Source organism: Amia ocellicauda, chromosome 11, assembly GCF_036373705.1.
Source record: "Amia ocellicauda isolate fAmiCal2 chromosome 11, fAmiCal2.hap1, whole genome shotgun sequence".
Taxonomy (NCBI): Eukaryota; Metazoa; Chordata; class Actinopteri; order Amiiformes; family Amiidae; genus Amia; species Amia ocellicauda.
In genome coordinates this window covers 21429923-21718280 of record NC_089860.1, presented here as the reverse complement: position 1 = coordinate 21718280, position 288358 = coordinate 21429923, and the positions used below count along the sequence as shown (strand labels likewise).

General features: G+C 38.8%; 15 protein-coding genes and 2 long non-coding RNA genes across 32 annotated transcripts; 7 read left to right on the top strand and 10 right to left on the bottom strand.

The window, feature by feature from the left end:
* The first annotated feature begins 20994 nt into the window (after positions 1–20994).
* pitx1 (paired-like homeodomain 1) lies at positions 20995–36630 on the top strand. 2 transcript variants are annotated; one of them, XM_066716929.1, is made up of 5 exons: positions 20995–21117; positions 22927–22981; positions 30417–30566; positions 32828–33033; positions 35000–36630. In XM_066716929.1, exons 2-5 carry the CDS (start codon positions 22936–22938, stop codon positions 35531–35533), a joined length of 936 nt encoding a protein of 311 aa, XP_066573026.1. In that variant the 5' UTR covers positions 20995–21117; positions 22927–22935; the 3' UTR covers positions 35534–36630. The 2 variants fall into 2 exon arrangements, with proteins under 2 accessions (XP_066573026.1, XP_066573027.1); XM_066716930.1 differs by lacking the exon at positions 30417–30566.
* Positions 36631–45447: 8817 nt separating this feature from the next.
* LOC136763153 (pterin-4-alpha-carbinolamine dehydratase 2) lies at positions 45448–55666 on the bottom strand. Of its 3 annotated transcripts, XM_066716927.1 has the most exons (5): positions 55508–55597; positions 54553–54652; positions 53187–53318; positions 47271–47351; positions 45448–46630 (listed from the first exon to the last, which is right to left on the bottom strand). In XM_066716927.1, the coding sequence occupies exons 2-5, from the start codon at positions 54589–54591 to the stop codon at positions 46535–46537; spliced, it is 348 nt and encodes a 115-aa protein (XP_066573024.1). In that variant the 5' UTR covers positions 54592–54652; positions 55508–55597; the 3' UTR covers positions 45448–46534. The 3 variants fall into 3 exon arrangements, with proteins under 3 accessions (XP_066573024.1, XP_066573023.1, XP_066573025.1); XM_066716926.1 differs by lacking the exon at positions 54553–54652 and having other exon boundaries at positions 55508–55665; XM_066716928.1 differs by lacking the exons at positions 47271–47351; positions 54553–54652 and having other exon boundaries at positions 55508–55666.
* Positions 55667–56665: 999 nt separating this feature from the next.
* Positions 56666–59014, bottom strand: txndc15 (thioredoxin domain containing 15). The gene is made up of 5 exons (XM_066716924.1): positions 58652–59014; positions 58042–58541; positions 57626–57789; positions 57279–57409; positions 56666–57107 (listed from the first exon to the last, which is right to left on the bottom strand). The coding sequence occupies exons 1-5, from the start codon at positions 58737–58739 to the stop codon at positions 56911–56913; spliced, it is 1080 nt and encodes a 359-aa protein (XP_066573021.1). The 5' UTR covers positions 58740–59014; the 3' UTR covers positions 56666–56910.
* Positions 58994–64488, top strand: LOC136763152 (uncharacterized). The gene is made up of 2 exons (XR_010820960.1): positions 58994–59146; positions 64338–64488. It is a non-coding gene; the product is annotated as an uncharacterized LOC136763152 (long non-coding RNA).
* Positions 60458–67771, bottom strand: LOC136763151 (UPF0461 protein C5orf24). Its single transcript, XM_066716925.1, has 2 exons — positions 67268–67771; positions 60458–65729 (listed from the first exon to the last, which is right to left on the bottom strand). The coding sequence occupies exon 2, from the start codon at positions 65724–65726 to the stop codon at positions 65112–65114; it is 615 nt and encodes a 204-aa protein (XP_066573022.1). The 5' UTR covers positions 65727–65729; positions 67268–67771; the 3' UTR covers positions 60458–65111.
* Positions 67772–68848: 1077 nt separating this feature from the next.
* ddx46 (DEAD (Asp-Glu-Ala-Asp) box polypeptide 46) lies at positions 68849–81988 on the bottom strand. Of its 2 annotated transcripts, none has more exons than XM_066716922.1 (23): positions 81849–81988; positions 80425–80610; positions 80216–80338; positions 79639–79729; positions 79366–79534; positions 78920–79074; positions 78666–78779; positions 78350–78515; positions 78141–78261; positions 77775–77950; positions 77354–77475; positions 76820–76898; positions 75306–75388; positions 74832–74996; positions 73244–73406; positions 72934–73127; positions 72410–72547; positions 71847–71996; positions 71353–71583; positions 70984–71202; positions 70536–70680; positions 70352–70425; positions 68849–69727 (listed from the first exon to the last, which is right to left on the bottom strand). In XM_066716922.1, exons 1-23 carry the CDS (start codon positions 81863–81865, stop codon positions 69680–69682), a joined length of 3129 nt encoding a protein of 1042 aa, XP_066573019.1. In that variant the 5' UTR covers positions 81866–81988; the 3' UTR covers positions 68849–69679. The 2 variants fall into 2 exon arrangements, with proteins under 2 accessions (XP_066573019.1, XP_066573020.1); XM_066716923.1 differs by having other exon boundaries at positions 78666–78776.
* A 508-nt stretch (positions 81989–82496) lies between these two features.
* On the bottom strand, positions 82497–86401 carry camlg (calcium modulating ligand). Its single transcript, XM_066716921.1, has 4 exons — positions 86146–86401; positions 84705–85159; positions 84276–84341; positions 82497–83836 (listed from the first exon to the last, which is right to left on the bottom strand). The coding sequence occupies exons 1-4, from the start codon at positions 86306–86308 to the stop codon at positions 83645–83647; spliced, it is 876 nt and encodes a 291-aa protein (XP_066573018.1). The 5' UTR covers positions 86309–86401; the 3' UTR covers positions 82497–83644.
* Positions 86402–88417: 2016 nt separating this feature from the next.
* Positions 88418–106817, bottom strand: sec24a (SEC24 homolog A, COPII coat complex component). Its single transcript, XM_066716917.1, has 23 exons — positions 106512–106817; positions 103183–103722; positions 101167–101340; positions 99883–99966; positions 99554–99711; positions 98963–99147; positions 98298–98400; positions 97619–97745; positions 97368–97477; positions 96675–96787; positions 96095–96213; positions 95716–95771; positions 95229–95435; positions 94717–94840; positions 94158–94316; positions 93663–93836; positions 93256–93366; positions 91303–91478; positions 90967–91104; positions 90783–90887; positions 90200–90292; positions 90006–90109; positions 88418–89639 (listed from the first exon to the last, which is right to left on the bottom strand). Exons 1-23 carry the CDS (start codon positions 106564–106566, stop codon positions 89525–89527), a joined length of 3330 nt encoding a protein of 1109 aa, XP_066573014.1. The 5' UTR covers positions 106567–106817; the 3' UTR covers positions 88418–89524.
* A 748-nt stretch (positions 106818–107565) lies between these two features.
* sar1b (secretion associated, Ras related GTPase 1B) lies at positions 107566–117120 on the top strand. Of its 2 annotated transcripts, none has more exons than XM_066716919.1 (7): positions 107566–107717; positions 112045–112120; positions 113113–113232; positions 113507–113572; positions 113670–113773; positions 114464–114595; positions 115019–117120. In XM_066716919.1, the coding sequence occupies exons 2-7, from the start codon at positions 112063–112065 to the stop codon at positions 115133–115135; spliced, it is 597 nt and encodes a 198-aa protein (XP_066573016.1). In that variant the 5' UTR covers positions 107566–107717; positions 112045–112062; the 3' UTR covers positions 115136–117120. The 2 variants fall into 2 exon arrangements, with proteins under 2 accessions (XP_066573016.1, XP_066573015.1); XM_066716918.1 differs by having other exon boundaries at positions 107567–107724.
* Positions 117121–117490: 370 nt separating this feature from the next.
* LOC136762787 (uncharacterized) lies at positions 117491–119027 on the bottom strand. The gene is made up of 3 exons (XR_010820898.1): positions 118842–119027; positions 118596–118694; positions 117491–118264 (listed from the first exon to the last, which is right to left on the bottom strand). It is a non-coding gene; the product is annotated as an uncharacterized LOC136762787 (long non-coding RNA).
* Positions 119028–125480: 6453 nt separating this feature from the next.
* Positions 125481–181246, bottom strand: jade2 (jade family PHD finger 2). Its single transcript, XM_066716916.1, has 12 exons — positions 180138–181246; positions 173192–173255; positions 170768–170853; positions 160980–161137; positions 151159–151343; positions 149342–149553; positions 148711–148878; positions 147538–147654; positions 145338–145850; positions 138302–138419; positions 134287–134415; positions 125481–131177 (listed from the first exon to the last, which is right to left on the bottom strand). The coding sequence occupies exons 2-12, from the start codon at positions 173253–173255 to the stop codon at positions 130315–130317; spliced, it is 2613 nt and encodes an 870-aa protein (XP_066573013.1). The 5' UTR covers positions 180138–181246; the 3' UTR covers positions 125481–130314.
* Positions 181247–188248: 7002 nt separating this feature from the next.
* Positions 188249–190874, top strand: cdkn2aipnl (CDKN2A interacting protein N-terminal like). Its single transcript, XM_066716915.1, has 3 exons — positions 188249–188542; positions 188968–189067; positions 189889–190874. Exons 1-3 carry the CDS (start codon positions 188331–188333, stop codon positions 189895–189897), a joined length of 321 nt encoding a protein of 106 aa, XP_066573012.1. The 5' UTR covers positions 188249–188330; the 3' UTR covers positions 189898–190874.
* Positions 190875–191785: 911 nt separating this feature from the next.
* On the bottom strand, positions 191786–197798 carry ube2b (ubiquitin-conjugating enzyme E2B (RAD6 homolog)). The gene is made up of 6 exons (XM_066716914.1): positions 197599–197798; positions 195837–195917; positions 195345–195370; positions 194493–194582; positions 193697–193785; positions 191786–193079 (listed from the first exon to the last, which is right to left on the bottom strand). The coding sequence occupies exons 1-6, from the start codon at positions 197640–197642 to the stop codon at positions 192951–192953; spliced, it is 459 nt and encodes a 152-aa protein (XP_066573011.1). The 5' UTR covers positions 197643–197798; the 3' UTR covers positions 191786–192950.
* Positions 197799–202451: 4653 nt separating this feature from the next.
* On the top strand, positions 202452–206062 carry LOC136762737 (cyclin-dependent kinase-like 3). The gene is given in 8 exon segments (XM_066716296.1): positions 202452–202481; positions 202566–202760; positions 203142–203320; positions 203586–203698; positions 205357–205496; positions 205773–205814; positions 205817–205863; positions 205957–206062. Coding segments are annotated over 8 exon segments (852 nt in total).
* An 11086-nt stretch (positions 206063–217148) lies between these two features.
* On the top strand, positions 217149–226286 carry ppp2cab (protein phosphatase 2 catalytic subunit alpha b). Its single transcript, XM_066716913.1, has 7 exons — positions 217149–217474; positions 222992–223201; positions 223702–223875; positions 224059–224148; positions 224443–224604; positions 224997–225115; positions 225329–226286. The coding sequence occupies exons 1-7, from the start codon at positions 217373–217375 to the stop codon at positions 225399–225401; spliced, it is 930 nt and encodes a 309-aa protein (XP_066573010.1). The 5' UTR covers positions 217149–217372; the 3' UTR covers positions 225402–226286.
* A 1443-nt stretch (positions 226287–227729) lies between these two features.
* skp1 (S-phase kinase-associated protein 1) lies at positions 227730–231198 on the top strand. Its single transcript, XM_066716911.1, has 6 exons — positions 227730–227851; positions 228652–228748; positions 229128–229201; positions 229323–229466; positions 230061–230201; positions 230351–231198. Exons 2-6 carry the CDS (start codon positions 228652–228654, stop codon positions 230384–230386), a joined length of 492 nt encoding a protein of 163 aa, XP_066573008.1. The 5' UTR covers positions 227730–227851; the 3' UTR covers positions 230387–231198.
* Positions 231199–231404: 206 nt separating this feature from the next.
* On the bottom strand, positions 231405–283649 carry tcf7 (transcription factor 7). 11 transcript variants are annotated; one of them, XM_066716900.1, is made up of 13 exons: positions 283224–283648; positions 283025–283094; positions 282001–282107; positions 250405–250531; positions 244451–244538; positions 242044–242130; positions 240723–240842; positions 240388–240550; positions 240169–240276; positions 239054–239101; positions 236845–236893; positions 236163–236235; positions 231405–233936 (listed from the first exon to the last, which is right to left on the bottom strand). In XM_066716900.1, exons 1-13 carry the CDS (start codon positions 283416–283418, stop codon positions 233630–233632), a joined length of 1542 nt encoding a protein of 513 aa, XP_066572997.1. In that variant the 5' UTR covers positions 283419–283648; the 3' UTR covers positions 231405–233629. The 11 variants fall into 11 exon arrangements, with proteins under 11 accessions (XP_066572997.1, XP_066572998.1, XP_066572999.1 ...); XM_066716905.1 differs by having other exon boundaries at positions 233797–233959; positions 283224–283649; XM_066716901.1 differs by lacking the exon at positions 239054–239101 and having other exon boundaries at positions 283224–283647.
* Between the last annotated feature and the right edge of the window lie 4709 nt (positions 283650–288358).

The window sequence follows — 288358 nt, the reverse complement described above, 5'->3', positions numbered from 1 at the left end:
AGGATAAGACTACAGCTACACACGATTACGCACACTGCAAGTTATAATATGATGAGTCCCATAGAAATACAGTGGGCTGCTGAGGCAACTGCCAGCTCCATTCATGCTGGTCTTGCAGAGACATTCAAGATTTACCCGTCTGGGACACCTTAATCAGCCCTGGGGAGGGACCCTTTGTTTTGTCTGAGTTATTTTTTGTGTTTCCATGCAGCCCACTCCGCTCAAGGAAAAAAAGAGACTATGTAAAGAGCAGTAGGCCTTTTCACTACAGACTCCTACACAACTTAAATGTTTGAACCAGGTGTGTCCACATAACAGCACTTATATGCACTAGTACATACAGAATGTGTATTTACAATGGTGATGATGGACATGTGACCTATGAGGATGGCAGACAAAAAAACGTTAGCCAAAGAAACTGCATTCCGTCATGCTGAGAAAACACGGGTAGAGAATAGGCCCTTTAGAAACAAGTAAACGGAATACGCTCTCATAAATCCCCAAATACAGTGGTGATTTCCTTTAGTACTTAACCTTTATCAGGTGAGGTACAACCCCGGTATTATTGTCGTGCATTCAGTCTTTTCTAAGACAGTTTTCACAATCATTTTATCCCAAAGAGATTAAGAAATGCTGTCCTTTCAATCCAAACCACATTATTTACTGCTGTGGTGAAAAGTTGCGTTACTCCTACACTGAAATGGCATCAGTGTCTAGCATTTTCATTGTCCTGGATTGTCCTTTTCAATGAAAATCTAATCACAAGAGAGAATGCTTTCGCTACCTGCCAAGACAATATGCGATAAATACCCTGGATGCTGGGATTGTGTGTAAATAAATAAAATAGCTGTCGTTTCTGCAGGTCAGCAGTATTTCTAAGCCAGCAGAATAATTAAGTATTGTAAACAAAATAATTATAAATATATTCTATTATTGTAAATTGTGTATGTGTGTGTACCTATTGTTTATGTGTTCATTACATTTACTTGTTCATTTTAAAATGAAAGAAATTATCAGAAGAATGCTGTGAATTGATTGAGTTACACCTGACTTGTTTTTTTAGCACCAAAAGCCACACCTGTCTATGTGTCTGATGAACTCATTTTAAACCTTTCAGGAAGTAATTAATGGATAGGTCTATGGCAACATGTTATACCAGCAGAGTTTTTTTTATACATATTCCAGAACTCAGATGAAGTGCATGACATATTCATGTGTTAATCCTGTGCTATTCATATTAATTCATGAGGAAACACAGCACCTTATTTTAAAGTGTTACCTATATACTAAAGTATATTACCTTTACACACTATTTTCTTATTTAATCATATCATCTTTGTTTACAGCTCTAGGGGGGGTCTTTAGGTGTGTGGGTTTTAAACCCATCCCAGAATGGAAGAAAATCACTCCACAGGAAGCTCGCAAACTCGAGGTGTCTTGCGTTAAGTTCACTAAAGAGCACTGACAACTTCCCCCTACAATTCTATACCACGATAATATGTAGTAGCTGTTACATTGGTGTATATCTGCTATAGCTTCTACATAATTAACTAAAACAACAAACTACAGAATCTCTTAATCACTATGCATTATTTCGCCAAAATTCAATTTGTGTATATAAAATCCAGTTTAATGTTGCCCCGCCACCCACCAAAATAAATAAAAAATGCATATTGCAGTGCTTTGTAATCAAGACTGAAACAAACAGACCAGTTTGTGGGATACTGCAAAAGTTCAAAGTGGTAGGCCCAGAGGCTGTTGTTTTTTGGTGCTTCTTTATTGTTTTAGTTTGTTTTTATGGCAAATGCTTGTCTTAAATTACTAGTGCACAAAGTAAACACTCCCACAGACTAGGTGAACTTCACACCGCACCCGTGTACACTAAACTCTAAAAAGGCAATGGAGCTGAGGTCCTCTGACAAGTATAATTAAAACAGGGTGTGTCGGATCTTCTCAACTTACTGTTGAAAGAGAACTCTTATTCCTTTCAAAACACTTGAGCAAAAATGGGTGTAGCACAACACGCCTTGCTCTTTCTTATGATGCATTACTCTTTCCCCTGTGCACTCTTTCTCTCTCTCTCTGTCTCTTTCTCTCAAAATATCTCCCTTTACATTGGTCCCCCGGTCTCTCCTTTTAATACTTGTTCTGCCTTCCGTCGACTTTTGAGGTCCGGGAAATATCACTGCCGTAAATCTCGAATTGCCACTGTAATTCCACTCACACCTTGAACTTGTTAATTCACTGAGATGGATACCCCATTTGGGTGGTAGAGTGGTATTTTGTCAAATGGACTGATGCTGTCAGTCACAGCAAATCAAAGCCTAGCCTGGAGTTAGAATAAGAACAAGATTAAACGGCTCTTCGTGAATTTCAACTGCTGTGTAATCCTCCAAAGCATTAAAACCTCACATCATGCACTTAATCTGCAGCATTATTAGGGCACAGCAGCAAAGGTATATTAGTGAGAGGAATCAGTCTTTTGTATTCCGGATTCAAAGGAATCCTCAGAATTGTATGTCCCACCAGCGATAAAATACAAGACACCTATACCACAAGCCTTTAGAAGATTTGTTCAAATCCACACAAAATGGAATGGGCTTAACAAGAAATTTTCCTTATTCGCTTGATATATTGGAATTCATAATAACTAAAGGAAAAATCTTTGTAGCCACAGGCCCTTACAGATCTAGAGTCATGCTAAGATATGCTTGTTGGCATTAAGTGTTTCTTTCACAACTGCAAAACAAAAGATTTAGAATAGGTCCCATATGATACCTTGTAATAATCGCCAATTCATAGATGGGAAAGACAATGTTTCGTTCATGTCAGGGAGGGTGTAAAGAGCTCATGCTGAATGTTATTTTATATATATTTCTATGATAGATTTTATGGTGGGATTGAAAATAAGGTTGACTTCTGTCATACATACAAAAAACTAAAACATCTCACAGACTGTATATAGACTACTGTCTCATGAAATTAATCAGTAGGTGTTCTATACATTAGGAATTAGAGCATACTATATATGATACATTAAAGAAAACAGTGAACAAGTATAACAATCATTTTGTCAAAGCTGGTTAACAGAGTGCTGGATCAGCAACTGCAGTCTGGTCAGTGTCTATGATGGGACTGATCTCAGACACAATATGACAGTGAAATAAATAAATAAATGTGTGTGTATATTCCTTCTAGGAGTAAATTATTTGTTTTACAATTCATAGTTACATTTCAGTGACTCTTATAACCATAAAGATCTACAAATGAATAGACTAAAAACCTGGCCTTTAAACCTCCAATACAGTAGACTTTAAAAATGTTTGTGAAAAGTGGAAAAAGTAACAAAGTTAATATAGAATAAAACTATGGTAGTAGTTACAGCCAGTCAAAAAAGATCTGGCTCAGAAAGGATTATGCAAAGACTTAAGCGAATCCATTCAATCCCCACTTATCTTCTCCTACCCCTTACTCACACACTGACACAAAATGTCCTAACAATACTCTCTCAAACGAAGGCCACTTAGTCGTTAAAAATAGGCCGAAAAAGAGCAGAGTGACTGGGTCGTACAGCACGGTAATTCCTTTGCAGTTTCCACCCTAGGCTTGGATACAAAGCCTGATCAAATGCTTTATAAAGGCCAAAAAACAAGGCCTACTTCCCTCTTCCTATAAGACCAAGATGAACAATTCAATTTCATATTTGTCAGTGTTCATAGTAGCGTATCAACCAGCAAAAATAAACAACAAGAAAGCTAAGTATATTAAAATATGGTAGGTTTGTTGTTTCAATTTAGTTTTTTAAAGACATCTTTCTTGGACACACAACAATAAAAAACATTTCTGTAGTTTTGATGAAAGTCATCAACACATTTAGATATTAGTTGTCTGGTAACAGCCAAACCTGAAAAAAAAAAATCAAAATGCTTTCATGTTGTGCGTTTCATTTGTCCGATATGTTTTTGATAACTGGTCAGCATTGATCTGCAACTGAGCTTGGATCATTTTGGACACTTCCACAATGTTGAAAATGTAATTTCAACAAAATATGTATTTTAAGAAATTAAACAGGCAGGATTCCAGTGCATTTGTACATAAGCAACACATTCCTCTGGGTGCCGATGGCCGTGTCTCTTTAAGAGCGCTGAAGTCAACTGGTGCGCTGTGAAACATCGAATGCTGCAGGTCATTCACTTTATAATGTTTTGAAACAAACAGTGCTGTTCTACAATCCATTTTATAGAGCCATAAAACTTTTAAAGATTACTATAATTTCTTAACATTATCCTTTGGGCATTGAACATCTTTTAATGCTAAAACCTGTTAAATTCAAATAAACTGTAATAAAGCAGCCTGTAGCACATTCCCATGTACAAGCACCTAATATGCTTTTACCTGTTACTTTCTGCAGGCTATTTTAATTTAAGTACCGAAACTGACATGCCAAACCCATGCAATATATATAATTTTTTAAGCATTACGTTTTTAATTTTTACGCTTCTTTAAGAAAATTATTAAACACACTTTAGATTTCTACACTGTGAGACTAATCTGAGACTTCTGGATAATCCTGCAATATGAATGGTATTTATAGAATGTTGCTTTCATTTTCATTATAGTCTGTATTTTGTGTGTGGCAGCATTTGGTTGTTTCAGGAAAGGAATGCTTTGGCTCAACAAGAGAAAATAACTCCTTTTAATTACATGTCATTTTTTTCTTTTGTAATAGAGCAATCCAGTTCCACATTGTGTTTTAAAGTTATGTTCTTAAAGCTAATCCAGCTTTCAATACCCTGACAGCAAAATGCAAAATGCAAATTAAATTAAATTATATTAAACAAGAGGTAAGTATCACTTGACCTTCTGTATATCCAGTTGTTATTTACAATTTTAACCTGTCATATAACATATAGAAGTTTCTAACTGATCATCATTTCATTCAAAAATTCCCTTAGGAATTATAGGAGCTAGCAATGCTACTGCTAAAATGATAATGCTAAAAAAAATACTGAAGTAAAACTTTTACTTTATTGCTTCATTCAGCCTCAGCCTTACTGTATACAAAGAGGTGAATTAAGTGATATGCTTTTAAAAGCAAATCATTTACTTATCCTTGTGTTTTCTGTACAGTGGAGTAGTTACTTGAGAGTTTTATCTACTAGCTTTTTTTATTCTTTCTTTTTTTAACAGATGCATCTCAGATATGAGGGCGGGATTGCTGTTGAGACCACAAGACCATACTGCAAACATTATGGAAATTGCAACCTCAGTTTCTTTTTTCACTCAAAATTGGCCACTTGAGCCGTGACCTGCAGAATATCCGGCCATAAATTGACTATTAAACACAGAAGGGAGGACCTTATAGATTTAGCACTTGGCCTGTTAGTTAGATAAGAAAGCTGACTTTAAACAATATAATTGTGTTCCTTTTGCTTTTTCTCCAAACATTTAATTGAGGCTGAAATATATTTTTTTTCACCTTATTGGGGGAAAAGGGGGGTCTTCCTTGTCCATATATTCTTTCTTAAAGTAATAAACTAGATATAAAACAAATGTCAGTCAAGAATTTTAACAAGTGCTTAAGACTGAAAAGTGTGTAGGGTGATCACATCCCAACAAAGGTGACACACTGCATCACACATCAGGTAGACAAAAATCAATTTAAAACTTGAAAATATTTCTTACACTTAAATTTCACAGGGTCTAACATTAAAATACCTGCTTTCCTGATCAAACCTAATCGCAGAAACCACATGTTGGTGCTTTAATATATGGCAGCTATATATTTCATTCTAGAATATTTTTGTTTTTTTAATCTGTATAAATGTTCATTTAAAATCATTTTCTTATACATCTTCCCACGTGTGGGTGAGAACTTCAGCACTGTGCGTTCTATCTGGTGATTGGATTTCATGACAAATTAACTTTCAAATTCTTTTCAGGAATACAGTCATATTTCATAAATGCCAGAGCCAGTTCAAGACACTGGCAATTAATCTTGTAACCTACAGAGGCCTTTCTGAGCCATTTGTCTAATGTGTACAAGCTGGAGCCAAGATACTAATGGAGCCAGAGCTTCTTTAAAAAAAAAAAAAAAAAAAAAGATTATATGCGCTACCCAATACTGCCAAGATCTTTGCGTTTTTATAAATTGCAAGCTTTTGTGGGGTGCAAAGAACGGCTTTGATGTCATAGTATATCTTTTTGAGCTTCTTGGCTCCGGCCTGCCCTTTACCTTCAGGTTTTACTTAGCACAGCACCAAATGTCTAATTTAAGGGCTGGCTTATGGAAATTGGACTTTATATACTTCTCTGCCCTGCCTGGAGTGTTTTAACAGCCTCTCCATACAGGTGACTGTAACTCACGCGCAGAAGTGTTCAGCCAACACAAGCACGGTGCTCACAGGAACCCTTGTTCTTCGTCAGCCACTGAGAAAGATCTTTGATCTCTGATAGAGCTAGTATGAACACAAATAATTATACATGTGCGAGTGTGTGTATATGACTACAAGCACACATGCATACATACATCACTGTATATACACGCAAACATTTGGACTCGTACATGTATGTATGTATGCTACATAAAACAATAATTATATTTGTATATACAGTTCTGGACAAAATTAAGAGACCACTGCAAAATTATCAGTTTCTCTGGTTTTACTTTTTATAGGTATGTGTTTGGGTAAAATTAACATTTTTGTTTTATTCTATAGACTACTGGCAACATTTCTCCCAAATTCCAGATAAAAATATGAATGGAATGGAATGGCTGCCATACATGTAGAGATGCTGATTTAAGAAAAAATTGCAGTGGTCATTTTCCAGAGCTGTATGTGTCTGTGCAGAGAAGGACAGGTGGCATATACCCTCATGTATAAATGTAATACAAGCGGAAATATATAGGTTTGATTTTTTTACAGGCCCAAATTTGCACTAGTTATGGACTACTCAATGTTATTTTGGGTGGAGTAGTCCTACTAGTGCTAATCAAGGCCTGTGAAACTAGCCAATAGTGTCGTAAACATAAAAATCATACTTTTATATTAAATTTGAATAATATTTTAAACAGATGCCTTGTGAAATGTGATATATGCAGGGGCAACATGTTCTATGTTATTATGCAGTATGTCCTTTGACTTATGACACCGTGCAAACATTATTGTAGCTTTAGATGCTGAGCTTATATTCAGCATCTATCCCATACAGATGAAAGTGAGGCTTCATTTCCATTCTCACTGTACTCTGATTGCTATGAGATCCAGTGGTGGCGATGGCCAGCATATTTCAATCCAATTGTTCAGGGGTAGTTTAGCTGGCTATCGTGCTTTAATGTGAAGGTATGTTAATGCATTCAATTTGTCAGACTACTGGATGTTGTCAAAAGAAGAGATCAAATTTGTCTAGATATATTTTACTAACTCCTGAAACCTTGAAAAGAAAGAGGCTGGTACCTCGAGCAGTGTGGAAGGAGGCTCTGCTTGTTCAGTTATCATTGCACTGTTGTAAGATGTAACTCAACTTCCAGACTCTGTAAAATCATGCTATATTTGATTTATATATCCATCTTCTCTTCCTCTGTATTGGAGCTCTTCTTATCATATCACATCATCACTAGCACATTAATTTTGTTTTCATAATTATGAGATTAAAATCTCATTCCAACCAGAATTATACATCACATTGCGCAGACACTACTATCTTGGCACAGTCTTCAGTTTGTGTTCCTAATTAGAACATCTTTATAATGTTTCTTTATTGGCTCCATCTGCCTGAAATAAATTAAAGAATGTATAAACATTTGTTTTAACAAACGTTTATCAAAGATGAATTTCACAATCATGTTCAAATTTCAAACGATAGCTTTGCTGTGTTTTTTTTTTTTTTTACAGTCATTACATTTTTTAAGCTTTATTAGTCAATGTATGGTTATATTTTGGACTGTGAAGAAAATGCTTCAAATCATGTTTATATTTCAAGAATGTTTCTTCACTTCACTGCTTCGTGCTATTTTTAGGTTGCAACTGTTTACAGCAGGCAACATAGTTCACATTTCTGCTTCTATCACAATAACTGTAATAAGATTCTGAATGCAAATGATGAATTAGCAGTTTAAATTACCCAGGAGTCTCACAGAAACACTGGAGGCTATGATTTATTAAGCTTTTGGGTCAAACTACTGAAGATAAGATGTCAAAGCTAAGGCACACTTTAAAATAAGCTCTGTTAGAATAAATAAATTTAGAAATTAACTTTTTATGTTTTTGTATCAGTTGTTTTGTCCATTTTTAGTACCATTAGAGAAATGTATAATACTAGCTGAATTCACATAGGCCACAAAAGTAAAAATGTATATATAATTACATTATAAAGAATGGTTTATCTTCAAGTACAGCTGAAAACAAAACAAATTGTTCCATATTTAATATCACTACAAATATAGCACAATTATTTTAGGAGTGTAGGAAACACATGGTTTGACAGTCATAATATAAATAAAGACAACAGTGCTTTGGAGAGGATTTACTAAAGATATCAAATTCTAGTACTGAGAATGTGTTGCTCGGTATGTACGCTACTCTGTGTGTTCAACTAAAAATACACCTTGAGAATGAAAAACCTGTAATGTAAGCTTGTTTCATTTCATATCATCCAGCCATTTATTGTTCGCATCTGTCAGCAGTGCCATCCATCTGTAACATGAAGACAAGAATGGAAGGGATCTCCCACTTGGCAGCTGCTTTTTCTTGTCAAGGGAAATAACTCCTTTGCATGCAATATGGTCGTACCTTATAAGCAAACATGGCACGTTTCATCAGCAGGTAAAGGAGTTATCACCTGAGGGGAGGGTGCAACATAAATTATGACACTCGTGTTCAATCTCAATACTGTTCTCTGCAGCAATGTAAGGTGGCCTGTTTTGTTAATCAAATCTTGGGACTGGCACAGAAAGTTTACAGCACCTAAAGCAGGCCAGACAGCACTGAAGAGGGCTGTCACAAGGTCTGTATATTTGTATTGTATTGTATTGTGTTCAAAAGAAAAAGCAATCACTGTGCTCTAATACACTCTGCTGTCTTCTTTATGTTCAACAAAATCCTATTATATTTGCACAAGTATGAACACAGATAACATCTCTCCAGTGTGCACATTAGATATGCTTTGCTTCAAACCACGTACAAGCAAAACTGTACAACACTTAGCAAAATGTTAGCTTTTTTATTATGTATGAAGGGTAATAATTACGACAATTGATCTATACCATGGTTAAAAACTAGAACCAAACTAAAAATACATACAATTATATAAAAGTCCTCAAGGACACTTTCTGAGTATATTGACAATACAAACATGGGACATATGGACGCCCTCTGGTAATATTCACAGAAACAAGAAAGACATATTTGGGGACCTACGTTACTTATAATGCATGTATGCAATCACTGTTTCACAGCTGAAACACACAAGGGAAGGAAAATGATAAAGACAGACAAAAAGTCCACTAACAGCTTCACCACTGATGTCTGTCAGTGTAATAGCAGCTAAAAGGCACCTTCTTTAATTAAGACGAGGAAGCTATAATAAACCACAGCGGATCTGTAAATAATGCACAGCTTCTGTGACATATTACAGGGAGGTGAATCCTTTCTTATCAATAGATCTCTCTCTCTCTCTCTCTCTCTCTCTCTCTCTCTGAGTAACAGGATCCAATTACACAACTCCCTCCATCTGGTGATGTCATGATCTTTAAAGAGAAGGAGATACTAACCTCTGGAATCCAGTCTCGTGACTGGCCTATGAGATTGCACAATGTCAAGCCCTCTGAGGTTGCAGTGCATGATAGGGCCAGCCCTAGATCACTGGGCCCTACTGTAAACCCCAGCCTAGACTTCTGTTGTTTGTTGACAAACTGCACTAATGCCTTTTAATTAGCAATTTTATAGACAGCCATGAATCATGCTGTGATGAGCAGTGCCCCTTGAATTATGAATAGAGTGACATGCTCAGGGGCCTGTAACTGATGGTTGCCACCTTTTTGTTTACTTAATTTTCCTTTAGGGGTAGCAATCACTATTACACTTCCATTAAACCAAAAATAGAAAAAGCAGAGAGAAACAGAGAGAGGTTGATTTATTAAAAACAGTGCATAAATGTGAAGTATCTTAGCGATGAGGATTCAATAAATTCTGGCTTGCTCCTAGTGTAAGACCTCAATTGCTCTCTGGGCTGATGGGAATGGGTGTATCTGTCAAGACCTTGGAAGAAACTCCAGCTGTGTTTATCTAACCTCTGGACATAGGGCTACAGAGCAACACACAAGGCCTAGATATGAACAAACCCCCCTACTGCACTGACATATAGAAAACTGCAGAATGGCATTACATTTTATTTTTAAAAATTAATATTCTGTGCACGTTATCTCCTAATCTGCTGACATGTCCGATTTTATTGCATACACCATATGATCAAGGACGTATCTGAATCAAAAAACTGCTATACAGAAGAAATGTAGAGATTATTTTGTAACAACTTCTATTTTAACCAAATGTATAACATGAGTAAAAAAAATGGTAATGAAACAGTTAATTACAAAGTTTAGAAAATAACAATGTTTACAGTGTCCTTTTCGTCTTTCATCACAAGTACTGCATTGCATTTACTGTGCTGAAAATGGAGTAACTGCTGACATTTTAAGTTGGTACAAAGATAACGGTACACTAAGCAGGAGAAACATTCACACTCTCTTGCAAGACAGGGGATATGAAAACTATTCCAAAACACAACATAGCAGAATGTGACAATCAGTTCAATATGGTTTCTAAAAATACTTTATGTTCTCTTCACTGATGTATTAGGTACATATTTGTCGATAGAAGAATGTTTCCAGTTTGCAACACCAAGGTTTGAAGAATGCTGCACCAAAAAAAAAAAAAAACCCAGAGAAACTTGCAGTCTTACAAGAACAGAGGAACACTACAAAAGCTCCTAATCCTGCGATCTGACCTTTTGTAATCAGTCCTGGATTTTCATACAGAGTGGGAGACTCCGCATAGCCGTGATCAAAGTCTGTCATCATAAAAAGAAGTCACTTTGGTCTGAAATATTGCACAGTGATTTTAGTGCTTGCAAGAGTTCATTGTGAAATAAACAATTTAACAAAACCACAGCTGCCACCTTTCCTACAAGAAGTCAGGAAGCTTAGAGGCGCAGTAGTTCTGAGCACCGCATTGGGGTCTTTGTCTGTTTGATGGCTCGGTCCATCTTTAAAAAAGGGGGGACTTTCTAAAACCACAAAAATTAGGACAAGATTTGGATTTAGCATGACTGCATGTATGAGCTTAATGGAAAGATTGATGATGCTTAAAAGACACAGGCTCTATATAAGCACACACAATATCACCTGCTCCAAGGTCAGCCCATTCAAAAGCATTTCAGAGCACTTCCTTTGAAACCCCCAGAAGGTATGATAGTGGTTAATGTCCAAAAGATGTTATATGACAGAGATGCTAAAGTCAAAGTCTGATCGTCATTGCATAAGGCTCAGGGGACAGTGGGTTTAGTACTGTTTTGGAAAGGTGTTAATCAAGTGTGTATCTTAAATGATCAGAACTGTGGGATGTGTTGCTATTGACCATATAATGATAACCATTAAAAGACTGGTACCATAGACCTCATTGCCAGTCTTTTGATCACAAACAACCTTTCCCTCTGTTGGCTGTGCTGTGGAAGATTGGCGAGTTTGGCCTGGATAGAATAAGGATGCTGATTATGAAGATCATGAGGACCAGAGGAACAAGTGAGCTAATTTACTCCCAGACACCAAAAGACACACTCCTAACAAGCAAGGGCTGAATGCTGGTGCTAAAGTCAGGTGATAAATATGTAAAAGAAATAATATTGCCTAACCTCCGCATCTACCCAAGTAAAGCTTCCTGGGACGAGGGGTATTTCACATCCAACACTAACAAAGTCAACAACTGTAAATGGGTTCAAAATTAAAGCATGGAAATAGTGTAAATCTAGTAAAACTAACAGTCACTCACTCGCCATCACACATCCTGCATTGGCCTGTGGTCTTAATGTCCAAATCTCCAGAGAGGAAGAGATCACTACCTGGATAAGCATTTTAGATTATGAAAAATAAGCACACAAACCCAATGACCATCGTTCAGTTCCTTGCATCTGCATCCATGTTCCTGTGATTATATTTATCCCAGTTTGGTATCTTCACTATGTGCACAAAAGGTACCTCAGACTGTAAGACATACATATTTATACACACACACACACACACACAATTATGATGAATCTCAAGGGATGGAAGGGATATTTATTCTGCAGATTAATGAAAAGACAAAGACAAAGATCATCATCGCCCATTGAGAAAGGAATGTTTTAATGAAGACCTTTTAAATGTCCTTTTTTAAATATGTAATAATGTCTATTAAAATATCACTATAAAAAAAATCTAAAAAATGAACAATAAATTAAACATTCCAATACCAGCGTAAAAATATTTAAAAGTATTCGCGGCATGAGATTGAATGAACAATGCCCCTTTACAGCATATTGTGAATGCATTTCCATTTTTTGGCTCAGCCTTTTTTCAAGGCCTTCAGTGAGCCTAAACAGATTTCCAGCAGTCCATCTCACGCTCCACGGTCTGACCGGTGGTCAGGAACCCAGAGAGAGTGTGAGATAAGTCACAGGCACCATGTTTCTTCTCCGTTTTATTGACCACCTTAATTACTCCATGTTTGGTGATTTTTATCAGAAGCCAGAAAGCAAAAAAGAACAAAAGTGGCAGTAAAGTGGCCCTTACTAAAGACTAACTGAGCAGGTTTATGGGAGCAGATACCATTTTATCTGACAATCAAGATAAAAATGCTACGGCTGTCTATTGCTTGAGCTTCCCTGCTTGGATTCTCAGATCAGCCGCATGTGGAATTCCCATGCAATGTAATAAATTGTCTCCTGAGCACTGTCTATTGCTGAATAACTTTGCTTAACAACTCAGGAATGTGAGGTTCACCGACGTCTCTTTTTCTTAAAAAAAAAAAAAAAAAACGAATACCTGACTTTCTTATTGAGTTTTTATAAGTGTTTCCCATAAACTTGATAACATACCCTGGAAACAAAGAACTGTTATGTGTTCTGAGGAAATTAAACATGAAGTATACCTGCCACAGACAAAGACTGACTGACAAATTAATTTCATGAGTAAATGAATGAAAGGAAATAGTGGGAAATATTTTCTGCGTGGCGAGAAAATTGAAAGTTTGCTTCCCTTCTTGCAGTACAGTCTATTTACTACATCTTTTATTTACTAATGAGTGTTTCAATACTTTGTAACTATCCCTCTTTGTTACATAATATTCAGTTTAGTTTTCATTTACATGCAAGTCAAACTGCTTTCAATATTTATACATACATAAATGAATAATTGAACAAACACTACACCTTGCATTACATATTACCCAAATAGAGAGCGCAGTACTTCACTGTAATTCTATCATCACCGAAAAGGATTTTAGGCTATTAACCACATGAAGAATAAACTAACATTGGCATCCTTGAAAATCAAACCAAAATTAGATAATCCCAGTTGATCACCGTTTTCCTTTTGCGATGGCCTATTAGCCTGATTTAAGGTGGTTACCAAGCAGCCTTCCAACATCCTTCCTTAGCAACAGCCACTGGTGAGGTCAGTATCACTGATGACCTCACAGCTGGAATCCTTCAACTTCAGAGTCCATGTGTTAGTACTTTTGATGGTAGGTTGTAATGAAGCAATAACATTTGACAAACATTTTTTTTTGTCTTGTGCTTCTCTGTAAGTATTCACCTTTTTTTTTTTAGGTTTGTTGTTTGCTTTTTAAGGACACACCTCCACACTGCCTTTGCACTGTGCACCATTTTTTAGCTTTTGAAGCTTTCAATCATTTTACATTTTCTTTGACAGCTTCCAGCTCTTGTGTGACAACGTAAAATGCCGCTTCTACCTGCTCCGCTTTCAGTGTTCCTCAAGCGAAACTACTAATGTGCTGTGAATTCTGCCCAGTCCCATTTAATTCTTTCGTGAACCAATGGTTGTCTTGACAGTGCTCTGAGCCGACTTTGTTTCATTGTTTGTCAAAAATTGTTTCAATATGTATTTTTTAAACTGTAATGTTTACATAATAAATCTTCTTGTCAGGATTAACAAAGAACTAGGCTGCCGGAGCCCCAAAGTTGACTCGCACAGGTTCTCTTTCCATCTTCATTTCAGAAAACAGACCCAGACTGAAGAGAGGTATGTGATTTGACTAGAGCCGGGCGAGAATGTTCTGCGTGATAGCCCTTTCAAATTTCAACTGTTGTTTTTCGCCAGTACATTTCAAAACGTTTGTAGGCAAAAGCTCTTCTTTTAGATTCCCAGCCACTTGAGCTGTTTTCCAACAAGAGCTACTGAATTAAACACCACTCCCAAAGAACCAGAACAGTGTTTTTACTGTTAATTTGCATGTGTGGACATATATTTGCATCAGGCTGATTTCCAAAGTGCCCTTCGTTGCATCATCAGACAAAACACAGAGAGACGGGACCCTCTCCTGATGAATCTTGGTAAAGAGGCGATCTGAACAGGCCAGAGCTGGGCAATGCTTTCCTAAACAGAGTAGAGTGCTATAAGCTTTCACCATAAATCTCCGTCTGAGGAGCTGAGGCGAGGGCCAGTACTTCGTGCACTCATGGAAGTTAGAAACCAGATGTTAAGGAATGGGTAAATAAAACAATCTATCAAGAATATGCTTTAGTCATCAGTCAAACACTAAACCTTGCTGTGCAACTGCTAGACCTTTCGCTTACATTTCCTGGTTGATTACTGGGAGGAGCTGGGAGGTGCTCTTCTCTACATTCATAATAACAAAACATTATATTCTAACCCTAAAGGGCATGATTGTATTATATTATCACTGTTGTTCTTATGGGTATTATTTAATTCCCTTAAACAGCATACTTATAATTTAACTAGCTTTATAAATGTATGCACAAATGCTCACGGAAACAAACAATCCAATCACATTTCGTTTGATCCTAGAAGCAGGTGGAAAGCAGACATTAACAGACACCTGGACTGTGGGCTCCAACCTCTGAGGAGAGGTTAAAGATGTCAGGCCCCAGTCCCCAGAAAAGAGGAAAACCCTGGGAAGGTTTAAAAAGGAGGAATGAGGTTTCTAGAGATGATCTAGTCAAACTGTTTACATTGGTTAGCTCAAAGCCCCAGCATAATCTAAACATTATTAATTTTAGAGCAAATAGGAAATTGTGACATGGCTATTTTACACATGGCACTGAAGACATATGGAACAAGTTACACGGGAATGGGCAAAGGCAGCTATTAAGAAGTTGAACTGGGTTTTAAAGAGTATAAATATGTATTGTTTTTTCTTTATGTCCAGGAATTTAAACAAAGTGTTAAAAGTCACTATATTTATTTTTTATACTTAGCCACAACCCTCACCAAGCATTATTTTTTTAAGTACATATTGTGTGCATTATTTTCCCCAGAACATTACTTTCCACCATGTTAAAAAATATATTTTGAAGTCTCTTATAATTTCTCCCATCCCACTATTCATGACACCTGAAAAAAACAACTGTGCAATGTGTGTTGATTTATACTCCATTTAATGTGTGATTTACTGACAGTTATGGGAGTATTATTCATTGGACATCTGATTTTCAAAGATATCAATTATTTGTGGCAGTGTTAGTTCACACCACTACAAAAAAAAAAAAAAAATACATCCCTGGTCTATGAGAGGCGTGTGTTGACCATTTGTCCTAAACTGTAGAATGCTATTCTTTACACAATGTCTCGGACACAGATTAATAAACAGGCTGGACAGAGCTTCAGTCCAAGGAGGATCTCTGAAAGTAGTAATTCCCCACACCTATTTACACAAGAATGGAGACAATGACATTACACTGCCTCCAGGGTAGCACTTAACTCCTTGTGATTGCATAATTATAGCATTTACTGCATAATTATAGTTCTGCATCTGGGGAGTAATCATTTTGCAATGTATTTATCTGATATCTCCCTGGAAAGCCTATTAAGGATGAAGGTTTGGTTCCAAAGTAGTTTATAGTAATGTCACTTGCATCTGGGATCCAATTTAACTTGCTGTTCGGAGATAAATAAAATGTCTTTCTGCAATGTTTAATTTTATCTTACAATTCTTCTTACCATGCAGTAATCATTTTTACAAAGTGAAAGTACTTAATCATTTGGTATTATTGCATAATTACCTAAGATTTATTTTATGATCACAGTATAGCAGTGCAGAGCAGCAGCCAAAATATAGCATTTTATATAAATCCCGGATAAAATAATGATTACATAAAAATATCAGATCCTACTAATAGCAAATGGGGAGCCATTCTAATATCTGAATCCAAACAATTATGACAGGGCTTTACATAGCAGCAGCCTTCTGTAATAAATGAGGGACTTCAGGATCTTTACCTTGACTTGGATGTCAAGTTTTAAACATAAATGGGAAATGTACAACCATTAAGATAGGAAACTGAGAGGATTATCAGCACAGGTGAAATTGTGGAGTGTTTAAGGCAATTAGTCATAGAATGATAAACATTGAACCTTTGTGAGTAGAGATCTCAAGGTCCTAACCAAGGGAAAGATTACAATGCGAGAGCAAATGTTTGGTTATTCTGGAGAGGTGCTCAAATGTTGGTTGCAGAATCACTTCAGGATTTCAGAAACTGAAAATGAAACTGTCAGTGATACTTCTGAATTGACATACAGAAGACAGACTTTGCTTGATCCTGATACACATCCTTCTCATGTTGCTCCAAAGTTTAGAATTGTAAATATCTCTCAGCCCAGTCAGTAAGAATTCATACAAGAGAGCAGGCAAACTAGCTGGTCTACCTCGTGGACTGAAGCATGGGAGAGCATTGAGCTGCTGAATGGAAGTGGACAATGTTCAGTCCAGAGTCCTATGCCTATTGTCATTGGGTTCCTGCTCAGTAGGATTTACTGTGCCGACTCCAGCGTTAGACCAGAAGAATGGTTCCCCCTGCTTCCATTCCTAAGAACTCATAAACTGGACTAGCATCACATATTAGATTGTATCAGTTTAAAAACAGGATCCCTAAAATTATGGCATTGACAGCACATTGAGATATTACTTCTGTCTTCACATAGAAAACGTAAGCTATCCTTAAGCTGTTAAAATAGCCAAGTGCAAAACCAGAACATAATAACAGAATCTGCTATATAAACATTTCTCATCATCTCAATTCCTTCTTTCTTTCAAAAGAATGTAATGTACCATGAAGTCATAACTGTCCTTGCAGCATTACCTTTGAGAATAAGCTCACTAAACCAGACATAACTTTAGATTATATTCAGGTATTAATCTATTTCATGACACACACAAGACTGAGAAATAAATGCAAACCATCTTGCAAGTATGCAAGTACGAAACTGTGGCTGTTGATGTCAAAGGAAGCTCTGAAAATTGGTCTCGGTTATTGCATTACCCATTGCTTTGGAATTTCTCTCTCCATACCTTGTGCTTTGTCATAGCATTTGGTTTATTACTGTATTTCACAGCCAAGTAAGAAAACAAGCATTTGTGACCGTTTAGCGGAGGTAATATTCACCTATTAAAGTATGGGTGGAATTGGAGGATTAGCCTGCCTATGACACACTAACCACCCACACTGCTTAAGGTAACTAAGAAAATACAATGTTTGTTTTTTCCAAAAATGCAGCAAGAAAAAAAAAAAAAAAACAAAAAAAAAACATGGTACCAACTTTGAATCAATCATTGAATATTACAAAATTATAAATGCCGTGAAACAAACTTCAGTTCTCCCCAGTTGTGTTTTTCAACCCCTTTTCTACATTATTACAATGTATTCATTCTTCTTACGTATAGAGCAACACACACAAAAACTTGTCTGCTGCCTTATATATGCATACATGCAAATATGTACAAATCGTTTTTTAATTATTTTATACAGACTAAAATGACTAAATGCATGAATTTGAAAGCAATTTGATTATGAGACCCGATAATCAGAGTAATTACTTGATATGTAAGAGCTATTATTAATAAATAACTTTACAGTTTCCACTGAAAAATAGCTCATGTTCAAGTGTGTACTTTCTGATCATTATATATATAGTATATTTTCTGTCCGTTTCTTTTCTTTGCCCATCACCTATAGTTTACACACTGAAGGTGGTCTAGCACGCCCCTCCTGAGGGATCACATCTGTACATTATTGATATTAAGTTCACAGTACAGCATTGAGAGCTGAAATGGAGACCTTATTTCCATGGTTAATATGTCTGCATTATATATCATATTGTAGTTTAGCAACATTTGAATATACAGATATAAACATAATTTGATTAAAATCTAATAAGCAAGGACTTCGTGCAAATTATGTATTTCATGCAAATATGGTTTTAGTAGCACAGTAATTAAAACGCTACACCTATACAGCGGCAACACTAAGGGGATGCAAAGTCATAGGTGATCACAAATGTAAAAAACGGAACATTCTGTAAAATATAAGCAGTTCAATAAATATAAGTGACTTTCAGAAAACAAAATGCTACAAGTTTAAAGAGTCTGGGTCTGATGTTCCTACAGGTAAATTGTAGAGAGTACGCCAGGTCTGTGTTCTGGTGATTTGGTCGACACAGATAGAGTCAGGCCAAATCAAAACGTCGGCCACCAGCCAGTCGGTTCTCCCTTCTGTCCAAAACACGGCATCAGCTACAGGGCTTTCATAGTGCAGGACTGTCCGGTCGTTATTTGGGCCTGTGTGAGTAACATAGACTTGAAAAACGTATTCTTCTAGTACGCACTATGATACAATAAAAACCCAATCAATCTGGAATAGATATTGTAGTCACCTTTTTTCACATAGAAATTGCGTAAATTGCGAAATTGTCAGAAGTTAGTAGTTGATGTATTATTATTGTTATGTATTTCATCGTCTCAACCATTACATCTTCAGTTGTTTTAAATATGTTTAACCTGTAATTTCATGTTTACAGGTGTTTCAAAGGGGGACAAATATGTTAATATTCTAGGCTATATACTATATTTTTCATATCAACTTTAAAGATAGATACATAGATAGGCTATTTGACACACTTGCCTTCTTGTTGTCCCTGTTCATGGACAAAAATGATCCCTGCCTGTAACCGTCTTGATCTGACAGTATCATGAAACCATATAGATTAAAATACGCAACTGTATGTTGGATGTGCGCTTGTTTGCTCGGGAAAGGTTTACAGTTGCTACTGAAATAAATATGCTTTACAAGAACAACCTGTTAAATACACAATGCCCTGCCTGTAATTCACAATGATAAAAAAGAAAAGAAAAAAAAACATCTTGTAAATAAAGAGCTGGAAGGCTAATTGTGTAAAGAAACTGCTATATAAACAGCGTAAATCAAAAAGTAGAACTTGAAAACATTTCAGTTTGTTATAATTTATAGTTGGCTTATAACACTGTACGAAACTATTATTTTAATCTAAACGAATAATTCGTTTATATTTAGGTGTGGTTGCACCTATTTTTTGTTTGGTCTGTTTGCTTTTCACCTTGTTAAAATGAAGTTAAATTATTTAAATGTATCGTGAAAACTGCCGACTTTGGCCCATAATAGAAGAAAACACACAGCATTATTATTATTGATATTATTATTATTATTATTATTATTGATATTATTATTATTATTATTATTATTATTATTATTATTACTGAGTCCAAAATTCACCAGGCAAGATTCAATTAATTAACAAATAATTTAACAAATATTTTTAAAAGCAAGTACTCTTTTATCCGTCGAGGTTTTTATAGAGTGCGATGCAAAGAAGTTCAGCAAGTTCTTAAACTTAAAATTAAGAAAAATAATACAAAATAAAAACCAATCTTCGCCAACGGACAGCTACATGAAACTAAATCAAACGAACAAAAACAAAACTACAAAAAATGTTCATATTATTAGGCTAATATTATTAATAACGTTTAATTAAAATTATTTTAGCATAACTCGTTTTTATCTTTAAATTCTCTCCGATTTCGCTTATACAAAAATGAGTGTTATAAACACAGGAAAGGGTTACTTTAAGTATAAGTGCTTGTAGAATTTCGTATAATGAAACCTAACGAAATGTTATTTTCCCGGGGAATGCTGCAAACAAATGCAGCTAAACAAATTCATACCTTTACATTTTATGTTTATGTTTTTGTATTAAAAAACAACAGGCTACGTTTGTACCTACTTACATTAATTATCTCCAAACGTCAGCATTTATGTGAATCCGTAAAATCATTGTCTCATTCATTTAAATTTATATATATATATATATATATATATATATATATATATATATATATATATATATATATATATATATAGTGTGTTGGCTATATGTGGAAAGATGTTCCACTCAATTTTCTGAATTTTCGTGTTTTTTTCGTTAAAACATATGCATGAGCTCAACAATTTCAGTAAAAGTATGCATTGGCATTTAAAATAAGTTGATATTTTGTATTCTATATAACTTGACAAATAACTATTATTATTAACCGTAATAATAATAATAATAATAATAATAATAATAATAATAATAATAATAATAATATGGTTGGGGAATAGACTGAACAACCTATACATTAGTATATATGATCAGAAACTCAAACGCTGTTTCAGTCAGTTTATATAGATGTTTATATATAGAGACAGTATATATTTTGCATTGTCATTATGCGTGTATGTTATTGTTGTTATTATTTTGAAACGCTTAAAGTACAAACACTGGAGCGCAGCACGTCGCATTGACACGCAGCCGGGCGCCGCAGACGCGCAGGAGCTGCTCCACCAGCACACTGACACGCGCGAGGGCGCCTGCGTGACGTCACCGGAGCGCGAGAGACGTCCGCGAGAGAAAACCCCGGGCGGCGCGCGGAGAGCCGATCACAGAGCGCTGTGCAACACTGTCACTGGATCTATTCACACTCGCATGGGGGAAAGCTAATGACATTTTAATTGTGCTGTGCTGGGGAACAACTGGTAAGTCACTTTTCTTCATTCTCCACAAGAGCACAGAATGGCATGAGTTATCAATCTTGTTCCTGGACAGACAGGTAGGCTACTGATGGGACGATGCATTGGAAGAGCCCAGACTCGATAGCGCTCGGCGCATTTTGTTATGGGAGTCATCTGGTCGAGTGAGTGGGTTAATTAACTGACCGGCTATAAAAAAAATATTTGTGTCGGATACAAACTGGGAGCTCGGAGATGAATCGGGCTTTTGACTTGCTACATCACACATCACACACTACAAACTACATCCCGTGGAGGGAATCACGCCAAAACAAGGCAGTGGCTGCACCGTTGTTGCAGTTGCCAACAATTCAGTCCATTGTGGCCTCCATCTGTCAGGCTTTTAAGAAACAAATCATACAAGTAAGAAATTATTATTCTATGTTCCTGGAGAAAAAACAATAATATGGAAAATACAGAAGGTCCACATGACAGAACTAAACATTCTGTTACACAAATACAGATGTATAATTTGCCAGTTTTGCAATGATTCTTAATCTTTACAGTCAACTTTTATGAATAAGAACAACGACAACAGAAAGAAAACAAATGAAATAACACGGTTGTCAACTCTAATAATGAGCAAAATGCATGAGACATGTGCAAGGAATAACTAGTCTATTGCATCACAAGACATTCCGAGAACATCAAAGATTCACGAAACTGTCCAAGTTTAGTCTATTTGCACCACACATAAACTCCTCTTCAGCTGTGGTGGAGAAATCGAAAAATATTTCATGCCAGAGATTGTGAGGAAAACATATGTTTGTCCAAAGTAATGGATGTGTGTGAGTTTACACTGCGGTCTTATGTGTTATCAAACAAACAGGAGCATATTCACACAGTGCCTTGGATTTGGACATATAATAACAGAAACCGCCTCATTTGAAATGGATGTAGCCTGTGTAGCCTCCGACACTGATGTTTTGTCCAGTGGATGCATGTGAACTTTTTAAAACGCTAACAAAAGTCCCAACAGCCACACACAAGTGCCTTTGAAAAGTTTCAGGACGCACACAATCATATTTGATGTCAAAAGTCAAGTGTTTGACTCAGATAAAGCCGTATCAAAGGGGCTTGTGTGTTTATAAGAGCTATAACTAAAACAGGGAGCCCGAGTGATCTGAGTCACGATTTATTGTCAACATAAAACAAGCAAAGGGATTGCAAAAGATAAGGGAGGTTAGGGGAATATATTAGATAAAGATAAACACATTCTGGAAGTTAGATTTTTCACTGTGCTTTAAATCTCAGAGGAAAACAATGAAACCAGCAGGACTGAAATTGAGTTTTGTGATTAAAAATTAGGAAATTAAATATTATATATATATTGTGTGCTACCTTCCCACAAAGTTTTCAATCACTTCTTATTTGTTTCTGTTGAACACAACAAAAGCCTAATTGCAAGATTACAGGCTTTCCTTTTATTAGGACTTTGAAGTTTTAAAAGGCTCATCCTTTATAGTTAGGAGAGATCCCCATTTTTTGACGTTTTATTTTTGGAAACGTTACGAATAAACGTCCTAAATGTTTAACTGTAACATCTCCCATATTTAATTACAGTTGTATCACGACTGTAAAGTGTTTGCGATCCCTATCATTAGAATATTAATAAGAATGCTCGTAGTTTAGACTCAGACTTACTTGGTCCTTTTGAAAAGGCTATTGAAACTGGACTAATCTGATTATAGAACATTAGTATAATAATAATAATAATAATAATAATAGGCCCTCATAGTGAATGCTAATTGTGATTAATGTTGTTTTGTATTGCAGGCACTTGGAATGGAAATTAACTTGTCTAAGAATATATCCTCCTGCGTGGATTCAGGTCAGATTTGATTATTATTTTGCTTTTCATAAACCGTTGCCACTATTTTATTGAGTTTTTATTTAAAACCTCAGTCGGTCTTAAATTGTGGGGAAATGGATCAGTTATACAAAAGGCAGAATAGGAAGGTGTATGCCAATTATGGATTGCACCGTGTATGTTTTTATTTTCACTCCCGACTGTGGTTATTGTATTTATTTTATTAATTTGTGTGAACGGCTCGCCTATGACCTAAGACTATATCAAGACAGCCAAGGAAAGGAAAATACCATGCAAAAATAACTGGATAATAGCAAAATTATTTGAAACGAATTAATCAGCACCATGATGCGGTGCGTCTGTCCATGATGCGAAAGTATTATCAACTGAAAACCGATTGAATAGCTTGTGTATAAAATATGGAAATTTTATAATATATGCAGTGGTTGGTGGACTAAATAAACCTATATTCAAATAAAGCTTATAAACACCAGTGTTCTGCAAAATACACATCACATCACTTATACATTTTTATTATTGCTAGTAGCTTAATTCTTATACTTTATTTTTATAATTAATAATGCAAATAAAATAGACAAATCGCGGTCTTTTGCCTCATTCAGCATTATAGCAGTGTTTATGAATGTTGAACAAACGGACGATTTACATCTCAAGGACTTCCGATGTCAGTAATGTAATAATGCAATGTTATACTATACTCAAGAATAATATCGAGAAATACAATATTTAATGTGCTGTTAGTTCTTTTTTATATAAAATTGTAAATAATAAATCAAACTTTCACTCTCAAAGTTAACTCGTCCTAAAAGAGAAACAGGGATTAAAATAAAGTAATTTTCTGCAGGATTTCTCAAATCATCTCTGTTCAAGATGTATGTGTCAGTATTGGAAAATAACCTTATTCTAAAATTGAGGGGGCCCTGAAAGAAAATAACTAATTATCTTTCTTGCAAACATTTACATTTTTTCCATGTTAAATTATTGTTGTTAAAGTTGTTGCTATTCATGTGTCAGTTTTTATATTTATAACTGATTTGTTTATGTACAGTATTTAATCATTGTGACCTTGCTTCTTAAAAAATCATACTCTGAACATTGTATTGCTAGTAATAATACATATAGCCTATTTAAAGGTAAACATCAATTAATTAAAGTGCTTTCTGTCACTATCTCTGTGCTCATCAATAAAGTATTGCCTGATTTGCAACACAACATTTATGGAGTCATAGGCAGTGCAGCAAGATCATTACACAGCATTAAAAGATTAAGTTGAAGACTTATGAAAGATAACCCACACACATTCATTGGTATCATGAAGTACAGAGATGCAAATTAAAAAAGAAGACTATTCACTAACATAAGATGCTCAAGGTGACTCATGGGCTGTATGTTGAAAATGGTCAAAGACGCTTGTTTCTTGTTTATTGTACATTTATACATCTCATCATGACACGTCATAAGAACACGTCCCAAAGACACCTTGTAAACTTTCGGAGGAAAATGACATCTTCTCACTAAGATTTGCTCTATATATTTTCATTAACATCATGTGTTGTGTCGTGTTCTATACAACACACTTCATAAATGTATTTGTATACACTACTTTATTAGCGCAAAATATTGACTGATATTTATCCAACTTACCATTACATGATTTACAAATATGTTATTGCACAGTTATTACCACATCAACAAACATTCCAAATGTATTAAATTCTAGAAAACCAGATGATTAGATGTTTGATGTCTAAATCTGTTTTCTAATCACTGTCAGAATACTGTTTTCCAATTAGCCTACACTGTTTTCAGAAGGATTATGCTTATTATGTGGAGTAAATACAGGTTCTTAATACAGGAGCTTATTTTAACACCAACAGCATCAATATATAATTAAATTTGATCTTTTAGACCATCATTTCAAGAACACATAACATTCATTTGTTTATTTTATAATATTAGTATATTTTACATATGGTCTCATTTATATCAATATTAGAAATAATATGTTAATACAAAACTAATATCAGGACCCTTTTATTGTCTTGATTAAGAGAATTTTACAGAAATGCGTCTTAATTGAAATGTAAGATTAACTGTGCTCTGCTACCGACACTTTAATTACAAGAGCCTGGATGTGTGCAGCAGGGAGTAGCTAGAGCTGCAAAAGGCCTCTGCCATGAGCACTAGCCCATAATACTTGAGCATTCTCCTATTACATACAGTTTGGGATTACACTCCAGTTGCTTGCTTTTTGTCATAGGTATTTTATGTTTCTAAGATGTAATTCTAATTAAATACATACAGAAGCTTGCTTTACAGTTTTGTAATGCACAGTGTGCCTTCTAGGTAAATACAACATACATATATATGTACCAACTGAAATGTCTATTATCAAAATATGTATTTCATAACAGTGAAAAAAATAGCAGAAATAACACGAAGGTCAGCAATATCTCAGTTAGTCGAAACGAATTAAGTGTAAGAAAATACAATGCAACCAAAGGTGTGTATAGCTAACCTTCACTAGCTGAGCTATCAGTCGGTATGATCAGTTAATTAATCATTTAATTTGTTCATTTTAAATTGTTGCAGCCTGTTCCTCTGTTCAGAAGATAAACTGTTTAGACTGAGACAGAGAGACCGACAGACGAATGGGCTCTCAGATGGACAGATAGAGAGACAGATACCAAAGGATTCGTATGAAATCGCACCCAGGGACCACTACATTGTGGGGCTTTTGAAATGTGACTATGCAGATACCCTAATATCATTAGCCTATACTGATCTTCAGAAAAATCACATTGCTGATTTCAAACAGGAAAGTTGTCCGATGTGCCAGAGCTGACATGGTTCATGCAATGCAATGACCAGGGATCACTTGACGGTGTACTCAGACCAGGTCAGAGGAAGCATCCCAGCTCTAATGTACAGAGTGCACAGAGTTCAAGGGCTAATGGCTGGATGTTGAGGAAAGAGTGCCAAAAGCTTTCAGATAACATGGCATTTGCCTCTGAAGCAACAGTATGCAGGTTAATTGTAGGGGTTGCAACTACAGAAATGTTAATTTATTAATGTGAACATTTCAAATGCATGAGAGGAGGCGGTTTCAGTTTGTAAAACACTCATGTGCGATAGGGAGACCTGTAACTTCTTACCACATGAAGCATGACCCATAACACTGATGAGCAAGCTAAAGTTTCAGACAGCTGAAGCTACCACAAAAGGCCTGGTGTTTGTTAGTTTGTGGAGAGACATTGAAGTGAAGTGGTTAACATTGCTTTCATTGTCGTGAGAAATAAAAATATTTTTTAAACATTTTACTAAGCTTACATTAAGTAATTCTGTTCAGGTTAATTCTCCTGTTAGGTTTATATCTAGTAGAAGGTTACTGCATTCATTCCAGAGATGTTACTAATATTGCACTTTCCTGACATTCCTATACTACATTAAAAAAAAATTCTGCCATCTTTTAAAACCATGGAGATGTTTTTCCCCCAGGTATCTCAGGTGAGTCCAACATAGATACAATATATAGCGCTTTACTATATGACTTCTAATTTATAAAGAATCAAAAGATTATATATAAAAAAGCCTTCGGTATCTTTATATAATAGTGGCCTATATTATTAAAAGTATATGCGAGAAATAAGGAGTATTTATACCCTAGCCCACCCAAGAAAGTGTGTTTGAAATATGAATAAAAACACTTTACCTATAGAGAATAATATCCTGGATTTATTGAAATATATTTTAGCCTTTGGTTATTCAAAGAATAAACACGAGGGAGAAAACTACTCACGGGACGATTCAAGATATATTTCAAGATTGTCTGAATCAGGAAGTGATGGGGGTTTTTTGGAAACTGCTTTCTTATCTGTGAAAACATTCCAGTGGATTCAGTTAAGGTAGTTGCCATAGAAATCATACCTTGATTGAGGCTTCAGAGCTTAGCAAGAACATCCCTACTGTAAGAGCAATATGGACAAAAGACTCTTAAAAGCTTGATACAGACCCATGTGTAGCCTTGTACAACAACCAGACAGATAAGAATAATACTATAAACATATTGACTTATTAAATCTCGAAATATCCATCATGAGACACAAAATATATGATGCTGTTCAGTTTATTATTATTTATTTATTGTATAATTAGGCCTGTTTTGTTGAAATGTTAAAAATAGTCACTTGGGACCAGTTGCATCATGAAGTCCACAAAAAAGGTGCCCTAGACATGTTTAGTTAGGGATCACTAATTAGCAAGCATTTTAACACAAAAGGCAGGCAGCTTCCTTGGAGGCAGACTTGATGTGAAAATATTATTACCTTGGCGAAGTTTAAAAAAAAAAAAAAAAAAAAAAAAAAAAACTAATAAATTAATAAATAAGTAATTGTTGCGAAGTTACACGATTGCTTTACACACAAAGGCACCAGATGGAGGTATTCAGGTTTTACAAGGTCCCCTTTCCAATGTTCGTCTCATTAGTGACCCAGAATACATTACTGGATTGCTGCCTGCAAAGTGCTTCCCAATATGTTACAGCAGAGATGCAGAAGTAATAAAACGATGCCATAGTAAACTATATTTTTTATGTTTAATTTGTTTATATGATGGGTATAGCAAACATGGCTATGTTTTACAGCAAAACGTAGAACAATTACATCAGTTTATGATTTGAGAAACAGGAAAACCTATTAGTACGTTTTTCCCTAATAAGCATGCTTGTTTCTGTTGTACGTTTTCTCTTAATTCCCAGGTGTCTTTTCGGCATCCTAATGTCACATCTTGATGTATTCAGTACTTTCTCTGTTTCTAATTACACTTGTTTTTAAACCATTTGGTGTTGTGAGAATTGCAATTACAATGTTAATAACACACACGCTGTATTCTGTATTTGCAGAAATAAACTAAATAATGTAGAAATAATACTGTTTTAAGAATATGGGTAATATGAGATCTTACCTTAGGTTATATATATATATATATATATATATATATATATATATATATATGATATAAATAAATAGCTATAGACTCAGATACAATAATACATTTTATTTGTTCTCTTGATGAAGTAATGCATCGTTTGCATTGTGACTGGGAGTATTATAATATCATACTTGGTAATCATGGATCATATTTTTTCTCGCAAGAGTTTACCTGATGTTAATTCAATAATACATGACCATCAGTTCTCAGTACATTTAACTCCTTGTAATTTCATATTTTATATTTAATATTTTAAATGAGAAGACCATTTCTCCCAGCAGGCGCCGCTACAGATCAAGGTCCCAAGAAAGATGTTTCAATTAAATGTAAAAAATAAAAAGATACCGTGTTAATTGATTTGTATGTGGAATTTCATTTTGATATATTAAAGCATGACATTAATATAGCTTCAATTTTTAAAACAGAGCCTCATCCCGAAAACAAACACAAAATGGCAGTAGAATACTACACTCCGTTACTGATTTACTTTTTTTATTAACCCACCTCCTATGCTTACAGTCAAATTTCCAGTTATTTAAAAAGATGTTTTAGTGGGAATTAACTAAATATACCGCAGAGTAAAGTTAAATGCATAATGCGTTGCCAAAAAACAGGTGTGTATATTATATATAATACACACACACATTATTGTTGTGTTGTGTAAATATACAAATGTTAAAATGAAAGCAAATCACGTCTATATTAATATTGTTAGGCTACTATATATATATATATATATATATATACACACACACACATTTTTAAACAATTTTATTCAGAGATTGGTGTAGTGCCCAAAATCTTGTTAATTACATATTTATTTATCGATACTAAATTTCAGTGTTTGCTAATATTTGGTAAAATATTAGCCATGATAAACCAATTAGTTTTTCTTCATTTTCCCAATTACATCACAGGCTACATTTCTTACCAGAGGGGGAAAAAAAAAAAAATATATATATATATATGTATATATATATATATAATTTGTATTATTATTATTAACAAATTTGATTAACCTGTCTTCGTGGACCATCCATTCAAAAGATTGAAACGTATAGTTTGTTGTTATATAATTTATCACCATAGGCGCCAACGTTAAACTAATATTATTATTAATAATAATTATAATAATAACATTCCCAGTTTTGTAGGAAAGTTCCCATTTAACTTGTTCACAATTGCAATTGGACAATGATAGGAAATAAACCCCGGGTTGAAGTGTTTTCATATTAAACGATGAACAAGCCATTGCAGCTGTAATGAATGGGGTATTAAATGAATTGTCGCATGATAAAACAAAACATACCGTTTAAAAATATCAAACCTCCCATAATACTAAAAATAATATAATGTGTTTTTATGACTTGGACTTGGACTTTCCACCAAGCGTTTGCGTTTCTTAATGTTATGTTATTTATCACACACACACATACACAATGATTACACACATACTTACTTAGCCTTGTGGACACACATATATACACACACAATATAATTTGAATTCACTAAAGATGAAAGGATAAGCACTGCTTTTATATATATTTATGTTATCATGAGCAGTCAATTCTCTAAAGGGCAAACACGTCAAAGACGAAATAATAATGTTCATGTTCATCAGTAATAAATCACTGGGATGTAAAATAACTCTCTGTATTGTTTAAAGATTGTGGTGTGAAATAAAGGGGGACAGGCAGAAGTTTTCATAACCAGTCAAATAAATAAAATTACCACATCTAAGACTGGAGCGTGAACATTGTATCACGATATCAGCATACAGTTTCTCAATCTGTTGCTCCAAAAACGTATATTAAAACAAATATTGAGTTGGCCACGCACGCACACGTACACACATCCAGTATATACCTATATTTATTAGGATGCGATTGCAGAAGGGCTGACCTATATTTTGGATAGAGGAAATGTTCCTGCAGCTGCGTACAGGATCCTTATTGTCTGCGTGTGCGTACTTGCGCTCCCAGCTGCCCATAGCGCTGCACTTATTACTTTAAACATGCACGAAAGGAAAGGACCTATTTCTTCCCAAGTTTCCACTGCTGTCTTGCTCTGAGACAAATCCCAAAGTGCTCTTGCCTGCAGACAGATTAGGCCGAGCTTGCCTGGTGGGTGGGACTCCTGGAAAGAATGGGGAGGTTTTAATGCTTCCAATGGGTGGATCCCACTCTGCCACTGGGACTTCAATGATCAGGTTGACTTCATTCCCCTCGGAGAAAACCGAAAGCGTACGATCTCACACAGAGCCTTATGGAAGAGCTTCCTGCACAGGGAAACTTGGTGCACATTTGTCAAAGGGTATCTGACTGTACCTGGGGCTCTTCCCACAGCAATGCCCAGTGTTTGACTGCAGAAGGATATTTGTTTTGAACGTACTAGAGCTGGGAGATGCAACATTGAGTGGTTATTTAATAGCATCATTGTTTTCAAGGTGGGATGAATCTGGACAGGATACCTGAAGCTGTGCGGCCCCCACCGGCCCGGGACATGGCCACCAGCTTTCACTTGCCAAGAGCTTCGGGCAGCACTCGAGAAACACTAGAGCAATCGAGCAGCGAGTCTTCAGACACAGAAATAGCAGGTACATTACAACCACAGACAGTAGACACCTCTCCTTAATGTTTGTGCATGCGTTCAAGTGCTGAATATATGTCCAATGAAAGGACACGCTTCAACGTGTTAAGTAATCCTAATGAAATCGTGTCTTAATCTGAGCATAAGAAACAACGTGGAATAAAGCAGCATGTGTATGATTCAATAGCATTGCCACTGTCAATTATGAGTTAAACCAGCTGGCACAAATAGGAGGCCTGCAGCTTAAATCAACACCAGACGAGCTTTTGTTAAGGTTTACCTGTTTAGAAAAAATGTTCAGCACAAAGGCCTAAATAGAAATGTTGTCTAAGTAGTCTTATACAATAAAAAGGTATACATAAATACATATTTCTGATTTTCAAGAAAGTATACCTCAATGCATTATACCTTAAATAATGTTTTTGCGCATCTTGAATTCATTGCTGCTTTGATTGTATATGTAAGCTCTGCGGCTTGATTTAGGTTGAAAGGGACAAGCGTTGTTTTGATCTCAATCAAGAATAGCAACAATTACATTAAATGGCTTAAATACTTTCTCTTAAATCATCTCTTTTTAACTTCCCAACAATATGTTAGGTTTTAAATAAGCGGTTGGTTGAATAACTATATGAGACTTTTCCTATACAAACTATGAATAAAAGGCTGGCCTGCTTTGACACATTAAGAGTATCTATAAACTACTTTAAATGCTATCCTTAAAAGGATGATTTGAACATTTGATCACACTCTGAATAAATGTCCAATTTCAAAGGTAAATCCGATCAAACTACCCAAAGTTATTTTTAGAAAATGTGCGTTTTTGCGAAACTTGCGAAATGAAAATCGGATTGGTGATTCGTTGGAGAATACATTGTGTTTTGTCTGTTGAATAGCAAAGTACATTATTTTAAATCGTTACGGTTAAAAGAGAGAGAAAACAATGCAGTGTTTTAAACACATGGGGCTGCATTATATATAAAAATGGTCCCAGCTGCTAATACCAAAATACAAATATGAACGTCATAGATGTTGCATGCATGAGTAGAAGAAAGTATAATCTTTTTTCTTTTCTTTTTTTAATGAAGCCGCCACTGAGTATAGTATTGCAGTTTGGGTCAGTTTTTATTTTATCCCAGCAATGGTTAAGGTTTTCCGAGTCTGAAGGCTGTACTGAATATATGTTTATCACTGAACTGTAAGACGTAAACTGTATGCAACGTATTATTATTATTATTATTATTATTATTATTATTATTATTATTGAGTGATTTTATTCAAGGCAAAATCACAATAAGACGTTTGAATGGCAGAGCAATACATAGAGAAAGTGATAATGAATATGATAATAAAAAAATAAAATACTATGAGAAACCTAGGCCTAGAACAAAGAAAAACTTTGACCTATAGCCGTGAATCGCTCATTCAAAACCTGTAGCCAAAGCTATCGCATGTTCTTGTCAGAAGTAACTTTCTATTACGTGTAAGTAAATACATACATGCATGCATACATACATAAAAGCAACAGCCTAAAAGTTTGTAACTCGCTAGCTCCAAGTTGTGCTTTGGTTTAGGCCCTATAATGTTTCGGGAGGAAATTACTATAATCGTACAATTTTACACCACCATTTAGATTAGAAGGGAACATTTAAAGTGTAAAAAATGTTGGCTAGAGTTTGCATTTATTTAAAATCTATTTATTGAGACTTTGTGCTTCGGTTCTACAAGTTATTAATTATTTGATTATCTGGTGAATTAGTGACTAAGTATGACTAAGTCAAGCAGAATTTATTTGTTTAATTCTAATTTAAGAATCAACATAATTTTGTGTTTCATAAAACACAATTATGGGTGATACATTAATTGTAATATTTAGCCAAGTGGAAAGAACATATCTAAGGAAATTGCATTTAACTAGTATAGGCTAATTGTATTTTCCTTTTATCTTGACTGTTTTTATTTAACTTGTTAAATATTTACATGATATTTTATTGATTATATTTGTATTTTATATGTGTATGTTAAGAGTATTATTATCATTATCATCAATAAGGAAATCGAAATTAGTAGTAATAGTGGTGGTGGTATTTTATTACTTTTTTATTTCTTAGTAAAGCACAGAATCATTATTGGCATGAATGTTTTATATGAAATTAACATTATTGGCAATTTGCTTTGTGTCACTTATGCACTCGTTTTGATACTGTAATCCTGTAAAATCATCCTACCTTCTTCGAATAGTACAACAAATACTGTCCGTTTGCACCACAGAAAAGGACCGGATCGTGGAGCACAGGAGCGATGATGGAAACGCTGACGACCCGAGTAAGAAGAAGAAGCAGCGGCGACAGAGGACCCACTTCACCAGCCAGCAGCTGCAGGAGCTGGAGGCCACCTTCCAGAGGAACCGCTACCCCGACATGAGCACCAGGGAGGAGATCGCCGTGTGGACCAACCTCACCGAGGCCAGAGTTAGGGTAAGACACAGACCTACATTCAAATACCATGCACACCCGGGCTTCCTTACACAAAAAGCAAAAGTACAATTGATTATACTCATTCAATATAGGCGTGGGATTTAAAGGCTGTCATACATTCGCAAAAATGTAACTTTAATTACATGCAGGAGTGACGGAGCAGCATCAAGTGAATGGATGTGCATGTGTCTGCATATGGATGTGTCAGTTTCGTGGGCAGGATGAATGGCTATAAAAAGGCTGAGTAGGATGATTCGGTCATGTAGGCCTAGACTAAATCAAAACTTTGACCTACTTGCAATTTGCGTTTTTGTTTAAAGGTTGTATAAAGTGGCTTTTGACTAATTAAACCGCGATTGCGTACACGTGTGTATATCTGTTGCAAATGGTTTGTATGGGTCAAAGTGCTGATCTGGACAATAGGGGCCGGATTAAATTACAACCTTGGCCCACCCGCTAATAGCAAACTACAAACCTGTACATAGAGGGTACATTTATGATTAGGAGAAATTTGCATTTGACAACAAATGATTACAGTATTGTAGTTTTATATAAGGCAGACTTTTGATTTAATCTCAGCCTTGGCCTTAAGAGTAGCAGCCGTAGACCGTTTCTTCTTAATCTCACAATCAAATAAATGGTTTATTTAACACATTGAGATCATTGATCAAATACTTCTGATGTATAACACATAGGCCTTTTTTAAACTGTAAACACAAGCTGTGAGTAGCGTATATTTAACGCAAAGTTTCTTATGAGCATAAAAGCTACTGATTTTATTTATTCTTATACTGGGACTCGAATAAATATTAGACCAATATACAGTACACCCAAAAAATTGCCTACATGTTACAAAAGTTACAAAATCATGTTTTTGTTTGGTGGTGGCGGTGTGGTCCTTTTTGTTCACCTAAAACTTGGAGAGAGAGAGAAAGAGGAAAAAAACATTGTTCAGACTGAGAAAGGGTTATGCGTATTTGCAGATTTTTAAAGAATATATAAATGACAACCATATGTACATATATTTTTCTATAGGCTGTGCGGTATGATTTATTCCATTGCAGATCTGTTTTGGGAAAATAACGGCGGTTTTAACTTATTTTTTTGTCTCAAACTAAAAGTAGGCCTATGAATCTGTGAATATATACTGCTATCTCTATTGTATATCGCTATCAGTGTTACTTATACAAAATTGAAAATATATACAAGTATATTGATTGTGATTATTTTTAAACTAGTCAATTGTTCTCATGCTTTTTTCTATCATGACAATTACGCATTGTAACTAAACTTATATATGTTTAAGTATATACATATTGTTGTGTTTAAAATATTAATATATAATTTTAACACAAAGTTGTATTGTCCTTGAACAAACACAGAATGTGTTAAACGCATTCGTTCCAAGTTGTATGCTTGTTACGCAGCAATATTAAAAAATATTATTATCGACACACTCAGTTTACGTGCTCAGCTAGGAAAAACCCACAACCATAAAATGACTTTTGTTACAACATAATATTCTTAACAAAGAATAATGTTAACCGTTGTTGTGCCTGTTTAAATATCAGTGTTGTTTTCAATATTTGATTTATAAAGTTTTGAAAATTCATTGCTGTAGATATTTTGTCTACGTTACTCGAGAGTGTGTGCTTGCTTTATTTATTGACAGTTTATATAATTGACATATTGGCAGTTTATAAAGGGAAGTATTAGGCTCGGAAGTAAAACAATATCCATAATATTAATATATTTTAAACAAGTGTTAACCTTTTCATGCATGTTATGCGTTCGAAAATCAGCGATCGTAATATAATGGATTAATGAAAAGGGTGTGCAGAAATAAATTATCAAGCAAAAATATTAATTACATAATACTTTCTATAAGTTATATTTTTGTTTTTTAAGGTATATTACGTAGTTTTGTGTATTGTAATTAAAGTTGGATTTATTTTGTATGTTACAGGTGTGGTTTAAAAACCGCAGGGCCAAATGGAGGAAGCGTGAACGCAACCAGCAGATGGACTTGTGCAAGAACAGCTACCTGCCCCAGTTCAGCGGCCTCATGCAGCCCTACGAGGACATGTACCCGGCCTACACGTACAACAACTGGACCAACAAGGGCCTGGCCACCAAGAACTTCTCCTTCTTCAACTCCATGAGCCCCCTCACCTCCCAGGCCATGTTCTCGGCCCCCAACTCCATCTCCTCCATGAACATGCCGTCAAGCATGGGCCACAGCGCGGTGCCGGGCATGTCCGCTTCAGGCTTGAACAACATCGGCAACCTGAACAACATCAGCAGCTCCTCCATCAACCCGGCCATGTCCTCGACCGCCTGCCCCTATGGACCCCCCGGGTCCCCGTACAGCGTCTACAGGGACACGTGTAACTCGGGCCTGGCCACTCTGAGACTCAAGTCCAAGCAGCACCCCCCGTTTGGATACAGTGGGCTGCAGAGCCCCGGCTCTGGTCTCAATGCCTGTCAGTACAACAGCTGACGGACTGGCCCGCTTGGCATGGTAACTTGTTGCGGATGCGGACCTGCTGCGAGTGGCGCAAAAAGACAGCTAAACTAAACTGGATGAGTTGCAATGATTTTCACATGGATTATGCGGGTTGTATGTGTTTACTTATAAACGTGCACAGCAATTTAAATATCCATATTCTTGGATCTCGTAGTGGTGGAAGACTTTAATTATATTGCAACATTGTATAAAGAACTGAAAAGGCACGCGTTGGCATCTGTTTTTTTTTTTTTTTTTTTTTGCTTTTTATTAATGTTGGTTCGGGAGAAATTAACAAATCAAAAAAAGAGACGATCACATTGGTTAAACAAGAATGATGTGATTTGTATATAAACTTTTATACTGTTATGTTTGTGTTGTGACCCTATTATAACTTGCAGAAGATGCATGACAGCGTTTACAAGTAATAAGGATGGGCCATTCATTTGTAAAACAGCTTTCATTTGATACTTTTTCCCCCAATACAAAAATACAGCAAGATTTTTTTAATTAGAAAAACAGCATGCTTTATTGGAGGGCAAAGTGTTTTGTATAAATTTAAATGTAAAAGCAAAACTAAAAAAAAAAGGCCACGATTCTGTACACGCAAGGTGATTAGGAAACAATAAACAATATCTGCATGTATTTATGAACATATCTGTTTGAATAAAGTACGGCAGATGAAGCTTTATTGCAGATATTTGTTTTTTAGAAAAATATATAATTATATAGGCCTATTAGAGGGCATTTACACCGCTTCAGTTGAAATTGTATTGAAATGTAATGCAAACCTGCCGTCATCAAGGGGAGCGTAGAATAGTAGGCTATATTTCATATTATAAAGTGTTGTAATCAGAATTTCTAATCAAAGTATTAGAATAAACAAACCTAAAATGTTCGCTTTTCTTAACATTATTTTAAATCTTGGTATCAATAACACAGTTATTGAAATAGGCATTGGAAATGGATGGTTTGGGGTACTTTCTATATCAGCATTTGAATTGTGTTTTGCACGGCGTTATATGTTCTTCAAGAAAAGTGGATATATGTATTAAATGTGAAATAAATGTGGGGGGTAAGTCAAAACTAAACATCTTAATTAATGAAATCCAGTTTAACTGCGGTTCTCGCTCTCTCCTGCAATTTGCGTTTTTCATTGTTGGTATTGAAATTAATGACGTCACTATCCCAGTACCTAAGTGGACCTGAGGTGATTTCCATACTAGACTAATTAGACGTTTATTGAATTGCCAGGTGATACTCGTGTATATATGGTGTGTGTATGTGCAAGCTATATATATATAATATATATATATATATATATATATATATATATATATATATTACACACACGCTTATATACATAGGCCTACATATACAAACGCACACATTTAAACGCATGCAACCACGCACATCTATCTGATTGTGTGTTGACATCAAGAAACAGTATGTTAAAAGCGTGTTTTCCCCTGCTTGAACACAGGATTGTTAAGGTTATCTGGACAGCCGGCAACAAGCGGCTCTTTTAATAAAGAACCGCCTTCAGATTTATTATTTTATCGTTTTAATACTGTGAAAAATCCATTTAAATAATTAAATAAACTTATTTAAAAAAAAACCAGTGACTGAATCCATCCTTTAAACGTCTACATAAAATAGAAGGGACATTTTCATTCCCGTCTCTCTCATTTGCCCTTGATGCATGCCTGCAGTTTACTGCTATACCACGTAAAGGTCCAGTAAGACCTCTGGGTTTCAATTAAATCATCCATCCCTGTCTCTTGTACGACAAATGTGTATTAGCATTGTTTGCCTCGGTACTTCAGACTATTGTAAACTTGTCACTATCTTAAACCGTAGTCTGCAAATAGAGAATCAACACGCAGAGAGACGCCATTAAACCCAGGCCTAAATCTATAAGCTGTCTGTTGTCTAACCTGTCTTGTGGCCTATATTAACCTGATTGTGTTTTAGGTTATATTGCTCGCATGCCTTTACTGTTGTTTACTGGGTGGGCACTGTCGGCCGTGCCTGTAGGTAAGAGGCTGCATTGTTTTCCCATAATGAGACTGGATTTCAGTTTTCTTGGATTAAGGAGAGGATTCCTAAGAATAAATACAGAAGAAAGCAGCTGGGAGAGAATCCAAGAAAAACTGCAGTTTATTTTCACGTCAATTTTGCAGGAAGATGTTGCAACTGGACTTTGTATCTGAAACTGCGAAACAACACAAATGTTGCACATCAATACACAGAATATAGAACAAACAATATAATATACAAAAAAGTTAAATGCAATTATAAGAGTAAATCAAACATGACTGTTTCATGAGTTTTGTCAATTCGACATGTAGTGTAAGTAGATGTTCACATCACATAAAAGGAAAACCGTCCGTTTAAGATATTGCGGATAATGTTATACTGAGAAAATGTAACAAAAATATGGTTCAACAGTACAACTTTATTTATAGATATAGATAAATTCAAAAATAGAAATAATCTACCTTGGTTTAAATGGAGGAAATGGGGACTTTACTTTACTACTTTACCTTAAAATTGATAATTAAAAAAATGGAAATAATTTTCTCTTATTTTTTATGCAATGACTATATTATTATTATTCCTCATATCAGTATCCTGGTAATTCAAAAGTAAGTTTGTTGTGTATTGGTGCTGAGATTTTAAAGCACAACATGCTGTGGTTGCTGTAGACTGAACCACAGATTACATCTGGCTGCTGGAAATATCCGAGCCATCTTGCATGACATGACATTTATGTTTGTTTAGGCTATTTCATGACTATAAAGTAAAATTAGAAAACCACAGGCTCTTATGGAAAATGTCAAGTGTGGAGGAAACTTGAGTTATCTTTCATAGCTGAAGTGTCTTAGAAGTTGTGCTCTTTCGTCCCCTTATTAGATAAAACAACCAAAAGATACTCGAGCACACGAAGCAACACTGCTACTTCAGATTTCATTTCACTACGATTAGTCACTTCAGAAAGTGGAGATTTTTGTACACGTTTATATATTTAAGTGTAACTGGTACTGGGATATCTTATTTCGTGTTTTAAGTATCAGACAAAAACAGTAAATAACGGTATAATACGTTTCATAGCAATTACGCAAATAGGTCTTAGATAACAGCTTTATAGAGGTTTAGTTATTGACCTTTCAGACGGTGCCAAGCTTTGCCTCAGACACTATTAACCGCATAATCAATGTGCTATCTTTCACATAATACTGCACTAACCTCCCCTATCTAAATTATTGACACATTAGCGTAATATTAACACAAATGACTACGACTCAGCCTTTGTGTACCTTCACTGACCATCTGAACTCGATTCATTTATTACATTCGCAGCAGCCAAGGCTATCACTCCTAAATCGGCGCACAAAGCTATTGATGAAGACATTACAATCATGATAATCCACCATAGAAATCAAACATAGGCGTGAATAGCTCCCCCAACTACTACTAATCACTTCTATTGCTATCTTTATTTTCAGAATAAGTGTGTCTTTTTATGTACACACACATACACACGCACGCACGACACAGAGGCTATATATATATTTGACATACTAAAGTACACCCGCATTAACCGTCTGTATATAAAGATTACCAATTCGCTTTAAATATAAATCATTTTCGATTTAGTGTAACTTATTTTGTTGTAAAGTTCTTTATATATCATTTTGCAATATTTGTATGTTTTACTTATGCTAAAGGACTTGTGTGTTTATGGATTACATACATGATCATAGATTTTAGCCAAGCCTTAAGGTTTGGGTAATGCGCAATTATGCGTTGCAAATGTGCCGAACCATAAATGAATATGCATCATATAAAGATTGACAAAGAAGTAATAGAGAGGCTTATATTAATGCGTGCTTTCACACTGCTTTCGTGATAAAGGCGTTCTATACATTAGTAGATTTGAAAACATGCTTATAAGGGCAAAGCCTAAAGTATACATCTTATTGTCAGTCCATGTTTTATTTATGAAATTAAATGTATTACCGTATTCACTACAATTCCCACATTTAAAATAAAATAAAATAAACAACTTACTGAGCAAGTAATTCAAAGGGACATTGGATATAAAATTACATAGGTCCAGCTGTAAGTTTAAATAACTTACATATTTGATACTTCGTTTTTTCCCCTCAAAGAAACCACATATTGGTGGAGATTGAGACTCTTTAAATAAATAGTGAGGAAGAATAATCTGCTTTAACTATACTATTGAAAGAATCTAATAGTGTGCCATTGCTTTTGGACAAAAGCGCACTGCCTGTGTCATTAGAAATCTAACCTAGGAGGCTCTTCGGTTCACCAGTGTAATACCTGCTGTACCAGATTACACATTGTTATGCAAAAAGTTACAAAGGACTCAATTCTGCAAGTCCATTAAAACAACCTGAAACTAATCCCCCCTGCCCCCACACCCTGCATATTTGTCTTGCTATGCCAAAATTGGAGGTAAAACCATGCAGATAAACAAAGTGACACTCACTGTAAGTTTGACAGTATTTATGTTATTTGATTCTGTCAGAAGCAGCATTACTTTTTTCAGATTTCCAGAACTTTACGGTTTGTTTATCCACTGGGACTTTCACCTGACTTTTTCACCTCTGCTTAAACCAAGTCCCTTTCTCCCAAAATTGAATATGCGGTTTCGCTGTAAAGGTCTGTCAATCTGAAAAGGATAGATAAATCAATGTGAGTTGGGTGTCTCTATAACCTCATATTTTATATTTAGATTGAATCAAATATAGCTTAAAATTATGACATACTAGTTTCAAGTAAATGGAATTCAACTAGTACTATTCAGGTAATATAATACATTCTTAAACTTAGTCAGTTAAGCAACAAATAAACAGCTGCTTGCTTGAAATGTATAAGTTATATATTTTAGGCTTCAGACAACATCAGTTATTACACTAGTGGGTTCAGGCTATAGTGTTTCTTTGTCAAATCAATTCAATAATTTAAAAGAATACCCCATTGTTTCATTACTGTAGTAAGTATTTGCAGAAGTAATATAAATTACACATATGTGATTAATTATGAAGAGGTTTGCAAACCCAGCACAGCTAAACTACAAATTTAAATTATTTATGTATCGTTTAATTTTCTGTCAAATTAACATGCTTCAGCTTACATAATGAAACATATTAATATGTCAGGAGGAAATTAAACATCGGTTTGAGCAGAGGATGAGAAGAGACTGCAGTCTACATACAGGGCAGGACAATTATGTTTAAACTCAAATTATTGGATAAAATGCTACTCGTGCCTAAACCATAAGGGAACACAACATGGACAAAAAAGAAAAACTCCAACACATTTTAAGATTTTTTAATTCCATGTCTATTTTGTCAACATCAATCCCTCACTGGATATCACTATCAAATCAATTAATTAAAGAGAGGAATTACATAAATGTAGAGTATGTATTTTAAAAAGCAATGAAACTACATAACTATTATAACAATACTATACTATATATGTAATACAAGCACATATTATTTTCTCCCATTTATTTAAACAATTATATGAGATTATGTTGTATGCTGAAATTATGTAGGCTACCTTTTTTTCTAATGCAATTTCTTAATGTTATAATACAACTAATTTATAATACATTGCTTTATTCAGGATTTTAATATTGTGTAACTCATTTATTAAAGCAGAAAACAAAAATGTATTGAAGTGAAATTAAGTTAAACTAAATAGTCATAATGGAGAATGATGTGATGCGAGTCTATGAAATGTGAGCTATACTATAATGTATACAAAATACATGTAAAAAAGGTCTCTCACTTATTTAATGTATCATCCTGGTGATCTAAGAAGGTATCTTCCATTACTATGTGATCACTGTAACTCAAAGATATTTTGAAATACATAAGACCTAAAAATTAAAAATAGCAGAACCTAAATTAGAATAATTTGCCATTTTCCACAGCGTTATTAAACCTAAAAAGTAAAAATTATATTTAAAACAGCAGTACACACTGAATTGTTCAAGTCTATCCAATTATAAATGCACACTTTCCACTTTAGTGTTTTAGGGTGAACTCTTATGCAATAGCCTCTGTTTGGAGTACAGATTGTGCATGCATAATCCAGTCTCTTTCTAACATGTATGTATGTAACACATTTGCATGGTTTAAATTCTTAAAACAGATTGGGGGGATTGAAACACCTAGATGGTTTGTAAAGCTTTTTGCTACAGGGCAACAGTACAATAGAATTTACAAATGAAGTTAAAAATAGTTCTGTTTTGCACTGGAATGAAAATGTAAGAGGCATACTATCCCTTAAGTGTTATTTACTAGTCTATTAATAAAGACTCACTTGACTTTGGACGAGCTGTCAGCTGAACATGACACCAGTTTTGTAGCTCTGATAATGTAGCATTAGAAAAAAAATGGTGGTACAAAAAAGGAGCATAATCATATAACTGGACAAGAGTACGCAGGAGCACTGAAAGCAGTTATGCCATTTATCATTATACACCAAGTTGCGGCGAAACTCTCACATTGGTTTTCAGCCCCTTACAAAGAGCTTCCAACCCCTGAAGGACTTGAGCACATGCCTACACACAACACATAGCAGCTTTGTCAATAAATAGCTCAGCCACAAAAACTTCCACACCTGCCTAATCGGTTTTGAAAAGGAACAATTAGAGAAAAAATATTAAACAGACTGTTTTGGAAAGACGCATGCAATCTAATAACATTTTTGATGTCCAGCAGAAACCCCTGCAACGATCACACAGTGAGGGAACACAAGTGGTAGTCAAGCACACCCCCTTCCTTTAGACATGTGTGGCCATTTAATACTGACACTTCCATTCGCAGAGCAGACTGTTTCCTTCTTAGAGGCAAACAAGGCTCAGTCATGGCAAACGGCACCCATGAAGGGTTGAGGTGTTGCAGTGAAATGTGAATCAGACATTCAAATACATTCAATTATTAATAGACAAATACTAGCTGCCTGGTTTTAAAGGTCAGCAGCTGGATTCAGTTATGTGAAGGGCCACATCTGGCTCCCTGGTTGGTGTCTGATCATTTATTTTCTAATCCATGGGTGGAAGTCACTCAGCTTGACTGAAAGGCAACCTGAAGTTGCACAAATGGAGCCTCCTTCCTCAAACACAAAGTGTAAATACAACAACAACATACAGAATGTAACTCAAATTCCAGCATGACCAAGTTCCATGTCAGAGACCATGAAATATCTTAGTATAAGAAAGACAAAGGTAAACAACCATCTGCAAGTGAAGCCCAAGGAATCCAACCAGCTCTGTACATTTGTCCAGCCATCACCTTGAAGACAGCAAAACAATGAAGTGGCTAATCTCAACCTTCACTCGCCATGTTTGCTTTGCATTTACTGTAATTGGCTAAGGAATTACAAGCATGTGATAAAGTTAAAAATAAATAAATAAAAATACATACAATAAAAAAGTACTATCCCTCCATGGATATTTGGTTGTTTTACTAAAATGGTTTATAGACGCAAGCTGCTGACTATTTTACATTTTATAATAAGGTCCAAATTGATGTCCTTAATTATCTGTCTTACTTGACTGTCTCACAGTCCTTAGGCCCAGTTCTATAGGCCTAATAGTTCTATATTCTACAGACCAGTAGAATCACTTTTACTAAGATAAACTTAACATTTAACCTATTTTAAACATTATATACTTTCTGCTCTAATGTGCATGGAAAAGATGCCCTCACAGAATTGGTGCATGGTATATAAAATATACCATTGGCTTTTTACAGGCTGCACTAGCACCTGTGGATCAGCACTAATGATGAAGCAAATTGTGTGAATAACCACTTACAGTTATTCATCTGAAGAGAGTGGAAAGGGTGATTCCCAGGTCAACTCAGGTCTGTGGGTCACCAGTGGTATGGATTCCAAAGAAGTCCCGTCCGATCATGGTAAAAACGAACATGAGGAGGAACAGCAAGACCAGGACATACACTGCCCGCTTCAGGGCCTGGAATAGCACTGAGATCTGGACCCGGACTCACAACTGACATCATTTAAAGACGGCATCCATCTCACAAGTTTGTGCAAAATTGTGATATGTACTCAAAGTAAAATCAGCAGCAACCATCCTCTTTATTTATTGAATGTACTTATTTTGTTATGTATTTCTGCTTGTGTGGTTTGGCCAAAGACAACAAACAACAAAACACAAACTCAGGGCAGAATGTACCTGTACTTCCCAGATGAAGGAGATCATCCTCAACACTGTCAATAAGTGAGTGGTAAAGAGCATGCTCAGTGATCTGAGACGCACCCCACTCCCACTGATGAACAGACGGCTGTAGGATTCAATCAGAATAAAGGCATTGAAAACACTTTACCAGTATCCCTTGGACCTTAATCAGATACACAGTAGTGTAAATGGCCACGAAGAACTCATCAATCTTTTTGGCAAATTTAAAACTAAACATTATGGTCCCCTTATACCCAATGAGACTTTTTCTGTTTGCCATCAAAATCTGCCTTTCCCTCTCACGTCTCTTGGGTTGTATTGCTAAAGAATCTGAATTTCAGGTCAAATACTATTAGGCAATTAGTTGGCAGTGTTCCAAATGGTCCCTAAGATCATTTAAGCACATCAACCAACTTTATCATTTCTTGAACTTTACATAACAATATAGGTCTGAATATATTCAAAATCATCCTTTTTTAAATACTCAATATAAATTGGTGCACAAGTATTATTTCTGTATCTTTGTATCTGATATTTTACTAACATTCAACTATTACAAGTTTATTAAAGCATGACTACTGCTTACCTTAATTCTTTATTTCAGTCAGCAGAAGACTTGATTGATATAGACTTTGCTTTAAAAAATTAAAAAGAATAAAGTTAGCAAAATTGGTTGTTACACTTTTCTTCCCAATGCCGACACACTGTTTCCAGTTTCATGCAAGTCAGCTTGTTCTCTCTTGCAAAGGCATGTCTTCTAGAAACATTTGGGATCTGCCAAAATCCATGCGTTAAGAAAATGAAAAATTATAATATTTGTGGGTTATTTCATTTAAAATAAAAAACACATATACATTTTACACATATAATGAAATCGAACAGCCTACATACCCGTTAATGATTAACTTTCCCTTGATGCAGAGAATTCACATTTCAGATCTCTGGAGTTTACAAGCAACCTGGATAACAAGTGTCATTAACGCAGTGTGATTGGCAAGGCAAGGTATAATTTCATGTATCCTGTTAAGAGTGGAAGAAACAACATTGTAAATATGATTTTAATTATGTGTCCAAGGCTTGTATTGGGACTAGTGTAGCTTACCTGTAAACTAAACCTCATGCTCCGTTTAACAGAAGGCCGATTGTTTTTATGGCAAAGATGAGGCAACAGTCGTGGCTTGATGCAGTCGTCTCTCAATTCTCCACGCAATAAACACAGGAGTGGCTGATATGTTTTGATTATGGCTTGTATCTGTCACAATGACAACCAGGTAGTGGACTGGATGTATTTTCTTACATATGAGAATAGATGACGAGAATGATTAATACATCGTCATTTTATTGTTCTGGCTCAGAAGTTTGTACTTCGGTATTACACATATTAACATTAAAATGCAAAAAACACAAAACAAAAACATTTACTGAACCATGACACAGTGATGCATATTAATATTACCATCCCTTTCATTACAGCCTAAGAATTTAAAGTACATAGTAACCAGATATCAAGTGTAGCTTGTTGAATCCAAGAACCTTCAATTTAGTGAGCATGTGAAAAAAAAAAACCTATATTTATCCATTTGCCTTTTACTGATACCATTTAAATATAACAGAATATTTCAGTTAATAAACGAAAAAGCATAAAACAAAAATCCAAACATCAATTAAAAAAAGTTTTTTATTTAGTATTCTTAAAACTGCATTTACAAAATCACATATGGCTAAGGAATACCAGATTTGAGAACAGGATTGTATACTTCCTCATTTCCACCACAGAATGACAACATGATTTTAAGATCAGAATAACTGTTATAGAGGAAGACATTTTACAACATTAATAGATAGTTTTCAGCATTTGGAGAGGGCAAAACAGCTCATCTTGTTTTTGAACTTTTAAATACAGAGTGTATCCTTGTTCTTTGGTGCGGGTATTACAGAGCTGTTAATACAAATCTGTGACTTGCACGATATTGCAAGATAAGATGCAATATGCAAAGCAGCACAGAAGAAGAAAAAACTAAACTCAAGAAAAACATAGGTGCAAAATTCAGAGAAACCTCATAACTGCAAAGAGCTTTTTATTCTACAGGATTTCCAGCACTGCTAAAGTGCAAGTATACTTTCTGCCATTTAGGCAAATATTTCCACTAACAAGAAAGCATGCTAGATATCTGAGCTAAAACATCTTTAATATATTGTGTTTGTGGTTTAAACAAACTGCCTTTCTAAACAAATACACAACCTTTTATACATTAAAAAAAAAAAACATCCAGATCCCATTTTGTTAAAAGCATGCGTTTCTTTTAAAAAGCAGAATTACACTTGTGTTTACAACAGCTGAAATTCAGTCACTGGCATGTTATTCTTATTTATTAAATCTAAATACCAAAAACAAAAGTCAAAAAATGTAACATTGTATGTTAATAGATGGAACAGGAAAAGAGTAGACAATAATAACCAGCAGAAGCTACAGATCACATTATAATAAATCATAATGTCACAAGAGACCACAATCAAAGCCTTTCAGTCACTGTACATCAGTAACACGCACATCTTCCTGTAAAGTGTTACAGGAACACTCACAACCTGTGGTTACCCAGAGGGAGCTCCAAATATTCCTCGGCTTCACAAGATAGTAAGAGGTTGTCTTCTAAAATGATCATTGTTCTTCGAAGCTGTACAATCTTCAGACATGGTCACATTTCTATCAACATCTAATTTTCCACCTAACACAAAATTAAATAAATCTACATAGTTAGAGCTACTTTGTCAATAAACTTGGCCATTTTAATGTCTTTTTTTGAGAGTCCGCCACAGTCATGAGATGTCAGTGTTATCTGAACCTAAAAAGAAAAGGAGGAGGATAAAGTAAACAACCATTTGATTTTATTCTTTCCTTTTTAAGGAGCACATTAGTAAAACTGGAGACATTTCTATGGCACGTGATGGCTCCACCAGGACACAGCAGGAAATAATGAAAGTAAGACCCTCCCCCCCAAAAAAAAAAAAAAAAACTGTCCAGTTATTTTAATAACCATAGGATTGATGACAGAACGCCTAACAGTATAGTCAGGGAGCCGTACAGTAATGCAGCAGCTACATTCAAAATTCCAAGAGACTTTCTGAGGCCCAATTTATCATGTCTACCCCTAGTCAGCAGCCAAAGACTTGTAATGTAACACAGCCTTCAACAATTCATTTTTCTAAACTGTTTCTATTTTAAAAAACTATTGTTTTTCATGTTTTTTTAGCAGCAAGATAGAAACATTTATAATAAATTGATTTCTGAGGATGGTCAATAAAGCAAGCAAAGTGTTACTTTTTCCTTTTTTCCCAAAAAAATAATGAGTTAGTTTTATTATTCATACATAGCTCAAACATATTTAGCTATATATTTGGTCCACATGAAAGTCCATCTGTCAGAGACTCAGTGCATTGTATTTCTTGTCTGAGAGTAAGCTGTTCGGTTAGCACTGTAATTACCTTGTTATAAACATTAAACCACTCGGGATGATGGTTCATTTTCTCTGCTTGTAAAGCCACCCGAGTCATGAATCCAAAAGCCTATATTAAAAAAACAGTAAAAAAAAAACACTTATTAAAGGTTGCATAATCCAACCTTTTGCTTTTTTCTCATTCCTTTTTACATAAGCACTGTTACTCTGAGTTTTTTATGTAATGGTGTAACATAAAAGCTGTCATTCATTTCTACTCTAATGTCCACTCACTGTCTGTAAAGATTATCTGGCCTGAGATGGAAGTGTTCCCCTTGCAAGTGACCTACAGAAGTGACACAAATCTGATCTACTTTGAAGGCAGAACATTTTTTTGTGTGTATGCTTAAAAGTAAGCTTATTTCATTTTAAAAGCATGCAATTTGCCAAGTCTGCGGAAACCATGTTGCTTTGAAAAGAAACTACAATCTTCAAATTTCTGGTGGCATATGCGATTACCAATCAGCTGCCATCCAGGGAGTCATTATGGTTATTTTAATTATCCACAGAGAAGAGTGAAATCCCTTGCACACATCTCCCACCAAGTAAAATTAAGACCAGCTATTTCAGAGCAATTTCCCAGTGCAATCTCAATTAAGCCTCTAAATACTTCCTCAGCTAATTAAATAAACTGAAACACTATTGTTTATAAGCCATCTTTGTGGGCATATTTGTAGCTTTGCCCACTTTTGACCATTATTAAACAGAATTACTTGAAGAGGAAATTATGTTTAGCCTTTAGTATGTTGTAACCAATTTCAAATCAGTTTTATTTTTTTCCACGTGATGTAACAGGATCGGTGACTTGATCTAATTGGTTATCAAGGCAACCATCTCCTGATCAATTTAAGTAATTGCCATATTCCTGCAACCTGACCCTGCCACCAACTTCAGATTTGAGTCTGTTTTATTTCAACTTTGATTAAAAATAATAGCAATTATTAAATAGCCAGCAATGTAAATCACTGTCAAAATACACTTGGGATCAGTGGTCAAAATTCAGCAATAAAAACACTGCAAAAAATGTACTTGTGTGTGGTGTTACAGGCTTTTATCAATCTTGGATACATCTATACTGTAATGTTAAAATAAATGTTCCACTGGCCTTGTATGCCAAATCATATTGTATAAAAACTTTTATGCAGTTAAAAAAATTAATCTGAGGGAATACAGCAAATATATATATATATATATTTGTATTATTATTATTTTTATTTCTTGGCAGATGCCCTTATCCAGGGCGACTTACAACATAAGTGCAAACAAAGTGCAAAAATACAGTGAAGTACAAGGCATCAATCATTACAAAAATGTATGCTAACAAACCAAAGAAAGTGTAAAATCAGCCTTTTCAATTTCAATTTTCAAAGCTGCTTATTTCACAACATGTTGTGCGTGTTCTGCAGTGTGCAGTCTGTTTGACCATATGAAAATAACAAGAGTGGTTCGGCGAGCTTGCACGGGTTTTTGCAATGGGATTGTTCCAGATATTTGAATAAGCCTGTGCTGGAAGGCAACAGAAAACGGTATATTTTAAATTGAGGGTGGGGGTTACATAGGTTCTCTGCCTTCGGTGCAACAGAAAACTTTCATCTTAAACACAGATTTTACTGAATCTCAAAGATTCCCCTTTACCAGCTCTTTGTTTATCTTTGGCTGTATGGAACATACATCCTGTCAGGGCCGAGTAATTTGATGTAACATTACGCAGACCCAGCATCTGAAATAATCAGAAACACCTGATCAGACAAAACAAGTGTTTCCCTTCTTACTGCTCTAAGGACATTTCTGGTTATTACCATATGATTGTCATAAAACATTGAATGAGACAAGTTGACACTGGAGTGGCATACCCACATTGCGGTGAAAGGAGAATACAGTTTTAGTTTCAAACATGTGCCTGTTATTTACAGATCAGTTTTCCATGGTGCCGCATGGAGCTTAAAATCGGATCTCTCTGTGCCAAGGCTAAGTGCATGCAGATTCACCAACTGCTCAGCTCTTCCCAGCTCTCATCTTTGAACATCCATCCAACAAGAGCCTAACGGCATGACAGCAAGCTGGGCGTCAGGACTTTCATAAAACATTATCATCCCTACCAGTGTTTTTTTGATAAACAACCTCAACATTAAGGAATTTTGTGCTGTGCAGACAACACCACTCAATCTGTGGTTCCCCACACATCTGACCAAGCAGTGATGTTTTTTTGTGTTTGTTTTCCTCAGTCTATTATTTCATGTAAAACATTTATTTTTCCAGTGATACATTTTGAAACATGGCTATCAAATTATAGCGTGAGTTCCAATTATAAAAGTCAAACACTGGCAGTATTTAACCTTTAGCAGCATTGTGTGTTATTTCTTTTTTCTGCGTTAGCCCTAGGCTCAGCTACAGATGTAACAAACTCCTACTCACCTAAGCTTAGTGATGCAGCAAGCTCTTTATTTCAATTGCCCAATTTCAGCACCACGCCAAAACTATATTTTTGTTAAGGTTGGCTATTAAGTCTTCAAACATCAAATTCATGTCTTAACTTGAATCGATTAATTGTTCTAATTGCTGGGTTCAAGAAATCCACTGTCCGTAGCTTTCAAGGGATTACTAATGAGAATTGACTTTTTATTCTGTTTGAGGGTGACGGAGTAGGAAGACACAGAGGAATTTACACAGCGCAGCAGCAGAAGAGTGCTGCTTTTCTGTAAGGAGCGAGAATCTGTGCAACACGGAAGGCAATTCACGGCTAGTCATTTAAAAACTCGGGGAGGGGGGTGGGGGCTCTCTGGGACTGAGCTTAATTCTAAGACACCTTATTTTAACATTAAGAGAGTAAAATAGTATGACAAGAACAGGTTGGTTTCATCCACAGCTTTGGCTGAAAGACCCCCCTCAGGAGAACAGAAAAAGATAAGTTTTAAAAAGTGTGTGCGGGGGATATTAGGAATCTCTAAAGTTATCCCTCAGAGCCGCTAAGGTGTTGGTTGTGTCACAGGATAAGCACACTGCTCTAATCCCAACTCTAAGGCTTCCCTTCGGCTAAGTGTCTGCATGTTCACTTTAACCCTTCCCACTAACAAACAATGATGACAACCGAAAAAGCTAATTGAACTTTGGACAAAACAAAAAAAAAAAGAAAAGCAAACAGAGGCATTTGTAATACCTCAGCAGTTTAGCAACCTTAAACAGCTGTTTTTACTCCAGGTAAGCCCCCCTTCTGTTTTTGAAGCAAACGCTCAAATAACAAAGGATAAGATAATTGCCATCTTCACAGACTATTTACAGATGCCATCGTTTACCATTGTTTTGTCCCTTGCAGTATTTTTGTAATGTTTTTTTAATGTCATTGAACTGCTGTATAAATAAATAATAAAAGAAACACAGCAGACTACACAAAAGCAGGATATTGACATGATGTTTACAGATTTATAACATGAAATAAGTTTGTGCATGTGTTACATACAGCACCATAGGTTATATCATATACTCAGACTAAGTCCGCCAATTAGAGCAATTGTAAAATTTAGTGGGATTTCTCATTTGATTTTTTGCATGTTTGGCATCACTGATCTGTACCAGTACACACTCACCCACCACCGCTCCCCCAACAAAAAATGCAGAAAGAATCAAAGTCCAAGGGTTAATATTTCAAAGAACCATAAGATTTTCCTCTATTCTAAAAATGCATATAATTTACATTTGGGCTCAGAAACATAATACACTGAATTGTCTACCAAATAACTTCTGGAAGAGCATCAGCAAATGTTGCTCCAGAAACAGGATTTAAATGTTCAAAACTGATTATAAATGTCAGGACTCAGCAAGGAAAATAAATTTAAATTTACTTCATAGACTATTTAAAATTAGGGCATACTTCACTTGGCACAGAGAAATTACTACTGGTTTTATTTTAACATACTAAGATTTCCACTTACTGCATTCAATTTGTTCTCATCAAGAAAGAAAAAAAAAAGTGCTTGCTTACTCGTCATTTGGCAACTGTGTGTGGAATCCTGCCTGTCTTGCAAAGCTCTACATTGCAAGTTTCAAATAACAATTGGTAAAATACAAGCTCCCCCAAGAGGACCTTCAGGGAATGTCTCTTTTCTCTGCAGAAGGGGATTTGTGACTCTCATTATAAACTCTGAGGGATCTAGTTTCCCCTAGTCCATCACTTTAGAGATAACTAGCAAATGGAAATCATCCAGCTTGTCACTCTTCATCTCAATGCCTTTTAAGAAAAGCACTACAAATAGTCTCCAAATGAAAAAGAAAATACATAAGAAGACATGGCACAAGATGTCAAATTGGAACAACGTGAGCTTGTCTGCGTTATCATGAAGCACAAACAAAATATCAACTGTAAGGAATGATGGGATTGTTAGCGGTTTCTGAAGCAGATGAAACGTTTTAGCTAATTTGATTGTTTGTGAAAGGAATCATTCTGATCGAAACCCAAATTGCTGCCAAGCGGTCCTCTGGACTTTCTCATCTTAATATGGTTTGACAAGAGAGGGTAAGAGGAGAGTTTTACTGCAAGGGGAGCAGATGGGAAAGGTCAGATTCAAGTCCTCAACTTCAAACACGTGGAAGTGTAAAAACAGAGTACATTAGGGGCTAAAACAACTAACCACTGGATTAGCGGATGTCCGCTAAGTGGCCTTGAGATTTTGCCATTTACATCTGTAAATCTGGAAGAAAAATACAAATTACAAATGGTATCACATGGCCTAGTCATAACATGGTTTAGATTTCTCTAACTCACTATGTAAAGCTGTACACTTGTGCTTTAAGTACATTTCCTGCACTAACATCATATGAGCATTGAAATACTGAATTGTACAAATTCAATCTAGAAAGGAAATGTGATTCTAGTTTCAATGTAAAAAGTGGTGATGACACTTTTAAGAACCATATTTTTAATACAGTAAGACACTGTTTTCAATAATGTGTGCACAACATGAATGTAACAGAAGCAATCTAGGTGAATTTCCCTTCAAAATGTTCTGAAGATCTCATTTCTAAAAGAACAAGTCTCATTACACCTATCCTTCTACAATGAGGCATGTGTTTGAAACCTGGTACAGCACGGAGTAAAAAAGTAAAATAAAAATTACACACTTGACCCAAAAAACGTCTTGCACATCTAACACTACAAGCATAGCCCAGATTCTTTTGTATTTAGACAAATCATATTTTAAACAATCATGAGAATTACTTTAGGGCCAAGTCCACAACCCCCATGGTTACTTTCTAAGGTCAAACAACTGGTTTGGGCTACACCTGCAACCAATCAGCAGAGAGAGACTGAGCAGAGTCACACGCAAGAGATGCCTTTGCCACGAATACGCCTGTTTCCGACACTAATGCAGTCAGCCAGCTCCCTCCTGACCTCACAAAAACAAATCAAAATCAACAGCTGCTAAGTAATGCAAAGCCAGAAAGACAGAAACTGAGGGGTCTCCTAAACTCCTTTTTCAGAAGAATAAATCACACAATACATGGAGGAGTTTGACAAAACCAATCTTGAGAACCTTATACATTTGTTACAGCGCAACAAATAATCGCTAGTAGGGAGAAACTAACTTTGTGCAAAGAAAGAGGATGCCACAGGTGTTACTTGTAAATTTGAAACATTTGGCAAAAGCTGAGGCTTTTCAGAATCTCCTCAACCCAGATTTTCCACTCACATATGAAACAGACGTCATAGTGTCTCATCTCCTCAGAGTGAAGATCTTACAGAGTACTTTCCTCCATGGTAGGACTCCTTAGTATTCATTGCAATTGGAACAGTGTGTTAATTTCAGTGCCTTAATTGTCACAATCAGTGGCATAAAGATTTTGGGTATCAATAATAACATTGTGTCTCTAAGCTCCTTCGAATGAATATTTTATTTCAAATTAAAAGTACCTGATTGAAGGTTTTAAAGTTGAGTTCTTTGTAAAGGGCGTCCCGGTCTTCCACCTCCACCCATCCTGTCGCTTTCAACTCCAGTAGAAGCTGTTCTCTCTCTCCTGGGGACAGCCACTGCGAGTCTGAGGCCTGAAACACACAGCATCGCCCCTGAGTTTAGGCTTCTGCTCACTGCAGTGACACATTCCTCTCTATCCTGCTGCCCTGATGCACACTGCTGAACTGCTGAAACCATCATTGCAGACTTTAAGGACTATTTTTGATGCACAGTTCCCTGTCTAATCCATTAAACAAACAAACAGACTAACAAATACATATTTTGAAAACCTTTTCCTTTATAATAGGAGAATTTTCAGGACCATACCTAAAATCTGGTGTTATATAATTCCTTGTGATTATGAAAAATTAGGAAAAACATTTGAAAATATTGTTGTGGTTCAACTGTCTTGTTGCGCACCCTGCTGGGAGAAGTCCATATGGCAGAATCAGGAGGTCAAAGCCTGTATGTAATGTGGTGCAATTGTAAAGGACAGTTCCCTCAAACCAATCAGACCCCAGTAAACAAGATATAAGAGGAAATGAGATAAGACCCTCATTGCTTAGCGGTTTGATCCTTTCATGTTTACAAAGTGCAAACTTGTGCAATAGTCAACACCAGGTCACTGGATATTTCAAGCTTGTCGTTCAATTTTTAATACATGTTTACAGAAAGACAAGTAAAACAAACAAAATAATTTGTTTTTAATAGCTTTTCTGCTTGACAATTTGACAATTTGCTCCTAACAGTGTTCTGACAATCTTACAGGAAAGAAAACAGAAATGTGAATTATTCAAAAGTAACACAAACACTAACTCTACTTATTGAATGGAATCATCAAACACCTGAATGCTGTATTATTCTTTGTAAAAAAAAATGCAAACAATAAAAATACATTCATATATGTGTATGAATAAATTATTATTTTAAATATAAAGAAGTAATACAAAGTGTTTCCAGACACACTGGTATAAAGTTATTTAGCTAAGTGATTTGCCACAAGGGGGCACTACAGTGAATGTAATGAACCCAGCTCTTACTACACTTATAAATCAAATGCACATCCTTTTTAATACAACTGAAAAAATCCAGGAAACCTAATTATGATACATGTAGAACTACACAATCTAACACATAGTATAAAACATACACACTTATTCACTGTAATAGGAAGCAAGGACTGGATTGTGGTAAATGTGTAAATCAAGAGGTTAACCAAAAGTGTTAGTAATTTACAATTAACAAATCATTACATTTTCTATAACAACATATTTCATAATGAGCAGAATGGCTCCTGTGCATGTGTTTCACTTTCTCTGAGCTGACCAAAGCATGCCTGACTGCAATTCTCAGCCTTTCCATCATTCGAACCTCCTAGTTGTTTATTCCCTCTTTGGCCTCCACTTGTGCCTGCAAGTTTAACATCCTGCCAAAGACATTCAGAATCAAAAATGCAGAAAAAATACGTATATTTAGCCCCATACAACAGCTTCTGTGAAACACTCTGGTTAATTCCAAATACTCTGATTAATCATTAATGATCCCAAGTAAATGATTAAACACAAGGGTGCACCAGCTGCATCTAAACTAATACTGTGGCTAAGGTTTGGCTAACGACAATAGGAGAACTCATGACATTACACAGAAAATACAGATTATATATATTCTTCAAAGCCTCATGCATGGATACATTTAAACATGGCGAATAGATATTATATAGTACACTATTTACATTTTAAACACTGTAACCAATACTTAAAAGTGACAGTGGGCATGGGGATTAATTTGATGCATGGGGGAATCTGCAAGGGATAAACCCAAACTGGAGTCTTGAATAGTGATAAAATAGCATGTGGATATCAGAGGAAAACAGGGAGACACATGATAAAGACCTTCTGTGGACGTGTTGTCAGTTCGCACACACATATACACAGGTACGCATGGCCTTGTGGGAAAAAGCATTATTCACAGCTCTGTCCTGCCGGGAATCCAGTCTGGTGGCAGACGTGTGTTTCTGGTAGTAGGCTAGTATGCTTAATTACTTGTATTTACTTCAAACCCGTTCTCAACACAATAACACGATATTTTAAAACATATCAAGTCAGATGTCTGAAGATATAAATGACGTACTGGGGACTGCTTCCGCGTGTTTAAAATGCACTTGTTGTGCATTGCATATCCGCATTTTAATCCTGATAGTGCTAAACCGATTTGTATCGTTTTCTTTGCTAACAACTGTGAATACATCATGAAAGCAACCTCGAAACAACGATGCGCTTACCATCTTGGACGAGTGTCTGGGTAGAAGTGTGTTGCAATGTTTTAAGAGAGTGCTCTGTAATAGAGAATTGCAGTTGCGTATAAACATTAACTGGCGCATGGTTAACTAGTTTGCAACTTGATTTCATTGAAGTTTGTCCACAGGCAGGACCCGTATAGATGCCCAAAGACCTGCCTGCATAAAAAGCAACAAAACATTTGTGGATGTAGAGGCTCAAGGTTATATGGTGTCTCTAAAAAATATTTGATTCATTATGATGGTTTTAAAGTACATACAGAATAAAGACTATATTTATTAATGATGACTACAATTAACACTGTAATATGAATATATGTCAAATCTAAACATACACTAGCAAATGTGTTACAATATAGTGAATGTTTATTAGCACTAACCCACTAGGAATTTAAAACTTTAATAAGGGCTGTGAAATCTGATGTATTTATATATGTTTTAGTTCATGAGTGAGGGGGTTGTGTGACAACTGTATTTCCCAACCTTTTCAAGTCTGTCACACCTACTTCAAATTTAATCAAACTACGGGTAAACGTATTTAGAGAGTATTATTTTGTGTAATTTAGCTAAATGTTGCATTCAACTGAAGTTAAGTGTGGAAGTTAGGGTTACATTTGGGTCCAGGCTAGGGTTAAAGTCCCCTGTAAATATAGGCTTTTGTTAAGTTTGGAGTTGCTTTTCTACCATTTTAACTGAATCAGGTGTAGATTATTATGGACCTAGCTTGAATTTTTGGTATTAGCTATGGTTTGGCTTCAGACTGTTGTTTGGGCATAAAATGGGGTAGGTAATCTATCTAATCAACTGTTTATAGTATCATGTCTCTCCTTTCAAAACTGCAATGCAGTATCATAGTTCAGAATAAAGACTCTGAATCTTATTTAGCTCCGTGATTCTCAACCCTGGTCCCAGAGGACTCACTACCCTGCTGGTTTTTGTTCCTGGTTATTTAGAGATCATTATTTTGAGAACTGTAGCCAAATGTAGCATATAACTGAAGTTAAGTGTTAAAAGTAGGGTTACTGGGGTTAAAGTAAGAGTAATCTTCACATTTGTAACTGAGTTGACATGTCATGACAGCTGTAATTACTGTAACTATGAGTACTTAACTCTAAAACACTTCAAATCATTTTACACTGACAATTTAATTTCACTTTATAATACATTTAATTTCAATACAAATGTATTTGGAGCAGAACTTTAAAAGCAAAAAAAATGAAAAAATGTGCATGGAAAAGGACATTGAATTAATTTATTTTACTCCCCCCCCCCCACCCCCCACACACACACACACACATTTTTTTTTCTGCACATGACAATTTACATCCAAATCACAGTATCCAGCACATCCAGGTGCTAAACTGTTTCCACCTCGTTGGTAGTAGGGTTCAGTCCTGGTGTTCATGTTCTTGTCCAGGGATTAGCCATCGAATGCTGTCTGTCCGTAGTATAGCATATATTGTAAAGCTAGTGATAAACATGACTGAGAAGACAAGCAGCCAGTCAATGCTTTTAACAGGTACACTTGGAAGGGGACCCGAGAGATCTTCCTCTGTTACTTCCTGATCCAGATGAGCTTCAATACCTAGGGGTAAAATTCAGACATGCATTAAAAGTTTTTTCATGACTTTAAAAGAGAATACCACGTGCACTGGAGTCACTTAGCAAACAACAGCCAATTAATAAAATAATGTTTCCTTTGAAATAACCATTCCATCATAAAATGGGAAACCGAAAGATGCAATGATGTACGCACCAGTCTGGTTGACTATGAAAGCTTTTAGAGTCCCCAGGGTTCGGTCTGTCTGGTTGAATCGGGCCATCGGTTTAACCCCTTGAAATAGAAGGATGTTAGGAACAGCTACAGTGCCAAACCTAGTGGAGAGACTGAAGAGAAAGATGTTAAAGCACTGAACATACATCACATACACACACCAAACAAAACACAACCACTCTTTGTTAGGAACAGCAGTTGCTGAGTTTATGATTAGTCTGGTATTTGCTCACTGAGATTTTTAGTTTAGTGTTGCAAAATAAAAAAGTACAAGCTGGACACATCATTTTACACATATGTTGCGTAGCCTAATCAAAACACCAAGTAACCTGCTGTGTTGGGAAGCATCCAGGGCCAGGAAATGCAGGCCAGGAAAGACGCGTGGCAGTGCATTGAAGTGAGGAGCCAGGTTGGCAGAGAACTGGCACCACGTGGTGTAGAATAAAACCATGGAGCACTCGCTGCTGTTGGCATTCAAGAACTCCATCAGATCCTGCATAAAAACGCAGACAGACATTTGCACTTTGTTCTTAAAGCATATGGGTCTTTTTTTTGTTGTTTGTGCTATATGTGATGTGATACTGCAATGGGTTTCAACACCAAGTTCTCACAAGGGGGTCTTCAATACAAGGTAAGTGGTCAAGGTGAGCAGCTGACACATCACCCCCCCACAGATTCACCACAATCCTCCATACCATGACCCTGCTGAGGCTGTAAGTGTTATAATGAACCCACAGTACTGCACCTGTGAAGCATTGAGAATATGCACAATGAGGGTCTCCACATCAGTCCCGTTTCTTTTTTCACAGCTCACTTTGGGCGTCTTGGCAGTCTCAGTGGAGTTCTGCTCATCGGCTGCCATGCTATCCGTGTAGACCATGGTGAGCGTCACCGGCTCCATCTCCCCTGCGTTTGTCCCCTCAGACGACTCCTCTGCTGCATCCTGCGACCCCGGCACCCCACTCTCTCCACCGCCACACTTCCCAGTGTTGCCGCAAGCCTCCGCTGCGTCTGCCTGGGAGGCTCTGGTGTCTCCGGGAATCATGGACAGTATGCCGGTTGGTGCCGACGTCGCCTCATCTCCGAGCATTGCGTCTGCAATTTCAGCGGTTTTAAACTGGACGGGCTTCTGGGTCAATTCGGGCTGCTGTTCATCTGCAGCTACAAATTGGCTGTTCACTTCTAAGCTGGATCCCACATGCGATTCATCGTGAGTATGATATTGAGACGGCTCTCCAGTTTCAGCTGCAGATCAAATAATGCAGTTTTAGATACGTGAACTTCGCCCATTTCATACAAGTGCCCATAGTAATAATGAACGTACACATTTAATTTAGCACACCAGATAGGCTTACCTGCAGCAAAATCTTGTCGTATTTCTAGAACATAAAGTGTAAAACACAAAGTGCATATTAATTCAATACTCTTCCCCGTCCATCCCATTACAGCAATGCCAACCGTGTACAATAACTAAATGATAACCAACGATTTCATTATTGATCACAGCAACACAGGCTTCACAGTGAGTGACGTCAAAGGTCATACGTTCACTTCCTGGAAGCGGCTTCAAAACAACAGCCGAGCGCTACTCCAGGCAAGAGGGCCGCACAGAGCGCCCTGCATGGCACTGGACGTGGTGGCGCCACCTAGAATGGGAGGGCGAATGACAGAAAAAAGCTTGCATGACTATATATTTATATATTATAGTATTATTATGTATGAATTTGGCAGACGCTGTTGTCCACTGTTCGGTTTCAAACAGGACTATTAAAACGGAACTGCTGAAATCTGCGCCACACCAACGCGACCTTTGAACCCAAATCTCCGTGACATCGCGACGTTTCTTCCGGGTGAGTTCACGCAGATGACGTACTTGAGTAGGTGTACCGCAGCGTCGTGCAGAATCTGCGCACACTCCGCGACGTCCGCATGTGGTGCAAGTGCAGGCGCAATGCACCCACGGTACTATTATTAATTAAACACGTTCAAGAAGCGGCTCAAATCTGTTGTACTTTTCCAGTCGTGCAGATGACTAAAGTGACCCTATACTAAGAAAACAGTGCTGCAGTTCTACAGTTCTGCACATAACTTCCATGATACACCTTCCGCAAGTTCCGGCTGCGTCACGGCTTTCAGCCCCACCCTGAAGATGCTGTGCACAGTTTGCACGGTTTGCACGGTGCGGTGCAACTTTAAAAAGCGTTGAGGCTGCGTGTGACGTCACTCAGTCACATGCAGCTGGTATCTGCCTACTCTGGGATGCACATTCTCCATGTTATCACTATTTAAGTGACATTGTCATTTCCAGTTTTGGGGAAAACAGTACTATCCTCTGTTGCTCAGAATCCAACAGAAAGGTAACCACAAGGCCTAGGTGCACAGGGTGTAGGGATTCGCTCGACATCGGCCTGTTGGTCATCATACCAATGCGGGCAATATTCCTGCGGGTAAATGCACCCTCTGAGCTGGATTTTCTGGTTCTTGTTTTCTATGTCAAGCATCCACCACACCTCCACACTCCTCTTCTCCATTAATCCAAAGTAGAGTATATGCAAAACAAGAGGTACATCTGGATTAAAAAGAAAACAAAAAACAATTTAGTTTGACAGTACAATATCTAATATTATACAGTTTTTCCTTTATAACATGTCAGTGTTGTCCTTGCAAGGCCTTGGACTGGTGTACAGAATTTCAATTAAGCAGCCTTCCTTTAGCTCTGGAACTGGGGTTCATATTTAGTCATTTACAACTATGCATTTTTTATCCATATGGTGGAAAGTATTCTGTGTGTAATACCTTATGAGGACAGCAGAGAGGGATGTGGTCCAGTCCTCTGCAGAGACATTTTCAGCTTGCTGATTGTAGATTGTAAATGGGCATTGCCTTGTAGCATAATTTCTCTCTGTGAGCCTTTAAATGAAAATTAATCTTGTGTAAAAATATGTACACAGAGCTCTTCTATAGAAGTTATTTCCTTGTTACATAGGGTAGTACTAGCAACAAAAGCAAGTCCCTCTAAAAAAAATCTGGTAACTTATTTTAAAGGGAGAAGATTATGTAAATATAATAAATATCTGTTAGGTAACACAACAACACATTACACAGGGGGTTAACACATCCCCAGTGATATTATTCTTATTCTTTTAGAAAAACAAGCAAGATTCCAAGAGTAAATTTAAAGTTTATTACACAAGTTTTCTCCACACTTGACAATCATGCAGAAAAGGAAACAAGGGGGGAATCCAATTTATATTTTGTTTATCATAATTACATTGAATGTGGTTCTGACTTCATACTGGGCTTCATATTTTCCTAAGCCAGGCAATATTTTAACAGCAGTCAAAGACTGATGTGTCTGGATTAAGAAAAGTAATCCTTATCAAATAACTGTGGAGGGATATGGTCATTATAGGTCTTGGGGATTTCTGCTACTGTCATGCAGATCTGTGACAGGTGAAAAACAGACGGATCCCAGCAGATACAGTTGGGGATGTGATGCAATTCCAAAATATTAACAAATGCCACTATAATATAGGTCTGAGGCAAAAAACAATGTTTCTACAGTAACATTGTTTAAACTTTACATACATAGTTCTCATTGTCAATGTAGTTATCCTCCTTAAAAGATGGGTCTGTCCTGAGAGTAATGTACTCTGCTTACATTTTTGTTGTTTTGTTTGTGTGTATTGTTGCTTGTTTTCTAAGCATCTCAACTGTAACGAAAAGTCTCCATCTGTTAAATACTTCAGAAGAACAACTTTGTGCTTCTTAATGCTCTTGCACAAAGACTAATTAAATGCCTACATTCATAAAACTGAAGTCAGTCAAGCAGGAATGTCCTGTTGTTTTTGGAATGCTACCTGTTGTTCAGTCCCATTTACTCATATTTGTTTATTTGTTTCTATATATAGAACATTCTTACCTATTTGGATTAAAACCAGACCTTTAATTCACAAAACATATTTCTAACATACAGTGTCATAACAAGCATACATCAGTACAAATTTGATAAGTGATCTTTCTATGATAGGTACTAAACACAGATGATCTCATAGGATGTGGACAAAGGGTTTATACTCACAAAGACTGAAATCAAAACTAAACAGTACCTTATTCAACATTTCAGGTAGTTTATCAAAATAATATACAAGAAAGTGAAGTGAATACATATAAATTGAACATTGTAAATTCACAATGTCTAGCTAATGACAAAGCCCCTCTTCATTATAGCATAAAAGGCAGGTGATATTAATATGAATAAAATGTCATGAATATATGAGCTTTATAAACATTATATCAAATATGAGACATTGCTACATATAGGCACTACAAAAAAGCAATATAGCACTGCAAAATAAAATGTAAAGAAAAAGCAGTGGTTAATGCTTATTAATGGTTTGTTTAATCACATTACTGTTGTTGTTTTCTTAGGTGTTGATTTAATTCCCAATAGGCTCTTAATTATTTGGAAAAGCTCCAGAGACAGAGAATATCTAAAACATATATACAGCATACTGACATATTATCTTTTAAAATACATTATTAACTTATATGATCTTTACTGAAAAAACAAATTAATAAAAAGGAGAATCTCATTTTTCTTGATTATAGTAAAAAGAGTAGAGGTAACTAAGTGCTCTTTTTCTGTTCGAGTTACAGAAGGTTTAATCTAGTTTATAAAGAAAAGGGTTAATTTCTATATTTATTCAGCTTTTTTTGTCTTTTTCATTTTACTTGACTGGCCAAGCTACCATGCATGTAACTTTGCCTAGTGAGCTGACATATTTGTTAGTTTGAAGAGGCAGATTAAATCAGATTCTTTGGTTAAGGGCAGACAAAAAGTACACAGAATGGTCTAAGGAAATTGACGTTCACAGAGCCTCTGTGAGTCATGTTTGTTTTTTCAATGAACATTTAGAATTCTTTCATTCCATATTCATTTTACTATACGGTTAACGCTTTGCTTGGACAAAACTTTAAAGCGGAAAAAAAAGAAAATGTGAGGAGTTCTTTGAGGAGAAAGTCCCAAGTGCTGTACAAAGTTATAAAACAGAGTAGTGAGAAAATTATATATATATATATATATATATATATATATAACCCTGCACACCTGACAAAATATTTCACTCAAAATCTATGCCACAGGACTACTACAAATAAAGAAAAGAAAAAACTCAACCAAATCCCTTTATTATCCCACTTTAATTGGTATTTCAATATTGCTAACTTCTACATTTTAGCAAAACACTATTCCCTTCCAATCTAGTATTTGGTGACAAGTAATATCAGGTATGGGAGTGTGCAGTGGGAAGAAAATAAATAATTAAAAAACACAAGAGAAAAGCATTTAGAGAGAAAAGTACAAACAGCAGACAAAACTACACACACCCACACCCACACCCACTCCCACATACAGACCAGGCATTGGTTTATTATATTTTACATAACTAAATATATTGGTTTTTGATAATATCCCGCAAACAAGCTCATCGATGCTGCTAGAAACTGTTTGTCTGGGGCAATGTCAGAATTGATAAATGTAACTCATTTCTAAAATGGATTTAAGGTAAAATTAAGAGAAAACAAGCCATTTTCATGAAATACAATTAGATGTAATGGACTGTATAAAAGTACAGCTTTATGTGAATGTCACATTATACAGTAAATGTTATTATGTTTTTGGCTTAATTCTAGAACTCCAGTACTGATTTCAGCCCCACTCCCACACAGGGATGTTCACAGCGAAATCAAGATAACATGACACACAATCTGTACAGCCCCCTAACTGATCCACTGGCTCCCATTAGCACACACCAGTGTTCTTATATCTGTGTAATAGAACATGTTCACGAAAAGCATGCAGCTTCTCAGACAGAGGCAACCAATGACAAGGCAAAGAGAGCAGAATTAGAGACATGTGGTGCAGAGGCCCTGATGGTGAACTGAACAGAATAACAAACATCAAACGGAGTCCAATAACTTTGAAAAGACCAAATCAAATACATATAAAGTAGGCCATAAAATTGATTAAATATTAATAGCAAGTGCTGGAGTCTAAATCAATTTAAATAATAAATCAACACAATAATGTTTCATGTACTGCTGAAACGGCAGTACGGATGAAACCTCGAAAGACTCAATAACAAACAAAAGATAGCATATTCCCAAATATTAAAGCACCTTTGTAGCATGAGCTGTCAGCAGTATAAAATTGCTTAAGGTCTTTTCACAATTGTTATACAAATACAATATCAACAGCACTATTTAGAAAAACAGCACACAAATGGCAGTAAAAAGAGGCCATCAAAAATAACAAAATGTACCATGTTGTTTGTATAGAGAGACCTTGCTTATGATAAACGGCTTTGCATCTCCCTACAACTATAGTTTATCAGCCTCATACAAATGATTTGAATGCTTTTGAACTTGTTCATATTTTATGTGTAACTATACTGCTGCGAGTCTTCTGTTTCTGATTGTAAAATGAAAAGGTTTTCAAAACAATTGACAAAATACTGCGATGAATATACGGCTGGATTTATGAAATTCATGCTTAGACTAATGGCACAAACTGCATTTTAATTCAATGTATACAATTTTAAACACTTTAGGAATCTTCCGTGAATATAAATATTGCAAATCAGAAAGCTAAAGCTACTATATACATCTTGCAGAAGTAGGTTTTTAAAACCTAACAGTCCAAATCCCTAATGGTCAACAGATTATTATGAGATAAAATCTTAGTCAGGAAAACAAGAGTATTAATACGGGGGAACTGTATTCTGTACTCAACAGAAGTCATACTCCACTGCCTTCAATGGGAATGAATATCTGTGAGTGTTGGAGATGTGGGATATGGTGGGTACTACCCTACTCTGCTATATACCCTCAGCCACATTAAAGTGTTGCAGTCTTTAAACCACTTGCTTTTATTGCTACATTGTCTTGATGGGTAATGTCGGTTGATATAAAGCCCATGGAGTGTTTTATCATTTGCTTATACTTCCTGGTACATGACATTTCTCTCTCTTTTCCCACCAGGGAGGAGGCAGCATGACGGAGAAAACATATGCCATCCACTTATCTACCTGTCAGTCCACTTTACAAGATACGTGTAATGATTATTTCATGGTGTTGACACACAAATGGGCATATGACCTGCATTAAAAGTTTCTCTCTTTTTGTACAAAAAGTCAAGAGGACGCCATCAGGCTGCTTTTTTCTAACAGTGACTCCATCTCTGCCATAAAATCGACACAATGCTTCCCAATGAGACTGAAACTAAACATTATTCCTCCTCATTCTTCACTAGATATCCCCAGGCTTTAAAGTTAGGCAAGTTCTTTATGAGTCACCAAATTGACTAAAATAATGATTTAAACAAAAAAGCTTTTTATTAAGAGATTACTTTTTTTGTGAATGTCAGCATGCAATTGACATGTAATTCAGACAGGATACAGCAAACAAGAGGAAAATCAGTTCTAGATACATGACTTTTCTGTGAAGGTAATCATTGATATAAGAAGTCCTGTGGCAAAAAAAAAAACTTTCTGCTGTGAAACAATAACCATAGCATTTTATTTTTTCTGTTTAACACACATGTTCTACATATATTTATATCATATATCAAACGGATTGTTTTGATTGAGTCATTCACATGGTGGATGTATGTGTCAATCAAAAAAAAAAGGTTTTCTTTTTCTTTTTTTTTCTTTTGTTGAAAAATTACAACACACTCCTTAATCTACAGCACTTAGGACATGCACTCAAATCTTTACTCCTTACAAGCAATGCAATAATTAGGGAAGCAAGACGTTACTCGTTAGTTTCCTGCTCTTTTCCAGAGGGTTCACATAGGGCTCTCTTGTGCATCATTGAGTAGGGGAATGCTGCCGTGCTGCAGGATCCGTAGCCCAGTTTGGTGAGACGAGACAGAGTTTTGATGCTGCCTGGAGGCCTTCCAGGGCTCACCTTGTACCCAGCAGCCTTGGTGGTACCCAGGGGTCTCCCCGGACTTGTTTTGAACCCTGCAGCCTTGGTGGTGCCCAGTGGTCGCCCAGTGCTGGTTCTGTAGCCCGCCGACTTTGTGGTCCCAGAGGGTCTGCCTCTCCTTCCGGATCTTCCCAGGCCTTTCTTTTTCTTTGAGTCCTCTGGCTTCTCGCCGTTCTTGATCCCCACTGTCTGGGGGTTGGGTTCATTCCTGGCATCTTGCCTTTGGCAGGGCATGGGTTTCAGGGTGTTCTGTGGAGGAGGGTGCAGCGGGGGCAGTGGTAGTTGCAGGGGAGGCGGAGGCGGAGGAGGATAGAACTTGCTGGACTGTGAGGTACATAGCTCGAAGTGGCTGACAGGGTGTCTGCTGTCCTCGGCGAGGCACGACGCCCTGCCGCTCATGCAATAGTCATTGGTGTTGCTGGTAACCTGGCGCATCATCTTCTGTGGGGAGAGAAGCGGTAGGGGGGAGAAAAATGTCATTCTGGGCAGTTGGTGTCCCTGACAGAAGTATGGGCCTTTGCACTAGGGGCCAGGGGACTCGGGACTTCCTGATAATTGAGGCTTTTCTTATTCCTCCCCCATTCCTCTGGCTTGAGACAGCCCTAATGAATGTGAAGTTGAGCACTACTGTAAACATAACATGCTGTCATGTAGGTTTTTAAGAAGAAGAAACACAACAATGTATGTAGGCTAAAGTACACTGTTAAGAAAGAAACAAATCTTGCACAATGTACTAATCTAATTTGAATACGTTTTGAAGATTACATATTTTCAATATATACTGGCCCACTTTATACTAAATATATTAGGCGCCATGTCAGGTTGTAGTTATTTTTCATACCATAAAAATAAATACACTCACAACAAGGTAAGTAATTAAGTGATTCAATTTGTCAACTGCCCCTTGAAATATGTTATCATGCACATTATGTATTTATTGCCAAATTAGTTCATCTTGATAATACAACCAAAGAACAGTACCCACTCTATTATATGTAAATGAACAAACAAAATAATAGCCGGTTTCTATGACCATAATACTCCAAAGTAAAACATATAAATACAATAAAACACAAATAGAAAAACATTATATGGAGGATTAACAACAGGAACTTGGTTAAATTGTTTACAATACAAAATTGCAACAAGTTATACCGTAATTGCTTGAGTGTATTCACAGAATAAAACTATAAAACATTGTGTTATGCATGGACGTTTGTATACTAATGGTACTCAGATATATTCAGTGTTATGTATATGTTTACATATTGATATTTGGATATATTTACATACAATAAAATCACATTATATGTATTACAAAATCAGATGCATATAGCCAGCTTTCCTACAAATAAACCCAAGTTCCAGTATTCAGCATTACCATATATAATGTATAAATGATCCTGTGCATATTGTCTACCTTAATTAAAACAATCATCCAGGCGCGCCTGTGTCAATGTAATGGTGACGTTTATTAATCGTCCTACAGTAACGTGTACTGTACTTTTACTATCAAAACACAACTCGTACCCGATCAAATCATAAACCACAATGAATAGTTGCATTTCAATGTCCATTATATATTAATAGATCTAAAAAAAATGCACCGTTGCAGCTGTAGCTACGTCTAATGGGGAGTACTGTCCATATTTGCTTATTCTGGATGATGATGGATAAAAAACACTGTACAGTCGGCCTACTGGGTTTGATCTTTTCATGCTTCTTATAACACAGCTACCTGAACTTGAAAAGCAATGTTCTACAAATAAATAAATACAAAGGACATGCTTTTTATGCCATAAAAAGACAATGTGATCCAACAAAGGGTTCCTGTGCTTCACTATAAATAGTGCATCCTCCCGCTGGAACCCCTGCACTTTGGCACAATTAAATACACTTTAGGGATGACAATCGCAATCCGCACAACAACACCTGATCGCCAAACGTGCAAATGCAAAAAGACGAGCAGATTACTGTACCTCGATTGTTTGCAGATCATGGAATGCAAAGGGTTAAATACAAAAACCAAAAAAAAATAGATCTTGCATCCTTCAAATCCTAAAGCAGAGTCATTTTTCTCAGCGGATCACAAGCGATCGACGACCAGACGCTGCTTGTATTTCCCTTTGGAGCAGCAAAACAATCAGATGGGGGTTTTTTCCGGGGGATTTTATTTTTTTTCCTGTTGCGGATCGGTTTAGATGAGAAAGGCAGCCATTTCCATTAAAAATTAATAAAGCAGGAGGGGACAACTGCGCAGGCGCGTCTCTCCAGCTGGGAATTGCAGCAACACCAGAGCAAATAAACACTGAAATTTTAATCAGCTCGGCAATGCTGCTTAAGCTGCAGCCCCGACACTGTTTACATGAACTTAAAAAACGGATTTACCGTGCTTTTTGGGGGGTTGCTTTAGACCTTCAATGGGGCTTTTGCTCTCCCATAGCGCTACGTCTTCGATTACGTCATGACTATGCTGAATTCACTGTAAAAAAAAAAAAAAAAAAGGGATAGCAAGCTGGCAAAGCAAAGTGACCCTGTCAACCAGCCCTGCCATGCCGAGTGCAAACTGAACAGCTCTCCTGTATGTCCTACTCACTGATCTACATTTTCTGATAGATTTACTAAGGCAGAAAAACAATACCCTCCCAGATCTATCTTGATGGGGTATTCAGATGTGACAAAATACATGAACCCAATTCCTAATGTCTTTCAGGTTTAGTCAAGAAAATGAGCTCTATAGACCCATCACAGTCTCAGGTCAAGCTAATGCCACATGGCCGGCGTCTGTCTGAAATGGCAGTCCTCCAGAATCTGGCAGATGGGTTGTTTCATTGTAGCTTATGTTCATGCTGCAGAGATGACTGTTGCAATGGTTGTTGAAATGAAAGTTCACTGTTGCAACAATAGTCATGGTTGCAATTACAAAGTTTACAGATGTATACTAAGAAGCTTAAATGGCTACAGTGTTTAGAACATGTTTTGCTGACCTCGCATTTGAGTATTGACCATAGTGTATGCAATGGGTCTGTGCATTATTGCTTTCCTTAATACGATTTTATCCCCTGCAATGAGTGCAGCGCTGTAGTGAGCGCCATCTTTTTGACCCAATTTCTCATGAATAAAATTATTTAATGCCACATTTCATAACATTTCTGACTAGGAAGAGACAGTGGCTGTTGCCAGTATATACGGTGTGTATATATATACACACACACACACATATATATATATACACATATTCCAATAGATGGTGCGAGTGCAGCCATTATGGCAGAAAACATTTCATGTTATGTATATTAGTTTATTCATATAAATGAGTTTATTGCAGTAGAGGTTGCCAATGTGTGCAGGTAGTAACAGTTTAGGAATACAATTATTTAACAGGCAATGCTTTGGAGTGGGTATAGATTTTGTTTGAGGACTCTGGAATGTATTATTAATTACAAGAGAAGTTTCAGATTTTCAAAGTACAGGATGGGTTTGAATGTTTTTATGTAAATATCTTGTAAAATAAGCCTGTGTATTAAGGCGTATCCAATAACTCAAGCTTAAGCAGGGTGTGCTTTCTAACTTGTTTTAATCTTTACCCCTGTAGGCAAATGTACACAAGTAAAATTTAAAAACATCCGTTGCACACAAAAAAACAACCACATTGCCATTATATGAATTCTGAACATTTTATTCTGGAACCAAATTAAAAACAATGTATTCCATAGTATATTCAGAGGAGCTGCAAGCGGGTCTTGATCCAAATTGCTACGGTTACAAGATTTGCAATAAAAACTTCAAAAACACAAAATCACAGAATTCAGCTGCCCACAGATTCCTCGGTGCTGTGGTAGGCATGAATAAAAGTGAGAAAAATGCCTATGGTAAACTATACAGGTACAAAAATCTGAATGAGAATGAAACAAAACGAACATATTTTGGAAGAGGAAAATATGATCTTTAAATAAAATATATTCTTCATACACAGCCTAGAAAATGCAGTGACCGGGGATTGAGGAGTATGTCTGCACCATAGTGTAACTGAATCAATAGATCATTTTGTTAAATGCATTTGAATTTAAACCTCTAGATCCTCGACCAAACAGGTAAGATCAGCACACTGTTCCCCAAATATGTGCTGAATCAGGACAAAAATACACAACTAAACCAGATATTTAAAATAAATTATATCTAGCAAGACAGCTGCACATTAAAACGGGGGACCAAAAGACAAAGTTAAGAACAAAAATGAACAGAACTGCTTGACATCCAGAGATCTGCTGCTGAAAGCTTTAACCATCTATAAATCATACCGAATTAAAAACAAAATAAAGCAAATCCAATTGACGACTGAAGATAAAATGGCAGTGCTGTGAATGTCTTCTGTTCAGATTCCAGCTCTTCTACAAAACCTTGTATCTCCCTTTGCTGGTTGGTTGGTAGGAGTTTTGCTAAAGTGGAAAAGAGAAAAGTATTTAGACCAGTGAATCTTATAAATGCTGAGGTGCTCATAACATCATGCTGCAACAGGCCATATTTACATAACTGCCTCAAGCTGCATCCTAAAAGTTCATTAAAAAGCTCAACTCTTTTAAAGCTGACAATACAGGCTAGCAAGACCAAGCTGCCCAAGTAATGTTTCTCAGCTCGGTATTGTGCCATTTGTCCAATAAAGCATCTCATCATTCATTGGCTTGTCACTAAATGCAACATTTATCCGTGTAAAAAGTGACGATACAAAGAGTAAAATACACCATTGAACACATTTCTGAAGACTGAAAATCACTGCAAGCAAATTTAAACCAAGACAAGTTGCCGGGCTTCAGCATGGGAGTAATTAGTTTTCCAAATGAGCTTAAGCTAATGTTTAAGTAAAATGCATCTGTTTTGTTTGAGGGTAGAGACACTGAAGCTGGCAAGTATAGGCCCACTACACTGAAAATTAGAGCATGGTTCAATATTCTAAGAAAAGACAGAGCTGTCATTCAATATACAGTAAAGCATTTGATACAGACCTAAAATTGTTATAAATGTATACAAATACATATATACACACACACAAACACACTACTCACTAGTCTGATTAGCTCCTCTTTAATGAGCCTGGTGATCTCAGCCTTCGCTTTCTGTACAGCCAGTTCATTGGCACCTAATAAAGACAAAAGTGAGAATGATCAATGTTTTTGCTTTTCTCACACAAACAGCATTCCAGGATTCCTCCGGCATTATTATATTCGTACTGCTGCACAGCGGACTTACTCTCGATGGCCAAGTAGATTTTGCGTTCTCCCTCTTTGGGCTCCTTGCCTGGTGGGAAGTATGTTCCTCTGATGGTGATGGCAGCTTCAGAATACTCACTGATCCTTTGGAGGGCCTCCTTAGAGGTCACTTTCCACCTGGCCGTCTGGAGACACACAGAGCAAATCAGTTAGGAGATCCTCTGCACCACACTATACACAAATGGTAGCCCAATAACTCGGAGGCTCTACTGCAGTTCTTTTCTCGATCCCTTTCACACACACACACACACACAAAAATAGTTTCAGTCTTGTTCCATGATTCTTAGACTAAGCACAAAACAGGCTCTATTCCAAAACCTCCAATGACATTAACAGGCATATCCCTCAGCTATCTGCTTCGGATTGACGCTAACAAGAAGGGTGTGTGAATCTCATGCGGAGATAATGAGGTCCCGGTCGGCACTGACCTGAGGAAAGTCATTGATCTCGAGTTCCTCCTCGTATCTCTTGATGGTTTCGGACTGTCCTGCATCCTGTTTCTCCTCCTCTTGTTTCTCCACAGGGATGTAGTTGAGCTTAGCGTTGATCTTCTCGGCCAGCTGCTCAGCGATGGTCTTTGCAGAGACAGATGGTGCCACTATGGTGCCTCCTCTCAGAATGGCATTGGTAGCTTGCTGCATCACATCCTGTTTAGTTAAAAACAACGTGAGAAAGCAGTTCTGACTCCACTTTAAAGTTTACCTTACCTTGCAAATTAAAACTTTTCGTTTCGTTTTTCCACCCTGTTGCAAGAATTTGTATACATAATGATCCTCTCGGCTGGACAAAAGACTCACCTGAGCTTCGGCTCCCAGATTCTTCTGTGCGTTAATCTTCAGGGCCAGGCGCTTAGCAATCTCCAACTTCTCGATGTTACCAGCAGAGGGCATCGCAGGACTGGCCATTCCTCCTGCACTGTTGGCACTGCCCCCACCCCCACCGCCACCTCCTCCACCACCCCCGCCCGGTGCAGACAGGTCCTTCACTCGCTTCTTTGAGTTGAACATGCTCTCGATCTGCTCATCGATCTGCAGAAAGACAAACCAGCTTTGCATTATTACACTTTCCTAGCACCATAGGGCTGTGGAGGGATGCACGGTAAACATCCTGGCCTACAAGGTTACCCAGTTGTAAGGGGATACAGAATGCACATTTTCTTTGGACCACCATAAATTACACTGGGCTAGCAAGAGCTGGGATTGGAAAAACCTTGCGTAGTCAGGAGGAGTCTGGCATTTCTGCCTCACTGAGCGTAAAGAAAGCCTTGCTGCCAGCTGGCTGGTGTACTCACGTCCAAGGCAGTGTCCTCATCATCAGAGTCCTGCAAGCCCAGGGCTGCCTTCTGCAGCTTTTTCCGCTCGTTGGCCAAAGCATGCTCCGTCTCGTCAAATTTGAAACCCTTTCCGGAGAAGCCGCTGCTCTTTTTGATGCTTTTACCTTCCTGCAAAATTCAAGCTGTATTGGCATAGACTGGCATAGACCACTTGCAGACTCACTGGGAACTCTGAGCTATTAACCCATTCCAAAAAGCAAACAAAAACTAATCGGCTGTCGACAGGCCTGGTCTTGCTCAGCGTGTCAGAATGTGAACCGATATCAGTTTTATTGCTGCACTACCCTTTGTTTGTTCTTCCCCTGCTCTCTGGTTCAAGAGCACTCGCAAGACTTAAAAGCACATTAAAAGGGATCAAGCCCCCCTCCATGGGCCTCCTTTACCTGCACTAACCTGTACAACATTCAATTATTCTGTAAACCGCAAATTACAGTAGTTCAAAATGTTTTACCAAAGTGTGGAGTGATTAGTTAGTGCTGGTTTCAGATGCTCAGAAGCTACAAAAGGGTTGGCAATCTTACAGCTTTTTGTTGATCTTTGAAGTTTGCCCACAGCTGCTCCAATGATGGGGGCACACTAGTCCCAGAGAGCTCCAGAGCCTTGATGATATCCCCAGCATAACGGGCTTGGTCATCTGTGATGAATGTATAGGCAAACCCCTGGAATTCAAATCATCCATTAAACAAGAAATGAAATCAATCCACAATTGTTGATAAGTTTAAGAACATGTATTTAACCACATAACCGAGTGTAGGAAGAGGAGGGGACGGGGTTAAATGTAGTTTTTTGTTTGGTTTTATTCCTACACCTGAATAAACTGCTTTAGGATATAGAAATGTATAGCAGTTGTTATACATTTGATATATCCCAAATACCCACAGTTTCAGAGTGACTTCAGGGAAAAGGAAGTGCACATTTGACCAAACACTGTGCCATTAAAAGAACCTCCTGAAATTGCTTACAGATGTGCCGAGTTTACAATTAGTTCACATTGAAGGCACTAGGCATTTTATTTATTTATTTATGGAAAAGCATATCAACTTACTTTATTGCCAGCTCTTCCAGTTCGTCCCGCTCGGTGCACGTAATCCTCGTAGTGATTAGGGCAGTTGTAATTGATGACCAAGATGAGGTGCTTAACATCCAGACCCCTCGCAGCTACAGAGGTGGCCACAAGCAGCCGGCATGCTCCATTCTTGAAGTCATTGATGATGCTGTCTCGGTCATATTGGTCAATGCCTGGGAAAGAAGTCCTCATCAGTACTGCTCTCTTTACTTCCCTTACTAGTGTAAACAAATTTACATTAAAGCAGGAATTAGTGCAATAAGAAGAAGTCATTGTTTTAGCAATTTACCTCCATGGAGAGACATGCAGGGGTAAGAGACTTTCATGAGCTCTTTCAGCAGCACATCTGCGTGCTCCTGTTTGTCCACAAAGATGATAACAGAGCCTTTCTCCTGGTAATGCCCCAAAAGTTCAAGAAGCTTCAAGAACTTGTTCTCTTCCTCAATGACAATCTAAACAGAGGCAGACACTAGATTATGAAACACATTGACATTTCTTTTGAATTCATCATTGAAAGGTTTATGGCCCAAACAAGCAGACAGGAACTGGGCCAGAAGAAAGATATACTTCTTGTGCTACAAGCCTGCACTGTAAACCATACAAATACATATACACTCACCTAAAGGATTATTAGGAACACCATACTAATACTGTGTTTGACCCCCTTTCGCCTTCAGAACTGCCTTAATTCTACGTGGCATTGATTCAACAAGGTGCTGAAAGCATTCTTTAGAAATGTTGGCCCATATTGATAGGATAGCATCTTGCAGTTGATGGAGATTTGTGGGATGCACATCCAGGGCACGAAGCTCCCGTTCCACCACATCCCAAAGATGCTCTATTGGGTTGAGATCTGGTGACTGTGGGGGCCAGTTTAGTACAGTGAACTCATTGTCATGTTCAAGAAACCAATTTGAAATGATTCAACCTTTGTGACATGGTGCATTATCCTGCTGGAAGTAGCCATCAGAGGATGGGTACATGGTGGTCATAAAGGGATGGACATGGTCAGAAACAATGCTCAGGTAGGCCGTGGCATTTAAACGATGCCCAATTGGCACTAAGGGGCCTAAAGTGTGCCAAGAAAACATCCCCCACACCATTACACCACCACCACCAGCCTGCACAGTGGTAACAAGGCATGATGGATCCATGTTCTCATTCTGTTTACGCCAAATTCTGACTCCACCATCTGAATGTCTCAACAGAAATCGAGACTCATCAGACCAGGCAACATTTTTCCAGTCTTCAACTGTCCAATTTTGGTGAGCTTGTGCAAATTGTAGCCTCTTTTTCCTATTTGTAGTGGAGATGAGTGGTACCCGGTGGGGTCTTCTGCTGTTGTAGCCCATCCGCCTCAAGGTTGTACGTGTTGTGGCTTCACAAATGCTTTGCTGTATACCTCGGTTGTAACGAGTGGTTATTTTAGTCAAAGTTGCTCTTCTATCAGCTTGAATCAGTCGGCCCATTCTCCTCTGACCTCTAGCATCAACAAGGCATTTTCGCCCACAGGACTGCCGCATACTGGATGTATTTCCCTTTTCACACCATTCTTTGTAAACCCTAGAAATGGTTGTGCGTGAAAATCCCAGTAACTGAGCAGATTGTGAAATACTCAGACCGGCCCGTCTGGCACCAACAACCATGCCACGCTCAAAATTGCTTAAATCACCTTTCTTTCCCATTCAGACATTCAGTTTGGAGTTCAGGAGATTGTCTTGACCAGGACCACACCCCTAAATGCATTGAAGCAACTGCCATTGATTGGTTGGTTAGATAATTGCATTAATGAGAAATTGAACAGGTGTTCCTAATAATCCTTTAGGTGAGTGTATGTGTGTGTGTGTGTGTATGTGTGTGTGGGGGGGGGGTCTTACCACATGCTGCTCCACATCAGAACACACAACACTCCTGCCGCCCACTTGCACCTCGATGGGCTTGGACAGAATCCTGCGGGCCAGGGCCTCCATCGCTCTGGGGAAGGTGGCCGAGAACATGACTGTCTGGCGATCGGGTCTGATGTTGTCCACAATACGCATCACCTATTCAACAACAATCAGGAATTACGTCCTCGCACTTGTCTTTACCAGGATACCAATGTGGAATACACACTTTATTGACCAGTGGTTTCATTGATTTCCTGAATTATTTGGTTATAGGACCATGAATAATAAGCAGCAATGTGACCGTTTGCAGGTTAAAGATGCTAGGATGAATAAAATCGATCAATGCATTTTTTGACAACACGTGCTACATCCAATCAAAAGCCAAGAAAAACTGACCAATCATGCAAAAGGGCATTTTAGTCTTTCCACCTGGAATAATCAATAGACCACACTGAAGCAACTCACCTGTGGCTCAAAGCCCATGTCAAACATTCTGTCCGCTTCATCAACCACAACATAGGTAACTCTGCGGAGGTTTGTGACTCTGCCTACAGACAGCCAAAAAAAGACCATAAAATCACAATAAAACTGAATACCAACTTCTTCAAACAGCTCTATACAACCAACTAATTTCTACTTGGTTATCTTTTTACTGAAGCATAACATTTATTTTTAAATACAACTGGAATTTCAGTGTCCAAATAATTATTTTGTCTATTCTTGCGTACCATCTCAGGGGCACGAAGAACCTGTAAAAGTCAGAAAACAGCCACATCATACAATAAAGACTGAGATGGAGCCACATCAAGCATAATCTGACAGCATTCACCTAAAAAGAGAACATATTAGAGATTACCCCGCATGTGTGGAAGGAAAAGCCGCTCTTTCACATTTTACAAGCAGGTACACATTAAGCAAGCAAGCTATAAATGCTCCTTACATCATTAGGAAACTATTTCCCACAGTCAATTTGGTAATGAAGAAAAGACCACAGATCTAATCCACACACACACACAAGCCCCAAAAGGGTTAATACATTTAGCGTGAAAATAAATTTAAACAGTGCAATAAATAGCGACAGGGTAATTTACAGCCCTAAGCCCAAAGTGGCTATCCATGTCAATAAAAGTAAATTAAATAAAATAAAAAATAAAAATAATAATTTGCAAAGGAGACTTGTTACAAAGCCAACAAAAATGTAACTACTGAACATTTTAAAGGGAACTTACTTCTCTATCAAAATCGTGAACATGACAGCAATGCGTCTCCACCTACCTGTTGCTTGTTTAGTCTTGAGGTACACTTCAAATGTCTTGAGGGTATGTATCCCAAGGTGGTCAAATAATGTCAACAGTTTAGTAAGTAGTATTAACTGGACTCACTCTCACCATTACAGACACAGTAACACTGCATGCAATGCACTACAGTACAAGATCGTTTTTCTAAGCTGCAGGATCTATTGAAATCCTTCACAATTAAATGCCTTATTTTATAGTTTTTCCTCAGTTATTGAATTAAATGAAGGAGGCTGGCATCACACTTCTGTTTAGTGGATAACATTTTCCATGAGTAAATTTAATAGTTTTCTTTTTACGATGAACCAAAATCTATGCATTTTTAGATATTTTTTTGTACTACTAAAATCTACTAAAAAGTAATTTCTCTTTGTGACTCTAGGAAAAATGGTTGACATGATTCTTCTCTGGATTTAGATTTTGTTCCTGGCAATGTTCAATCAATCTGCTCTTTTATACCAACTGGCAAGACAGTGAATAGATATTAAAAAGGGATTTTTCAGTAAATCATGGTTTATCTAAAATTGACCAGAAAATGTGGAAAAACAAGGATCACAGAAAATTATTCCTCCAATATGGAATAAATACTGCAGCTTTTGTAATCAAAACAGTTAGTGAATTTCATCAAAACAAGCATACTGCACCACACTGTACACAAAGTTATATCACAAAGAGAATACTCACCACTATTGGCACCTAACATGTCGATCATTCGTCCTGGTGTGCAGACAATGATTTCTGCTCCTCTCTTCAGCTCAGCAATCTATCAGCCACCGCCAAAAAAAATAAAAAATTGCTTTTAATCTCCCAGACATAAATAGTCCCATAGCACACTGTACCTGCATCCATAGTAAAGCCAAGACATTCTCAATAAATCTCTCCCCAGTGCAGATTACAAGGCTCAATTACTTACACACATGGAGCAGATGACAGAGCAAATAGAGATCTATTGATACACGATTCTTACGATTGTCCCCCCGTTCACATTTTGCCAGCACTGTATTGACTGTCAAGTGACAAACGTTTTAGAATTGTGTACTGTTGAAATCCTGCTCCACTTCCATCATTACGAAATGCACTCAATTCTCCACAGCTGTAAAATATCACACATCCTTCCTTTTAAGTAATCATTGAGTATTGCCATTTTTCAAAGAAAGGCTTATTTTCCATGTACTGGAGATATTTGCTCTAAAATAAGACCTAGAAAATCCACTATACCTGTTCACTTATTCCAGTTCCCCCATAGACACAGACCACTCTTAGACCCAGCGGTTTAGAAAACTTCTTGCACTCCTTGGTGATCTGAAGAGCCAATTCTCTAGTAGGAGTCATGATAACAGCTAGGAAAAAAAAAAAAAGATAAATAGCAAGCCAAATATTAAATATCAATGAGAAGAGTGATTTGAGAATGCATTATCCTGAATTAAGTTCTTAGCTTAACCGTTAAATATAAATGTATCTTGCACTTTAGATGGGAATATTTTATGAAATTACTTATAGCATGAATGTGAAAACAAAGTTAAAGTACCAAGTTTCCAAAAGTGCTAATAAGCATAAACATGTGGATTCATGCCATATAAAAACAAATTGAGTAAGAGGATAAAGCTCAAATTGATATGAAATGGATCACCACACTTACCTATGGGACCTTCAGCTTCTTCCAAAGGTCTCTGGTCCAGGATGTGGCGGTACATCGGCAGAAGAAAGGCAATTGTTTTCCCACTGCCAGTTTTAGCGATCCCAATCAAGTCACGTCCAGACATTATAGCCGGAATGGCCTGTGCCTGAATTGGTGTAGGTTTTTCATAACCATGTCTTGAAGAGGAGAAAAAAAAAAAAAAGAAAATTATATTCCACAGTACAATGCTCAACTTCATTATTTTTTTTAAACATTTGAACAATATATATTTGGGGACAATACAAATGGCTCTGCAATATTTTATGACTGACATATCGGACTTCATTAAAGCATTTTCCTATGGCAGATGTAGGCCTAAACCCTTACTTTTTAAGCGCACTTAGGATCTTCATGGAGATGCCACATTGCACCCATGTCCTGATGGGTTTCGGACAGCCCTTCCCTTTGACTACGATTCCTTCCAACTCCAACCTGTAAACATTCACCTCTGGGGAAGGAAGACATCAAAAAGATGAGAAAAAGTGCAGAGTAGACATCTTTCCAACAAATATGGATGGATGGATGTACAGACTCACCTTCTGGAGACATTTTGGTCAGTTCTGGTACCTCCACATAGAAGTTCTTGCGGAAGGGTTCATATTCGATTTTCTGATGGTCCACCGGCTCCAGCAGCTTCCTCTGCTTGGTCTGATAGCCGGTCAGGGCCGTCTGAAGATCCACCTCCTCTTCCTCGGAGGAGTACTGCACAGCAATAAACAGGAATGCATTTAAAATGCTCGTTTTCAGCAGTTAAGTGGAAAATTTAAGCAAGAGAATAGGAATAGCAATTACAAAAAAAAAAAAAAAAAAAACTGCAAGGGATGCAAAGGTGCACTATGCAGTGGAATTTACCTCCATAGCATCCTGGTCATTCTCCATTAACTCTCCCTTCTTCTTGTTTGCGTCAGCAGAGGCTTTCTTCGTCGTGACGACCGTCATGACTTTGGTGACTGTTGTTCCGCCCTTCTGAGCGCATCAAGAGAAAACAGGAGGTTATCGATCACTTGAAGAAAATCATCACAGTGGAACAGACAAAGGTCTTGAACAACATTCAGGTTTAAAGGCTAAGCACTGTAGGAGGGGCCAGCTGGTGTACGATGGCTCACCTTGTCGTTTCCTCCTCGAACGCTGCCCATATTGAACTTCTTCACTTCCTCCTTCACCTCTTCCATGTAGGCATCTAAGGGGTCCTGCTCCTCGCCCACCTCCTCCATGGGCTCTTCCTCGGGCTCCACTACAGGTGGTGCCTCCTCCTCGTCATCTGACACAGACAAACCAGTGAGCTTGGACAGTAGAATTACACTCATTTTTCTAATGCAGAGATGTTTAATGCCAAAGGGAATTAATTCAACTCATGGGCTGAATTCCTGCAGGTTTTAGCAGGATGTGTCAATAAGCAAAGTGTGCAAGAACTGGGCAAGTTAAGCAGACCTCCAATAGCTTGTGAGCTTGACAAACAGTGCATGTAGACCTACAATTAACTATGCATTTTCAGTGCCTTCACTAGACAGCAAGATAGCGCTCTAAACACAGCACAAACTCAGAGTCTCACCATCGTCGTCCTCCAAGCTCCACTTCTTCCCCTGCTTCATCTCTTCCAGCTCTTTCTTCAGCTCTCCAATGTTCTCCATTGCCTTTTTCCTCTGCTCTTCCCTCCACTTCTCTACTCGCTCCTTCCTTTTCCTCATTTCCTCCTCCAGCTTATTTTGGTCAAAGTCTTGCTGCATGGAAGGAAACAATATATCACCATGGGCCACTCATTTCTCAATAATGATGGAGTACTTTGAGATTAAAAGTTATCAGTTTAAAAACTCTTCCAACTCACATCCTCAACCTTCTCTTCTTCTTTCTCCTCCTTTATTTTCTTCTTCTCCACAGAAGGCTCTGTGCTCTCAGACTTCTCCTTAGTCTTTGACCTACAGGACATCAAAAGACAGTTTCAACACTGGGCTCCTAGACATCTACTGTGCCCATATCTTCACATGCAATTCTTCACAGTAGAAATCTTATGGCAACCTTGCTCACCAAAGTTCTTGTATACATAAAAGTATTTGATCAGTGCCAGACGTTGTAAGAAAAAGAGATCAAAGATGGACAAAGGAAGCTATTGAATGGATCCAAAGAAAAGGGAAGATTAAAACTTTGCAGGCGTGACATGGAAAAGGGAAGCTACAGTTCGGAGTACGTAGAAACATCTTGGGCTTGAAGGGGCCTTTATGCAGGTGTGGATTGATATGTGCTGATTGAACAATATAGATATATGTATGTGTGTGTGTGTGTGTATATATCTTCGTTATTTCTTTAGCTACCGTTCCCTTCGTTTACCTTTTTATACCATTCACCGCCCACCCTAGCAGCTTAAGATAGACCACAAGGACGACCCGCCAGTCATGCTAACTCACCCATCTTCGGTCTTCCTGCTCTTACTGGGGCTGGTGGAGCGTGATCTTCGAGCCCGGCTCCTACTGCGAGACCTCCTCCTTTCTCGACTCCGAGAGCGTCTCCTTTCTCGACTCCGAGAGCGTCTGAAAGAGAGAGAATGTGAGTCCAAGAACCACACTGTAACACAGAGAGAGAGATAGAGAGAAAGAGAAAGAAAGGGATAGCCCACCTTGGTCTCTTCCTGTCACGGGAGCGGGATCTCCGGCGGTCTCTACTTCGGGAGCGCTCCCTGCGGCGGTCTCTGTCACGGCTGCGTGAGCGCACCCTCTCCTCACGCTTGGAGCGCTTCTCTGCAGAGCGGCTCCTGGACCGGCTGCCCGAGCGTCCCTTGGAGGCCGACCGCTTTCGGTAGTGCCTGCAAAAGAGATGGCCATTTCACAACTTAGCTGATCCAGCTCTGTACACATGCAAGAGAACTACATTCAGGGTGAGGTACTGTCAAGCATTTTAGAAGATAGGATGGCTTAACTTCTACACCAAACTTTTGAATCACCCATTACTGTACTCGGTTACACAGCACTGCAGCTCTGCTTCTCAAATTTATGAAACTGACTGTGACCCTGTACAGACAGACATAGATTCTCATAATAGTAAGGCTTGTCATTATATAAGGCTGGAATAAAGGGATATTTAAATTTAAATTTGAAAAGCATGTAATAAAATAAAAACATTAGCACATACTGAAATGCTTTGGGTCATTCTGATTAAAACCTTAAACCTGTAAACTGAAGTGAGTAACAACCACCAGTGCTAATATTGTCTCTGAAGCTTGAAAGTCGATGACCGGAGTACATTAGGCTGCACATGTTCTCTATAGTCAGGGAAGTGTGTACAATGAAAAAGATGCTGTGTTGTAGGATTCTACACTGGATTCACTACTACATAAGAACAGCATTTATTTTACAGTCAAATCAGCGTTTGACTTAATAGGTTTTATTTTCAAGCAATACGATTTCTTTGTTAAGGAGCTGTTTTTCTGAGGAGGGTGCTTAATTAACATGCATATTTGAAAATACATAGCCTATAGAAATTGCATTGCTAATTATACAAAAAACTGCAAAATGAAAAAAGCAGGTTAAGTGTGACAACATATGCGTTGACGAATTGTGACTTTATCCTTCCAAAGGCCAGAACTTAAGAATCTACGTCACAGTAACCAGATTAGTTTAATTTAGACAACAAAAAACTTTGTTTTTGACTCAATAAGGTATTATACAGCTGCATGAGGCTTTACTGTGTTAAAAGCTCTGAATCATTACAATAAAATCATCTACAGCGATCATTAAACTCCACAAACATATTCAAAACCTTATCGGATAAAGAAGAGACCGGCAGAACCGCTAGCTAATGCCAATACAGATGCCAGCAATGGCCAATGAAAATAAACAATTATCGGTGCGCATGGCTGGGAGACGGATAAATGATTTTTTTGTTTTCTTGCAATATATATCTCCTACGTCCTAAATATAATCGTAATGCATTTTCTTTTCCCATGTGGGGCCTACATCTGTACTTGTACGTAGTAGTTAGGTGGCTCGGTAACTGTACACTGCAGTCGCGATGATAGATTACACAGAAACGGCGCATTCTTACCTCGACTCCCTTCCCATCTTCTCGTGTTTTTATGAAGTAAACCACTTAGTTTATTTTTGTTGGGACCCGCACTTTTATCTTAACCGCTGCTTTCAGTCGACAATCCCAGACGTCCTTATGACGCAATCAAGACACGCCGTCCAAAACAAGCTCCTCCCCCTCTCCGCTCCACTCTCAGCGTCCCTTCCAGCCCACAGCGCCACCCACCGGCGGGACGATCCACAGACACTGACCTGAATTGGACTGCGACTGAAGAATTGTGAGAACATGCAGTCTTGTTCTATTGCAAGAGCTTTATAGTAACTCCAAAGTTTTATTGTATTGTTTTGTTCAACCAATCACACTCTCTACTTTGTTATTAATATGATGATCATCACTCCTCTAACAGCATTTCCGACTAGAAAACGTCATGAGAAACAGTTTGTATATCTTTGTCCTTTCCCAATAATTAACCTTGTTCTATACTACGTAAACACTTTAGATAGAGGATCTATGTTGTTGCTTCAGAGCTCGTTAGAAAGTGGATACCCAGAGCGCTCAATTGTCTCTCTCTTTAATGTCAGTTGCATATGTCTAAGTATCTCTTTCATGCCCCCCCCCTTTATTTTTTAACATGAACCTCTCTTAGCACTAAATATAAAGAAAAGCTGTCTGTTATTGTATTAGTTTATTCAGTTCTGTCTGTTCTCAGGTACAGTTAATCCAGTTTACCCACTCCTATAATTAAAAGAATACATCCATAATAGACAAAAAAATCAATTACACTTCCATGGTTTTGAATAATGGTTATACTGGATCAGATATTCACATTTCAAATGAAATTAGGAAATTACCTGCTCTTTACAGTTTAATTTAAAAAACAGGTAGTAAAACAGAGTAAAACACAGATAGATAGAGAACATCGATTATATGAATGGTTACAACACTGAAACTGATTTAAATATTTCCCATATACAGATGAAATAATTTATTGTAGATTTAACAGATTGGATAACATGCTACCAAAACGGGGGTGTAAGTTACATTCGTTTAGACGGCTGGTACAGCTAGACATAGCATTTTGCTTTGATGGAATCTCTCCTGTCCAGGCTGGTCTACCATTAAGAAACTCCATATATATTGGCCCAGTATGTAGCTTAAATATACCAACATAAACAATCCACCACAATATTGAAAATAGGACACTGCTCACTGAAAAAGACCATGTACATAGTTAATATCCCTTGTTTTTTTTGTGTAGTGCAATTTACAGCAGCAGGTGTCGCTGTATACCTTCCAACCACTGGGTTTACATTTGAGTTAATTACGTTCTTAAGCTCATCAAAAAGTGAACAACACATCCATAAAACAATAGATAAAAATAAATAAATACTACAAGCAGCAGAACTGAACAGTCAAATAAATCTAGATTTACATGGCTCCTTAGTGTGGAATAAAAACAAGATGTAAGAAAGCCTTTCCTTTGAGTAAGAAAATGGAACCCTTTTTAATCAGAGACTAATCATCACCACCTATTAACAGACGTCACTAGTACCATTACAAACTGGAAATGCTAGTAAACATTTCAGTTCAGTCTGATAGTAGTCTGCTGTTGCTGCAGCACTGTGCAGGAAGGAACCAAGAGAAATGTTAGGTTTACGATTGAAACCACACTGTTCCAGAGCCGATGCGGTCCAGACATCTGTCTTTCACCGCCACTCGCACTGTTGGAAAAGGGAGGGGAGGGGAGGGGGTGATGTACTGCATCAGCCGGGGGATTTAGAGGAGCACACATCGAGCAGAGCAACACAAGACTCTCAGGGGATTTCAGAACCCAGGAGGACCAACATCTCGTGACACACGATGAAAGTGAAGAAGTAGACACACAGGTCAGTGAAGACATCCCCCATTTTGCTGTAAGTGTCCATGGAGCGGTTGATGACTTCAGCAGGGATTCCCGAGAGCAGCAGGGCAGCCGTCAATACTGTGGTCCTGATTTTTTTCTCCCCCTGAAACAGCAGAGCAAAGGCAGTCTGCTCACAAGGTCCCAAATTACACATAAGGCCCCCTCCACCCCATGTAAAACATCTGAATAAGAGGTGAGGCTTGAAACAATGCCTAAAACATAGCTTTTGAACATACAGTGTTACATCCCGATTCTTACTCTAGCAATTAAAGTACGGTCTGCTACAATCCTGTCTGAATCTGTCTGAAATCTGCTCTTTTTTGTTTTTGGTAAATACACTGCTGTCAATTATTTGTGGCTGAATTACTGAAAATGGAATAAGACTTTAAAACAGAATGCAGATCTAGGAGGAGAATATAAGAGAAGACATTAAAAGCAGTTACACAACTTTTTGATTTGTTAACAAAATGTTCAGGGAAGACAAGATTTAAGATGAATACCTTAATTACGGATAATGATGAGAGATTATAAACTCTACTCACCTTTGGAAAATATTTGTACAAGCCCATATATGCCAGTTGGAGGGTAAGAAATGGAGCAAATATAGACTGCAAGGAAGAAGAGAATAACTTGGTTATAGCACGAAACTGTGGCAGGGAGTTAAGTCACACAAACACACTACTGTCATAATAATGATAATACTTCAAACCTTTGTTTGAATAAATTTGTACAGACAGATGTCTAAAGTTAGAGTATAATTACACACACTGCTTCATTAGAAAACAATTTCAGAAGGGCCTGCAGCTCATAAAACAAGAAATTGTTTAAACTGCAAAGCAGTGCTGGTCTTTCTGGCATGGAGCTCTTTTCCAGTGGGTGCATTTTTTTGTTGATCACACATTGCTGAAGTAACCAGATCCATTGGAATGGATCTGGTTACTTCAGCAAAAAAGCCCCACTCCCACACTTACCAGGTACTTGCAGACAAACACCCTGACCGCGATGGCCAGCAGCACGCTGCCCAGCAGCCTGAAGAGGCGGAAGGCATCCATCTCCTCCGGGCCCGAGCCGTTGTCCTGGACTGGTTTCTCGCTGATCAGCTGGCTGCGCAACTTCATGGCCTCGTCAAAGCGCGATAAGTACTGCTGCAGGCCCCGGCGTGGGGAGCGAGGGACTCCGTCGGCCGGGAGTTCCCCCCGGGGCCTCTGCCTCAGCTCCGCACCGCCATCACTCTCCGAACCCCGGGCAAGAGACTCCCTGCCCTCCAGTAGCGGGGACCCCTTCCTTTCAGGAACATCAATGTGGTGATTAGCGTCCCCGATCTCATGTTGGAAAACCGGAAGTCTCTTGGACGGGGCCGACAGGGACAGGACCTCTGCCCTGTCGTGATCCGGAGGGATTCTGAGCTCTGTCGCATGTCTGTCATCTTGTAGAAGAGAAGGAAAGAAAGACTGATTTAGGATAAGCATTTACTGCCTGGCTTAAGATCTCTACAGTACAGTAAGTTTCATTACGATTCATATTCAGTTGAAAGTGATTGTACATTAAATATTACATAACAAAAATTGTTTTGGCACTGTCAACAGTGATGGCAAAGAGCAAGCATGTTTATCTAGAGCCCACCATGCCCTGCTGATTGTCTCTACAACTGAGCTCTTAATTACTTAATTGAACCTTCAATTGAACTGTTAGTTAGAAGGGTTCAATTAAGCTATTGAGAGCTCAAATCTAATTTCGACACCCCATCCTACATAAACTCCATCCTTCCTATTCTGTTCAACATGTGGTACAGAACCTGTCAACCCTGACCTCTGACCTCTTAGGCCTCATCTGGTTGGTTAATGATATAACAAACTGAAAGCTCACTGGGAACGCCAGTCATGGCTCTCTCTTTGAGCAAAAAAGGCGTAATTCTGTATTTCTTTCCATTATAGTTTCACGCCACAATTTAAGAGATTTTTAACCAGAATACATATAAATACATTACAAGATACAGTTTCTTGTATCTGTATTCGAGTATTGAATATCACATCTATCGTGAGTGCTGTCACTCGCTGTTTACGGATTACGGACGGTCATAATATCCATGATCAGATTCATAACGTCAAGGAACTGATACTGTCGCTGCTGTTGAGTTTAGATGACGTCATGCAGTGTTGGCCAGGATCATGTGGAGTAATGTTACAGAATGTAAATAAAATATGTAGGTACATCATTTTATATTTTTAAACGTGTATATGGTTTAAAAAAAAAACATTTAAAACACTTAAATACATTTAGTATTTATATTAGTGGGGTTTCACCTGCGTTGTAGCACTAATTTCATTTATTGGCTTACTTTAAATTCTATACGGACATCAATGAAAGCTGCACCTCCCGGTTTTATTGTTAAGTATCCGTGTTGAGACTCACCGTTGCTGTCTGCGTCGCTCTTATTGAAGCCCATGATCCTGTTCATCCTGTCTTCCGAATTCATCAGCAGTTTTCTCCTCCTTATTTCTGCTCTTCTTTTCGAAGCAGACATGTTGCCCTTTTCTTCGGCAGCGTTGTGCGAGGTTTCCTCAGACGACTGCATGGTTTCAAAATTAGGAAATTAGGTTTCACAAGAGCACTGTGCAGCCAGGCGACTTGCAGTACAATGGGCAAGGCGCCTCTCCGGCGGCGCACTTTGATGATGTCATCATGCTTGGAGAACCGACTTGCCTGCAATGCGCGAAAACCCCACCACTGACCCAAGTCAGTCCGGATCAGCTCATCGCTACAGTAGTGCTGAAATCAATGGATTATTAAAGGCTAAACAAACGACATTAAGGTTAAACCCCGCCTGGAGTCGTCTTAGTATGAATGCTGACGTTTAGCTAGATGACTTTTAAAACTAGTGTTGTAAACGTACAATTTGTCCTCACAACTTTTATATGCAGCAGTAGCTATTGATAGTCGTATATGGTGTGATCATTACTTTGCACATAGGGTTGTGTTTTTATCTCCTGTAATGTAAAAGTACGGATCATTGAAATTGTGCATGACGTCCAGCATTCAACCTCGAAAGTTAATCAAAAATTAGTGTGACATATTCCACTGGTATAAAAATCTTGATACGAATCTAAAACAAAAATGCCTTGATTTACCACTTCCTCTATACATTTTACAATTTACAGTTCCTGAACTAATTTATGTTAGATTTGATAACTAATTTATTAACATTTTGACACCCCATCCCCTCAATGTCATAAGTAAATTAGTAATGTTCACAAACAGCAAATACAACACAGGTCAACACCTCTCAATCAATACACATCTTCAAACTTCATAGAGAACTAGTATTTAATTGTTACAGTAATGTACACTACTTTACAAAATTAATCTCTTCTGGGTTTACATTGTACAGATCATTAGAACTGAAGTCATCAGTGCAAGTATATATTGTCTTGCGTTATCAAAGTCTTGTAGAAAACAGGTTTAAACAATGGCACAGAAGCAAACTTATGCATTAACATGCCCAATTCTGACAAGAGGTGTTTAACGAGCGGACAAAAAAATATTTCTTATGTTTTACAAAACTTCAAACATTTTTATTGAGACGCACAAAACAGCAACTTATGTAATACTTGCACAGGTGGCTTCAGTTGTGAATATTCACTTCAAGCCACATAAAATGGTCCCAATAACTGAAAATGTTCATTATGCTTTTTCATTTTATTTTTGTCAGAGTGATTAAAAAAAAGCATTAAAAGGGTATTTATAATGGTAATTTTATTTATTTTTAAACAAAGATTACTGTATTCTTTTTAAAGCTGAAAAGAAATTAAAATGGTGGTAACAACATATTTGAGTATATCCAACTTACTTAAAAGACAAACTGTAACTTGCCACTCACTTCAGTGTAGAACATTATTACTAAGAACAGTGTGGTTGTTTAACTGCTTTAAGTAATAGTACATTCATTGGGTTTTTCCATATACAACACAACCAAGTCTTAGATTTTAGTGGCTCCCACCTTCATTGTAATCTCAGTTTGCAAACAATACTGACAAGATTTTGAATGAAAAAATAAAGCAAAATTAAATTAGCCTTAAATTAGTGGGGAGGACATTTAGTAGTAGCTTAAAAAGTTAAGAAACTCACATCTCCAAATAAAACTTACCGATTTATAAAGAAAAATAATCACACAAACTAAAGAGAAATAAAAATTTAAAGTCATTGCACTCCCTTCCTGAAGATTTTTTCATATTATTTTAAAACATGAGGTCAGTTGTAAACCCCAGTATCTTAATAAGCCTATCACTGCTTTCCAAGACACCGCACAATTAATGGCTATATTCTGAGGACCAGACACTTTTACTGTGCATATGGATTGGGACAATTTACTGGGGCCATAAAGCCAAGCTGAAATAGAAGGAAAAAACAACAAGGTACTGACTGCTACAAGTGACACAAAAGGTAGGCTGCTGAGCTATATAACACATCATACATTACCAACAGCTATCAAAGAATGTTGTGGAGTATAGTGCAGAAACAACGTCAGTTGACGTCAGTCAAAATGCACATTGTGGTTATCATATATATATAAGTCTGGAGAATAAGCATCATACCATTATTTTGGATTGAATCAAACATTTTATCCTGTGAAAAAGATACTTCTCTGCACATTGTTTTTCTTTTCCCCATAGCATAAATCAATCACTAAGTTTAAAAAGTCCCATTTTATTTCCAAAGTAATTTCACAGTCATTATTTTATATATACTGAAATCAACATTTTATTACCTTTATATTCTGGGTTTTTCCAATGTAAACATATTGTAATCAACAAAGCAAGATTAAAGATCACAATGGCTTAATTCTATGAATGTTAAAGAAATTACCCTATTATATTAAAATATTTCATATAGTGTATATTAAACACACCAGTTTTATGATAAAAAGTGAGTTCCAATACAAGGTAATAACAAAATTAAGTCCAATACAGGGCTTCTCATAAATAAAATTTAAAAAAAAAAGAGACGTGCTCCACCTATGGCCACACTCGGAAGGAAAAACATCTCAATCAATGAAGAGAAGGTAAAATATTTTTACACTACTTTGAACGTGATATCTCCTCACAATTTGCTGATGAGCCATAAATGTTTGTTCGATACATACTTAAAGAATTAAAAAAAAAAAAAAAAAAAAATTAAGCTAACTAACATTAAGAAGGGATATCGTTCATGATCCAAAAAATTCAAAAGTTTAACTTTTCTAATCCTTAGAAACAATTTTATCAGCCAGTTTGCTTCTGTAGTCAATAAAGTATGAAATAATAAACCCCGACAGGCAGACAATATTATCTCAGAATGCATATAATACATATATTACTTTATTATGAAACAGAAATGTGCTTTAACAAAACAGCCTCATGCCCATTGCCTTCATCTGAAAAGAGTTCTTTATTACAGGTGTTTCTCAAAGGATTTGCACCCATTTCCAAACCCCTTTCCTTGTGATTTTGTGGATTGCTGTAGATATGCTTAGGCTATTACTAAAAGCTCCTTCAGCAATTAATCCCCTCTACCCCACCCCTTACCAAAAATAAGCTTGTATTTATTAGATAGAGTCCAATAGTGTAGTGAGCGTCAGTTGGCCCACTTGTTTGCTTGTCTTCATAAAAGGCAATGAGAAACACTTTAAAGATTAGCCCCTACTGAAGTCACTGAGGACAGACCCTTGTGCAGAAGCAGACTGTCTCTTTGTCGCTGATCCAGTCGTTCGTCACTCAACACCACGTATAATATTCGGGTTTTTACTGCATTCTTCTTATTTGCTAATTTGCTGTTGCAGATGGAGCAAGAACTCGTAGTACGACAGAGCAGATTCTGTTCTGTCTTCAATCATGTTTTGCATAAAGATGGCTTTGAGCTGGCTCTCATCCCTGGAAATGAAGGAGAAAGTTGAGAGACAACAGCTAAATAAACCATACAAGCTGACCATCATAACTTGGCTGTTATCATTTATGGTAGCAGAAAATCCATTTTCAATTATTTAAATTAGGGATCACTGAGCATTACTTTAGATTCATGAAAGACAAAACCAGAATAAAGCTTTCATTAGCGACTGAATTAGTCCATGCTGCGACTGTGGAGACGGTATCATGACTTGGCACTGTGTGTGAATGGTCTCATGGTACTCCAGTCAGTATAAAGCAGGGCTAGGGAGTGGAGATCTAAGGAATTTGAATTCTCATCATTCACAACAGTTCTCCTTTAATTGTTTCAAGTGAAAGTGCAGTCATGCTCACCTTATCACATGTAGGACTGGGAAGAAGGGTCTCTGCTCTCGGAGCCAGGAGATGAACGCTCTTGTTCTGGCAGACTCGGCTGTGTCTAATTCAGGGAGCTGATTCTGTACAAAACAAGCATTGTTCCTCAGCTTACTCTGTGCTAATAAGATCCCCAGTGAGGTAGGTCTCTATATATGCTTACACTGCCTTACCATAGACTGTGGTATTGCTGTGTAGTTTGGGACTCCGAGCACCTGGGTGATAAAACTGGGGCTGCAGTTTTTTCCAATCCAGAGATACATTACCTAGAACAAACACAGCTCTGTAAGAACTTGTCTTTCAGGTCACATACCAACTCTCTCAATGTGACCAACAACCATTTTTTATATAGATCGATTTTTCTTTAAATAGATTTTTGTTTATAGGAGAAAGGCAACATCAATAAAACTTTGAAATTGCAGTCAGCATTATCCGATTATGAAAAAGCTTCTAATTAAAATGTCTATTTATGCTATTTTTCACTCCTCAAATATAGTCACAGCACAACCAAAACTGAAAAACTAATGAGTTTCCCAAAAGCCCCCTTTCAGTCTGATTTTTATCATAAAGGTAATCACTTTAGTAACTCCAGTACTTTAGCAGAGAGCTACTTTCCTGCAGGGGTCTTTTTTTTTTTTTTTTTTTTTTTTTACGAGGACACTACAGTGCCTACAATACGCTCCTGAATACTGTGAAATTATAATCCATCTTGGTCAAAAACAGACCATGTGTCGGCAAAATCACAGGCACACTCACCAAACCAGCATCCATGAGGAAGGCCCCCTCCCGGCTGAGCTTCTCCACGGACAGCTGCAGCAGTGCAGGCTGGGGGATGGTCTTATCGCTGATATTGAGGGCGCCCTTTAAAACCAACACAGAAATTACCCAACTGGACACGGAATGCTCATACACAAACCTATTTGATCGGTCGTCTCCTCACCTCATCTGAGAGATTGTCAACTCTGTATAAAGCTGGATGGATCATTAACATGAGATAAGTGAGGGGTTGGTACTTCAGCTGACACATGGCATAAACACGATCATCCAGACGGGTGCTGGTTCCGGTCCGGAAACTTTTCTGGAAACAAAAGTCATACTTAAGTAGTGCAATAGGATCCAAACAAAACTACTCACCAGCAACAGCTCCACAAAACCATAAAGCCACCAAAGAACAAAAACAAAAGAGCATTGTGCCACTTATTTCTCCTTTACACAATCTTCAAATCACATGCCCTTCAACCAATGGCAACGGAGTAAACAAGGCCTTCGTTTGTACCTGTTTGAGCAAGGCTAGGATATAGAGAGGGAAGAGGCGCAGACACCAAGGGGCCAGGAGGCCGGGCTGCTGGACGCTGAGCACAGAGGAGCGGTAGGCAGCCAGGGAGTCAATGGCAGCGTTGGCCAGGGCATCGCGGGCGTCACTCAGGCTGGCCGTCACAGAGCGGTCCACAGCTGGCAGGAGGAGAAACAAAGAGGGGCTTATTTTCTCCAGACCATTGCTCGTTCACTGCAATTCACACCCCCACCCCGCCACAGGCCAGCTTTCCTATGGTTGTTCCCTTTCTCTACATTCACAACTGGAAGTAGGAGCCACAAACCTAAGTCTCTGACCAGGTTAACAGTTTTTGCATCTCATTTGTAAAAGATGAATATGGAGCTAGGGTGAAAAGATCATAATGATTCCAATTAATTTCAGCGCACCGGGAGATCTCAGAAGACTACAGGAGGTCAGCAGTTTGATTAATTTAAAATGTAAACGATATATCTCCTGAAAGCAAATGCAAAAATAGTCTCAGATAAAATGATATACACTCACCTAAAGGATTATTAGGAACACCATACTAATACTGTGTTTGACCCCCTTTCGCCTTCAGAACTGCCTTCATTCTACGTGGCATTGATTCAACAAGGTGCTGAAAGCATTCTTTAGAAATGTTGGCCCATATTGATGGGATAGCATCTTGCAGTTGATGGAGATTTGTGGGATGCACATCCAGGGCACGAAGCTCCCGTTCCACCACATCCCAAAGATGCTCTATTGGGTTGAGATCTGGTGACTGTGGGGGCCAGTTTAGTACAGTGAACTCATTGTCATGTTCAAGAAACCAATTTGAAATGATTCGACCTTTGTGACATGGTGCATTATCCTGCTGGAAGTAGCCATCAGAGGATGGGTACATGGTGGTCATAAGGGGATGGACATGGTCAGAAACAATGCTCAGGTAGGCCGTGGCATTTAAACGATGCCCAATTGGCACTAAGGGGCCTAAAGTGTGCCAAGAAAACATCCCCCACACCATTACACCACCACCACCAGCCTGCACAGTAGTAACAAGGCATGATGGAACCATGTTCTCATTCTGTTTACGCCAAATTCTGACTCTACCATCTGAATGTCTCAACAGAAATCGAGACTCATCAGACCAGGCAACATTTTTCCAGTCCTAACTGTCCAATTTTGGTGAGCTTGTGCAAACTGTAGCCTCTTTTTCCTATTTGTAGTGGAGATGAGTGGTACCCGGTGGGGTCTTCTGCTGTTGTAGCCCATCCGCCTCAAGGTTGTACGTGTTGTGGCTTCACAAATGCTTTGCTGCATACCTCGGTTGTAACGAGTGGTTATTTCAGTCAAAGTTGCTCTTCTATCAGCTTGAATCAGTCGGCCCATTCTCCTCTGACCTCTAGCATCAACAAGGCATTTTCGCCCACAGGACTGCCGCATACTGGATGTTTTTCCCTTTTCACACCATTCTTTGTAAACCCTAGAAGTGGTTGTGCATGAAAATCCCAGTAACTGAGCAGACTGAAGCAATTTTGAGCGTGGCATGGTTGTTGGTGCCAGACGGGCCGGTCTGAGTATTTCACAATCACCTTTCTTTCCCATTCAGACATTCAGTTTGGAGTTCAGGAGATTGTCTTGACCAGGACCACACCCCTAAATGCATTGAAGCAACTGCCATGTGATTGGTTGGTTAGATAATTGCATTAATGAGAAATTGAACAGGTGTTCCTAATAATCCTTTAGGTGAGTGTATATTACACAGACTATTTACAGGAATGGTTTAATTGTGGAACTGAATGCTCAATTTGATCCGATTCTAATCTTGATTAGTGTGAAACTGGAAAAGAGCCACGCCTCTCTCCCGCTTTTAAACCACTAAGAGATGAACCCCCCCCCAGAACTCCCTGGAAGGAGAACCCGGCTGCTGTCCCTGCATGGTCCTGCTCTTACCCATGCTCGCCAACAGTCCTGTGATTGCTTGCACATCGGCGCCGGCAAAGATGTCCGCCAGCGAGTTCACAACCGGAAGACACATGGTGTGCACCCGGATCCGCCGCTCACCTGTGACCACAGACAAATTCAGATCCCCTCTGTCCAAATGTGTAGCTTTGTTAGACTCAAACACAATTAAGAAGATATATACTAGACTTTAGCGGACTTTGAATACCCATTTCCAAAGCCACTTGCTTAGCTTTGAAACGGCATAAAAAACATGGAAACTCAGAGTTCTTATTCGTCCCCATAAGAGTCACCGTTTCACCCATTTAACCCATCCTACTGAGCGTCAGTCCTTGCAAACTACTGCGCTTTACTTTCAGTCAATTAGGTTACTGCCCTTACGTGCTTTTTAATGTTACCTTTGCTTGATGTGTACAGAAGAGCAGCCTGGAAAGAAACCACCTGCATATCGACAAGGTTCTCCTCAATGGACATCTGCACAGCAAACCCGGCGTCCGGATTTACATTGGGCAGAGACAGCAGGTCTGTGGATCGGACAAAGAAGTTCCCATGGAAGGTATGTATGGAAAGACCTAAGAGGGGGGAGAAATGTTTAAACAAAAGTTAATCATTGCAGGACAAAATTCCCCCCACAATTTCACAGTTTAGAATACAGAATCTGAATATTATTTAATTAGAGAAAAAAAAGACACATAACAGCTGTGTTACACTAATATAGGACACCAGGAGTACAGTGTACACCCAGGCCCAGAGAAACAGAGGCAAGAGGAAACATGACTGCTATCATACCCACAATATGAAAAGACGACGCAGCAAACCAAGAGAAAGGTGAAATTCTGCAGGGCAGTAGCACAAAAATCACCCTCAAACCCCCCGTTCCCCTTCAAGATCACCTTTGGTGCAGCGTATCCTCATGACTGCTTCAAAGCCAATCTTGCGGGTGATGTATCTCTTCAGGTCCTTCTGAAAGCGCTCTTCCTGAGCAGGGTTGTGCTGGCTGTGGTATGAGGGGTAGTAGTAGACACTGCCTGCAGAATACCTGGATATGCAAGCTGAGTGGGACAGGAAGACAACAGTAAGTTTCCTCGTAGCTACACTGAATTGTACTTACACATCATCTCTCGGTCAGTCAGGGACCTTTACAGATTACTTTGCATAACTGTTACAAACTGAAATTGTAAAAAGAAATAAATAACAGCCAAAATACAAACAAAATACAGGGGGAATGACTCCCACAAATCAGTTAATGGATGTTAATGGATAATTACTGATGTTTACAGACCCGATTCAATTAATCCATTCCATTTGTCCCCTAAGTGTCAAGTGATTATAAAATGAGCAAGAAGCTGCAACAGCAGCGAGACACATGCACGCTTTTGTATTGATGGGATCCTAATTTCCTTTGATTAGCATTATGTGGGGAAAAATAGGAAAGAAAAAAAAAAAACATACCTAAAGATGCTAAATCACAGTACTGTCCACTCAGCAAGAAAAGATCTACAGCAATTTGCTGCCCAGAACAATCAAGTGCCAACTTTTTGTAGAAATCAGTGGCAGGAGACAGGTGCTGAATATCCTGGAAATTAGAATAAACACAACGGCATTAACACCAGTCCTGGGCATGATCCCAAGGTGCAATCTCTCTACTGTGGAACTGGGCCTGCAGGAGATGGGAAACTGCTGAAGAAAACCCGTTGTCACTTTGGGACTCTAAGGAACTCTAATATTTATAACAAAGCAACTAATGAATAAAAATGCATGTTTTAAGCAAAAAAAAAAAAAAAAAAAAAAAGCACAAATGTCATTATTCCTCTCAAATAAAATACCAAATTATTCTAGCATTCGCCTGTAACAAAGTAAAACTGCTCCGTCCTACCGCTGCCATACAGCATGTTTACTAAACATATGGGGTAATTCTGCTGGAGTTGTGGAAACCCAGCTACTCCTGTCCCCACTGCCCTCACCTTTGCAGACGCCCGCTGGTTGGGGTCCTCTCTAGACTTCAGAGCACCCACCCCCAGCGTGGGCAGCTGTGTCTGGAAGACAGAGACACGGCCTCCAGTGGGCGACAACAGTTTGAAAGCAGCCTGCAGGGCGGGTCCCAGGGCAGACTGCGTCTCCATGGTCTTGGTAAACATCTGGGGCAAACCCTTCAGCAGATCCTGCACCAGCTTCTCCAAAAACGAGACATGAATTCATTAGGGGCACCAATTCATAGTCTGGTATGTCTGAGAGTAGAACAACACTTCAGAAGAGCATGCTAAGAATGGTTACATGTATTGCTTTTTCATTGTTTCCCCAATTACATGGAGAATAATTTAAAGAAAATCTGCATTCATCTCTATAATTCTGCTGCTGAAGAGGAAAGACTGCAGTGTATCCACTTGCTCAGAGAACAGACAGTAACGCAGCAGGAAATATGATCATTTTTTTAAATATAACATATCTTACCTCCTTGCACTCGTTGAGGTTTACTAAAAGGCTGTCTGGCGTTGGTATAAAAATGTCTGGAAGATTAAACAAGAACAAAAACAAAAAGGGCTGAAGTCATCAAAAAGAAAGATATGCAATACAAACTGCATTAGCACTGTGTGCTGTTAAATATACTGAGAGCATATTCCAAAGGGTTACACTAAAACTTCACAGGATTCACCAACATTGTGCTCAATTACATTTTATTTTTTATTTAAAACAATGTTTAACAGTGGACAGGATAAAAACAAAACTAAACACCATAGCTCTTATTATTAGTGAGTAATGAGAATGAGATTTGGCTTAAAGGCTGCGGTTGTTTTCTGTCCCCTCGGGTCTGCAGGAAAATTCCACACACCTTCAATATCTGAAACGATCAGCATCTGGGGCTGAGACAGGCCCTCTTGAAGATTGTAGAAATGGATGGTGCTGTCAAAGGTTATAAAGCCTATCTTTGTCCTGGTGTCCCCTGGAAGCCTATGGGAACGAGACCATGTCGAAGGATGATTCAAAGCATGTGGTCTATCGGGCTTTAGGATATTTATAGGAGCAGAAGTGAATGAAGATATTAAAGATACAATCACTAGTATAAGTGCATGAATGTTCACATACTCGTTTTCTTCGTGGCACAGGCTTCCTGGGTTTTCTAATCACTGACAGCCATGTTTGGTTGTTATCAGCAATACCACACTCTACACAATGTCCATAGTTACCCTGCTACCATTGAGATTCAGTTTTGTGAAGACTTTACACTGGAGATTTAACCAAATTTGAGTTAATAAATCATTTGGTTTAACACTCAAAATCAAATTTCCTCATCATTAGTTTCCTTTTTCCTGTCATATGGATATGGTCTAATATATTGTAGGTTCTGCTAGGCTAATGAAACGCACACAAGAAAAAGAAAAGTAGAAGGGGATGACTGTTTGTTGACTTACGCACTAAGATTGTCCAGAATCGACTGACAGACAATGTTTAGGTACCCCGTCTCCACTGCATTATGGGATACATCCAGCACAAAGAGGTACACAGCAGGCTGAGGGGGTCTCAACTGCAAACACACAATGGTAATATTAGACAAGGCAGGGTTATTCAGCAAGATCCATTCAAATACAACAGCTAAAAGCTCAAATATGAATGAACTCTTTAATCACATCTGCATATTTTATTCATATTTACAGAAGAAGCTATATTACTTATCACTTATTACTTATAAGTTTCTGCTAGAAAACAATGTAAGACATTTGTGATGTACTGTTTTACTACAATCCTTGAGACAAACTTCTCCTAAGAACAGTAACATTGTAATATTCTTATGTCACACACACAGCTCAAAATCGATCTTGACATTACATGTGACATATTGAGATATTGGGAGGAAGACAACTGCTGAATGGTTATTGCACTTCAAGTTAAAATTAGAAAATACAGAAAGAAAGGGTATAAACCTTAATTCACTTATTTATTAACGATGACTAAAAAAAAAAAAAAAAAAAAGCTAAATCCGATCTAGTCATTTACGCTATTATAGATGTTGCTTCTCGGATGGAAATACAACTCAGAGCTTGAGTTTAATATTACAATAATGATAATAAAAGCATCAGTGCAAAATAAAATTAAACTTATCTCACCATATATTCCGAAGGAGCAATGAACTCAATTGTGGGGTTCTGAACCTCTGGTCTTTTATGTGGCTCTCCATACGATCTGCTCACTGGGTTATACATGAACTCTTCAGGAACTGAAGGACAAACACACAGGACACAGAAGATTACCTTCCACTACTTACAGACACTTCAGTTTAAAAAACATAATTTGACATTGCATTAGATAAAGTATGACTGGATACATTTTTCCATCTTGATCAAGTGTGCCTCCTTACCATCATTGACTCTGTAGCACAGGTTACATTTCCACCTCCTCTGGTCCAGGAACGTCACAAAGGGGTTGATGTAAGTCCGGCAGGAGCGGCACCTCACAATGGTACTGGAGGTGACCACTGGCAGTTGCTGAAATTAGAAACTGCTCGGTTACAATCTCCAAAGAACACAAAAGCCAAGAAGGTGTATTACTATCATGGTCTCCCTCACACTGGGCATGTCACTACTTTGTAATTTTACATGAATTTATTATACAGAAGTGTATATTCAGTTGAACATACAAAATTAATGTAATGTGCTTTTTGGTATATGCATTTTCACCTCCTTCATTGCCTAATACACCGTTTCCATTTTGTAGCAACTGGAATTTCTTAACGCCCGACCAGATTTAAAGAAATGCCAACATTTTGAATTCCGATTGTAATATGAGAGACTTCACCTGTGGCTTAACAATATAGGTAAATGCAGGCCCATCGATGTAAATTCAGTTGATACATTTGCACAGGCCTAGTTCACATGAGAGCACAGATGCACACAATCGTGTCCAGATGGAAAGGTAACTCAAAGTCAAACACTTGTACAACAGAAATGTTGAGAGATTTGCTTAACGGTAAAACACTCCTGCAGCTTGTCCTTTCTTACCAAGTAACTAAGCAAATGAGTTGAGAGAACAGGTCTTACCGAGAGGTCTTTAAAGGGATGCAGAAGTAATCCCAGAGGAAGTTTGGCTTTGTTTAGCAAAGACTGCGTTTGAGGGATGTTGGTCAGGGTGCTACGAAAGACCCTAAACAAGAAGAGGGGGTAAAAAAAAATAGGTCACTTGGCAGTCTGACACACCTTCTGTACCATACATACATTGACACTGAATAGAATATTGGTATACTTCATATGGTCTCACCATTTAAAATAAATATATATTTAGACAAAGGATTCAAAGTATACAAACAAATTAATACAAATAAAAACTTGAATAACTGAAAGAAGATTCCATAAGTTGAACTGTCTTTGTTGTCAATGTTATAAGAACGTAAAGTTTACAGTCGAGAGGAGGCCATTCGACCCATCATGCTCATTTGGTGTCCATTAATAACTAAGTGATCCAAGACTATCCAAGACTGTCTGTTTTTAAATGTTCCCAAATTTTCAGCTTCAACCACATCGCTGGGGAGTTTGTTCCAGATTGTGACAACTCTCTGTGTGAAGAAGTGTCTCCTGTTTTCTTTCTTGGATGCTCTATAAGATTACATGCATGTGTGCGTGTGTGCATGTACTACCCTGTTATTGTGAATGCATCTGGTTCAGTATTCACTTGAGTTAGGTGCTGCGTGGCCGTGCAGAGGACTTACTCCGGGCTGCAGTTGAGTCTCTGCAGGTCCTGGGCCAGACAGGGCACTGGGGCAGGCACCAGCCGAGGGGGGAGCAGGTTGCGCTCCTGCAGGAGATTGATGGCTTTCAGGGATTCAGGAGTCTGGGACTGCTGCAGGCTTAAACCTCCCATTGCAGGGGTCAGCTGGCCAGGACCTACGGGTGGCTGAGAGACAAAACAACAGTCAGTCAACAGGAGCTCTCCTAACCCATCTGCATACCCAAAATTGTTGTTATCCTTCTTCCTGTTTTATTATTATTATTAAGGTTGGTTTACACAAGGGTCATAATTTAAAAATAAAGATAATGTATTTCTAAACATAAACATTAAAAAAATGAATACAAGGCTGCACCTGTGAAGCATATTTTAGATGAGTTCAAATATTCCGACACAGAATTAAATTCTGCAGATAAGAATGTCAAAACTATTAACAAATTATATTTGGAAATTGGGTCAATCTGACAAAAGCAGCTCTCATTTTCAAACAACTGCATTCCTACAGAACATTCCTTTAGCACCATGTCTGAATGCAAGATGCAGGTATGCAAGGCTTAGTGGTCGACGGGTGTACCTGCTGAAATGGCTGAGGTCCAAGGGGATAAGGCTGTTTTGGAGGCTGCATTGCTTGAGCGTTTGGGGGAGTGCCCATATTCTGGTATCCAGGGGGTAAGGATGGATACGAGTGGCCCATTGACCTGCCCATCATTGCAGGCTGAGGTGGATATGGAGCTGCATCAAGGATAAATGTCAAATCAGAGCTGCTATGTATTTGTTTCAAAACAAAGAATAATCAACAATCGTAGCTGCTTCCATAACAGATTAAAAAATATATATCTACAACTGATTAGGTATTCAACTACATTTGAAGTAACTTAGATTTCAAAAAGGACAATCTCTTACCCATGTTCCTGCCCCCAGACTCCAGGAAGTCAAAGCTGTTGGGGACCTGCGCGCTGTCACTCGGGGTGGGTGTGTGGACCACACCTGGTATTCAAGCAGAAATAACCATGTCATCACAAGCTCAAGCGGCAGTGTAACACAAACATGGAAAATGCCTGTTTTCAAGCAACAGCTTTCTCTTTGTATCTTTTACTCCTAATCAACATACCTGCTTAATGAGAAAGGAACATAGTTTAAGGAGAAGTATATCAGAATGCAATCTGCAGTGTTCCAGGTCAACAACATAAATTCCAGTTGGGGAACTGGATCTCTTTTCAATACGGATGCAAAGGATGGGAAGGAAAATGACCAAAACTACGATGAACGTAAGAGGGTTTCTCATTCTGCACTCCACTGAACAAGGGAAATTCAGCGAAACTCACTCCCGGAGCTGGAGACACAGTCCAGCAGCTTTTATACAGAACATAAAACATCATACAGAGGTAATTTTGCCAAATTAAGTAATCAACTGATTAAAATCAGTTCATGCAAAAGAAAAATGCCGGTGGCTCTCCAGGACGAGGTCAGAGGTTCACTGGACAAGTCCCACAATCAGGTCGGGAAGGCAAGGGTGAAATGAATCTATTATCAAGACACTGAGCACAGACACTAGTATGACACGGGACAAGAAATCACGACATTCAGGGATGATCCTCACACCTGGGCGCTCAATATCACAATCTTCATCATCGTCCTCTGAGGGGGATGACATGGGGCACTCATCCCGAACCAAGCTATTATCACTATTCCCACAATGAGCGTCTGGCATGAAAAAGTAAAAAATACAAGGGAAACCAATGGAAAGAGGGAGGAAGGGGAAGGGAAAGCTCTCTCTGTTAATGTGATAAACAAGAAAGGACACTTTCAAAGTTAAAGAGAACTAATCTTCATCACATATTCTCCAGGCATGTAAATATTTAATGATTTACAAATCATTTGGACCTATGCTGTGTTGGCATGGGAAACTATGCATTTGAATGTGCTTTTGGACAAGGTTCAACAGAAAACGCAGTTCTCTCTGCAGTTCATATATCTAAGTATTAGGAAGAAGACAAAATAACAAAAAAGGCAAATCCACCAACTGAATGATGCTGGTTTGAATAAGCAGATCAAACAGAAGAAGCAATGAGTTATCAAACAGAAAAACATGAGGGGGGGAATAAATATTTAAGATAGTTTCAATATTTAGCAGCAAACCCAAGGATGTTATTTTTCACTTTATTCTAAGATACTACGATTCCATACCTTCACGCTGGGAGGTTGGAGGGGGAGGTGGGGTCGCAGTGCCCAGGGAGCCAGTAGGGGGCGGTGTGGGTCTCATTCCTGGGGTCAGGGCTCCTGCTGGTGGAGGCCCAAAAGCTTGTCTACCAGGATGATACAGCTGAGATGCAGAGGAGCTCACTGGAGGAGGGGCAGGACCTGTCAAGAAATCAGAAAAGTAAAGAAATGTTTTCTCCATACTACCACACAGAGACGCATCTTAGATTGTATATGTGTAAAGAAAAGTAAAACGTGTATACATTATAGCAAACTGAGACTGGCTTGCATAACTAAACAATAGCTAAGAATTGCATTTAAAATAACAATCTTATTGTCTATCTGCTTTATGCTTTGTAGCCCTGAAAGGCAAAACAATAAGCCCAAAGACTTCTCCCATGAACAAAGTTATTAAGAGATGCAAATTGTAGTCATATCTAGCATGGTCTTCCACTGGAAATTCATATTTTTCCACCACCTGCTTCAAAAGGCCTTTTTCTAGAGTATGTGGAGATTAAGCACATTAAATTAGAAAATAACAGCAAAAGCAGCTAAATGTATAAGAGTAAATTCATCAGGCAGGACAAAGTACTCCAGGTACTCCTGTAAAGAGGCTCCAGTGTAACAAGTTTTTCATAAAAAATGCAAACAGCCGTCCATTACACCAGCCGCTGCAATGACTTGCACTTCTTTTAAAAGAGCACTTTGCATGACAGGTTATGATCCCCCATCGCTGAGCCTTTATTTAGGAAACAAATTCCCTTAACAGCACTCTGGCCTTCTCCTGGGATAGCCACACACACAAACTACCATGCCCATCTTTGTTAGTTGGTTTTCAGAGCAGATATTGTAGTGAAAACAAGCATTAAAACATGGATATTTTCAAAGGAGGATCTCACTATTGGCACAAATGTAAAATAACTAAGACTTTCTGAAAATATGTATGATAAACAAATCACATTGAGACAAGGAACGGCATTAGAGAAGTAGTACAGAACCAATCAAAGAAACTGTACAAGTAAAAGCCTGATCAATTTAATTAAATCACATTTCTCTGTAATAAAACTACCTCCATATTACAGATTTGTTTGTGGCTGTGTAGAGACAAAGCAAAATAACATTAAAAAAAACAACAACTCCATAGCTGTGATTGTAGGTGATCATTTACATCATAACATTTTCCATCCTAGTGGAGAGATCAACGCTAATATAAATCAAATGCAATGGTGTATATTCCTCATCCTTGATCTGCACTTCAAGGCCTCTTTTAAATGTAAATGAAAAATGGCTCTGTGGGGGCCAAAATGGAAAACTGTTTAGATTAAACCAACAGTGGTTTTGCAACTAATATTTTATTCAAATGTAGCCCTTGACTCCATTCTCTTGTAAGCGGGTTATGTCATAAAAACCCTGTCAGAGAGATAAGTTCAGCCAAGTTGTTCTCTTAGGCAGGAGCACAGGGCAATGTTCACTTCCAACATCAGATAGCCAAGTCATGCTGTAGCTGTGGACTTTCAGTGCAATTCGACAACCAGATTACTGGGGAAATTGTGTGGTTTAGCTGGCCATGTACGAAGCAACTCGGTGTGATAATGTCTTGTCTTTCCCTGTTCAAACACCCAATCTAGACCAATGTGTGAAAAGTACTGTTGAGGCAGAATTAATTAAAAAATAAAAAAATAAAAAAAAAATCACTGAATGACAGCTGATGTGAACTTTGGTTTACAAACCTCACTTCAGTGCTGTGCAGACAAATTATTACTGGTAAATAAGTGTAATTAGAATTGCACTTTGCATATCTCAACACTACCTAGTGACTAATTGTGAGGTTATTGAATGATATTGCACAAAAGTCAGGATACCATGTTTTAACAGTTGTGGCATCTTGGAGAACAAATGTATTACAAGTGGTCAGTCAATGTTCTCATTGTCCAACTTATTATAAAGACGTAATTCTGTAGCAGTGCAGAGGATTACTTACACTTAATCAAAAACGTTACTTACCAGGCTGACTATAGCTGTTGTGTGAGACAGGAGGCCCAGGATGTGCAGCATTGTGATAGACAGGGGACCCTGCCATGCCATATCCTGCTGGTGAAGGTTGGTTTGGTACAGAGCTGGGTGCTGAGGTCACATGGTTTGTTACAGAGCCCACCGAAGCCTGACTCATGGGAGGAGGCATGCCATATTGCCAGGTTGACTGAGGTGGGTTCTGGGTCCCAGGGTAGAAATGATTGGCAGATGGTGGGGGGGGGGTTGAATTGTGGGCTGGTGCTAGTGGTGGGGGCATTCTGGAACCTGAAGCAGCTTGATGTTGAGGTGCCAGCGGCTGTGGTGGCCCCATTGGAGGCCTGTTTAGCATACCTTGACCGGGTCCCTGAGATAAGGTCCCAGAGGGTGCACTCTGATAGGTGCCGCAGTTATATTGTCCTGGACCTTGAGGGAGAGTCGCCTTGACTGGCATCTGGTTTGCGTATGGAGGCTGGACTGCAGTGTTGTACACCTGTCCTGGTGGCTGCATCACCACTGGGTTCTGTAAGGGACCTGTGAGGAAGAACAAGATAGGATGAGTGTGTTGGAGGGTATTGTGCATTCACAACAGATTACCTTTCCAGTAACCGTGATGTTTTCATATGTTCAGCACAGCATAAGCAACTCATTTATGAAGAGGGAGAGCACCAATTCAAAATTGTTTTTGAAAAATGAACTGTAAAGTATGTAAATGTGCTACACAGGACATACTTAATTCATAATAAGTAATTAATAGAATTAAACAGAATTACATATATTGTTCAATTGTCCAAATACAGAAAAAAATAAAATGAAAAAAAGCAAAGCAAAACCAAAACTAAGAACCACAAACTATAATTAATTTTGCCTCTAACCAGAGTACAAAGATTATAGGACCCTGTTACAGCCAAAGATAAATGGAATCCCTCTGTTCCTACAGAGCAGGAAGATCTAATGCATGAGGCAGTTGATTGCAGTCATCAAGAGCTGATGCTTCATTCAGGCACGATCCATCCACTTCAAGACAGCTTGGGGCTCTCTTGCAGAGCTATTTGTTACATAGTTTCTATGTGAATCCTATCGAGGGATTCTCATCAATGATTATGTATAAAAACATAATTTGCATTACAAAAAATATCAAATGAACTGTGTAAGCCAGTAAAAGCAGGATATTTCTTTCAAGGCTGCAGAGAAGAGACGTAACAAACAGAAAATAACAAATTGTGCACTTTTTTGTAGAGCACAAAATATTAATCCAAGTAGCCTTAGTATGAGTTCTGGGGAACAGTTAGAGTAGAGTAGAGAAAAACACAAAACCCCAAAACAAGGCACCTTTGTATAGTTAAAAAAAAAAAAAATGTGGAGAAAGGGTGAACTAGATCTAAAACTATATCCAAATATCTTTTGTAATAATACACTACTCAGACAGAGACAGTCACTGATTTAAGCTGGTTCATTGGTGAAAACAGAGATACTATTCAGAGTTCAAAGACTGACCTGGTTCCAGAGGTTGTAATGCTGCTCTTCACTTAAGGATTAGGACACCAGAAGAAGACTATCAAGAAACATGAGACCTTAACCAGCTGTCAAGGGTGATGACCATAGAAAAAGAAAAAAGGCCTGGGCAACAACTGAATTCCACTTAGTCCTAACCTATGCTGCGTTACATAGAGGATCTCACTGATTTGTGGCTTTTGCTTGTGGAGATATTACCTGTGTTAGTTCAGGATTAGATTTCACATCGGTTTATCACAAAAAGCAACAGAAATAGACAATCAAAACTGTCTGTAGAACAAAACAGAAAATCGAACGGTCTACCATTTTGAAACCTCCCATGTTATTTGAGGCCATGCTGAGGACCATTTACATTATTAAACAAGTCAGTCAAATTGCAGACTGTCATTAAACAAATACAAACACAAAACAGAACCAGACTACATGTGAAAACAGTTTCAAAACAAACAGGAAACGCGCTTAACCTTTGAAGTGCAGCTGTGGAAATTGAAAATCCTCTCAATTTGGTTTTAAGATCAGTGCAAACTTAAATTTGGTAATTTGCCTAGGTATGGATTCAAAAGCATAACTGGGTGAAGTCAGAAAACACTCCTGAATGTGAAGTATAGCTGTGGAATATATCCAATAGCAACACTGTATCGAATGATGAATAAGCACAAGATGCTCCTGCCAACTTGTCATTACAGCTCCAGTGAATACCAGTCAAATTACCTTTACTTTAGTTTAAAAACAAACAAACTGTATCCAAGAAACACATCACTACCATATAACCATTTAAGCAATATTACACATCATTGTGAATTAAGCAGGAGAAGTCGCAGAGTAGGCAATGACTTGTTCTTCATGCTGCGAAAAACACCTATTTCTGTTTAAAATCTTGCAAAACAGTGATAGCTCTATATACTCTAATGAGCTTCTAAACCCTTTAACAATGTGCTTTCTCCCTCCCACTGCTAGCTCCTAAAAGATGCCACATGTACAGTAAGCACAGTGAAAGCTGCCAAAGAATCCTGCTGCTTGACAAGTTTAGGACGGTAAGCTGTAGTACAATGTCATGTGTATACCCAAACTCTAAGAATACAATTTAAAACAAGGATAACTGAGCTAAAATGCTGATATATCGACCATACTGAGTAAGTAAGAAAACATTATCTTACATCTAAGTTCCACAAAATATAACACTTGCACTCAAATTCAGAAATAAAAAGGTCAACAAACTGAGTCAATAAAATACATCACGATTTTCAGAGGATGGAAAACACACATCGCCCAAAATCAATATGGAATCCTGAGATATTAATTAGACACAAAGTGTGCAACATGAAACACATGATATTACATTCCACATTCCAAAGCTTCCATTATCTCGATCTGCCCTGGGGAGAGGAGATATCACATTCCAATCAGATGTTATCGATTGTATAGTAAATAAAATACCCCTCGGACCACACACAGATAATGTATTTCAACAGGTTTGTAAAGCAAAGCGCCGAGCCTTACAGTTCCACTTAGGTTAGGTGTCACACGATGACATCACGAAACTTGGCAAACGGAACAGCGAAGTTGCACAACATTTTAAACACTGACAAAAAAAATCAAGGTTTCTCATGTGACTTCCTTTAAACTCACGATTCATATGATTCGCATTTTGTTACTACATTTTCTTCCCGTCTTACTTACTATTTATTGTGTATGAATCAATATGCCGATTATAAGCACACATTAACGCCATAACTAAACTATAAGGTTTTTATACAACGTGAAAAACAAATAAAACCCAAACCAACGCCAGCTGGGGCAGTACTCACCATTGGCGTAAGGCTGTCCTGCACCATTCTGTGAGCTGTACCCAGAATTTGACATCTTGAAACTGACACCAGGCTCAAATCCACAGCAGCCTGCTCGGTGAATAACACGCCTCTACAGCTTGTGAACAGCAGAGCCACCTGGGAGAAGCGGTTCTGTGTTGGTGGACCAGCTCGGCTACTGAATCCGAAACCTGCGGGGATTAGAGAGGCATGTTTGGGGCCGTTCCCAGTGGTTCTGGGGGTTGCAGGCCCAGGCGAAAGCAATCGTCAAAATCCTCCTTTTCTCGCACAGGAAGTCAGGATCGACGCAGGATCCCCGCACACATGCGCAGTCGGTACACGTGGCATTTCCTGTGCACGCCGGTTTGCAGGTGTACTAGAAACAAGTGACACGGACCTGGGGTGATTTGTGTCCTTAGTTGAACCGTCAAGGAACACATTCAAACATAAAACACAATAATAACTCAAATCATATAATAGTGCAGTCAAACTGCGAGATTGCTCTACATTTGAATCTCCATTATTTAACATTTCTACACCGATGCACCAATATCTTTTAACCGAGTCAAAGCTTCCGACAATGTTATGGATATCATAATTAAGTGTTTTTATAGTTTTGTACGAATATTATTCATATTATTGCATTAATATAATGATGCTTAAGAACACAAAGGTATGTCTAACAGCCCAGAGAGCGGGTAAAAGCACACCTTCTCTAGGCCTATATAAAAATGTGTGATTTGTCTGTTTCATTTGATTGAGACGAGAAGCAGGAATAACCGTACAGTTTCATATAGTCTACCTTTATATATAATTGAAGTACAAACCAGTGTGTTGTTATCTTCCGATAATTTAAAAAGCTAATAATCATATCACATTGCAATAAACGCATGGCTGCTTAATCATTTGTATTCATTAGAAGAAATCCAACTATATTTTATAATGCAATATCGCAATATTGTATCTCTCAGAAATGTGAACTTTTAAGGGGGGGACGTGTTTATTGTTTCCCTCCGGAACAGATTGCGGTGCAACACCAAGCGGAAGCGGCTGTGTGAGGGGCTGGGAGCAGGTCGGCGGCCATTGCTGTGTGTCGTGGCTTTACAACAAAACACGGAGAGAAACGGGGAGCGGACGCACAGGGGGACCGGAGACGCATTTCTTCTCATTAATTAGAGCAAAGCGGGTTTATTCTTCAACACGCAGGTGACAGGTGGGTTTTCTCCCCGGGCTTGTTGAACGAAAGCGGTTGATGGGGGTTTGTGACTAAGCCAGGCAGGAAGCCCAGTCACATCTTTTTTTGCTGGGCTTGTATAACCAAAGTGAATTTAAATGACAGTTCATATGAGCCGTTTAAGAGCATCGGGGGAGTTCATTGTCCAAGTGTAAACTGATATTCAGTTTTTAATTGCGTGTCCTTTGGGTGTTTCGTAGTTTCTCGGGTAAGCTGACACGTAGATTCAGGTGTGTTGTTCTGTGATGCTAACATTTGTCTGAATACACGGTTTTGTTTCGTGTTAGAAGACGATAAAACATGTCACTGTGTGTCGTATTTTAGAGGTGTAGGACATGAACGTATGGCATTGCTCTAAAATAGCATCGTACCACGTAATCTCCGTGTAGTGTTTGTACTGGTGACTTGGCATTGTGACATTTGGACATCAACCACCCCTGTGTTCATAATCACGGTGTGAAAACGATCACACTCGTGTCTGTAGTAAAAACGTTTTAACGCCTTTTAATATTTGAAGATTGTCAATATCTACAACCGCAACGATGCAGACTGTTGGGCAGTTCACAAGGCGAGCATGGGACCAGCTCGTACCCCAGTTTGCTCAGTAGAAACAACGTCTTTGTCTGCATTGGTACGAATCGTCATCAGGGTCCCCTTCACATTAAATCACCTTTCTCACTGACACGAATAAAATAAGTTTTATCAGTGCTGTTATTCTGTAAACTGAACACCCTTGAGCTCGGCTGTGTATCAGTCCTGAAGGATCAGTAAATCACCACTGTAACACCTGGGGATCTCAATTGTATATATATATATATATATATTTATCTTGATACAGTCTTCATAAAACGCACGAAACCATTCATTTGTCTTTAAGTAATTCCAAGTGTGGATTTAAAACAATGCTTTTCTTAGTTGTCTGTATCAGAGAAAATTTGAATAAAATGTAGAAACGAACCCATATTGGGATACACTGGTTTGTGAGGCAGCCATTATCACAATTATTTTCACACACTGATAGATCTGTATCTGTGATTAGCTTTTAATCAATTCAGTAAAGCCCTTTAGAGATTATCCCCCCCTAAAATTGTGAGAGTAAGCATATCTTACCATGATTTGTGATGGCATGGTGACAGGGGCAACTAAGTATACTTCAGCAAAACTTGGCTGATATATTTTGGGACCAAGATCAAACTACTACTCTTTCAATATTTGCATATTGTGTCCACATTAAGATTTGTGAGAGAAATTTAGATACCTTTTTATTTGGGTGATCTCTTGGTACACTGCAGTCTGGAAATTCTAGGTGTTTTGATCCCAGGTTTAATTAAACTCATTCAATTTAGATGTAATTGTTGATGTAGTACATTTGAAATTAAAATGTACCTTAAGATTAAATTAATTTTCTCCAGATTACGGAACTGTATATTAATTTCCATATTTTGATCAGTAAATTGAAACCCTGATTGGACTTAATTGTATTTAATGGTTCAGTACAAACTATACCTGATGCTTTGACATTTTAAGAAGCAAGTATAATTCTTGAGATCAGAATTTCCTTCAATTAAGCATTGATCATACTCGTCTATTTACATCTCCATAAGAGTCAACCGTGAGCACCAGTGTTATTTTGGTGGTTAGTTGAACATCAGATATTTCTATGCATCAGTTTCTTCAGAAAGCAGTGGCAATGATCTATGATGACCACTTATTTGTAAGAAGCAGTCCTGCATATTTTTTGAACAGGTTATTACATGTGAACATTACATACTATATAACTTTGTTTTCTCAGTCTGAAATGTGTCAGTTGAGCATTCTTAGTTAGTTAGTTATCCTGTGTGCAGGATTATCATTCTGTGTTCTTCTAATTGTTTAATTTAAATATAATATCAGTAATTTGAAGTGGCTGCCACTCATACACACACTCAGGTGTTGGAGACTGCCAATCAACTGATGTAAACTTACTGTACAACCAAGTATCTTTTTTTACTTTAGTAAAATATTGCTTTTTTTTTTTTAAAGGAATATGAGCCCAACCCAAAATACATCCTCACTTTCGTACCTCCATATAGAATACGCGTAATGAGGGTCCCCTGTCACTGCCTGCTATTTTAAGAGTAATATGGTGTTCGGAAAGTGTGGTGTCTCTATGCCTTGTCTTAAATCTTGCAAAATATTTTTAACTGAACTGACAACCAGCAGTGAAACAGCGTGGTTAATTGTTTCAACATTTTTGGGTAGATTTCAAAATACAAAATCAGGTACATATAGGCCTATACATAAAAGCATTTGTGAAAAGGCTTATTCTGAATTCAAATTTAATTGATGTAATTGTTGCCGTTTAGTATTTTAGTGAGACCATTGTGAATCTTGAAATATAACTTGAGTTACTCGGCTTTCTTTCCAGATCTGACACTTGTCGCATGAGTACCCGCTATAATACATGCTGAATTGTTATAGGCTATTTAAATCTGTGCAACCTGATACGTTCAATCACGTCACTGCAGTTGCTCTTCTGTATTCGATGGCGGATTGTGTAATTTACTCCTCTGGATAGGAGGACCTTTCTTGTAGTCTGTTAGTCATAAAAAAAAAAAAAAAGCTGCCGACGTGTATTTTCTGCTGTATTTGCATGTTCTTGACCTTTGCTTTCAGTATACATTACCCAGGTTTCTTTGGGATGTTGTGTAACTAGAACGATAGGTCAGCTAGTGAGATTTTGTGTCCAGGTTTCCATTTTTTACTTGTGCTTTTTTTTTTTTTCTGTTCTCCAGTGTGTAGCACATCAAGAAATGTGTAGTGTTGTTGTTGTTTTGAAATAGGCCTATATTTTTCTTCCTTTCAAGTTGGGCCAAGATCACTTTAAATGTTCACTGTGTAAAACACTGTGAACAGGGTTTGGTCCTATATTATGTGAAGTTTAGCGATGGTATTGCAAAAGTCAGGGAAAAGAATATTAAACCTAATTCCATAGTTTTCTGATTTGACCTGACTTAGAAATTGTATTATCCATTAAACACAACTAGGCCTAGATCCATGCCATGTCACTTGATTACAGTGAGTGTTTTATTCTCAAGAACAAGAAAACACACCAAGGCTTAGGCTACGTTTTGTAAGACAAATCTGGAGGGGATTATGCATTTACTGTTTTTTTTTTTGGCTGACTTGGTCAGACTTTGAAATGTGCAGAAGGGTTTGAAGAAATGGGGAGTTATTTTGTTGTTGTTTTGTTTTTAAAACTCAAAACCAGACTATCCGAGCTCTGAGAACACCTATTTAGGCTCTGTTGGAAATTGCTTTAAAAATGTTGCTTCATGCGGTGTACAGGTTACCTCTTTGTTCGTGGCTTGTTTATTTCAAAAGAAATGTTGATGATTTCCTGTTCATGTCTGCCTACTTTTAGGAATTTATGAAGTGCTGATTGAAAGCTTCCTAAAGTTAGTGATTTAATAAAATCGTACACTTTGAACAGTATCTGTAACACCCCCCCACCACCACCACCACACATGAACATGTAATCTAAGTCTCTTTGGAATGCCACAGGGACTACAGTTCAACATACAAAATTACCTTTGTTGAAAAAGACAAAACCTGCAAGTGTAAAAGGAAGGCTTTTAAGGGAACGCTATGTTTTTTTTCCCCAGTATCATTTTTGTTGTCTAGTGAGAACCGTAGTAGATTTAACTTAAACAACTGCTAATGCTAAAATTATTTTGCTTCTTAGCTTTGCAGCCACGTGTCAAGTGGTAGTAAAGCATTTAAAGGTTTTCTGCTAGAGTGAAAAGGCATTTTAAACAAAACAAAAAAGTAGAAAAAAGGCAGAATGGAAGTTGCACTGTACACAAGACGGCTTACCTACTGAAAGACTAGTGGCTTCTCTCCGAGAGTAGGCCTGATGCAAATACTCTTTTCTCCTAATTTATGCTGTGGGATGTTCCTGTAAAAATTAGTCTTCACCAGAAAAAGTCCATGCTGCTAAAATCCCCCAAACAACTCCAATCACAAAGTGAGATGGTGCCCAATCCCAAGAATCAGTACTGTTATATCCGAGAGGACACACTGAAAAATGACATTTCTCTTGTCTTTCTTTAGAAAACAACTCTCAAAAGAAGGTGTTCAAAAGTAGTTTTCTCCTCAGTGCATGTGCTTTTTTTTTTTTATTTATTACATTGCGAGTCACTTTTTTTATAGATCCTAACTGTGATATTTTGTAGAGCTACAGTCTTGCCTCTTATGTGGTTCAGGATTGCAACAGCCATCAGAAGAGATTTTGATTGATTTTTGTTTTTATTTTTACAGGCTTCATAATATCCGGATATGTCCTTCATATTTGATTGGATTTACAGTGGTTTCAGTAGTGTACTACAGTTTCTAGGTAAGTAATTATGCAAGATTCAGTTCAACGTGAAATGTGAGCACAAACTCAGACAACCTTGTTTCTGTGGTCTGAACATGTGTATACTTAACTTTGTGAAGAACATTTCTCACCTACAAGACATTAAATTCATGACAAAAAAAAAGCTAAATATTTGCTAAAGCTTACATATTGGGAATGGTTTTGTAACTTCACCTCTATTTGAGTGCATATTGTAATGTTTAAAATGTTGCTGTAGAGGGAGTCCCAGAGGTACAGTATGATCCTCTGCGGTTCCACCTTGTGGTTAACAGAGATGATGGGGAGACTCGGAGGTGCTCTCAAGTTATATAGAGGGGTTAACTCCATATTCTCTGGCCATGTGCATCTCCTCTAAGAGTCTGAATAAAATTATCCTTTTCCCACTGTTACAATGAGGAGGAAAAAATCCTCCAGGAAACAGAAGAACCACAGTGGAAATTAGCCTTCATTCAAGAAATATCTGCAGTTACTCTCTAACAGTTCTGTCAATGGGGAATTATACTGATGTACAGGCATGATCAGGTTTTTCTTCCAGGTTTAGCTGCTCTGTAATTAAGTTATTGTGTCATTAAAGAGGAAATATTGAGTCACAATGTTTGATAGCTCTAGAGGTTAATTAAGTAAGGATTGTTTTACCTTTGGGATTGTAAGTGTAACTCTTGTGGAGGAAATAGAATAACACCATGAAATCCATTGAATATACTCCTTAAACTGTTGCAGAGGGACTTGTTGGATGCTATTTGGGCAGGTGCCTTTGTGAAATGTTAATTCTTTAAAAGGCTGCTTTAATTGAAGTATAAATGTACATGAATAATTAATGCTGTTAAAGTGTGGTGTTGGGTATAGCAAATGCAATTTTTTCTGTTCACTTATAGTTCAGTCAGCTTCCCATATTCTTTAAAATGTTGCTTTTATTTGTAAAAGACTAGAAGGAAGATCAAATCTCATCTCTCTATTCCACTGACTTGCAGGACTGTACAAGAAATCTGGCAAATTAGTATTTCTTGGATTGGACAATGCTGGCAAAACAACACTACTGCACATGCTTAAAGATGACCGATTGGGACAGCATGTACCCACTTTACATCCAAGTAAGTTAACCTTTGGATTAAAATTCAATGAATCAAAGTGAAAAGCCGCATAGTGTGTAGCAGAGCGATATTCCACATGCTTGGGGGCATGTCAAAAATGTGCCTGCATTGACTGGGTTACACCACCTTGCATAAAGCCACAGCAAAGCAGCACAAACTGGATTTATTGAGTGATCGGTAAACTTTGAAAGCCCCTGGTATATTTGTGTTTGACGTCTGTGTCTACTGCAAACGTATGCGTTTTAAAATGTATTTTGTTTGATTTGCCCATCAGCCTCCGAAGAGCTGACAATTGCTGGGATGACATTCACCACCTTTGATCTGGGTGGCCACGCACAAGGTACACAACAGACCTGATCGCTGTGTTGCAAACCTTCTACATACATGCTGCTTTTACAACTTTGCAATACAAATCCTAATTGCTCTTACCCTTTCAGCTCGTAGAGTATGGAAAAACTACCTCCCTGCCATCAATGGTATTGTCTTCCTTGTGGATTGTGCCGACCTCCCAAGATTGGCCGAATCCAAAATAGAACTCGATGTAAGTGGTTTATTTTGTTCTTTAATCTGGGAATACAAATTGGAAAACTGTACACACTATCGTCATTTTGTACACTAACAGTAAAACTACAGTAACAAAATTAGTCATGAACATACTTAACCTAAGTTAAAAGGTTTTAATTTACAGTTCTTATAAAATCTAATGTTTGCTTTGCATTAGGCGAGTGTGTGGTTAGGTATAATTTGTTGTGATTGTGTGCTTAAGCATAATATGTAAAAATGAGTCCTCTCGATTGAGGATGATTGTTCTGTTAGCAGTGCTGTGAACCCCCATGTCTTGCTTTGAAAAAGGTGGGTGGCAGGCTGACAAATGTTCAGTGCATGGCCTGAGGCTACAGATTGTGTATAATTAGTGGAGTCCCAAAAGTGTCTCTTGCTTTTGGATTATCAGCCCACTGCTTGAACTCTGGAGGAGTCAAATAACATTCTTCAGTTTATTTATTACAGAAATTAAAAAGAAGCTTTATTGTGGGAGCTTTCACTGAAATGTTTTTCTGCAGTTGTGCTGTGTAAAGGTTTTGGTTATTGGTCTGGTGTTGGTCTTCATTGCATTGATGTTACATAAGAGGTGTGAGCTTGTGTTCTCCTTCGTGACAATTCAGTAGACTAATGCAGCTGTCACTCTCATATTCTGTGAATGTGTTGACTGTGTGCTTAATGTTTTCTGCAGGCACTAATGACAGATGAAACTATTGGAAATGTGCCTATCTTGATCCTCGGTAACAAGATTGATCGACCAGAAGCCATCAGTGAGGAGAAGTTACGTGAAATGTTTGGATTGTATGGACAGACAACGGGCAAGGTAAGCAAAACAATTTTACGTAAGTAAACTGGCACTTGTATGATTCTATTGGTTGATATTTCTAAGAAAATGCACCTGTTATTTGCTCCAATTTATATTTTTTGTAAATTTATATCAAACTTCAGATTATATTGAAAACCAAAGAGATATGGGGGATCTCTGCTGAAGCTGTATTTTGGATCTATATTTGGATGCAATTTTGTTTTGCATGTTATAATGCAGTGGTACCCCTATTCCCCATTTCATAGAAAGCTGATGGTTCTTTCAGTAATTTAAGTGTGAGCTTGAAAGGTTTTGAGACTTTAATTGGAATTTTAATTGCATTGGAAAATAAAACAACCTCTAGAATGAGTGATGGTAGTACAGCCATGCAGGATTTCCTTTTTTATGCAAAACAAACTTCAGCTTTCCTCTCTCTTTCAGGGCAATGTTCCGATGAAGGAGCTGAACACAAGACCACTAGAAGTGTTTATGTGCAGTGTCCTGAAGAGGCAGGGATACGGGGAAGGCTTCCGTTGGCTGGCGCAATACATTGACTAAAGCCGATGTTCTGGAGCCGTGGCAGAAAGGAGTCTCAGTTCACCATATTTGATCCCATGTCTGGTTATAAAGTCTGCCTCCGCTATCCACACATGTACAACTTGAACCCAATAGACTTTTATTGGTTGAACATTTGGTTATAAAATTTTCACATTTTTCTAGAAGAAGAATATAGCATCAACTGTGCTAAAATTTTAAGTCCAAGCGGTTGAAAGAAACTTTTTTTTTTTTCTTTTGTTCTGGTCTTTTCCTGAGCAGTCTGTATGTGTGAACATCACCGCAGGTTAACTCTGTAAACCCACTGGATGACTCTTTTTAAACAACTTTCTTGGCATCAGACCCCAAAAGCAAGAGTGAAAGTGAGAACATGGTAATTGTATGCACTTTTTAACAGGAAAGACTACAGACGTGACTAGTGTTGATTAATGATCATGTTAATTTTTTAAATATTTTTTTTTGGGTCTCAATAAACCTAGAACATGTAACCATGTATACATCTGTTACTTTAAAAGATCTTTATTTTTGTTAGTTATTCTAGCTGCATGATGCCTTAAAGCCCAGACTATATCTGCCCCATTTGATTTAATTAAAAGTAAAGCATAAAAGCATTGTTATCCTTCTTGAGTACGAAGACACCATAAACTATCTGGCATTTAATATACAGGTTTACTTTGAGGTAGCCACTGACTGCTGGTCTTTTTTAAAGAATGCCAGACTTTATATTTGCCTGAGGTTATCAGGCATGGAATGTGAATTGAGATTATGGTTCTTGCCACTGGATCCAAAGTTTCAGAACAACCCTAAGTGACTATGTGGCTTTTTAATGATTTAAAACCATGTTGCTATCAAACCAAGTTCCTGAAAGATCCCTGAAGACTGCATGGCCGGGTGCTTGAGGGGGAGAGACTTCACTAATCTGGCAATTAAAATGAACACTGAAGTGGTAAAAAATAAGATTGAATATGCGGTCACCATCCGAACTGTGAATTAAGTTTATAAAGCTAACCTTGTTTTAATGTGCGTGTATTATTTAGCCATGCATGCATTGCTTGTTGTCTGGCATACCTGGACAGTTCCATTCAGATGGGAAACCTGTGGTCTGCAGACATGGCGGTGCTTTGTCAGTATTCACCCTGACAACAGAGCTGGGGTACGGTCATTTGAACAACGTCATTCTGAAACTTGGGACCAGGGTGACAAATTTGAATGGTGTGTAATATATTGTCTCCCCCCTCTCCCTTTTTTCTGGCCGGGAATGAAAATGAAATCGGGAAACATGAAGAAATTGTAGACCTCGAAAAACATCCAAATTTAACACCACACATTTGTGTCCAGACTATGGCCCGCTGCGGTCAGCACATTTTTGTTATACTAATTTTGCGCATGCCCCGTTAATTTTTCAAATGCACCTCTTCCAAATCTAGTCCTTTGTCAAATAAAGGTCCCAAGATACCATTTGAAACAGTTTTAGTTTTTTTTTAAGCTTAGATAATGGAATGTCACATATTACACACATTGGTACTGTATTCTCTGAGGTTAATTTGTTTCTGGTTATTTTTGTCATATTACAGGAGCTGTTCCATTAAGAGAAATATATTTATTGTTGTTTTTCAAACCAAATTGTAATAAATGTTTGAAAATAATAAATTGGCGTTTTTGTTGGACAGGATTGTGTTTGATTATACTGGAGGACATGTTAATGATAAATCAGTAGGCGGAGAAGTACTAAACAGAAGTATGCCATTAAAAAATAATAAATAAGTAAAATAATTACAAATAGCATTTGGCTTTAAAGAGGCTTACCTTGTTTTTGTTTTCTGGTCCACTTGAAGATTATATATTTTTTTTGCCTCGTTTGAATATTCCTGAGGTTAAAACGTCATGGTTGGAGTCTACGAAGAAGCCACCAAACCCACTGCACTTGTTGCAATCGGAATTGTTATATGTAATAGTTGTCTTAAATAAAATAATCTTTGAATATTAAACTTGTGGTGACACTTTAATTATGCATTTCTGTGCTGTTGTTTTGCTCTCACAATAAGAACACGATTTTCCAGTACCCAGACCCATTGGAGGAGTAACTAACCCTGCAACAATGTGTTCTCTGCACGGATTACACGGACACGGATTACATAAACTGGGATTTTCCCCTTTTAAAGTTTTAATTTCAAATACTTTTGTAGTATCTTGTAGTATTGTGATGTGTGTTAGTCTGCCTTAAAACGTGTATTGTTTTTATGAATAGTCTTGTTTGGGATGCAACTGATTACCAGTCAGGTGGTGCAATTTACGGTTGTGCCACTAGATGGGATCCCGTAGGCGATTGTGTAAATGACAGAGCATACACAGGTGATGCAATGTTGCAAATCTGGATTTTAGTGTTTAGCTCCACAATGCAATTATTCAGAAGCATACAATTTAACAGCACAAAACAGGTTATAACAAATAAAATATAAAACAATCACTTCAAGGGATGCATTAAAAACAACAACAAAAGTATACGTATTAAGGCACTCGGATGAGATTATTCCTCTTGCCTGGTGCACCTGGACAGATCATAGATGCATACTGCCAATATTAGAATAGGCGAGAAGATTATCAGGGCGATCGCCAACAGGACGTGGCCGAAGATTTCGCACCCTTTTCTGCAGACAGGGGAACACTGTTGGAGACAATCCCATATGCGTCCCTCACTTTGGGTTTGGAAATCCTCATACGTGTTGTAGGCGATCGGCTGCTCAATAGAGGCGCTTACTGAGGGCACCGGGAGGGACTCCTTGTAGAGGGTCTGGTAGGCCAATGTTTGCAGTTTGGACCTTTTCCAGCGGTCTCCTAAAGAGACTGGCACGTGGTGGCCGTGGGCTGCTTGGTGTGTCAGCCCGCATGGAGAGCTCTGGCACTGTGCTCTGCCTGGCAAGACGACGCCGCTCTTCTGAGGGTTATTGTCAGAGACCTGCACCCACACCTCCCCGTTTGATGAAGGGACGATTTGTGGAATAATAACATTGGGTTTGTTTACCCCTTCTGATGCCATCTGTCTTGGACTTGTCATGTATAGTGCTGGTCTGTGCAATGCTTCTTCTTCGTTTTATACAAGTTCAGCTCTTTATAAAGGACAAATAAATGGCGCTGTAGAAGAGAACATAAATCAGTGTTTTACTATGTAGTTAAAATCACCTTGATGCAACCAAATGTCAAAAGTGGTATTTATTTATGTTAAAGATCTTTCCACAGTACATATTTACTATACAGGGCTAAGTGTACAGAATAATCTGAAGAATTTTAAAACACACCTTATGCCAGCAATATAGTCTACATTAAAGTCAAGATTTTTTCAATTTTCTCCTTTCTGTTTTTGGTGGATAGTTTCCATTTATACTACTTCACTCCAGAATTTTAGCAAATCTGTAATTCAGGGAAGGCGAACATTAAAATGTTCAAAATGCACATGAATACTTACAAGCAGCTTCTTTCTCTTGCATCACAACCCGGTTACCTCAAGTGCTGGGCAGGTGGTGAAGTGAAGAGCCTGTCTTCGAGGTGGGCTAGTGTCTAAACTCTGTCAAAATGTCAACAGTGATGAGAAATCGGGAAACACAGACCTGCCCATGATGACATACCGTCCAAACACAATCAAACGACTTCCTTGATAGCTATCTTGTCTTTTACTTATTCCAAATACCCCCAGATATTTTAAGCTACTTACCCGTTTACAAGTGGTTGATGTTTGGTTTCATTGACACCTTCGCAAAAGTCATATTTGTAACTGTAGATCAAGGATTCAGCCTGACATCTTACTTCAACTATGAAGGAAGAAAGTTCACCCCCTCCGAGACAGCCAAAACAAGCTCCACAGAATGACAGTAAGGAAGTAGTGTCTTCAGTGAGAGTCGAAATACCAGTGTACTTAAAATAGTATTCTCTGGAATTTATTGTCATCTACACACCTCAATACAGTATATCATATTACACTACTTCCTATACACTCTTTCAGTGCAAGAGTATTTATGTTTCCTTGCTTGTTTTCATACACATAAATGGTAATAATATACAGGTGTCTGTATTTCGTCTCCTTCATCGGTCCATTGTGGTTCTTCAGTGAAGTGTCTGATCAGAACAGGCAAATGCTGCAACATTTAATTTGCTATTTTTTCTATGAATGCCGTCCAGTTTTTTTCGTGCCACTCCGGCAAAATTGGCCCATTTGAGAATCACCCTTTGGAAATGCAATACCACTTCCATCCAATGTCTTCTGTGTGCATTGGAAAATAAAGGAGGGAAAAGCTCTTAACACAACCTGTTACCCTGAGCAAGTTTCTACACTTCCTAGTGATTGATCCCTTGGATGAGAACTACAATTTAGTCCCCGTTTGTAACTGACCGTAGAGCAGCAGCTGTTGATGTGTAGTGATCGTTCTGGATCATAGTGTATGCTGCTTAAAACAAAAGCAGAGAGAGAAAAGCGGAGAAGCATCTTTTGACAGACACGAATCTGTCACTAAACATAGAACAGTGAATTAATATAGGCCTTCTCTCATATTTGTCTTCTACTCTGTAAAACTGAGCATCCGGTTCTATTTTTGTTTTTAAATATATTTCTTAGGAGAGCTAGATTGCCAGGACATGGGTGTGTGTGTATGATTATTGTTCTTGCTTTTCATAGCTGCTGCTGTTCTGGCCGAACTTGTTCCACTCTGGCGTGAGAGTGCAGGTGTGTGAGAGTAATTTGGAGACAGGTGACTTCAGGCTCAGGCGTTATATTCTGTCCAAGACCAACCCCGTGAAGTCATTGTCAACTTTTGTCTTTTCAGTCAAAAAAACTCTAAGTCTGTGATTTAAGTCACCAGTAGAAGATTTGTCTTTCTCTTGAAATGTAATGGTGCTCTTTTATTTTTGCAATCTAAGCTTAAGCAAGTGACTGATCACCAAAAACTTTGCTTGCAATTCCAACTATCTTACACTAACTATGGATATATTTAAAGGGGTCATTGTAATAGGAACCTACAGAAAAAACGGAAAACCAAAAGAGACACAAGGAAGGATTACTTACAGTATCCATAGTGATTCAAGTACATATTCATACTTTTTGTTCAAATACTAAGTAAGGAAAGAATTAGCTTATGCTTGTCACAACAACGTACTGCACATATGTTCAGTAAATGCTGACTTCAGACACCATACAAATCCAGTTTCTACCTCAAGAATTAAAGCCTTTAGTAGTGCTTTGCTGATATTGGTTCTTAGCACAATGTTTGATAGTATCCCTGGCCTTGAATAGCATATAAGTAAATATTATTTTGTCGCAGTGATCAGATCTTGTGGTTAAAAACAAATCAGAGGTGCTATGTCACAGTTCACACATGACAGGAATGTTTGCAACACAGTGCAGGGCTGTTTCTTAGACACTTCTTACAATTATTTTTCAAAGCAGATCACAAGGTGTCTATCTTTGTCATTCTAGTAAATGGCTGTCATTTGAATGAATGGAAATGGAAGACTAGAGCTATTTATAGTCCTGACAGAAGTAACGCTTTGACATGGGCTTGTGTCCTTGAGTGATGTTGTTCTGAGCAAAGCATGGTGTTGTGCTGCATGTGGGATACGGAGGTGATTGTAACACTAAACCAGTCTTTTCAGATTCATTGAGGCACTAAATATAGAAAATAGAAAGTTTAGCGGTTTGACTAGAGGAAGAGATTCACAACCCTGTCAATCAGGCCACACTTCCAATCAGGAGGAAAACAACAAGAGGCGCAGCCTGCGTATGATATTTGAGATGGGATTGTTTGAGTCAAGAGATGTACTGACGTATATCAACTCCCTGGGCTCCTACAATGATACTCCAACAAAGCTCACTCTATCTGTCTGATTATTATGAATGTAAGCAACTTTTAAAAATAATTTCAGGAAAAAATACAATGTGTCTGCCTTATGGACTACAGTCTCTGGCATTTGAAAATGTTTGAACTAAGCCTCACATCAAACTTTGACCCAGCCAGCAATCACAGATTATAATTTCAATACACGATGACAGCATTTTGTCTGATGCAGGATATCCCCTCCACCTAATGCAAACCTGCCATCGAGTACTTTGTTCTGAATTTCCATTTGCAGATGTGGACGTTGATTGGGTCCTGCCCTTCGAATCACTTCTAACCTGAATAAAAGCTTTTGTTTGTGTGCTATATTGTCTTTTTATTATCAGTATAACCCTTTTAAATTTATAAATAAGATTCGTAATGTGACAGACACGTAACACAGGATTATGGTATTGTGGGTGTTGCTTTGATAAATACAAATCTATGATACACTGATAAGATATTTTCTGAAACGTTAGGATTCAAGATCTCCCCCCGGAGAAACAGGAACCATAGCGAGTGTATCAGAGAGATAAGAACAACGACAGAGTCATGTAAAGACACAATTCCTCTCTTGTAGATAAACGTTTACTGTAAAGTCATGCAACATTAGTAGATCCAGATCTGTGCTTTCCACAACATACCTATTGTAAGATGTGATAATGGAAGCTTCTGTCAATAAAGTCAACTATCTGAATACAGAATAGCAACGGGATATAAATCACTACAGGAATTACAGATATTCTGCATGGAACAATATATTGAAGAAAAAAAAATGTATTGTCTTAACCCTTCTTCAAACAAACTTTTTCTTAAATTGTACTGTTAATTGGGATATATACACAATCAAATACACAGTTTAATATTTAAATTATGAATAGAACTGCTCAATACATCACTTGCATTAAATTCTAGATCCAAAGAGTACGCACTCTATATCAATGTGGTCCACTCAATGCAATCAGAGTGAGCTTCCTTGGCATTTTATTTGTCTTTGTGTCCTTTTTCATTCCCCTCTGACATTTATCCTTTGAAACAATATTGAATACCTCCTCTGCAGCCAGAAAATCTATATTTCCAGAGAGAAGTAGGTCATGCTCAGGAGCATCGGGGAAGGTGAGAAATGATTTGCCTACTACGCTGCAAATTGATTGGCTCATCACTTCTTCACAATCTTCAGTTGCTCATTCCCAAGAGATCAAACACTATGCAGCGAATAACTGCACAACTTCTCAGGACAAAGTGTAGTAAGCCATCCTCCACAAGGGCTAGGCAACTGAATACACCTATAGTCTTCTACACACGACTTGAAAAGGTCAATTGCCGTAAACAGAGCAGAAACGCACATGATGACAGATAAAAAGGCAATGAAAACTACACTGCCAACATGAAAAATGACAGTGCTTTTTAATCACACCTAAGGACATCAAACCATATTCATTACATGTCCTAGTACGTAAGCCAAAGACCCACCGAAGTCCACTCGGTTTTGTTGGTATCCAGTTAACTTAAAGAGGAATCATGGCAGTCCCTAAAGATGATTGGTTTATATGTACACATGAGCTGGTAGGAGTGGATAAGTAAAGTATCTGTGATTTGTCTCTTCCATTCTCATTGTAGTAACTGCAGTGTAACCTCCCTCACAATCATGCCTGCTGTAAACACCCCAAAGGAGTTCTTTGGTGTTTCAGGATGTGATGCTTCAACACTTAACGGAGAGCATAAAAAAGACTGCATCTGGAAGACCACAGCATTTCTCTTCCCCACAGCAGCTCAGCTATAATTACATTCAGCGGTTGTGTGACCATAGGGCTCCGTGTTCACTGGAACACTTTGAGTAACCTTTAAACAGAAAGACAACATTTGCATCAGGCATTATTTACACTGGTGCCATGTTGAGTCCCATGGCACTGCAATAAATATATCAAATGAAGGCTCATAACAAACTGTCACCCGTCGTCTTTATTTGTTTGCTGTTATTAATACAATCAAGTCGCTGTTTATCTCCCGTTAATTATTAATGAATTATAATTATAAACACTAAATGTAAGATTGTAATTATAATGATCTACCCACCACACACATTAGGTAGGTAACCATGCACTCACTGTAAGTTGTACTTGTGTTTGGTTCACAGTAACTATATTGTATATGGCTATAGACAGTGTATATTGTATTTTATTTTGATCTGATTTCTTAGCAGACACCCTTATTCAGGGTGACTTACAATTGTTACAACATATCACATTATTTTTACATGTGTACCCACTTATACAGCTGGGCATTTACTGGAGCAATCTAGGTACCTTGCTCAAGGGTACAACAGCAGTGCCAGAGTCCAGAGCCCAGACCACTACTCCACACTGCCACCCATGTATTAGGCTAATGTACGATGTAAACCATTTGAGAAGTGTATTTTGTGACATATCTAAGTGTTGCTATTATCACACACTGTCACTGGTGTATATATTAATACTCCTAACCTTTTGATAGGTATAGATAAGAACATGCCAGTCCCTCTGTAGGCAGAAAAGATGATTTCTCCAGTTTCTTCCTGATTCACTGCTCCAGTTGCTCTCAGACATGATCTGTGGGATCGCAGTCAAGACTCTCAGAAGGCATGACATTTATTATGCATTGTTGTTACCCAACAAAACATTACAGACAATCTACATGGCACACACTGCATTGAAGGTCTTTCCCAAAGTGATGCATTTGAAGCGCACGACTTAAAAAGGGAGCCACCACAGTCCCCAAGATGATAAGTTTATATGTGCATGTGTTAGTAGGAGGTTATAGTAAAGCATCTGTGATGTTTGTGGTCCATTTGATATTTGTGACCCAACAATGTCATACAAGAGCAAACCTTTCACAGGGGAGCAAAAAATCCTATATGTTCAAAAAAATGTATATGGGTGAATATATTAAAGGCTATATTAGATACACATTGACCTTGTGTTCTTGCCCACACATAGCCGATTGTTCACCCCTGGACCTGTTCTATCGCTGGTTGGTACCATGATTGAAGTCAACCACCCTACTACATGCATTGCTATGCTGTCACATGCCACTTCTCCACTGACCAGCATCAGCTCATTCCAGTTAAGATGGCTCTACAGACACAAGCACTTCTACAGGCTGTGCAGCAGACTTCGCATCTCTCTAGTGGTTTCATACAGTGTCTATTCCCAACCACAAGAGGTCAGCAGTTAAATGCAAACATGAGCTGAAACACAGAAGCTCTTTATCCTTACTAGCTTTTTCATCTCGTAACCTCCTTGTTTTTTTTAGTCCTCTTTTTTGTCAGCCACCCCCCTCCTGAAAATCTCAAAGTCAAAACCATCAAAACAGACATACTGTCATGGTCACAGTCACTGTCACCCACCCACGCAACAACTTGTTTCAGCTTTAAGTGCTGCCTGCTGTCTTGGAGGAACAAACCAGGAGAAACACACAGCGCAATCCCCTGTGGAGTCTCTGAGCGCGCTCACAAACACTTTCTGTTCCAGCCGGCACAGGAGCAACGCCACCATGTGGCATGACATCCCCGCTGCACTTTATACAAACTGATTATATAAAAACACAATTAGGGATTCAATATTTCTTTTAATAATTCAAGGGAACTGCCTGTACTGAACTTTACAAGTACAACAAATTGTTATTTGAAACGGATACATGTGCAAGGCAGGAGAACATCAATTATCCTTTAGCTCAACAGGAGAATGTTTAAATCATTAGCTAATTAAGTACGAATGTGAGCAGTCAGACATGTCTTTTAATATATTTAATGACAGATAATGTATTATAGAAACATGCCACTTTAACAAATAAATGAAATCACATATGTATAGATGTATAATCTGAAACGTAACACAAAGGTGTTAGACTAAGATCAGGCCTGACTTCAATCTGTAAATGTTTCATTCGACTGAGTTAATGATTTCTCCTGCATATTTATCAAACATCCCACATTAAATCCACTTGACCTTTTATCACTGCTTTTCAAAGAGTTACAGTTACTCTCCTAGGACACACTGACTGTGTTGTTAAACAAGTACAGATCTGTATTGCCACATCTTCCAAATTCAAGGTTATGAATCTAGACTATCATTATTATGATTATTATTGAGTTATTTAGCAGACACATTTATATAAGGCTAAACGTTACGCATGGATGGAGTCCATTAACTGCAAAGGTACTTGAGTTTGAATTACAAACAAAATGCAAAATAATTATGTTTCAACTTGTATAGAACAGAACCTAGTATTTCTTTAAGCATAGACAATTAAATTCATTTGCATTTACCTATTAGTGAGAGCTTGGAAATTAAAAAAATATATAATAATGTACGATGTTAGTAGAAGTCCTCTTTGAGGTGTGTGACGGATGTCTATTGTGGAATTGCTGGAACACACTTCAGTGTTAGGAAAACACAAATGCAAGCTCTATTACAAGATCTGGACAGTGACAGATGACAGCGAGACACTTGTACACAGAAAGCACTGCTTTATTGACTGCATTTGTCAACCACACCAAAGATTGCTAGGATTATTACGCAACAGCCCACGCCCTCTGTCACAGGTGGGGAACAATGGTGGATGCAGCCATCGTAAGGCAACACAAACAGCATGCAGATACAGTCACATAAAACACCTTCTTGTACATCATATTGCTTTAAAGATTGCTTAACATGGAAAATGTACAAAAAAGGAAAAAATAGGTTTCTGCACTAATGAAAAATACATTTTTTTTGTTTTTGTTTTTCCTACAAAGAAGATTCTAATACAAGAAAATAAATATTGCAAAAAAAAGCCAAAAAATAATTTAAAATAGCTCTTCTTTTTTTATATATCTTCAATATTTCTCTTTGCTATTAACAAATGGCACAACATTCTTTGAAACAAAGAATACAGAAGGAAAATCTCCTGCAACATTCATATTATCAATAGCAGTGATGTTTCAGGATTTTTACACGGCAACAAAAACGTGAACTCGCTTAAAGGACAAATAAGACCGAGCAGGAAGCAGGAGGGTGAGTTGTCAGAAGGCCTGGTTTCACAGAGCCATTAATAAGTGATTTAATTTTTTAATTAAAACACAAAACACATTCATCCATGCTGGTTTTGGCTGTAGATAAAGTTCACTGCCAATCTGAGGTTCTGATGTGTGAGATTGACACATAATCGTTGGGTCCAGTACTGCGAGGAGGCAGATCTAGAAAACTATACCATGATTTCTACTAAAGTCCCCGGGAGTCTCCTCTTATGAAAAGCAACAGACTGTCTCGCCTTTCTTGAGAAGAAATGTGCTCTGATTCAAGATGATTTGTTACCACATGCAAATTATGGGAGGGTAATTAAGAGTAGCAACAACCAATGAATAGAAGTTTATTGAAGGAAACTTACAATTAATTCCTATAGAAAACATGAAAATATAAGACAAGGATTTCATTTTTTGTTGATTTTGTGTTCTTTTTTTCCTTAACTGCATATTATTAAGAATATGCATATAATTACAGCATTCCCTTTACTATTTAATGAATACTATATATTCTGGATACATTTGCACATTCATTATAGGCTGAAAATGAAATAAATTAACCTAATGGTCAAAATGAAAACAATTCCCTCAATTTAGAAAGTAGTTGCTAGTATGATTTTGAAAAATACTATTCAGCCTCGGCAATGGAGGACAAAGTGTATCTGTTTGTGATCTTCATCTTTCCTTGTTGTTTTTCCATGGCATTATGTGTCTTTGTTGTTTTTAAATAGGAATTCCCTTTTTGTAAACGTTCTTAATCCCCGAACATAGATAAGAATGATTTTGAAAACAGAAATAAAACAACACCTCCTCAGTGTGTACGCTCTGTGTGTATTACTGAATGGCTGGTGTGAAAATAACCAGTGAGAACATATGAGAATGTGCGAAGAGAGACTTCCATCTCAGTCAGTGGTAGCTTATCTGGACGCATCCAGTTGCCACCTCAAACCTACACAAGGATACATTTTCTCTTCCTGAACACAATCATCTGTTAAAGCATGGCATAATTTCTCCTAACAAAGGTTTAGTAACAGTGTGTTGGGGAGGACACGACTGAACTGTGATCTGAGTGTCCCTTTGAGGCAAGAATTTGTCACTGAATAGATGTTCTTCAGCCAACAATTAAGAGTAGGAAGTTAATTTCCTGGAAGTAGTGTCCATGTATTGTTTACCTTAGCTGATATAACTCGGTGTACTGACAGTGATACGCAGCTTTTACAGTCTGGGCCCGGATGCAGATAGCGCACGGCTGTCATTATTTGTCCTTTAAGTTTGTTTGTTTGATCCTCCTGTGCTAAAACGACTACGGACTCAGGATGCAGAACACAGAAGCAAGAAGCAGTGGTTTGTGGGATTTGTTTTGTAACCATACTTCAATTTTTTTTTTTTTTTTTTTTTAAATCTTTTTCTCCCCATTTCTCTTTTTTTTCTTTTTATATGTATATAGGTTTTATGTTTTGAAACTGAAGTACACTGAAGCAAGCTCCGGTAAAAATGCGGTAGGTCTAATTATAATTGAGCAGTCTATTATATTCACTGTAGCTAAAGCCTACAAAAAGAGCCTACAAAGCATGTTACAGAAAACTGGTTGCTAGTACTGTACTATACATTAGGGTTGGTGCATACAAAACCAGGAATCAGTCGTTCACTACAGCCTTGATTCAATCCCTAACGGATTAGAGCAGCTAACACAGAAGAAGAAATCCTTTGAAATGTTGTTTTGTTTTAGTTACGGTGCTTTAGCATTAAAGCACAACGGCAACAACAACAAAAAAATAGTCCTTGGTGGTACTGAATAGCACTGTAAAAGGACATTCTTCCTCAGTCAAATTCCAGTGAAGCTTTTGCAACACTTTTCACATGAATCCTTGACACCCTTAGAATGCCCTTCAGCTTCTTCAGCTTTCGTAGATGAAAGACCAGCAACACGTAACTCCAAACCCTACTGCAGCTGTGAACAGTAGAGGAGGAAGGTTGTTTACACACTGCTACCTGTTTTGCAGGTCACAAATGGTCGCAGATGAACAACATTGTTTTAAATCATTGTAAAACAATTGAACAGTATTGAACATTGAACCAGGTTTTACCTTTAATTGTCTTTGCAACATTAAACAAAGTCAGGTGGAGGATGGACTGTAGCTAGCTAGTCGTAGTTGTGTCCACAAGATCCTGTATGGTACACTTGACAATGCAGAGCCTATGCCAGGAGGGAAAGTAGCCAAATGCTTTACTCAGGTATCGCCTTCGAAGCACAATCTGGAGCAAACTGAAGAAGCTCCCTAAGTTCGAAACCGATAAATAAAGACCGAGGAGGAACTGCGCTTCTGTAACTCGGCTTTCAAGCAGCCAGTCCATGAATGCAATTCACTCCTAAGGGTGGAAGAAGATTCCTCCCATGTGTAGCAACATTTGGCTATTTTAACCAATACTGTAAATACGCCATTTTGCACAGTAAATCAAGTGTCCAGAGTTCCAGACTGCTGGTGAACCAGTGGACTGACAGTGAGCCAGTGCTGAACAGGGGGCATGGTAAATGGTCTCCAGCCCCCCAGCCAACATTTAAACAACATTACTTGTCAACATCCACTAGCCTGCATCCTTATTGTATCCTTTCACCGATAACATCAAATAATAACAATAATAATATTAATAATACGGTGCCACATTTTGATACTGTTCTTTGGCATTAATAAAACAAAAAAACAGCTTAAGTTACTGAGAAATAAAAACTCAGCAGTAGTCAGGTTTCAAACAGTGTAGTTTGCTGAAAACGCCACAGAATAAACATACATATACATAAATAGATATGTATAAGTATATTGCTAACCCCTGAGTAAACACTGTGGACCGCTCTTATTAAATAGAAAATACAATGCTCTGATACTCAATAATAATAATTAAAAAAAAAACACAAAAATACATCAAACAAAGTCTGCGTTGTGGGTATTTACTGTGAATTGGTGAAACAACTTTCAACTGCCTACACAGGGCTCCACTCGTTAAAGGGGAATTCTTTCAAGTAGTGAAAGTTGGTGTACTTGTATCTTTACAATTGTGTCTACTTTGAGTTTGATGCCCTGTCAATGATGCATTTACCAACATTTCATTTGAGACTGCCGAAAAGTGGGATACTGATGTACAGCATAATCTGTTGCCATGCAACACATAGGCACTGAAGTACGTATCTGAAGTTGACTCCACTATAAAGTCAGATATAACTAACAATTAAACTAATTTTTCCATGTCTGAAATAATAATAATTGAGAATAGGATTTGACATTTAAGTGTTTTGTTGAATTGCTGAGGTGCTGTATTACACACAATTCAATGCCTCATTCATTTGACATATTTCATTCAAATACCTTTTAAGAAAATGGCATCCAGATAATATTGTTATTTTGTGGTCTGTGTAATTTTTGTGGTAAGGGGATCGATACAAAGGCACATTTTGTAAAATGTATTTAACGTCTTTCTCTTGATTGCACTATGCAAAAAAAACAAAAAACAAAAAAACAAAACTAGAACTGACAATTAACCCCCCCCCGAAAAAGTTACAAAAGAAAAAAAAACATTTGTCAGAATATCATACTTCTATGAATAGAGCCCTACAAACCACAGAGGTGTGTGAATGGTTTACTGAAGTGATCTGTGGAAACACGGAAGATTTAAAAAGGAGGACTTGACTTGGGGACTGATACTTTGCCCTGTTAACCAATTGTGCTTATTAAACTTCCTTTAAAAAATATGTAATTCTTACCTATTTTCCATTACATGTTAAAATTACAAAAAAATGTTCCAATTAAAGACCAACCAAAACATCTTAGGTTAACATTAAGGAAGAATTCCACGTGAACCAGCTTTTAATGCCCCAAAATGACTCATCCCTGCACACACACTTAACACTGGCAATGATAACCACCCGGAGGTCAAATCACATGGCTAGTCTAGCAGATACTTCAGTGTCCAAGTGAAGAAAACTAAAGGAAATGTGCATGTCTGGTTCCATTTTTTGGCAAACATACAGGTTTCACTTTTTTCTTTTTCTTTTTAAACAGACATTCAACTTTTAAGAACTAAGTTTCTGAATGAAGTTTGATATGAACAAAAAGGCAACAAATTTGAACAAATATCGGTTTGGCTTAAAGTGGAATCTATAGACAACGAAAACTTGAATATTTTAAACCAAAAAAATGACAACAGCCATGGCAGTTGTTACTGGGATCCAACTTTGTTTCCACACTGTCAAGACTTGGTTTCTCAGTCCTCTTCCTTTCTGTCCCTTAAGACGCCAGCACACTCCTCCGGAGCAGCTTGTCAGCTCCTGGGTGCAGCGTGTCGAGGTGAAGGTTGTTGCCACCACTGGAGTGTGTGTCGGAGTCGCTCAGCTCTGCGTCGGAATAATAGCCGTCTGTCTCCGTGTCAAACAGCAAGCTGTCCTTCCCTACGGCCCCCAACTCTTCCCTGGGGTCCTGGCTCCCACCTTTGGATTTGGACTTACCCTGTTTCGGCAGCCGGAAACGGACCCCCATCTTGGGGCTGCTCCCTGCCTCAGGCACTTTGAGAGGACAGCTGGCATCTGGGGACAGCAGTTGCTGGCTGTCCCAGGGCCCTCTCTCCTCAGAGATGTGGCAGGAGTCCATTTTGGAAATGGGCGGCTGAGGAGATCCCTTGCCTGGGTCCTGCTTGGCCTCACTGTTCCTCCTAGCTGGGTGGTGGTGGTGGTGGTGGAACACCCTGGAGGACCTGGACTTCTCTGCTTTCTTCAAGGCATTCCCGCTCTTGTCCTCCAGCAGGCCCCTGCTCCCTTTGCCCTCCCTGGCTGCCAGTGTTGTGGAAGAGGACGAGGAGGATGTGATGGAGTTGGTGTTGGAGTTGGTCTTGAGACTCTTGGCCCTCGGCTTCCCCCTGGCTTTTCGCCCAAGCTGGGGCGTCTTCCAGGTGGACTTCATGGAATGGTCCATCATAAGACTGAGCAGGCTCTCCTCACCCTGCAGAAGTTGGTCTGACAGCAGGCTGGCCGTCTTGTCCTGGTGCGGGCCGCGCAGAGACCACTGGCTCAGCATGTCCTCTGCTGTGATTTGCACAGACTGTGCCAGCCAGCTGTTGAACAGTGTCCCGTCAATGGGGAACGTCTTGGAGAACCCTGAAAGATCAACGAGAAGAAGGGTCATCAGGACAGCCTCAGATCCACAGCTGCTTCAATACTGCTGAGGCAACCCAAACCTTACTGAGACTCAAAAACTGTATGATGTAATATAACAGTGAATTGTTTAACCCTGTCAAAGACTTTATTTATTTGTTTGTTTACTCATCCTATAAGAAGGTGTACCACTGGACCACCTGGTAAAATGTAGGGGTTTAACTGGGTAACTGAACCCAATACTGTTTTTATAGTTTGAACACAGGGAACTCGTACAAATAATATTTCTGGTACATAGATTTATATAGAAGAGATTAAAAGACTATTCTGTACACAGATCATTCTCTCATCCTAATGATTTTTGTTGCTGTACTCCAAGTAGGTAGAAAGTAAATATATTATGAGAATAAATCAGCCTTTATTTGAAAGTGTACCTGACACTTCTTTAAACTGCCTTTCAGTGTGAAGCTACTGAAGTCTAGAATTAAGTAGCGGTGTTGAAGATTTGTCTTCGGCTATGCTCTCTCTGAGTGAAGTTAAATGCAGAAGAGGCCGATGACAGGTGGGTATATGATCAGAGACTGGATCGATTTTGATGTGCTGCAGTTTGAGGACTGGCAATTCCCCTTTTTCACTACAAAATATTTCAGAAAAAGTAAATAGGATGATAACTTCATTATGCCCTCCAGTCCTTACGAGGGACGGAGCTTTATTTTTTTTTTTTAATTCCTCTAAACAATGCCTTGTTTGGAGAACCCACGCACATAGAAATGTTCAGAGATAATTCTGCACACCCACACGCACATCGGTAAGCTAGTGGAAATTCATATACTTATATCTTCTTAAAGGCAGAGGAATGCAATGATTTGCTTTCTTCATCTAATTCACTTACATGTAGAAACAGACATTAATAAATACACAGACACACTATTATTATTATTTATATAACACATAACACGCATCTCTATCAACTAGGTGAAATATAAGCGGCAAATGTAATCTTGGCCTCTTTATGAGCCTGTTGTGTGTAATGTGATTAAGAACCCACTTAGTCTGCTGTTTTTAATAACAGTAATTAACACAGAATGCAGCCAGAGTCTGAAAAGTCCCTCAAAAAATGAGAAGGAGGCATCATTATAAAATCTCTGTCTCTACAAAGGCCTTCCCTTCGTGGGGGAACTGATGAGGTTTAGTGCAAATCTACAACTGCAACAAAAGTCTCTGACATGATATAATATGCAAATTAACACTTCTGGGGACAAACCTAAAACTAAAAACAAACAAAACAAATAATAACAATAATAATAATAATCATAAAAACACAAATAAAAAACACCTGTCTGACTGGTTAGAGTGGGCTGTGTTGTGGTGCTGATACAGGCTGTTCCTGGCTCTCATGAGCACACTGCCCTTTATACAATTAAGAAAAACTGTGACACTGCCAGGACTCACGCAGAGCTCTTTCCATGACGCAGCAAAGCGCCTGTGTTTGGCAGCCGCAGCGGGTGTGTGGACAGACAACTGAGCTTTTAAACCTGCTCTCTGGAGCTCTCTGTACTCTGCGTTTCTCCATATGAACACAGAACTCAGCACAGGCACATCAGGGTCTGGCAAGTCTTTCTTGGGAGGCTGCCAGGTCATCTTTATTTTTGTTTGTTTGTTTGATTGTTTGTGCGAGGGCGTGCAGTCTCTTGCGCTCAGGTACAGGCCGTAACCCTGACAACCCAGTAAAGAGGGCTGTGTAAATGCAATACCTGCTCCGACCGAACAAAGACGCATCTACAGTCGCTGTCTTTCCAATTCACCCGTGGCGACGGAAAAACCAGGACAGCAAAAGCACGAAGCAAAACCCTCACCCGCAAACCCCCAAACATCACCACTGCGCTGATGTATAATTCAGAAGTCACCGTTATCCTGTCAATGGGTACAAGAATCAAAGACGGCACAAATTGTTCTTTCATTTTCGGTAAATGGCTTCTTTATCCTAGCACCTGCTACAGTTAAGCCTGGCCCCAGTCAAACCTGGGACACAAACTTTGACAAGAACTGTGGTTAGGAAAAAATAATGTAACACTGCAGCAAAAACGATAATAAGGAAACGAACAGGGGCTTTGGGTGAAGTGTTTTGTTTCACTTGGTTGGCTTAAGTTCAAATATTGAACTCAGAAGGCTTTCCAGTCCCATTTTAGCAGTGACAATCACTATGAGACAGTGAGAGAAGCGTTGATTAAAGCAGGTGGTCTGCTAATGCTGGGCAGAGTGGGGCTGAGCGACCACTGACACTCTGAGAGTCTTTTACCAGTCGGGGAATTTATCAGATCTATGGCAGAACAAGACAGCACACATATCATATGCATACCAATATTGCTTTAGCATTTAAAGCCTTGCTATTGTGCAGCTCCTCTTGTAAATCCTGCTACAGAACCTGGTGCCACTGGAGACTGAAGGAGGATCAGTGAAGCAGGCAGATTGGCATGATGGACTCCAACCACCCCCCCACCCCGCCCCCATCGCCATGGCAAACTCTTGTGCTCCTGTGAAAGGTGCCTCTCGGTCTAATTGCTCTTCATTAACTTCCCCCACTCATAACAACACTCTCAGAGGCTCAGTGTCTGTCACGAGCTTCAGCACTAAGCCTGGCCTGCTTGTAGTACAGCTCTGCAGTGATTAGAGGCTTAGGAGAGCAGTAAATCAGAAGGCCTCCAGTTCAGCAAAGCTTGAAAAAGGCAGTTAAACCATACAGAGCGGAATCACCTGTTTTCAGCATTATCTAAAGAGATCTATTCACAACAAAACAAAAAACCAATACCAAGCAATCACCTCAAGATGTGTTAAAGTAGGTAGATCAATAAACTGGTCTTATACTAAACACAGCCCAGTGCACAAAGTCAGTTTCCTGTTAACCCTTAAGTCTGGACTCTGGTATTTGGTCACACTTGATTTGGGCGACTATCCAGGTAATTTGTGTGTTGTCTTGCTAATAACAACAAGTCTAGGAGGCAAAACAGCCTGGAGAAGAGACTGAGGCCTTACTATCCGATATATATATATATTAATTATAAGATTGAAAAGGAAAAACAATATTGAGGAAGAAAACCACAAAACGCCTTACCCAGCTGCTTCAGTAGAGAACCATTCTCCGGCTTCCACCTCTCCTTCTTCTCTGGACTGTTTTTCCTGCGTTCTTTCCCTTTTTCTTTTGCATCGCCCTGCTTGCCCTTCGCTCCTTTCAGGTTTTTCTCTATAGGAAAGGGAGAGAAAGACAGATACGGAGAGAGAGAGAGAGAGAGGAGGCAGAGAAGTTTGAAAACTGATTTCCTGGAATCTTAGGAGTCACATCTGAGAAGGTGTTCTTGTAGTTGCAGTTTGATACTGTAATCTTTTCAAAATAGGTGTCATAAGTTCTCCAGAAAGCAGGCGATTTCTAACACCTTAGTTTGGGCCTTTAAACCAGCTAATGTGGCAAGAAAGAGCTGTGTTATTATCACCTATCTGGTGGTACTACACTCTGTATGCTTGTGCTAGCACTCCATTGATTTTTAGCACCAGAAGTATGGGCTTCCCCGGGGTGAAAGACTGTCTAAACACAATGCCAGCATGTTCCCATTAAAAACTAAAACAAAAGAAACATATGGGGAGTTCTGCCTTGCACCCTTGTATTTCTTAGACATAAGGGAAGCATCACCACAAACAATCCTATGCAGAGAAGGATGGAAGCAGACTTGCAATTCCACATGACAGAATGAGAAATACATGCACTTGTGGGATATGAGGTTTCTTAATTGATTCACAGGAATGCAACAAAACCCCTATATCCAATGGTTCCGTTCTGAGAGATGTCCTGTCCTGCCTGGGGATTTTCATCCTATCCTCTATATAGCTTTCTATGTATAATGTTTCTTTTCATTGAGGAATGAATGGCTTTGCTTCAGAAGTCATAGTCCTATTGTTTAGAGAGCAAGTTCTAACAAGCCAAGTACATTTACCAAGAAAAAAAAAAATACACAAAACAAGTAAGTGTTGAGCTACACATTCCTTTTCTATTGTTCATGTTAAGCGAGGAGTCTTATCTTCCATCTTTTTGAGTCATTTGCAGCAACAGACCAACACAAAATGTTACAGCATGTTAGACTGAAGCAGAAAACAATACATTAAACAAAAAAGTAAATTAAATGCCAACATGAGAATTAAACTAAATGCATGCATAAACACATACATATATATAGCCTATATATTGGAAATAACTATTTTTTTTTTACCACTGTTCACAGGGAGAGCTTTCACCAATGCCAGTCAACTGACACTGCGGAGTACAGGGATATGTGATCAAATGTGGGTTAACATGCCACAGTGGCTGGACTCTGGGAGCGGTTGTAGTCTGTACTGTCACTACAGAAAGTGTCACTCTGTACAGAAGAGCACTTCCACACAGCACAGCCCCCAGCTAATGCAGACACACTGAGCGCTGATCCGAGGAGACACAGACGATGACTCTGGGAGAGCACAGACTCTCTGGAGGACAATCTAGTCTCCCATCAAAACACAAGACGCCCTTGCACAGTCATGCTCACAGTAATACTACTGCATGCTGTTAATTATAAATAGCTCTGTTTGGTATTGTGGCTTCTAATACACAATTCCAATTTATTTGCTTTGTACTTTAGTCACAGAAGGCAAGATCATGGCTAGTTGAATCCTGTGATATAAAGCATAAACTCATTCTGTTTAAATTTTGAATCTAGCATCTGAATAGAGCTCTGAAACATATATAGGTAAAGTATCCTTTGTTTGACACAAAAAAGTGAAATGGGCCTACCATACTTAAACCTTCAGAATAGCTGCTACATTATAAACTCTGATTTTCACTTGAATGCGTTCTGACACTTGGAAGACTTGCAGAACCCAAGTTGTGCTTCCAAAAATAACTACCGCAAGGATGCTGAAATACTTAAGGAAAAATCCGTTCTTGTTTTCATTTCTTATTTTGCAGTGTGACATGCGCTGTGTTCAGTGCCCAATTCACAAACATCCCAGCAGCTCCTGCACAGCCCAGCATTGTAGATAGTTAAGCACCTGCATCACTTACACAAAGTTTTCATTACCACACCGTAAATTATTTCTACCCCCCCTTCTAAATCTAGTAAAACACACACATGTACAATCTCAGCTATTAGGTGCAGGGGGAAAAAAAAGCTTGTTTGATGAACTGTGAGGTTGCAGCAGTGTTTTCTTGCATTTTAAAACAACTTTTGGCTTCCTCTCTGACATATTGCCTGGGGAGTCATCTTTGAAGTACATGATTCATTTTTTTTCTTTGCGCTTGCATTTCCCCATCCTATATCCTCCACTGCCATGTACCTAGGTGCTCACAAAAATGACTTGGAGCAACCCAACTGTCTTCTCTAGAAGGCAATCCTATGCATATTCTCATTCCTCCTTCAATTCTATACAACAGGAAGAGATCAAAGAAACACACATGCACATATACAATAAATTAAATGTAGGGCTATAGTATCAGTTTCCTTCCCAAAGTGCCAGCCTGCACTGCTTCTAACATTAACCAACTGACAACATTAGGCACTGGTTCAATCAATGTTACTGTAATTTATTTGACTGAGAAATGTGTCCAATGCAACCACACAAGGAAATGTTAAACATCTATAGGAGAAATTATACATATTGTAGAGTGGCTTAATGGATATAAAATTTACATTATTTGATAAGTTATACAGTGGAGTGGTTTCTAACCCATCATTTTGTGTAATGAATCAGAGGGACTCCGTCAGCGAATTGACTCAATCGCAAAACCAAATTCACCGCTTGAGGGAAAAGAGGATACCTCACAGTCTCCCAGGACAAGCAGTGCCAAGACAAAAATAATAACAGAGATAACAGGGAAGAGCACAGCGAAAAGGCAGCACTGTAACATGGCACCTTTATGCTCACCTGGTCTTTAAGTATGTTCATATCAATTCTGGGGGGGGGGGCTCTATTACAGTGACAAAGAGTCACTATTCATTTGTTTTGATGGCAGATCCCGGCCCCAATGTCCCATGGCTGCTCATTTTTCATGACACTGACCTACCTGTTAGTGTGGATAATTGTAAGTAGTAAGAAACATGATGAGCAGCAGTATTATAATAAATAGGTGACAGAAAAAAGAATACAAGGTGTTTGTTAATATGAGTTCAGGGATAATTTCTATATAAATTATGCAGTTAATTTTAATCGCATTTTTGTTACCACTAATCAAACAGGACACCAGTGCTGGATAGACAAACAGTGGTGTACAAGGGGAAAAAAATGAATCTTCAGATTTTTGAATTTGAATCTAACTCACAGTGGCATTAATGGATGCTTTCATTTTCAGATTAATTTGTATTTATTTAACGTTGAAATGATGGAGCAGATCATTGCTAAACTGTGATTGAATGTTGGAAGGCGAAGTACAGATCTGATATGAGCAGGACCATAAAGGTTAATACAAATATGACTAATGTCTCTCTACCGAAGCACTTCTCCTTCGAGCAGGATTTAAACTTGCATGGGTTATTACTAGGCTCTCCTTCTGCAAGCCTCAATTTGCATCTGTGAATAGATACAGTCATTTAGTAGTGCCTAACAAAGCCCCAGATACAGTAAAAGCGCTGCTGCAGCAACTCTGAGAGAGTATCTGGGTGTCAGGAGCCCACAGCAGAATGATGAACACTGCAATCACCAGCTAGGCTGAAATCTCAGGTCTGTTTACGGTCTGCCTTCCTCATAAATCTTTCCCAGAATTCCCTTATTTCAGCATTTTCTTCTCAAACTTAACCTCCATAAACTAATAGGTTATTCGGACCAACCCTCTATGGCCTCAGAGCTTGTTGTTGTTTAAAAGACAAGGAGTCAGGGACTGTGTCCATCTCACGGACTGGGCAGCTGCATTAGAGGCCTGGCATATGTTCATGTGTCCCAGATGTAGGTATTTTGATCACCAACTGAATGGCTCGATCTGGACACAGATGCCTTTCCAACTCACGTCTCCAGCTTGACTTGAATTGTAGGATTCTTTTCTTCATCATAACAATTACATTTTTTTTTTGTGCCCCTACATGGTGTCTGTGATGTATGTACTGGACACTTACCTCCTGCTAAATCCTCTTCGATCAGCTGGATCTGGAGGTGGAAAATCTTCTCCTGCAGATCACAGAGGGAATGTTTCATCTTCTCTCGTCTTGTCACCATGTAACACAGGTTCCTAACCTGCCAGGGCGACAAACGCACACACAGCTGTTTCTAGCAGAAGGATAAAACACCAGTTCTGCCCCGAGTGAGGATGAAGGCCTGCCCTGACAAGTCACCATTTACATCTGGATGAAACCGATACTTCAGCGGTGTTCAGCAGGCGTGCAGTGACAAAGGGATGAAGCGTGCACTGTGATACCCAGAAAACAGGGCCAAACATTCACTCATTTGTTTCTGAATTCACACACAAAGGCAACTGTTAATGTGGCTGAAGTGACTTGATTTAAGTTGTCTCTTCCACACAAAGATAAACACTCCCAATGGCCTACTTCACAGCACTCGAACTCTCTTCTCACACCTGTTGTGCAGCCGTACACAATTAGGTTTTCAGAGCACCCTCTTCCCCTGAAGCGTTATTACACACAGTCAGTCACTGTGCACAAAGGTTTTCTATTTTTACAGTGTTTGTTCCTGTGCAAAGCACCGCCCCACACTTCAGCCCCCATCTCTTCATTCATTCAGGCCCGAGCTAAGATGATAATTCACCACCCTTGTGTGAAATGTGTGAAATGACCACCACCACCTGGTGTTACGTTCAAACACAGCGGGTAGGGACCTAGCCCTAGAGAGGCAGCGGTTTCAAGTCCCCCCCAACCCACCTCATTCAACTGTACATGGTGTTTCCATTGTCAGGCTGATCAAATCAGTTTCATATGTTCCTGCTTGAAAACAACATGCGTCTGTGGAGCAGTGATTTGTGCTGTGCCTCGACACACGGCAGACCCCTCAGGGATCAGTGTTCCTGGGCCGGCGCCAAGCCACACTTGTGCAGCCACTAATAAAGAGTCAGAGGGTTGCACAGCACCAGTCCCTTGGCCTCCTAACAGTATGTGTGTGTGAGTGTGTGTGTGTTATGTGCTCATGTGTGTGTGTTTGTAAAGAGAATGAAAGGGAGTGAGGCCCACAAAGAATGAAAGGACTTCCTTTGTTTCCTGACACTTGAACTCTGTGAAGTCATGATGTTGTCATTCTCTAAAGATGGCACGGAGAGGCGGTACCTCCCTGAGCACCTGAACAGTTAACAATGGCCATGCTGTTCCCCTTGGACCGCAACAGACATGACCGGCAGATCAATTCTGCTGTCAGCAGGTTTCTGGAAATTTGAGCGTTTCACTTTTTACGGTTCCAAAAACCAGCATTCCATCCAACACGGCACATTAAATAAAAATGCTTACAATACTTCTCTGTTGATTATCAAGTGAGAAAATGTATGAAAATCAACTGCAGAAAAAAGAAAATCAATTTTTGCCTCGGATTGTAAAGTGAAACCTATGAAACAAAGTTGGACCCCTTCAGCCCTGTTCTGAAGTATTTCAAGGAATGAAATGTTAACATTTTCCACAATGGCACTGTTACACAAGAAAATAAAGCCTATGTACATTTGGGCAATGAAAGAATCAACAGAAGGTAAGTAAAACAAAATACTCTCTTTGTCTCTCTAACCCAACAAACTGAATTAATTGATCAAAACTGTAGCAGCTCTGGTTGTCAAGGCTTGTGTTTGTGTGTTTTGCGAGGACCAAACACCTGTTGGTTTAATTGCCAACTCTGGCAGCAGGCGCATGACGTCTTATGCTGAACAGAAGGCTTTGCAGTCATTGTGAATATCGTCATGTGGGGAGACTGCCCCGGTGAGTTTGCGAGAGCGCGGCTCTGATTCACAGGCAATAAACTCCACAAGTCGTTACAGAGAGAAGTCAGAAAGCAGCAAGGAATGGTCTGGCTATCAAGTTAATTGTGCAGCTTTCCCAGTGACAGGAGGCATGAGTTATAAAACAAAGCCAATCGAACCCAAAAACAACCTCGCCATCCATCACTGGCCTGCTTGGAGGAGGCAGGGTATTTTTCCCTGCAAATCAAACTGAGTCACGTCAGGGAATTAATTAGCCCGGAGTGATTATTAAAAGCAGCTCACCTGCTACATCTCTTAGATCCAGAGGGCAGAGTGTGAACAGCAGAATTGTCCAGGTTTTCCACAACACTTCAGTCTTTGTGGCATAAAGTTCGGCCTTTGGCATGCGAGGCCCTGATTGATACACAAGGCTAAGCTGCCATACACTGCTGCGTTTGCGTTTGCTCTGTTTTGGGCTTGTGATCCATACACTGAACTGGACTATGTTGTCTTGTCACAAGCAGACATAGAAACCACCAGGTGTCCTGCCACATATACATGTTAATCGTTAATGCCAAACCAGTGGTAAATAATGACGAAATTGACAGCATTCATTAATTAATACATCATTCATTTTCTAATTTTTCATTTTTACTATTTTTCCAGGTGAAGCCATTTACACAGAAGCTGATATCTGAACACCAGCCTGGTTTCCAATTCAGAAGTTCAATTCCTACATTTCACACCCAGACGACCACTGCCACTGTCGTCTTTCCAGTGGTAACAAATCATGCCTGGCTGCCCAACAACCTCCTCCTCCCGTCCCCTCACTCCTTCCTCCCCATGTCACTCAGATAATGAACAGCAGCCTTCTTAGTCACGTGCTCCTGGAAGATAAGTTGCCTGTGGTAATTGAGGTTTTCATGTGTTTACATTTCCCCAAAAGCTTACATTTGTTATCTTTCAAAACAAGTTAATGTACAGGCCGCTTCTTGGATCAATGGTTTTCCAATAATGGCACTGTAAATAACCCCAGGGCAATATCCAGCCCGGCTCTTTGGTATTGGAGCTAGGCAAACACAACCGCATTGACACGCTATTGTTCAAGTGAATCAGGACGCTAGTCTGCGTTTGAATGTGACAGGTTGTTCAAGCACTTGTAGGAGGTGACATCTAAGGCGCTGGCAGCTTCAGTGGGATTTTTGAGACCTGGATTTCCCTGCATTTTTTATGCAGTGCTTTATCTGTACTATGCCTTCAGTTGTTTATTTTCCCTGCTATTTGAATAACAGTAGATAACTACAAGAAAGGCAGTTAGGATATGTATCGTCTTCTGTTTTCTAGATATGTGACAAGATATTTTATTGTTTTCCTTACCTCACAGTTTACGTAAACACACATAGACAGTTCTTACCTTGAAAATGAGATTAGAAATGCTAAAAAAAAAACAAAAAAAAACAGAGATAACCTACTTTCAGAACAATGTTAACACTTCACAGCACTATCTGAAGATCTGGCATGTTCTTTTTATAAAATGCCCTCTGAAATATTAAAAACCTGGGTCAACTGCAGGCCAGTTATTGCTCTCATTGCATATTAATCAACTTCTATCTATCTGTAATTGAGGTGGTGTGAGGATCTGTGACACAACTGTTTTCTCTCTGATGGCTCTAACAAAAAAGCTGCCTCCAGGTATGCAAGTCTTCTTTTATGTTACATTAACCAAATATAGCTGTCCTCCCCCCCAAAAAGCAGTTTGCAAACAGCAACCATTTCAGCAATTTTTTTCAGCTGCTGCTTACAGTGTAGAGACTAGTGTCTCCTCCGTGACATGCAACTAATAACTAATAAGTCACAACAGAATTACAGCAGATTTACTATCTCTGCAGTTCAGCTACAACAGCACTGAGAATTAATCTTAACTCTCCAGAGACAAAAGGGTTAACCATTCATCTCCAATGAATTATGAAAGTAATTTTTAATTCAAGGTTTCACATTTCAATAATTTATCTGACTGCTGAATACCCTAGCACACTCGCCCATAGTATGTTCTGGCTGTAGAATATACCATGCCAAAAGATGATATGGTAGGCTAGCTATAAATATTTATTCAGCTCTCATGTTTTTTTCATATATAAAAGAGATATCACAAGGGCCCTGGTAAAATGCTGAGTGCTGCTGTATTTCACATTTCAACCACAGGTACACAAGAAAGTCAAAGAGAAGCTCTAGGCAGTATGGACTGCACAGAGTACTGGGCCCAACTGACATAAACTCAACGATTCTACCTACAATGGTCCACTGAGAGATTTAGCGATCCACACTCCAAGCCCCCCAGCCCAACTGGGAATGCAAAGAAAAACAACTCCCAAAAAAAGATGAAAAGCATGTTTCTCTTCCAGCATTTCATTTGAGGTTAATTAACCTAATAAAATACATTTGGTTCAGGTATAACAAAGATCTAAAGGTCAGTCTTCGGGAGGGAGCAATTCGGGACTACAGGGGTCACCGATTCTTTACTTAAATTTATCAGTCTTCATAATCTGCTAACGAAAAAATACATGCAATTTTGTAGCCCTGTAAATGTGGATTGTTCCTGCCTTTTCCTAGAAAGTTCTAGCAGTCAGTAATGTATGCACAATTAAATTCACCACCGTTTTGCTTGTCTGTTATTCCAACTGTTTTCCCCTTACTCACTCCACGAAATGCTCTTTGGCTAAATGGCAGGTGCTGTGAGAGTCTGAACAGTGCCCAGCTCTGCAGATCAATGCATTTAATGCCCTGCCCCACCGTCGCCCAACACAGGCCACAAAGAGCCATGAATTTGGCAGCAGACGGCCTAAAGCAGACATTCTCTCAAGGCAAAAACATTTTTCTCCCCTCCTTGCAATCCTGCCCTCATTGTGAACTCTGCCGATTGCATAACAGGACAGATATTATGTGTGCGGAAGGAAATGTCTCCAATACAATACAAGTAAATAAAACTAAAAATATTTATGGGGGAGGATAGAAAGCAATTCAACTGCTACTTTCTCCCCCCCCACCCCATCCAGCCTCTTTGTACATTGCCACACTTCCTTTAGACTGTGGCCGAGCAAAACAAGTTTCCAGTGTGAAATGAGAACACACAATCTATGGCTTCATCTCGCATACTCAAATATGACGTCAAGCCCTTCTCCACTGCACACAGTCACTCCTTTCCCTTCACTTTCAGTATGAGCCATATATATATCAGGCTAGCACTAAACACCAATGGATATCAGCAAGAACAGGTACAGTGCTGGCATCATCTTTTCATCCGGGAGCCAAGTCAGTCGGACAATACCAGGAGTGCCCATTTGCACGATTTTAGCACAATATTTATGTTTTTGTCCTGCATTATGAATTGCCATGACTGTATTTTGTTCTTTTTCAACAATCTGGATTCAAGCATGAAATCAGATCAAAAATAAGGTGCCCCTATCATCAGGGAGGATCAAAGCTGGCAGGGCTGTGGTCTGGACACAGAAGAACAACAATGTCTCCCTGGAGCCCTGTGCTCAGTGCAGCAGCCCTTCCTCCCTGTCTGGCCCGACACACAGTGAAGTAATCCGACTCAATCCCCTCTCGCATCAACACACAGTCCCAGCTGCCTGAGAAACCAGCCACAGCTAATTGACTGTAACCTACAATGCTTCTGTAGGCATCCAGGAATCTTACACCCTATCATTTATATAATCTTATATCTGACAAATAACCTGAGGCCTGTGAACTTCCAGGCGATACATAAACAATTACTGAATTACTCAGTTTCTTTTGCACACTTTGATTGCAGGGATGGGTGATCTAAATAATAATAATAATACAAAAAAAAGAAAAGCAAGAAAACGCTCCCCATTGCATTAGAGACAGTTCAGCTCTCTTCACATAACTTCAAAGGATAATTTAATCCACTGGAAATTCCCCGGATATCTGTCCATGAAGTCCTTTCCCCCACTGTAGGGCTACATCCTTACATTTATTTTTGTGTAGAATTTCCTCTTCTTACAAAAACACAAAGATGCGAATGCTAGGACGATGTTCACACAGGTGAATTAGACCTATTCCCCTATCCAGCCTGGGATTTATCTGTCTCAGTAACGCCCGCTTAGAGGTAAGGAAGTATGGGAAGTCTCCTGAACTGTTCTGTACCACAAAATACAGACAAACAAACAAACAAAACCATGCAGTCACATTTTTACAGTAAGAGGCTTAAATAAATGATTATATTGAAAGATTCCTGCTATAAATGCAGAAGATTGCAACCAAAGCCTTTGTATTTATACCTCTCCCTGGCTAGCCTATTAAGCTAACAACCATATCAAAATCAAAGCAAATCCTTGTGCAGCACACCATGACTAAGAAAACTTGGACTCCACTTAAATAATTCCCTCTTTACTAGTTGATTCTGATAGCTCCATTTGACACTTTAATTTAACCACCTTTATCTCCTAATTGGCCAGTTCATCTCTTATTCAGGGACAAGTAAATCAAATCAGAGAGCAACAGTAAAGCAGCACATGGAGGCAACATATTAAAATGATAATGTTCAGCTGCAAATGTGTCATTCAGAAATCTAATTTTTTCTGCATATTGATTAGGTTAAATGGAGGAAAGCTTCTTTAAAATGTTGAGTTATCCTTAACCTTTTGGATTGACATATCTTGTAAGTTCCTCATAGATCTGGATGTTCATTTTAATTAGGACAGCACCTTCACTATATGAAGTCCTAAATGACAAAGTATGAAATTCAACAGTTCGTTCATTCCCATTTTTGGCAAATCTTTCATTCTTCAATTTCACTCGATCCATCAAACTAAGTTCCATTTAGCCCCATTTGCACAGCCTTTAATGTTACAGCATGAGGTTAATAAAGCAAATGGAAGCTGTGAAATGATGACAAGTGTCAGAAAACTGCAAGACTTGTGTGGTTGGAAAAAAAGCTATTGATCCCATCAGGGCCGAACAGATCCCACTGGCCACAGGGCCTCCTGGTTTTTGTTCCAGAGCTTTGTCATACTTAATTGAGCTAATTAATTGTCTATTTGAATATAAGTAACAGTCGCTCAGTTAATTATTGTATAAACCTTGCTGGACTGCAGCCCTTGAGGAAAACTGTGATTTGTTTCTCCTAGATCTCACCTACTGAGTCTTTAGAAAGCAGTGTAGAGTATGGACACAGAACCAAAATCTTGGTAAGCAGGGGATCGCACATAATCAGAAATGAAGGCAGAGGCGGCACTCACCCTCTCCAGATCCTGCCGTAGGTGAGTGAAGAGCTTGAGGCGCCGGTACAGCACATCCTGCTCCTGCTGGGCCAGGTTGTCCACCTCGTCCCTCTTGAGGGCGAGCAGTGGCTGGTTGAAGTTGGACTTTCTGCGCAGCTTCCAGAACTGGTAGAGGAAGTCGACGTGGGCGCTGGGCAGCCCCAGGCTCTCCGCCACGTCCTCTGGGTTCACCATCCGATAGAACTCATCCTCCAGCTCCTGCAGCTTCTGCTTCCGCTGGCTGGCCTTTTCCAGCTCCGTCTGGTCTCTCTTGTCCGTCTTCTCGGGCTGCTCCGAACCGCCCTCGGCCGCCAGGGGCCTATGGTCGGGCCTCTCCCCCTTGCTGGTGCCCCCGTGGCAGGTGCTGCTGTGCTCCAGGCAGTAGGATTTGAAGCGGACCTCGTCGTTCTCGGCCAGGATCGTCCGCATCTCCAGGCCGTGGTCGAAAGCACAGGTGACATGGAAGGCGACTATGCAGGAGGGCATGGAACACTGAGGAGAGGGAGAAACAGCAGAGCGCAGGGCGTCAGTCCCAAACTTGCAGCTTTGTATGAGGAGCCGGGCTTCTTGGACTCAGGAGAACAGCAGACCAAGAAAAGATCTCCCTCTTTGTCATGCACTTTCATGGCCATCACTTGCCAATGTAGCTCTCAATCGGCTTAAGTGCCAGTTGGAGGACAGACTCAAATCTCACCGATTCCACAGACTGTTACTGTATACCAACTCAGAAGCCCTAAGCCATGTTATATGATGATCTGTTATACAAGGCGCATAATGTGGCATTTGAACAACATCAATAAGAAAAATAGATATCTGCTACAGTGACCCTGTTTCTTTTGAAAACACGAAGGACAGAAAAGTGAACGGAAGTTGGAATTTTCCATGACTTTACCAAAGGTCTAAAATAAAACGGTCAAATCACTTTTTCAGCGAGATCTATTTCTAAATTATACAAAACAGGCCCGTGGGGATGTCCCTGCAAGAACTTTTTTCCATTTCTTCTGACAGCAAAACATGTAGCCTACATACACAGCAGCTGTTCCTAACATCATGCAAATGAATGTGCTCTGTTTCGGTGTCTCAGACACAATCTGCATGTTGCTGTAGCTCAAAGAAGTGTGCAGTGCAGGTAAATACATCCACAATTGTGCTTGTCTTTTTAATGTAAGAATTCAGTTGCAAAAAATGCAAACCACTGTAATAAAGACTAAATTCCTGTTTATTTATGTATGTATGTGTGAATGTATGTTTACACCTAAACACAAACAGACAGAAATGCTACAGCTACACAGTGATAACTGACTTGCAGCTTATTAACAGAAATAATAATCTTTAGGCAGTGGGGTTCTGTTCATCTTCATCTTCTTAAGAACCACATCTTAACTTAACTGAATTACTGTTTTTGGGTAAAAAAAACAAAAAAAACAAAGCTATGGCATCTACAGGAAGTGACATCTGTGACACTAATCACCTAGAGTACTGCTGTAAACTGTAAGTCCCTTTTGAATGTGTCACTTTGTGAGTCATGTTGCATTTGACAAAAAACAGAGAAGCCGAGGATACGGAAAGACACATGTAAAGTAACCGCCCTGTCATTATCTCACTTCATACTGAAATCAGCCTTCCTGCCACTGCTGTAATGGACTTATTTTCTACACAGCATTGTACACAAATACAGTCAGACCTTCACTATAAAAGCATGCCTTATAACAAATAGTAGTTATTTGCAAGCACTATGAAGACTTTAGAACAAATATAGTGTGTTGTAGGTATTTAATGGCAAAGGTGAACTGAAAGATCTGATAAGATTTCCAGTTAAAGGATGTTGTGGTCTTCAAAGCAGGCAGTACAGTATTGTCCAGAAAGGTCTTAATCATGACAACAGGTCTGACTCCAAAAGACCAAAAGAAATTAACCTCCATGTATCTGGACCAGCCATGTACTTTAGGCTGTCTAAAACCTTTTAGAGCTTCCCAAAGCACAGCACCATTGAAAACCAAGCAATATTTTATATGGTCTAAATAGAATAAATTATGTATAAGGAAATAAACACAGTACATCAATGAAATCTAAGTGCCTCATAAAAAAGAAAGGTTGATATTGAAAACAAAATGATATTGCAATAGCAGGATCAGGACAGACAGATAAGCGGACAGTGGCTGTGGGGGGGAGGACTGACCTGGATACAGGTGCCGGTGTGTTCCCGACACAGACTGCAGGACAAGGCCCACCGGCTGGCTGGGATATGGGACACCTTGGTGATTGGCTCCATCTTCTCTGGACACCCTATGCTCACCTAGGTTTAACAGAGAGAGGATTACTCTACCTCAGCCAGGCAGCTCCAGACTAGACCCAGCTCTTTCTTTTCCACATCTCTGGTCTGCACAGCCTCTGCTGAACCATCTCATCAGCCATTTCTCAAACGGCACTCACACAGTGAACATTTGCTTTTCATTTCACAAGTTGAACAGTCTCTTTTGAGCAGGTGCTTTATATGTGAACCTTGTAATGAATATGCTTAAAACCTGCCGCAAGAGCCCTGTGTTCGTTTATCTCTCTTGTCACTTAAATAATCCATGAAATAGCATTTAAAACCAGATACTGACTTTAATCATCCTGATGTGAGAGCTAACGTTGTGAATGACTGAAATACGAATACAGCAGAGCGTTATTCCCCCTGCTTTTGTTTAAAACGTCCACGCTGTGAAATTTTTCATCAGCCCCAGCATAATTATTAAAAATGTAGGACAGTGTGAGCTATGTTTTTCTCTGTAGTTTAATTGGTCTGTGCTTCTAAGCTTTCATTAAAGTGACAAACCCAGGAAAAAAAAAAAAAAAACATTCAAAGGCATGAGGTCTTTTTTTTTTCCCTGAGAAGAGATGTTAAAGTCTTGCAGCATGTTTCCACCACTTATGACAAATAAATTAATTAATTAATAAGCAAGCAGGCTTCTTATAAGTCCTGAATCAGTTACCATGTCTTGTATTATTGGCCCAACTTAATTATTATATAAAAGGTCAACTATTTTGCTTACTGGAAAGACCTTGCCTCTAGAAAGTGCTGCTCTGTCAGTGTTAGTGCACAACTTTAATACACACAAAGTATGGTTCAATTACTCGAATAAGAATCTAAATCTTTGCAGTTCTCTCAAAGACCGAGATCAGCTGGTAGAAATGTGAATATATATAAATATTCACACTCATATTCATGTGTACAAATTAAATGATCTGCAAGGTACTGTGCGCTTCCAAATGTTTCTGAGCCACTGTGCAGTGTAACAGGTGCTAGTAATATTGGTTTCTAAGCCCATGAGGGAGAGCTGACTGTCAGGGCCGACAGGTGAGATCTTACTTCAGGTATCCATAAGGCACAGCTGACATGAACCCACTTGGTTCCACTGCGGGTCGGTTTCAAGGCTCCCCCTCTCTTGGGGCACAGCAGGCATTTGGGCTGGACGCCCAGAGCGCAGGTACGGCATAGCCAGTTTCCCAGGGGCACTTTCAGGATGCCGTAACATGCCTGCGGAGGAGACAGACGTGAGGACTGGTTACCCTGTGTTGCTTCTGACTGCCGCCACTGCCCCAGTTTTCATAGCATACCAGGTGTGTTCAGGTTTAATGTTAAACTGGGAATAAAATACTATATACATATAACACGGAACAGAAAAGTTTGTACAGCTGTGAAAGGGGAACGGCGATCTAATTTCAGCAAAGATGTTTATTTATAAGGAAGCAGCACCGTTTCACTGATGAAATGCCCGCTCATGTGTTAAACGTCAGATACACAAAGCCAGATCGATTGGTTTTCTGAGGATATTAAATATAGGCAGGTGTTTAACAGGTTTCCAAAAACACATAGGGCCTGATAAAAGGCTTACTCATGAGTAAAACCAGCAGTGTTACATTTACAACATTTAAAGTGAGGCAAATTACAAAGGCTTTTGGCAATTTGGCTCACCTAGCTAGATCGCCCCCCTCCATACCTGATGTACGCAAATGTTGCACTTGTCGCAGAACACCATCTCGTTGCCGTCCTCCCCCTCGGGTGAGCGACACACGTCACACACCACGTCCTCGTCATATTCGATGCCCAGCCCCTCCTCCGTCTCTATGGCGATCTGCATGTTCTCGTAGCATTGGCTCTCCAGCTCTTCGATAACCCTCTCCATGGTGAGCTCGTCCAGCTCGGGCAGCCCTGCGGACGGCACAACGACAGGGTCAAAACACACGAAGCGCCATGCAATACAAAGCCATCCCACAGCAGACTGGGCTCTTGTTAACGGCTGTGCTTACACAGTGCAAGATAGCAGTCTCTTCTGTACTGTCTGTCTATCATAAACAGAACATCTAGAACAGATCTCTACATTGCTACAGCATCTATAGAAAACAGATTACTTTTGTGTTTAAGTATCCCGCACTCCCCACCAAAAGTACAGAAGAAGTCCAAACAGTCATAGTGAAAACTGTACTGCCTTCCCACAGCCTGTCCAATTAACCAATTAACAGGCACACTACCTACTGGTGTACCTGTATGGGCATCTAGAAGAGTAATGGAAATTACAGTATAAAAATTCCATGCCCTTCGAATGTTGAAAGAGGGATCTTCTCGTGAATCCCAAGGACTGGGCGGATCCCTAAGGTGCATTCAATAAATGACCTTTTATTTGTTTGTGTTCACCATCATTTCATTTCTTTTAAATCAAACAATGGCTTTTCCCCTGCAAAGCTCTCCACAGGCGTAGCCCACTATGGGATCCTATTCATTTGAAAGCTAATTCCTCTCCTGTAGACCTTTCAGTTTTAATATAATCCCTGAGGCACGGCGCAAAAAAAAAACAAAAAAACTGTAGTGATAAGAGATGCATTGTTTTCATAGCAAACAAGGTGGAAACTAGGTTAATCATTTACGCGAGAGCCTGTGACATTTAAAGAGAGAATGGAGTGGCTGGAAAAAGCAAAATCAGTGTTTAAAATGTATCAGTTGAAAGTAAAGGACAGCAGTCCTGAGCTTATATTATATTAAGTATAAATAACACTGCAGGGCTGAGCCACTGTCAAATGTTCTCATGAAATCATGCATTTGTACACATACTGGTGTTATGAATAGGGGAAAAAAAACAAAGAAATATTTTATAAACACTTCATTTTGCTAGCTATTCACAGCAGTGTAAACAAGCTAGGCATAACAGAGATTTGCTGGAAGAGCATCAGCTTATAAATTAATCAGTGTGTTATTGGGCAATGCGTTTCAAAGATTAAAAACAGAAGTCAAAGTTCATTCACAGCACAATACATTAGCTTCTATTAGCTCTGTATCTGACCGGAAAACAAGAGGAGCTAAATAATGCTTACTCTGTCAACAGAATGACCCAGGTCATCTGTACACACCCTCCATGGCATCAGGCAATACTGTACAGAACTGTGTTTGTTAAAAATATTCAAAATCATAATAATAATAATAATAATAATAAGAGCGTGGGAGACATAAACAATTCAGGTCTTATCCTCTTCTCTTCTGTAAGCGTGGGATCAGATTGCAAATGAAAGTTACTTGATCCAAGAACTCAAGGGTCACCAGTCCAGGTTTCATAAGAATGAAAGCTGGCATTGGTCCAGTGTGAATCACCCGTTTGAGATTTGTGGTCACAGAGTGAAGATACAGTGAGAGAGAGAAAGAAAGAGAGGCAGGGCTCCTGTGGTCAGCTCTCCATGTCTGCTTTGTGGGGCGTCCAACAGTACACTCATGTACCACAATCAAGAATGAACAAGTGCAAAGAAGAGTTAGCAAAAAGCTGTGTACCCAGTTCCCTGAATTCGGTGTTGACCAGCTCCAGCCAGTACACATCCAGGTCGTCCAGGTCATAGCGGCTGAGTGGCTCGGCGGAGGTCCTAAGGTCCACATAGCCGGACTCTGGGGACAGGGAGCCGGACATTAAGCTCTGGGACGCCGAGAAGAAGGGGATGCGACTGACCTCCGGTAATACCCTGCGAAACACACCAAGAGTCACTGCAGGAGCTGGATAGAGCAGGGCCTGAGAGGACAGTCTGCTCAGACATCTCCCTCCACACTGCTATTATTTTATTGGAAAATGAGCCAACAATCACATAAAGTTAAGCTGAATGTAACAAAAACACATTAAAACACAAACAATACAGCAAATGTGACCCACGCCAAACACATGTCGTAAGTGATGGTGTAAAATTAATAAAGAAGAAAAGCTACTACAGCAGAGAGTTTTATAAACCTGAACACAACCCATTAGAGGAATAGCATTCATCACTAGTTAGTTCGTCAGAGATGTCAAATAATACCTACCACAGTCAACAAGCACTCAAAGCAAAGGTAATGTCCCTACTGAAACACCAACTTAACTTTCAATTGGAGCACAGCAGCTTAAATGGCATTTTGAAAGCCGCACTTTTGTCTTCGAGCACGCCTTGTTCTTATTATGCTGCACAACGATTAACATGCACACAGGGCAAGTCCCTCTTCCATCACTCATCTACACAACAGGGAATGTGTCACGGAGAGTCATGAAGCCTGTCTACACTAAAACCCCCGACAATGTACATTAAGTTCAAGTCAAGTGAAAGGATAAATCACAGCCAGGACTTTTGTAACATACTCCTGCTTTCTGACACTAATCAGAAACAGGCAGATGCATTTGTGAATTATTAATCTTATTATATTTGTTTTTTGTCTCACAGATACCACCTTGACTGGAGTTATCATACACTTATAATGTTGTTTGTTAGGGGAGGAAAAAAACAAAACAGGAACCCAGGCTGAATACTAAATTAATCACAGGGGATTTGACTCACAAGTCAACAGCATATTTTACTTATTTCCCCAACTCTGACTGTGGTTCACATTCGGCTTATTTTCACAAGTCAACTCTGCAGAGCACCCCTTTCTAGAGAAGGAATAAGCAGTTCAGTGGAAAAGGTGTGTTGTTTAACCCCTGGCATTTGCTGTGTAAGAGACAGCTGTTCTTGATTGTGGAGCAGGAGTTAACCTAGGCAGACGCATGTGGCTTTGCGTGTGCTGGGAAAGTGGGGCAGTGTGCACCGGACTGTCTGGCCTGAGAAAAGCTGCACTGAGCACTGGGCAGAGAAGCTGACACAGCTGGCCCTCACAACCTGCGTCAGAGCAGGAAAAGGCTACAGACTGAGCCAGCCAATCAGGGAGCAGCCAGACAGGCCCGGAGAGAATAGTGCCGACTCATGCCTTGTCCTGTGTTATCTGGCCAGAGGGCTGCACTGTCATAAGTAAACAAGGCGTGGGCGAGCTGCACTGGGGGAATCATAATTGAATAAATCTATCTGCATCTTAACATATCTGCTGCCCCTCATATGAGCCTTGTGCATTTTCTTCATCTTCATATATCAGAATGATTTTCCTTTTTCCTTTTCACAGGGCCTTTCACAGCACTATTAAAAAAGCTATTTGAAAGGCAATTATTCTAATGTGAATTTACAGTATATGGTTTAAATGTCACGCCTGAAAGACACACAGTATTTCAGTGTTTTTAAAAGCCACTAAATGCACTTGACATTTCAACTAGCTGGAATTCCTTTCATTGTGTCCCTTTTTTTCGCTCTCCCCCAGCTTTTTCACACCTTTGATATGCTTGTTAACAGCCATCTGAAACAGAAATGACATCTTCTTTTTTCACCCTTTCCTTTTAATCTCCTGTCAAGCAGTTATATTCTACCTCGAGATAGACTTGGCAGGGCTGCTTATTTGCGATCCCCCGTTCTCTCTCTGTGGTGGCAGCCCCTGGGCCAGAACGAGAGTATTACTTGACTGAATCACACACACAGGCTGTCTCGCTGGGAGAGCTACACCCCCAATCTTCATCCTCAGCACCACTCTTGAAGAGGAGTTCACCGAGTGGAAAACTAGGACATACTACCAAGAGCGCTGTGCTGGGGAGCCAAGACATGACACCTATCACTTAGTTTTAGAGGGAGAACATACTGACAGTGTGCTCTTGTGGTGAACTCTGCACAGGGAGGACAACAAACTTCTCGGGGAGGAAGAAAAATTAGGAGCTTTCTCCCCATGAAACAGAAAAATAAACACATAGACCACATCGGCTTTAAAATATGCAGTTCCTCCTGGTATCCCTCACTTATTAAAAAAAAAGGCTCTGACTAAAGCTATTATATGGGGAAGATTAAATGTTTTCTGTGTCAGTTCCATTCTCTACTGAACAGATTTTCTCCATTTTTACTTTTTTGCCTGAAATCATATCCTGTCCCAGCTGGGCTAGTTAAGAAAGTGTTTCCTGAAACAACTCTAGAGGAAAGACCTTAGATCTAGCTTTGCTTTTTTAATAACCGGGTAGGCTGCTGGGGTGATGGGAAGGTAACTGTAGTGCTTTATTCCCAGACGCTTAGGAGAGAAATCAAAAACAAAAGGGAAAAGTGCACACGTTCTGTACCGCTGAATCAGTCATTTTAATGACTAGATGAAGCTGCACAATGCACAGCAGAGATGCAGATATTAAGTTTGGTTTTGTGAGCAGTGTGTTTCGAGATTCCGATCACACAGAGCACTGGAATCAAGCAACCCAACCGATTCTTATCTGACAGACACTAACAAACAAGTGGCATGAGGAAAGAAACTGTCAATCACAAGCCATAAGCTGTAATTTGATTCAAGAACGTTTGGAGGCAGGCAGATTTTTGGAAGAACATGCATAGGATGCTCTGGAACTTTTCTTATGAGATGCAAAGGATTATTATTCGTTTTTGTTTAAATATCTTAACTGCAGTGAAGTGGCAATTTCCTCTTTAAGTTTTTAAAAGATGGCTTTAAATAAGGATATGCCAGTGGATTATACCTATTGCATTGCCATCAGCAAAGAGAGGGTTAAGGAGCAGCCTTCAGATGAGGTTTTCTGTAAACTGCCATTTTGTAATTCCTTCGGATGCCAATGCGGTCTGCTTGGGAATGCCAAGCTCGTTGTCATGGATATCTCTGTACCTTGTTAACATCCACATCCCCAGTCTAGCTGTTTTCTTCTGGCAATAAACCACCTCAAATGCATTTGTCCACCCCCCCCAATGACACACACACACACACACACACACACATTAAGACCAGCTGAAGGAAAGAGGAAATAAAAAATAAAAAAGGGAGCAATTTATCAGGGGCCGAGTTTGTTTTCATTCACATTTTCCACTGACTCTGTTCAGAGCCAGAGAGATTCTTCTTAGGCTGCCGAGGGCCAAGGGCTTAGTTGGCAGCCAGCCAGGGCCTCGTTTTAAGTCTCTAAGCTCTGCTTCTCTCTCTCTCTCTCTCTCTCTCTCTCTCTCTTTTGCTAAAACACTGCAGTGTGGAGCAATAAAGAGCTTCCCTGTCTCTCCTTCATTAGAGTAGGAATAAATGGGTGTGCCAGACAGCCTGCTATCCCCACTACTTTCACACACTGTCTGTATTCAGTCTCTTGCTCAGTGTGCTGAATCACACGGACATATTTAAAGGAACTACTAAAAACAAAAAAAACAAAAAATAATAATAAGCCTTGCAACGACTATTGTTACATAAATCATTACGTAATTCCAGGCTGTTTTGGGATCTGCCGGTGTCAGTGCTTATGCATATACTTTTCATACAGACAATGATTCAAAGATTAAGATACATTTATGGGCATTTACAGTGTCAACAGTTATATACTTAATAACCCTTAAATCCCTTAAAATGACACAATGGTAATATGTGTCAAATAAAGAATCCATTATAAAAGAATGCCACTGGCTGGCAACATTCTCAGAGACCTCAGATTAATATCTGTGTGTGTATGCCTGTTTGTGTGTGTATGTATGTATGTATGCCAGTTTGTGTGGGCGTGTGTCTGTAGGTATGCATGCCTCTGTGTATGTGTGTGTGTATGCATGTCTGTGTGCATGTGTGACACAGAGGAATGAGTTGTAAAGATGATGTTGTGACGGATGGTAAAAGAGACAGTGATGCTGTAAGGATGGTGCTGCCAGTCACTTGACTAAGAATAAAAGACGCAGGCTGTCACAGACTGCTTACCAGCATGTCAGACTCCATGTTCATAAACCAAGACAAATCACAAGTTTTTCAGACAAGCAGATAGTGAGCATGTGCAGAACTGTGTTGTTTTCGCAGTTAACACGGCAACAAAATATGAAAGCATTGGCTATAATTCAGCCTGCACTACTATTATTCTTTAAATAGTATGTAGTTATGTGTTATGTAGACTGACATTCTTTATTTAAAAGCACAAACAAGCACACGTTGTTCAGATCCTATACCCTGCTGATCCTCTCACCTCCACCCCAACCCACATAAAAATCAAGAAAATGTATTGTGACATTTTAGCTCTGTGGGCTTCACTGTAATAGCTCTACAGAGACAGGATGTCATGACAGCTTCAGAGAGTCAGCATAGCTCAGATGCTCCTTTTCCATGTTGCTATAGATACCAGTAAACATTATCAGAAGCTATCCAATCACTGCCAAGTTCCTTCCGCCATCAAACCATGAAGCCCCTCCCTTTCATTCCATTGGTTTTCCTGCACATCATTCAGTGCCATTGAATACATTCCCAGGATCCTATGCAGTAAATAACTCAAAACAAACCCTAACGAGATCTCATTCTCAGAAAGCACTCATCACTCACTTCCTGGTAGAGACGCCATAAACAAAGCACCACTGGTTTATCATTTGGTCTCGGTCGATCAATTAACCGTATAAGGGTGATTGATAGGATCGAATGACGGCAAAAGACACTAAGGAAGAGGAGCTGCCTTCTGATGCTGCTGTGGATCACTGTCACTGTGACTACAAAAAATAAGACATTCACCAATTACTCTTGCACTTGTTACGGGGTATTTAAAAACATGCAATGCTGTCCGGCACTTCTATGCAAAACAGCTACTCACAACACAATGACATCAAGCCAATTGCTTAGCTATACATTTCAGATTTAAGTAAGGAAATATTTGCTCCAAGATTAAACATGCAGTAAGAATCTGCTGTAGGAACTTGGGGCATTTATCAGGGACAGGTATATTACACAGAGTAGTGCAAATGTTTGAATATTGGGAAGATGAGTTAAAAAGATGATAATATGTATTGTGAACAGAAAGCCTAACAGACTGCAGCCACACACACTTACTTCAATCACCAAACTACTGGGCATCACTTTCTGTTCAGATCTACTACTAGAGCAAGAGGAATACCCAGAGCTGTACTATCACCCCGTTGTCCTTAACTGCTTTCATTTTATATCACTCTAATGGGCTGGGAAAACCCAGAGGGGAAAAGCCCTGAAAACAAGGTGAAATCAGCAAATATAGACACAGCTCATCAACAAACATAGATATGCCGATAACCCAAGGGCTCCTGGCACTAGGCTATGGAGTAAAGGGGACACTTTCACAAACGACTTCTAGAGATGTGCCACCATCTGTAGCACCATGAGAAAGAAGTGTCAAGACACACTGAACTAGGTCATGTTTCTGTTGAATGAGTAGCTAATGTGCGAACTGCCTGCCATCACTGGTGGGTCCTGAGAAGAGACAGGGGAGGATGCTGGATGGCACCATGCCTAATAGAGAGTAGGCTGGCTTTATTAATCTGGGAGGAGCAGGGGGTCCAACAACAAATGGATGTCGCAAGACTGGATGTTTAGCACTTCTCTCGACCTCTCTCCATAATTCTTGGAAACCGAAAAGGCATGTGTTTCCTTCAAACAGTTTTGGTTTGCTCTTCCTTCTGGGCAGCTGTCATCCGGACTGAAAGGCACTTATGGTACTCAACGTACAGGGAGTGACTCAGTCCTGGCAGGAGACCAGCCACTACTGTGCTGTCTACAGCCACCTGTGAATAGCTGTAGGAAGTCACTTCCTTTCCACCTCCTGCCCCACTCTGCTGCTGTCTGCAGCACTTCCAGAGAGTCTAAGAGCACCAGTGATGGGTTGTTTTTTGGTCAAGCATTTTAAACACCATTGATTTAAACTCTGCGGTCATTTCTGTGATTCAATGAAGACTGTCAATTGATGACAGAAAAATAAGAACCAAACAACACCAAAGAAAGATAGAGAACACAAAATGAATGTGAAAATATTACAATATTTTTTAAGTCTTTTAGAAAGTCTTTTGTTGTCTTTTTAAAAAGTGACGTCACTGTGTACCTGTGTGTGTCTGAAAACATACCACTGTGCCTGTGCAGCACTCTGCTCTCGTTCAGTTTCAAGCTCAGTACTTTGGCCTATTTTCCTTTTTAAGCAACAGTGCATTCTGGGAATTGCTTTTAAGAAATTAGGAATAACGGTCTTGTAAGAGGATATATACAACATTTGTAATGGTAGTTGAAAGGGATGGAAACATGCAGGTGCTCACTGCGTCATGCCTTCAACTTTAAAGCCATTTAAAAGCAGAGCTGCTAGCTTGAACAATCCCCAAGACACTGCTCTGTTGTTTAATAGGTGAGAGAGGCGAGAGGTGAAATGGACAGAGAAGTCAGCAGTGAGTGGGAAATGTCACTCTGTAAATAAGCAGCACAGGGGTGACTCATGGCTCTCCAGCCTGAGTGAAAGAGAACACAGAGGAGACACACTGTGTGGAATGACAGAGAACTGAGCCTGAGAGAAACCGGTAACATCAGTTGAAAGGGCAAAGATGAAACAAGCAAACAAACCAACCAACCAACAAAAAAATAAAAAGAAGGCCCAGAAAACACCTGGAAATGACTGAAAATCAACTCTCCCAACTGCAACTAGCAACACATTAAGATGGATTACACCCTCATTACAGGTGAATTCCTAAACGTGCTATTGGCAAGTTGCTCATTTCGGTAAACCGCACAGATGAGACAAGATTAGATGAGAACAGTGAGAGATAGGTATTGAAACCTTCAGCGTTTCACCATGTCTTTCTTTCTTTCATTTTATTAAGCTCAAATTTTGCAGCCTTGTGCTTTGATGTTGTTTGCTGTGACAGAGCTCGCCGACCACATGCAACACGTGGTGACGGTCTCTCGCGTAACCACTCTTCCTGTGCTGCAGCTTTTTACAGGATGACTGTGCATTAGGACCAGATTACAGTTGCATCACCTGCAAAGGTTAACATTCAGCCATGTTTCGTCTTGTGCGCCTTGATCATTGGTGGTAAAGGACTATGGCCACATTCTCTAAAATGCCTGCAGTCCTGTCCTGTATGCAGTGCATGAGAAAGTGGCATGCCAGTATCAGAGAGACGAAGGGTTGCTTAATACACAGTGAACCCCCACTGTCCAAGCTAGGGTCTCGGGTGAGATTGAGAACTTGAAACAAATGAAGACTTCAATCCCAAAGCCAAAACTCACAGCCACTTTCTGTTAGTGGCATGTTTCATTGCCTGTCAGCTGCAGCACACCCCAATGCATCTCTACTGAACGTTTTCAATGGATGAGACACCTTTCCCTTCCAGCACAGGTACAGTAGCACAAACTCTTGTTGAGGATATACAGTGCTTGGGAGAAAGCTCCAGTCTAAACAGGGAGGGCATTTCATTGGCAGGTTACATCACAGAGTTCCAGAGATGCAAAATAAAAAACAGCTCTCGACATACCTTTACACCTTATTTGGTATGTCTCATACTGAACTGAAGGGACAGAGGGAATCTTCTGATGCAAGATAATTAAAACATCTAAATGAGGCAATTATTCTTAACCTATCTAGAAAATGACTGTGATTTAAATACCTGTATTAAGAATCAAACAGGTAGGGAGTGCACAATGAAAAGGTAATGAAACAGCAAGCTACAAGAAATATACAGCCAGAGGGGATCTCACCTGTCTAGAGAGCATCTATCTAGTTCAAAGTGTTACAGGAAAGCAGCTGCTAAAGTGGTATTTTGGCAATAAATGAATCTGGTCAATGTGTAGTTCTGCAGAGGAAAACCCAATGGTAATGACTGTTATTCCCTAGCTTCTAGGGAACCAGTTTATTTAGGCTCTTAATCAGCAATAGCATCTCTTTCCAGCCTGCTCTCAGTTCTGCATCTTTCTGTAGACTGGTGAATGCTACAGAAGACAGATCAGACCTCCAGACCTGGCACAGGAACGAGAAGCCAAGCCCTTCCTGAAAATACTCAACCTGTCCACCCCTCTGTTCAAACCTTGGAGAATATCTCAGTAGCTGCACCTGTAATATGGCCACGTTGTACAACAAGTCTGGAAGGAGAACACAGGCACAGCTCAAGACTTCACAACCCCTAGGAAAGCTGTTGCTGTAAGGTTTATGATTGCTGAATACTCTGATATTACACCTACATTTCCGAACGAGGGAGATTCCAAGCACTCCTATATTATGCCTTTATCTCCTTGTAGCAGTCGCTGCCTGTGATCTGTGAGCTACTTCTCTGACAGACTTAAGCCTTTTATATGCTTTAAACTGATCCATTCTTGGCCCGGATGCTTCTTCAAAGGTACTGTTTCCAGTTTTTGGAAGTGGGAAAATTAAGCTGTGTCAAAATTCGTTTTGTTTGTTTGTCTGTCAAAATCATTTTATGTACGCATTGATTTCTTTATTTCTTTATTTTAATTTCCCAGCATTCAGCAGGACTTAGGCATAAGAAGTCCTGCCAATTCGTCATTTTCTGTCTGCTGAATGGGACACTTATGCAATAGCTAATTACTTCCACTTGGCCCTAAACGTAGCTTGTCTTCTCTGCTGAGCCAGACTACATTGCTGTGAGGTTACTTCTTAAAAACACACACACCAAAAAACCAAATGCAACTTTAACTGAACAAACCTCAAATCAAGAAGGATTACTGTCTTTCTCCACAATACGGTGAAAATGAGGAGACCGTGTGCACAAGTATTAGTGGGTAGTGAAGTACAGCATACGGGGGATAACACACAATCTGGACCAAGCAATCAAGTAGAAAGCCTCACAAAGATCCTATTCCTAGATGTCTTTACAAGCAATGCACAGCCACACAGTCAAGGACATAATTGTCTTACCATGATATGGTATCGTGAATTCCAAATCCCACATCTCTAACCACTGTACTCTGGACCTTGTGAGTGCATTTGCAACTGAGCCAAATCATATATTATATATAAACACACATGTATATATATTTGTGTTTAGTTCACAACATGTGTCCTGTTGAGTGTACAGTAAGCTTTCAAATGCAATCCAAGGTGCTTGGCTTCACAGCTCCAGCCATCTTTTGTTTATGGGTTTGATGTGTCGATACCTTATGGTTTAATGTATGATTTCCGAGATGAAAGGTGATAAGTTTCTGCAATGTGCTGTGTAATAAGTGGTGCAGTACACTCTCACTTCCTGTGCAATGGGCCCTTAGAGAGCAGCTGTTTGCGGACTAATTTTAACATTTTAAAAGACTTCACGGCCAAATTCAACTGTGAAACATGGCTTTTCCTGAGCAATTCTCATCTCAGCATCTCCTGGATTCTACTTCCTTTTCTTTTTTGCGGAGGCCATTGTTTAAATGTTGTGCAGATGAAGAATAATTCGTAAACCACATGATCAGGAGATGACCGCACTTCAGTACAACGCCCTGCTATGAAGTGTGATGCTACACGTCCGGAAAGATGTTGTATATACGTGAAGGTTCAGAGAGGTCTATACCTGACCACAGGCTCTGGGATGGCCTCCACGTTGGCTGGTACCTGGACTCCCTTCTCCCATTCTTGCCGCCAAGGATCAGACAGGATGTAGAAGTCGTCCGTGCTCAGCTGGTGGGAATCTGGAAGCTTCATGGCGGTTATAAAATCCGTCCGGAAAACCTGCAGGAACAGAGAACAGGGCTGGTCACCGTACTCCCATTCCTGAGGCCAGCTGGTCCTCTGTGGTAACTCTCTTGGAGTTTTAGGTTGTGTTAAAGCTGATCTCAGCCACAGTGAGGATTGAGGTATCACACAGCCAGCCTGCGACCCAAACAATTAGGAACCATTGTATCACAAAAAAACACAGTAAATTTGCCCCGTAATTTTGCAGTTTTCTCTTGGTTTTACCATCTACAGTGATGGAAAAAAGCATTTGATCCCCTGCTGATTTTGTACGTTTCCCAATGACAAAGAAATGATCAGTCTATAATTTTAATGGTAGGTGTATTTTAACAGTGAGAGACTGAATAACAACAACAAAATCCAGAAAAACGCATTTCAAAAAAGTTAAAATTGATTTGCATGTTAATGAGTGAAATAAGTATTTGATCCCCTATCAATCAGCAAGATTTCTGGCTCCCAGGTGTCTTTTATACAGGTAACGAGCTGAGATTAGGAGCACTCTCTTAAAGGGAGTGCTCCTGATCTCAGCTCGTTACCTGTATAAAAGACACCTGTCCACAGAAGCAATCAATCAATCAGATTCCAAACTCTCCACAATGGCCAAGACCAAAGAGCTGTCCAAGGATGTCAGGGACAAGATTGTAGACCTACACAAGGCTGGAATGGCCTACAAGACCATCGCCAAGCAGCTTGGTAAGAAGGTGACAACAGTTGGTGCGATTATTCGCAAATGGAAAAAACACAAAATAACTGTCAGTCTCCTTCGGTCTGGGGCTCCATGCAAGATCTCACCTCGTGGAGTTTCAATGATCATGAGAACGGTGAGGAATCAGCCCAGAACTACACGGGAGGATCTTGTTAATGATCTTGTTAAGGCAGCTGGGACCATAGTCACCAAGAAAACAATTGGTAACACACTATGCCGTGAAGGACTGAAATCCTGCAGCGCCCGCAAGGTCCCCCTGCTCAAGAAAGCACATGTACAGGCCCGTCTGAAGTTTGCCAGTGAACATCTGAATGATTCAGAGGAGAACTGGGTGAAAGTGTTGTGGTCAGATGAGACCAAAATCGAGCTCTTTGGCATCAACTCAACTTGCCGTGTTTGGAGGAGGAGGAATGACCCCAAGAACACCATCCCCACCGTCAAACATGGAGGTGTAAATATTATGCTTTGGGGGTGTTTTTCTGCTAAGGGGACAGGACAACTGCACCGCATCAAAGGCACGATGGACGGGGCCATGTACCGTCAAATCTTGGGTGAGAACCTCCTTCCCTCAGCCAGGGCATTGAAAATGGGTCGTGGATGGGTATTCCAGCATGACAATGACCCAAAACACACAGCCAAGGCAACAAAGGAGTGGCTCAAGAAGAAGCACATTAAGGTCCTGGAGTGGCCTAGCCAGTCTCCAGACCTTAATCCCATAGAAAATCTGTGGAGGGAGCTGAAGGTTCAAGTTGCCAAACGTCAGCCTCGAAACCTGAATTACTTGGAGAGGATCTGCAAAGAGGAGTGGGACAAAATCCCTCCTGAGATGTGTGCAAACCTGGTGGCCAACTACAAGAAACGTCTGACCTCTGTGATTGCCAACAAGGGTTTTGCCACCAAGTACTAAGTCAAAGGGGTCAAATACTTATTTCCCTCATTAACATGCAAATCAATTTATAACTTTTTTGAAATGCGTTTTTCTGGATTTTTTTGTTGTTATTCTGTCTCTCACTGTTAAAATACACCTACCATTAAAATTATAGACTGATCGTTTCTTTGTCAGTGGGCAAACATACAAAATCAGCAGGGGATCAAATACTTTTTTCCCTCACTGTATGTATGTTGCTTTGATGGCATTTTCCATAATCTACATAATGGTAAACTATACCTCTTCAAGCTTTTCCATAATTTTACTTTGTTTCATACACCTTACAATACAATCAATGTTTTTGTTTTTTGTTTTGTTTTAAATAGTAGTCACTCCCTTTTAGGAAATGTAGCCAAATAAATCTCAACTCACAATATTTTCTCCAGAGATTACATGCCCAGCATATGCTCCTATATTCCAGTGCTTAGCCAAATTTATATATAAAAAAACTTTTAATTTCCTTAATTTATTACAATGGCCATAAGAAAGCACCCTAGGGCAAGTTCAAGTTCTCCATGGTGCCACTGAACATAGTGCTGGGATATTATCCAGCTTATCCTGACTAGAAATCCAAAACCCACCACAGCCCCATCCAAGGACATCAACTGCACAACATACTATTATTGAGTTCACCCTGCTTCATTATACAGTTTATCATTTCTGTTTAAGCTGCCTTATGAGATTCCTCTGGACCGAGGCTTTAAAGATGTAACTTCATACAGACTCACTATCCTGTTACTTTACCAAAAAATACTTTCTTAAAAACCCCCAGGTGACTAAATTTAATCATAATAACATCAATAATAATAATAATTTAAAGAAATGCCAAGACAATGCAACCATTCCACACACAATCAGCAGTGAATTCTTTTTTAAAATATTTGGACTGGTATCAAGAATGTTCTGGTGGCTCTTCTTTCCATTCCCCTGGGGATCTTATGCAGTCCTGCTGTGACGCATTTGACCCACAATTCAGCAGATAATCATTCGTCCAGGGCCAATCTGTCTGTGGGATCTCCCGGTCGTGAGCCATCTGAAAGCCTGGCTGAGGTTTACTGAAAGCCTCAGTTTATGCTGCAGGATGGGTGCACTGTGCTGTTGTGCCAGTAATTCTTTTCCTTTTTTTTTTTAACTGCAGAGTGTTTATACAACTGAACCATAGCTAATTAATGTCAGGGAAATAGAATTACAAGGTCCCTGGTTTTAGTGTCTACTCTCTAATATTAAACAGCTTCGCCTTCCGCACAACCATGGCCGGCGATGCTCCTGTGCTCGCCGGTGCTATTATAGTAACAAAACTGAGTATTTGTGGCACAAAGCCAGCACCAACCTGAACACTAGAAGTTATTTAGCAAAAGAAAAAAGCGTATATCACTCAGCTCACTTTATAAAAGCTTGGCTGGTGGCATACTGCATTGAAATTAAGAGCTTTCACCCAATAAAATACCCTTATCCCAGTGGTACTCAAAGCCTAGACAGCTTACTAATTTCTATTTTATCATCCTTGTAAGTTAATTAAAGGTACTTATTAATTACAGTCCTGTATCTAAAGGTAAGTAAGGGCTTTTACATGACATACTGCTAAATCCAAAGCCTCCCTAAATCTTCAACCAAATAAAAATATATGATTTGAAAAAATGTTTTCCCTGTGAGTCACTTTACAGTCTCTCTGGATAGCTCCCTTTAAATATCAATTTGTTTCTCATTCAATTTTAATCTCAATAATGTCAGGATACAGTGGTTATATCTGGAACCGGAATTAATTTACGAGTTAAACTCGTCACAGCAAATGTAAGCTAAGTTCATTGGTTAATGGAGAGGCAGAAGCAAAAGAAAGCTGTAAAAGGACAAAAAGAAAGAGAATGAACACCTCAAACGTTTACGACGATCTCCATCACGACAGATGTCAAAAAAGTTTGCTGCCAGAGCAGGTCTAATTATAGCATCCTTATGGATTTAATGATTGAGCTATTGAAGATCTGCTGCAGTTCTATGAAAGCTGTAAGAGCTTTCCAGTTCGCCTCGGCCTCCCTGCTCCCTGAACTGCATGACTCACAGCCAGGGCACAAACACAGCCGTCCTGTACAGCACTACAACCAGAGGGAACAACAGAGAGCTTGCTAATACTTCCTCTGCACAGTGGAGCCTGCCATCGCCCCTTTACCAGCACTGCCATCTCTGCCAGCTGCGGGGAAATTCAAGTTTTTAACGCTAGTAACAATGCAGCAGCCAGACTGACGCTGGACACTGATGACCTTATCATTAAGAAGCAGGCGCTTGCTTTGGGACTGCTGGCACGAGAGGGTGGAAGGGGGCAATCGACACCACTTCTCGTCTACATCTTCTCTCTACACTCGCCTTCTTTTTTTTTTGGGGGGGTGGGGGGGACCTCCATGAATCTGAACCATAGAAATGAGAGTAATCCTCATTCTTCCTCCTCTGTCGTTTTGTAAAGCCCTGGATTCTTGGAAGCTTGCCTAGATCTTAACCCAAGGAATTGAACCGAGCAGACGCTTGGATGTTGTTCAGAAACTAGGATGGAGATCCACAGAGGGACCATTAGGACACGCCACTGGCCGGCCTTCTCGGGGAGCCGACAAGCAGAGCAGCAGCACAATCCGCAAAGCCTCCCAGTGCTCTCACACGCCAACTCTAACACATCCTAACCAGGACACAGAAGCAGAAAGTAGATCTCTGACAGTGTAGCTTATACTGTCCATGCTAGTAGCTCGATCAGTTTTGTTCATAAGCATTAACCTCAAATTATTATTAGGACATCAAAGTAAGTATGAGTCACAGCTTATAAAGCCGGATCAAGTTTACAGCAGCATACTGAAATGCACAAGGACCAAAAAGATACAAAAGTTATTCTTACAGTCCCTGGTTTCCACGAACAGATTTACATATTTTGTGCATATCTTTGCATCCTTATTTCCATGTCTTACACTCTATAGTTTATTAACCTTTTCTGAAAAGATTATTTTTATGTTCACTCAATTCCGTGTGTTCCAGAAATGCTTTCAATATTACACCTACACCTTTGAATGGAAGAGGCCATTCATGGGTTTGGCTTCAAGTATCTCCTGACTTCTGAGTGTCTTACTTAAACTTTACTTTTAAGATCAGAATATTTTCCCAAAGCAAATGTTACATACTATATGTCCCATGCCTCTCATCACCTTTATCAGCATTGTCAATTTAAAACATGCAATGGACACAAATTCTTAACGATTATGAATCTCACAGGATAACATATGAATGCTTCGTGCACTTCCACAAACCTAGTCTGTACCCTTGACCCCTTGTTATACATGTGATTAACAGCAGAACTGAGCAGAAAGTGCTTGAGATATTCAGGTCTTGTTCCTGTGGTATTCACACATTAAATCATTAAGAATTGGTACCCATTATTGTAAAGTGTGACCAAAATAATAAAACAAAATAAGATGCAAGCCGTTACAATAACATACATTTGTTTTATGTTATTTGAATATAAAAAGCAAGATATCCAAACTGAATAAGAGAATTGCAACACCTTTGAAGAGCAGTTCTTCTACACATGAACCATTATTGACCGATCATTAACAGTTGGAAAATTAAGTCATTAAGCTTTCATAATGACTTAAAGTAATCACATTTGAAATGATTACACAGAAGTGTGCACTAAAGGGGTGTGTATCTGAAGGATTTAGCTAGCTTTAGTGAATATATATTTTAGTGCATTATGTATACTGTATGTAACATAATGAGCATGTCAATGACATGGACGGTGTTCACCTCATGAATTATTTATGAACATGGTGGAACTTGATTAATGAAAAATTCATGAGCAGTTCATAGGTATTCATGAACCTTTATTGTCGTAGATAGTGCATGGCTCATTAAAGATTAATCATGTTACAGCTGAACATTTCAAAAAAACAAGTTTTGTAAGTACACACAATTCGACATTTGTCAACAAAAACTAAACACCATAAACAAATGTTCAAAGACAATAAGAGGTTATTTATCAACTTTGCAAGACAGGGTTTCCTATACTAACAATGCTAATCTCCAGGAAACATGTAGTATTGAGTTACTACACTGTCAACTCATTGAGTGGCATTGTGGCTGTGTAAACATGAGCATAAATACACAAGAGCAGCAACTCTCATGGAAAGAACTTAAATCACCAGAATATTTATCCAGCCATCATGTGTTTTCTTATTCATCCACAGAGAGGCAGAGGGACAGAACTTTGGTGGTCTCTGTACCCTTTCAATAATCTGTTTCTTTTAGTAAACAGCAAAAACATATTCTTCATCACACTGTATACTATTTATTTGGTGGTCCTGGAAGAACATTGTGCGCAGGTGGCCTAGCTACCCAGTGTTTCATTATATCTGAAAGAAAATAGGGAATTGCTTTCTTCTATCCATCTTAGAATCAGTAGATTTAAGAAAAAATGAGAATAGATTACAAAAAAGGCAAGGAAAAGAAACATAATAGTAAATCAAGACATCGCTTCTAGTGTCACTCTGAGATGACAAGTCTATATTATTACAAGGTTTCCAGTCCTTCATAAATAGGACAACTTGTAAGAGGACCTTGAAATCAATCTTTCATCCTTACCCTGTGTACCCTACACTAGAGTGTTAAGACACTTAACTCAGGCTGGGAAATTTGTATCCCTATGACTGAGAAGAGAACATAGTTTAGAACGTAATATACACAGGTTAGAGGTCTGTCTTTCGTTCGATGACAAAGAACACCAGTTGGACAGTGCATTGAAATGGTCCTATTGACTACCAGGTTCTCCTACACACATTGAAGGTTTATTTAAGAAGATTCCAACAATTATGCTCTTAATATAAATGTTTTACTGGTGGATCTTCCCTTTACCTGGGATTCAAGCAGACAGGATTACTTTCCAAAAACAGGTAAATTATTAAGGATGTTCTTGAGCCACTGATCTGAAAACGATATTTCTAAAGCTGAAAAACCTGAAGGAATGGATATGTGGTGAGTACTAGTGGACATTTCATAGATGTATTCACCTGGCCTTCTTGCCTGTAAGTCCATCTCAAGTAATTTGATTGCTCTATTCAACTCTTAAATTTTACAGCTGTTTGTGTCTAGTTTCCATAGATATGCACAGCTGTTTTAGCTAGTTTAATGGGCTCCAACAGCTGTTTGCATCCAGGTCTATGGGCGTGTACAGCTGCTGGCATCTGGATCTATTGATTCTTACAGTTGGTGGCATCTAGCTTCAATATAGTTGTAAGGTACATGGCATCTGTTCCCATTCAAACAGGAGCAAGCAGAGCAAAGGCCTTACATGGGAACTGTTGCCAGCCAACCAGACAGTCGCAGCACAAAAGCTGGTTGGCAGCTCCATAACTTAGCTATTATCTCTACAATCTGATTTGCCTATCTTTTCTGTTAAATCCAAAGGGTAAACACATAATATATTAACTACACCTGTGGGAAGTTTCTAGAATAATCTGGAAACTGCAGCCCAACCTGAATAAAGCCTAGTTGTATTTTGTCTTTACCTGGAAGAGACCACACCACGACTCTGAGAAGCATGACAAAAGATTCCTGCTGCTGAAATGCAACTACGGTCCTGTTCATTAACGCAAGCAATGCTGGAATTTGTCTAATAATGCTCACTACGACAAGGAAGCACTCCTCAACAGGGCCTTCCAAGATAATTAATATATGTTAGACAAATAACATAAGAACATAAGAAAGTTTACAAACAGGAGGTGGCCATTCCACCCATCGTGCTCTTTTGGTGTCCATCCAAGGATCCTATCCAGTGTGACTTTAAATGTTCCCAAATTTTCATTTTCAACCACATCGCTGGGGAGTTTGTTCCAGATTGTGACGCCTCTCTGTGTGAAGAAGTGTCTCCTGTTTTCTGTCTTGAATGCCTTGAAGCCCAATTTCCATTTGTGTCCCTGGGTGCGTGTGTCCCTGCTGATCTGGAAAAGCTCCTCTGGTTTGATGTGGTCGATGCCTTTCATGATTTTGAAGACTTGAATCAAATCCCCACGTAGTCTCCTCTGTTTCAGGGTGTAAAGGTTCAGTTCCCTCATTCTCTCAGTAGGACTTTCCCTTCAGACCTGGAATAAGTCTGGTTGTTCTCCTCTGAACTGCCTCTAGAGCAGCGATATCTTTCTTGGAGTGTGGAGCCCAGAACTGTCCACAGTATCCAGATGAGCTCTAACTAGTGCATTGTACAGTCTGAACATCACTGCCCTTGTTCTCAATTCTATACTTTTGACAATATACCCTAGCATTCTGTTTGTCTTTTTATTGCTTCCCCTTATTGTTTGGATGGAGAAAGTGAGGAAAGTGAGGCCCTAGTACTGATCCCTGTGGAACTCCACTAACAACCTCACTCCAGTTAGAAGCAACTCCTCTAATCGACACCCTCTGCTTCCTATACATCAACCAGTTCATAATCCATCTACTTACATTACCCTGAATGCCTACAGCTTCCAATTTGAGGATCAGTCTTTGGTGTGGAACCTTACCAAAAGCTTTTTGAAAATCTTAGTATACCATATCATATGCTTTCACGTGATCTACAGCTGCAGTTGCATGTTGAAAAAATTCTAATAAATTAAGACATGATCTGCCTCATCTAAACCCATGTTGACTATCTCCAAGAATATGGTTTTCATTAAGATGCTCCTCTATTTTCAAGCTTGCTAATAAGGGGTTCCATTAAAAGTCACAACTTTCTGAATTACATGGGACTGGAATTGGAACAAAAACGTTTAAAAGTAATCTAGTAAATTTGAACCTCCTAAATGAAAATAAAGAAATAAGCAAAACCAATGACAATGATGTCGAAATTAACAAGACAACGTAACCGCAGCTGGGAAACACTGGATCTATTGCAAGGAAACATAATTAGCTCTTTTCACCGTTTCCGAAACTGTCTGTAAACAGGGCAACTTTCACGTGACTCTTTGCTGACCTTTGCTTGACCCTGCCGGATGACTCAATGTTTCCAAGTTCCCTTTCTAAGTAATACATTGTCTCACATGTTTTGTTTTTTTTGTTTACAGTATTTAATAAAATGAAGCTGTTGACGAGACGGCCAGAGTATCACGTTCAGACTCACTTCAATCCCCTGATCTCATTGAACTCAGAAATTATTTATACATGTAGGAAATCTGACACTAAAGGGTGGAGCTGGCAGGGCCATCCTTGGCTGGCCACGCTTCAGAAACCCCTGTGGCTCGCCGGACGCCTGCTGAACGCTGCCGTTATCAGTCCAAGCTGAGTTCCTGCCCTGTTTGGCAGCTACGTACTGCAGCAATGTGGAAAATGAAAAAGCCTGGCAGGACACTTGTATAGAAAGCCATGTACAACTGTGGTCTCCAGCTGTACCTGGGCAGTGTGGTCTCAGTTAGGTGCCAATGGTCATTTTCAATCTCAAACTAGGGTGTATAAGGAAGACAATGGGAGAATAAATACCTGCGTCGAAAAACCTACTGGAAGACCAAAAGTTACCACAGCCTGGATCAGCAAGCAGGTGAATCAGAGACAGAATGACAGGGAGTCACAGGTGCAGTTTCATTTATCACCCCCAAGAAATCTCCTCTCTACCAAAGCACATGAGCAGATGAGCGCCTACGCCCCTGTATTTCTGTACTGAGTTCAGACACACTCCCCAGCTGCTGTCCCACCTCCTCACAATGCTTTCACCCACAGCTTCACACTGATGTGAACAGTCACTCGGAAATTTACTAAAGACAGCAAGCAACAACAACGCCACAGCAGGAGAGTCACCAATCAAAGGAGACATGAATGGATTTCCAAAATGTGTCAAATTAAAATCTGCATTATGTAGCTATTTATAAAGGTTTCTAAGTAAGTGTACAAAAGACAGAAAGGGATAAGCATTGTTAACTTCTTTTGTACTCTGAAAAGGTACGAAAAGTGGTTGTAATGGAGCTCCTGTACTCTCTGAGGCACATTAGTGCTGGACACTGACCTCTGACGGCTTCTTCAGCTCCTGTCGGACCCAGGTGCTCTTAGTGCTGGTGTTCTTGGAGCCCCTTGACCAAGATGTCACTTGACCTGTGAAGTAGAAGGAGATTTAAAAAATTGTGTGAGTCCTGACTAATGATGCCACAAGGCACAAATTAAGGAAAATGCCCCACTGTTGTGAAACCTGCCCAAGGCATACACCTACCCCCATATTATTAGTCCCTGCAACATGGCTCCAGTTTTAGACTCTGCTTCTTGTTTGCCATTGAACAGTTTCTAGTCTGTATCACTAATTTAGATATGACTCGGGGAACTGTCTTGCTCTGAAGCTCTGTGGAAGCAGATAGCCTGTCACTTTAGATAATCACTTTCCAAGGTTGTGGGAAGCTGTAACGGTATTAACCGCAGCACAGAAAATCCAGTCACATTTCTGAGCTGAAATTGACAAGTATGAGGGGATTTAATCAAAGCTTTCAGATAATACTACTTTGGGCTGTTCTTTTTTAGTTTATTTATATATTTTGATTTAAAACCCACTGTCTTTAGGGCCATTAGCAAAAATGGTACCTTTCTGGTTCTAATAATACTGAATAATTACTTCAGCATAACAAAGGTGACTGATTTAACACTGTGTGTGGCTCCCAGCATATCTAACCTGTTCTAAAAAAGAACATATATAAAAAAGACACAAGATTCTGCCTGGTATATCAGTGGCGTATTGACGTGTGTTCTGTGAGGTAGCTTATATTTGCAGAAAAATGTTAACTTTGTACTCGGTGTTGATGGGGGTGTTTTCAGATGTGTCCGTGATTAGGAACTGTAAACCTTTAGCATGAAATGTAGACATGGATTCTTCAGCTCAGACAAAAAAACTAAATGTACCAGTGGAAATCATGACCTCAGGATGTGTGGCCCTTCCTTTGATTCAAAATGTTATAAAACACAACATGGTTTGGTTACTCCACCGTCAACCATCTTTAACAATGTAGAGCCTGAATTTTCTATGAACTAATATTCGAGTGTACAGCAATACACAGACTGGGGCGAAGGCGTGACATGACCATTATGACGTACCTGTAAACATATAGAACAGATGCACTGCAAGGCCCTGGCAGCATTTGCTCATGTAAAAGGCAGACCGTCGTAATTACAGAAAGCTTTAGTGACCCTGAAATCACATTTGCAGGAGGAGCAGTTGCTGTTCCCAGATAGGGATTAATGAGCAATCAAAAAGCTCTTCTCCCTGACAGTGTATTAAGATGACTCTATTGGGTCAGAGATGCAGAAGAGGGAAGAAAAAGAATAACAAGCCTGGACATAAAAATACAAAACAGTGCAAGTGACATTTGTAAAAACGTACTTCAGTATTTCCACAGATGATTTGCTGCTTGTGTGTTTTCTTTCCTAGGAGGCAGGACAGTCGATAAACAAATCTGACCTCTGCGTAATCTCCTGCATTTAGTCTGAGCGCTCATGACTCACTGCAAAATAATTGGTCTCCAATGGAGGCAACCCCCATGCAACCCACCCCCCTATTATCTTGCTAAAGCAGCTTATTACAGTTCAGAATAAAGAATCTGAATATTATGTAGATGTTACGCTAATTAATCATTATCCCTAGCAATGGTCTAGTGGTTACATATCAGTTGTTTCTAAGGTTATACTTTGAGAAGTATACGTAAATATATACTTAAAAGTACTTCAATATTGCACCAAATTAAGGTTACACTTGGCTCCAGGCTAGGGTTAGGGTTGGAGCCCCCAGTAATCACGACTAGGTTAAGGTTAGGATTGCGCTTCTCAGTTTAACTCGGTTAACTGAATCCGGTATCGATTTCTATGGGCTGAGCATCACATTTTAGTGTTGGCTAGAGTTGGTGTTCAGGCTGTTGTTAGGGCTTAAAATGGTGTACTTAATCTACTGATGTAGTACAATGATTTACAGTGTCAAGTTACAATTCAGTGTCACAGTTCAGGATAAATAATCTGAATATTATTATTTGCATATGTAAGATAAATGTTAGGATAAAATAAATAAAAATTTGAATTATTAAAATTTGGCAAAAGGCACATTTGAATGAGGGAGACAGCTGAAGTTAGAAATGGTATTATGGTTACATTTAGGTTGTCTTTAAAGTATCATGATGAGTAATATAATTGTGCACTAAAATTAAGCTTAATAATAAAATTAGGGTTAAATACAGTTTAGTGTAGTGAATGTATTGTTACAAGCTTCCAAAAAACGGTTTGAACATCATAATGCAAGGAAAGTGCTTTTTTGAAAAGTTGTAATTGCCAATTTACCAAATTGTCAAAAAAAATGCATTTAGAAATTGCAATGCAAATCCTAAATATAGCTATGGCAAATTTGAGTTGTAGAATTGCTATAAATATGAAAAATACATAATTCCATCGCTGGGCTACTTACTATCTGTGGTGTCCGAGTCATTGCTGCTAGTTGAGTATTTCCTCCTTTTCGTTTCACTTTCCATCTGTTGGGGAAGAGAAATAAATATTAAATAAATGCTTAGTATGAAGCTGCATCATGCAAATACAATTGCATTGATCTTTCACTTATGGAGTCCTAACTCATGCACGGTTTATTTTATTGTCACCGGCCACTTTCTCCCACTTATAAATAAAAGTAAATTTACCTCTCTGCCCTGCCTGCTCTGTAGCATTTATATCAGACATCTTTTCATACATTTTTTCATTTCTATTTACCTCTGTTGGGAGTCAAGCTATTATTACAGAAATTCAAAACAACTGAAATCTGTAGCCTGCAATTCTAATCTCTTGTTTCCAATATGCTCCCTGTCAAGCAGAAACACATTTCAGTCCTGCATGTCATATAAAAAAACAGAGCGAAATCCAGTGCAATCTCTGCCTTTTTGATTCTGGTACTTGGTCTGTGATTAAACATGGAAATGCAGGACAGTTTTACTTTGAAGCACTGTATTGTACAGAGACAGTAAAAAGTAGACATTGATGTGAAAAGATGCAAAAACAGACTAATAGTCACGATAACATAATTAAATGGCTACAACTTGAACAATGTTCTTTTAAAAAAGGTTTCCAGAATGGCCACCGAAATGATTAGTCTATGCGTTGCCTCAATTTGATGTAAACTTCGCAGAGTACAATAAATTAAGTGCTTCGAGAGAGAGAGAGAGAGAGACAAGGTACTTGCATGCCTTCTACGCACTCAGTAGTAGCTGGCGTAACATGCTTTTTGCTACAGCCAAATTGGATTACATTACTGTGGGTATTTGAGTCTGCGCAGGCCCCTCTCCATCTACGTATTATATTGTAAAGTAAATACAGGGCAAAAAAACTGGCAGCCTGCCTTGGTTTGTGCATGCTGGTAAACTGTACCAGATTAGTGGTAGGAGAACAAGGATGTGCCTGAAAATTGACCCTAATTCAAAGCCTGCTGATGGCTCACAGCAAACTGTACTGAGCTCAATAAAGCATTAGCCACTGGTAACGTTTACCTCGTTGTCAATCCCTGCCAGACTGTAGGAGACACCCCTCCCCTCCCTGTTATAGACTACATCCCTGTCTAACATTAACTTGTTTATTTTGGAGGCTGGTGTCACAAAAGACAAAAATACAGCTGAAACTTTGTCCAGTGCTTATGTAGCCCCTGTGTAGGCCTTGTTGATGCTGCAACATGACTGTCAGGCTGAAGGCAAGAGAGCAGTTCAGAGGTTTAGTCAAGTAGCATTTCATATAGGTACAATGCTTAACACCAACTGCAATGAGGTGGGATGCTACCTGGTCAAGTCGTTTTGGGAAAGGAGCTTAATTAACATCAAATAATTAATTCAAAATAGTATTTCATCAATTCCAGGGCCCCCCTAAAGACTGTGTCCAACATCATTTTAGCATTTTCACCTTCCCTGTATTAACCAAGTGTTTACTTCATGACCTTGCTGAAGGCAAATGGCATTCTTACCAGCCACATTATCCTGTCGTGACTGACATTTAGGGAACAATATGAGAAGTATCAGCCCTGTGGAAACAATATGTATTACTAATAGAAATGGTAGCTATATCTCAAGCTAGCGTGCCACCACTCAGCTGACTGCATTCTTTCCAGACACTCACACAGGCAGCCCAATACAGATACAGAAACACATGAGGATTTCACTGAAAAATATACCAGTGGTAAGACCATAATAGACCAAACTATGTAAAAAGATATCTAACAATTCCAGCTGGATCTTTAAAAAACAAAACAAAACATGAAGCCAACAGTTTTTTTTACTGTGAGGTACTGTAGATGCACAAACAAGGTATCCACATATGAAGAACAAAAAAAACCTGGCAGATAGCCCAGCTCTCCTTGTATTCATTCTTTTTATAGACAATCTTTCCTCCTCCCTGACAAATACTGTATAAAAGGCAGGTGATTCTGCAATGTGAGCAGTGCCCAGTGCAGTGTTAATGTCCTGTGTACAAAACAAGCCGGCAACAACAAGAGAGTGATGATATCACTCCAATTCCCATGGGACCAGGCTCCTGCTTTCACTTCACTAGCACAGAAATGACAATTGAGCTATTTTTGGAGATGGAGGCCGGGGGGGGGGAGTGCCAAATCACGGCATAACTGGCATTAGGCTTCTTAATGCATTAATATCCATCACAGCAGGAATTACATGGTAGATAATTGAGTGTGGCATCAGTTTAGCATCCTGAATGGAATTATCATTATCTATATCAAGGTGACTATAGCACAGGTGATGCCCACTCTAAAGAGACTTAATGCTCCAGCATGACAGCATGAAAGTCTCATCAGAAACTTCTTTACCCTGCATTAGTGACACCTTATCTGTAAAGGCCATACATTGTGCTGCATGTGTACAACTTCAGAGAGCATCCTGGTGATGCTTCAAACTGGGGTCTGAATGGGTCTGGCTGTGGCAAGTCTAACATCAGTCACAGACCGATTTGGATATTTGCTTTGCCAAAACAATAAGGAAAAAAATAAGAAAAAAACATTCAAATCAGAATTGCAATGACCCAGATTTTGTTTGCAAGCTATTTAGGCGTGTGTTTAAATGCTTTACACTGAAAAATGCTTCCCAATACACTACTGGATGTCACTATGTGTGAAGAAACAAAGTACTAGGCGTATTAGATAAGCCATTTACATGCACCTCCAATGGATTTCAGAGGAAACTGGTTAGAACATGCAATAGTTACATGAACTCAGGACACTGAAGAGGTAAGGGCAACCATTTATGGGGAACAAAGTGTGTTCTTAACCTCTGGGCTGCTGATAAATGGCAGTGGTAGGTTTTATCATGCACCTAAACTAAATATTATTGAAGGCAATTGAAAGATGGCATCATCAGTCTAGTAAAGCATCTGCTTTCTATTATTAAGTTTAGTCTGGAGCACAGACTGCGAGTCTGTTGCTCTATCCACACTGCCTAAATAATATGTGATCAACATGAATTGAAGCCATGTAATTACCACTCACTTCTTAGATAATCAAGGCGGGTGTTTAAAAGGGGGTTGTGTGGGGATATTTGCATAATTTCTTGCACCTGTGCTTTTTATTTGAATTTATTCAGCAGCAAGAGTTGAACCCTGATCCGTCTGCATTTTAGAAAGAAGGGTACAGTATGCTGCAGCCTTTTTAGATGTGAATGGCTCCTTAAACTTGAATCCCTGTGAATGACAGCTCCTTTGAAAAGTGCCCATTGAGTTAATATTGAGGAGCACCTCTGACAATTCTTGCCTTTTGCAGGAAATAAATAAATCTTATAATTACTGTTCCTCTACAGAAAATATCTTTATTGACCCAACGTTTAATTTTCTCTGCCACTAAAATAGTTGTTGATAACAGGGTCGAAATAATTTTGAAGCTTCACCCAGAAGTGCTGACAAATGAACACTGTATGCTTCAGACTGGCCTGAGAGTATGCCAAACCACACAACAAGAGAGAGACAGGATTAATACACTACTAACAGCTTTGATGCAATCATTAGTTAATTAGTAGACCGTGCAGGTTAATATGCATAAATCCTTTAGCTCAAACTGACCTGGCAGAAAGAAAAGAGATGAGCCATGAGGAAGCAATGGGAAGAAACCAGGGATGGAGGTGGGAAAGGAATGGACATTTAACTTCATCCTGAAGGGCAGGTGACTGAGGCACACAGCACTTCTCCTAACTGCTGCCAAACTTTCCTGAGAAATGCTCAGTTTTCCCTCAGCCATCCCCCAAAACACCTTGCAGTCACTACGAGGTGCATTTCTCCAAAGCTGCACGATTCTGATCAAAGCAGACTTCCAGAAGACGAGAACGTTGCAACAAATATCGTAAAACAAAACAACAGATGAGAGAAGCATTAGTGAGAACACTGGATACAGACTGTAACTAGGACAGTGCCCTTCTATTAGTGGGCTAGAACGGGAATTCAAACAGCAAACATGCGAGAGAGCCCTCATTTATCATGGTGTTTGTTCTCAACTCGCTGTGTTGCAATTGCACGGTGAGAGTCTTTCATATCTGAAAGACTACAAAATAAAACTAGATAAGAAGAACAACGTGCTTCAGCAGCTGTCTGCAGCGGTTATTTAACAGAAGCCACTTAAACAGCACCGTGAGAGCGATTTCCCATCGGAGTATTTAAAATGGGGATTTGATGCAGAACAGTTTTGCTGGTGATGAAAGAAAATAACAAAACAAAACAACACTACCCCCTCCAAAATGGCCTTGTGATATATACCTTCTGGGCAACTACAGAAGTGTTTTACGGCCTGGTTTGCAAATGGGGAATAAGTCATCATCTGTGCACTGAAATAAAAATGTTGCACTGAGTATCTACAGAGAGCTCGTCTACCCAGTAGTGTGACACTGTCCTGACGACTGCTTTAGTTAATGAGCGTTCACACTTCATGTCAGATAACCCATTTTCTACATTCTGCACATGCTAATCTGAGCGACACACGGGACACGCAATCCTATATGAACCTGAGCTGCTTTCTCCATGTGACAGCATCGCGTTACTGTGCCCTCGGTTTGCACCCTCTACACACATGAACTGAAGTGGCTTGTGCTGCATCGTGCGAGCGAGAGGAACAGACCAAAGCGGTATCATGGGCTGCAGTTCATTCATGAATAACACTCCCCCCTGTGGAGGAGAGCTGGTAATGGGATACAACTGCCCATGCTGGTGTCTTTGACCCTGTTCAGTTATTGAAAGGGGAGCAATTCCACTCAAGGCTAAATTTCCACTTCTTACGCCATTGTTCAAAGCTTTGTACAGCAACAGGACCTGAAATGACAGCTTTACACAGTACTTACTTAATCATTCAATACTTGGCAGTTTGTGGATAAGAGAAGAATTTAGAATAACCCTTTATTCTTTGTGCATTCAATAGATTGTCCCTATTTTGAAAGTGACGGTGCCTCTGAAGACAAGACAGTTTAAAGCGCCCACATCCTGTCTTATTTTGTGTTCCCATAGGGAGATCAGGGCTAAATGTCTTTTTAGGGATCTGCTAACGAGTCCCTAACAACTCAGTGGTTCCCAATCTAGGGGTCGTGACCCCATTTGGGGTCACAGCCCAAAGAAATGGAGTCACAAAATCACAGTGATTTTTGTTTAATGTTTTTTCTCCTGTTATTTTTCTAAATATAAAATGAAAAATAAGATTACATTATTTTAAACAGCTTAAATTGAAAGTAGAGACCATATTAATATGCACAGTAATGCATTATTTATCATAACTAACATGCCAAAGCATTTTGTGGGTCTGAGACAAGTCTGACAATGTTTAAATGGGGTCTCTCGGTGTACAAAGTTAGGAATCCCTGCCCTAACTGATTTAGTGATTGGTTTAATTGATCTGAGCTGTAAAGCAGTTTTTTGTTTTTTTCCATGTACCCTGGGAGAAATTAGCATCCACTAGTTGCCTATTCTTTTTTAAGTGTTTGCTAAGTTTAAAAATCTGAGTTCACTGTGGTGCAAACGCTGGCTCTGAACACTGTGCTTTCAGGTCTTTCTTAAGCCACAGAGAGAGTAGGCTCAAGATATTGAAAGTGCATTGTTTACATGAAAAACAAATACAGGGAGTGTCAAACTGATTGACACAATCGCACTTATAGCATAAACACGTTTAGAAACTTCCGCGCATGACACTTTAACCGAGCTCTAGTTAGATACCATGAGAAGCTAATCTAAATGCACACAAGTGGAGAGTGATGGAGAGGGAAGCACCCAAACCACCATCGAGCCACAATGATCACCTACGGCACTACAACGAACCGTGGAAATGATAAAATGATCATTAGAAAGGGCAGCGTGAAGAGAAATCGCACATTTGCCCATGCAATTCCTAAATTGGCGCCACACTACTTCTAGAAATGATTATAATCATGCATGGAAATGGAACAAGTATATCAATTAACACACACATTCACCCACAGAGAGCTACTGAGACGCCTGACATCATGGGTTTACAGTGCAGCAGAGGTGCTAGATACAGATTAACCTTTGCAGCGTGTTGTTATTACAAGGCATGTCATGCGCAGAAAAAGGACATCCGACGTCGCCGCCCGCTGGGAGCCCCGCCCCCGCCACTCTGCGCGCACAGCCCTCACAAGGTAAACACCAGCCACGCCCCCTCCCGCCAGCCCCGCAGAGCACGCAGCGCAGCCCGTCTCAAACCCCGTCTCTCTCCCGTGCACCGCAGGCATGCATGGGGCACAAGCCATCATGGTCACCGAACTGCACCGGCTTGCAATACAGAAAAAAAACTTATATGCATCATACGCCAGAAGGGTCCATGCCCGCTCCCCCCCCAAAAAAAGAAGAAAACACCGCACCCCCGCCGCAAATAACCCAGTCCACTAATGAAATCCCCATTGCAAATCAAGCGTCCATTGATGTGTGCATTTACACCAACGCCACAACGCATTTTGTGCACGGAGCTCACGACCAGCTGAAGGCTTGGCACAAGTTTGCCATCGACTTTATACTTCCTGCCAGCAGCACAGCCCGTATAACACAGATGCAAACCTCCATCCGTGCCCAAAGACATGCCACTCCGACCCGGTCCTGCACTACTACAGACGCCGCCGTGGTAAACAACACCACCTCGGCGTTTTACAACACGGCTGTCTCCCGCCGTGCGGCGCAACTCGGCGAGTCCGTCTTGAATCACAGCCCCGCGGCGACGCTGCTTGCATCGAGAACAAACAGCAAAAGTTAGTCTAAAAAGTGTCTCCCCGCCCGATCGATCAGAAACATCTGACCTACATGCGCCAGAGATGCGTCGCCCGCTCCCATGCCCAATGTCTCTGGTGTGCTCCCTGCAAACGCGGAGTGTCGGCGGCCAGCATGCACAGGAGGGTTACCTTGCTTGCAGGCTGCTCGTCGGAGGCAAGGCGTCCTCGGATCCGGAGGATGGACGATGCTGCGGGGTTAGGAGATCATTGGTAGCCGCTGACATGTACGGGTAATTCTAGTATAGCGATCCACGCTGGGCAGTGACAGCTTTCCCAAGAGTCGACATAAAGTAAACTACTCCATGGATCAAATCCCCATAGCAGGCAACCCCCCAAAAAAATGTCCAAAAAAAAAACAAAAACCCGGAGATGGCCGCCTACGCCACCACTTCTTAAGTGCATCTATCTTTTTTTTATTTTTAGACTTCGTAGTAGCGATCTCGTCCGAAATCCCACGGATGGTCTGTGTGCGTCTGCTTAAGCATGTCGCATTTTCGGTAGCGATCCGGATCCAGGAGGGTCTCTGTCTCAGGATCTCAGTTGGCGATTTCACAGCAGATTGCCCTTTTTTTTCCCTTCTTCTAATCATACAAAAAAAAACAACTGTCGGTTTCAATTGCAGTATACAAGTCAGATCAGGTTAGTTTCGCAACGGTCTGCTACCAAAACATTTCTCTCTCTCTCTCTCTTCCCCTCTCTCTCTCTCTCTCTCTCTCTCTCTCTCTCTCCCCCTCTCCCTCTCCCGTGTGATTGCACAGGCGTATACTGGCTCTTGCAACCTTACAACAAAAATAAGCTCATACTTAAAAATCTTTTGGCGCCATATTAATGACGTACTTTAAATTTGCCATTTCTCCTGCGCCCAAAAGGCGTCTCGGATAACAGTTTCTAAACGCCGCCGACCAGCACAGCCCGCACGACGGCCAAGGGAGGGCGGCCGTCTCCTCGCCTGTCAAGTTTCTTTCGGGGAAAGTGACACCGTTTCGCTTTCCGTCGTTGTTTTAAACGCGACGCGGCCGGCCAGGGAGGACCGAGCGGCGGCTGCCCGGCCCGGCGGACGTCTCTACGATAGGACGGTTGTGTGGAGGCGTCGTTCATTTGACCGAATCGGCTTGTTTTCAGAACCCGGAGAGACGGCATCAGCGGCGCTGCTTTTTAAAGTTTATTGATGTGTTTTTTTAAAGTTTGACCAGAGCCGACCAGAACAACTGAACCCCCCCCACCCCCCACCCAGTAAGAGTCCAGTGTCAGCTGGTGCTTTTTCTTCCAGTTTAAACCACACACTGGCACTGGCACTGCTTGCTGACCCGGCGCAGCCCTGGGCATACTGGTCGCGTCCTCGCAGTGCAGATTTGCGCAGTTCTGCGCATTTCTGCGCAGAACTGCGGAAATCTACACTGCGAGGACGCGAGCACTTGTCACTCCGGACTTGGTTTTGATGGCATGGCCAAGTCCTGCCAATCTATTTTAATACCAGAATAGACAACATAATACAATTAAACAATCATCATCATCATTAGTAGTAGTAGTAGTAGTAGTAGTAGTAGTAGTAGTAGTAGTAAGTATATGTCACCTTAGAACACAAACTCATTTATAAAGCTTGTGGATAATTTCGTTTTTTCACACAGACACTATTAAAAATTGGTTATTTCTGAGTTGAACTTTCTGTCTGCTGTTATTCTCAGTTAGCGTTGACCTTGTATGTTTAAGTATAGTAAAATCATATGATGATGATGACTATTATTAGTATTATTATTATGAATGGAGAGATTGATAATATTAATATTAATGATAATCACCATGCTCCTTCTTTCATGTCATTGTTCCTGTTCTCATCTTCCGTAGGATTTTAAAGCTGATGCAATTAAGAGGACCCATGTTCCAGTGTGTAATTGGCGTCTTCTTATCTGTGATGCTGGGAGACTCTTTGCATATGCTACAGTGTGGCTGACAAGGACATTGTAGGTTCTTTGGCACAGAATCAAAGTGCTGTGCCAAAGACAAGGAGTTATCTACTGGTTTAGAAGCAGTGTGTAGCCCAGTATCAGCCATACCTGTTAATGGTATACTTTTATTTGCTTTCTTTCACTATAAAAAGTACATTTGCATTAAAAAAAAAACAAACACAGAAGTCTCATGGAGTCCTACACTGGTGTACAGCTCATATCACTACACTACTGTGCGTATTTATTTATCTGCTTATTTTCTTTTCTCATGAAATGCTCAGTATAACAGATATAATATTTGATTTCTTACTCAATCTCGAGTAGAGCACCTTATATGTGTTTCAGATCCAGATATTTCTCAGGTATTTCTCCAATATTGAAAAAATGTCATAAAAAACAGAATTGACGTTAATTGTTTGTCTTTTAATGGAGAAACTGAAATTGATCCAGAGGCCTTTGCCCCGATCATGACACTGGCAGGTGCTTGACATGCACAATTGAGCATTTCATAGACTACAGACCTGTGACACAGATGAGGTGATCGAAGGCTGCCCTCGGGAATTCTCCTTCTATGTGTTTTAATCAAGTGGCTTTTTTGGAGCCATTGACTTAATTCATTGTGACATACACTCACCTAAAGGATTATTAGGAACACCTGTTCAATTTCTCATTAATGCAATTATCTAACCAACCAATCACATGGCAGTTGCTTCAATGCATGTAGGGGTGTGGTCCTGGTCAAGACAATCTCCTGAACTCCAAACTGAATGTCTGAATGGGAAAGAAAGGTGATTTAAGCAATTTTGAGCGTGGCATGGTTGTTGGTGCCAGACGAGCCGGTCTGAGTATTTCACAATCTGCTCAGTTACTGGGATTTTCACGCACAACCATTTCTAGGGTTTACAAAGAATGGTGTGAAGAGGGAAAAACATCCAGTATGCGGCAGTCCTGTGGGCGAAAATGCCTTGTTGATGCTAGAGGTCAGAGGAGAATGGGCCGACTGATTCAAGCTGATAGAAGAGCAACTTTGACTGAAATAACCACTCGTTACAACCGAGGTATGCAGCAAAGCATTTGTGAAGCCACAACACGTACAACCTTGAGGCGGATAGGCTACAACAGCAGAAGACCCCACCGGGTACCACTCATCTCCACTACAAATAGGAAAAAGAGGCTACAATTTGCACAAGCTCACCAAAATTGGACAGTTGAAGACTGGAAAAATGTTGCCTGGTCTGATGAGTCTCGATTTCTGTTGAGACATTCAGATGGTAGAGTCAGAATTTGGCGTAAACAGAATGAGAACATGGATCCATCATGCCTTGTTACCACTGTGCAGGCTGGTGGTGGTGGTGTAATGGTGTGGGGGATGTTTTCTTGGCACACTTTAGGCCCCTTAGTGCCAATTGGGCATGGTTTAAATGCCACGGCCTACCTGAGCATTGTTTCTGACCATGTCCATCCCTTTATGACCACCATGTACCCATCCTCTGATGGCTACTTGCAGCAGGATAATGCACCATGTCACAAAGGTCGAATCATTTCAAATTGGTTTCTTGAACATGACAATGAGTTCACTGTACTAAACTGGCCCCCACAGTCACCAGATCTCAACCCAATAGAGCATCTTTGGGATGTGGTGGAACGGGAGCTTCGTGCCCTGGATGTGCATCCCACAAATCTCCATCAACTGCAAGATGCTATCCTATCAATATGGGCCAACATTTCTAAAGAATGCTTTCAGCACCTTGTTGAATCAATGCCACGTAGAATTAAGGTAGTTCTGAAGGCGAAAGGGCGTCAAACACAGTATTAGTATGGTGTTCCTAATAATCCTTTAGGTGAGTGTATATGATGACAGGGGGTTGAGTGGCAGACATCAGGAGTCCTAAGATAGTAACATAGTGAGAGCTGCATGCATCACCACGGGGCAGTCATGATAACAGCACCCATGAGAGGTACATACCAGACATTTGCCGCATGGATGATAATAAATATTGGCTTCTGCCAAAATGTGAGTTGTTCAGAAAACAGCCATCCCCGTAAGAAGGGAAGCAGGCCTATTTCTGATTAAATTACCTTGATTTCTATCATCATCAGACACCCAAAATGCACTTGTTCTTTCTCCCTTACCTTCAACAAGAATCAACATACACAACATAATGTGATAACGCCCTACTCAATTGTGTTTTTTTAAAGATAGAATAAAAATCATTTAGGACACATGATCTCTTCAGAATATCTTCAAATCCCCAAAAAATACATATTGCATTAATTTCTATTAAAAATTGTAAAATTAGAGTATCTGGACTATCTGCATTACAGTACAGAAATTAAATGCAAAAGATGAGTATGGGATACAAGTGTGAAATGGCCTGGTGTTGGAGACATCCCCCCTGGTGGTAAACGTGGGATTTTGCAATTGCTCTCTGCTCTCTGCTGAGCCTAGCTCCTACATCAATTTTATTTTTGTTTTTCAGTCATCAGTGCTGCCACTTTAAAAGTATAGAATTAAAGTTCAATTTTTAGCTTATCCAGCACCTTGTCTATGCTATTCACAATCCCATTCATTAAAAGTAGCATCTCAATGATCAGATGCCATGTGCCAGTTGACTTAATTTCATATTTCATAATTTTCCCACAATTATGGTGCAATTTCTTCAGACTTGCTTGAGGACAGCTCAGGACTGAGCAGCAAGGAGACCAAGGCCTGCTGGTAGACATCTTAGAAAAAGATCATACAACACGGACTAGTACTGTGGATGGGTCAGTACTTAGTCCTCCAGGCAGGGCCATGCACAGACATTTTTGAGGGCAGGGGCTCAAGCAAAAAATGGGGCACCCTACATTTCCGGGGGGCAGTGACGGGGGCACTTTTTTGCAGGGAAAAAGGGCAGGGGCTCAAGCCCCCTCTGGGGTATATCTGTGCACGTGCCAGTCTCCAGGAGTATAACCCACAAGACCACAGGGAGAACAACCAAGGCCAGACTCCAACCTGGGTCCAGGGGGCTGTGAAGCAGCAGTGCTATCCACTGAGCAGTGCCACCCCATTATTGTTGTTGTTGTTGTTATTGTTAATAATAATATGACTATTAATCAGTTATGTCCAGTACAAGTAGTCCAGATCTGATCCTATTCTGGAGTTTAATAAACACCTAATATTTTCATTCAAGCAGAAAAAATATATTTTGCTAGCTTGCGTACAGAGGCTGTAAAAGCACTTCTCAGCCCTTAATGCTGCTGTCAAGGGCAGTTCTATTTCCTTGGCTCATGACCAGATTGCTGTTGAAAAGGGAACCTGCTGTCTCTATTACTCCCAATTACAGTTTTCTCCTGACTAAGCATACATTAGATGACTCATCAAAACTCAGACATTTTTTTGCTCCTCCAACCAAAAGATATATATATTTTTTTGTCCCCCCAGTGCATATTTCATGTAGACAAGGTGTGGGAATAACAATTGTGCATTGACCAATGGCCATTTGATAGGCAAAACCCACAAAACCATGAACAAAACACTGCAAATTGAGATTGTCAAGTGAATTAGCCATTTGCATTTGATGCAATACTTTGTAATAAGCTCTGCGATATTAAACATCCTCCAATTGAAGTAACATCTGACATATACACATTGTATAACAAAAAAGTGGAATCAAAAGTCGGTTTATGATGCCAGGTAACATAAAATCATTGACTCAAGACACACTTCTAAAACTGTAATTAAACATTTCAAACTTCAGTAGTATATGTTGAATAGGGATATAGTTCAATGTTACATATGTACTGCCAATGCTTTCTTTGTTCTAGGCTAATTACATTTATATTGTCTCTTGTAGTTGGTGTATCCTGGAAAATGACCAGGCTTATTCATTCCAGGAGCTGCCTTGTGTTTCTCCTTTCAATCCACAAACATTAACAATGCACTTGTCTCAATGCTTGGTCAATATCAACAGTGCTTCACAAGAAAGCTGATTTTCAGGCTCTGCATTACCAGGCCTTTTGCATATTCAGGTGATTAAAAGAAAGTGAAGGTGTAACCTATTATGTTTTCATTGATAAGTAGTAGAAGGTTGTTTCTAACACTAAATTAAATCACAACAGGGTACAGCTTTGCACTTTGTGAATTACGGTTAGGTGAATGTTTTGATTTGATATAGGCCTAAATCTTACGAAGCTCACATTGTTTTGTGTAAATATGTCGAGTTTTTTGTTTTGGGTCGTTTCTTCCCCCTGAGGATGTAGCATTTTTGTTTGGGGCCAGTACAGTAAACTGACAATCAGTATGCCAAAAACATTGACTCACTCAGGAGTTTCAGCTACAGGGTGATTACCTGTCTCCTAAAAACTATAATTTAGGTAAGCCCATAAAATCAGAAGAACAATATTGCCCCGAATAGCTTCTAAAATAGTACAATGCGACATGACAGATCAAATCCTTTCGGTGAATTATGATTTAAAATAGTGTATAGTGTTGCAGAAACGTAAGCTTCCCAAGGATGTGACAGAAAGGCATAAGTGTCATTATCTACCATTTAATCACACAACATCGGCTTATGGAAGATTTCTACATTGGTGTATTGGATAGAGTTGTGTTGTGTACTCCTGAGCTTGGACTCTTTTATTATCTACTCAGGGAATAGCTGATTTAATGTTTTAAAATGATTTTTTTTAGGGCTTTTTGAAAGTCATATCTGCAATAAATGAGCTGCAGGCCACTAATTATACAAAGATGCTTTGTTTTAATTGTGAAAGATTGTAATGCAATATGCTCATGTTGCTGTATCCTGAAGTTCACAAAGTAGGGCAGGAACATTGATTTATTGATAGGGTGTGTGTGAACTCACTACCTCCTACACTGAGCAAATTTTTAGCAAGTTGAAAATAATAATAATAATAATAATAATAATAATAATAATAATAAATTGTGTGTATGATAAATAGTTTTTTCTTTCCAGTAACTATACCTCCTGTGGTTAAGTACAGTCAGAGTGTGGGCTATTGTAATTTACATTTAAAGAACACAACAAAAACTATTTCTTGATGTGGGTGTTGATGGACAGAACATATCCAGAACTAGAAAGGGCAATTTGGTCTGTTAGAGCCCAGTCTAACCTTGCTGTTCAGAGGTGACTAATGAAAGGAGCAGGGAAATCATAACAATCTTCTAGATGTTGCCATTGTCCTTTCTTGATTATACTGTCCATTTACTCTGCTTTGCCATGGTTTCCCATCACCTGTGTGCTGCTTTTCCAGACTTTCCGTGCTAAACCACATTCTACTGTGTTTCTATCATGGCTATACTACCATAAACCTCCTTAATTATACGACAACTGAAAAACACTCCCTAAGTAAACCAAAAGGCACTATATTTCCCGCTGACGAATGTACAGTGGGATGCTGGATCTGCAGCTGCTTTCTGTCAGTCCTGCTTCTGAAGATGCTGTTCAAACCTGTCAAGCAGCAGTCAAAGTGTGAGGGTGGTCTAGATCTTTGTGAAAGGTGTTCAGAAAGTCAATCTCACCTTACAAGTCCAGACATGTTCCACAGGCTCTCTGTTCTAGAGCTGCGAGCAGAGACTCCCTCTGAGAAACACCCCGTCTCGCACATACTTACTGATCATCTCTGGGACACGAGTGGAAAAGTGGATATTTTCAGAGGGGGTGACTCACTGAAACATGACTGCTCTAATTATAAGAACTATGCTTTCTGTCGGAATCCCTCATTTATCTTCCAACTAGCTGCAGTCACACTATACTTAATTTTTAATTGTAGTAAATATCTTGTTAGTTTTTATTTTAAACATAATGAGCACTGTACATTAAACACTGTAGTAAAGATCTCCATTTATACAGTAAAAACAGTTCCTTACTGTTGTTGTTCATATTAATAATATACTTCAGGCAGTTTAAGTACAACTACTACTACTACTACTACTACTAAAGGGAACTAAAAAGTTCACTTAATATTATTATAATGATTACAAATAGTTATAATTTCCTGTATAGACGTATCACTTTGTTTCACATACTGATACTACAACCTACTATAATGATAATTTTTCTCCCATATGATTTTTTTAGTCAAGCAAATTACTATCACATACAGACAGTTTCCTTAGATGCTTTACATTTTAGTTGAAACAAAATCATGCTTTTTGTCTTTCATCACTCACAACGCAATTATATCCTTGGAGCACTTGGTAATATTAAACATATCCGCAGGGTGGCGCTGTGACAGAAATAAGCAGTTATCAAACGGAGCCGCTCTTTTTTTGGTGCGCCCTCCTTTGCGCAGGCGCGGAAGCATTCTGTGGGGGGACTTCCGCATGCAGTCTCGTAGCGTGTTGTTGTTTGTGTGAGTGCATCTGTGTGCAGAAATGGCAGACCTAGATGTGGAAGATTTTGTGAAACAAAACCGTCACTTGGCGGAGGTCGTCGACAATCACAGGTCCGTCTCGGAGAACGAGAAGCAGTGGAAGTCGAGGAGGGAGTTCATCTTTAGAAACATATCCGATTTCGAGGAGACACACATGGACCACCTTCTGGCTTTGTCCATGGTTTGGTCAAATCACATCTTCATGGGTTGCCGGTCGGTGCAAATTAATATCTGGTGTAGATTGATACTGTTTCCTTTGCAGTAGTGGGTAGATTTCACTTATTAGTGTAGTCTAATACATCTAATTGAAGTTCTGCCAGTTTAATTATAGTTATACATGTAATCAACGTATATATACAATACTCGTGTGACTGTATAAACAGTGTGCACCACTTACTTTTATGTAGCATTTGCAATATTCATTATGAAATTGAGATTGTAATTGTTATGCTTTGCAATTTATTGTCTAACAGTGTAATTTCACAAAAGAGTGTGTCGCTTCAATTTTAAAAATGAGAAATTTAACAAACCACGAATGCAAGATCATACCTTAAATAGTGCTGTGCTATGGCCTGTATATGTATATGTATACCCCGTACGTCCATGCTGAATGTGTAACTTATTTTGTCTTGCTGTAGGTATAGCCCCGACCTCATGGAGAAGGTGAAGGAAATGGCAGAAGGGATTACGGTTGAAGATGCGCCCATTTTTAAAACAAGGGATGAGATCATGAAAGACGTAAGACATAATTTTATTGAATAATCCGTTTGCACTACTCCGTTGTGGTGGATTGATGCGGTGTTATACACATAAAGACTGATGCATTTACAAGTACCTCAAGATCATAGTAAGGGACATATCATGGAATAGCAACTGATCTACAGTAAATAAATGTGTTTATTTCATGATGGAGAGATGATATTTCCTTTTGTCTTGACTGCATGGAATAAATACACCTCATGTTTGTAATTGTATTTACAGCTTAACAGTTAATTTTGTTAGGCATGGTTGCTCAGTGTGTTCATTGCAATGGTGCTGCTAAAACAGGCTGTGCTCATTCAACATGAGAAAAGGTCTTGACTTGCTTCTCATGTGGAGATAATTTCTCAGAGATGTATGCCTCCTTGAAATACACACTGCTGTCTGTCTGGGGTAGTGCTGCAGGCGATTCGATTTTTGAAACCCTGAGGATTTCACAAAGGACAAGTGAATTTGTTGGTGTATATACGTACAGTACACCTTCTCATGTCTTCCTGTCACAAATGACATTTAACTGCAGGCAGGATACGTGGATCCAGGGATGTTCATATTTTCTTGAGGTTCCATGAATGTATCCCATTGTTTTATGATGCATTCAGCAGTTCTATTTACAGAATCCCCAGTGACAGTAAAACCAATTGGGGAAAATCTGTTTTGTTATGGATGTAGAATGTTTTTTCTTTTTAGCGATATTGACGATTTAGAATTATACCCATTTAACATAATAATGTTTAAGGAAACGCAAGTTTGATTTATAATTATCATTAATGCATGGTTCCCCTTTAACTTCTCCTCTTCAGCGTCGGTAACAGCGCCAAGGCACAGTCCAGTGAACACAAACCCACAGTAACCAGCACAGCGTATGTGGATGCACCTGAGATGAGAGGAATACAACATTATGGACTTTTGTGTGAGATCAATTCCATCAGAGTGGTAAACGGTGCTGGAAGAAAGAGCAATCTGCCTCTGATTTTTTTATTTTTAAATGTATGTTTTGTAACAGTGTAAAATCATCTGGACATCTTTTTAATATGCAGTTTTTTTAAAATATTTTTAAAACTCTTTTATTACCATGTTTGAAATTCTGTTCTGAATGGCAAGTGAAATGTTTCAGAGCTTCAGCCACCAGCATAACCGTAGAACTGAATTATCAGTGCTCCATATATAGAATAACAATTATTGTCTCTTTAAATAAATGTTATTTTTCTGAGGAAGATGTTTGGATTGATGTTTAAGATGTTTTGAATACTAACCTTGCAAAACAATTACAAAGACCATCACACATCTTAAATCCTGTGAGTGTGTGAGGGCAGGGAGGTCAGAGCCATTCTGGAAGGCAGCCCTGTCTTTAGTTCTAATTGCTTAATTGTTGTAATTACTTGATATATTGAACTACTTGGAAGACTTCATTCCTGTTCTCACAATGCTTTATTGCAATTTTTTTTAATCAACCCTAACTTGTCTGGAGACAAAATGACCATTTGAGCAAATTATATTAGTTCAATTAGTAAAGATTTTAAATTGGAACAACCACCAAATGACCCCACAGCCCTGAGGACTGGCGTTTGACACCCCCTTTTTAAGTATTGCAAATCATACTTCTGATCCCAGCGTTTCATTTAGACCTGGGATGTTTTTCCCCATCTTGACCTGTGCTGTGTTTTGATTTTGCTCCTTGATCTATTGAATTGAATCATGTATTCACTGGTGCATAAATCAAACTTACTGTTTTCTTAAAAATACAGCTTTTTATTCGGTTTTAATAAATGCCTTGTAAAAATAACAATCTGTTGTGTATGTAATGTAAGTCATTACAGTGTCCCCTGTTGAGATCTTTTAAATGAACTGCATGGTATTACTGTGCAAGGCTGTGGTTAGAAATCATTTTGGTTCAGTTACAGATTAACTAGCCCTCTGGTACATTCAAGTGGATTAAACCTCTTGTATGTTCCAATTATTCAAGTGTTTGAAATTAGATGCTAATGTTGCTTCAAACTAATTACAAATCTGCATGCCTATTTTGAAAACACTAATCAGGTATGCCATGCTTTCTTAGTGTAGAAATCAGAGTCACCAGAAGGCTTGGGCTTGTCTTGGGCCAGGTGTGTTAAGTCTTTGGGGAGGAGGCACTTTTGATCTTCTCGCTGAAACCACCAGCCTCTTCCAGCTCCAAGGTGATCAGGCCGATTACTTTTTGGGTGAGAAGAAAACCTTCATCCCCCTCATAGGAATGAGGAGCCTTGCCTCAATATTCACAAGAACAATTGCATTCCCTACAGACTGCACAAGATCAAACACAAAATGCGTTCCTCTCAGGCAGGATAGCTGTGGCTCTTCCACACGGGATCACACAGCCCCGCGCTTCTGATCGCATTAGTTGCATACCTGGAGAACACCGTGCTTAATTTTGGAGAGCTGAAGAGAGAAACGGATTTGTTTGAGATGGGGTTGTTGGGCAGCAGTTTATCAGCACCTGTACTTAATTGTTGCCAATTCCACCGTATCGATGACGCTGATGCCGGTGGAGCAGATTTGGGTGCTTGTGCGCGGCTGTTTCCATGGCAACCGTGCTGTGCTCTGGGGTTCAGATGCTATTCAGGGTAACTGAACTGGGAGGGAAAAAACTACAAGGAGTCAAGAATTTAAAAACACATTCACTGTGTACAGTAGACATCAATTCCACACTCAAGTGTCATCTCAAAGTCTGCAAAATGTTTTTTTTTTTATTTATGTTTATACAGCATATTAGAAGTATACATTATGTCTTAATAAATTCACAAAACTAACTTTATAACATCTCCCTTCTCGTAATAAGTGGAAACTGAACACTGAATCCACGACGTAATCAATATTTTCTCTAAATAAAATCTGATTTTAATGAAAAGTGTCTGCCACCCTTGAAGTGTTTTCTGGTACACAACGGGGGAGGGGGGGGGTGATGAACAAACACTATTTTCGGTGACCTTTAATTGGATGCCGCGTAAGAATCTACAGAAAGAGAACAAACGAAAAGGAGAGCGAGGCCTGTCATAAGCAGTGTCCACAGCAGGTCAGCAGGTGGGCGCAGAATCCTTCATTGATGCTTTTACCAAACTAACAGCAGTTGAAATATTAATCACAATGCACTTGTTAAATGTGTTTCAGGTCAGATGCTGATCTGTATTTTTGCTATAAAGTCCTCTATACAGGTGATGAGGTTTCCTTTTGACATGACCTTACTTTGCAAGTTGATAGCTCCTATGCCAATTTGTCTTTTTTACATATTTTTTTTCCAAGCAGACCTGGGAACACCAGTTTTAATTATGGAAAAGTCATTTATAAACTACAGTTGGGATAGACATGACCTATACTGCAAGAGGGAACAACTACTTTCCTGTTTTTGTTATGACAGGTCTGTGATCCTGATGAGATCATTGATATTTTTCACAGAGCAGCCTTTTTATTTATTTTTTTTAGACAAAAATAAAAAGAGACATCCGCCATTGCACAGATAAGATTGACAACAAACACTAACAGCCAGTTTTCTTCAAACCAAGAGAAACATTTAAAAAGAAATCGTTTGGTCGAAACTGAACAGTAACAGCATCAATCCAACAAAAAAAAAAAGAAGAAAAAAAGATATATTACAAGTTTTGTTAGCAATAACTTATTTCACATCATGCAATAAAAAATTAAAAACAATAACACAAACCTCAAAGGTTGATATTCTTCAAACGAGTTGGCAAGCAAGTAAAAGTCCCTATTTATTTATTTATTTTTAACTTGTGGCACTTAAAGTTCTTCTGTTGTTGACTTTTGTTCTTGATGAGGTAAATGAAAGATTCCGGTTCGTAACAGTGGTGGAGGAGCCCTCGTTTCTGTGTTAGGAGTCGTTCCAGCTTTGCTCTACAATAGCAGATACCCTCTTCTCATATTCCCTCTTGTTCTCTTGGTAAAGCTGTGCAGCCTGACTGTTGGCTGGACTGTTGGGGTTTGGTTCATCCAACAGAGACTGAGAAAACAAGGCAAAAAAGAACATCCCACGCTGATTTGGTTTTCATTGTGTGTGTGTATTGTGCAACTCATGACAACAGTAGGTTTGGGACTCTGGATAGTGTTGCAAGAACTTCCAAAAGGGTATTTATTAGACATTATTTTAATCAAAGCTACACTTTCCATCAATTATTTACACAAATGCCTCAGGTATCCAGTTTACACACAGAGGAACCTCAAGACAACTGCACAGTGTGGGGCGTCTGGTACCAGTAACACCAGCAATAGAAGCAGTCTGACTACCAGGCAGGAATACTCCAATAAAGTAGCAAACCTCCTTAGAGCTGCTCACTTAGTTATTTCAAAAACTCAACAAACAAAGGCACAGTGTTATTAAGAGCGAGGTAAAAGCACAGCGCATGACTGTCATGGTCATTGTATGCACAGCAGCAGTTTACCAGGTTTAGCATTATATATTTATGATAAAGAGCCAATTAGGATTCCTAGCTCTGGTCTTATGCAGCGTCAGCAGTTATCTTGTGTACAACCATGCAGGACTGGAAAGCAGACACCAGGAATAATAAAATACCTTGAAGAGTGTTGTGCAACTTATGGAAAGTAAGGGTGTAAACTAACCTGGATAGAGGTCAAAATGGATGAGACATCGTATGTGGGACTCCAGCGATTCTGAAGGATGTCTAAACATATACTGCCATCTGCATAAACTAAAAGAATAAAAAAAGTACATCTGTAATCACACAGCCTTTCATTTGCACAGCATTTTTACTTCTCTGACACGTACTATCATGTGTAGATAGCACAAAACTATCTGTAATGGTTTCTAATAATTTGCCCTGGAGAGGGAAATGAGATATGGCAGTGCATCGGTGTAGAACAGTTTTACATACTGTACAGAATTTGCATTTGCTTCACATGCAAACCGCTGGGAAAACAGCTTTAAAATTTAAAAGTTAAAACTTAGAATGGTAAATTTAGGCAGAACGTACTTCAGAGCAACATGCAAAATAAAGGATGGCGAAATTCTCATTTAATCAGTAAAAACAAAAGTATGTAAAGTTCTGGAATACTGGTAATAAGGTTATTTCTCCAAATACAGTAATGATAACTTATCTATTGAAGGGTCTACACCATCTTTGACAGCTAACAAACTACAAAAAACATAAATATTGTAAACAAATTGATCTTTCTGCCTTAATGTATATATAGAGATGTGTGGATTATTCCATAATCAAAAGTCTGAACTACTGTGTGGATGCCTGCTGGTTTTCTGAGATTCATGCCCCATCAGCATTAACTGCAGGCGGGTAATACTGTGTATGTGTTTGGGTATGGCATGTCAGGAAATGCCAACACACAGCTTTCCAACACACATAGGTCCACTAACAGCATAAAAAACAAAAAGAGGTCGTACCATTCGGATGGAACATTTTTGAGATGAATCTGACAGTCGGGGGCTTATTTGGATACTCTTCTGAAAATTCTATCACAAGCTTAAAAGTTCCTGTAAAGGAGAGAGAAGCAATGATGGTTGCTAAAAATAAAACTTTCCCCATGACAAGAATTAATCCTCAACGGAGACAAAAATCCAAGCCCATTGTTAATAATGTGTGACAAGACTAATGCTGCATTAAAAATACACTGTGATTCAGAAAGCAAGATTGTACAGAATTATTGTGAACTTCCTCAAAGATTCTGTCCTTAAGTACTATACCACATAAAAAGTGTTACTAGCCACTTCTTAATATTGCAACCAATAACTTTTATCATACAGGATGAGGCAGTGTAAGAAAAAAAGGCAAAAACATCTAAGCGGTCTAATTCCAGTACTTTTACTTTAAAAAAGTGTCTAATATCACAGGCATCCTTATTAATAACGTACCCAATATTCCAGAATACCTGCTTTGGGATTCTTTTTTAACTGTTACATCCTGTTAGATCATATGCCCAAACAAAGTTTCTAAAATCTGTCTGTGGGAGGAACTCAACTGGTGATAAACCAACACATTTTCTGTAAGTAAGCCTTGCAAGAAGAAGGGGTATAAAACCTATTTGTAATTAAATACTTAATAAGAATGGAAAATATAAGCAGCACCAACAAAACTATCATGAATAGTAATATCAGAGTTGAGTATAAGATATACACTATTCACATCATTACTCTGTTATAGATTGTGAAGGATAAGGACACAATATCCACAGCATGTTTATAAAGTGCGACATGAACAAAAAATATTTTATTTTGAAGTGCATTTTAGCAGCTTACCATCTTCAAACGGGGTACCCTCAGGGCTGAAAAGAGATCAGACAAAGAAAATTCCACATGAGCCACCTCCAGCACAGCTACTTTTCTGCAGTCAGGCATCAAATGATTACTTCGAATTTAAAATAATAACAGAGACTGTCTTGTTATAAGGTTGTATTGAAACAAACTTCATAGCTGACAGGTGCATCCACCCACTTCTATACAGAAATAGACTCCAAGTCAAGAGCCACAGAGGAGCCGACAAGATGAAATCTTAGTGAAAGCAAGTGGGTTTATCATTTTGTATAAACCCCCTTATGACAAGGACTCAAGAGATCAGCATTGCTAACATTACTTCTAATATCATTATTTGTATTAATTTTTTTTAATTCGAGTTACCTGTCGCTCCAGGGATAAGGGAAGTCTAGACCCAAGCCTCAAATATCTGCCTTGTCCATCTTGTTGCATGTAAAAGCCAATACAGTGGGATAACATGAGGATTTAGATACTCACCCAAATATAACTGCATTCCACAACATTATGTTATTTTCAGATGGAGCGCCACTGACTCCAGCAGGTGGGTCTTCTTGAAGCCTATAAAGAAATACAAAAGGCCCCACATTAAGCATCTAACATCTCCACTTTTTGAAAGACCTTACATAAGGCACAAAGCAAAATGACTTTTAGAGTTTTATATTTTTTCATGGGAATGTTCTAGTAATGTGTAGCATTCAGATTTCCCTCCCTTCAATGTTGCCAGGCTTTAATCAGGCATTGAATATGTATTTTTTTCCCCAGAGGTCCGGGGCAAAACTAAATAAATAAATAAATACAAATGCTGCAAAATCTGTTCCTGATGAGGGCTATCAATTCCTTAACCAAGTGGTTTTAGTACTATAAACATAAAAACATAAAAAACACCATCAAAACCATGCGTCTCTAAATTTAGATAAAAGTGTTTTTGGATCAGCCAGCGTCTCAGAGAGTAGTTGCTATGGACACCATTAATGCCTTCACGAGACGCCCGGCTTTTGGGGGAGATGAATGAAGTCAAGGCCATATAGAATTACAGCTTTAACAATATCACCCACCTCAAGCCCGTCCTCGTTACCCTTCCCACGCACCTGAGCCTGTAACAGGTGCTCACCGTCGCTCAGGCCTGCCTATAGCCTGAGCATGGGCTCCCACAGCGCTGACCCACCTGTCTGCTGTACTGACAGCCGGGACGCGCGGGTCATACCTCGCCACGGCCGAGTGCTCTCCCAGACAGAGCCACTACTGACCCAGCCCAGGGATTATCCTTGTTAAGACCCTGTGCTCATTCCCCATTGCCAAGAGCAAGTAAAGGGCATGCATATACTGCTGTAGTATGAACTTTGCCCCCACCAAATACATAAAAATACAATGTGGTGCAAAGACACTAATTGTATTGAAGTCAATTATTTATTCTCTGCAGGTGTCCAATGCCCCTGCACCCTCCCAAACCTATGGGTTGCACTTTGTAGTGGTATATAATTATCTGCATGTAGATTCAGCACATGGAATAATCACAGAAACAATCCACCAAGTTGGAAAAACTGGCATTCAAAAAGACCATTTGACAAACCCATGGAGAAGCAAACACAGATACATCTAAGTAGATCATGTTTTATCATTCAACACATAGATTAGTAGCTTAACTTAGAAGGTCACCAGAACTGGGAAGACATCCATTACAGCAAACATGAGTGACGGGACGAGGCATTTCCCTCATTAACAACAATAACAGCACCAACTTCATGTTACAAATCCAAGTCTATACCACAAATGCGTCCATGAGACCTTTACAGCATGCAGAAGTGAGGGCTGCTATGACTTGTCAAACCTTTCCCTGTAGTATTGATGACATAGCAAGTCATTACCAGTATAGTATAAACCGCCTTTGTATGTCACCAGAAATTAATTTGACATATGTGTCTAAGACTAGCATCACCTGAAAAATGGGTACCTGTGAAAAATGCAGCTCCGGGTGCCAGACAAACGTTCAGGTGGCAGAAAACACATTACAAGCCCGAGTCGTGAGGTCTAGGTTTACACCAAATAAAAAACAACACACCCTCAACCCCAGTCAATCTTCATATCTGAAACATGTTATATGTCCGCAAAGCAGGGGGACATCAGTCCGGCACCAGGCAGTCAATCGGCTCTGGCATAGACCAGCACAGGCCTAGTGCTACCGGACTAACATATCACTGGGCAGAGAAAAACAAAGCACAGAAAATAGACGCGGACATACCGTTTGAAATCTCTCATAAGTCGTCTCCGGGCCGGGGTAGACATGGTTCACAGTAGGAAATTTAGACGATTTTCACCATAAAACCGTCGTCGAGCCGGTCTATTTTTCAGGCTAATTCTACGGCTTGAACCTTTTTTCCCCTTCTTCCAAACAACTGGGGTGACGTCATCAACCTCCCCAGAAAAAAAAAAAAAAAAAAAGGTAGCAGAACATTCGATTGGAAGAGTCTAATTTTATTTTTGGGCCACTAATATACATAGTGAACCGAGCCCATTATAGAACAAAGCACATGGGTTGTTGTTTCACAGATGGGAGGCTTCATAAGCACTGTCGTCTGGTCTGTTTTATGTGAACTGTGTGTGCACATAGATTTTGTTGTTTTGCAGCAGCACCCCTCTCTAAAGTACAGAGTTGGTGCACGCCGGGCAGTAATAAGACGCTCAGTCGAGTTGGCCCAGTGGGGAGAGAGTTGTGTGGATACCTGGATGATTAGTTCAGAAGCTTGTTATTCTACCTGTCCCTTCTGTGAGATGATCAGATGAGTTGTGCAAAATAGATGGTTTGACATATTAAACTATGCATAACCATTTGCCTTTATTCTCAGCTATGAAATAAGAATGAACATGAAAATGCTATTTCCCAACAACCTTAATTGTAATTTGAGCTTTGACAGGTGGTACCAATTTCCTCAAACCTATATTATTATTATTATTATTATTATTATTATTATTATTATTATTATTATTATTATTATTATTATTTATTTCTTAGCAGACGCCCTTATCCAGGGCAACTTACAAAATATAAGTGCAATACAAAGTGCAAAAATACAGTGCAGTTCAAGGCATAACATATTACAAATTCCAATTCACAAAATACAGTGCAATTCAAAGCATAATACATTTTACAAATTCCAATTTACACAATATGTGAGTCCTGGACTGTAAAAGCTGATAACTGCAGACAAGATGTTAGGTTACAGTTAAGGGCCAGGGAAAGGGAGCATAGGGGAGATCAAAATAAACAATATAAGTACTAGTAATGCAAGGCAAGTAAAAATATTAGCATTGTATTATCAGTGCTGTGAATGGTGGATGGAAAGCAAATCAAAAATGTGTATGGTAGTTAAAAATTCAGTTTCTGGACTGTGATGCAGTAAACCTTAAACACTTAAAAACACTCACCAGCAGAGGAGTTGCCTTGCTCATCCCAGTTAAGTAGGCTATCATTTTTTTGCGTCTCCTAGTTTAGCTAAGAGATACATTGATTGTTTACGTGGTTACTTCTTTAGCTAAGTTAGCTATATTTTGCACCTGTATTGTAGTAACGATAGCGACTAGTTCTAGTTTGTTGGTAAATTAGAAACTGACTTAACATACTTTGTCCTTAGATTGACACGCAGTTTCTGTAAATCAGAAGTGGTTACATTGTAGGCTGTTATTATTTAGTATTGTTGCGAGCTATTGTTCAGTGTAACTGCGTATTGACATTCAAAGCGGCCATTAATTGTGCTATTAGCACTCCTGCCTGGGAGAGATTGTGCCATCCCAACAGCCTTGTGTCATTCAACACAACTCAGGTGTGTACTGTCCTAATAAGCTACAGGTGGAGTATTTCACAGCCCCCTGGACCTCTGCGCCAGCAGCCTCAGTGCCCCAATTCCAAAGGGCAGGGACTCTAGCTGTGGGACTCCAGCGAGGACACGCCACACAGCAACAGCAAGAAGCCATGACGATCTCCGATTCCTGTCCTGCTCTCTCCTTCCTCTCGGCGTGCACCTGCATGCCATTTCCTCCCTAATCCCTCTAACTTCATCTCCCTGCCTCTCCCCTCCTCTCTCCCCTCTACTACACTCTCTGGAGGCCTGTGGAACTGCCACTGAGCTTCTAACAAGGCTGACTTCATCTCTGTCTTCGCCTCCCACCACATTCTGGATTTCCTCGCTCTCACCGAGACATGGATCTCCCCTGAGAACTCAACCACCCCTGCTGCCCTATCCTCTCTGTTTGTCCTGTCCCACTCCCCCCATCTTACCACGTGGGGGGGAGGAACAGGGCTCCTGCTCTACCCTTCTCTCCTCTTCTCTGTCCCTCCCTCTCTCTCCCCCTCCTCTCACGAGTAACAGCTTTGAATTCCATGCAGTGGAACTCACCTCTCCCTCTAACATCTTCCTTCTAGTTCTCTACCGTCCTCCTGGTCCACTTGCCTCCTTCCTGGATGAACTCGACTTTCTCCTCTCCTCCCTCCCCTCGCTGTCCACACCTACCATCCTCCTGGGAGACTTCAACATCCACCTCTCCAACCCCTCCCACTGTGCCGGATTTCTCCGTGACACCCATGGACATCTCAGACCACCATCTCCTTCTCCCTTTCTCCCTTTGCTCTCCTGGCAGTCACTGACTCCCTCAGCTGTGCTCGGGCGTCCTCCCTCTCCTCAGTCCTCATCCTCCTTGATCTTTCTGCAGCATTTCACACTGCATTCGATCACTCCATCCTCCTCTCCTGCCTCGCTGACCTTGGAATCTCTGGGACTGCTCTCACCTGGTTCTCCTCCTACCTCAGCGACCGGACCTATCAAGTGAACTGGCGAGGTTCCTCATCCACCCCCCAGCCTCTCCTCACAGGCGTACCCAAAGGCTCCATCCCTACACTCGCTCCCTGGGCCCCCCATCACATCCCATGGTTTCTCCTACCACTTCTACGCAGATGATGCTCAGATCTTCCTGTCTTTTCCCTCTTCTGACCCTCTCATCTCCTCTCGCATCTCTTCCTGCTTGTCTGCTATCTCCGCCTGGATGCACTCGCACCACCTCAAGCTCAACCTCTCCAAATCAGACCTTCTCTTCCCCCCCCTCTTCCTCAACTTCTGCTGATCTCTCCATCTCAATCCCCTTGGAATCTACGACACTCTCTCCCTCTTCTTCTGCTAGGAATCTAGGAGTCACCCTCGATCCTGCGCTCTCCTACACCCAGCACATCACCACGCTGACACGCACCTGCAGATTCTTCTTGCGCAACATACGCTGAATCCGTCCCTTCCTCACCAACTACTTGACTCAGCTGCTCGTCCAGTCACTGATCCTCTTCTGCCTGGACTACTGCAACTCCCTCCTGGCCGGCCTGCCTGCAACTACTACCCGCCGCTCCAGCTCATCCAGAACTCTGTGGCTCATCTGGTACTTATAATTTAGTCCTTTACTCTCCTGTAAGACAGCACTTTACAATGTTTTATCATACTACTTTATCATACTACCTTGCGTTACTAGTGCTCGTATTATTTTCATTTCCCCTATGCTCCCTTTCCCTTGGTCCTTGACTGTGACCTAACATCTTGTCTGCACCCAGCTTTTACAATCCAGGATGTAAGACCTCATATATTGTATTCACTTGTGTAAATTGGAATTTGCAAAATGTATTATGCTTTGAATTGCACTGTATTATGTAAATTGGAATTTGTAATGTTGTATGCCTTGAACTGCACTGTATTTTTGAACTGTGTGTTGCACTTATATTTTGTAAGTCCCCCTGGATAAGGGTGTCTGCCAAGAAATTAATAATAATAATAAAAACGACAGAGGCCAGAGTCCTGGTTTCTGAATGCAAAACACTTTATATGACAGATACACAAGGACGTATTTAGAAATGTAAGTTAAATGAAAATAACTTTCTGTGAATGTCTTGTACGACATATGCACATAGACAAGTCTTTTCACTGCTGTAACTACTAAAACCAGAAAAATAAAATATATTTGAATGCTTGTATCATTCAGCATTTCTGATGTTGTATAGGATATGACTTAATCAATCACAAATTACAAACCTGTATCCTATCACATTTACATTTATTGTCAAAAGCCACTTTCTACCATAAATCAAAACACAATAGGGTACAAGTTTGTAATTCACATTTTGCAGGTAGATTAAAGTTTTGATTTGGTCTAGCCCCTAGACTTCTGGAATGTACTACTATAAAACGGCAGTATGTGCTTAGGAAAGAACATTTCAGGGGCTGACCTCTATTGCAACATCCTTACCTCATGTCTTTATGGTTATTTTCCTTGCTGTTAAAACAGATCCACAGTTTTCTTTATAAAATGTAGGATGGCTCATCAATAAATGCAATGACAACTAATATCCTCTCTGACAAGCTGTAATTTCTTCTGCTACCTACACAGCCATGAAAGGTCTTGCTCTTGTTCTTTTTATTGGATTCAACTGGAATCTCTCCTCACAGATTGTGCTATCTTGCCTCCTACTCAAACAGCTAGAGCTGCTTATTTCATATACCTTTAAAGAATACATTGTGGTTTCTAATTCTCTCATAGATCTACTGATCTCAATGTGAAACCCCAATCTACATCTAATTTGTTATTTTTTCAATCAAAGCTAGCCATTAATCATTGAAGATATATTTCAATAATTTTATGTTGATGTATTTTACAAGAGATTTATTTTCTCCTACATGCCATCCATAGGAGTTATTTGTTTTTCTCTCCTCTGTGCCTAATGGTTAATTTATTTAAATTTTCATTTACATAATTTTAGATCACTTCAACTGTTTTTATTATTACTTTATTGTATTATTTATGTATTTTATTTTGCTGTACGTTTGTTGTATGTTTACCAGTCTGTAAAGTGCCCTGTGGCTACCCTGAGAAGGGCACTATACAAATAAAAATTTATTGATTGATTGAGAAGCACTCTTTGATTTGATTGATAAGCAATATACAGTATGTAGAAATATTCAGTGAACAGAATTAAAATCAAATGATCTGCCTGAAAGAAGAATGAAGCAGAAACGCAGGTCACAGCTCTGAATACATAACACAATATCAGCTATTCCAAATTGAAATATGAGTTTGCCAAAGGCAGGAATTTTGCAGGTGAAAATATGGAAAGAAATGGATCTTGTTCTCACAGATCATGTTTTCTTTTCCATCTCTCCCTCTGGCTTTTAGTGCCTTTAGCAATTTCACCATGAGAACCTGGTGAGCATGTTGGAGGTGATCCATTATAACAGGTGCACATGTATCATCTTTGAGTTTATCAACCACAACATCTTAGAGGACCTGTACCAATTTGGCCATGGGTTTGACATCAAGCGACTCAGGAAGTACCTCTTCCAGGTCCTGCGAACGGTGGAATTCCTTCACTCCAATAATGCAAGTACCATCTGATAAAAACAGCACAGCCACCAGCATCTCCTCACACACAACAATACTAGAGCTGTCATCTCACTGTCTTGCTGTGAAGGGAAATGCTACATTTAGATTGACTGTAATGAAATACAGTAACTTTAAATTGTGCACGTATTGTCAATACCACTACAGTGCACCCAGGGACACTTGAGTATATTTATGTACTCCAAATCTATATCCAATTTACGCAAAGCAGTGTTTGGGTATATGAATCATTCAGGATGAAGGTGTCACTCAAATACTATATAATTGGAAAGGTTTAAACCACTGCCTTCTTTAGCTTTATACAGCAATGCATTCTTAAAAGGCTTTTGCGTCTCTACATCACCATGTCTCAACCCACAGGTTATCCATCATGACATCAAGCCAGAGAATTTGTTGGTGACCAGCTCCGGCACTGTGAAGCTGTGTGATTTCGTCTTTCCCCGATTGCTGGTGCCAACAACTGAGCCCAACAGGGGATATGTGGCCACACGATAGTACCGTGCCCCGGAGCTCTTTGTTGGAAAAAAAATCTATGGCAAGTGAGTTCCAGCAGGCACACATTCAATAGGAATTTGAGGAAACTGTAGAATTAATGTGTGGATGAAATATGGCTGAATTACAAAATACAGAGATAGAAATGTGGTCTACTGTGCTATGGCAGTCCATGTGAATCCGTAGTATAACATAGCACATGTTTTAAGTTTTGTTTGGTTTCAGATTCTAACCCTACTTTGTTGTGTTTTCCCCATGCTTTCATATAATGCACCTCACATATGACTCTCAGGTGTTTCTCTCCTGCTACAGACCTGTGGATATCTGGGCCATTGGCTGCTTGATCATGGAGATGTCCACTGGTGATGCCTACTTGAAGGGGTCCTCTGACCTAGGTCAGTTGCACAAGATTGTGACTAAAATAGGTGAGTTCACTAGGGGAGGGGTGTAGAGTCACTGGTATGTGGAAGCAGGTCACAGTGAGGCTGTTTGTCAGATGTTCTCTCATTGTCTAAGTATGGAGACCCCTGGAGCACTTGTGTTTATGTGGAATCCAATCTACCTCATAATCCTACAGGTTTTCTCCAAAAAAAGATCATCCTTTTTCCTGGACTCTGGGACAATGACTCAGGCGTCCGCCACAGTTACTATAAATTAAATTCATTCAAGCCCAGCCTGCCAGGAGAGCCTGCCTGTGTTGAATTAAATGATGTAATGTTCATGCTTCCCTCCAAGGAACAGACCAGACCAAAGATTTCATTTAACGTGAGGACTGTACAAAAGAAAAAGCTTGAGCTCAAAGCAGAAATACAAGGTTCTTCCAGGAATAGAGATTCAATAATTTTGTGTTGGTCTTTATTTGTAAAACCATGCCTTTTAGGGAAATTTGTTGGACGCCTCTCCGGGAAAATTGGATTCTTCTCTATTAAAGAAAAAATCTTTGATCTTATTAGTTTCCAGATCATTACTCAGAAGGCTGTGCAGGCTCAGAAAATTCAACGCTACTCAGCTCCCCAGTCATTCTGTGTAAGCCTCTCTGCTCCAAAGCCTTTTTTGTGGTAATGACAGTGTGTCAATAAAAGAGGGAGCCATTAGCACAGCACGAGCAATAATGTCAAATACACAACAGAGTACCTCTTTTGTGCAGCAGATACAACAAATCTGTCTGACTGCCTGACACATCTATTTACAATACGGTCATGGTGCCGCCAAAATTATTCATTCCAGACCGCACTGTTATGCCAATATTAGAAAGGGAAAGTCTGAATAAAGCCCCCTCCATGTGTATCACTGTCCATCTGAAAGCCATGTAGCTATACTTCCTACCTTCATAATTTCACCCGTGGCAGTTTACGTACATTTAAAAATGTGTGCAGGCTCATCATTTAATTATAAGGCTGACTGTCACAAAACAATGCAGCACCTAAATCTTGACAAACGCCAAAGGAAACATATGAAGGGCGTCTGATGTCATCAGTCAAAGGATTTGTCAGGGAATTGAAAGAAGCTAGTGTGAACTGTCTCACATTGGCTGTGTGGTTATAGACCAGTCATTGATGGTGCAAAACAACAGAGGCTAGCGTGGGTGACTTGCATGTGTAAACAGCTTTGCTTGGGAGGAATATTTCATTCTCAAGCTTGCCTGCTGTCTTTGCATTCTAAATCAGGATGTTGGCTCAGAAAGGAACCTCGTCATCACAGCCCACTTACTACACATCTATGAGCTAAAAAGACTTCTAGCAGACAAGTATTAAAACATTGGGTCAGTTTCTTGCAGTGATGGTCACCATTAGCGCATGTAGTTTCCATGCCCATAGAAAAGCATGTCTTTGTCTGATGAAGTTCTACTGTCTCCCAGGAAGAGCGCTGGAGCTGACGAACAATAATGATACAGGATATTACAAACAAGACAGAATGTGTGACTGTTGCCCAAATAGAAATGGCAAACTCACTAGTATCTGTGGTCACCGGGATCTGTGATTATATAGATTGAAACATAACATCATAATTCTGTAACTCCAGTCTTTTTGACATTCCTGAAATTGCGTCTGTTTTTTGTTTTGTTTTGTTTTTTAAATTTCAGGGCCCTTGACACCTCATCAGAAGAATCTTTACAGCCAGAAACCCAGCTTTTGTGTCACGCATCTCCCCAAGCTGCAGCTCCCCAGAAAACCAAGGAAGAAATACTACAGGGTCACTCCCCTTCTTGCTGATATGCTGGATGTAAGTGTAATATTTTAGTTTTACACTCATTGGATCACCGAGTCCGTTTTAAACAATGATTTAATATATCCTGTGTGGGTGCCAACATAAAGACATGAATGCATATTAATTATAATGAAACATGCAAACTATGATTGCACCTTCATCACGGTTTGGGATTGTTTTCAGTGCTTCATGCGAATGGCATTTCAAATGTTACAAGGAATTTTCCATACATAAAAAGCAAAGGTTGAGGGTTAGGGTTACTCCTGTAATTAGGTCTTTCCTGTGTGTCAGTCTTGTTTCCAGATTGACCCTGCTGACAGGACGTCCTGCTCCGAGATATGCTCTCCCACTGTTATTTCACAAAGGACTGTTTTCCAGAGAGGTCAGGAAATTGAAGAGTTTATTTTGAACAGCATTGTCAGAATAAATGTACATCTCCACTTAATTAATGTAAGCTGTTTTGGTATTCTCACAGGTTTATTCCAGAGCTGCGGGCCTTGGTTGAAAAGGAGCACAAGGAAAATGCATCCCACAAGGTCCAGGGCAGAAAGCACAGAAACAGAAAGCAAACCAAGGAGTGATGCACTGACCCAGATGCAACATTATGGAGGTTTTCCTTTCTTTAACTACATTTATTCTTCCATATTCACCTAACCAGTTAATCTGGATGGCCCAACCTTCTTAACTGCATATGATTTTAAGTTGCTGCAGTGCACAACACGGGGAAGTTCTTAACCTGACCCACGTGAGACAGACTGTCGAAAGAGGGTTTTATCTCAAGCAAATCATCAGTGAGTCAGTGAGAAGAGCTCCTGGCTTCAATCAGAACTCTAATGATGCCTTCATTAATAATAGGAGTTAATTAGGAATGTAAAAAAACAACAACAAGTAAATAAAAGGCAGAGATAATCCATCAATGTCTGCTGCAGCTAAGGCATGGTGACCACAGCCAAAGGATGAGTCAGCAAACTCCACTGTCCAGCACACCGGCACCTTTCCATAGGGGTCCTCAAATGGATGAGGCTTCACTGAGTTCTTGGCCTACACACTGGGATATGAGCTTGAGTGATGTCTTGCACCGATTGGCCCTCGCATTCAACAGATTTCCAGGGAGCAGCATGTGTCATCGTTAAAATGCAATTAATCACAAGGCAGACGCACCGAGGCTGTGTGGGATGCAATAACAGCCAATTTGTCCGTAATTCAAATTTAGCATAGCAAGAACGATCTCGATGGCTCATATCCCATGAGATGTGCTGTACAAGGCTGTAGCTTAAAAATATCATAAACCTTACTTGCACATATGTGAAATGGGAGTGCTCCGTTTCCAGTTCTGTATTATTCAGGAACATTTCCCCTATCTAGTTTTGCTTTCTGTGCTTAGCTATATATTAATATTAATATTAGCTTGAGATGAACACCTGGACAGTGCACAGACATGATATGAGCTGTGTTGTAAGAGGTACAGGATGAAGAGCTGTCATTTTACCATTTTTACAATATACTTTACTTTCCAAACCCTAAGTGAGAGAGACATGGTTGAAAGAAGTCTACTTCCCACCCCCCCTGAAAATACAGAGTGATATATATATGTAGTGATAAAGCTAAATGTTTACTTATTGAGGCACATCTGAGCATTATTTCATGGCAATGTAAATTTAAACAGGAACCAGTACTGGTTGTATTTCATACAAGAGTAAATTAAGGACAGCGAGAAACACAGTGAGATGTGTGACTGTAAAACGCATGTTTGCTGTATGTTTGGTGTCTGTATTAATGCAGTCTGACACACAGGGTCAACAGAGTGAGATTACAGCAGAAAGCAAGAAACAGGGCAAACCAGTAAGAGACGCCCACATTCCTGCATTTCTAATGGTCAGCCAGAAGATGGGGCTAAAGCTTACAGAAGGTAAACCAGGGTTGATTTTATTGACTAATGGTGTGTATATTAAAATCATAAGCTATTTGGATAACAGTACTTAGATTTTTAAACAGAAGCTTAAAGAGGTCAATATTTATAGCAGAATAGTTTAACACTGACACAATGATCCTGGTATGATAATATTTAACATGTATTCTAGGGTATGAATAGAATAGAAGTTTCTATTTATGTTTGAGTTTTGATGTGATTCAGTTTACATTTTATTTTTCAAAATATGATCTGATTTCTCAATGCTGAGATCTATTATTAATGGCTGAGACTGCTTTACAAGTAAGTGTATGGTGACTTTCATAAATAATCAAAAACAATAAACATTTGCAAGTGGTACAATTCTGAATACAAATCACTAATATTTAATTAAGAAAAAATTCTACTCTCCATAAAACACACACTATGTGAAAGTCTGAGATAACAGGTTAGACTGGTATGTCCTGCAGTTAACATATGATTTTGGAGCTGTAACAGGTTAGACTAGTGTGTCCTGCAGTTGACACATTGGATATTCTGCTGTACTTTTAATGAAGTGCTCAGGATTAGTGTGGCACCAAGATACCAGAGAGCATGTCCATGTAACCTTTCACTTCGTCTTTCCTGGGAAGTAAAAACGATGGCTCAAAGAAACACTACAGCTTTTTATAGAGCACAATTAGGCTGTGAAACCACACATGCAAAACATTTTCTTTACATTTTTTGTATTTTATCAACTGCCCTGCTGCAAATTTTGTTCTCTGTAAAGTTCTCTGTGCTGTTGTTATCTCTAAACCTGGTGTCTGGATTATAACAGAAATATACTGTGTATACTGAGAGTAGTTTACCAAATCACTGACAAATTTTAGAGAAATGTGTGGCCTTTAAATTTAGTGGCCTCTAAACAATGCAGTTCAAGACTAATACATGTGGTGCGATGGTATGTTATTTAACTGTGTTCCAAAGTTTTTATATTTTTTAATTACAGTATAGTTTTAATAAAGTGATTCTCTGTGTATTTTGTAGAAATAATTAATGCTTCACAACTGTATTTTTTAAAGTAACATTTTGTAATCACTTCCTTTATTCTTTGTTCTTTACAGCAGAACATATGCATGATATTAATCTCTCTGTACTGCGAATGACTGAGGGAATCCTAAACTGAGATTTAAATTCAGATTAGATTTAAAAACCTTTACATAAACTACTTAATTTTTACAAACAAAAGTGCCTTAAATGATTAATAAAATCCTGCTGAGTGTTTCTCAGTTTAACACATGCTCACATTAAAATACCATTGAAAGGACAAAATGCATTATGCATATGCTTTAAGTTCATGTTATAAAATATATTTACTGAAAGGATTGCTCCTCTGATTTTATCAATGCCTTTGGTCTTTTATTCCGCTTTCATCTAATTGCAATGACAAAGCCTCTAAACTAAGTGTGAATTAACAACAACAAAAAACTTCCAGTTTAATACATATTAATCCAAGTGTTTTCTTTTTCTGTTTTTGAAGTGTTAATTATTTTCAAACCTTTGATGTTTGAATACTGTATCAATCTACTTTTAGGTCTGGAATATTATTGATATTTATGAAAATACACTATTCCTGGTTCTGGACACCCTATAAGTGCAGTCATCATTGCCCATGATTGCTAATTGGACACAAGGGACCAGTTTTCCAGAATCGGAAAAAACTTGACTACTGGAATCGAAGTTTAATTTCAGTTGTTTCTCCTTCACTGTATCCTGGTCCTTATGGGGCAAATTTCTAAACTTAAAACCCATTGAGAAGACAGAGAGAAATGTGAGCTTTAGATGCTGACAAGAGTCACACATAAGTCAAAGTAAATTAAACCACAAAGTTATTTTTGAAGTAAAGTTGAGGTAAAGGTTGTCGACAGACAAGTGGGCTCTTGATTCCTGAGTAGAGCATCATGGGTTCAATCCCAGGTGGGGGACACTGCTGTTGTACCCTTGAGCAAAGAACTTTATCATATAGGTGGAGGTGAGAGTACAGTTAGAGGTTGGGCTTAGGATTTAAGTAGTAATAAAGATAAATGTTTGTCATCTACTTTTCAGAAAATAGTTTTGTTACTAAAAATATCAAACCTATTGCATAAAATTGAGGGTCTGAGGAAGACACTTAGGTTCTCAATACATTTTGCCAGTATTTGTGTAGCTGTTATATTTTTTGTTCCAGATTATATCTGTAAAACTAAATTTCCATTAAGCTTTTGATATTATTGGATATCCACTGGTACTGCAGGCAATGAGCATTATACCCCACCTTAATCCCAATTGCCCAATTTAGCTCATCTTGTTTGGACATGTGCAAACAATCATTTTTCTCTCTCTGTGTCGTGTCTATAGATAGATGTTTTTGGCCTTCCCGTGATCGCTTGCCCTTTTCCTTTTGGAATGGCAGTCGACTGCAGTAATAACAGGCTATTATATTATCTTATGGGGTGATTATGCGCAAGGTTATGTAACTCGAGAACATTTCCTGTGCCAAGCACAACAGCTAGAAATAAATATGTCACAGAATCAATGGGGTACACTGCCAAACACTGTATGTTAAGCCAGAGTTTCTTTGCTGCTTATTTTAGGATGAAATGTTATTCATAGAAGCTCTACAACATGTATGATTATGCTATTATAGTGTAAAATCTAATCAAGAAAAAAATGCATTCCAGTAACCAAATTAAATTAAAAAAAAAAGAAAAAAAAAAGAAACAACAAAGGATAATTACTGTGCACTAGACTAATGGTTATTATCTGGCTTTTTAAGGTCAAACAAATGGAAATACAATACAAAATAATGTATGTTTAAACATTTTTATAAATCTGCTGTAATGGTTATATCTAAATAATAAAAAAAGGTTTTAAATCAAGTCTTTATTATTCATTTTCTAAAGCTCAGCCAGCTAGACATCTAAAAAAGAGGAAGGGGGAAGATTCAAGCATACCATCGCTAGGCTTGCAGAAAACAGCCGGTATAACTAATATCTATTCTATGTGTGATTGATGTTATACTCCTCAGTATGTAGTGACATACACTGCCACACAGTACCACACATTTTGTTGAACATAAACCTGTATTTTAAACAATAACAACAATAACTACACAACATAGAACTACCATTTATTTTAATATAAAATAACCAAGAAATTGTAGTTTCGTAGTATGTATCTCTGTAATTATTTTTTCTCCACCCAGTTTACACTGTACATTGAATTGCATCTATTCAGATAAAGAATATGATTTGAAGATTTAAACTTACATCTCGTCTCCATATTTCTATGGCCACTTCAACCTATGACACAAAGTCTGTTTTAAGACATGAAAGTGTAAGGTTAGGTCTAATTTGTGTAATACTACATTTTGTATATAGGTGAAATATTTTTAGGGTCTTGAAGATACACAGAGTTGCCATCACAAGATCAACAACATCCCAAAATGATTGACTCCAGTAAATGGGAACAAGCTCTTTTGTGTATTTGTACACAGGAATCTTTCTTCATTTTTAATCAATCTACTTACACTCACCTAAAGGATTATTAGGAACACCATACTAATACTGTGTTTGACCCCCTTTCGCCTTCAGAACTGCCTTAATTCTACGTGGCATTGATTCAACAAGGTGCTGAAAGCATTCTTTAGAAATGTTGGCCCATATTGATAGGATAGCATCTTGCAGTTGATGGAGATTTGTGGGATGCACATCCAGGGCACGAAGCTCCCATTCCACCACATCCCAAAGATGCTCTATTGGGTTGAGATCTGGTGACTGTGGGGGCCAGTTTAGTACAGTGAACTCATTGTCATGTTCAAGAAACCAATTTGAAATGATTCGACCTTTGTGACATGGTGCATTATCCTGCTGGAATTAGCCATCAGAGGATGGGTACATGGTGGTCATAAAGGGATGGACATGGTCAGAAACAATGCTCAGGTAGGCCGTGGCATTTAAACGATGCCCAATTGGCACTAAGGGGCCTAAAGTGTGCCAAGAAAACATCCCCCACACCATTACACCACCACCACCAGCCTGCACAGTGGTAACAAGGCATGATGGATCCATGTTCTCATTCTGTTTACGCCAAATTCTGACTCTACCATCTGAATGTCTCAACAGAAATGGAGACTCATCAGACCAGGCAACATTTTTCCAGTCTTCAACTGTCCAATTTTGGTGAGCTTGTGCAAATTGTAGCCTCTTTTTCCTATTTGTAGTGGAGATGAGTGGTACCCGGTGGGGTCTTCTGTTGTTGTAGCCCATCCGCCTCAAGGTTGTACGTGTTGTGGCTTCACAAATGCTTTTCTGCATACCTCGGTTGTAACGAGTGGTTATTTCAGTCAAAGTTGCTCTTCTATCAGCTTGAATCAGTCGGCCCATTCTCCTCTGACCTCTAGCATCAACAAGGCATTTTCGCCCACAGGACTGCCGCATACTGGATGTTTTTCCCTTTTCACACCATTCTTTGTAAACCCTAGAAATGGTTGTGCGTGAAAATCCCAGTAACTGAGCAGATTGTGAAATACTCAGACCGGCCCGTCTGGCACCAACAACCATGCCACGCTCAAAATTGCTTAAATCACCTTTCTTTCCCATTCAGACATTCAGTTTGGAGTTCAGGAGATTGTCTTGACCAGGACCACACCCCTAAATGCATTGAAGCAACTGCCATGTGATTGGTTGGTTAGATAATTGCATTCATGAGAAATTGAACAGGTGTTCCTAATAATCCTTTAGGTGAGTGTAAATTTGACATCAAGTGACCTGCTGCCACAGCACAATAAAGTGTTATGGATTTACAATCATGGAGTGTGTGGTGAATAATTATGTCCCTTTTTAAAAAGCAGTAACTCACTTGGTATAGAACTGAAAGCACTAGAACATGTGTGTCACGATAGGCATTAAAGATGTATACAGTGAAAATCCCGACATAACACAAATCTCTGTTTATAGCTACTACTGTACAAAAACATAGAGAGAGATATGCATACACAGGATTGTAAACACTCTTGAAATCCAAACTTTCCAACTTGGTTTTTAATTTTTCATTAGATATACACTACTGTTCAAAAGTTTGGGATCATTTAGAAATGTCCTTGATTTCCACGAAAATGTACATTAAATGAGTTTGAATAGGAAATATAGTCATTGACAGGGTTAGAAATAATTATTTTTAATTGAAATAATAATTGTGTCCTTCTAACTTTGCTTTCGTCAAAGAATCCTCCATTTGCAGCAATTACAGCCTTGCAGACCTTTGGCATTAGTTGTCAGTTTGTTGAGGAAATCTGAAGAGATTTCACCTCATGTTTCCTGAAACACCTCCCACAACTTGGATTGGCTTGATGGGCACTTCTTACGTTCCAATACGGTCAAGCTGCTCCCACAACAGCTCAATAGGGTTGAGATCCGGTGACTATGCTGGCCACTCCATTATAGACAGAATACCAGCTGACTGCTTCTTCCCTAAATAGTTCTTGCATAGTTTGGAGCTGTGCTTTGGGTCATTGTGCTGTTGTAGGAGGAAATAGGCTCCAATCAAGAGCCATCCTCAGGGTATGGCATGGCATTGCAAAATTGAGTGATAGCCTTCCTTCATCAAGATCCCTTTTACCCTGTACACATCTCCCACTTTACCACCACCAAAGCACCCCCAGACCATCACATTGCCTCCACCATGCTTGACAGATGGTGTCATGCACTCCTCCAGCATCTTTCCATTTGGTCTGTATCTCATGAATGTTCTTCTTTGTGATCTGAACACCTCAAACTTAGATTCATCTGTCCATAACACTTTTTTGCAATCTTCCTCTGTCCAGTGTCTGTGTTCTTTTGCTCATCATAATCTTTTCTTTTTATTGGCCAGTCTGAGATTTGGCTTTTTCTATGCAACTCTGCCTAGAAGGCCAGCATCTCGGAGTCGCCTCTTCACTGTTGACGTTGAGACTGGTGTTTTGCGGGGACTATTTAATGAAGCTGCCAGTTGAGCACCTGTGAGGCATCTCTTAGACACTCTAATGTATTTGTCCTCTTGCTCAGTTGTGCACCGGGGCCTCCCACTCCTCTTTCTATTCTGGTCAGAGCCAGTTTGCGCTGTTCTGTGAAGGGAGTTGTACACAGTGCTGTATGAGATCTTCAGTTTCTTGGCAATTTCTCGCTTGGAATAGCCTTAATTTCTCAGAACAAGAATAGACTGATGAGTTTCAGAAGAAAGTTCTTTGTTTCTGGCCATTTTGAGCCTGTAATCGAACCCACAATTGCTGATGCTCCAGATACTCAACTAGTCTAAAGAAGGACAGTTTTATTTTAATCAGCACAACAGTTTTCAGCTGTGCTAACATAATTGCAAAAGGGTTTTCTAATGATCAATTAGCCTTTTAAAATGATAAACTTGGATTAGCAAACACAATGTGCCAGTGGAACACAGGACTGATGGTTGCTGATGATGGGCCTCTGTACGCCTATGTAGATATTCCATTACAAATCAGCTGTTTCCACCTACAATAGTCATGTACAACATTAACAATATCTACACTGTATTTCTGATCAATTTGATGTTATTTTAATGGACAAAAACTTTTATTTTCTTTCGAAAACAAGGAAATGTAATTGACCTCAAACTTTTGAATGGGAGTGTACTTATATTTAAGGTATTTTCAGATTTTTATATGACAATGTAGTTTAGATTATTTTAAACTCATGGATTTTATTTACAGTAATAAATTGCATAAGGTGCTTTCTGGTGTAAAGCAATTTGAAAATTAAAGAATTTTATATTCAAAGGCATGGAGAAGGCAAGGGTGTTTGTTGTATTAACTGAAGTCAGCAAAGCATTACATCTGATTACAAAATTGTTTTGCCATAAGACTTTATTTTGCGGAATGAACAATATGGGAGTTTGAAACAGAATTGTAATTGCTTTGAGGTAATGCCATTATACTTTAATTATTTTGTGTGTGTGTAAATACCTAGCTACTTTTGTACAGTTCCTGACATTTGGGAAGAAAAGTAACATAACTTGTAATTAAACAGCAGACTTATCCTCATACGACACCTTTGATATTGTATTGTTTCTCTCAATTTTGTCCTTACCTGAAAATTAATTGTTAATGCTGCATTGAAATCCCCTGGCAAATATGTTTTTCCTGGCATTATCTGCAGAGTTGTATATATTAGGGCATTGCCCCATAGAAAAACACTGCTGCGGCAAACTTCACCTCCAGGCATGAAGAACTCATAGCAAAGCGTTTTTTACGAAAATCAACAACAAATAACTTGCAAATATTAAACCAGGAATTTGAAAGACAAACAACTATTAAGTAAAGTCAGAGAATAGGTAGGTATACACCACCTCCCCAAAAGTAAAGTGGATAGTAAGTGAGTGGACACTCCCAATGTAGTTGAATCTTGATTATTTACAGGTATCATAAATAACTTCTTCTCTATGGGAAAAGTCAACACCGGCTTTGTTGCTGTGGACAAGTGGCCCACCTTCTAAACTCTTCATGTGTCTGGTAAACCACTAAGATGCAGCAGTGTCACTGGGGTTTGGTCACTATGATTAGGGAAATTAAGTCTGTAACTGCATAATAATAAAGATTTGGTTATCACACCTTCCTTACAAAAGCATTTGAAGACACTATAGCTTTTAATTTCATGCTTTTTAATTTATGTCTATTTTTTTTTCATCTTGCCTTGTTCAATTTTCCATTAACCTGTATGTGTTGTATATAAAAATACCCATTAATATGTAAAAATTCCCCTGCTTTTAATTTACTATAGATTGGAAAGTGAACAATACTTGAACAACTGTCCTTGAGTGAAACCAATTGTCCATTTTGTGTCTTGCCATTATTCTTAGTAGTTTTTTAAGCTGTGACTACATGTGCTTAAGATTTTAAAAAGCACACTCACATAAAGACATGAATACAGGCCTATACATTGAAATGTGCAATACCTTGTTTATATTACTAGTCAGTGACCAGGTTATGCAAACAGAATACAACTCGCAAAGTTCAGAACTCAAGGTAAGCATGTTTCAATGGATGAATCTGGATGAACCATTCAACAAATACTGGATACTCAAAGTAATGGTGTCCTTCTTTACCTAACATTACCTTCCCACATTTTGATGATCATTTATTAAAGCTGAGATATTTATATTGATATTGACAGGAACAAAGTGTTCAGTCAAAGAGATTTCCCAAACCAGAAACATAACCAAGCTTGAAGACATTCTATTTTTGATACACAAAGAAACTAAATATGAACATCGGAAACTGACAAAACAGTAAAAAACAAAATTGATCTTTCTTATCTCTGGAGTAAATGTACTACAGCATACTGAAACTGTTCTCCTACAAGCCAGGTCACATAAGGAGAGGGTTAAAATTGGGAAACAGTCAGGATGAGGTGATGTGCTGGCAACCTCTTCCTCTCTCTGAAGACATCTCCATCCAGTATAAGTAAGGGTGAAACATAGTTGCAGTTTAGGGAGAGTGGTGGTGAACAGGGCATTGTGGATTGGGTGATCAAAGGTGTGTGTAAAGGTGTTACTATCTATTAAATTAACCCTTCTCAACATTGCATAAGATGTAAAACTAATTGTTACTAGAGTTTTTTTTTATATTTAGCTTATACAAGGTTTGTGCATTTGCAAACAGGAGGATTTAATGAGGGGTTACCAATACTGCAAGATGGAAAACCATGGATGAGAACTCAGTTGATACTGAATGCACTAAAGTGTGCAACATTATTATCATTTTATATTAATTTCTTTGTATTTGTCCCTTTTAAGCCTATAAAAGTTTATGAATAATCATGAATCCCCAGTTCTTGACTTAGGTGTCAGGAGCTCTGGGGCCTGTAAAGTTTTTGTTTTTAATAAATGTCCAGTTTCTCTGACTATCCTGTTACTTTCCCCCTATCAAAGTAATGTCAATTTGAATTTTTTGGCATTTCTATTTATGAATATGTCCAACAGTTTTCACCAAAGAGCCTAATATATGAACAGTGAAACATGATTCCAATACATAACCAATTATATTTTCTCCAAACCAATTACATTTTAAACACACAGTCATCTACACACCAATACAATGGAAACATGATATGTACAGAAAAAACAAACGTTTAAGCACACTGTGCCTTTAAGAAACTAGCTTGTCAGCAGGAATGCCTTATCAAAATGTTTAACATTTTAACAATATGTGACGGCCCCCTTTTTGAGAAAAATGGAACTGGCAATTATATATAGTTAATACTACATGGGACTATCCTTATTTTGACACGTTTTATCATATTTTTCCATTTTATATTTTTTGTATAATTGTAACCATATTTTACCACATTGTTACTATGTTTTTACCATGCTACACCACACTACACTGCACCTTACTGTATTTTACCACAGTTCACTACACTTCAATCTATATTTGGCCCATGGTCCCGTATGACATGTCCTCCTCCCTTAGACACGTTTAAGCTGCATTCGACCTCACTATATCTAGCTACATAACCTAACACTTTTTTCCAGGCGGACTGAAAATAACAGACGAGAAGTCAATGTGGATAACGTCAATGCAACAAGATCCCCATTACACACACGAACAACAAGGCCCCTCGGACCCAGTCCAGTCCAGCCCCTCCATGCTCCGGTCGCCTTTGTTTGCTTCCTGTTTGGTCCCGGAAATACGTAGCGCTCGTCAGCCAGCGAGTGACGTCACGACAGCCATTAGACACAGCCGGAGCGGCAGGGGTGGGACGCGAGAGACTGACGTCTTCTCATTTCTTACTCGGATTTTTTTATTTCCCATTTAATTATTCATTATTCCTACTTGAAGGGGACCGACACTCTTTTTTTTTACAGTGTTAAGGTAAAATCACAAATTTAGGGCAGGGTGGCCTGGTTATTCGGGGTTTCTTTTTTTTTAAATCATCAGTTTTAGTACCATCCAGACATGGACGAGAAGGCGTTCACGAAGGAACTGGATCAATGGATCGAGCAGCTCAACGAGTGCAAACAGCTCTCGGAAAGCCAAGTCAAAACCCTCTGCGAAAAGGTAATTGCTGTTTTAAAAGCTCAAATCCGCGACGCAGTCTGCATGTGTGCGTTGTAACGCCAGTAATTTCACTGTGTAAAGAGCGGGGATCCGTACAGGACACACACCGGCTCACATTTAAGATGGCGGAGCGAATTGCCATTGGTTACCGTTGATATGAATGAGAAATTATTTGTAACAACCGATTTGAAAGGATCTGCTCAAGTGCACAGTGATCTGCTTTGTGGGTCTTCGGCCACTAAATCATGACCTTTAAACCTTTAAAATGCATTGATTCCACATCATTTTTTAAGAGAATATCAAATAAAAGTACAGATCCGCTACTACTAAGTGGAGGGGGGTTCATTAAAGCAACCTATTTCATATTAAGACCGCGCTGTGTGTGAATCGCACATGAAAGTGTCCGTGCTTGTGTTTTTTCACACACAAGTGAAATGGCACGGTCTTACACTTCGCTGGCATTTTCAACAAGACATGCCTAAAATGGCGCCGATATTCATTCACAACGGATGGCGATGCTTTTGTGGATTTAGTGGTAGTGATGGCACAACAGAGCACCAAGATCCCCCGACCCCGCTGGCCTCTTTATTTTTGAGACGGTTATTTAATTTCGTGCAAAATTGCGAGTAACCTAATGTCAGGTGACGTCATGTTGTGTATTTAATCGTGGTTTGGTGTTACCAGGAAATGTGGCAGAGTTGCATGTGTATTGCAGCAATACACCTCTTCCGCAATTACAATATTTAAGGTAATTTGGTATTGTACACTTAAAGATGTGAAATGCAAATTTATTTTAACAGTATGAGCATAGTCTAGTAGTATCAAACCACTAGCTAATGAAACCACCGTCATGCGATTGCTTGCAACACAGGAATCTTTTTTTTTTTTTTTTTTGTACGTCCTTCTACTTCATGTAGATGGGTTGTTAGTAAACTCGCTTTTAAAATGTGCACTTAACATTTTAGATTCACATCTGTTTAATAACCACATACGATTTGCTTTATTACAAAACAATAGAAAATGCTCAGTGAAGTTACTGTCCTGGACTGTTGGCGACATTCAATGTATTTAAATTGTGATGCGTTTATGAAACATGAATCATAAATGTATATTTTGAAAACCTCTATTTCCATGCATAGTTTCCACGATATATCAGTGTTTTAATATGCAAACCAATATATATATATATATATATATATATATATATATATATATAAGAGAGAGAGAGAGAGAACAGACTCCCCAAAACCTTACAAAATAAAAGAAAACTGTACTGTATTGGCATCCTTACAGCAAAATCAACTCAACTGCATTTAACTCTCCCTGCACACAGAGAGGCCAAATAATTTGTATGGACCAGTGTGTTTTTCCTATTATTTTAACATAATTCCACCCAAATCTATTCAAATGATGTACTTTTTATGTTAGTAGGTTGTTTCCTAGTGTAGGTCAGCTCCAGAGGTATCTGGTACCCAGTGATGAGGCCGGAGAACTGGCTTCCAAGTAGGTCAGACAGCTTTGTCCAGCTCACATCAGCGTCAGTGGGCTAGGGAGAGATTTAACCTTAATCTTTCTTTTGGACAGTAGCTCCCACTGTTAGACGTAACGTGACTGACCTATGTTTACTAGCAAATCGTGAATGTAAGGTAAATCTTACTGTGGATGCTTAACACACAGCTGGTTGACGTACTCTGTGCCACAGTCAGATTTAGTATGACGAGGGGGGTGTTTGTAGACTTTCTCTGACTGTAGTAGATTGTAAACACAACAGTGTGTGTGGCAGGAATGAAGTGATCAAAGTGCTTTCATTCTGGTAAATGGGAGATTACTAATATCAAATTACAATTCAATTTGTTGGCAGCAGTGTGGTGTAGCGGTCTTGACTCTAGAGTGGAGGGTTGTGGGTTCAAGCTGGGCGACACTGCTGTTGAACCCTTGAGCAAGGTACTTTACCTAGATTGCTCCAAAAAAAAAAAAAAAAAGTGTAAAATGGATAATTATATCTAAAAAAATGTTTTACAATACATTATTTTAGTCACCCTGCATAAGGGGGTCTGCTAAGACATGTATAATAATAATGTGGGATATAATTTCTTAAGGAAATGTAAACAAAATACTGTAGATCACTAGATTACTTCTGTTTGGTATTTAAAAAAAAAAAAGTTTCACGTGAGTTTATATACATATGTACACACACACACACACACACACACACACACACACACACACACACACACAAACTGAGCTAATTGTGGAACAAGGACACTTTCTTTAAATTCTGATAGTTTAGATTTATCTTGCACATACAAACCAATTTAGAATATCATCTTGACCACTTGCTATTATTTCATTGATTATTTTGGTTGATTTTTATTGTTTTGGTGTAAGAAAATCACCGGTTCTTAAAAGGAACAATTATGAATCGGTATTAGAATCACAAAATTAGTTGTGTAAAATGTGATTTCATCCATCTCAAGCGCACAACAATTTTTGATGTACAAACACATTCAGAGAACATTGGATTACTTGCAGGTGTGTTGTGTTCAGCTTGTTAAGTAGTCTTCTCTTGAATCTGAAATTGGGAAATTCAAACTCGGTGGATGTAGGCCTACATTACATGCAAGAATCAAGTCCTTTTTTCATTGAAGTATAGCACTACAAAACAGACTCCAGCTTGTGCCCTTATAGTGCTTATTACATTGAAATATTGAATTAATAAATACATAATGGACCATTTCTTGGAAACAGCATTTTGCGTGTGTATTTTTATGTGAAGTGCAGACAGCTGTGAACAGGACAGTAATCAATCACACATGACATATCATGGAGATTCAGCTGCTTTTGCCTGCAGTATAATTTTAAGTGAACGTGTTGGATGCACAGCTTGGGATTCTCTTGGCTAGAGCCATTAATAAAACATTGGGGGGATATATATCTATTCCCCCCATTCGTTGGTTTTACTTTGGGTGTTTCATGTTTTTTGATTTAATCCATTCTTAATGTGTTCTCTTCCCCTTCATTTGTAATGGGTATGTTCAGCTGATTTTATCAACCCCAACACTGAATAGACCCTATGAAGACCTAAAATTGTCTAGTGTCTGTGTAACTGTCATGTATCTTTCCTAAATAAATAAATCTGAAATGTTTTTTAATCTGGTGATGAGAGAATCTGGCTAAGTGATTAAGAGTGATTGGAGAGTACTCCCAGCTTTGTGCAATCCAAACTTGGGCAGGAACTTCTAAAAAAGCTCCATTACATTTTCAAGATTTTTGAGACTTCTTTTGTGTAAGTCTTTTTCATTAATCAAGTTTTCTGTCCTTCTGGTTTTCTTGATTAAGGAAAGCTGCACATTTGGCATACTGTTGCAGCATTGTACATGTACACCAACAAACCTGGTTTCAAAAGTATTTGTTTTAAGCCAAATGAATCCCTCTTTAAGAGTCATTTGTAGTTTGAGGTAAATAATCGAAAGAAATGGAGCTGAACATGTTTTTGACTATTCAAAATCACAAATGGATCAAATAAGACATGCTAGGATTAGTAAATAGGTACATGGTGAAAAAGTTAGCCTACATTTTGTAAAGGAAATGGAATAAACAAGTTATACAGGGAAACACAACAGTTCAAAATACAGCAACTAAAACAACTTCTGTAGAGGTTTCAGCCCTTGGCCTTCTCTCAGATCTTTACACAGATCAGTCTCTGTCAAGTAGACTCCTCTGTCGAGGAGCAGGTTTCACCAAAATAATCTATTCTAGCAGCAAGGGCTAATGACACGTCAATAAAGAACTGATACTGATGGTGCATAGTTTGGCAAAACTATGAATACGATTTTTCCAAAGTTTGTAAGTGTTCTATTTTAAAAGAGTAGTAATGATGAGTATAAAAACATTCTCTGTAGTTGCTTTACTGTATTAATCACTGTTGTGAACTTCTGAAAGAAGTAGTTTGTGAATTATCAGTTGTGTTCAGTGTTCACTGCATTTACCCAATGACTCACTGCTCCAGCAAGCAGAACTCAGACCAGAACATAACGTCACTGTACTAGACACCGTGTTGATTTGCGAATTACATTTTTCCTGAATCTTAAAGTTTATATGCAAGTGAGATGGAAGTAGGTGTGATTTAATGTTGGTTTTGGTTGAGTATTCCGGTACATGTTTTAGCAGAATTGATGCTGCTAAAGAAGTGGGAGGATACCTGACTTAGTCAAAGCCAAAACAATTCAGGAAAACGCATTGTAAAGATAGATTTGTGTATCATTGATTGAGAGTTATATTACCTGACTCATCTGAACACTGTGCAAGAGTTGCTGCATTTGGACACAGACAAAATAACACCAGACCTGACTTTTATTGGATTATGCTAGGTGACTTCCAAACCAGACCTGAGACAAGAGTCTTGTCATGACATCCATGCAGCAAACATCGACAGGCTGAAAAAACAGATTCCATAGGCCTGGTCACGCACTGACATGTTATACATGTTTGTAACAGTGTTCCTTGCTTTTGAACCTGCTTTGCACCTCATCCTACAATATGTAAGAGGTGATAGAGCTGAAGATAGCTGCACAGTTCACCTTGAAGGTATTGTTGGTGCCCTGGAGGATTCATTTTGATGGTAACCCCCCAAAGCGAGGATGACAGCATTGTATTTGAGAAAAGTAACATTTTCACCCTTGAGCTTGCAAATAAGTACTAAGCCAGCCAAATGTCTTTCTTCCAGTTGCCATTTAACAGTTCTGAGAAGTCTGTCTTCATTTTTGAGGATGATTCAAAGGAACAGTCTTTTGTATGCTGTTTGCAATGGAAGTTCTCACAAGACACAAGAATATACTGCATGGCTCCAAACTGTTGGCCACTTGTAATGCAGAATTATCTGATTGAAAGTCAACTGTAAAAACCCTTGTTTTGAGCCTAGGAAGCAGCTTGTGAAAAACCTCATGTTGCTTGCGTTCTATAGCATGCAACACCGAATGGTTTTTGACTGTATGTAGGTCACTCCCACACTGCTGTCTGTCATATTTAGCCTTCCCAGTTGGTGTGGTTTTCCTCTCCATCTGGTGGGAGAGTCCTCCCTGAGGGTTTCACTGATTTAATTAACTTCGAATCTCCCAGTTTCCCTGGCCCAACTGTTTTCCTTTCCGGCAGTTTCACTGATATTAACAAATGATTTACAGAGTCTTTTTACATCCTCAAAATCCTCAAAAAACAGGTAATTTCAACAACAGTACAACCTCAAATGTTTCCCTGTTTGGATTTTCTTTTCCACATGTAATTTTTTATGGGAGAGACTGAAATGTGAGGTTCTTTTCCTTGCAAGAACCTCACATTATGAGGGAAAATCAAGTAAGGATGTTTCATGGAAAGTGCCATTGTGAATGAGTTACCTCCACTGAAGTAGCACAAGACCAGCAATAAAAAAAATGGAGAAAAAAAACTAAAGCTAGGCTTCAACTGTCTGCAAATGATAATTTTTCTGTAATATCTAATGCGGATTTATTTTTTTCTTTCCAGGCTAAAGAAATCTTAACAAAAGAATCAAATGTGCAGGAGGTTCGGTGTCCCGTCACAGTGTGTGGAGACGTGCATGGACAGTTTCATGACCTTATGGAGCTATTCAGAATCGGAGGAAAGTCTCCAGACACAAATTACCTTTTCATGGGAGACTATGTCGACAGAGGGTATTATTCTGTGGAAACGGTCACGCTGCTTGTAGCTCTTAAGGTAAGCCTTGGACTTGAACAAACAAGAAAGCTGGATCAAAATATAAAAGATTGACTAACTACAGTGTTAACATGAGCACTATTTGCATGGCTGAAGGTGATGAATATGTATTAGACACACATTAATCTTTATTTTCATTGATCCTTGGCTGGAAATGCAGCCCATTTACGCTAAATACCGGTCCGTTTTTAATGCAAACACATTAGCAATGGTTGTCTAAATCTGATCAATACAACTACACTGGCATTACATTACACAAACCTATTTTAATATTCATAAACCCATGAGAGACCAATCATATGACTGGTTGTGATGTGATTTCGGGTGCAGAAACATGCGATTCAGGTTCCTTTTTTTTACTGGTTTACATATTTATTTAGATATGACTTTAGTAACTTGCACAGAAGTAATGTATAATTATCACATGGAATAAAAGTGTTCTCTCTGGGTGTTTTTCAGTGGAGTTTCATCTAAAGGTTTCTTTTTTCCATGTTTTGTAGGTTAGATACCGTGAACGCATCACAATTCTTCGAGGGAATCACGAAAGCAGACAGATCACACAAGTATATGGGTTTTACGATGAGTGTTTAAGGAAATACGGAAATGCTAATGTTTGGAAATACTTCACAGACCTCTTTGATTATCTTCCCCTCACTGCCTTGGTAGATGGCCAGGTAAGAAGCTCACAATTCGCGGATGGAAAGTATATTTTGTTGTAATTTGGATCAACCGTAAACTTTGGGTTTGATGTAAATGCAAATATGAGTTACCTGAGTGTCAAGTTGAAGTTAAGTGTTTGAATTTGTTTTAATAATACTACATTGCAACTTTTCTGATCTTTCGCTGTTTCTCCAAAGATATTCTGCCTCCATGGAGGATTGTCACCATCTATAGATACACTGGATCACATCAGAGCGCTTGACCGCCTACAGGAAGTTCCACATGAGGTAAAGATCCTCTAGCATCTCCAGGGGATCTGGTTTTCTCCATGTGGTGCCATTTAGGTACACAGACGGACACATGGATGAATTTGAGCAATTGATGATCCATTAGTGGAACACAGAGATATTATAAGACTATATTAAACATTATAGGTGTAGTAGAAAGGCTGGAGTTTCACAACAGCTCTGAACGGTCACCAGTTAGGAGATGGATCTGTTCTGTTGAAGTCCTTTTCTCAGAGAGTCCTTTTTTTCTGATTTCAACTTCTCTCTGAGTCAAATGTGATTTCCTTGGTTTAGGGGCCAATGTGTGACTTGCTGTGGTCAGACCCAGATGACCGTGGAGGTTGGGGGATCTCTCCTCGAGGTGCTGGATACACCTTCGGGCAGGATATTTCTGAAACCTTTAATCATGCCAATGGCCTTACCTTGGTCTCAAGAGCTCACCAGCTGGTGATGGAGGTAAGGATACGATCTTTCATTCCTGGATACTGAATTGTTAATGTTCGCCCTGGAACACTTCAGTAAAACAAACCCACTCGACTGTGTAGCTCCGCTGTGCATCAAAAACTTCCTCTTTCCCCAGAGCCTTGTTGTGAATTTCAGTAAACTGCAAAGTCTACAATGTGGAATGAAGAAATTAAACACTGTAAAGCTAGAGTTGGTATTAAACAAAGAAACAAAGTCCTTAAAGTGCATTATGTAATAAAGCTCCCTACACTATTGTATGGAGCAGATTAACAAGGCTTTGGCTAAAGAGCAGAGTAGTCATTCTACCAATGCGAGGGCTCTGTGGCGTATTGTATTCTGGTCACTCAGTGTGTTTTTCGGTCTAATGGGATCTTCTCTTCCAGGGTTATAACTGGTGCCATGATCGCAACGTGGTAACGATTTTCAGTGCACCTAATTACTGCTATCGCTGTGGTAACCAGGCAGCTATCATGGAACTTGATGACACTCTTAAATACTCCTTGTAAGTATTCTAGTATTTGTTTGAATGGTTAAAAACATTTTTAAAGTCTTCAGATGTTTTGTAGTGTATTTCTGGAGAGACATATATCTAAAGTGCTTTATTAAAATGCCAAACTGTTTGATATTCATTTTGGATTATCTTGGGAACTGGTTTTGTATCGCATGTCAACGCGCAGTCCTGTAACGTACCACTTGTCCTCTTGTCTCTGTCCAGCCTGCAGTTCGACCCCGCGCCCCGCAGAGGAGAGCCCCATGTGACACGCCGCACTCCAGACTACTTCCTGTAAAAGTGAATCGTAATATCTGTACAGTATTGCCATGAATTATATACGGTCAGCTTAAAATAAGATGGGAGAAGGGCAACAGTAACTCCAAAATATTCGGAAAAGAAACCTTATTTAAGCATTCAGAAACTGTCTGGAAATGGACCAAAAGTGGTGTGCCATATTTGAAATGCAAAAGCCTCAGTCCTAGAAGACCATGGCCATTTAAGTCCGCACCAGTTCCTCTGTGCATGATGATGCAGACTTTTTTTTTCTTTTTTAAATCTCCGGGTCAATGAGTCACTGGCCTAGTACAGTTAGCTGTGTATAAGACTGGGAAAAGATGATTTACTAACATTGGACCTTCTGAGAGGGGAAAAAAAAAGAAAAGAAAATATTAAAAGGGGAAAACTTTCCATATAGCTATATCTTAACTCAGCATGACTGTAGATAGCAGCAAACATCGGAGCTTATAAAACATTTAAAACAAAACCAGTACCAATGCCTCCTACTTTCTTGTGAAAACTGAATTATTTGTTGCAGGGAATACTGTTTAATTTAATTATGTTTCTGTCTGCACTCTATTTTTTCCACTGTTTTATCACATGGTTCATACTTGATTTTAGTTGTACTGAACTTTTTTTTTTTTCCAGTCAACCTTTTCCAAAATTAAACTGCAGCAGAATTTGTGCAGGATTTTTTTCCATATAAACTTGTGAACTAAGTGCTTAAACAAACATGTCCAGTTCTGATGTATAGGGAAGATAAATAAAAAAAATAAAAAAAGAAAAAAAAAAAAACACAGAAAAACGCCATTGTTGAAATGGTAACACTAACATTTTGATGGGTTGATGTCTGTATTGAAGGCTCCAGGTGAATAATAAAGACTGAAGTTGCTCCTTCAGACTACCTTTCTTTTGTAATGTTTCCTTTTCATTCATTTATCACATGACATAAGTAAATAAAATTGCAATGAAGAATTCCAGAAATGCCATTGAGGAAAATGGTGGCACGTGCATATCATCCTAATACCTCTGCAGAGCAAATAGTTATCTCTTCACAGCAGAGCCAATCAGCAGTGAGGATTTACAGCCATTTTAACCTCCTTAAGATTTCATAGTAACATAACTAACCTGTGAAATAACTTAATACAATAAATTGTAAAAAAATATATATAAACAAGATCGGCAATGTTCATTTTATCCTCTGCAGTTTTTCACCTCTTTAGATGTCCTAACAAAAAAAGGACTACTTAAAAGCAAAGATCAAATAGTAATTAAAACCTATTATTTCTTTAGCGTGATTGTATTGAGAAATAACATACCAGAGTACTGGCTTCTAGACACAATGTTTTTCCTGTGTATAAGTGCCCAGGTTCTCCCACATTGAGGATGTCTGTGCTATATAATTTGCAAAATAACTCCATACACTGGACTGTTTTTCCTTTTGATTCACCTTGTTGACATTTTGTCACACTGCAACAACACAAAGCGGTTAAAACCCCCGGATTATTTTCATAAAGGGATCAATGCCAATTCACAAAGTGTGATAGTTGTAATAAAATAGAGTGATGTATGACATGCATTATTTGTGGCACATACAGGTTAATATCAAGATGTTGTGCAGGAGTGAGTGATCTTATTGTTCATTTCCCAGGGTGTGACACATGTCCCCTAAGTGTAGTGTGGTGTAACATGGTTAAAAACATGATGCAGTGAAGTCCTAGAAAAGAGCTGATGGAGGCATAGGAGAAATGACAATGTATAAGTAAGCAGGAACATGATAAGTATAGTTATATAAAGCGCAAAACTACAAGAGTGTTGAAGAGCTGCTGTCCCATATGACAAGTTATGGGAAGATGGAACAAAATCTAACAGCCACAGATGCTGAAGGTAAACCCTATTTTGTTTGGTTGAATGAAGTTATTGGTTCTTACCATGTTTTGCTGAAAACTTCTGCCATCTTGTGGCTTCCCTTGATATTGCAGTCATGGTAAGCTTCCGATTGTAGATTTGTTTATGTTTTTTAAGCTATTCATCAATGCATCTTTCAGTTTCAGCACTACCTATCTGGAAACTTGATTGCGATTTCATAGTAATCAGCCTGGTTCACATAGTAATTAACCAGCATCGGCTCTTTGTTGATTCGTACTAAAACGTTACAGCCCTGAACATGTAATTTTCTATTTAAATAAGATATAAGTATACTATATAATATAATGTTGTGGAAGGTAATGTCTTTTTGAACAATCTGATCGTTTCGCCGTGTCTATCAATTATAACAGAACCCGGACCAATGATCGGCTCGCACGGCTCGACCAATAGGACAACGCGGCGCACGACGTATGACGTAGCGCCCCTCGGGTGCATTGTGGGATATCTTTGGTTTCGCATACAAAAATCAACGGATTATATTTGCAGCTGCTCCGCCAGGGCCTTGACGTCGATTGAGCTTCTGTTGGTGAAATATTAACCGTAAGTTTGCGCTTATCCCGAATGTAATGTGTGTAAAGATGTGTTATTTATCTTTCAAATGTGATCTTTCTCGGATTTATAAGCGAGCTGCGTTGTTCTCCAGCGTGGTTGCTAAGAGAGGCCTTGCTGGTCGGCACGGCGCTTTCCCGGCTGTCTTTTTGTGTTGATATGCGGCTGCACGGTCCTTTTCCTATTTATATGGATGTGTGTGTGTGTATATATATATATATATATATATGTGTGTGTATATTCAGTTTTATCTCCAATTACAACATTATCGGTGAGTGATTCCCAAGTTGGATCCGTATCGTTTCAGAATGGGTCTAATTAATCCTCGTATCTGTAGGTTGTAAAGCGATGACAGTAGAGAAAAGTCACCACCATGTTTGTTACGATCGTAACCGGAGTGTGGCATCAAGGTAATGTCGCGACAGTCAGGCTGTGCACAGGGATTGTACTTCCTGTCTTTTACTAAATAACCGGTATATAGTAGGTTTAGTAAGTGAGAAGCAATGTTAGTGTCGATTATGAAGGCTGTGATGGACCAGCTCCTGCTGGATACACGCCGTTCACATTAAAGATGAATCTGGGTTTAATTAAGATTGTGTGACGTTTTTAATGAAATCTCATTTTCTTTTTGTATTTATAGTATTGCGCAGTAATAACCCTTTTCCATTCAATTATGGTTTGAGCTTATAAGATTTATGCCTGTTCATACTCTTTTGACTTCTGCCTTTCTAGTGTCATCTGGATAGTTTGAGACTAGATGTATATAAAGCTATTTTATGTGTCCATTACAGATGCCAACTATTAAGCTGCAGAGTTCTGATGGAGAGATATTTGAAGTGGATGTGGAGATTGCAAAGCAGTCGGTTACTATAAAGACCATGTTGGAAGGTAAGAGGCAACCTAAATACTGAGTACTGAATACTGAGAAGGGAGTTTCTACCAAGTCCTTTCTTTAATGGTCGGTAAGTAACATTTGTGTCAGTCCTGACCTTTTATAGGTAGGTGCTTCCATCTTTTGGGGGGCAAGGGTGGACACCCTTGCCCCCCAAAAGATGGAAGCACCTACCTAGAAACTTTGACAGCGATTGGGAAAGGAAAAATCAGAACAAAATGTACCCCCGGCACCCCATCAGGGCCTCGCCACTGGAGCCCATCGGGGGCTTTGGCAACGCCCATGCCACCTGCCCCATTTCCCTAGAAAATCTCAATTTGACCTGAATGGCTTCATCACACACACTGCTGATTCGCTCTGTATGTTTCACCTCAGACTTAGGGATGGACGATGAAGGTGACGACGACCCCGTTCCTCTTCCCAACGTTAACGCGGCGATTCTGAAAAAGGTAAACCCGTGTGTCTCGGTGTTCTTTCTGTAAACATGTTCGTTGTCCTGCACAGACCTCATCAGCACCTAAAAGCCCTAGTTCCTTACAGGAGTATCTGATATGATCTCCTCCTCCTCAGGTGATTCAGTGGTGCACCCATCACAAAGACGACCCCCCACCTCCTGAAGATGACGAAAACAAAGAGAAGAGAACAGATGACATCCCTGTGTGGGACCAGGAGTTCCTCAAAGTGGACCAAGGGACGCTCTTTGAGCTCATCCTGGTACGGGTCACGTTTATTTGCTCTGTTTGAGAGTCCAGTTAATGCTAAAATAGTTGTCCTATGACTTTCTCCAACACACACAATTGGCCATTTGTATTTTAAACCCATAAAGCAGGAGCTTGTTACATGTCACTAGAGTGTTCACATTTTTCTGTGGGGAAAATATGGAGGCAAGATATTGTGAAGTTTCATTTTGTCCAATAAGAAAAACAAACTGCAGTTTTTTGGCTTGAGCTGGTGAGTTACATTAATAAATTGTGCTTGTACCTAGGCTATGTTGAAATCGTTGGCTCTGACAAGTGTTTTGCAATAGATGTAGCCGTCCTGCTCGGGTTCGTACCCTGAAATGCTGATGTGTAACATAAGCTCAGTATTACTTGGTCATTTGAGGAGGGTGTGAATTGGGTTTGAGATGCATTTAACCCAGGCATAGATTTGAATACAGCAGATTCCTTTACCAAAGGCAAATATTTAATATTTTTTTTCTCTTCAGTAGAAATGAATAACCTCAATATTCTCGGTACACACAGATGTAGGCTCAGTCTGATCTGAAGCTTGACTATTTTATTATTTTTCCTTTTCCTTTTTATTAAGGCTGCAAATTATTTGGACATCAAGGGATTGTTAGATGTTACATGCAAGACTGTTGCAAATATGATCAAAGGAAAAACTCCAGAAGAAATTCGAAAAACATTCAACATCAAAAATGATTTCACTGAGGAAGAGGAGGCACAGGTAATTGTTTCAGTTTTCACTTTTTCCTGTTTGTTACTTAGCATCTGGGGCCTATGAACCTTTTAAATGGACACTGAACCCTCGTAACTATAAATATTGTCCCTGATATTTGTGGTCGGGTTCTAACTTTGGCTTTGTGTTTTGTGTAGGTACGCAAGGAGAACCAGTGGTGTGAAGAAAAATGAGCTGCTACTTGCTAACACTATAACACACTGTAAGGATTGTTCCAAATACTGGTTGCACTGCGCTGTTCATACTTGTTAATATTAGAGAAATAGAGCAGCAGATCCCTGTGCATTCACAGCATGATAATTCCCATTGCTTGTTTGTTGCAGATAATTTAAGTGCTATTTTTTTGTTTTTTTTTGTTTTTACAAATTTGACTTTTTTTTTCCACTCATACAGGAGTATGATCTTTTGAATCCCTCAACATTCAACCCCCCTCCCTCTTTTTTTATTCCAGTTTTTAAATGCTTTAGTTTTTTTTAAGTTTAATAAACAGCTTTTTGATTAACATTGATAAAAGCTGAATTTTGTAAATATGGCCAACTGCAAATTCATCTGTATGCTGTCCTGTTCAAGACAAATGCAACATAATAAACTTAGGAAGTTGTGTATATCTTGTGTCTTTATGGCAGAACTACAGAGCATTACAGAGTAGATAAGTGCAAGTGTGTCTTAGTGGGCTTTAGTGTGGACTTGAAAGACTAGTAGCATTTAAATGAATAAATCGGGAGTAACTATTCAGTTTACTTTGCCTTCTTATTAATGTATGAGGAGAGACCTGTCTTGGTTGTGTAAAACTATAGCTGACAACAGTGGGACTATTATAAAATTAATTTAAAATGGTGGAATGCTGACCTAGTTTGCTACTTTCATCTGAAATCAATCCTTGTTCCTTTGATCCCGTCTGTAACGGATTGTTTTGTTTACATAATGCATAGATTCAATTTCCTTGTGATAAAACTTTTTTTGAATAAAGAGCAATCTCACCTAATTTAGTGCTCCATAATTACATATTTCAACAAGCACCACAAGTTTCTTTAAAAGGACCAGATGAAGCTGTTTTTCCAAAGCGGAAGGTTGATTTCAGTGGCATGTCGTTTAACTTCACATTCTTGGTTACATCACTGTCCTTTGTTCAAGTGTTAGAAGACACCCTACTACTATGAATGTGTAAGGAATAAATAAATACATATTCACTTAAAAGGTAAACAAATCAATTTTTATTTTTTATGAAGAACACATTGTATCATTTGCTACATGCATAAAGTCAGTTTTTAGGTGAGGAGACCAAAATGTATTCTAATTTGAATCTTATTTGAATTATATCACAAAAAAACTAAATAAATTTGATGTATTAGTGAAAACAAATGTAAATTTCAGACATTTTGTGAGCTATATATGGATTTGGAAAGTATTTTTGGTATATTCTTCACTCAGATAATTAAGTACATGAATACTTAGACATTCAGCCTGCAGCTATTGAACACATTTGTGGTATCACAGCACCATCTGTTGATCTTGTACTGAAATGCAACATTGCTACTAGGCAGAATATCATTTGGCACAGTGACTTTTCTTTCAATAGACCGAAAGAATTTGATGCTGAAAGCATAATTTGCAGAATAAAGCTATTTTTTGGTACACTAAGGCAGTACATGCACACATGGCAGATGGTATTCATGTTGAACTGGGATGACTTCAGACCCAACAGGGGTATAAAAGTATTCACACACCACTGGCTCTGAGGTCCCATTTTCTTCGTTATCTGAGATACAAATCAAACTTCAGCACCTGCTCAATTCCCCTGCATTTTTATTCTCATAGAAAAGTGGTTTGTAAATCTTTAAACAACAAAACATAAAAACAAACTAATGAAAACTTAGCAAAGCTGCTTTTTTTTTTTCTTTTTTCTTTTCTTACAAAACAACATAGAAAAGTTTGATTCTCAAATAGGAGATGTCCCACATTTAAAGCTTCCATTTTTTTGACAAATGTATGTAAGAGAAACAGTACCCATTTTGGTTATTCCACTGAGCTTTTGTTTAGTTTGACAGAATCCTTTATGTTCAGTTTTACTGAAGCACTGCAGAGATTCTTTAATGAAAATTGCTTCCAGAAGCGAAGATCTTCGACATCGGCATACAAAAGACACCAGCCAAGAGGAATTTCTCTCAACACCAATACATGATCACATTTCTTAAAAAAAAAAACACTGCATCCTTTCTTGGAAGCATTTATCAACTTTATAACACCAACTCTTTACAAAGGCTAATTCTAAACTTTAATTCAACCAGACCATCTGTGTTATCCCTAATGAAAGTGCCAACACAACCATAATGCAATTGATAAGCCATCCTGCTACTCCTCATACAACACAAATGTATTTTTACCACGGATGTCAACTATATAACGAGATTTTGGTGGGGGAAAAATAACAGTTGAGTTTATGCATATTTGAAACCAAAATGCTTTAAGTTGGGGCTAGGATTTCAAAGTAATATTGCATGTTATAAAGTATTATATGATTATAATACAACTGATTAAAATCAATTAACATTATTTTATACAAATTATATATATTTTTTTTAAATACGAAAACATGATGTTATAAATCTGAAATGCTAGAGTAAAAATTATATTTTGTCCACTGTTAATATGTTGATACATTAAACTTATCTCCTGTCAAATAAGTGCCTTGGCACCAAAAAACAATCAGTTTATAGTCTGAATAAAAAAAGTCTTATAGACCCAAGATCTTAAAGTTATAAAAACAATACTTAGTGTTGGGAAATCAAGGCAACAACTTTCTGACCCATTTATCATCACTGTAGAAACTTGATTTGTACAGATTATAATTTTCGCAATGGTCGAGCAATATTCCTGATCCTAGCCCTTCAGAATGCACCCAGGAGTAGTTTACCTATATATGCCTTTTTGTGCTTCACAATTCGAGCCAGAAACCTAGCTCTCCTAAAAGCTGCATTTTCATCAAGAATCTTAGGAGACCAGATCCATTATGGTGTTACAGGAAAAAAAAACTACATTTTTGAAATGGATTTACACCAATATGTGAGATTTTGTTGTAGTGAAATATCGGTCCTGTTACCATATTATGATTCTCAACAGAAACTGGTTGCAGGAAGTGTGCACCATGTTAGGCTTATAGTCTGTAGCTTGTCAGTTTAACCACTAAAACACTGTTACTCTAATCTTCAAGTTCAGGAGTGGGTGAGCAAAAGCATAATTTCACTGGCAACAGGTAATTCACAAAACCAGGTGCAGAAAACAAAACTTCAAAATGGTCAGGACTGGTTTGTGTTTATTCTCCCTGTGAGGAGAGCATGCTGGTGACCGTGACTTCCAACACCTCGTTTCTCGTGTTCCTGAAGAGATGTCCTGTTGTGTGTTCCCGGCGGGGGGCTCTACGTTGCCGTGTTCGTGAGGCTGTAGACAGTTGACGAAGGCTGGTGTGATGTCAGTGTGCGACGATGCGACTCCGTTACAGTTTTTACAGACAGTCCAGTGGGTTTGGTGTGTCCAGAGAGGGGCAAGGGGGTCTGTTCTCTGGTCAATAAGTTTGGAGAGCCAGCAAGCTTTTCCGGATTGTGACATGGAGCTGGGGGGGCATCGGCTGGGGAGGGGGGAGAGTCTATAGCACTTCCATCGGAAGAATCGGGGCTGGCGCACCGTCCTTCTCCTTGAAGGTAGCGAATGCACTTCTTTTTCCTCCTAGGAACAGTCAAGAGAGTTATCTGTGAATAAAGCGTGGATTCAAAGCGTCACCAATATGGAGTGAAACTGCATTCACCATGGTTAACAATAGGTGGATTTATATACATCTATTTATATATCGGTTGATTCTATGGTGAAGTTTGAAAATAGTTCTGAATGCCCGGTAATCCCGGATTCTTTATTTCTCAGACGCTAGGCTTTTGTGAGTGTGTTTCTCTACAGCAATACATCGACTGAATTAAAATCCAAGCTGTATCACAGCTGGATACGTTCATAATAAACAGAAGCCAATGCTTCTGTCTGGCCAGTACATTCACATATATATGTTTTATATTTTATACCACAGAAACCTAGTTGTTCTGCATCAATAGTTTACTGTAAAAAGCAACTAATAAAGGATAAAAAAAGCAGAATACAGACATGGTTAGTATACGTCATTTCAAGAAGTTTAGAACTGAATCACAATCTTATAAATATATATATATTTCTTGAAGGTAAAGTCCGACTTTGTAAATTTGCATGATGAGAGAAACAGACACTAGGCTAAGCAGCCTGAGATCAATTCAAAAGGTCACATTTAACCATCAAACGTTGGCAGTGGTATGTACCGGTCTGACCGCATTAATTGAAAAGTGAATGGAGATTTGCATATGAAATGTCATCAAAGCGGTGCTTTGTTTGTGAAGCCATTTGGAGGAACCAGGATAACAACGACCACAGTGATGCACAAGGCTTTGTTCTAAATGTATTATCTTTTTAGAACATGCAGAATGCACGAACACTGCTGTAAGGGAGCAGAATGAAGATGCATCTAAAGTACAATGTGTTAGCCACAATGTAACCAAGGGGAAATGGTGATTGAGATGGATTCTTATCACCATGCTAAAGATGACACTAACAGACATGCACAATGTTTCAGAGCTCTGACATGCAGGTGAATGTGCAGATGTTGAGAGGATGTTCTCTGTGGAACACCTAGAATCACAACTGTTTTCCCAATACATTGCTAATCTGATCTCTTCCCACATAACATGACATCACAACTGAGAGCCAGAGATTAAACTAAATTGAGACATTCGTTATAACTGGAATCAGACCTGCTGAAGACGTTTTTAACTTGAAATTTGTGACAGTGCATTTCTACACAGTTAGATATATTTCACATTATAATTACAACACATAAAGTCATGTCTAAAGCTTAGTAAAATATCTAATAAGTAGCATTCATATTCCAAAACAGACTACAGGGTTAACTTAATCCTTGTGAATCAAAAAATCAGCAGTTTGAAAAACAAAAAAAGGACCCGACCACGCTATCTTCAGAGCATTTGTCTATAATGTGACATTTTAGTCCACCCACTCACTAACAGGCACTGCAAATTGTGCCTGAATACTGTAATATGTTACATTTCCATTTTCTTTATGCTGTATTAATGCATATTCATAAAAGTAAAGTGTTTGCTGAAATTGCAGAACCCTGATAATGTTGCAACATTATTGTCCAGCCACATGCCATCCCCACTGTAATGCAGGGAGTGGAAGTGCAGGCTGGCGTGGAGCTGCAGGAACACGGTGTCAATATTATCACAACAACGGAGCAGACAATTAAGGGGACAAAACGCTATTGCTATGAAAAGCGGCCATGTTTCACAGAAGTAAAATATTCCAAATTCATCATTATTCACAAATCATCTACAAAACAGTCCCGTCAAAAGCCATTTCTAGTCAAGTCCTCAGCAGATGGAGACCTGCATGTCAATGCTACAAACATGACATATCCTCGGCCACAAATGCAAACTGCTGATTGGAGTAGAACTGCCTTCTGTTTGACACACAGAACAATCACAGCAGTAATCCTCTCACATTGAGCACAATACATCTGTTACATAAGCTCTGGCGATGCCCTGTTTGATAACACAAATGACAATTTCATTATCTTCTTTGTGAAATGCAGGAAACTGAGTAAAACAGCAATTCTCCTCAAATAACAAAAGTACAATTACAGTGCATTCATTGGTGAGTATCACAGGCTTCCAATCCCCCTGGTTAAATGTTAAATGACAGTACCTTAAAGACAAACCAGTGAGAGCTCTAAATCGTTCTATAACGTAGAGCGCAGTCCTGAGCGGCTGTTATCAGTGCGAGTTAATATTGCGCAGTGTTAGTGACACAGACATGCAGAGCAGAGCGCAGGGCGGCTGGGCAGGCGCCTGGGATACACACCTGCAAGGGCCGCACCAGTCCGTTTGTTGGTTGAGGCCGAAGCGAGCTCGGCATTTCTTAGGAGAGCCGGGTTCTGAGCACAAGACAACATGCGCATGAGAGGAAGACACAGACGGAGAGAGAGGGCAAGGCCACAGGGAGGATGAGAAGGGACAGGAGAAAGGTAAGCAAATAAACACACAGAACAAAGAATAGATAAACAGGAAACGAAAAAAAGAAATAAAATGTTAGCGCCTGTTACTGAAGCGTTAAAAACACTGCAGTCAATTCAGAAAGAACAAGACCAACATTTAACAGGTGTTTAGCACAGGTGTGATCACTGACTTGTACTAGACCTCTCAGTGGAAAAATAGTCTTTAAGTGTAAGATGGTGTAACTTTGTGCTCTATGTCCACATCGCCCCGTGCTGACAGAGATGAGTGTGTATCGTGAGCCTTCATTTTCCTCAACATGGTGTCTGTGCATTAGGGTGCCCTGGCTTTTTAAAACATGGAGCAAAATGGTTTGAGCTTGTGAGGAATAATGGCATTTGTTGGTGGAGTTTAAGTGTATGATGTCTGTGTAGTACTGTCAGATTATTACAAAAGGATAAAGGACAATAAGTCAAGGCTGTTGGTGTCCATAGCGGGCAGCAAGACAACAAATCCAAATCAAAGCAGGTTTTATTAAGAGCCTGACTCACCTGAATTGGAGTCCTGCTGCTTCTCTCGTTTTCTTCTTTTCTTCTTTCCCTGTTTTACAAACAAATGAACAGAACCGTCAAAACACACCCATGAATTTGAGACGAGAGATGCATTCTGGGTCACTCGAATGTCATTGAAAACCTGAACTAATTTCACAAATACCTGAAGTGCTTTTTCACATATTAAGCACCGATACAAACAAAGTGAGTCCTGAAGTCTAAAGAAGGGGACATCGGACACCTACACGTGTTCTCTGGTGCTGAGGCATGTTGCTGTGACTATGAAACTTACAATCACTGAACCCATCCCACCAAAACTAGATACGACAGTTTCAAAGTAAATAACCGTGTGTCCCCCCAATCAGCTCAGAAAACAACAGCATGAATGTGCCCCCCTTCTAAATGTAGAAGGATAAAGAAAACAAAAACAAACAAACAGACACCCGTCCGTCTACAGCATGTGTTAATTGTATTTTCTGCACAAAGGAGACCAGGACCATAGTACAGTCAAGGTTAAAAAAAGTGAGTCATTCAAAATGATGTCCGTTTTCTGAATAAACTGAAGCCATCATACTGTGAGACCGCAGGAGGTTGTGAGTTTGCAGAAAACAGTCAAGTGATATAATGGAGAATAAAATAAGAGTATTCTACAGAGGCACTGTGGAATCTTAATGTGGGCTCATGGGATACCGATATGGACAGAACGATTCAATAGCAGAAAAGGTCAAGGTGTGCTTTAAAAGAACTGAGACAAAGACAGGAGAAAGGATCAACAGTAGTTCTAGGTTTCACCTCCGACTTCTCATATGAGTCCTTGTGGTTTGAGTGAAGGTGGAGAAATACGAACCGCAGCAAGTTTATGTATGCCGTGGGAGGAACTGTACTTCCTGTCTGATAGCATGTCATGTGACAGGGATATGTGACCTAGATTTTGCTCTCCCTTTCACTAAGTGCAGGCTGAGGCTGCTATTACCAAAGACCAGCAAACTTCTAAGAGGAGAAATACATTTGAAAGGAAAATGTTTAACAATATTCATTTGATAATATCTATTTCAATTTGTGTCACTTGACTTCAAATTCATATTGAATAAAGGGCTCAAGGCCATATCAGTTCACTTCACCCTTAATACTAGGTTTACCATATTCAATCGTTTTATATATTTATAAGAAAAATATATCAGGAAATACAGTACATTTAATGGAAAAGACTATCTTCTGTGTGTCATGTGAGGTAGCTAGCCATTCACAGAGATGTGACTATACAGGTCTGAACTAATCAATGGGTTGCGTTTCCTTTATTCATCACATATGTTATGGCATATACACACAAAAGCACATTTGTCAAAGGATCAGGTTAAATACAGCGGTTCTGTAGGAAGGTATTGGTTAAAATTGAGAGTGCACAACAGAAATATTGCAATTAAAACAAATACTAAATCAGAAAGCAGTTTATTCATGCATAAAACAGCTACAAAGTTAAGCTTAAAAGATGGCTACGGCTACAGCCTATTATTCTGTGGTGTAATAGCCAGGCTGGACTGATCACCGCACGTTGCGAAAAGGACAGCATCAAGAGAACGCAAAAGCCAAACACTAAGTCATTGCATTAATGCACAAGTTACTCAGCTCTCAGAAAAAGAAAGAAGCTTAGTGTATGTGCATTATGGTATCATTGTAATGTAAGCCTTCATCTAATTTACCAGAGCAGTGTATTTTATCCTGTATTTTGCATAACTCTGTACTATAATCGTTGTGTTCTACAGTCTACATGTTTTACCTCTTTACCCTGTGTCAAATTTGCACTGAGGGACTTTTTAGAGTTCCCTACAAATCTAAAATACAAGTGTGTTGTTCGCTAACACTAGATAGGACTTTAACCAGTTAGCTCCTCGGGTGAGAATGGATATTAGTGTTTTTCAGCGGAGTTATCGTTGGGGTGAGGCACTCCAGTATGAAACTCTCTCTCCTTGCTCATTTCGTAACCTTTGCTCTGTAAGTAGTGAGTCAGTGATAGTCTGAAGCAGATCAGTGTGGAAGAGTGCCCATGCCATGACCCGAAGACCCAGCGTTTGTTTTTTGTTTGTTTTTTACCCCCAGTTTTATCAAGGCGTGTCTGAACCCTTTTTTCGAAAAACCCAGATTGTCTGAAGAGTACAAGTGCAAGCCCCCTGCTGTTAGTAGAGTAAGTTGTGTAAAATGTTTGCCCTACCCAATCTGCTTTATGCTTTTCCCCCGATCCCCCTCTAAGGTTCGTTTCCTGTAAGAGTTCAACAGCAGCTTTCAAAAATCCTTCATATCATACATAATAGTCATGCATGTCATGCTTACATTTACAGCTCTCAGACTTTGATGTTGGGTGTTTTTGCCTTTAGACTTTGTAATATCAATGCAGGTTGTCACTCCTTTGGAATCCCTGGCGTGAGTCAATTGACAGCACAGCAGCCCAGATGGGGCCTCAGGGGACTAGATCTGTAAAATCCTTCGTCTGTCAGGCCAGTCTTTTAACCCAGTGCCCCTACTTAGCAGATGTGGCAGAGCGTCTCAATCCTGGATGGAGTTTAGTGCGGCCAGGCACATTATAGATTACTGTTGTGTGGGTGATAAAACAATACTCACAGCACAGCGTTCTAGTCTGAGGAATGAAAAGGCTAGCCCCCTGTCCACCATGAGGTATTCAATTACTTGTATTCAAATATCAATACAGGTTAGGTATCTTGTTTACAATGGTAACCTGCATAAGCATTGGACAACCACAACTTAATGGTAACACTCCTCTTCTGCATCAGTGAGCACGGGGTTGTAATAGGACAAGAAACTTTGTTCACACGCAGAAGAAACACAGATACAATATGCCACAAAACCAGTACATTTTCTACCACAGAGTATAAAGAAACAGGAAAACCCTCTAACCAGCATGAAAGCCATGAGTGTGATACAAAACAAAGCTAACAGTGTGCTGCTGTAGTCTATATCAGAGCCCAGTCCCACTTTGTACAATGATGTAAACCATTCACCAGAGTAACACACACTAATCCTCATTAATAAAGCAGCATCTCTCTAACTGAACAATGAACTCTTAACAAGGCGTTTATGCAACAGCCTACATACTTCGTTAAAATGCAGGATGTGAAAATAAATCTTTTAACCCTGAAATAATTTAAGTCATGGCCGCAATGAAGTGTGCGACTTTGACCCCAATTCCATGATTTGCAGGAAACCTTCTTCTGAAGAACCTAATTGTTCACGATGATGGTCCCAGACTTGGCGCCCAATTGTGTATAAACATAACATGAAATTCAGAGACATTTGACGTGACTGACTTACATAGTTGTCTCTGGCAGACCAGCTGGGGTAGAGCTGCATGTGGAGTTGCCTTTCTTTCCTGGCCAGCTCGTAGTACTTGGCCTGCTCTTCTCTGGACAGCGCATGCCACTGCAAACGGAAAGGAATGGACACTGTGTAACACTCAGGTGTGGACAGCATCAGTGTCCTCCTCACAGCAGGCATGAGAGAAGACACGCAAGACCAATTGTGTCCACTCACCCTCCTCCCCAGTATCTGGTTGATGGCAGCACTCTCCTTCAGGGTGCACTCTGCGATCACCTTGGCCCGCATCTCCTTCATATACAGCATGAAGGCATTCAGCGGCTTCTTGATGACTGGTTTCTTTGGCTCCTTCTCTCGTTTGGGCTCTTGCTGGGGCTTCCTATTGGACAAACACAAATAGGGGTTAGCAACCTAACTCAGAGTCTCAGTGCTTTGCGTTCAGTGGGTGCTTGCACAGATCCTACCATCGAAATCAAAGCTAAACACAGGAGACATGCGGATTTGAACTCAACATTGCACAAAGAACAATAGAAACGTTGCTCGATACGTACACATACATGTTCCTGTCATACTGGTCATGCTCCTGTTTGCCTGTAGGGGGCACTATGGCGGGGTGGGGAATGCCTGTAGGGTGCATGCCTGAAGGACCCAGCACCATGGAATGAGAAAACCTGGAAAAGAAAATTAAAGCTGCATTTAGCCACTGACAGGAGGCTGGTCACTTCCACAGACTCCATATTCCTTTGTAATTGTAACCACTTCCACACAGCAGCAAATGTAATTATGACATTTAAATACCAGAAGAGCCTATTTGCCCTTCAGACTGATTTTTGATAATTGAAAAGCACGGATGAATTTGGAGGATTTTGAATCAGGAGAATTCAGTTGGGTTGCCACCAGATGGCGCTACACTTGTATTATGCAGCAGAAAAGCAAACGAGAACTGTAGCGCAATGAAAAACATACAAGACGAAAAAAAAATCTATGAACATAATCAAATTATCATTAATGACTACTACTGTAAACTTAGATTTCGTTTTTTGCCCATAATTGAATTTTCTTTATTCAGTTTGAAATGCTTGTAGCGATACACATCTCTGATACACCAGTCTTGATTATGGTCGTGAAATAACACAAAACCTTCATTGAGCTCAAACACAAACAAGTCTTATTCAATTAGGAACTCCAAGTATCTAAGCATGACCTTCAAAACAGCTTTATAATCTTCGCATTTTTCAATTCACAGCAGAACAGCAAAAAAAAGCTTAAAGCATTTTTATATCACGATCGCCCCTCCAGATCACTATGCCAATACCACTTACTGCAACACAAAAGCCTTTAACTGCAGCATCATTGCCTTAAACTGATTAAAATGAAAAAAAGATGTCGAAGATATACTCTCTGACTTTAAAACATAAACCATTCCCCCATCCTGTATTTAGTACTGATTGTAAACATATTATTATATGCTGTTCCTCCCAATGTTTTCTCAAGTTTCAAAGGCAGATATACCCAGTACGCCCTTCGTTTAATTAAAAAACAAACAAACAACAAAGAAAAAATACTCTACTTTGCAAAAGTCTCTGAAAGTTCCTTAAAACAACTTCTAAGACAATTTTCGTCCGGAAGGTGCCGGAATCTGAACAGGAGCGTCGGAAACACAGTGGACAGCAAAGCATTCGGTCCTCTTGGACTGGGGCGGTACAGAGACGGATTGGACACTGCTTCTGCCACACGGAAAGCAAGGACACAGAGACGCTGCTGGCCTGTGACTGGACTGGGGGGGGGGGGGCGGGGGGCAGTGCAAGCAGCAGCAGGGCTGGGGGCGGAGCGGCTGTGCGGGGTCCCCAGCCTTGCTCAGCCCATACCTACCTGGAGAAAGAGGAGCTGCCAGGGAGGCTGGAGGAATACGGCTGTCTGAATCCACACGGCGAGATGGGATAAACAGGCTGACTTTGCCTGTGGTTGGGGCAAGAAATATTCCATCAAGCTACTGGGAACAACAGGAGGCTCTACATTGACTGGGCCGCACCGGACTGACACGGGGGAGCTGCCCCTCCGAAGAGATGGTGGCCATTTGAGCTCAAGTCACCAGCAGTAACCCAGACCGAATGAGTTTTCAAACAGCAACATTCCAGTGTTGTAAAAAAACCAAAAAACACAAGGTATCATTAGAAGGAAGGGGTTTTCTTGTCGCCAGCAAGGATTTATTACCACCACTGTATATTATTTTATACTCAACTGCACTCTGCTTTTTCCCGTGTGATCAAAGGTAAAAAAAAAGATTTGGAAGCACTCATTAAAATGTGTGTTTGATCACAATTGCCAGAAGAAGCGTGCCAGTATACAAAACTCACACTTGTCCCTCCTCCTCAGAGAGAGTCATAAGGGAAGCAAGGTTTTGCAGTGCACTTTTTCGGGGGGGGTGGGGCGGTTGCACAATTGGGCTGCGAAGGACCCTACCCTAAGAGCAGCCCTCGGCAGGGCGTGCGGAGCGTTACGTCAGGGCGAGAGGAGCTTCTGCTCTGAGTGGCTTGCTGGAGGAATTGCCCCATGAGCACGGGATAAACATCACAGAAACAAGACTGCTATCATACGCCAAGGTCCCGAGGAAAGTCAGAAGCCTTTGATGTTGAACAATCACAACCCCAAGGGGAAGTCAGGCAGTTCAAGGTCAGAGGAGGAGGAATGTTATTAGGTCAGTGTGGGCTTGTGAAGTCACTGGCTGTGTGCTCCTCTGAACAGGGCTGCCTGATCAGGGGGGAATCATTTTTAAATCAGTCAACAGGCCCATTAAGATTCACAGGCACTGAGGCACAGTTTACAGACTTCGGTCTCTGGACAAGAGCTGCTGCTGGGACAGAAAGTATGGCGGACAAACACATAATTTCCTTTAATGCTAAGTCAATCCCTTTTTTTATCTCTGTTTTTCCTGTGTGAGTTCTCCATTATGTTCTTGATTTCAACTGAACAATCCTGTGGAAATGGGAATACATCTTTTTCCTTGTTTTCACAGGCTTCGGTGAAACAAAAGGAAGACTGTTATTAAAAAGCTGACACTTAGGCCGAGTTTGTCACGGTGGCTTTATGGGGCCATACACAATACACAACTGAGGCCAGAGACTCGCACATGATTGAAAGATAAGCAATACATGATGGTTTGGGCGGGGGGGGGGGGGGGGGTGTTTGAGAACAATGGAGAGTGTCACTTGACATTTTCTCTCACTTTCTCTTCAATAATGACAAGAGAAACCATCTACACATAATCTTCCTTAAGGAGATTAAATAACAAACAAAACCACATGAATTCCACAGTGACATTCGGCATTTTTGCAAAATTAGTTTGAGCTCATGAAGAACGATGAGCAATACCACCACATTCATTCAGGAACCATAATAAAATTCCCCTTTGGCTCTTCAAATACATATAAATCCTACATGTAACATTAATGCACAGCAATCCAAGCACTTTGGGAATACATTCCTTCAAAGAAAGAAATAACAAATGATGCCTACACCTTTTGTCTAATGTCCTTTGGAGCCGTAATCAAGTCAATGTGCTTTCAGCCTGCAGCAAATCTAAACCCAAGCCTGCAGACTTTGAAATGCATTCAGCTATTCCATACATGAACTGCCTGTTCTCTCTTTCTAATGTGGCATTTGTAAATACCACACAAATATAATGTTTTAGTAACTCATTTAGTAAGGGACACTGTCTTAAATTATGATTTTAACAAAGCAAGCACTTTAACAAAGTGCTGAAACTCCCTGCTCTCAATGTTTAATACTTCTGTCGATCATTTTCCCAAGTGAGACAGATGAATGTGATCCCTGACCGGCCCAGAGCGAACAGCTGTGATGGGGTGTGGTCCACTTCTATACCATACCATACCAGGATGGGACAGTACACCCAGCGCTGCGCTCAGACCCCTTCTCACTACAGCGTCCTCTGCAGAATCGCAAACTACGGCTCCAAGCTGCATGTCCCATTTAGCACCGCAACCATTTTTATTCCCCTTTCATTAAACCGTAATGCTTGGTTTCTGGTAATAAAGGATAACATTTGCTTTAGACTATTTATTTTCTGATCCACATTGCCTTCCAGCTTCGGCAGCCCCGAGCAGGGCAACAGTGTAAACAGCTAATCGGGATACTAATTCTCTCGACAACAGAATTCACGGAGTTTCGCAGAAAGAGACGCGAACGGATGAATTCACCTCACACTGGCACCCTCCTTTCAGCGAGAGGGACCGTCTGCATGGGAACATTGGACACTTACCATCCTATAGGGGATGTAATGGGTCCGACACCACCTGGAGGAAGAGAGTAGAATCCTGAAATGTCCTGGGACGGGGGTCTGTGAACGCCTGTAGGGAACACATTTAAAAAATACTTCAGTGAAGGCCCTGGTCAGTAAGGCCATTATTACCCTCAGTGGGAACCTGCTATTATAGGGGCAATCCTAGGAGCTAATTACTGACAGAATGAGGTCAAGCAAAGACACACCAGGACATACCCACCTGAGAGAAGTGGGAATGTGTGATTTTATCTGTGCGTTTGTTCCAGGAGTATAATGGTCAGGATTCTCCCACTCCCCTGTCCCATTGTGATTTCCAAAAGGGAGGAGACAAAACCCAAAAACTATGCCCGTCCCGGGCAAAGTTTTTGGTTTTTGTGTCCTCCCTTTTGGACCAAATGGCTGTAAAAAAGTGGAGCATTTTCCTAAAGCAGCTCAAATGTTGACAACTTCCAATAAATTTCATTTCTCCTACACATCATCAAATGTTTGTGAAAATGAAGTCTTTTTAAAAATTGTGTAAAAGATCAGATGACAGGTTATTTTGGTATTGTAAGTGTGCTATTCATCAATTTCTCTTTCAACTCCTAACCCGATCTATTTGCATACAAAATCACATTCTTTACATGAAGGACCCAGGCTCCTTTCAGAAAACATGACTGACTAGCTAATAGGAGAGGATTAAACATTGAAGTTTCATACACACAAGTGTCAATCAACTTTTTTGAAGTACGGTCAAGTTAAGAAACATTTGGTTTATATTATTCTGCCGTAAGGGGCTTCCAAAACTTTTCTGTAATAAAAATCAAACCTCAATATAATACAAAACAGGGGCATTTCAAATATCAGATCATTCGTAATATTCATTTTCCCTAACAGGCACAGATACAGTGCAGTACATAAGCTGATGTCATAACTCTGTAGCGTAAACAGCTAAATTTATGTAGGAAGATTTCACCAGCATTTTGTAATGAAGGATTTAAATACATTTTAGGAACTCTCTGCCCTTGGGATGTGTAGCCTGATCAAATTATGAATTCAAACAAGACAAGTGAACCCCCTATTGAGATTACAAAACCAATTAAACATTAAATTTAATAGATGCTGTCATACTGCCTTGAATAGAAGATGCATTTTTCCTAGTTACAGAACTCTGTCTCTGTTTGCTAGACATCCGACTTTCAACCTTAGCTACTGTGTCCAGAAATAAACAAATTAGGATGGAAAGTCGGGGAAACTATGACAGGCCTTGGAGATGACAAAGTCTCCGGTTACCTCCAAATCCTTAAAAGCCCCAGCTCAGCCTTGATGTGGATTTTATATATAACAGATAATGGTGACCACAAGCTTGACGTTGCTTATTGTCCATCAGCAAAAAGCACTCATCAGTCTGTATACAAACTTCAAAATAAAGACGCTGGAATGTTTTCTGAGCTCTCTCCTCAGTCTGCTGTTTGGGCTGCAGTCCCTGAAATCCCATTTTCCTGCTCCTGCTCATGATATAAACCTACATTTGCACTTCAGAGGGCAGCAGTTCATTCAGGACTCTACACCCATTCACTCTTTTAAGTACCTCAACACTGTGACTAGAAACAAGCCTATTGTTTTTTACACATTTTGTTTTGTGCAAAATTCGCATCATTACTTTTCAGTAACTCACCAAGCTATTAGAAAAAGGCTGTAGATTCCTAGTGAATAATGTGTTTTGTATAAAACAGAGCATTTTTGTCATAGTTTTTTCTAAGTAATTGCCATTTTCTATTATGAGAATAGTGAGAAATTCTTAAAAGTGCCCACTTACAAATGTAAAGCACTCCTGAAACAAAACTGTGGGTAAAAAAAGAGTTTCAGTGTCTTTAAAAGGAAGTCATTTGTCAGCAAAGAGCACCTAGCACTTAGCGAAACCCAAAGGTAACATATACTTTAGTAGAAGAATGCTGCAAATGACTATAATTTGAAATAGCTGTAGGCTTGTTTCTGGACTCTGATATCTATAAAGCTGTTTAACAGGAATGCGACTGAGTCACCCTCCTTCAGCTGCCCCCCTCCACCCCCAGCAAAAAGAACCTCTTTCTTCACATCGTCGGAGGCGCCAGCTCTTTTTGTCAAACATTTCTGGAAATCTGCCACACAAATACCATATGAGATTGAACTATTACTAAAATGTCTTTTCTCAGTTTCCTTTTAAAAACATGACTTGAAGTCTCCCAGCAAATAGTATTATGGCAAGAACCTAAATGAGCAGGCGGTAATGTTTTTAAGCTTTTTGCTCCAGAGCAAAATTTGCCCCATATTTTCAGAAAGTAAATTTCAAAGTTTAAAGCTGATTTTCTAGCAGGCGTCAATTTAGTTACGGATAAAAATAAATTATGTTTTGTTTTTTCATTTGCACATGATTTAGAACAAAAAATTTTCAAAGCTGTTCCGTTAATGCATTACTGAATTATTTAATGCAAATTCAGTTTCTGTAGGCCTGCATTGACACAAGAGTTAGCATCGACTCTATTGATGGGATATTACCTGGTATTTGTAATGTTTGTCAGCATGAACAATGTATACATTTAACAATGAAATATTCACAGCAATATTAAATCTGACCTTTAGGAAACACAACATTGCATCATCATAAATTACACTTATTGACCACTTATTCTGCAACTTCAGGAACATCCAAAGGAATACTGTATTTAATATATCTAACAAATGTCTGATCCACTCTGTATAAAACAGCTAAACAGACCTTTATATTTCAATATTCTTAATATAAACATTTATTAACGTTTTAAATGTTCTTAAATGCATTTCTTTTTTTTAAACCATCACAAAAACATTAAGTATGGAGAGCTCTGGGCATGTGTAAAATCTCATTCTCATTAGGAATACAGAGTTTGTTGAAGTCCCACTGAATGTTTGAGCACAGATATTATAATCTGGTTAATTCCAAAACACCTTGTTGCAGAATTTCACACTATTTTCTAATTAAAGACAAATCCTAGTAATTAATTGTGTGGACACTCCATCACCCTGCCTGCTTAAATGTATTTAGTTTTGTTAAATGTAAAATGTGAATAGTTCATTTACTCAAGCAGGACAATTTTCTCATTGTATCTGATTTTGACTTTGATTTATGGTTTAACAAAATAAAGAAAAAAGAAAAGAAAAACTTAATTCTAAATTTAAACCAGTTTACTCAAAAACAGAGGAACTTTCAGTATCTGATTGTGTAATATCTAGTGCTTTTGTCAGAAGATCAGGTGAAGACGAAAGCACGGGAAAAAAATAAATCACAATATCATCTTTTTCCAAAAATACTGAAACTGAAACAAGCACTGAAGCTCTGAATGACTGGACTGTAGTCAGTACTGTACCTGAAAACTGCAGCTGTTTGACTGTAAAAGCTGTTTCAAACAACACTTACAGTACATTATGCGCACTGTGCTCTTACTTTCTGGTAGAACGCTTTAAATATCCAGCTGTACTTTTGCTTACAGATTTCTTTCTAATGCTTTAACTCATATCTGATAAACATTTAATTTAACAAAAATGAATGGTTGGGTGGGGGTTACTGATCACTGATTTTTTAAATTTATTTTATTGAATGAGGATTGGTATAAAGGTGGAAGTACTTTACACAAAATGTTGTTCTTAAATAATCTAACCTAATCTAACCTTTACAATTACCACAAGCATTTTGTTCTGCTTGTAGATATGAATCTAAATTTGGACATATATTTGTCACAAAACTATTAATTGGAGAAAAAACTAAACACATTTCACGTTTTCATTAAAATAAATATCCAACCTACAAACAGAACACAGACTTTACTATGTGGTACATAATCAGATGCTTCTCAATGATGCACATTTTTGACAATTAATTTAATTAACCACACTGACTTATTCTGTTTGTTTTCCTCAGGCTTTTGTTGATGGTGTCTTGTAAATTCAGAACCACCAGATGCCGTTGGCTTGACCTGGTCTCCATTTGCCATAATGCAGGTCATTACTGACACACTCGCACGCATGTGTACGTACACGAAAACTAAAACAAAAAGCAAGACCACAAGTCTCCAGACCTTGCTCACTTATGACCTGGAAGTGATAACAAAATTAACCTTATTATTAACTGTGAGTCAGGGCGTTTCATGTCACTGTCTGGGCAGCATCAGAGCAACAGGTTGTGAATGTCCCGGAGACCAGACAAGGAGTCTCTGACAACAGACCCCCTCAGGGAAATTCCAGCAGCATGTCTGTCATGAACACACCTCTCAGACAGCCCAGCAGGTCTTTCAATATGAGAAGGATCATTGTTGAGCCATGGTAAGAGCTGGCAAAATGTTTTTCCCCTTGAATTGACTCACACAGAAGAACAGAGAACGTGGTTTCAGCTTCATGGCTTATAACAGACAAAGTCTTCGTTAATAACACTCTGGAAGGTTATACCTTAATGACATGTTGTGCGGATTAATTTCAAAAGCAATCAACAACCTGCACAATATACCAAGCCACTTCAGAGCTTTGAAAGTGTTTATATTTATTTAAACTAGTATGTTCTAATGTTATATATTACTATTGTAGGATCAACCGCAAAGTACCTTAGATAAAGACATCAAAGACATTCAGTAATAGTAGTAATAATAATATATAGAAACTTCTAAAATTAAGCACCTGGTTAATACTGGAGTCAATTATGGTTAAATACTTAATGTTTCACTGAATGCACTTTGCTCAGATTTTGCATGGTAAAAATAAATACTAATAGATAAATAAAAATGATCAAAAGCAGAAGTGAAACGCAAGTAAAAGCAGAGAGGAAAACTAGTGACGTGCCCAGTTTCTCATAAGAACTGCGCACTGTTTAATAGGTTGATTGGAGTCATCTTTTTTTTCCCCGCAAGTTACACACGTTGTTCCTAAAAAACACCGAAGCATTCGTATGGGTTTCCATCTCTGTTTCTGTCATTTCAAACGAACCCTCCTGCTATACCGAGAGCCCTCACTGTGATTGTCAATCTAATTGCTTCCAGCACGGTGTGGGGGCTGCTGTGGAGTTGCAGCCCTGCTGACTCTGTGGCTACGGCACGTCCCCGGGGACCCAAACCACTTCAAGTGCGGGAAGAATGCAGGAGACTGAACAGAGGAGGGCCCTTGCTGTTATTGTTGATGATTTAAAGAACTTTACAGTTGCGGCTAAGAATGCAAACGGGATAAGCAAACAGAGGCTCCAAGCCAACGCATCTTATGGATGCATGCCTGCATTACTCAAATGGAAAACATCTAAGTGCGTCTTCAGCTCTCTCTGCACCAGTGCAATCAAATACAAAACCCTTGGCGTTACTCTAAATCTGGGCTCTTGAGTGTGGCGCAGCTTCAAGGGGAGATATCACAGACCCGCCTGCATAAATACCACACCTCTCGACAGGTAACTGGGCCAGTATGAGACAATGTGCCAAAATTCAAACCTTCTTGGTGTCCCAATTACACTCACCCACAGAAAAAGTGCTCTACAGTGCTGACATAGATTTCTTATCGTTTTTATTTCTTGAAAAGGTAAGTTTCTTGTTAAAGGTATTATCCCAAGGCACTCTCACCACTCTATTTCAGTTTTGACAGTGTCAGCTTTTTAAAATTCACTTTGCTTTTACTTTTAGTTGTCTGCTGCCATTTTTCTATGGGGAAAAATATAAAAATATACAGAGTAAAGGCATAAATCAACTCTACACACATCTGGCTTTTAAAAAAGTGATACGCTAGGCCCTAACCCAAAGCTAACATGCTCTTAACTGATGACTTAAGGAAAAAAAAAAGGGAACATGATTAATTTACGACATAATAAAGGACAGTATCACAAGGCACGGTTTGAGTAGAAATATAAAGTAGCAAACAGTGCTAGCTCCCCTTCCCCCTGGTTCCCTCTGCTAATTAAGGAGACATACCTGCTTTCTGGCTCATGTCTGTAGGTAGGTGAGGGGAGCTGGGATTGAAGTGATCGTTGCTGTAGGGCAGAAGGGATGTGAGGGGATGTACCCCATGTGACTGCTGCACCACGGACACTTTGTTCGACTGTAAAACAGAGAAAAAGGCAAAGCACACTTTTAACGAGAAGGCTTGTCAAGGAAAAAAAAAAAACCTTACAAACAGGACGCAATGAGGAATACGTCGGAAAACTCTTCTTATCGATAAGTCTTTGATGATAAAGGGAGCCTTCGTGATAGCACGCTTTCCTTTCATGTTTTCTGTTTAGTAATGGGTTTCAATAAATTTAGTAGCTGTATTTAATGCCAACTGCCTGTTACTCTGCATATTATAAATCCAAATGGTTATTGCTCTGGAGGTATTCAAACATCTAGGAGTGAAGAGTTTCCAACACAGACCCTTTTAAGTGTAGCTTTTTTTTTTTCGTGCTCTCAAAGTTTGGCAGCAAAATAGATTGTTTTTGCTTGCGTCTCATTCGTTTTTTTTTTTTTGAACCACTAAAACACTTCATAGAACATTTCAGCACCATTCAAGGAAGAGCCTCGATATATTTGGCTCTCTACTACTACAACAAGGAGAATTTGTGATCAGTTCTGGGCAGTCAGTCAATTTGTAAACATGTGCATTAGGTGCATGCATGTCTAAAAATCAATCCACACCTGTTTATGTAGAAATAAAACAAAAACAAACAGCGGTGTGAGGAAAGGTAAATATAAGTTGGGAAACCACTTTATATGTCATGCAAGATTAGGTTGGTTATGCTGCATCGCAGACTAATGCATAAGTCTTATGTAATTAAATGATAGCTCTTGCTTTACTTCGTCTCAGCTTTATTTCTATGGTGTGCTGCAATTCTTACACTAAAATCAGTAGGAATACACTAGGTAAAATCATTTCTGTTATCAGTAGTGTTTGTACACAGCACCTTCCATTAGGGCTAGACTGCCTAAACTGAAATGTGCTGAGCTACATACTGTCTCTAAAAAATATATATTTTTTATTTCAACTCCCTCTGACTCCTACTAAATAAATATACATATGAAAAGAATCTTAGTCTGGCATTAACTGAATTCATCCACCCTCTTAGTAAGAGAGCAGCCTTCTTTCACACCAAGAAAAAATAAAATAAAAATCACTTCCACCCCCCAACACCAAAATAAATAAATAAATAAATAAAATAAACCTCCCAGCCTTATTAACTTCTGTTAGAATCATGAAGATTTCCTTCAAACATCAGAGCCACAGAACTTTATATTTATGTTTCTTGACGTCTTCCTTTTCCAAAAAGCAATCAGCAGCTCTTGAAGTGGTTTTCCCTGTGTATGTTTTTTTATTTTTTATTTATGCCTTCCGAGATGAAATGTGGATCAGATTACTCATTTAACGTATAATTATCAGCCACCCTCTAATTAAAGCCCCCTTACAACTTTGGATAATTACATTTCTGTAATTTTAAGACACACAGGCAGCAGGTGTGTGTAAGCTCTGACTTTCTTCTAACTTGGGTTGAATTTTCAGTAGGTACTGCATCAAAGACCAATTCCAATTAGATATTAGAGCTTTTAAAGTGCAGCAAACACACAGTTCTCAGTACCTTAAATCTAATTTAACTTAAAAGGAAATCTATTAGCATATTGTTATTTCCTTTTATCAGACGTTTGTTTGAACAAGAATGCACCATGAAGATAAAAGAGTCAACTATATTGTAAAAAAACTGGAAAATATTGATAGCCTCCTTCACTGGCCACTATGGCAGATACTGACCACTTCTGGCCTCCTGGCTAATTCAGATATACAGATAAACACTTAGGTTTTAATAAATACTTAGTTTTTCAATGCTATTTATTAGGCCACTTAACTGCTGTAACCAATTTCCTTTTGCATATTATCCATAATCCATGAAGATTTTCGTTATAATTAAATTAAACACATTTAGAGACTTTCTGAGTTGCTATAGAAAGCTGTAATTTAATCAATATTGGGTTCTACTTTTACTCCCAATGCAGCCACCAAATATTATAACATTATGCATAAAGTTTAGGTGATATATCAATATACAGTCACTGATGAAACTATAAAAAGTGATTTCTGTGACTGATGGGATGCCGATTTGATTCTTCTGCTAATGGATTTCTGCAAAGTTCAAGCCTGTTCAAGACACTGGATATTACCAAATCAAATTTTGTAGGGTGTATGAATGTTTAATGAACACAATCTCCATTCACTCCTCTCTTCCTAAATGTAATGTAAATTTCACATAAAAACAAGTGATTTGTAATTCTGGCAGTAACTAAAATGTAAAATGATCATTGGATCTCTGGGTCTATTAACAGTTGCCTTATAATGAAAACCACATTCTCCATTTCTACACCTGGTATCATAGCCCTCCAGCCTTAAACACACGCTGAGGGCTGCCTTCCTGTGCACAAATTTGGAAACAACCGAGTGGGGAACAGAAATGACTTACCCCTCACTGTCACTAACCATGTACTGTATGAAAACCAGGCTATGAAGCTGACTATATCTCATCATCGCTGTGCTGCTCTCTGGTGTGGTTTTAGCATCACTCAGTCTGTGGGATAACCTGAGTGTATAGCATTAGTCATCTCACTTTCAAGACTGCCCACACAATAACTGGGGGGGGACAGACGGGGGGGCTGAGGGGGATAAGAAACCGAAATTTGAGAAAGACACAGCACTGGGGAACGTTGTCTTGCTACCTCCTAGCCCGCGGGGGGCTGACATTCTCCTTTCAAAATTACCTGCTTACTTTCATATTTCACTTAATCAAATACACCAATAGTTAATTTTGAGCAAAAAAATTAATAAAAGAAAGAAGTAGGTGGTGCTCATTTTAGGAGTGCTCTGTATGACTATATTGAAATTACCGTAATCAACAACACATCAACTTTCCTACTTGACTGAAAAGCAAAAGCGTCTGGGATTCTGTAATCTTGTGGGTTCTCTTCCTACCTTCCTCGTGGCTGGCTGTGCTATAGGCTTCAGACTCCCGTTTCATACCTGTCAGAACACGGTTATCTGTTTACTTCACCCTTAGCTTCTCCCGCCCCAGAACACATAAAGATACGGTCTCAATGGCAGTCCCCAAGTCATCCACAGCTCCAGCCAAAATAGCCCCAGTGAAATACGAAGCGCAATCTGGAAATGATTCCATACACCAAGGTTAAGAAAATGAGAACCGCTTAGTTGGAGGTTATGGAAACATCAAAGCAAAGGCAGACATAACAGCACAGGCATGTTTGAAGAGGTTTAGAAACCAAAGGCCCTCTTAAGAGACACTGGGTACTTCCAAGCTATTGATCCATTGACGTTCACGCTGCTCATCCTAGAGGATCTTTGCCTTTTCCTGACTCGGGGCCGGCTGTGTAGGGGCGGGAGGAACATGGTGAGGGAAACAATCAGACTCAGTGTGCGCTCTTTCTCCGGCTCACCGCAGTGTAGAGGCAGACATGGTTGTTTCTCTCGGGCTCCCACACACAAACCTGAAGCATGCCATATGTCCGGGGCCTGTAGGAACTGTGCTCCCTGTCTTTGGAACTCTATTCCAATCATATTAAACATGCTGGCACAATGCAATCTTCCACATCTAAATTGAAAACGTACTGCTCTATTCTCATCTGCTGATATTGACCAGTAGCTTTTTATATTTTTTGCTGTTGGTTGTCATTATGGGATTCTTACGCGAAGAGTGCTAAGCAGGAGTAAGATGTATTGTAATATATAGTATGTCATATTAGCAACATGAGCAGACATTTCTCCCGTGATATTAAACATCATGTGCCTAATAATTTATGTGAATGCTTCATTTTATTCTATTTTTAGATTTCTATAAATGTACATGTTGCGTTTCACATTAAGAGAACAGGCAGGGTAGGAAAGACTAAATGATTTTAGTGATGAACAGCAGAGTCTAAATACAGACATCGGGATCCAAACTTGGTGATCATTACTGTCGTTCACTATTGTAAGTTTACAATATGTAAGACACAGATAAAATGTTCAGTGAAATCAGTTATTAATTGAATTGAGGAAGGCAGTAACTCAATGCACAATCCTCCCAATGAGTGAGAAATTGACAGCATGCATCAGCATATATCCATCTTTTTACATGATAAAATAAACACTTTTCAAAAAACAGTTTTCAGAAATTTGCTGACCGCAAATATCATAAATCCTGCTGAAATAAAACCACTTCCTTTTCTTTCTGGCTATACTCTAAAGGTTATAAGAACAACAAAAAACACATGCAATCTGTTCTTAAAAAAAATATATATATATATAAATAAAATAAATATTATAAATTATATATATACATTTTATATATAAATGGTACACATACACTATATATGTTTGTAAGCATCGAACTACCTTAACAGAATAAAGCAACAAAACTCAAAATTCTTTTAAATAACATCTTCATAAATTCATGAATAGGATTGAAATGTCCTTCAATAGATACTGAACTTATACTAATACTTCTTATTCTAAAAATGAAATAGGCCAAAGCTTCACAATTTAAACATTTGCATGTTTATTTAAATAAAACTACTGGCTGGGATTCTACCATTTAAAAATAAGCATGTGGTTTATTTATAGTCATCTTTTTGATTTTGTTAAGTAATGAGTCTAACAAAGTCAAATTTGTGTCCCAGAGGTAATTAGGTGTGAGGAAAACGAAAGGCTTGCCGGTCTGTACACTTCACCTGAACACTTCACAAGCACCGTGCATCCCCTTACAACAACAACAAAAAATCTGATGAAAAAACACCAAGAAAATTTCTTAAAGATCCCCCAGAATTAAATTCTCCCTTGACACGACAATAAATTTCCAATCTCTGCTGAGTAAACAAAAAAAAGAGAAAAAGCAAGATGCAAATCATAGTGAAACTTCTGCTCTACAGTTTTTGGAAATGTTTCCATTCTACGATTATTTGTGAAACCTGCATTATTACCAAAATGGGAAATACCTTGCCATGCAAAACAAGTCTGACAAGCTCCTGTCTGATGCCATATTAAGGATGCCTCACATGACTAGCATCATTCAGTCTGAAGGGTTTAAGATGACATAACAGCACTGTTTTCAGCTCTCCAAAAACATCACAGGGATTGAATGTACCTGGGTCCAGGAACAAACACTACATTTTGACAGTAAATTGTGCAAATTATTTTAAACTCACAATAACGGACACACTAAAACTATAAGATTTGTTTAGGCATCTCCATACACACACACACACACACACACACCTCTGAAACAAACTAACCACTAGTCAGGCAAAATCTTTTGACCTACAGCCCACAGCATTGTTAAAATGTCATTTGCTTTATGCTGCATGGTAATGGCACAATCCCTAACCACACAGCCAGACACATTCTCAGTGATGTATAATATTTAAGGAAAAAAAAAAACATAAATAAGAAATTGATCTGTAAAATTGATCGAGAGACCATACTATAAGAACCTTTCCGGAGGTGAAAATAAACTGTGGTTTGGACATTTGCCCAAAACCTAGAGTGAAAACTATGTTGTAAAGCGGTTTTAGCAGAGATCCTAGTTGGTTTGGATCCAGAATCAGTATTTGATTAGGAGCTGTTATAGATACAACAATGTATTGAATATTCCTTCCAAAAGGAATGCCTTGTGAGGCAAAATCACATTTATACTTTCATTACAGTATAAACTGAGGGAGGAAGGAAGGGAGGCAGATTTAGATTGTGGGACACCACTGGCTGTTAAAACTCTGTATAAAAATAAATAAATCACTGCCCCCACCTCACACTATTCATTAGTCAACTGACCAATATAATTTACAGTGAGTGTCATTATATTTTCAATAGGGTTTCGAAAATACGATGCATGCACATAAAAGGGTTATCATAAAGGAGAGTGCTGTTTGATTTGCACTTTTTTTTTTCTCCTCATACTTTAATGAACTGAAATAATTGGCCGCCTTTGAGGAGGACTGAAAAAGCAGCTATTTTCTTTCAAATTTTTTTTTTTTTTTAATTCCTCCCTTGCTTTGTGCTTATCTAACATACCTTACTGTTGCCGCTTCTTCGCCAGGAGCCACTTAAATTTTAATTACAGTATCATGACAGGAACGTGTTCTCAGATGAAAGGCGGACAGATTTCGGTTGTCTGAGGTGCAGCAGGTTTGAGCTGTTGGTGGTAATTTCTCCTGGCCCTTAACCCCCATGAGAGGAGCAGTTCAGGGTGTCTCTGGGCCGACACCACAGAAAAGAGGTGTGCCCCATTCTCAAGTGTTTTCTTTCTACACACGTTTAGAGGCTCTTTAATAAATGGCATGAACATCAAAGGGCTTGGAGAAAAGGAGGCATAACCCTAAAGGGAAATGCATATATATATATATATATATATATATTTTTTTTTTTTTGTATTTTATTTATTTATCAAGACAGCTGCCACACACCCCTACACTTATGTACACCTAAACAGTCACACACACACACACACACACACACACACATATATAAATACACCCAAACAGTGCCCTATCCCCCACACAAACACCCACAGTAATGGCTTTGAAACCACCTACCCAGTGTCTGTGTAACAGATGCAAAGGTATTCTTGGACAAATCATTTGGCTGTCAGAGACAGGTTCACTGCACTTAACTGCTTTTATTTACTGTATTATTTTTAAGATCTGAATTGGCGGTCTGACTTTTACTTCCTATGCACATTTTTGAGTATGTGAATTCTGTTTCTTTGAGAAGCACACAGAGGTCACTTTCAAAAGAGAAGTACAAATCCCTCAGCTGTGGCCTCCCACTCACCCTTTCCCACCATGCATGAAAACCATCCTTCTACATTATTACAATTACTATTGTGATGAGGAGGATGATTATGATGAACATGCACTAATAAATACAACCCCATCTACACCCCCTTTTAAAATGCTGACCATTTGTTGCCTTATAGCCTAGAATTAAAATGCAGTAAAATTGTAAAAAATAAAAGTATATACAACAATAGCTTGGTTGAAGTGTCCACCCCCCTTGTAATAGCAGCCCTAAATTATCTCAAAAATTTAACCAGTTGCCTTCAAAATCACACACCAAGTCAAGTGGCCTCCTCCTGTGTTAAGGTGTAGCGATTTACATGGTTTCAGGATCAATTCTGCAGTTCATGTTGATTCCCTCTGCTTGGTAGAGCATTTCACAGCAAAGACTCAACCATGAAATCAAGGAGTGTTATAAAGAGACAAAGCTGTTGAAAGACACAGATCAGGGGATGGGTATAAAACATATCAAAGGCCCTGAATATCCCTTGGAGCACATTCAAGATGATTATTATGAAGTGGAAGGTGTGTGGCACCACCAAGACCCTGCCTAGATCAGGGCGTCACTCCTAACTGGATGACCGAACAAGGAGACTGATCAGAGGCCAATGGCAACTTCACAAGAGCTACAGGCTTGTCAAAGTGTGCATGTGACAGCAATATCCCAAGCACTGCACAAATCTGGCCTGTATGGTAGGGTGGCAAGAAGGAAGCCATTACTCAAGAAAACACTCAGATTCTGCAACCATGTGTCAAAAAGTGTTGTGGGCTGATGAAACTAAAATGGAAACTTTGGCCTAAATGCAAAGCATTAAGTTTGGGACAAACCCAACAAACACCACCAATACTGTGATCATGGTGGTGGCAGCATCATGTTATGGGGATATTTCTCATTGACAGGGACTCGGGCACTTGTCAGGATAGAAGGGAAAATGAATGACGCAAAGTATAAACAAGTCTTTGAGGAAACCTGCTGCCCTGGGAACTGGGAACATGACAGCAACCCGGTGCTTCCACCAGGAATGAACTCAGGGGCAAGGAGACTTATCCAATGATGATATTTCAGTTTTGTATTTTTTATATATATATATATATATATATATATATATATTTTTTTTTTTCACAATAACAGTGTGCAGTATGGTATGTATATAAGTGGGGGGGTAAAAATATAGATGAACACCTCTCGTCATCAGGATCGTTATAGGGTTTGTTGAGCTTACACAAGTAACTTAAAAGTATGAAATGTATCAAAAGCCAATCATACAAATAAAATTCAAAATGTTATGAATTGCCACACAAATAATATTTTTTTTTTTTTGTAAAGAATAAAAAATGACAACATTAATTTGATCATTAAATCTATGTCTAAAATTCACAATTAGGTCATTAAGGTGGAAAGCTGCAGTTTACAGATTTATTTTCTTGAAGGCGGTCTTGCCTTGTGAGATAAAACTGTTTATCCAAGGGAAAAGGAAGAGGATTCCCCAGAGAGCTGTAATCATCTTTCTGTTAGAATCCCTGAAGCTGTAAGCTATCTGAACTTTCAAAGATATAAAGATATTTATCAAAATCCACAACTTTCAACAAACTCAAGCATCACCTCGGGTCCTTCATCAGAGGTTTCAAAACACATGTGCAATTAAGTCTTTCAATGCTTAGAAGCCACTCATTTTTTAAAGGTTTCTTGAAACACCTAGACACACTCTCCTTCAAACACAATGTCCTATGAACTTATGTTCAAGACAGTTAGCTGTCCAATGACAACTTGTACATCTCTTCAGACTGCTAGGGGCTAGTATGCAGAGAACTTTTACAGAATTTACATTTACATTGCATTGACAGAAAGTAATCCATAAACTACAGATGACAATAGCACTGTGAAGCTTTTCACACAGCTCCACAGACACTCCTGTGTCCTGTTCTTTCCTCAGGTACAGGAAGGCTTCCAGAAGGAATCTACAAAGGCAGGAGGTAACAGAGGACAGGCATGATGGGGAGCTATTTAAAACTCGGGTCTGATATTTTCCATTCATACACTTCCTACTGACATATGTGAAACCATAATTCATGATTGGTAGGACATAATTCCAAAACAATTATATTTCCCAGTCAGTTCCCATTCAGATTCAACCCTGCAGACCTACTGAACTAAAATTAGAGGATTATATATAGTAATAAAATATCCACAGAAAACACTGATATATATGGATATACAAAAAATAATAAAATCTGCTTATTTTATACCTTTACACCTGTCTAATCTTCTCTTCTTTGCGTTTATTCACTGTAATTGTTTTGATTGTATGATCTTTGGTAATCTTAATATATTGTGTTTTTATAAAGCATTGTATGTTAGTGATTGTGGTAGTATTAGTAATAATAAAAAAATATGCTATTTTTTTATTTTACCTCCAAACATAATCTTCATCACTTTCCAATATGACACATAACTTTCCATTTAAACGAAAGCATGCTTTATCATGTATTTTTTAATTTGTGATATGACTAGGGGTTTATTTTGACATTTAAGAGTAACTAGCATTGACCTTTGCTCATAAAGTGGGTCATTAAAGTCAAGAAATCCAAGATCTACCTTACATTAAACAGCAAAGAGCACAAAAGTCTTGATAAAATGTGTCAAATCCATATAATTTCAAGAGGAATGTGGGTGTGTGACCTAAGGGCATATAAACCGATGAGATTTATATAAATGCTAGCAGCATGGTTGGACATATGCTTTAAGATTCATCTGAATTAAATACATACATATATATATATATATATATATATATATATATATAGAGAGAGAGAGAGAGAGAGAGAGAGAGAGATAGATACAGATACAAATGCTGTAGATACTTGAAAGTCATTAAAAGTTACCCTGACTGAGAGCTTTAAGTAGTTTCTACTTTGAACAAGATATGAGTGTATGTCAGCAAGCTCACATCTAGACACCTAGAGGAGCAGGAGTGACAGTGGTACAATCACTCTCTCCATTGCTCTGTTTCAGAATGAATCTTCACCTGGCGGGAGTCCCTGGTCTTTAGCCCTTTTGTCTCCAAAGCAATAAACACCTCGACTGCAAAGCCCAACTGTATTTTAGTGCATCACCCGATCAACAATTTAATGCTATTCACTGCAGCCTGTCATCTTTATTTTGGAGGCATTGATTAAGTATTCTTACTCTATCCTCCTCATTTCCGTTTACATCTTAGCAAACCAGGTATGTAAATAGTGTGTCATTTCAGGAATCTGATAAAAAACCAACAACAACAAAAAAACACTGTCCTTGTTGCAGTTACTGGAAGTATTCTTAGTTTATCATTGAAAATACAATGTGTGGAATGTCCCACTGCAAATGAACAAATTCAATAAGATTCCAGGACTGCTATATTCTCCTGGAAATGGCCAGATTTTTTTTTTTATGGGAAGTGCTGAAATCGAAGCAAGCATGTAGCTGCTTAATACAGGCAAGGGGGGAGTAAACTGCAGGGATCAAGTTAAAAACAGTCCTTTCATGTAATAATTTATTCCTTTTGATTAATTCACTTTACCCCTCTGGCTAAAGTTATTACAGCAGAGATGCCCCCCACAGCTGGTTTCTCACCACCTGCTGGGCTGAGCCATGATCGTCCTCAGAGCCCAAACTGGGAGCAAGCAGCCATGCAGTTCCCATGGTTACCAGTCCGAGCCGTTGAAAGGCAAAACCAGTCCCGCTCTGAAGCAACTGAACATATTAACTAAAGTAAAATAAAATAAAATGATATAAATCAATTAGCTTTCCTTTAATGTTCTATTTGTTTGTACAATATACAAACATTTATGTAGTGGGACTAGGGCCTAAAACATGTTGGGTACTTACTAATTGCAAAGTCCTAAATTACATTATAAGTATCCTAGATCTTCAGGCTAAGCCAAATTAAACATTTCCGAAGCTGATAACTCTCTTTTCCAGCTGCCTGAATGTGGTTTCCAACAGTGGCACTGGTAGAAAAAAATATTTTCTTCTAAATGTTTTTTCAGATAAATTCAAGAGAAAAGCTTTACACACAATTCATATTTTTATGGATTACATGTACAGGAAGGACAGACGTCAGCACACTTCAAAACAAGATTGATTTTCCTTAATGAATAAGCCGAGTTTATTCATTACACCCAAGAATCAAGTAAAGAAAAAAAGCTGCTTCAATAGTGACACATTGGTATTGACTTGCTGATGTTGATGTTGCTTACTCTATATGGGAAAAGAAGCAGGTTAATGACTTTTGCATAATATTACAAATTTTGAAAGATACATTTCCAGGAGGTAAACACATCTCTATCAGATTACCTCCCAAAGAGGCCTCTTCGTAATGCAATACAATTCTGATTTTCCCTCTTTACCTTCAAAAAGCATGGTGCTTATTGAATATTGCAATACAAACAGTTAAGATGTGTCAACAGATAACTCCTAAATCAAATTATCCACAAAATGCCCGGAGCTGGTATATCCTAGGTTTCTTCTCGATTTTGTAGCGAATGCTATATGCGCTGCAGATTTGTGGTCTGTGTGGTCTGATTGCCTTGGGACTCAGTAGTACATATTGAACTCATTTGCTAGACTGTTTGATTTGGGAAACCCATCTGATATAAGATATTTGCACTGTACTTAAGCCATTCGATATTCAAAGTTACATACGCCTCAGGTTGTGTCAGTCATGTTTATCCTTTTCATTAGTAGCTGCATTGTACAATATCTATTCTATCTGCTTTCTGGTTGAACATTTTGAAACACCCTTCCCTGCTCAACATCCCTAAAGTTAGCAAATATGTAAATAAACAAATAAATGCATAAATGAGATACTGAAGGGAAGCAAACTTCCTGCTTGTTTCATCACAGCTGGGCGATGGCCATACCTTCCAAATGCATGGAAGTTCTCTCCTGTCCTTTTTGTTTGGTATAATATTACTCAAGATGCTTGTAATGAAGAATTTGATGGTCAGTTTTAAAATAATTTCAGACAGTGCTGTGTTCTTGTTCCACAACAACCCCCAAGTCTCTGCAGTAGGTCAAACAGTACTGTGAGGTCCATTCACCTTAATACACAGTCACAGGTGGTCACTCCAGCAGCTGCTGGGGGTAATCAGAACACCAAGGAGGATATTGTTGGCAAAAGTGTGAAACCTTTACAGCGGCGTCCTTCCTGTGCCATCAAACACATTGCCACTCTGGTCTGTTGAGTGAAGGTGCTGAAGATGGGGAAACTATGTGAAAATCTTTAAGGAAACTGCAAGGGCAAAGCAATCATAATAGTTGTATGTGAATATGGACCAATATTGACCTCCATATCATGAATGTAGCAAAACTATACTATGTTTAGATTTTAGATTTTTAAGAAATATAATTTCAAAGCTCATTAAAAATGAATATTTTTCAATCTTAATAACATGTTTGATTTTGCAAAGTGCCTCCATGCTTACAGGACATTCGATTGTTAGGACAAGACCATACACGTTAGAGGACTGGAAGAATATCTGCAGTATTCTGGATTGGTTTTGCCATCATAATGTGGAAAAATGTTTATTAGATTAATGGTTGCATAATAGTGGTCAATGAAAAAAAACACACAAAACAAATACATATTACACACATTCTTCAAATGTTATTATCAAGAATGTCTGTGAAATCCAGGACATGAATGCTAACGTAATGATTTGTATTGCATTCGATTAGAGGACTACCAGCTATGTTTTTAAACTCCCGGGGAGCTGCTAATTGGAATAGGCTGGGTGCTTATCGACTACAGACCTGGAAACAGCAGAGAAATAAACCCGCCACACATTGATGACAAGCAAAGAAAACGAGGCTTCAATTACAAACGAGAGACAGTCAGAGGCATAAATGCAGTTTAAATTCCTTTCAGTCAGAATGGATTTAATTAATATTTACACAAAAGCCAATTCATTTTTTGTCATTTTAAATATATTACACTGCAGATAAAAAAAATAGTAATGTCTGATTTCATTTTAATTATTCTCTCTTTTATTCCAAGTAAAAACCTTTGTACATGTATAGTATGTAATGGAATAAGAGTATGATTTGTCAAAAAAAAATGGATTTACAAAATGCCAATGGTGCCGCTTTTATTCTGAAAATACTACAGGTTTCCATCTGGGAGATTTCCAATTCAAGTTAAAGGCATAAATGCTGCTGGACACTGTAGCTTTCATGTCTCTGCTTCACACGCATCTGCTAATCAATCATCAATTGATGACTTTTTTTCCCTGTACTGCAGTTGATTACATGTTTTGAATGGATGGTGTTGTATAAAAATATTAGACATTTCTGAGGCATCCTTATGAAGTTCAAATGTATTAGTCTAATTGCATACAGGACTTAAAAGTTAAAATGAAGTGAGAAAGAAAATTAACCTTAAATTACCATTTTTGTAAACAAAAGGTTATAAATCTACAATATTGCTTTCACTAGTGATCATTGTAACATGGATACATTAAATAAGGAATCTACATTGCCCAACACTGCTGCTGTTCATGAAAAACAACAAAGCCAAAAGAAACTGATAATGCATTCATACTTTTGTTTTAGGTAACACCTTTCATTTCAATTAAAACACAGTCCTGCATGGCATCGCCTTTAAATGTGTTATCAAAACCACTTTAAACACTCCTGATCAATCAGACTGTAACAGGGAGAAAGAGCACACAGAAAAGGGCTTCTCAATGCGACAAAGGGTGAAGAGCTGGATGGTTTTTAAAACTGTATTATAACACCCTCACTCACAGATCCCCAGCTATTATTCTTATACTCTTCAGATCTATTAAAGCTTGCCATTTACCTCTCTTGTATGTTATTAGTAGAAGGCTGCTGTATTCTCTTCTCTTTAATCTCTTATAGATGTTTCTATTGATGGGACTATTGATTTGATGTTCATGCTGTTGCTTTTATCTCAAGGAACTCAAAGCACTCTTGTGTACTCTTCTGACATGTTATCATGTAACCCCTTCTCATCCGCACTGCTGACAACAGTAAATGTCCACATTTCCAACTTATTTTTCCTGAGAAAATTATAACTTCGTCATTTATAGTAATTTGGCCTTGAGTGTAGACCTGGTATTTCTTAATTGTCCTGTGAATAATACTTCATACAGCATACAAATGCCATTCAATTAACTCATTAGCACCTTACAAAATGGTTTATCTAGAATGTTCAATACATAAAAATCGCTACAAGTATCTTTTGAGACAAAATGCAGTGCACACTGCAGCTATTTTCTCATTTTGCATAATATGAATTATTAAAAGGAGTTTGCAATAGGAATATGACATGTCAGCTGTTAAATTGTAGATTAACTGGATTAAAAACAGGAGATTGATTAGAAATCATTAATTTTCCCTTTTGAGTTTGATTCCTTGCATGTTTCCCATTGAACGAATGGCTGGTTTATTTGTTCCTCACAGGGCAAAATAAACATTAGTCAACAAGCTCACACTTTCGAAACAAAGGCTGCCTCATTTAAAAATGCTTTCATCTATTTGAGCCATCTGTCTTACTAATCACAGGAAAAAAAACGAAGGGAGTGACTTCCAAAGTAACCAATATATGTTTGTATTACGCTGATCATAGACTGATGTATTCTTTTTAGAATTAAAGAGCACGAGAAAGAGATTAAATATGAATTTAAGACAACATAGTGTTGCAAAAAAAAAAACATTTGGTTTCCTTGAAAAACAATATGGTGGGGGGTATTTCACACTTTACCACTGGCAGTAACAGATTCTCGTAAAGAAAAAAGGGCCCAGAGTGTAGTCCAGGACTGTGGCTCTTTCTGCACCACATGGCCCCGAGCGTAGAGTCTCACAAGTCCTCAGGTAGTGTGGCTGCACAGGGGTGACTGTCACATAACCTCATATCCTGTGTTTCTTTGCGTGCACGCTCAGCTCTGAACTGACACAAACACTCAAGGGCCTGGAGAACTCGGCAGACTCCGTAACAAACAATCTGAATAACAACACACTGCTTTGGTTCCCCACAGAGAAGAAAAGCATCTCCTTTACAGCAGGACTACAAAGTGAAAACCATAGCATCACAAGGCCTGCGGAGTAGACGCATGCAAAGCAGGCTGAAACACAGCCACAATCCTGGAAACCTGATGTTAAATTATTTCACTATCGTGTAAAAAAGTTACAACAAGGTGCCGCTTAAACTTTTTTTTTTTTTTTTTTAGAAACCTTTGCTGCCAATGGTTTGGGGAGTCTTGCCAAAAACTGTAGCAGAGGCTGGTATCGAGCTATCGATCATCTGAACAAATGACATAGTCAGACCAGAAACTATGTAATTTTCACCTCAAAATAAAACTGCACGGACTCTTCTTTTACCTAAAATAGGCCAGAATGAATAATACCCGCTGCTTTGCCGATTATGGTTAGATACAGCATGGTCGCCCACACCAATATCTGAACAATACCCCTTATTTGTCTTGTGGTCTGGCGAATTGTTTTCAATTATTTGTAATGTAAATATGTGGTCATGCATGCAAACACCGCCTCCTGGAAACCACATCTTCTGCCTGAGTGGCTGGACTCACTTCATTTTCTAATTGCTTGCTGACTCTCCTTTTCCAAAAATCAGTGTTCTGCGCCAGAAGAGAACCCAAATGTAGCTTCTTTTCTTATTACTACAGTGTGGATTCAGATGCTTAAGATAAGCACTTCTGTTTCATCCCTCTCCAGTACCAGCATGGAAAAAACTCCTGCATTGGGCCATTTTACAGATTGTAGTCTTTTAAGGCAATCTTCCACAAATCGCAGAGCACCTAGTACTAGGGCGAGGACCAGCACATGACAGAGAATAATGTATCTTTGCTGAAGTCCAGTCTTGTCTTGTCTCGTTCATTTTAACTGCTGTTAGTTTAGAGAAATGCAGCAAAGATCATACTGGTTACCTAGGTTTGCTTGGTATATAAAATGCATGTGCCCTGCCCAGACAACAAACTCATCTATCTGAAACCCTTTGTGTTAACTGATAGTGAGACTACACTTGTTATTGTTCAACTAAAAAAAGACTAGATGAATTATGACCAAAACACTTAAAAGTTTCCATCTAGCAACCTCCCCTTGCCACAGTTTTAGAACTCAGCTACTCAGGTGACAAGAAATACCGTATATTTATTTTCCATGGTAAACCACATCTGGTTTAACCTCATATAACTGTACAAACAGAGCACACAGTTACAAGTTGCAGATAAGCCCCCCCAAAATACACAAGTGCACTGATCTACCAATTAATCTTGTTTTATATATTTTTTTAAAGCAACAGTAACCCAAGATACATGATTGTCAGTGAGTGGCTTGTTTACTAAAAAGCAATCCAGGCACAACAGAACTTTATTACACAACTTGGAATGCAATACACTAAACAAATATAACATTAAAAATAATAGGATTATCACTTACAATAACACTTCGGTAAAATAAATGCTTCAACATATGCGTATTATTGCCAGGCTAAACAAAAAGAATAGTAATTGTGCAATGTTGTTCTTTTATTTCTGTGCCTTATAGAATAAAAAGCAAAACAAACAAAAACATATTTAATCTGTTTAGCAAATGCATAGAGCCCTCAATGCTCAATGCTACACAATGAAGGCGAGGCACTGTTACATGAAACAGGGGGGAAAAATGCAACTTTTACAAAAAATCTTTGCAAAATTTCAGTTTGCAGAAAGATAAATGGACTATATGGTTCAGAATTGGCTAAAATTGCCCAAAGCTTCCACAAACACAGGCAGTGCTTTCAGGGTAAAGACAAAGATTTGTCTGGTTTACAATACAGGTTTAAATATACTTCTTTTCTATCACATTATGTCTAAATCCTGTTGTTAATTTAGTAAGACCAGTGAGTAACTCCAACTGAACACATTCTTAGAATTCTACCTCAAAGAACTCTGAACCAACAGTCACATTCTACCATTACCAGAAACTCGCTCAACACAAACTCACTTTCTTTTCCAAAAAAACTAGAAAAAAAAAGCTTTTTATTGACAATAAGTTTTGTTAATGAATATATAATAGAAAACAGGAATCATTGGGTTGTTGGACATTAATGAGAAAGAAAATCTCCTTTTGCTTGAGTGGGTTTCTGGTTTTAATGAAGTTACACATTTGTTATGGTAATATCAATGTGACACATTTGTTTCACCCCCCTAAAAAACAGGGGGCCAGATTCTCTTTCTGAGAATTAATCAGCAGGAAAAAATGGATCATCACTATTTTTTGTGCACTAAGTCAAATGAAGTATTTTTTAATGCTGCAGCAGTATATTTCACAAATAGTTGTGAAGCGTCTGTTCAGCACTCAAATGTGTCATCAGTGAAAGGTTTGGCGGGCAGGACGGAGTTGAGCTGTATTCAAGAAATATGTATAAAGGATTTATTTATTTATTATTGCTGAATTACATTAAATGCATAGCTAAATTATGTAGAAAAGGAAGTAATTAAAACGAAATATCTTTCCTGTGGTACAACATATATATCTATTTATGAATTCAATGTTTATTTTTTAAGATATTCAGTTTTATTACACTATGCATACAGAGTGCTTCAGAGCATATTGCAGTTTACTGTTGGGTAGGGTGGCTACTTTTTTGCAAGTGAAAGAAAATCTCACATGGTTTATACACTGGGAAATAATAAATACCCATAGGCCTTCATTTAATCACTTAGTCCCATAAGTGCTCCCAGTGGATAAAAGATGAGAACATAGCAGCTAGCACACAATCCCACAATGTGGTCTGTTCTTGCACAGATCAGACGGCTCCAAACGAACTCCATAGCACTGCATGTCAAGTCAGATGGGGCTTTAACTGCCAGCCTCGTGGCAAGCCCTGCCTTCTGAGAGTTATTCTCCCAGCTGCCACCCCTGCCAGAAGAGACCATACTGTCTAAGGCCTTTTTCATTCCCTCCTTAAATTTTAGGGAAATGGAACCAACAGCTTATGGGGCTTCAATGTCTGCCACACATCCAAATGTACACACATAAACAAGAAAAATAAAATGGTTCATTCCAAGGCTTCTAAGCCCATAATCTCTGGATTTCTACAGCTCTCAAACTGAGCAAAATTCTGTAGCGGGCAAGGTTTCGTATTAGTGATGTTGATGAGGTCTAAATCAAAGGAGTTACAAGAGTTACACTGGATTGAAGGCTTACTGGTTGCTCACGTGAAAGGAGAAAGGAAGATCGTCATTGTATCCTTCATGTGTCTTGTAAGTTGTTTAATCAGATAAAGATCTGCTATTTTTCATAGACGTGAAATTGAGGAGAAAACAAAATCAGTTTTCCACAGCAGTGGTTAACAGGACAGGAAAGCAGATTTAGAGCCTGACTTATTAAAAATGAAAATAAACACTACATAATAGAGAGACAGAGAAAAAATTAACACAGAACAGACCCAACTGGGTAAAACAATTATCTTGGTGAAAGGAATGCAGTTTGTAGGCTCTTCTAAAACTCAGTTCAGTTAATTCTGCTCTATACTGTCAAGCTGGATGAACATGTAAAGTAAATATGATTTATCCAGGGATAAAAAAAATAATTAAAGGTTCCCATTGTCTAACACTTTGAACCATATGTCTTCATTAAAAACAAAGATTCCAAATACATTATGCATAACATATTTCTACATGGTTTCCTATAGAATTTGGTTTAATAGTGTAGTTTAATTAAAAGTCAACTATAAATACCTGCAGTCAGGATATGATATAATTAGCCTGAAACACAACTGTCTGCCTAATCACTGATCTGTAATACATTAAATATACATTTCAGTATCATAACAACAATACAAAGTGTGCTCCGACACGACTGAGTATAGGAGTAACAAAGAAAAAGACATCAAGGTGAATGGAAAGTTTGTAGAATCAAAAAGATGACACGCAGGCTAGGCGAACATGAACAAATATTAGAATTAACATAAACGGAAGGGCTATGAAATAGTTAAGGCTTTTTATAAGGTGCTTCTGACTGTTTGAAGACGTTCCTCTCGAGGTGTGCCAGGTGTGCATGTGGTTACCGGCTTCTTATTGTTTACTGCAAACTCCCTTCCGCAGAGCTTTGTCTCGCGCTGTTTACTCCATCCTCATGAAATCAGATAACAGCAGAGTGTGTGCGTTTTCTGTTTTTCGCCTCACTCTCTCTAGTCTTTACCCACCCCCCCACATACACATACACATACACACACACACACACGTACATACACTCGCCAGCAGAGCTCGCATACAGTACCGGTCTTTCAAACCACACCATGCATCATCAATAAGATCCAATCTCTATCTAACAACTTCTCAATACAGTACTGAAAAGGCAGTCTACATCAGTTGCTAGACAAACCAAGCTGACAGTGTACAGGATGTTTATCAGAAGTGCTATTTACATGGTATGGACACCAGTACATGCATGCGGACAAAAAGGGTGAAGAAATGCTTTTTTTTTTTTTTTTTAACCAAGCTACCCTACACAACCCACTAACAGAGCCCTCCACGAGTTTCCTCAAACAGGCGAGTGCCTCAAAGCAATACTGATTTGGGCTGCACATTTTACACTTTCTCTTTCGGGCTGCACATTACACACAAATGTGTTTACAAGAAGACGACGAAAGGTCAGGTGTTTATGATAGAGTAAAGCACTCAAAACAAAGAAGCTATTCTGCGCTGTCGCTGCGATGTGGAGGACTAAGAACACGTCTTAAAGAAAAAGTAATTTTGAAGACTATAGCAGTAGGCAGATTTACTTATTTTTAATGCCTCACACAACTCTGCTTACATCCTTCAATAATAATGATATAACATTTATCCGAGTGCTACGAAAATGGCTTATTACTTGCGATGGAAAACGGATAGTCTTATTCTGCTTTAAAAAAGGGGGCTGTGAACTTGTACCCTTGGTTCAGACTTTAAAGTAATAAGCTTTCATCAGGAGGAATCGATATTCTCCATGATATGCTTTCGGCTCCACAGTTCTCTCACGGGTAACCACAAGATAAGGTTCTGATCCATGCACCTACCCTGGTGGTACAGACCAAATTATGCGACTAGAGATTGGTCTCTGATGTTCAAACACAATGGAAACCCACACAGACACTTTATATCGAGGACCAACATATTGGAGAAACAACTGTGAATTCTTGAAGAATGGATGAAAAAAGACACAGAATAGTTGCAGGCAGGGCACCAATTACAATCCCCACACAGACACCTGGAAAATGTTTCAGCTCTTTTCTTAAAATTGTTTTTATCCAATTCAGTTTATGTTTAAAAATGACTGGAGAGATCAATTCTACTTCAAAGGCACTGACTAGTTATTATCTGTTTCACTAATGCATGCCTCATGGTGGATGTGGTCATAGCTGATTTAAAGTGCTACTGAAGATATTAATATATTTAAGATGTTTTAAACAGATTTCACGTTCCACGTCTGAATCTGTCAGGGACGACACTTACCCGCTTCAGTGCGATCCCTGTTAAAAACAAACAAATCTAATTAAATAGATAACTATAAAGTGTAATTAAAATACAACAACAAAGCTGTTGCAAGAGTTGGTATAATGGGTGCTAATGACAGAGACATAGTGGCATATGAACAACATCAAATAAGCTGTGACAGAAGCTGTGGGGGTCTCTTAGTAACCCCACATTGGTGCAGTTAACTTAATTTTCCCCATCATGCCGTTCTTCAGGCTCAACCATTAAAAACGAGCTTCCCATCTGATTCAAATGAAATGGCAGAATGTTAATGACTTTCATGCTAACCATTTAAAACGCAATGCAATTTTTGAAAAGATTTTTTTTTTTCTCGTTTGATATCTACAAAGACCTTGTTCTCAATCCCATAAGCAAAGCCCTATTTTTAGAAGTGAAATGGTTTCCAGTTGGCTCCAGAGGACCATAGGGGAAAAACCACACTGAAAACCACATTCCATAACATTTGAAAGGGACCGAGTAGCTTGGCGGAGCAGGGATGGCTCTTATTTAACCAATTAAATGCCTGGTTTGTCCATATTGAGGAATGTCATACACATCTTCCTTCCTTCCTTCCTTCCTCGCTCCGTGGGATAATGTTTTTGCTGTTCTACTAAGACACTGTTCTAGATTTTCACATTAATCATTGACAATTCTATGGAAGCAACAACAGTCACAGAGAATGCATTGCTTCAGTTACTTTACTGTGGTGGCGAAAGTTGTCAAGCTATCAAGACTTCCCTAAATAAACGACAGCTATACTGGGAAATTCTGGGTGTTGGAATTCTGCCGGCTTCCCTTAAAAAAATGTACTTCTATGTAGGCACATCCTGAATTGACTTCAGCCCATGTTGCAATAGTCATTCTTAACAGAAAACACAACCCTTGTCCCAAACCAGCTCCTATGAAAACTAGCCTGGAATTTCAAATGTGGCCACTTCATTTTTAACAGAAGTTTCAAATTTAAAGATGTATTCTCAATCACGCTTCAGGTTTTCTGCGCTGATACGCTGTGTGACGATGGTGTCATTCTTCTTTGTTTGAGCCAATCAGAGATTTCCTGAGCTGTGAAAAAGACTTTCATCATTGAACTGTTGCTAATTGTTGGTTAGACCATGATCTGTTTTGGAGGAATATTAAGTCACAATGCCACAGTGTGTGGTGTTTGGTTATAACAAAGTACTGGCCTGTTAAGTATTTAAATGTAAGGTTAAAAAAAACACCAGTGTAACAGCCACAAAGTAATCTGAAGTTGCCATCTCACATGGCCTCAATAAACGCCTTATCTGGATGAAAGTTTCCTAATAATATAAAGCAGGAAAATATATATATAAACAATCATCTTTTAAGATTAAACAATAGCCTAAGTTTGCACAAAAACAAATGTTTCACTTAAATTAAAATGCTTGGTTCATGATAATTTCTTGGTGACAAATAGAAATTGTACTGGATATCATGCGTTGCCTCATATGAACAAGTATATGCTGTGTTAATCAAATATTTCCACTAGTATCCAATAGACTTCTGCAGTATCTTTAAAAGAACTAAGCAATTAGAAGAATATAAAGGCACATAAACAAGATACACACATACTTCTACTCTTAAAAAAAAGAGTATATGTTTAGATATATAAGTTTGCCTGGCTAAAAATATTCTTCTCCAAAAATTTATTTTAGCTTACAATTTAACATAGAAACTGCAATTAAGTTCTTGCCAGTGTAGCGCCCTACACTATATCACTGACACTATTTGCCAGTTGGTAAAACCTCAAAATTCCCTTTGGATATTTCCAGCTGTTAAGGTGGCAATATCCACACCCCGCAAAAAAGAGAAGATTAATAACATAAAATGTTCTTTGCCTGTTTCTGCACAGAATATTTATGTTGCACAACTACATTTGTTTGGCATTAGTCATACAAATTCTGACTGACACATCATGAAAAATATAATAGTTGTGTCTAATACAACCAAATAGTCCTGACCTGTACTTTATACTCTCAGTTTTGAGTGCATTACTTTCACAATGATCAATCTTAATGCTCTGCACAAACTACAAAAAAATAAATCTTTTGAAGTCTGAGAAGGCAAAACAAACAAACAAATTAATTCCATACACGTAGGAAAAACAGACTACACCATGATTCAAAATGGAAAAAAACAGAAATGCTTCACTCATGAGGGAAAACTATAAATTACTGTGGAGAGTGTCCCCCGTGAGTTGCTTGGCTGTTTCTCAATCTTTTCATATACTTCTCTCCATTATGTTGTGCATCCTCTAAAATACTCCCAAGGGTTCAAGATCTATTTTTTCATGAAAAGTAAAACTGAAATGTTTTATGAACCTCACAAATCCCTTGTAGTTTGCAGAAACAGAGAAGTTCTATGCAATACCCATTGTCTTAATCTTTTGCAAGGTTCCACTTCCTTATGCTGACAAGACTCATAACCTCTTTAAGTATCTACAAAAAAAGTATTTACAAACATATTCTTGCTCTGTGTAAATAGGCAAGCACATCTAATGATGAATCACTCACAAATGGCAATATGGTTTCCCAGGAAAATACCTGATAATTGTACAATCACATGCATGCTATACTTTTCTCTGGATGACAAATCACGCAGGATCGGTGACAAGGCTGGGATGTGTTGTGTCGTGGCGATCACTTGAATTTATTTAAATGGGGACAGGCACTGCCTGCCACCCCCATGTGAACAAGAAACATAAAAACAAAAAACTACAGACCTGGTGGAGCCATTTCAGACACATAGGGCAGGCACACGTGGGTGTGATCAGGCTAGTGTAATCCTGCTGCATCGGATACCCCTCTCCCAGCAGGCAGTACTACAGGGGCCAACCCATGAGGCCACTGCTGTTAAGGTTTTTCCTAGAGATGTTTGCAGATGTTTGGATCTACAGTATTATTTAACTATGTATAATGTGTGACTCTTTTGTAGTGTTGTGTATCTAAAAGAATGGCTTAGGGGGGGAAACAACCTCAAGGGATACGTTTTAACCCCACACTAGTTTTGTGGCACTGAAAACGGTCTATACCGGACATGGCCAAACATGTCATTCTGCGTGTAATTTGCGTTAAAGAGTTATGTTCAAATTATAGTAATTATCACACAAACGCAACCGTTGCTCAATATGACACAGAAAGGCATTTGACCATTTTAGACCTGTACAGACCGAACACCCAAAGATGAAAGCTTTCAACGGTCTCTAAACACACATGCTATACTGTCCAGACACACAATGACACAGGGCTGCATAAACAAATTATCCACTTCCTTATGACCCTTGTGTTTGAAGAAATAATATGTTGAAACATGCAGTCCTCAATGTTCACAAGTCCCTGCTACTTGTACAAATGTTTAATACATGTGAATATACTGTAACCTGCCACAAAAGAAAACACTTCATTGGTTATCAACTTTTAAAATGGCTCACTATTTTTTTATTTTACGGACTTCAAAGGCTACCCTATACTGCCATCCTTCTGACCCACTGAAATGATTAAAAACAGAGACTGTTGACTCGAATCTGAAACTAGAGAAAATTAGATTTTTAACCAGGAGTCATTTTCCCACATCCAGCTGTTGTTTAGCGTGACAGCTGGACGCTCTCGGTGTCTGCTCCCGAGAGCTGTGAAAACAAGAGCCCCAGCGCATTCCCGAGTGCAATCTGTGACAGCCCGGCCATAGCACCCACTTTTGAACTTCACACTTCAGGATTGACCATTTCCTCTCCCTGTCTTTCTTCCCAGGCCATCGTTCAGTCTGTCACACGGGTGACCACTCACACAAAGGTTAACAAATGGATCTGGAGCTGTAGCACAGCATAGTGAGAATGTGTGAGTCAGCTGGCCTTCTCCCATTTCACAGCTTAGTGAATCACCTTTGTATAGTAGGCTGTGCATCACTCTACACAACACTGACTCTGCTGTGCTACTGACATCTGTGTTGCAGACGTTTTTGGGGGGAGAAAAAAAATGCATCCGTAGGCAATATTCAGATGCTGAAGTCATTGAAAACTATTTAAATTCAGCAGTGTGCCGATTCCCTAAAGCATGCAGGAGCATTTCTTCTATAATGTCAAATCTGCTAATACCAACAGATTCTCTACCACACCAAAATAATAATAACAGTAAAAGTAACAGTAGTAATAATAATAATGCAGTGAGCAATTTCGTGTTCACCACATTAACTTTTATTTATTAAAGGGATTTTTTCTTAAATAATAGATACAGTAAATCTGTACATTTTAAGAAAAGTACTAAATCTATAACTGGGAATGAGTCATTTCAGACATGAATGGTAAATTAAAGTGTCCTGCTGAACATATGAACGTGTTGCCAGATTTAAAGGAAACAAGGGAGATATGATGCCTACATGACAAGAACCGAAACAAAACAAGTGTGCTACGTTTGGTGGTCACATGGTCCCAGAGGTAAAATATGACATCTCATGCCAAGAACGGATTGTAATACCAGTTAAGTGTGTTAGACATAAAAAAGAAAAAAGAAAAAACGCATAGGAAAACATCAATCTAAAAATGCATGTGTGTAAAAAGTAGCGCATCTATAATATTAGATTTGATTTGATAATGCATGTAAACATGAGAATTGGTGTTTTTTTTTTGCATACCAACACTTGCAAAGGAGCAGTCTATTTTCACCCAGGTGATTCTCTTCCTGTGGTTTATTAACTCAGGTCTGAGAAACCTACATCTGTGCTTGGGCAGGGCTTCATCTCAGTCTGCAAATAAAGTTATACAGACAGCACCTCCACTTTCTACAGCCACGTGTAAAAGCAAATGAATCACTCGGGTGCAAGCTCTTCCCCATGCACATTTCAGTACACAAACATGATCACAATCCCCACGGAGCTCATCTGGGAAACTTCTGACAATACAGTACAGTTTGAGTCAGGAGCATTTTACAGTTACCTTCTTTTTGTGTCCCTGTATGTCAGCCTTATAATATATGTTGCTCTCTGAACCGGTCATTTTAATAGCTAATAAAGTACACTGCAGATGATATGAATCTTCATTTTTTAATAAATAAAATAATAAAATAGTGAGTACCTTATTAAGAACTTTTCCTTAACAAAATTACATATACGTCATGTCTTGCTTCCTCACAGAAAATGATACCCAAAGTCATTTTATTAAATCATATAAATAAAATATAAGGGCCTTTTCCTATTTTCCAGGGTTTAACTGTATATTTCTGAATACATAAATACATACACCAGGACAGAGATTCCATAGGTTCAAATATTAAAAATAAATACATTTTTGAAAAACTTAAAATAGATTACGTTACTCTGAGGTACTTCTCTTCATTGAAGTCAATGTACTACTTTAACAGACAGATGAAGGTGCCCCTTATTATCATTTACATTTTTTTCAGATGACATTTTAACTTCTTTTGTGCCTTTTAATGTGTCCACTGCCTTTCAGTGTAACTGCAGTTTGACAGTCAACACAAATCTATGAAACAGAAGTGTCTTCGCTGTGCGATTCACTGTTATGCTCTGTGACAACTACCTGTGCTCTCCTGCACTTGTGATGTATGATGAACCATTGTGGTTATACAACTTAAGTGGCCTCTGTGCCTTTCTGTTAGGGCTTAAACTGAATGGCTGAACATTGTGTAACAGCACCGGAATGGGGGTGTCTCTGTGTCCATCATTTACAAAGGCATAAAAGAATTGTAATGGTGTGTAGGCCATGGTCCACCATGATCTGTCATACGAGACAACATGAGACAAACTTGCCCTTGAGAAGCTCATTCTTAGCCCCTCTAGCTCCTGGCTTTGTAGACTGCCTTCAGAAGTGGCTGAATTACACTGCAGCTTTGGTTAAGGCAGCTAAGCTGAAACATCTAGTTGGAAGTCACTTGTGGCCCAAGCTGGACTGGATTCCAGGTCTCCCATTGAGGAACACTGGAAGTTTGAGTGTTAACCTTTCCCCAATCCAAACCCCTCCCTTAACTTGTTTTCAATTAATTAATCTTTGGCTTAAACACTGCTTTACAAGTTACAAGTAGCTCACAACCAATATAAATCTGCTTTTCTTGTCCTTAGAAAGAGTAATCCAGAGACAGCTCCTTATCGTTGCCAGTCAGAAGTGTAGAGCAGGATTGTCAACCCTTACCCTGCATGGATGGATTACAGAGGCTAAGCCCATGTGCCTGCCACTGTTTGCCCAGAGACTAAGGGTTGGTTTAACAAGCCAGTGTCAACAGTACTTCACAATGTGGAACAGGGGAGAGTGATCCAGGAATGTATAATCCATGACTTTAAACTTAATGAATCCCTTGATCTGGAGGATGACAAACACTTAAGGATTAGATATATACTAGTGTTTCTGTTAAACACCAGGAATGAAGCAATTTGTAGAACACCGAAACTTTGCTGATACTATCACAAGTGACAAAAAAACGATACGATTGCATATAGAATATCAAATTTGAAAGGCCACACTTCACTTGCATGTTGTACTGGGATGACCATGAAGAAGTGAGCTGGTCTAAGTCAAGACAAGGTATGTGGACCAAATACATTCTGGAAATGTATTATGATTCACATTTTCAATTCAGTCACACTGCAACATGCTATTTGCATCAAGTGAAGCCATTGCATGTAAACCCATGACCCAAAAGCTGTTCTATTCTATTATATTCTATTCCGGCACTTCGCCACATGTGCAAAAGACATAGTACATCTTACAGTATCAGAGAGGAATAAACATGGGAAGAAATTGATAAAAACAAACAGACTAATCTGTTCTACAGATATCATAGAACATAGAACTCTTCCTTCCACTAAACTGTATCTCCAAAGAACCATAGTGCTTTGCTGATGTCAATGTTGTCAGACACTGCAGAAGTAACTTAAAAGCGCATTAACACCACCATCCTCCACCTAATTATATATTTTCTTTACAAAACTAGATACTAATAACTACACAATCATTTAAAAAAAGTCAAATTTCCACAGACATTTCCAAAGTGACAGCCACAATGTGTCAATGGTCAAGCAACACTGGAAGTCTCCCCTCTCCCAAAAAGAGTCTCAGTTTGCTTTCTGTTTGTTGGTTGACGGTAACTAGAGACTAATGCCTCAGGAACAAGATGGGATTAGGAGCTGGGGGGGGGGCGACTAAATAAAAACAAGGCTTTGCTAAATGTACTCAATTCAAATCTAAGTAAACAGCTGAAGGGATATTATTTTAATTAAGTTATCAAAGTGAAGATGGCTGAGATCCTTTAGATTGGATGCGAATCACTGGTCTCTCTCCCTCCCAGTGGGCTCTGTTCTTTTGAACAATTACAGCACTCTCTTGTGTAAGCCTCATCCTTCAAGTTTTGTTTCACCTGATTACTTTAACATTCCCTTTTCTTTAAACACGGAGAGAGATAATTAAATCCACAGCTTTCAATGGATAAACACTGCAGTGTGCTGGATACAAGTAAAAAGCAGGCACCAAGAAAATCAAATGCAAGCAGCCAATGAAACATGGACATCTAGACAGTTTCCTCTCCCAGCTCTAACTGTGAAGGTGAAAAGGTTGGTAAATACAAGCTTTCTTAGAAAATGAACATCAATCCTAACATTAGCTAGTGAGTTACAGACACTCTATTTATATTTAATTGAGAATATGCTTGGCACATTTAATGCCAAGCCTAATTTCTTTAGCTTTGGCAAATGTGTGTAGGGGTTGTGAGAACTGCAGCAAAATCGTAACTACAGAAAAAGCCAATGTACTGGCATACTCCAGTCATTTCAAGAATAAAGTGTCAATCATTTCCATCATTAAAAATTAAAGCAGCAAAGATGGAACTACTGCATCAGCGGGAATGTTTTTTTTTTTCTTTCTCCCTTTTCTTTTCTTTGTTTTGCCAAGCAAGTTTCTGCCCGTCTTCCTCTTGAAGGACCACATATTCCACATCACAGCTCCTTTGTTCTTTTCTGATTAGCTTGAGAGGGTAACCCTCCTCTTGTAAAAGCAGCCACAAACATCCTCTTAATCCCTCTTGGGACGAGCAGCCGGGAGGAGGACAGATCTCTAAAGCCCAGAGCTGAAAATTCCTGGCTGAAGAAATTAAGTTATTGAAAATTTCACTTTGGAAATATGACGAGAAAGGTTTTTATTTCAGAAATGTCCCTCTCTGATGACCCACCCGAGCATTTACTGCTGATCCCCTTAAATTCAACTGTGTCCTCTTGTAATCCAGAAAATTACAACCCCCCCAACCCCCACTCTCTCCCCGATCAAAGAACATCAAATTTGGAAGCACAATTGTTCATCCAATAAAGTGATATTAAGTCTCTCCAGGCACTCACAAATCCTTAAAAGAAATGTATCAGTGAGTATTGCTGATAACTACATTAATAACTTAGATGGAAATAAATACATTTCCCATGAAAAAAATAGATCATTGTGAGAATATATGTGCATTAATTTATCCCTGGATGAAACACTCAGTGTTGGCTTTAGAGGAATTAAATACTTCTGTCGTTGCAGCTTCAGCTTTTAACAAAAGTACAGAACTTCTCAGAAAAAGTTACGTAATTCACTGGCAATTGAGAAAGATGCTGACATTAAATTTAAATGAATAAATACACTTTAATTACCTAAGGGGGAAAGGCCTTTGTAATAAAATGTACTTGAGATATTCAAAGATCAATTGATCAACCTCTTGTATTTGTATCCTATTTACTGTCTCTGAATTGTTTCCCAGACCCCTTAGTGGTATTTCCAAGAGCTATATAAAATTACTAAGAAAATACATGTTGTTCTAATGGACGTGTGACATGATTTTTAGACCTTTACGTTACATGGATTGGAATACTTTAAAGAAAGAATATTTAATGATATTAAACTGTCATATGTTTGTCAAGATACAGCAGCTTACACCAATTCCAGTTTGCAAGAAACTGAATGAGGACTTGACGTGAAGTATTATTATTATTACTACTACTACTCAATTTCTTAGCAGACAGAGTTATCCAGGGTGACTTACAATTGTTACAATGCATCACATTAACTTACATTTACATTACCCAGCTGGGCAACTGGAGCAATCAAGGGCACAACAGCTCTGTCCCTCACCTGGGAATGAACCCACAACCCTCTGCTCCAGAGTCCAGAGCCCAGAGCCCTAACCACTACTCCACTCTTGTACGACACAAGTAAATTATGATAGACAGAACCTAAAAAGACCTTAAAATACAAGATGCCTCTGGGCTGAGAGATTGCAAGGCAGACATAAGGTGAACATCATTGCTGAAACATAAATGCAATGTTTTGTCAGCCGCAGTTGTTTTTCTTTTACACCCATCTCTTATGCTATAATCACTAACTTCCATTTCATGTAGCAGGTATTTTCTGCGGCCTGTTTGTTAATTATAAAGAATCTACAAGTAGGTATTGCAATATGTCTTGAAACCTTGGGAAAATAGGCTTTATTCCTTCTACATATTTTGTTTAACACTATGGCTGAAATTCATTAACCCTCTCTAATGTGGTGTTAAATTTAAGAAATCATTTTTTTTTTTTAATGGAGGAAAACCAACAATAGGGACACAGCCTATAAAAAAAAAGCATTACACATTTCCTTTCTTAACTTAAATTGGCAGTCTGAAAGCCTTGTGTGACATTTGCAGACTTCATAATTGTTCAACTCATTAGGAAAGTGTTTACATAACGAGACAGGAAAAAATTATATGGTCCTATGTTTTGCAGAGTGTATGGAGTAAGTGTACCTACCTTACTCCATTACAAAATTAGACAACAGCAACTCTTCCGTTTTATATACTTGTTGATATCTATGATAATCTTTATTCTTATTTTATGATATTACATAATTATAATTTCCAAGATTTAATAAAAAAAAAATTTTTTTATTAATAAAACAGATTCCAGGGGAAAGCTGATTAAGAGAAAAAGTTAAAGGAATCTTGATTTAAGATTTTGACTGGCTTTAATATTTAATATGGCAATTCAGTGATGTAAAAAATAACGCTCAATATTGTGTTTCCTGTATTTCCTATTTACTTCAAGCATTACAATTTACAAACTAAGTAACTATCAGTTTGACTTTAAATTATTTTAATCCTATTACAAATCTAAATACAAAATGTAAATATGAGTGAAAACTGTGTCTGGTCATCAGCAAAAAGTCTGTCCTAAACTCATAGATTTCATTTTAAGGTCCAATGCACTATGTTCAAGTACAAATCCACAGCTCTTCCAGAGTGTATATATGATACTGTAAATAACAGTACGAAAATCACTTCAGAGGTTTTACAGTTGTAATACAATGTCGAGGTATCTCAGACACCATGAGGGTGGTCAGAAGCAATCGGCCTTATATCCGGTGTCAACACGCTTGGGCGTGATACCTGACAGCGGAGTCAACTTTATTAAACAAAATACGTACAGCACAGGTTAAGAGAACTGTGACTCACTTTGAAATCTCAAAGGAAAACAAAACAAAACAAAACCCACGATTATCATAAACTTACCGTGACATAAAAACAATGTATACAAACATTACTGTATATCTCCTCTCAATAATGAAAAACAACATATTGGAAAATAAATCTGGGTTCGTATGAGTGTATACTTCACTTACAAGGAAATGTCTGTAATGTGAAAGGTTCTCACTGATGTGAAGTTTTCATTTTTATGAACATTTGAAAGGTGAAAAGATCTTGAGTTTACATTGCACTTCGTAAGGAGTCATTTTAATTCACATTATTTTATCTGGGGAGGCACAAGCACTGTACCCCCTCAGCTGCTTTTGTGTGGTAAATCCTGAGACGCATTTGAAAGCAGAGATGAGTATAGACCTCTTTTTAGTTTGGGCATGATACACAAAGCTCTTTTTATACATACACATCAATGCCTTGCAATTACTTTTTTTCTTTTCTACATCTGTATATTTGTTTTTCTTTCTTTTGTGGATCTTGACGTCAGGAAATGCAAGCAGCACAAAAGAAACTAAAACACAAAACGCAGACACTAGAATAAGTTTTGTCTTGAAATTTAAACTTCTATGCATACCCGAGTAACTAAAACTCATGGACGTCAATATGTACAGTGATCGCCATAGAGAAAAACAAAAACAACATGCATCAAAAAGACATTTTCATTCCAACAAACAGTGTTGCACACATTACATTTTCAGAGAGAGGGGCACTTACAGATGGAGACATAGATCCATTAGGGATGTACGAGTCAGGCAGCATCAGAAATGGGTATCCAGAATAGGCAGAAGCTTTGTACATTCCTGCATCTTGACGTTTAGTCACTGAAAAAAGAGTCAAATTAGTGGGATGAAATCTTGTGTGGGATTAGTCAATCAATATTGAATCAAATGTAAATGTTATGCATTTATAATGTTGCAAAAGATCATTAAACACACCTTTTTGCTACTGAATACAGGACTACCAAATTAAAAATTTAGTACTGTAGCAATAACATTAATTACAAAAATAATAATACACATATATAGTAACACTTAAGTACTTTTTCCTCTTTAAGATGTCTGTCTGCAGCCCGAACAAGTTAAAAAAACTTCATGGTGCCATGTGCTAGACTGTCAATGAGTAAAATCAGCTCATGTGAAACCCTTAGTGAGTCAGGTGGAGTCCACATCACAATCTGAGATGCACTCTTATTCCTCCCATCGTGTTTCTGCTTTATGGTTATTGTTGTTTACACATTACAGCAAAGGTAAGGAAGGTGCTTTTTTTGTTGTTGTTGTTGGCCTCTGTGACCGACACATCTGTGGTCGCTTAACACCATTTGCGGTGGCGTGTCATCTCATCTCATCAACATGAAATGAAAACAAGATCGTCAAAACAGCCGGTTTGCAGGGCAACTGGCTGCGTCTCAATCAACACACGGGCAGTTCAGCACTACAACTTGTGGCGCCTGGTGTGATGATGGAGACCACATTATCAGCAGTATATATATATATATATACGCGCAAGTTACACATGTCAGCCTGCAGGTCAACACAAACTTAAATCAACTTTGATGGCAAAATAATCCGAGTCTCCAGTTTTTGCATTCTCTCAAGTCAGCCCAACAGAGCTAGGACACTTGTGCACACTGATGTAGCTGGAAGCCCGCAGGTGTGACCCGCAGGACACGGGACACATGTGCACATTGCTGCCCCTCACATCTGCACAGGCGCATCCCACCCCAGCGCTGCACACTCACCGTCCTCCAGATGGTCTCTGTGCTTGTCCGCGTAAAGCCTGTGCTCCTCCTGCTGTGCACGTCTGATGGCCTGCGGACACCCGAGCGGAGGACACAGAGACAAGTTTTAACACCACAGCGACACAGCAACGACAATAACAGCAGCGCAAAGTTGGGAGAAAGTAACGGATCCGCCACGGCGCGGCTGCGGCTCTCTCACCCCCGGGTCCGCCGCCGCCGCAGCGCCCTGGTGGATCTCCGACTCGTGTACCAGGGACGACTTCAGGTCCGCCAGGTCCCGCTCGGTCAGCGCGTTCTCCGGGATCTTCTCGTCCTGCTCCCCCTCGTCCTTGAAGGAGATCATCTCGTCGTTAGCGCCGAGATCATCCCCTCCGCCGCTATTCAGCTGAGGCATGTTGTGCTAAGACCGACCAAAAAAAAGAAAGACAGGACTTTTCTTCGGAAGAAACCCCAAAGTTTGTGTGTGTGTTTCTCTGCACTGCTGCGGATGCACTCGGATCTGGCAAAGCGACACAACCAGACCAAAGTTGTTCGGCAGAGCAGCGGCGAAAGTAACGCAGCCCGGCGGCGACCAATAGTGCATCAGCGCCGAGGCGAGGCGAGGGCTGCCGACATCAAAGCGCCCCGCCGCTGATTGACAGGCGGGAGGACTTGTTGGGGGTTGTCCAATTGTTTCAGACAAGGTTTCCGCTCTTAAAGAGACACTACCTTTTTTTTTCTTCTTCTTTTCTTGAATTTGCAATATTCATGAGTTTTAACACTTTCGACGGAGTAAAACGCCTCGGAAAAGCTGTGAAAAGCTGCAGTACCTTAGACGAATCCTCCCATCATTTGCAATGTAAAGTCCTTACGTTTAGGGGAATGATGACTTTTATTTGAAGGGCTGTTTTGGTGTGGAGGAGAGGAAAAGGCAATTTCACCGTTTTCTGACATCATATATTTTTGCGTAGTGAGCCCCTTTATGAAGGGACAGTAAAAGCTGTGAACATGTTAAGTTACACCATTTTACATTTTACCCGTTTGCAATATCAATTGTGTATATCTCAGCTATTGTTAATTTATAACAACACGTATTAAGCGTTTTGAAGACTATAGTCCAAAAGATGCATGAAAACAGTCCTTTCATATATGTTAGTCGACCCATAAAATACAAATTTACCGCTTTTATTCACCTTTGGCTTTCGCTTTATTTTACATTTAATACCTCAGTAGGATATCTCATGGATTTATGTCGGAAATTCCTGATAATAATATAATTAAAAGTGAACTTTTCTGCTGTTATTAAGGCCTACCTGCTGCTACCTTCTGACATGTTCTACATACTACTATAAGTGCTGTAAGTATTTAATTAAACATGTTACCCTTTCAAATATGTATGTATGTCCAATTTTGACCTAGGAGAAAGTGAAAACAAATATATATATATGAATTAGCTGTCAGTAATTCAAAGCAAGCTGTTTGTGATATGTTGTAAACCAGTTTCAATATTTGGTTACCTTAATTGACACTGAAAAATAACATGCAAATTGTATTTGTGTGTGTGTGTATAAAATCATTAAATTGCCTGCTGTGGCATGTTGCAAATGTATACAAACAAATACTGTATGCATCCCTTGTTTATACAATAGTAGTAGTATTTTCTTGCACATTAGTATCATTTGTAAAGGGTTGTAAAATCCTTATCATGAATGGTAAAATGAAAATGATCATAGACAAATATTTTCTTCCTGTTATCCTTCTATGCAATTTGTAAGCATTGTGGTGTGAGATAACCATGTTCTACCCTGATTTAAATCCTTCAGGTCTTTGTTGTGAAGATATATGTACAATAAGAAAATGTCCTGGTACTTGTTTAGGGGCCTGTGGATAGTATTCCATGATACAACCAACAATGAATCACCCAGTTATAGTTTTAGCTCCTTATCAGTTCAGTTTTACTTCCTTCCAAGATAAAAACAAACCTTTAAAAAATATGTAATATAGAAGAACTTCAACAACAACAACAGCAGAGAAGAGATTATGTAATTACAAAATTGATTAACAAATCCTGCTCCCTTTGTCTCCTAGATGATTTTAAGAAACAGTTCAAAGGTTAATTGAGGTCAAATCATGAAGACACCTTATGTTACGTTTATTACAAAAGGGAGTCTTGTATATTGTGTAATAAATTGGTAGATTTTTAAGTCAGGCTGTACAGTAACATGGTCCTTTTTGAGATTTAATTTAGAAATGTTTATATTCTTTCATGCTGTGACTTAATTTTTGGTAATCTGTTGCCCTGCATAAAAATGACGAGCCACAGCTGGGAAATAAAATGAAATACAAACAGAAAATGTGTCTAGTATTTGCATAAAGCTGAATATTTATACAATATCATCCATGCATATTAATAAAAAGATTAAAACAAGAAGCTTAATATATGCAAATCTAAATTATAAATGAGTTGTTTAAACTCCTTGTTGATTCGTCTTGATTAAATATAGACAGCTGTTTTTCATAGGATATTTTCTGGATTGTTCATTTGAAGATTTCTCTTTCTTTCTTTTCCTTTCATTCTTTTTCTTTCTTTCTTCAGATTTCCTTATGTATCCTCAATGTTCCTTGTCGATTTAATTGTCAATCGTATGTGATTCATTTGATATATTGACTTCTGTATCTAGCAGGTTCTTCTGTTTTGAGTATATGACTCACATTTTCAGTGTGCCTTATAGCTTTATCGCTTATCTTTTTTTAGTAATTACAGACATGACGTCAAATTTCAGTAAATTATTACTTTCTGCTTTGCCTTAGGGACAGGAAGAATGAAAAAAAAAAAAAACTGCCACCAACACTAGCACCTCTTGTTTAGAACTGCACAGATATAATGAGTAAAATTCCTACTGGCAACAAGTTGTTGAGTCAAAATAGGTTGATGTCTCTGATCATTTTCACACGTACAGGTCACAATGCATAAAAGCTATTAAGCTAATGAGCAATTAGATATATATTTGAATTCTTCCCCCAAATTCGATCAGATTCTATTCTAGGGCTATCTTTGGCCACCTTGTTAATAATAATAATAATAATAATAATAATAATAATAATAATAATAATAATAATAATAATAATATTGTTCATGTGATATGTGTTTATGTGTTTGTTTATTTATTTGACTTGTATGCTTATCCATGGAGTCTCAAAAACACAATTTAATTATATTAATGTTACTTATGTAAATTAATTATTATAATATAGTTATTTTTAAACGTAGAAAACAACATTATAATTAATACAAAGAAACATATAGTGGAAAGTATTACTACTGCTACTGTTACTACTACTATTAATATTAATACAATTCAAGTTAATGGGTTTGAAGTGCTTGCACGCAACAGAACTAACAAAAACAGAAACAAGAAAAGGTCATTGTGCCCTAACGTGCCATAGTAGTCAATGTGAAGTAGTGCAGTCCTTGTGCAAAACTAGGAGAATGCGTTAGACTCTACAGGTGTAGCCTGTGTATAGACAGAGGGAGGGATTATTTAAATTTTGTATCAAATATTATATATTTGGCTAAAATTGATTTTGTTAGACAGTAATATATTTTGTTGAGCAGTTAATAAAATATTTTAAATTACAGTTTGTTTGTTTGTTTGTTTGTTTGTTTGTTTATTTATTTATGTTAATCATTGGGTTTTATTATTGTAAATGGTCAGTTGAAATATTTGTTTAAATGTTGTTAAATGGATATTCTCTTCACTTTGCTATATGCTTTTGAACAGTTCCATCCTGGTTACATTTGCTATTAACCATATGGTAGTGATTATAATATTTAAGAAATCCAAATTATATATCATTCAAATCTTTAATTATAGTAAACATGAATTGTCCATATTTTCCAAAAATCTGGAAACAGAATGAAAACTTAAACCAAATGCTTTCACATTTCACAGGAAAAACTAAACTGAAAATCTTTTATGCTTTGCCTTTCCTGAAGTACATTTAAGAGTGTTATATTTTATGAACCAGTGATTAGATGTATGCTTATCTTTACTCATAGCTTTCTAACATTTATTTATAATTTCCTTTTTATTTATTTTTTACCATGGTTTAAAGAACTAAAGTACAAAACTATGTATGTGCAGATGATTCTGCCATGTTGTGTGTCACTACTGAACAAGAGGTCTTGTTTATGGAAAAATATAACAAATAAATTATATGATTGCAGATTATCATAAAAAACTGAATTGCAACCAGCTTGAAGTAGGACTACTTCTTAAACATTTTAACAAATATCTTGGTACAGTATACATGTGTGTCTGTGTTTTTGCAACAAATTTAAATATAATTTTATAGTCCAATTAAAATATACAAGTACTCAACCTTAAATGTGACTTTATATGTGATTATATGTGAAATGTGATTTTCTTTATATAAAAAACACAAAAATAGTCCCCTTAATATTTCTTTGTTAGTACGACCTCTGCTGAAAGAACTGTGTTTTTGTTGTACATTTCCTAATAGATAAACCATTTATTATCTTCTGAACAAATTCTTATTACACACATAGGATAAATTATAGTTCCTTAAAAAATGACATGCTCTGCTTTCTAAATAAACTTCATGCACATTAAAGTAGAAAACTAATTAAATCATATCCTTTCATTGGGGTTAGCCCACATAGAAGGAAATAGCTCCTAACTGAAGCCATTTGTGTTTTATTGCTAGTTTCCCTCAAACAGAAAACTTGTTCTTTGGAGCAATATCCACAGTGCCACATGCGTGTTATACAGTAAACCTTCAACCAAAATGAACATAAAGGGAGAGTGACTGAATCTCCATCTTGCTGTAACCTATCAATCTGAGGCACATTTTAAGATGTAGACTCAGCGGAGATTCTCCATATGTTCCTGAAGACGCGGTTAGAAGTGCCGTACAATGTCTTATCTGACAGTGAACTTGATATTGAACTTGGCTCTTGACTTTTCGCACGCTCCATTGGTAAACAAAATCAGTTAAGAAGCAGTGAAAACAAGCTGACCTCATCAACATAAGTTATATGAGTTATATAGCAGTGCAGTTCAGCCATTGTTGCTATTGACACCAGAATTATTTTAGAGCTCACTAAGTAGTAATACATCAGTTGTCTTTTTTCAATTAGTTTACAAAATAATGTGAATAATAATAATAATGTATTTGTTCACCAAAAAAAGCAAAACAAAACAAACAAACAAACGAATAATGGGAAGAAATAATGCAATCCAAAATTGGAAGGAACTATTTGACCATAATGAGACACATCCACAAAGCTAAAGTTTGCTGTAAATGTTATTGCACTAGTGCTCAGAATGATGA

Excerpts from the sequence above, each read along its gene's own strand:
- pitx1 (XM_066716929.1), top strand. The coding sequence starts at position 22,936 with ATGGAAATTAACTTGTCTAAGAATATATCCTCCTGCGTGGATTCAG. Across the intron at positions 30,567-32,827 it reads TTCAGACACAGAAATAGCAG|AAAAGGACCGGATCGTGGAG; the intron begins GTACATTACAAC and ends TTTGCACCACAG. Across the intron at positions 33,034-34,999 it reads TCACCGAGGCCAGAGTTAGG|GTGTGGTTTAAAAACCGCAG; the intron begins GTAAGACACAGA and ends TGTATGTTACAG.
- LOC136763153 (XM_066716926.1), bottom strand. The coding sequence starts at position 55,606 with ATGCGCCAGTTAATGTTTATACGCAACTGCAATTCTCTATTACAGAGC. Across the intron at positions 47,352-53,186 it reads ACTTTAAAACCTTCAATCAG|GCTTTTGGATTCATGACTCG; the intron begins GTACTTTTAATT and ends TTTTTAATATAG. Across the intron at positions 46,631-47,270 it reads GGTTTAATGTTTATAACAAG|GTTCAGATAACACTGACATC; the intron begins GTAATTACAGTG and ends TTTTCTTTTTAG.
- txndc15 (XM_066716924.1), bottom strand. The coding sequence starts at position 58,739 with ATGGGATGGACGGGGAAGAGTATTGAATTAATATGCACTTTGTGTTTT. Across the intron at positions 58,542-58,651 it reads ACGACAAGATTTTGCTGCAG|CTGAAACTGGAGAGCCGTCT; the intron begins GTAAGCCTATCT and ends TTTGATCTGCAG. Across the intron at positions 57,790-58,041 it reads ATATTCTCAATGCTTCACAG|GATCTGATGGAGTTCTTGAA; the intron begins GTGCAGTACTGT and ends GTTTTTATGCAG.
- LOC136763151 (XM_066716925.1), bottom strand. The coding sequence starts at position 65,726 with ATGATGCGCCAGGTTACCAGCAACACCAATGACTATTGCATGAGCGGC.
- ddx46 (XM_066716922.1), bottom strand. Across the intron at positions 75,389-76,819 it reads CATGTTAGGTGCCAATAGTG|GCAGAGTCACAAACCTCCGC; the intron begins GTGAGTATTCTC and ends GGCTGTCTGTAG. Across the intron at positions 71,203-71,352 it reads ATCTGGGAGCCGAAGCTCAG|GATGTGATGCAGCAAGCTAC; the intron begins GTGAGTCTTTTG and ends TTAACTAAACAG.
- camlg (XM_066716921.1), bottom strand. The coding sequence starts at position 86,308 with ATGCAGTCGTCTGAGGAAACCTCGCACAACGCTGCCGAAGAAAAGGGC. Across the intron at positions 85,160-86,145 it reads GAGCGACGCAGACAGCAACG|ATGACAGACATGCGACAGAG; the intron begins GTGAGTCTCAAC and ends CTCTTCTACAAG. Across the intron at positions 83,837-84,275 it reads TGTACAAATATTTTCCAAAG|GGGGAGAAAAAAATCAGGAC; the intron begins GTGAGTAGAGTT and ends CTGCTGTTTCAG.
- sec24a (XM_066716917.1), bottom strand. The coding sequence starts at position 106,566 with ATGTCAAATTCTGGGTACAGCTCACAGAATGGTGCAGGACAGCCTTAC. Across the intron at positions 103,723-106,511 it reads AGGACAGCCTTACGCCAATG|GTCCCTTACAGAACCCAGTG; the intron begins GTGAGTACTGCC and ends TCTTCCTCACAG. Across the intron at positions 97,478-97,618 it reads GTGCTACAGAGTCAATGATG|TTCCTGAAGAGTTCATGTAT; the intron begins GTAAGGAGGCAC and ends TTTGTCCTTCAG.
- sar1b (XM_066716919.1), top strand. The coding sequence starts at position 112,063 with ATGTCCTTCATATTTGATTGGATTTACAGTGGTTTCAGTAGTGTACTA. Across the intron at positions 113,573-113,669 it reads TCTGGGTGGCCACGCACAAG|CTCGTAGAGTATGGAAAAAC; the intron begins GTACACAACAGA and ends TTACCCTTTCAG. Across the intron at positions 114,596-115,018 it reads ATGGACAGACAACGGGCAAG|GGCAATGTTCCGATGAAGGA; the intron begins GTAAGCAAAACA and ends TCTCTCTTTCAG.
- jade2 (XM_066716916.1), bottom strand. The coding sequence starts at position 173,255 with ATGGAAAGTGAAACGAAAAGGAGGAAATACTCAACTAGCAGCAATGAC. Across the intron at positions 147,655-148,710 it reads GTGCCTTATGGATACCTGAA|GTGAGCATAGGGTGTCCAGA; the intron begins GTAAGATCTCAC and ends TGTTAAACCTAG. Across the intron at positions 134,416-138,301 it reads CGAAGAGGATTTAGCAGGAG|AGAAAAACCTGAAAGGAGCG; the intron begins GTAAGTGTCCAG and ends CCTTTCCTATAG.
- cdkn2aipnl (XM_066716915.1), top strand. The coding sequence starts at position 188,331 with ATGGCAGACCTAGATGTGGAAGATTTTGTGAAACAAAACCGTCACTTG. Across the intron at positions 188,543-188,967 it reads CACATCTTCATGGGTTGCCG|GTATAGCCCCGACCTCATGG; the intron begins GTCGGTGCAAAT and ends GTCTTGCTGTAG.
- ube2b (XM_066716914.1), bottom strand. The coding sequence starts at position 197,642 with ATGTCTACCCCGGCCCGGAGACGACTTATGAGAGATTTCAAACG. Across the intron at positions 195,918-197,598 it reads CTTATGAGAGATTTCAAACG|GCTTCAAGAAGACCCACCTG; the intron begins GTATGTCCGCGT and ends ATTTCTTTATAG. Across the intron at positions 195,371-195,836 it reads TGGAATGCAGTTATATTTGG|CCCTGAGGGTACCCCGTTTG; the intron begins GTGAGTATCTAA and ends ATCTCTTTTCAG.
- ppp2cab (XM_066716913.1), top strand. The coding sequence starts at position 217,373 with ATGGACGAGAAGGCGTTCACGAAGGAACTGGATCAATGGATCGAGCAG. Across the intron at positions 217,475-222,991 it reads TCAAAACCCTCTGCGAAAAG|GCTAAAGAAATCTTAACAAA; the intron begins GTAATTGCTGTT and ends TTTTCTTTCCAG. Across the intron at positions 225,116-225,328 it reads GACACTCTTAAATACTCCTT|CCTGCAGTTCGACCCCGCGC; the intron begins GTAAGTATTCTA and ends GTCTCTGTCCAG.
- skp1 (XM_066716911.1), top strand. The coding sequence starts at position 228,652 with ATGCCAACTATTAAGCTGCAGAGTTCTGATGGAGAGATATTTGAAGTG. Across the intron at positions 229,202-229,322 it reads ACGCGGCGATTCTGAAAAAG|GTGATTCAGTGGTGCACCCA; the intron begins GTAAACCCGTGT and ends CCTCCTCCTCAG. Across the intron at positions 229,467-230,060 it reads CGCTCTTTGAGCTCATCCTG|GCTGCAAATTATTTGGACAT; the intron begins GTACGGGTCACG and ends CTTTTTATTAAG.
- tcf7 (XM_066716900.1), bottom strand. The coding sequence starts at position 283,418 with ATGCCTCAGCTGAATAGCGGCGGAGGGGATGATCTCGGCGCTAACGAC. Across the intron at positions 240,551-240,722 it reads TATGACAGGAACATGTATGT|GAAGCCCCAGCAAGAGCCCA; the intron begins GTACGTATCGAG and ends TTTGTCCAATAG. Across the intron at positions 236,894-239,053 it reads AAAAGCATAAAGCAGATTGG|GGAAAGAAGAAAAGAAGAAA; the intron begins GTAGGGCAAACA and ends TTTGTAAAACAG.